Here is a 288,358-nt window from a genome sequence, read left to right as displayed (position 1 = left end):
AGATCTTCTGGAAACGGGAATAGTTGTCTCTACTATGTTTTCCTGTTGAACACAAATTCTGATCCACAAAGTTTCCATTTGTGTCCTCGAGAGTGGGCATGGAACGTTCTTCCCGCTGCCACTCTTAGTATCCTTTGCCATAATTTGGATCACTTTTTCAGTCATCACAGATCGACTAGTCTGGATATAATTTGGTCATTGTTTGACATATATTGGTCCATAATTCCCTTGACCCCCTTGAAAAAAAGCCTTACAGATCACCTGGGAGGAGTTTATTTCTTATACGCTTTTTAAATATAGTTCACATAGTGACTGCATTTCCATTTTTTAAAGATGTATTTATTTATTTGAGAGAGAGAGAGTGCACAGGCGGGGGGTGGGGCAGAGGGAGAGGGAGAAGCAGACTCCCCGCAGAGCATGGAGCCCAGTGGCAGGCTCATTCCCAGGAGCCCCTGTATTTCCATTTAATAGGTGAACCCTCTATGTCTTTTCTAATTCCTTAGACTGCCTTGTCTTATCATGTCCATACCCATGAACATCTTGTGGAAGCAGGTTTCAAGAGAGCTGTTAAAACACGGAAGATATTGGGGCACCTGGGTGGCTCAGTGGGTTAAGCCTCTGCCTTGGGCTCAGGTCATGATCTCAGGGTCCTGGGATCAAGGCCCGCATCGGGCTCTCTGCTCAGCAGGGAGCCTGCTTCCCTTCCTCCCTCTCTGCCTGCCTCTCTGCCTACTTGTGATCTCTGTCAAATAAATAAATAAAATCTTAAAAAAAAAAAAAAACACTGAAGATAACTTAGAGTTTAGGATAAAAGTTTAAATTATGAAAACCTAGAACATTAACATTTCCATGAGGAAACACACAGGGACTTGCTAGACCTGTATGTTCTATAGACTTCTCAGAGATCTCAAGCCCTGGGAAAATAAATCAAAATTTAATATGAGAAGGTTCTTTGCAGGTTTTTATAAAAGTCTGCAAAAAAGAAAAACAGCAACCTTGAAAACCTACTATTTGTCAAGCACTTTACCTGCATTAGCTTGTTTTGTCTCCTATTGGCCTTAAAAGAGTTTTGATTTACAAATAAAGAAACTGAGACTAAGTAATGCTAAGTAATGAAGGCGTGCCCTTATAGCTCATAAGCAGCAGAACCAGTATTCCAACTCTGGTCTCTATGGCTCTGAAATGTTGTTCTTTCACTGTATATCACTGCTTCTCTCCCAAAAGCCTGTCTGATATTCCCCTTTCCTCTGTCTTTTGAACTTGTCTTTCTCTCTCCCTCTTTAAGCTCAAGGTGAAGGCTTTTTAGTTCAACTCTTTCCCACCTGCCAAGATTCTGAATCTAATAATAAAATACTTTATTATTAAAGCTATCATTTATTAAAAACAATGTGGACCTAAGCCCTTTATAAACATCCTCTTTTTTAATGTATGATAGGGGCAGATGTTTTAATAGGTGTTTACAGATTTGAAAACAAAGGTTTAAGGAGATGTAGCAGTTGGCCTCAAATAAAATTGTTGGTTGTTTCTAAAGAAGAACATCAATTTCTATCTGTCTAATTATAAAACTTGTATTCTTGACCACGATGAAGAAATCTAGGACTGAGAAAGAAAATATGCGGTAAGACTTCTTTTATTTCAATTAGGAAGAATTTAATTGTATTCAATTCATACCTTTAAAAAAAAAGATTTGGTTGTTGATCTTTACTCTAAAAAGTCCCTTTAACTTCTTGCTTTTCAAAAAACGACTTGTTCTGCACCTAGGAAAAACAAAAACAAAAGAACCAAACCCTATGAAATGCTCCTGGAATTATGATAAACTACTGCCATCCAGTGGCCATCAAGGGAAACACATAGCAAATATTTTAGAACCACAAATGACCATCATTTAAATATGAAAGGACACGTTGAGATTGAAGGGAAATCTTTAATAGTAAACATCTTTATGATTTTATTACTTATCCTGGACTTGAGTCATCTCAAAGTGAATAAACTGAGCCTGTGTGTATCGTGATATAAATGTTGGTATTAGAGACCTTTAAACAATTAAAAAATGCAAATGAAACAAAATGAACACACCTATGTAATTGAGAATTTTTCTTAGCTGTTCTGTAAACTTTTGGGTTTGACACAATTTATGTTAGCGTATATGTCTCAAAATCATTTTTGAAATCACATGTGTGACTGCAATGCTGGACCAGAGGATCGATGTACGCACTGAGCAAAACCAGCTGGCTGTTGGTTTTTGGAGCATAGATGTTACTGTTGAACACAGCCTCTTGAATTTTTTACTACGTGTAGATTAATGTGCACACTTCACTTTTCATTATCTGCTGGCTTTGTTTTGTTTGCATGTTTGCTCACACTTTAAAAAAAAATTTATTGGTTTATTTAAACCACTAGTGCCAAGACATCTATCCATAATGAAGGGCAAAATTATGAGTCAAAGGGACATTTGATTACTCAGTCAGCAAATATTTTTTGAGTTGTGGTGAGGTGCTGCGTATACGATCAAGGTATCATATTATTGCCTTCGAAGTAATTACTGTGCACAACAGAAAACAGAAACACAGATAGAGTGGGACATTGGCGATGTGAGCGCCAGGCATGTAACACTGACTCCCTATTTACCGGTGTCTCAGGAGGCCAGCCAGGGCTTCACAGGTGGTAACCTGGCTGTCGCCAGATGAATAACTAGAGTAGCATAATTGAAGTAAGCGCCAGGTGTCACAGCACACCTAATCACACACTGAGAGCCCCTGAGAGGCTGTCTGGAGGAAGAAACTAGTCTAAGGTGTGGTGAGGCCAGAGCAGGCAACAGAGTGGAGTGGAGCAATGTGTTTCAGAGATCAGTGGATGAGGGAACGGCCGGGAGAGGACCATAGCGCTATTTAATTCAAATCATCTGGAAAGTGAAGAAGCTACGGGTAAGTGACTTGCTAAAAATCATACGATGGGGAGTGGCACAATCAAGATGACACAGGTCTTCAGATTTCCCTCTCTAATCTATTTCGATTTATGCTAGTGCAACAGTGAATGACCTTTTTTTTTTTTTAAGATTTTATTTATTTATTTGATAGAGATCACAGGTAGGCAGAGAGGCAGGCGGGGCGGGGGGGGGGGGAGCAGGCTCCCCACTGAGCAGAGAGCCTGATGCAGGGCTTGATCCCAGGACCCTGATATCACCACCTGAGCGGAAGGCAGAGGCTTAACCCAGTGAGCCACCCAGGCGCCCTATGAATGAGCTTTTCTTGGGGTGGGGGTGGGGGGGTCGGAATGAGCTTCATGTGCGATGCAGCGAGAAAGGAAATAAAGGAGCTAATGAGAAAGACATGTGGAGGGAAGGATCTGCAGCATTCAACTAACGACTGGGCACAGAGGGACACTGAGAATGTTCAGCTAACCGAAGACAAAGGAATGAGGAGAAGCAAAAGTGAGCTCCCAGCTGAAGCTTAAGAGAGCTTTGCCTGGGGCGCCTGGGTGGCTCAGTGGTTTAGGCCTCTGCCTTCGGCTCAGGTCGTGATCTCAGGGTCCTGGGATCGGGCCCTGCATCGGGCTCTCTGCTCGGCAGGGAGCCTGCTTCTCTCTCTCTCTGCCTGCCTCTCTGCCTACTTGTGATCTCTCTCTATCAAATAAATAGATAAAAATCTTTAAAAAAAAAATAGAGAGAGCTTTGCCTGTGAGCTGCCCATGTTCATGAGAGCTACCACTGTGAATGAGAATGAGAACCACGGGGGAGGGGGACAGACTAGGAGGGCCGAGTTGCTGGATGGTTGAGGAAGAAGAGCCTCTGAGGCATGACACATTGTAGGCAGAGTTTGTTCAAGAAGCAGTTTTTGAGGGCCTAGACACAATGCCGCTTCTCGGAGACCCAAAGAAAATGGAAAGAAATGATTCCTTCTTTTAAGTGACTTAGATTCAGTTTGAAGATTTAAAAGGAAAAATGCAGAAATGGACTCTTTAAAAAAAAAAAAAATTCTGGGATAGCAGGTGGCATGGTGGGGAGACATCATGGTGCTTTGTGCCTTGACTTGTGTCTAAAGAAGCTCATGTTGGAGTTCCAATTCCGCTGCCCACAAAGCTGCCCACCCAGGCCGCTGTGGATGCTGCTGGATGTGTTGGTAGTCTCACATGTGTGTGGTTGTCCTGAAAATTTCTGGCTGAGGGAAGTGAAATAGCTTGAGTAAAATACGTCTTCTTAAAATTCTCACCAAAAATAGCCAGTCACTTGACCTGAGCGCCGTGTTTTTGCCTCTACAATGAGTGGGTTGGTCTTTCCATGACCCCTGTCAATCCTCTTCCTGCTTAATATGTTAACATTGTCCAGCTGCTTTCCTTAGTGCTCAGGAAGAGGTAAATGGAGAAAAAGATCAACATGCTTTCTGTGGGCCCGCCGATCAGGCTGGAAGGTGGGTCTCAGAAGCCTGTTGCCTTGATCAGCTGGGGTCACTTGTGCGTGGGCACTGACCTCCCACAGCTGGCCTGCACCCTGAGCCTTGTTGGTTGGTTAAAGCAAAGCACTGCAGAGGCTGACCTACCCTTTATGGCTCCTCCTCCTTACTTGTGACCGGTAAGTAGCTTCCATATCCTAATGGGTGACCTGGCTCTTTCTCTGACATGGCTGGACTGCTGTTCCTAAAGAAAGCATATGAGGGGGTGCCTGGGTGGCCCAGTGGGTTAAGCCTCTGCCTTCAGCTCAGGTCATGATCTCAGGGTCCTGGGATTGAGCCCTGCATCGGGCTTTCTGCTCAGCAGGGAGCCTGCTTCCTCCTCTCTCTCTGGCTGCCTATCTACTTGTGATCTCTCTCTATATATCAAATAAAATCTTTAAAAAAAAAAAAAAAGAAAGAAAGCGTATGAGGAGGGCACTATCCTTCTTCACAAACGTGAGGTTAAAGAAGATGGGAAGCGAGTGGAGTCAGGCCTTGCAGAAACTCTTGACCTCAAACTGGTTGAGAGAGTAGCTTATGCACAGATGGCTTTAGGAGCTCTTCTTGGCTGAAGGTAAGGAATTTATCGGGGAAAAAAAAAATTGATAGGGGTGCCTGGGTGGCTCAGGCAGTGAAGGATCTGTCTCTGTTTCAGCTCAAGTCATGGTCGCCCGGGTTGTGGGATCAAGCCTCATACTGGGCTCCGTGCTTAGCCAGGAGTCTGTTTGACAGTCTCACCCCCTGCCCCTCTCCCCATTCTTGCGTACTCTTTCTCTCTCAAATAAATCTTAAAAAAAAAAAAAAAAGAAATTAAAAAATTTGATAGAGCTATTAGGGATAGTTCAAAGAGTTAAGTTTTACTTAATGTACAGTTTAGACCCTTGGTAGATATTTTTAGTAATGGCTGAGGGATTTTGTGGTGACCACACACCCTTACGGAAGGTGGGGTATGCAAGACCCACTAAAATGTCACAATGTTAGCAACCAGTGAGAGGATTTTGCTCTGAAGAAGTTTTACAACCTGATGGTGAGTGACTCTGCTGAAAATTAATGGGGCCCTCACACAAGTAGTAAGCCAGGTTGATGAGTTCATGAAGTCAAGAAGAATTCACAACTCTAAGATTATGCCTCTGGGCACCTACCTGAAGGTCTGACTCATAGAAATATGGAAGCTCTTTTAAAAAATGAGGGTGATTATCTCAGTTCCAGACTTAGAAGTTTTCAGGTGAAGGAAAAACAATAGCAGGTCCTGGAATCTGAGCTCAGACAGGGGTTAGGTGTCAACTATCGCAGGTGGTAGACGGTTCAAGACAAGACTTACATCTGCTTTTCTGTATAACTTTGGAGAATAGTCTGTCATTGGTGACCGTGGAAAGTGTGTCTTCTATATAATGGAACATTCTAGAGACTGACTCAAGACTAAGCCAGTTACAAGAAAGGTCACATGGGAGGACTTGAAAAGGAAAAAAAAAAAAAACAGAAAGATTAGATCGGAGGGTAGAAAACACTACCACATCATCCAATAATTAAGGAGCATCTACTGTGTGCTGGACGATACAGTGAACACTGGGAAGAAAAAGAAGATGAACTATGACCCACCCTTGATGGCCAACACTGGATGTGTTCTTCAACACTAAATATGCTAACATGAGTTAGCATTTATTAAGGAATCATTCTGAGTCAGCCAGAGCTCTACATCCTCAATATATATTACTGCATTTAATCGTTAAGTCCTTAATGATTAAGGACATGTACAAGCCAAGGACTTGTACATTTAAGGAGTTGTACAGAAGACAGTTGACATAACAGGCCTGACCGCTATCCTTTGAAAAGTCTGCTTACATAGCGGGCCCTTGGCGGGCATCTGGAAACTGCATTTTGAAGGGTTCCTACCATTCCCACACCTGGTGAGGAGTGCCTAACTGCTGATGCAAACAGTCTGGCTTGTGATGGACACCTGCTTTCCTTCTGAAAGCCTGGAATTTTAGTAGACACTAGGGAGAAGGTGCCTACCTGATCAGCCCCCATTAAACCCCCCCCCCCCAGCAAGGGGTCTCTAATGAGCTCCCCTGCTGGCAAGATTTTACACGTGTTGTGCCAGCTAGTTGCTGAAGGAATTATGTGCATCGCTCATGACTCCCCAGGGAGAGGACCCTTGGAAATGTGCACCTGGTTTCCTCCAGACTTTGTCCCAGATGCCTTTTCCCTTTACATATTGTGGCTTGCTTCCTTTCACTGCAATAAAACAACCTCACGAATACAGTTATATGCTGAATCCTGTAAGTCCTTCCAGAGAAATGACATCGCAGTAGTCTGTGACCCTTCGAATCTGGGGTGGGAAGACTTGTTTGGTTGGGAGAGAGAAGAGGCAAGTGGTGAGTGATTAGCTGAAGCTGTATAACCCAAGTCCTTGCTAAAATACTACATTCTTTCCCTTCCAAACTCTGTTTTGCCTTAGGAGAGGAGAAGGAGAAACCGGTTTCTGGACGGTACTGGTCTTAACAAAGGAAAAGCATCAGCGAATGCAGTGATTCTCAAACTTGAGCGTGTGCATTGGAATCACCTGGAGGGCTCATTAGCACACTTGCGCCCCCCCCGCCCCCCGAGTTTCTGATTCAGCTGGTCTCAGGTGGGGCCAAGAATTTGCAGATCTAACAAGAACTTCCTGAGGCTTGCTGGTCAGTGGACCACACTTTGAGATCCACAGACCTACTAACCCACTGCCATCTCTGAGGGTACGTTGGCAAGGAAATGACACTCCACTTTGGGAGAAGAGATGTTTGTATCACAGGGTGCATCTTGGAATACAAATGCACAGAACAATTGATTCTGTCTATAGTTAGGTATTTGCTCATTTGTTAAATCGGGCTTTAAACCCTTGAACTCAAAAATGTTTTCCTGAATTACTTCCAGTTTGCAACATTTGTACATTGGGAGAATGTCTAGAACTAAGAATAGCTCAAGAAAATACTGGTATTCATTATTTGATGTGGATAGCTATATGTTTTGCCTGTTAAATCTTGAACTATATCATCTTTTAAGCCTCAAACATCAATCTGGTTCTTAAGCCTGTAACATTCCTTCTCACTTTGAGTATGAAAGCTGATGATGTAGAGTTCAAACAAAAACACCATAAAGTGGGATATTTAAAATGAGAATCGTTTTCCCCAGTTTTTGGTTTTGATGATTTAAAATGTATAACTAAGAGCAAACTTTGTTTCATACCTCTTTTCCTGGGAAGAAGATTAGAAGCCATGAGAACTGGCTTGCCTACTGTCCATGCTGAGGTCCATGAACAGACCTGGATTTTGTCTGGCTGAATGGGGAGAGGGAGGGGCAGGTAGTGGGGGAAGTATGATATGTTAAATCATGCCCACAGAGATCAGGTTGGTTTCTCATAAAAAGTTGTTTAATTATGGGGACTCCTGGGTGGCTCAGTCCGTAGGTTTCTGCCTTTGGCTTAGGTCGTGATCCCGGCGACCCACATTGAGCTCCCTGTTCAGCAAGCCTGCTTCTACCTTGCCCTCTGCCTGTCACTCCCCCTGCTGTGCTCTCTCTCCTCTCTCTCTCTCTGTCAAATGGATAAATAAAATCTTTAAAAAAAAAAAAAGGAAAAGGAAAAAAGTTGTTTAATTAGGAAGATTTCATGTATTCTATAAGTTGAACTGACCCTCATTCTTTTAATAGTGGATTCCTGTCCCTGATCTGAGGGTAGAACCTCAAAACATTGTTGTGATACAGTTTATCACTTAATGCTGGGTGAGTTAATGACTTCAGATATACCTTTTTTCTTCTTTTTGTCCTCTAGAAACAGAAAGTTGTTCTCAGCCCATTGCTCAGTCCCTGGCATATTTTTTTCTTGCTAAACCCCTTTCCTTTGTTTCTTTGTTTTTTTTCTCAATCCTTTTTCCCTTCCTTCCCACCACAACACTCCTTTCTACCATGGACACTGACCAATGCTCAAACTTAGACTTTTTTCCTATTTTTTTTCTTTTTTGGTGATCTGGTTTCCAACCAGATTTGTCAGCACATCGCTGGTTCTCATCTTACATGTCCTGACTTATATCTTGAGGAAATTTCTATATCTCACTAGGCCTCAGATCTTCAATGAAGAATGAGGAACGCGGTGATTAATTTTTATGTGTCAGCTTGCCTGGGCCTCCGGGTGCCCAGATATTTGGTCAAACACTATACTAGGTGTTTCCGCGAGGATGTTTTTGGATGAGATTAACATTGAAATTGGCAGACTGAGTAAAGCAGATTGTCCTTCCTAATGTGGGTGGGACTTGCTCAGTAAGGCCTGAATTAAACAAAATGCTGACTCTTCCCCAAGTAAAAGAGAATTCTGCTGCCTACGAGCTTTCAATCAGGCACATCAGCTTTTTCTACTTGATGATCTTCAAACTGGGACATGAGCTCTGCAGATTTTGGATTTGTCAGTCTCCATACTTGTGTGAGCTAATTCCTTACAATAAATCTGTTTATTGGTTCTCTTTCTCTTTCTCCTTGACTCACACAAGGAGGTTGAGCATCAGGTGATCCAAAATCTCTCAGTTGTGGAGTTCTAAATAACGCTGACCAGACAACAATGTACAAAGTGTCTTCTCAAGAATCCTTTAAGTCTTGAAATCCCAGTTTATACGGATATTCATGCTTGCAGTCATGAGATGCAACATACACCTGGCAGAACTTCAGTTCATAGAAACCCAGGATGGTTTTGGAAGGACATATCTGCAGTTAAATGAAAAGATAAAAACAGGAGCCATTCCTCAAAAGCTAAAAAGAGAGAATCATCATTTTTGGATTACCATGTTGTCTAACCTAGCTCCAAACTTAGGAAAATATTGGGAAAATGTGGTCCATGTAACCACCTCAATAAATCAGATACTACAGAGCAAGTAAACCTGACTCAACAAGGTAAGATGGGGATATGGCTATAGTCAAAGCCAAGTCCCTGTCCCCAACCTCATAAAAGTGATTCTGGAAGAAGAGAGTTCAGATCTGCTTAATGTCATTGTGTTCTGAGACGTGTTATGCATTAAATGTTTTCGTCTTCCCCCAAATTCATATGTTGAAATCCTAACCTCCAATGTAAGAGGGGGCTTTGGGGAAGTGACTAGGTCACATGCATGGAGGCTTCATGAATGGAATTAGTGCTTTTCTAAAGGGGCAGCCAGAGGGTTCTCTTGCCCACTCACCACCATCTGAGAACACAGAGAGAGGATAGCAGAACACAATCAGAAAGAAGGGTTCTCACAAGAACCTGATTGGGCTGGCACCCTGATCTCAGACTTCTAGCTTCCAGAACTGTGAGAAATAAATTTCTGTTGTGTATTACCCACATAGTCTATGGAATTTTGTTATTGCAGCCCAAGTGGACTGAGGTAGGGTGATTAGAGGAGTATGCTGTCCAGTCAAATGAGTACCTGTAGGTGTCTAAGAAACAACAAACCGCCTTGGAGGAAGTAACTACCATATTTTCTATAAGTATTTGTACCACAGACTTTATGTATAGTATCTTACATCTCTCTTTATTTATTTATTTATTTATTTATTTTTTTTTTTTTTATTTTTTATAAACATATATTTTTATCCCCAGGAGTACAGGTCTGTGAATTGCCAGGTTTACACACTTCACAGCACTCACCAAAGCACATACCCTCCCCAATGTCCATAATCCCACCCCCCTTCTCCCAACCCCCCTCCCCCCAGCAACCCTCAGTTTGTTTTCTGAGATTAAGAGTCACTTATGGTTTGTCTCCCTCCCAATCCCACGCCATTTGCGACAACATGGATGGAACTAGAGCGTATCATGCTTAGCGAAATAAGTCAAGCAGAGAAAGACAACTATCATATGATCTCCCTGATATGAGGAAGTGGTGTTACATCTCTTTTAAAAAAATCCTATTATCCTGGTTTGATAGAGGAGGAAACTGAGGCTCACAGATAAAGCAACTCTCCCAACTCACAAAGGCAATAAGGAAGCCAGGACACAAATCCAAACTCAATCTTCCTCCTTTTCTACAGCACGCTGAATAACAAATGTGGGACCTCCAAGAAAATTGTTCTAGTTTAAGGGAGAAATGGTTCAGATCTCCTTTAGAAACAGAAGAGTTACTGATCAATCATTGGAATTGGAGTTCAAACTTTTAAGCAGTTAAAAAGATTAATGAACATTTATTAAAGTCATTTTGACTGGATTGCCTCCCTCCCTTTGATGATTTTTTTATACCTCACTCATTATCTGTCCCTACCTAGCCACTGCTTTAAAATACAATAGTAATGGTAAGGAACACTTCTGGGGAGAGAATTCCAGAAAAGCAGAAAAAATAGACCCTGAAGCCTAATCTGTTTTTCTCCCATAACTTGCTCTGGAATTGATTCTGAAGCCTGTGGTATTATACAATACATGTCCAAGTATTGACATGCATTACATGTCAAATGCATGTCAAATACAAGATCAAAGACAATAGCTAGTGAACTACATAAATCAGTGTTTTCCCAAATTTTGGTCATTCTCTGTATTCATTATTTATTGTCACAATACTACTACTTAATAAAACCTCAGCAGCATAGAATAATAAATATTTGTTTTCACTCCTGCATCCATGGGTCAGCTGGATGATTTTATTGAATTCAAACCAACTCCCCGCTGATCTCGGCTGGCTGGGCTCACTCACGCATTTGCAACTGGCAGGGGACTGGTGAGGGGACGATGCCTGGGAACTGGCTGACCCAGCCTGTCCACAGCTGGGAAGACCCAGCTCAGCTTCATCGGGTCTCTCATAATCCAGCAAGCTAGCCTCTGCTTGTTCTAATTTCTTGGCAAGGTTTCAAGGAAGCAAAAATGGGTGAGTCTTCTGAAGCCTTGGTTTGGAACGAGCATCTTGTCATTCCCACCACGTTGTGTGGGCCAAAGCAAGTTAGAAGGCTGGCTCAGATTCCAAGGTGGGGAAATGGATGGGAGGAGTGATAGCATCACACTTTCAGCTAATGGGATCTATGGTTACAATCAGCCTACCACATTTACCCACCGCCTTCGTGGATTTTGAGAAAATCCCCTTACCTTCTCATTAACGTGTTATTCATGATGTCCATGAATGTGTCTGTTACAGACAATAACACGTCTGTTATTCATGATGTCCATGCCATAACCATATTCATGAAATCATGGGTTTCATATTACTATTTATGTGCACTAAAATCATAACTATTAAATAATGGGAGGGGGTAACACACCACATACCAGTTAAAATTCTCTCAGTGAAACACATTGAATTAAGGTCATGTTCAGAAGCTTCTATGGGATCCAGAGAGCAAGGAAAAATCTCTAACATGTGGTGGGATATTCAAAGTGATGTCTCTAACAAATCTAGCCTCCTTGTTTTGTCTAAAGCATTGAAATTAATTCAGAGGAAGTTACAAAGAGCTTAAACCCTGTCTTAGGAGAGTTTGAAATCCAGAGTTGCAAAAAAGTCATCTTACCCAGCACACCTGCTATCCCTTAATGGTAAAAACACTACGTATATCACACAGAGAATAAGCTAAATGGTATTTCAGAATAGATGGAGATCAAAGAAAAATGAGAAGTAGAAGAAGTCAGGAATGGAATTGACTTTGAGTGGAATATTTCTAATATGGCTAGGAGAGGAGGCAACCTTCAGCTAGGGAGGTTCTTTAAACTGAAAGAAAGGCCCCAAGGCTCCAAGGCAATCAATAAGCAAGCACAACTACAGCTCAGCAAAATGAGATAAATGATGTTTAGACCAACATTTTCTACATTTTAGTACGTAGACTAGATGTCATAAAACTTGGCTTTGGTCCTCAATAGTGGTCATTAGATGCATCCAAATTTAAGAGAAACAGGAAGAATATAAAAGAGTTAAGAAACGGTAATACAGTCTACTCACAAGGTAGGACTGCATATTTTGAACCAGCATTGCTACTAACAGAGAAAATCTAAACACAATATAAAATTCATTAGCCCGACAACATTGGGAAACTCACAAAATACATAGTTCTCTCCTATGCTGGGGGTCAACCTCGGTCTGGAAGCAGGTGGTCCTCCTTCTGACATGCCATCAGAAGGTCAGTAGTGGCCTAACCCTATTCACAAGGCCTACATCATTCGGCTCTCTTCACCTTATCACATAGGCTTTGTGTCCTCCTCACATCACCACAGGAAGGGGAAGTACAGTACAATAAGATATTCTGAGAAGGAAGCCCCATTCATGGAACCTTTAATACTGCATATATTGTTATAATTGTCCTGTTTCATTATTAGCTGCTGTTAATCTCTTACTGTGCCTAATTTATAAATTAAACTTTATCATTGGTAGGTATGTACAGAAAAAAAACATAGTATATGCAGATATTAGTGTTATCTGCATTTCTAGGGACCCATGGGGAATTTGGGAACATACCCCCTGCAGATAAATGTTGGGGGGGGGACTATTAAAGTAAAGAATTATCAGGTCAATATCCAAAAGAAGATAAAAGTCCAAAGAGGTGACCCTCGTTTTGGGGACAATTCTTCCTCTGGGCATGTTAGCTACTAAGATCCTAAACAGCAATTTTGAGACTCTCCTGGGGGTAAAGTCAATAGAAGTGGAGCGAAGCCAGGCCCACATTTTAGTCTGGGGACTGAAAGCTGCATCCTAAATCATGTTCCCGTAAAATTGTCCATCCACACACCACAGCCTAATTTCAGAGCAGTTGTCTCTGAAATAGAGTTGTGACCCAGGGCTGCGAGCATTTTAGAAATTTTAAGTATATTTTATTTTCCTTTTAGCTGAGTGCTCCTTCTACTGGACACAGATGGAATTTCGATGAGAAAAGATATGAAATTACCAAGGTAATATAAAATGACTTACCATGTGTGCTGCAAAGGGGAATTTTAGCTATCACATGAAAGAGTTTGGAGCAAAATATTGCATCTTTGTTCATTATAAAAACAAAAACAAACAAAAATAGAGCCTTTTTATAGGAGCCCAAATATGAGTCATTCATACATTTGGCTTTCTTTTGTTATCTTCTTTACTTGACAATCTGTTGAAATGAGTTTTCTAATGTGTTGTATGTGGGTGTTGGTTGCAAGATGTAGAACAAAGATCATTCTGAGTGGCCCATAAATTATCAAGTCCTATCGAAGAAGCAGATCCAGTTTCTGAAGAAACAGTACAGTTAGCCTTGTGCCCTTAGTTTTGGCAGAGTTTGATTTTTATGAGATGGGGATATTTCCAGAAGTTCTTCATCCACAGTCTCCAGATATAACTAAGAGTAGGCTCTGCTAGGCAACAAAAGTGACTTGTAACACATAACAGTTACTATGTAGGTTTATAATCTGCTACTCTGTTTAAAATATCCTGGTGTGTCTTCCTATTTAATTCATTTTTCTGATTCTCAATATGTCAGAACAAAATGTTCTCATTCTTCCATCTTTGGGGACACAATTCTTATTTGTGTAATTTTAATTAGTACTTGTCTACTCTGTTCTTTACACTGTTTTCTATGTGGGCTGCTGTGTTAAGGGATGAAACAAAGCATGAGCCACCAGAGGCTGACTTGCAGAAAGGAATGGACCCAACATACTCATGTGTATTCGGTGGAAAAATCTGCCATGGTTGCATATTATAGTACAATATACTAAACATGAATCTATATGTCACATATTCAAAAACCATTTCAGATATTTAGTGAAGTCAGTTGAGAGTAGTGCCCGTAAAAGAAAAGATCACAAGCAACTCTAATGAGATTAGATACAAAATGTCCTTTCCCTCCAGACCTTCTATGATGATTAATTCTACGCATCGGTGTGGCTGGACTATGGTACCCAGTTGTTTAGTCAGACAACAATCTAGGTGTTGCTACAGATTTTTTAGATGTAATTAACATTTGAGTCAGTAGACTTTGAGTAAAGTAGATTATCCTCCAGAATGTGGGTGAGCCTCATCCAAACAATTGAAGGCCTTAAGAACAAAGACTAAAACTGTCTAAAGTAGAAGGAATTCTGTCTTCCAAGTGCATTAGAGAATTTCTACCTGAATTTCTAGTCTTTGGACATAGGCTCTTAGATGAATTTCCAGCTTTTTTCTGCTCTATGGATTTCAGACCTGCTTGCCCCCACAGTCACGTGAGACAATTTCTGAATATAATTCTTTCCATCTATATACATATGTATATAACCTATTGATTCTATTTCTCTGGAGAACTCACTACACACCTTCCAAGTTAGAGAATGCAGATACAAGCAGTAAATTTCCAATAGGCCTTTGTAGTTCAATGTGTAAATTTATATAATGTATCTAGCATGCATTCACAGAGTGATAGTGTAATACTGTGTCTTTGTATTTTTTAAAACAAGTGTAGAGTACCACATACAATAACCTACTTACATGTATATTTGTTTTGAATTCTCCAAGAGGATATGTCCTTTTGACTCTCCTGTTTCTTCTCTCTGTCTTATCTTAGTGTTGCTTTCATACTAATTCTTTTTTTTTTAAAGATTTTATTTATTTATTTGACAGAGAGAGAAATCACAAGTAGGCGGAGAGTCAGGCAGAGAGAGAGAGGGAAGCAGGCTCCCGCTGAGCAAAGAGCCCGATGCGGGGCTCGATCCCAGGACACTGAGATCATGACCTGAGCCGAAGGCAGCAGCTTAATCCACTGAGCCACCCAGGCGCCCCACTTTCATACTAATTCTTAAAGAGAATGAAGGTTATTCTTTCTCTCTCTCTCTCTTTTTAAAATATTTTATTTATTTATTTGACAAAGAGAGACACAGTGAGAGAGGGAACACAAACAGGGGGGAGTGTGTGGGGAAGAAGCAGACTTTCAGCTGAGCAGGGAGCAGGGAGCCCCATGTGGGGCTCAACCCAGAACCCTGGAATCATGACTTGAACTGAAGGCAGATGCTTAACAACTGAGCCACCCAGGCACCCCTATTCTTCTCCTGAGTAAATGAAAGAATTATAATCATGTATCTCATGGTCCTTTATAGATTTCAGGCCAATGATTTTTCTTTTCTTCTTTCATAAAAAATAACAACTGGAATTATTTTTTTTTCTATTTTGAAAACACTAAATTGTAATTTGTTTAAATCTATGGAAAGAAATACTGCCCATTCTCTAAAACAGTACCTAAAGAATTATTTTCGAGGACAATTTAGCAAAGGCTTGAGTGTTAGGGCCATCACCAGGGTAACATCTGGTGGCAAAAGAAAAGAAAAATAATTTGTTGAAAAAGAAAAATGAGTTAGGAACAGAGAAATCTAGAAGAGAAATGTTCAATGAATGTATGAAGACAGGTTTTGATATTTTCATCCTCAACTCTCTTCCTGTGTGGCCAGATGGATAAAGACATGAGTTTCAGACAATAGGATGAAAGGATTCTAAAAAGGACACAAAGTTGTTCCTTAATTCTTCCTTGTAACCTAATGAGACTGAATATATCACTGATAGTTGTGATGGAAAATAAACCAAGTATAGGCAGCTAAAAGGAGGAAACAGCAGGACTGAATGGGGACCAACTGACGAATGTTCAAAATCGCACAATCCATTACACTTGTAATTTTTTCAAATGTGTTTCTATATATAGTCACTTGGAGGTGATGATTAACGATACTAGTTTCTTTAAACACACATGAGAAAGTTTTAGCAAAGTTATGTAAGTACCAATGCTCGCAGTACAGCATGAGAGAGTTTTATCTTAGCGACCGGCACTGGTGATCTAAAATGGTTCAGCCTTGCATGAACCCCCTAAAATCTGTTCTTATACAAATCTCCAGATTTTCCCAATACACATCAGCAACTCTTTGATTCTTCTCCATGGATATGACATCAATCCAATTTGTAAGGTTTTATTTGTAGTTCATGTCTTTTGCTATCCTGACACCTAACTCTAGGATCAGGTCTGGGTAAAGTAAGCATGGGGAGTGACACACAGGTAATGGGCTTCCTCTTTAAGGAATTCACTGAGGTGTGATTGTAACACAATAATCTTCACGCAACTGGGAAAGAACCATCAGGCAAGAAAGGGGAACTTGCTTCGGAGGACAGGAGATATTTAATGGAAGGTAGGCAAAAGCCACCTAAATATCCCATTTCAAGATCTCCAACTGAGGTGTTTGAAATGTATAATTCCCTTTTTTCGAACCATTGAATTCTATCAGAAGGAGCCATACCACCATGCAACCCCCGAATTCCTGCTGCCATACTTCGGTGACAGCAATGTTGTTTCCTTGAGCTTGTTCCCAAATGAACACAGGATGATTGATTGGAAGTTTCACAACTCTTTCCCCTGGATTAGCAAATTTCCCCACCAGTTTATTGTAGAACTTGTAACTGTTTGCACCTGGACTAGATAATTCCATTTTCTCCATATTTCCCTACAGATATTTTGCTTGTGTTGGTCTATGTTCTGTATCAATTAGGACATTGCCTTACAATAAGTAGCAGAAATATGCTGTAGCTAGCCCAAGGCAATAGGTAGGTAGGTAGGTAGGTAGGCAGGTAGATAGGTAGGTAGGTAGGTAAGTAGGGAGATTTGAGAATACATATGTATTTAAGAATACATACATGCACACACACTTAGGATATATATTTAAGCATATACATATGCATATGTGTATATAACACACATATAATTACATGCATGCTCTCAGGAGCTAACTCTACTGATAGATCTGAAGAGGCATCTTTTTTTTTTTTAATTTACTTTTTATTTTCAGCATAACAGTATTCATTATTTTTGCACCACACCCAGTGCTCCATGCAATCTGTGCCCTCTATAATACCCACCACCTGGTACCCCGACCTCCCACTCCCCGCCCCTTCAAAACCCTCAGATTGTTTTTCAGAGTCCATAGTCTCTCATGGTTCACCTCTTAAGATTTTATTTATTTTTTTTTTTTTTGAGAGAGAGAGCATGAGAGGGGGAGGGTCCGATGGAGAAGCAGAACACCCTGCTAAGCAGGGATCCTGATGTGGGACTCGATCACAAGGCTCCAGGATCATGACCTGAGCCGAAGGCAGTCACTTAACCAATTGAGCCACCCAGGCACCCCTGAACAGGCATCTCTTAACACCTCATCTAATCCAGATGTGGCACTGATGCTCAAATGAATGGCCTCTATCCTTGTATGTGTCACAGAGTAAATATTCCAAGTCATGGGTGTAAATATCCAATGGCAGAGATTAAACTGTTATCACCACCTGAGTACGAGGGTGTACCCTGTAAAACTTTAGGTATTTTTACGGCAGCACAGTCTCCACCTTGACTAAAATACCCTTTAGCTCAGCTTACTTGTACATGCCTTTGAGAGAACTCTGAATTACTTCCATCCTGGACGTGTCTTGGCCTTTTCCTTCCCCTAACAAGGATCAAGAGCAAGTTTTTACTTTTCTCATTGTTATTGTGCAGTCATCATGAACATATTAATTTGTGTTGATTTGCAAGTCAGCAGTCAAATGACTGTCACAATAACCAAAGCTAACTCTCCTTTGATCACAGAATCATCAATAATATTCATTTGCAGTTCTCTGGCATGCAACAATTACTTTTCTACTACAGAAAGGCTGTCTTAATTGGACTGCTATTTCCTGCTTCCCAGGCATTTTGAGTAAGAGGAGAGCAGACCTTCTCCATCATCCAACGCAATGGTTTGCATCATCTTAATTTACTTGGAGCCTTACACCTCCTAAATCCTGATTGTCGACATTCCAAACTATGGGGTGGGGTAAATAGCCCAGTTGTTTTAATTCCCGAAACTGCCTGATGAAGTTTGGTTAAGCCTCTTTTATTTATACACCCTCATGAAGGGTGGGAAAATTTTGAACTCTGTGCTATAGTTCATATGTTATATTGACTGAATGTGTAAGTGATCAAAGCACATTTGTTTGCTTGGTTTTGACACTTCCAGATGCTTCGTGATAGTTTTCTGAACACATGTAGATAGAATACTAAGTAGATCTTATTCATCGCTTGTTCCCAACAAGGTTGAAGAAACCAAAGTTTGCAATATTAAGGAGTGGAAGATCATACAGTGAGTACCAAATGAGTATACAGGTAGCAACAGAACAAATTCTGCTTTTGGTGGTGGTAGTAGTAATGATGAGTTAGCCCTCTCCCCCAAATTCTGCTTCAGAGAGAACGGAACTGTTGTTTTATTTTTTCTTATGTTTCCTGTTCTTATTATTCTGATGTGTAATACTGCTAGATAAATGTTTCTGCCTTCATTAACATAGGGGAAGATACCTATAGATGGATTCTGCTATTATCAGAAATATTTGTTCAAGCCCAGAGAGCCCCAAAGCTGAACCTGTTGCATGTGGTCCCTTGGGACTTAAATACATATGACGTGGTATTACACTCGAGCTTAAGATTTTGGAGAGAAAGTTCCCAAATTGCTATATTCAGGTAAAAATGTCTGGGAATGTGACATGGGGCATTCCAATTTTCTTGCCTAAAGCCTGAAAGGAACTGTACCTGTTTTCAGAATATACCTCCATCTGGAAGTTAAAAATCCAATTAAATGGTTGATTTTATGGGACTCTCTGTGTTCATAGCTTAAGCAGAACTCTGGAGTCATACAAATAAAAAAAGAAACATCTTTTTAATAAACTGGTGTTGCAGGATTTACCCGCATGATCTCCGGGGCTTCCTCTCTGTAGCCATCTGGGGAAGTTTTATGAGTGTGAAAGAATGAGCAATGAAATCTTGCTGGACTCATTGATGCTCACTCCCCAGCACCTAACAAGCTGTTTGATAGACACTAACACTTAAGAATTCCTAAGTGTCAAGCACTGTACTAAGCAGATGATAGGCATGTGGGTGTGGGAAGAAAAGACACTCTTCAGAATATTTTTGCAAACCCTAAATGTGTCTAATGGGGTTAAAATTTCATTCTTAAATCACAACTTACAAGAAGTTTCTGGAATCCTATAATACAGTGTCACCACTACATTTTTTCTTTGAAATCCATAATATAATAAAAACTCATCCTTAAGCTAAAAATACTGGGTAAGAAAGTAGAGAAAAGTAAATTCCACAGAAATTTTGGTGCTATTCATTAATGGAGAAAGCAGGAAGAGGAGGAGCCTTATTCTATATTTACATTGTTCTTGATTGTCCTGGAAGATTGTCAAGGAGTAGTATGATCATTTGGAAGAACATGAAGGGAGGAGTCAGTAAAAACAATGAAGGAGATATGATTTGTGATGTGATCTCACCCTTATCAAATAGGAATTTGCAGGGCTGGCAAATGTTGAAAGATAATGATGTACAGATATTTCTAGTTACTCCTAAGACATTACTTAATGAAATTTATTAGGAAAAAAAAAAACTATTGTCAGAGACTTCTCGTTTATGATTTGACACATAAGCTTAGAAGTTGCCACTCTATCCTGGCACCAAGAAAAGCTGAAAAAACTGAAAAATCAACAGCCCTTCTTAGATTCCTAAGAGAAGTGAAATTACAGTGAGTGCCTGTCTCCAAAATGAGAGAGACAGACTAACAAACTGAGTCAATCACCGCTTAAGGGAGCAGAAAACTCCACGAGAAGCCGTCCTGTGTACCTGAACTATAATTGATGAACTGCTGGAGGTTGAGTGTGGACAATTCAGAGAGATAAAAATGCCTTAGGGACCCAGTCATCAGTGGGCTCCACAATTCTGTAAGTTTCACCTCCGGGAGGAGAGCACACCTTCTCCATCATCCAACGCAGTGATTTGTATTATCTTAATTTAGTTGGAGGCTTACACCCCCTAAATCCTGATTGTCAATATCCCAAACTGTGGGGTGGGGCAAATAGCCCCTAAAATCTCAAAATCAGTAGAGGACAAATATCTCCTTGTGATTCCACTTAGGTGGGGGGGGGGGCGCTGGAATCATGAAACAATCTCCTCCTCCTTTTTTTCCTAATAAGGTCTGTCCTCAGGAGAAGCTACTTAACCTGTTATGATTTTATCTGAGCCTAAGTGACCTATGAGAAGGAAAATAACCAATCCCAGTCCTCTCTAGCCATCCTGTCTCACCCAAGGGGTGAAGTTCCTAGTCTAGTATATAGTCTGACTTAAGGATTGAGACCTAATAATCACTATAGAACATTTCCATCCCTCCCCCCTACACATCATGTCCTGCTATGAGAAAAATAACAAGACATGCCAAAGATGACAATAACAACAATACAGTTTGAAGAGACAGAGCAATCATCAGAACCAGATTCAGATGTTACAAGGGTGTTGGAATTTTCAGACCAAAAATTTAAAACAACAATGATTAATATGATAAGGGTTCTAATGAACAAAGTAAACAGTATTCAAGAATAGAAAGGTAATAAAAGCAGAGAGAAGGAAAATATAAGAAATCACCTGAAGAAAAAAGTGCCAGAGATCAAAAATACTCTAACAAAAATGAAAGACACCTTTGCCTGGCCTATTCACAAGTTGAATGTTGGAGGAAAGAATCTCCCTAAAACTTCCAAAACTAAAGAACAATGAGAAAAGAAGACTGGGGAAAACCAGGGCAAACTATCTAGGAACTGTGAGACAACTACAAAATGTATAATGTATGGGTAATTTAATGTATATGTAATGAAAACACCAAATAGACAAGAAAGAAGTATTTGAAGAGAAAAGACAGAATTTCCCCCCAAATTAATGCTAAGGACCAAACTACAGCTCCAGAAAACTCAGAGAAGACCAAGTAATAAATGCAAAAACAAAAACAAACAAAACAAAATAAAAAACCCAAAAACCAAAAATAAATAAGACTATATGTAGGCATATAATATTCAAACTACAGAAAGTCAAAAAAAAATAAAAGATGCTGATAGATGCCAGAGTTTAAAAACTACCAACCAAGAGAGGAATGGAAATAAGAATTACATCTGGCTTCTCACAAATTGTGCAAGCAAGAAGAGTGGGCTGCAATATCTTTTTTTTTTTTAAGATTTATTTATTTATTTTAGAGAAAGAGAGCACAGAACTACAAGCAGTGGGAGGGAGGGGTCAGAGAGAGAATCTCAAGCAGACACCCTGCTGAGTGTGGAGGTTGACTCGGGCTCATTCTCAAAACCCACGAGACCATGACCTGAGCAGAATCCAAGAGTCAGGCTCAACCAAATGAGCCATCCACCCACCCCAGGGACTGCGTTACTCAAAGTGCTGAAAGAAAAAAAAAGCACCAACATAGAAATCTGTAATCTATGAAGCTATGCTTCAAAAGTGAAGGAGAAATAAAGACTTTCTCAGATAAACAAAAATTGAGGGAATTTGTTGTTCGTATACCTGCCACACAAGAAATGTTAACAGCTGTTCTTTAAAGAGAAGGAAGATGATACAGGTCAGAAACTCAGATCTATATTAAAAAAGGAAGAGCATCAGAGAATGAGTAAGATGAAGGTAAAATAAAAACTTATATTTTTCTTATTCTTAATTTATGCAACAGATCCTAACTTGTTCAAAATAAAAACAGCAACAATATATTCAATTATATGCATGTTTACTTATGTTTACATCGAAGTGAAATGAATGACAGCAATGATACTATGGATGGGAAAGAAGAATTAGGTTATTTTGTTATTATAAGGTACTTAACACTACCCATGAAGGAGTATAGTGTTACTTGAAAGTGGATTTCAATTGGTTATATGTATATTGCAAACTATAGAGCAACAACTAAAAGGCAAGAAAGAAATATAACTGGTATGTTAAAAAAGGAAAGAAAGAAAATGGATTTACATCAACTGCTAAAAAGACAGAAAAAGACTGGATGACAAAAATAGAAATAAAGAATAAGGACAGCAATAGGAAATAGTAATAAATGTGGTAGATATTAATCCAACCGTATCTAGAATCACTTTCAATATCAATGCTCTAAAGGCATCAATTACAAGACAGAGACTGTAGAGTGGATCAAAAAACAAGACAGCTATATGTTGTCTACGAAACATCCATATAAATGTAAAGCCACATATAGAATAAAAGTGAATGGAGAAAAATATAGCATGCTAATACTAACCAAAAGAAAAAGGAAATAGCTATATTAATTTTAGGCAGCAGATATCAGAGCAAGGAGAGTCAAAAAGGATAAAGAAGAACACTGCATAATGATTAAGTGTGTCAATTCCCCAGGAAGACATAACAATCCCTAACGAGCTTGCACCTAACAACAGAGCATCAAAATATGTGGGCCAAAAACTTACAAAACTGCATGAAGAAATAGATGATCCACTACCATAGTTGGAGGCATCAATACCCCTTTACCAGAAATGCAGAACCAGTATTTCTGAAAACAAGTAAGGACATAACTGAACTCAACAACACCATCAATCAACTGGATAGAATTGACAGCTGCACACTACTTCACCCACATCAACAAAATACACATTCTTCTCAGCTCCTTGGAACATTCATCAAAATAGGCTAATGCTGGCTCATAAGACATACCTTAGCAAATTTAAAATAACAGAAATCATACAATATCTGCTCTCGGACCACAATAGAATTAAATCAGAATCAAACAGAAAGATAGCTGGAGAGTTCCAAAATAGCTGGAGATTAAAAGAACACACTTCTAAAAAACCACATGAATTGAAGAAGAAACCTCAAAAGAAATTTTAAAATATTCTGAACTAAATAAAAATAAAAACGCAGCTTATCAAGTTTGTGGGATAAGTGAAAGTGGTGATTAGAGGGAAATTTATAACATTGAATGCACATATTAGAAAAGAATTCCCCAAATCTGTAATCTAAGCATTTGCTCTATAGAACTAGAAAAAGAGAGTGAATTAAATCCAAAGAAAAAAGAAAAAATGAGAATTAAAGCATAAATCAATGAAATGAAACTAAGAAAACAGTAGAGAAAATAAACTAAATGGAAAACTGGTTCTTTGAAAATATCAATAAAATTGATAAGCCTCTCCCTAAAAAAGAGAGAACACAAATTACTAAGAGCAGAAATGGGAGGGGTACATCACTACAGATCCTTTGGACATTGAAATAACAATAAAGGAGTAAATGAACAACTCTCAGCCTGCAAATTTGGCAACCTAGATGAAATGGACCAATTCCTTAAAAGACATAATCTGCTAAAACTCACACAAGGAAAAATAGACAACTTGAATAAAGCTATATCTATTAAAGCAATTCAAATAACCATGCCTAACAAAAAAAGCTCTGGGCTTTGCTGTGTTCACTTCTAAATGCTAACAATCATTTGGGGATGAAATTATACCAATTCTCAATCTCTTTCAGAAGACAGAAGCAGAGGAAATACTCCCTAATTCATTCTATTTAGCCAACATTACCCCAAACCAGACAATGACAATTACAAGAAATGAAACCACAGACCAATAAATCTCATGAACACAGAAGCAAAATTTTTAACAAGGCATTAGCAAACCAAATCCAACTCTCAATTTTTCTGTAAATATAAAACTGCTCTAAAAAAGAAAGAATATTAGTAATGTAAATTTTTAAAATAATTGGTTAAAGTTTTAAAAAATAAAAAGTACTCTACTGCCCTGTCAGAATTATTGAAACCAGCTCATGGACATGACCTCATTGCCATATTCTCATAAGACCAACCTGTCACAAATGCTCTTGTGGCCCTTAAAAAAGGTTTTTACTGAGAGTTTCCTTATGTGCCATTAGTTAGTATTAGTATTGGGCTAGCGGTCACTGGAGTCTCCAATGGCTTCTGTGCAGGTTTTTCTTCTTGAGTTGCACTAGGAGGTGCAAGTTCAGAAGATGCCATGGTCCATGATGCTGGAGCAATGGTGATGCAGAAGTGGGGATGAGAGCCAAGACAGCGATTGGGCTTTGAGGTTCAGTTACCACTATGGATGAACCAACTGGAACAGTCATTGCAGGACTAGATCACCAGGTTGTAACTGGGGCTGCCATTGTCTCTGTTTTACCATTTGTCACCATAACCACTGCAAACGTTTCCACATTGTGATTATATTCTTTGAGGGCAGCGTCATCATTAAGGATATCATCATCATTAAGGGTTTTGTGTGCAGAAATTAATATTTGTCCCACTATCCAAAATAGTGGCATCATTCAACTTCAGTGTTATTACTGTAACCAATTCCAAAAGTCCTAATTACCTATACTAAGCTGAACGCTAGTACTGTCGTATATCCAGACAATGGAATATTATTCAGCACTAAAAGACATAAGCTATCAAGATGAAAGATTGGCAGAAAGAAAGATGGCAGATCCTGAGGATAACTATGGACCATCTCTCCAAAGATGCATTTGCATATTTTACATTATCATGGAAATCTATCAAGGGGCAGTAAAGAATCCTGATCTAAGGAGCATCTGAGTGGCTCAGTCAGTTGAACATCTGACTCCTGATATTAGCTCAGGTCATGATCCAAGGTCGTGGAGTTGAGCTCAATGGGGTATCTGCTTGATCTCTCCCTCTGGCCCTCCCCCTACTTGCATGTATATTCTCTCTCTTAAATAAATAAATAAATAAATAAATAAATAAATAAATAAATCTTACCACCACCCCCCCAAAAAGGAGGAGTACCTGGATGGTTAAGTCAGTTGAGTGTTTGCTGTCAGCTCAGGTCATGATCTCAGGGTCGAGGGATAAAGCCCCAAGTTGGGCTGCCTGCTCAGTCAAGAGTCTGCTTCTCCTTCTGCCCCGACCCCCCACTTATGTACTCTTTCTTGGATAAATAAATAAATAAATTTTAAAAAAGAATCCTGATCCAAAGTTTAAAACAGTGCTTCTCAACCCCTTTTCACATCATGTCATCCATGCAAATGATGATGAAAATTCTCCCTTGCCTTCTAGTTGTCTATGGCATACTGTCCCAATTCCTGAGCATGGTGTCAAAGACTTTTTAAGACTTCAGGCACCCTTCTATTTTCTAGGTTTCTACCACATGTTTTTCTGTGATATCTTAACATCAAAATGTGATTTTATGTCTCAAATGGTTTACATGTGCTGTTTCTTCTTGCTGTCATGCTCTCCTTCCTATTCTTGCCTTGAAAGTTTCTGTTCCTCCTCAGGCCTGTTTCTCAATGAAACTTTGCCTGAGGTCTCAAGACAGGCTAAGTTGGACCCTTCAAAAAGTTCCCATGTTGCAAACTTAGAAGATAAGTAACTCCTGGAGAGCTAATGTGCAACCTAGTGATTATAGTCAATGATAGAGTATTATTTACTTCAAAGTTGTTACAAGACTAGATCTTAAATGTTCTCACCACAAAAAGTAATTATATGATGTGATAGAAGTATTACCTAATGTTACAGATGTAACACTGCAATATAGAAATATATTAAATTAACATATTATATACCTTAAACGTACACAATGTCCTATTCAATTATTATCTCAATAAAAACATAATAAAACAAATTTTGAAAAAGTTCCCATGAAACTAGTAAAACTTATCCTGCTTTTCAAGTGTATGATAAGTGCTTGTTAACTTATTTGTCTCTCCCTTGAGACAGCATCTTTTGAAAGCCAAGATCTCAGCTTAATTGTTGATTTCAAGGCGTAGAACAAGATGGAACAGAAAGAAGCAGTGATATTAAATAAGCCTGGATTAGTCTTCCATGGTCCCCTGTGACCTTCACAACATTGATTTCTCATAAGTTCAGTTTTCTTCTTTAAAAATACAAGAGAAAGCTATCTTGACTGGGTCAGCACCTGACAGATAAAACATCATTTCTGAATAAAATGCAGTGTGTATGTGTGTGTGTGTACCTGTGTGTGTATAATTATCAGATTTTCAAAGGACTATTTTAGTATTTAATGATTTTTAAATTTTTTTTAAGATTTTATTTATTTGCTTGACAGAGAGAGATCACAAGTAGGCATAGAAGCAGGCAGAGAGAGAAAGAGGAGGAAGCAGGCTCCCTGCTGAGCAGAGTGCCCGATGTGGGACTCAATCCCAGGACCCTGAGATCATGACCTGAGCCGAAGGCAGTGGCTTAACCCACTGAGCCACCCAGGCGCCCCAATGATTTTTAAATTTTTATTGTCCAAGGTCTTGTCTCTGCATTGACAAAGTCTACTGTAATTATGGATACTTGAAGTAATTATGAAAATGAAAAACTGACTTGTGAAATATATTTGTAGTTTTCCTTTAAAATAGAACTTCTGAAATGTGTCCTTTGATCATCTGATTTAAGTCATTTGCTTAACTTGAATTTTAAGATCAGTGATGACCATTCAGAGAACCCACTAGAATATAGCATCACAGTAAGTGAATACTTAGACAATACAAAGACAATAAGAGGGCTAATGATCCGAATTAATCAAATCAAAGTCAAAATAAAGAATTACAGTAAAGTCAGAAGTTGGAATAGCAGATCTGACAAGTGAACCAAACTTATGCCTGGTCTATATGGAAAAATTGATTAAAAACTAATCTAATTCCCAGGATTTCTTATTCATTCCAAGCCATCCTGGTATATTATGGAGAAAAACTAAGAGGAACAAGCTGTTATGATCAAAGATTTAAAAGTAAGAATTGCACAAAGGCCATGGAAATCCAAAGCCATTCTCAAGGAGGAAATTTATTGCCAGTACCATGAAAAAAGGATATTTCAGTTTAAATTCAATATTTGGTATCTCTTTGCTATAAAGTAACTGCAAATCAATGTACTTTAAGTGTTACATTTAAGTGTTACAAAATTTTACATTTTAAAAATACAACTCAGATCAAAATGTAAAATTTATCCTCCTTAATTTTTTTTTTTTTTTTACCTTTAGGGATTTGAATTTCCTTTTGCTCTATGCATAAGGAAAAAAAAGAATTAAAACCAAAGTTCCCATTTTAAAAACACACCTCCACAATATGAAATTTGGTTGTTCTCAAAGGGTAAAATTTTTACCAAATGGATAACAAGCTGTTGTCAAGGCATAATGGGAAGCTTCTGTGGGTGTGTACAAGGGATTTATGCACAAGAGTTACATCACATTTTGAGTGCACATACTCTTTGAAAGAATCCAAATTTCAAAGTGTTTACTAACGTTTCTCGGTAACTGTGGCATTTATTCGTAAATGTCCAATATAAGCCTGGAGCATTCATTAATCCTGGAGACATTAACTTTTTAAAGAAATATCAAAATCATTTTCATTTTTATCAAATTACTGTCTTGGAATCTAAAATAATTCAGTATTTCAGTATGTCAAATAAATAAAACCATGCCTATCTTGATAAATTATTAATATTTACATATTAATACAATGACAGTTCTCAAATACTAAGAAAACAGGAATGAATACTAGGGACACAAGTCTTACAGATCAGATCATACTGTGACCAATGACAAAGACTCTACTTTAGTTAAGCTCCAGAACCTTCTCCTAGGCCCATCTATGAACTTCCTGATAAAATCCGGTTTCAGCAAGAACCCGGCTAGACCAGTTTAGCAAGAATCTCCCATCCTTTCTATCTGTTCAGGCTTGATATCTCCTCAGGTTTCTCATCTTCCAGCATCACCCAAGCAATGTCCAATCATCCTGGCATCTGTTCAGCAAAGATCCTGTTAGGTCAGTTTAGTCAGAATTTCCTTTAGCCCTGATGTTTCCTCTTAGTAAGTCTTCATCCACTTCCCTCTACCCTGCTTCTTGGCTAAAGATTCCCACTTGCCCACACTGTACTCGGGAGTTGAGCTCTGTTCTACAAGGAGGTTTTTCTTCCCCTAATGCAATAGTTCTGAATAAAACGGCTTTAACTACTATCCAACTCTTTGTTGTTGTGGTTGTTGTTGTTGTTGTTGTTGTTTTTAACACCAAGATCCTTTGTTTTTTTTTTTTTATGTTTTTGGATATTTTTTGTATTTTATATATATTTCCTTTTTGTATATTTTTATTATTGAATTCTTACAGCAACCACTAAGTATGCTTTATTATCCTCATTTCAAGTTTAGGGACTAAAAGATAGAAAGATTATGGTTTATTGAAGACCAAGTAACTGGTTAGTGGTGGGGTGGTAAAGAGAGAACTCAAACCCAGGGTTTTTGTGGATTTTTTAAAGTCCTACTCATTTTAAAAGCTGTGTCGTTTCTAATTTTTACCCAGCATTTCAAAAATTTTCCCAAATATAGAAAACATACGATCAGTTACATTCAACAGATAATTTTTACAATATGGAAGATGTAAACAGCTTCCCATTCTAAGATATAGTAACTTTATCCTAGTATCTGGAAAGAAGCCATCATTAGACAAGGGAGTTCCCAGAACCAAGCCAAAGCAGAATCCTTGAAAACAGAATCATGTAAACCTTTCATTTGATATCCTCTGGGGAAATAAGTGAAGAATCTTCAACCCACATGGTAATGTACCCTGCTGACCATCCCATCTTTGGGAAGAGTCATGTGCATTCCTGGAATGTTTGAGGTCGTTATGAAAGATTGGCCACATTCCCATCCACACCCATAATTAAGGAAAATAGTGTTCATATTCAGCTAGCTGGTGGTTACAAACTAACCCTTTATAACATAGAGCTCCATTCCATCCCTAAACTTAAAAAATAGCCTGTAGCAGCAGTAGCCTATATCACTGATTTCTTAAGAAACTCATTTTGTTGTTGGTAATGATGACTTATTCTCATTAACCTCATAATAGTCAGGTAAAATAGTTCAATAAATTATTTGACTCTTGGGCTTAAGAGTGAAACATTTTACCTCCAATCTGAGAAAGTTATTCCTCATATGGAAGTGTAGCACTGTAGAGTACATACTTAACATAACTTAGGTTGGGTCATACATGTCTTTCTGGTTTGCTGGGATTTGTGTTTAAGGAGTCAAAAGAACTCATTCCATGCACTTTGTTAATTAGGGATAGTGTATGCAATATCACATTCTTGCTGTTTATCTCCTCAAACATATCATTTCTATCACATATTCAAATGGACAGAGTAAGAGACTTGAACCATGGTCAATATAGTGGAAGAAAAAAATCTTACCCTACCCTCTTAGATTCTGTAGCTGGCCTGAGAATTAAGACGACATAAAACAGATTAAGGAGAGAATTTTATTTAATATTTTTATGTGCACACAGGAACCTTCATATAAAAATTGAAGAAAAATGAGGACTTGAACAAAATATGACAGAAAGCTTATATACTTTTTTTTAACAAAGACTGATGAATTTGCAGAAAAATGACAAGATGAAGGAAAAGGGCTTATGCTTTTACTGGCAGTAAATTAAGAGAAAGTGACTAGGAAGTACACAGAGAAAACTAGTGGAAGATTAGAGTGATTTTATTAGATTTGTTTGTACAAGCCCATTTTGGCATGAACTCCCAGTCTCCAGTGAGAAGAATGTCCTTCTCTTCCGGGTATAGTCCAGGCCCCTTTCTCATGGAAAATACTCTGACCTGCTTTTAAGTAGAAAGGGGGACATTGGAGATCCAATCTTGCATCTGCTTCTCAAGCCTTCACCTCAAAACAATTGCTATGTCAAAGGGCATATGGTGGGGTGTCATGTTTTGAACACCTTCACCGTCATTAGTAATAAAGGAAAAATGTACTTTAAGCTCTTAGAATGTCAAGAATTATAACATAGGAATTCTGTTAAGATAACCATAAAGTAACAGAAGTCACTAGAAGAAAAGCTAGGGAGAAACATTAACCTCCAATTTAACAGTTTTTGTTCTAATAATTGACCACCTTGGAGCCCAAACAAGTGAACTGCAGTGTGATTAACAAAGGAGAACTTTGCAGAGGAGACCTGTCCTATAGCAAAAGGAAGAAAAAGTTCATTAACATAGCATGATTCCCAACACTCAGATTAACTATTTTATACCACAGCTGTCAATTTTTCTGAATTAAGTAGGCAATTGCTGCAGTCTAGAACCATTTGCTAGTTGAATTGAGAGCATGTGAGTAACCAAGGCAGGAGCAAACCAATACAAAAAGCTTAGCTCTGTCATACCCACCCTAGGATGACCAATACAGAGCAATAATTAACATCTATTTGGTCAAAGGTCTAGTGAGGAAATGCAAAGCTGACAAAGATACCCTGGAGAACAGTATTTCATATGGTAAAAATGAGCACAATTGAAAGAATGAATATGGTAAATGCTGTAATGAGTACAGTTGGGGTTTTATACTGATTCTAACAATCAGGGTTGGGGGAGACCGTTGGGAGCAGACCACTGTATCATGAAGTCTTCTTGAATCCCAATTCCAAACTGAGACCACAAATGTGAACCTTGGGTAGTTGCCAATACATCATCTGTTGGACAGTCAAAGCACATAATTTTCTACATGATAAATGCAAAGTTCTTTTTTCCCCATGGCAGTATTTAATTTTAGAAATGCCAGGAATCCATTTTAAGGAAAAGAAACTTGACAGGCAAATAGGGCACTTGAATACTTAATGGAATACTGTAAAGAAGACAACATTATTAAATGAGTTGTTCACAAAATATGCTATACAGCTCTTAAAAAATACAGCCAAGAAATGGCTAGAGTCAGAGACTACTTGCATGACATTTGATTCAAATACAGATGTTTTCAGATGTGTTTTAATCAATTAGTTCAATCATGAATAATGCTTGGAGCTCAGAATTAAGATAATTGTCTTGTCTGATAATTGATTCATATGAACATTACTGGGAATCACCTGCTTGATTACCTTTCAAGGGAGCATGCAACCAGTAAGAGCTTCTTGAAGGATGTCAGAAAATTCTTTTCACATCACAGTACTCTTTTTTTTTTTGTTTGAGATTTTATTTATTTGTTTGTCAGAGAGAGAGAGAGAGCCAAAGTAGGGTGAATGTCAGACAGAGGGAAAAAAAAAAAACAGGCAAAGGGAGAAGCAGGCTCCCCACTGAGCAAGGAGCCCAATGTGGTACTCAATCCCAGAACCCCAGGATCATCGACTCACCAGAACCCCAGGATCATCACCTGAGTCGAAGAAGACACCCAACCAACTGAGCCACATAAGCATCCCTCACATCACAGTACTCTTAGGAAAACAGCAGTATTCCCCCCTTGCCCCTTGTATCTCAGTTTTCTCCATTTTAATAGAGCTCTCCAAATAAAAATTATGAATGAACATATAATGTGCTATTGTTCTAAATCTCTAAATCTTTAATCAACCCCATTAGGGGTGGTGTGAAGAAGCGTCCTAGAGCCTAGGTCAGGTCATGGCCCACCATCTGTCCATGAGAAATGGACTGGGAAGTTGTTCCTCACTGACAGGTATGTTTCGGTACTAAGAGCAGAAGTCAGTCATCTTCTGAATTGAAGCAAATTTATGTTGGACGCAGGAAGTCATTTTCACATTAATGTATAATAGGTCATCTACAGGGAGCCATTTTGAATAGAAATTGCTACTTCCTGATCATGTGGCCCTTATTACAGCCTCTGCACGGTGATTGCTATGAAGTCAGTTATGTGTTTATCTTAAGGAATTGAAGCTCATTTCTGTCTTTTGCTGCAGATCCTAGATCCTGCCTATTCTGTGAAAAAGAGCTTTATATAAATTAACCAAATTAAAAGAAGTCTGGTGTGTATTCTAGATGGTTATATTGTAAACTTGACTTGAGCAAGGGCTATGTACCAATACCTCAAAAAATCCCCAATAAAACACAAGATAAATACATACTTATTCAGTCTTTTAGCTTTCTCAGAAATCTCACTTTCCGCAAAAATCATGTCACTTCCTCAAACTTATGTCAATACAATATCTACTGTCAATACAATATCTCCCTTGAGGGCTGTATTTCAAAACATCAACAATATTTGAACCTCCTTGAAAGTTCCCACAAGAAGAAGAAAATAAGGAAAAAAGAATGAGGCAGATGGAAGTACTGGGTGGTGACCTAGAATCACTCATGAGGTAAGGGACTGTCCCAGCTCACATTGTCTGATCACATTTATATCTCAGCTAAATTAAAGATGACTGTGTTTAAGTATGTATAAAATAGTCAAAATCATCTTAACTGCTGAGACTCTGCTTGACATTCTTTCACACTGGAAAAGAGAAAAGATATTCTTGTCTCCTTACCTGCTGGTATAAGATCAATATGAGGCATTATCAAAGAGTTTCCTCCATGTTGTTTGAGTCCTATATGTTCCCTGTGATCTTTCTCTCACCACTGCCTAACCAACAGGAACCTTGGTTCTGAATCCTTGATCTGATGATCTCAAATGTACTGTTTTTAATATTCTTTAGGATTTTATTTATTTACTCATTTATTTATTTATTTATTTACTTGAGAGAGAGCACAAGCTGGGAGGAGAGGGAAAAGGAAGGAGGAGAGGGAGAAACATGAAGGAGAGGAAGATATGGGAAGAAGATGGAGAAGAAGGCTCCCCGCTGAGCAGCAAACCCCTGTGGGGCTTGATCTTCAGATGCTGAGATCATGATCTGAGCCAAAGGCCACCACTTAACTGACTAAGCCACCCAGGCACCCCTCAAACTTACCGCCTATATTTAGGCTATCTCTATCAATTTAGGTCAGTAGTGTTCCTGTTCTTGGTTTTTGTTTGTTTGGTTGTTTGTTTTGTGTGCATTGTAACTCACAATGGCCCAACCTGAACCTCTACCTGCCTGTGTATCACCCTTGCTGCTGTTGTCTGTGGCTCTCCAAGTTAAAAATGGATGATTCAGTAAGGCCATGATAATATGGACTGGGGTTTATGAAACCTTCGTTTGTCACATTTCCTACTCATTAACGGTGTGCCACTGGACAGATACTTAAACACTCTTGGCCTCATCGAACTTAGTCATGGAAGAAAGAAAACCATCATTCAACATGATTAGGGACATCAAATAAGAAAAGGCTTTATCTGCTCAGGCAACATCAGAATACTAGGGTTCAGTGAATAAGAGTGGACATCATATCAGTTCTATTTACTCTGGAGAAGAGATAGGGGAAGGATAGGATGATTCCAATATTCACTAACGTCTAGGGAAGGCATTTTTCAGGAAAGAGGGCCTTGGTAATTTTCTCAGATGAAACATCCATTCTTGGTATTTCCCATAAAGTGCAGCTAGCAAACTCCCTTCCTGGTATAAACGTACCAGGAAAGATAATTGTTAAAGGAGCCCAACTTAAGAAAGAAGATGATAGTTTTTAAAAAGATACTGAATTTACTGTAACAGAAATTAATCCAGAATCATTCTTTTGAATCAGTCACATTCATTCACACAATTCTAAACTAAGCCCTGGCAAATTATCTTGATTTCACTTTCTCTGTGTTCCATGTTAGAAAGAAAGTTAATTTCCAGTGTTCTTCTTATAGACCCACAACTTAGTCTGTTGGTATATTTTAATTAGAGAAATGCCTGATTCATATCCACTCTCTCGTCTAATTTTCCACTTTCACTTTCACATCACTAATATGTCTTTGCTGGCTTCCAAAAGACATTCCCTTATGTTCCCTAGTATTTTGTCCAGATGAAAGAACAGGGCATGAGGGAAGAGTCTTTATTTGTGAACTTGCTGTTCTCTCTTGAATAACCAAAGCTCTTTCTACTGATATCGTTGGAAAGAAAAATATTCTAAGCATAAAGGAGAAACTGAACACAGTCACGCTCTTTGGTTGGTAGACCTTATTTGCAAGAGGACTTTATAAGACTCAGAGCCTTTCGTCAGAACTAAATCAAGAGTAGGCCGTTATAACAAATACTCTTCCAAATTTTATGCTGTTGATGGTATCATTTTAAAGATTTCTATTACTTGTAGACCAGAAACCCAAAATTGATTGACTCACCCAGTGGAAAGTACTGAGGCATTGGAATTTTCCAGATGACATTTAGGGGGCCTGTGTACACAAATAGGGAGCCCCATGGACTTAAAGAAATATCAGAAAAACTAGGTTTCATATGGCCATCCCCGTACCCCCAAATGACAATAGTATTATGATAACCTATTCCTCTCAAGTTGTTTCTCATGTCAATTGCCTTTTATTTTAAACAAAACCCCATTTTCCTATTTGTTTTGGGAAGCACTGATATGTAACCTACTAGGATAATAATAATAACGTCCCCTTTTTAAAAAATGCCTACCATGTGCCAGATGCTAAGTGCTTGTCTCTTTTTGCTTTTATATCAACTTGTCAAAGAAAGAATTATTATTCCCATATTATAGATGAGAAACCTAAAGATCAGAGAAATTAAAGACTTAAGGTCTCAGAAGTCATAAAGGATGGAGATAGAATTTGAACCCAAGTCTGAATCCAAATCCCTTGTTTCTTCCCCTATGCTAGAGCTTTTTCCCCCATTGTTTCCTGTTCTGTGATGAAAACCAATATATGAAATGCCAATGTCAATATTTTCCCAAACAAATCTTTTTTTTTTTTAAGATTTTTATTTATTTGACAGATAGATCAGAAGTAGGCAGAGAGGCAGGCAGAGAGAGAGAGGAGGAGGAGGCAGGCTCCCTGCTGAGCAGAGAGCCTGATGAGAGGCTTGATCCCAGGACCCTGGGATCATGACCTGAGCCAAAGGCAGAGGCTTTAACCACTGAGCCACCCAGGTGCCCCCTGAACAAATCTTTTTAACACTTATTTTTCAAGTATTTCTCAGCAAGGCTTATTGATCTATATGTGGTCAAATGGAAGGTTCTTCTCCTACTCATCTCTTAACTCATTCATTCCTCACTCTCACCTTCCACTGGTATGCTGAAGCAAATCTTGATATTGTTTAAAAAGGTCAGAAATTTAAGTTCTATAATTAGTTCTCATTTATTCATTCTGTGACATTTCCTTGAGCCCCAAGATATTTCTGCCCTTTCCGAAGGAATAAATCTTTTCCAAATAATTTAATATTTCTCAATATTTGCATGTCACTAGCCTGATATATATCCACCAGGCTGACTTACCTATGCAATATTTTGGAAACGATGCTTGTGTTTCTTCCTTTCTATTCCTTTGGCAGAACAGATAAATAATTTCTGTTCTTAACAGAGTCAAATTAAGTATTTCATGGAAGTGTAAACACTTACAAACACACAATAATCTGTCTGGAATGACCATGATAACCACAGGAACTATAATCCAACATGTTTCCAAAGGAAAAGCTCCAAACTAAAATCTCCAGATAGTTTTTCCTCCTTTCCATTTTCCCTGATTCTATGGAAAATTTTCCATTAATATTCTGTACTTGAGATTCAAATTCTCCAAAACAGTAAGATAATAGAGAAATAGCTTAATTTCCTAGACAGAAGATTTTTGTTAATACTCATTTATTGAATATTTAACAAGCCAGACCTTAGTGACAATACAGGAGCTACAAATGTGATTAAGACAGTTCTAAAAAAGAACATACTGGGGATGATTTGGGAAGGGTTAAATAAATGATGGTTATAGCTACCTGATGGAATTGTATGCAGACATTAAAACTGATGGTTTCAAAGACATGAAATTATGGAGAACTAATTAATACTATGTTAAGATGGGAGGGAGCAGAAGTCACTTATATGTATTTTAGGATTCACATATTTTTTTTTTTCCAAACAGTTCTACACTGGAAAAAAACCCACAGTGTGATCAATAAAAACAACAATGGTGGGGTTTTTTTTAATAAGTAATGAAATAATTGGTGGTTTGTTTCTCTTCTTTATTAATTTTGTGAAAATATTACAAACAAAGAATGATAGATCTTCTGGAGGCATGAACAAAATGCTTAGCTAGAGCATGAGAAGGACACACAGATCCTGCTGAAGGAAGTCAGTGAGATCTCACTAGGGTTGAACTGGTACTTAAGGAGAAGCTAGCTAGTCAAAGAGGGAGGAAAGGACATTACAAAGAATAGTAAAAGCACCTGGTGTTTTCAGGAGCAATGATATTATGTCCTGTGCTTGGCTTAAACATATGATGACTAAAATGCCTGAACCATTATTAGGTAATAAAACAAGTCTGTCCACACATGGACCTTAAATAAGCAAAAAGGAGTTTAGGTAAAAATAAAGAGAAATTTATAAGACTTACAATGTAGAAAACATGACAAGTAATTTCTGCAATTCTATTAGGCTTCAATAACTGACCTCCTGTTATTTCCCTACTTGGGATATTGTAGGGTTACTTGTCACTTGAAAATATACAGTAAAAAAGAATTATTGGCTTCTATCATCAACTCTTGTGATGTTGGAAAATCACCAAACAAAATGTTTATTTTCAAAAACGTATATTTTATCTGGCTAACACTAGCTTGAATGTGTGGAATGTTTCCATCTTTTCCCAAGATTTCTTTGATTTGTAATTTCTTCTTAATAATTCATACAATAAAAGAGAGGAAATGTATTTTTTTTGGCAGAAGCTTTTTTTTCTCAATTACAAATATTTGGATCCAATTTTTAAAAGATGGTTAGTCTAAAATCTTTTAGATATAATGTTAAATATGAATAAAACTAAAAATAAATTCTTCATATTTATAGCATATGCTCAGCCATAAAAAATTTTCAAGTACAACCCAAAATTTTAAATATTCACATTCATAATTAGTAATGACAGATGATACCATTTAATAGAAAGATGCAGCCTTAGATCTAGTTCTAAATGTAATGTTTCTATATTTTTAAATAAATCCTATAAATGTAAGAGTTGCCTACTCAAATCAGTATAATATATGAAATAGAACAGTTTCAAGATTACTAGCTCAAAATAATGACAATCTACTCAACAAGCAATCTCTGAACGCCAATATAACAAAAAATGATTGAAGCTGTTATGTTTACTTAAAGTTCAGGTTAGTGGCTTTATTGAGATATACATTAAATATTTTTCTATAGGCATATGTCAGAGATATTGCAGATTTGGTTCCACACCATCACAACAAAGTCAATATCACAATAAAGCAAGTCAAATTAATTTTTTTGTTTCCCAGGACCTGTAAAACTTATCTTCATACTCTCTTGTAGTCTGTTCATCTATGTACATTTAGAAAATATACATAACCTTAATTAAAAAATACTTTGTTGTTAAAAATGCTAAGCATCATCTGAGCTTTCAGTGAATCATAATCTTTTTGCTGGTGGAGGGTCTTGCCTCGGTGTTGAGGGTTGACCAGAGTGGTAGTTGCTGAAGGTTGGGGTGGCTGTGACAATTTCTTAAAATAAGACGACAGTGAAGTTTGCCACATTGATTGACTCTTTCTTTCACAAATAATTTCCCCATAGCATGTGATGCTATTTGACAGCATTTCACCCACAGTAGAAACTCTTTGAAAATTGGAATTAATCCTCTCAAAACCTTTCACTGCTTTATAAACTAAGTTTCTGTAAAATTATAAATCATTTGTTGTCATTTCAATAATCTTTATAGGATCTTCACCAGGAGTAGACTCCATCTTGAGAAATAACTTTCTTTTCTCGTCCACAAAAAGCAACTCTTCATCCATCGAAATTCATCATGAGCTTGCAGCAAGTCAGTCTCGTCTTCAGGTTCCACTTCTAATCCTAGTTCTCTTGCTATTTCCATCACATCAGCAGTTACTTCCTCCAGTGAAGTCACGAGCCCCTCAAAGTCATCCGTGAGGGTTGCAATCAGCTTCTTCCAAACTCCTGTTCATGTTGCTATTTTGATGTCCCATAAATCGTAAACATTCTTAATGGCATCTAAATGGTGAATCCTTTCCAGAAATTTTCAATTTACTTTGCCCGGATTCATCAGAGTAATCACTATCTATGGCAGTTTATGAACTGTATTTCTTCAATAACAAGACTTGAAAGTCAAAATCAGACCTTGATCCATAGACTGTGGAATGGATACTGTGTCGACACGCATGAAAATGTTTATCTCACTGTCCATCTTCCTAAGAGCTCTTGGGTGACCACGTACATTGTCAGTGAGTGGTAATATTTTTTTTTTTAAAGTCTTTTATTCTGAGCAGTAGGTCTCAACAGTGGGCTTAAAATATTCAGTTAACCATTTTGTAAACAGATGTGCTGTCATCCAGGCTTTGTTGTCCATTTATAAAGCATGGTGTAGATTTAGCATAATTCTTAAGGCCCCAGGATTTTCAGAATGGTGAATGGACATTGGCTTCAACGTCAAGGCAGCAGCAAGCTGCATTAGCCCCTAACAAGAGAGTCAGCCTGTCCCTTGAAGGTTTGAAGCCAGGCATTGCCTTCTCCTCTCTCTATATGAAAGTCCCAGATGGCATCTTCTTCCAAAAGGAAGCTGTTTTGTCTGCATTGAAAATTTGTTGTGTAGTATAGTCACCTTCGTTAAGTATCTTAGCAAGATGTTATGGATAACTTTCCGCAGCTGCTGCCTCACCTGGCCCTTTTGTTATGGAAATAACTTCTTTCCTTAACGCTCCTGAACCAACCTCAGCTGGCATCCAGTTTCCTCTGCAGCTTCCTCTCTCGGCCGGCCTTCACAGAATTGAGGAGAACTAGGGCCTTACTGTGGATGAGGGTTTGCCTTAAGGAAATGTTGTGGCTGGTGGGATCTTTTCTCTAGACCATTAAAACTTTCTCCATATCAGGGCCCCTGGGTGGCTCAATGGGCTAAAGCCTCTGCCTTCAGCTCAGGTCATGATCTCAGGGTCCTGAGATTGAGCCCCACATTGGGCTCCCAGCTCAGCAGGGAGCCCGCTTCCTCCTCTCTCTCTGCCTGCCTCTCTGCCTACTTGTGATCTCTGTCTGTCAAATAAATAAGTAAAATCTTAAAAAAAAAAAAAAAAAAACTTTCTCCATATCAGGAATGAGGCTGTTTCACTTTTTTACCATGTGTGTCTTCACTGAAGTAGTACTTTTCCTTTCCTTCGAGAACTTCTTTGCATTCACAAATTGCTTGTTTGGCTCAAGTGGCTTAGCTTTTGGCCTATCTCAACTTTTGACATGACTTCCCCACTAAAGTTAGTGGTTTCTAGTTTTTGACTTAAAAATGAGAGATGTGTGTCTCTTCCATTCACTCGAACGCTTAAGGGCTATCGTAGGGTTATTAACTGGCCTGATTTTAATATTACTGTGTTTCAGGGAAGAAGGAAGCCTAAGGAGGAGACAGAGGAGGGGATGGCTGATTGGTGACACAGTCAGAAAACACACAAAAGCTATTGATTAAGTTCGCCCACTTATATGGTCAGGGGTCCCGGTGCCACAAAACAGTTGCAACAGTAACATCAGAGATCACAGATCACTGCAACAAATGCAATAATCATGAAAAAGGCTTTAAATATTGTGAAAATTACCAAAATGTGACACAGAGACACAAAGTGAGCACATGCTATTGAAGAAGCGCTGATAGGCTAACTTGATACAACATTGCCTCGAACCTTCAATTTGTAAAAATCTCAGTATCTGCAAAGTGCAATAAAGTAAGGGGTAATAACATGAGGGAAGCCTGTATCTTATTGACTGCTAAAATTGAAAGCAGCAAATTTCTTTGTTGCACAATTAGTGCCCACTTCCTTTTGCTGAATTACTGCAAGTCAGTGTTAGAAACATTTGCGTAAAGCAACTACTGGCATGAGAACATGGTGCTGGTGTTCTGAGGGACTCGAGTCTTGTCTACTTCAAGTACTGTAAGACCTTCACTGCACAGTGATTTAGCTTCTGCTTTGCACAAACACACGATCGTATCTCAGCATGGACTTGGACAGTGATGTGACTGGCTGTTTCATTATGAGGTAGGAATCTAGATGATTCAGAATTTGTTGAAAACAGTTGGGGAGACTTAAGACACCATTTGCTGACCTCAGTCGAAGATACTGGGGTCTAAAGTCAATCCCAAGAAAAATATAGATCGTTCCAAACTATGGTTTCCTTTTTACTATAAGATTAAAATTATGGCTAAGACAACAGAAGAAGAGAGTAATTGAAATTTATTTCCTTAGAGAATAAAAACACAGTTAATTAACCTAGACGTACTAGAATAAGAGATAATAGCTAGTGAGCAGACAATATGCAATTTAGATAATATAGAGAAAACGGACATGGTGGTCTGTTGCTAGGACAACAGCCTTTGTGGAATTGAGGCAGAAAAGAAGCTATAATGAGGTTAATGGAGAGGTTAAAAAAGTATACATACATATATTTTGTTAACTCTCCATGTTTGTTTTAACAGGTTATTGGGGAAGAGACTACATAAAAGGGAAAACAAAAAAAAGGGCTTTCTTTCACCATACAATAGTCAATCCCTTACAGTTGTCTCTCAATTTACACAGAATAATGCAGGCATATAGAGACAAGTCCCCAATGAAAATTTAATGTGTGAAGTCTTCAGAAAAGCTATGTGTTTATATTGTCACAATAGTGACAAGCAGCCATGACACCATTAATCACCCTTTGTTTACTATTTCTGTCCTAATGGCCCTTGAGAAATAGCTCAATAATGAGCAGGCACTCTATTCAGAACCACCTCTGATCCAAGTGATTATCCTGACTGGGAAAATGGTGTGACCCCATGAATGAACTAGGGTCTCTTACATCACATGTTTGTTTTTTAAATCACTTACTGCCAGCCCAAGATGATTATTTTGCAGTTGTACATTTTTCCCAGTTGGCCAAGGACTGAAGTATATGACACTTATATTCTTCAGTAAATTTACTATTTTCAAGATCTCAGGTCTTGGGTTTTTAAAAATCTATGTAAAAAAACACCAGCTCTCCTGTCTGAGGTGATCAGTGATTGTCTTCCCAGTATATATGAAAATTCTACATGGAATTTTTTGGATTATTATTTGGTAGTAATTTCTTTTTTACTTTTTATGTTGGAAAATAATGATTGAAAATTTCTTATTCTACAGTATTTTTAATGTTAACTCTAATTAATTTGAATTCTCAGTTGTGTGAGGTACAAATCCACATCCTGTTTTAACGTGTCTCTCCTCCATTTTAGAACTTTTTGACCTCCCTGTCCTCTGTTTTTCCACAAGAACTCACGGTTGGCTTCTGGCTTGTTTCACCTGATAATGATATCAACTCTTTGAGCTTTAGCTTTCAACAGAGGATGCTGGAGAAACCCAAACAACTGGGTATATAACAAAAGAATTTGTTTCAGTTACAAATGATAAGTTTATCTCTTTTTTTAAACTGGACATCCTACCTAGAAATTCTCAGATCCTACTAACTGGTACTCAGCCAACTTGTAAACAAATTGCTTTTCTCTTTTTTATATTGAATCTTCCAGAAAATATACATTTTTAAAACTCCTACATGTAATGTGAGAGCATTTGGAACCTACTTACAGCCTTAACTCTGACTTAGATGATGTCAAAAATTAAGCATTTTAAATTTAAAAAGTTAGAAAGAATCCACCCAAGTAGAAACTTGGACAATAGTATTATTTTGCTTGTTTTAATGCATTCTTGAAATCCATCACTTTTGTCAATATCTGCAGATAGCCTGTTGGCTAAAAGTCCTGGATGATTTCTACTGTTCTTACTGTGTGTGTGTGTGTGTGTGTGTGTGTGTGTGTGTATGCACACACACCTACATGAGAAATGAAGAAACTTTCCAACTTTGTCCACTGGACCAGGTATTTGATTAAATTCAGAAGCTTGCTTGCCTGTGTGTAATTAAAGCACTATACAATGGACTTAAACGATAATGAGATCATTGAAATGGACTCTTTTCCTAAAAATCTGGAATCCTTTGGGCAATGTAGAGTTCCAGGATATTTCAGTGTCTCTCCTGTATTTAAACAACACGTGACATTTTGGGAGCTTTATGCTTCAAGTGAAAATTTGGGAACATTCAGATGACATTATCATTGTACAATTTGTCAACTTAGAACTTTATGTTGTTATAGCTGTCTCCTTGCTATCTCCACCCCCAGGATGATGTTATAAAGGGTGTATCTATGATGATCACGTGGCAAGACCATTTTGTGTTACATAAAAGCCCAATTTGTTGATTAAAAAAAAACTTATCAAAAAAAACTCTCTCTCTGTCAAATAAATAAATAAAATCTTTTTTAAAAATGTGACTAGAAACTGAAGTAACTACAGAATGAAGGGATCTGAACAGTGTCCAGCCTCAGAGGTAAATTTCTGGACATTCATATCCAGTAATTCCAAGAACTATGATGGTGACTAAAAAAGTATGTTTCAGAATCTGTGTTTCTTGACCTAAATTAAGGTTTTTAAATAAAATCACAAAGGAAAAAAATTACAAAAATAAGAAAAAACTGCCTGCCCTCAATTGAAACTGTGTACCAATCCTGCAGAATGTGTGGGTAACAGAATGTGTAATCAAAATATGCTCATGTCTCATCTATATGGAATACTCTGTCCTGAGTATAATTGACCCTAACATTGGCCAATTCAACTGAATGCCATTTTGTTAAAATATTAGGGCAACAGAAGAAAAAAATAGATGAACTGGATGGCATCAATATTAAAAATTTTCACGCATTAAATTACACTCTCAACAGAGTGAAGAAGCTAGCTCAGAATGAGAGAAAAGATCTGCAAGTCACATATCTGTCTCATAAGGAGTTAACATCCCGAATATATAAAGAAAACCCAACACCAATAAAATAGCCTGATTAAAAAATGGGCAAAGAACTTGAATCAACTTTTCTCAAAGGAAGATATACAAATTGCCAATAATCACATGAAAAGACACTCAACATTGCTAATTAGCAGGGAAATGCAAATAAAAGCCATAATGAGATACCACTTCACATCAACTAAGATTTTTTCCTTTTTCTTTTTTTCTAAGTAGGCTCCACACCCAGCACAGAGCCCAGTGCAGGGCTTAAACTCACGACCATGAACCAAGATCAAGAGTTGCACACTCAACTGACTGAGCCACCCAGGTACCCCATGATATTAATTTAAAAAAACAGAGGATAACAAATGTTGGTGAGGATGTGGGAAAACTGGAACCCTGTGCATTGCTGGTGGGAATGTAAAATGTTGCAGTCACCATGGAAAGTAGTTTGGTGGTTCCTTAAAAAAAAAAATTAAACATAGAATTGCCATTGTTCTAGAATTCCATTTCTTTTCTTTTCTTTTCTTTTTAAATATTTTATTTATTTATTTGACAGAGATCACAAGCAGGCAGAGAGACAGGCGGAGCGAGAGAGGAAAGCAGGCTCCCTGCTGAGCAGAGAGCCCAATCTGGGGCTCAATCCCAGGACACTGGGATCATGACCGGAGCTGAAGGCAGAGGCTCTAACCCACTGAGCCACCCAGGAGCCCCTCCATTTCTTGATATATAGCCAAAAGAAGTAAAAGCAAAGACTCAGATATTTGTACACCCATATTTGCAGCACCATTATTCACAACAGCCAAAAGGCAAAAACAGGGACGACTCAGTGGCTCAGTGGGTTAAGTGTCTACCTTCCACTCAGGTCATGATCTTAGGGTCCTGAGATCGAGCCCACATAGGGCTCCCTGTTTGGCTTCTCCCTCTGCTCCCAGCTCGTGTTCTCTGTAACTCTGTCTCTCTCTCTCTCTCAAACAAATAAATAAAATCTTTTAAAAAAATTTAAAAAGGTAGAAACAACCTGAATGCATACTGCCAGAGGAAGGGATAGAAAAGATATGACATATTCATGAAGTGGAATACTATTCAACCCTAAAAAAGGACATTCTGATACATGCTATAACACGGAGGACCCTTGAAGACATTACATTAAGCAAAATTAGCCAATCGCAGAATAAATATTGTAATATAAGGTACCTAGAGTAGTCAAATTCATAGAGAAAGAAATCAGAATGGGGGTCCCCAAGGCCAGGGAGGAGGACAAATGGAGAGGTATTGTTTAATGAGTATACGGTTTCAGTCTCGCAAGATCGAAAATGTCCTGGTGATGGATAGTGGTGACAGTTGCACAAAAATGTAAATGACAAATGAGCTGTACATTTAAAAAATAGTTAAGATGGTAAATTTTAAGCTGTGCATCTTTTACAATTTAAAAACAAGTAAATAATAAAATAATTGAAAATGAAATAAAATATTAGGAACAAGACCTGGGCTTTTAAAAATGCCTGTGTTATCATGAAAGTAGCTCTTGATATCTTAACAGGTTCACTGAGAAAACTCATTAGCATATCCTTGATACCTAAAATGAGATAGTGATATTTGTCTCATTTCTGCTTCTTCTAAAATATGAGTACATTTAATGATTATTCAGGATTATAATTTACTGAAATCTTCTGTTTGAGAAAGTATCTGTGAGCAGATTTGAGTTTCATGATCTAAAGATGGCTACTCACAAAAGCTACCTCTTAATCAGTATCTTTATAGCTTAGTCTACAAAATGTTTATTTCTATCTCAAAAAACTTTTCCTGCAATGCAGGGATTACATCAGGTGGTAAAATGTCTTTATTATATGTTCCAAAACCTTTGTACTCTTGTACTCTGCTCAAAATGCTGAATTTCTTCCCAACCACCCATAGATATATAAACTTCTTTTTCATTAAAATTATATTTTCTTTGTTACAAAGGTGGAAATCAACTAAACATCAAAGATAAGAGCCAAATATTTAGGTATTCATAAAGGCAAAGTGAGAAAATAGTTATCTTTGTCCATTTTCTGCTAATAGTAATGATAGTTACCATTTGTTGACTACTTTCTTATTATAAGTTCATGTAAACCACTTAATTTATACTGTTTAATATTTTTATTCCTGTGTATCACAATTCATCAACTCATGTTATGACTTTAATTTTAAGGAAGTCATTCCATGATGATATTCACAGCCTCTGAAGCAAATTCCCTCTGTATTTTAAACCCATCCTTTTGGAATTGCATCCAGTGTGTCAGGTCTAGGTTAGTATTGGGAATATGTGGTTTTCCTTTTGGTTTTGTAGAATACACACAATCCTAGCTTAGCATCAATGTCACATTGTTAGGAAGACGTGAATGGCTCTGTGCAATGTTCAGGGTACTTAGACTCTTAAAGAGTCTTGACGCACAGGGAAGTTTTCAAATACCAATTTTTCATGATGTGTACTTGGCATAGCAACAACTCAGGAAATCACCAAATGGGATTCTAAAAACAAATTCCAAAACAACTTTAAGAGCTCCCTTGAGAGCCCTCTAACTATTTATAGGACATGAATTACAGGAGTGATGAGACCAGGAACAACCTAGAAGAGAATCATTAAAGAAGCTGCCATGCGGGAAAGACCTTGGCCTCATTAAGGTTTATAAAAACTCACTTATTTGGGATGGCTTAATGTATAGTATCTCATGTTGCCAAGACACTGGCATGCTTTATGGAATCAATAAGTCTCTTAAGCACAGACTGGTCTTTGATTTAACAAGAAGTCATGAACATAGTAGGAAGAAGACAATAATACTGGTAATAACATTTATTAAATTATTTATGAATAAGAAAATTTCCTTTAAAGTGTATTTACTTTAATATATATTTAAATGGCCAATCTCTTGCAAAATATTCTAGCATTATTAGGCTCTTTTTTTTTTTAAACAAAGACTTTTTAAATGATTTTATTCATTTGTTTATTTAAGAGAAAGAGAGAGAGTGCATATGAAAAGAGGGAAGACCAGAGGGAGAGAGACCAGCAAACTCCACACTAAGCAAGGAGCTCCACATGGGGCTCGATCCCATGACCCTGAGATCATGATCTGAGCTGAAATCAGGAGACAGAGCCTCAACTAACTGAACCACCCAAGTGCCCCTAGGGTTTTTTTTTTTTTTTTTTTTTTTTTAGAGAGAGGGAGCACATAATGGGGATGGTGATAGGCAGATGGAGAGGGAGAGAGAGAATCTTAGGCAGGTTCCATACTCAGTGTGAGCCCAACAGGGCTCTAATCTCACCACCCTGAGATCATGACCTGAGCCAAAATCAAGAGTCAGACACTTAACTGACTGAGCTACCCAGGCACCCCTAACTTTTTTTTTTTTTTAAGTACACACCCAAAGATATCACAGAGAAAATTATTGCAATAAGGTTGATTCCCCATGTATTGGAGATCTTACTTAATTCAGAATTATGGAGCTTTTAAAAGTCCTTAAACCGATTTCACATTCCATGTGCTATCTTCTAAAGCATCCGCTACATGTTCCAGAAGCTCTGTTTGGATACCTACATGTAGCCTTCCAAGGAAACACATTACAAATAAGTAAAATGTGTAAGAACCATTAGTATCGGCCATATTTTATTGTTATACTTGCCAATGATATCCATCTTAACTAAAATTTCCAAGCTTGCGAGAAGTTCTCCTCACTTATAGAGGGTCACAGAATGACTGCACGATGTCTAAATAAGTTTAAAAAGGAAATAGAAGGGAAATATGCAGGGAAATTAATTTCTCTGGTTGCCTCCTTTCTATTTCCATAGATGTGCCATCAAAGATTTAGCAAATGCTTTTAGCATTTAAAATAAACCTAATAAAATTTTTCTAACAGCTTTATTGAGTTATAATTTACATACCATAAAATCTACCATTTTAAAGTAGACAGTTCACTGCTTTTAGTTTATGTTTACAAAATGTGCAACCACAATCTAGTTTTAGAACATTTTCATTGCCCTAACATGAATAACATTTTAGTTCTTTTTGCTCTTTAGGAATTCCATACTTCTGGTAAAATAATAAAAGGCATTTAATTAATTTGTCAATGGCTGTGTCAAATCTACAATGAAGAAAAATAGGTGAAAATTTAGACAGTTGGCAAGAAAGAGATAATAAAAAGTAATTATTTTAGTTGGAGCCTTTAGAAAAGTAAAGGTTTCTGCATAGAACCTTGAAATCTTAGTTTCCAGTAATGGAAATTCTAGAAAATAAAATATGCCTCACTTCAAATGTTGGCATTCAAAATTTTTTAAAGCAATGACACGCTGTGTTAGGTAAATTTCTAGGTAAGTCTACAAAGACATTTGATCACCTTTGAAGGATTTGTACTATTCTAAAGAGAAAAAACAATTTTTACTTAGATTTAATCCTAGCCTCAGGCTCTGTCAATGCCTAAGATACATTGATGTGATTACAAAGTATTAGAGTGCTTTACAGTGTCTGTTTATACAGAAAATATTCCTTGTAGCCCTATACAAACTGTTAGAAACAGGACAGATGCTACATTACAGCATATAACCAGAAAAAAAGGTGTGCATTTATTTTATATTCATACATTTTATATAATCCTTACTAATTTGTGTGATTTCTTTTAAATTTGCAATGCATGAGTTGGAAGAAAGCTCAATGGTCAATTTACTTGAGAGGATTAGTCATTATTCATTATCACGGTGGTTGCTATGCTGGATTAAGTTGTCTTTGATAATTTTCTCACCAGCGGTACTTAATATGCTTACCAAATCAAAAATAAAAGTGCTTTTTAGCTATTGAGTCACTCAAATTTTCAGATATTACAAAATTTTTCTAACTTTTGAGTATTGTCCTCCCCCTCCAAAAAAAGCCCACACCACTTCTAAAAACATTTTTAAATAGTTGATTTTTTTTTTTCCCAGAGAGAATGAAAGATAGAGTGCCCCACTGGGACAGAAAGAGATAGAGAGAGAGAGAATCCCTATGTGGGGCTTGAGGTGGGGCTCCATATGAGGTTCCACTTGGGCTAGAGGCAGGCCAGATCCCATGGCCCTGAGATCACAACCTGAGCCAAAATCAAGAATCCCAGGATTAACCAACTGAGATACCCAGGCACCCCAATAGTTGAAATTTTTTTAAAAAATAGAAATTCCTGTGTCAGTCTTGCCTACTGAAATAGAATCTGGATTTAGTAAGCTGAGAATCTGAACATTTAATAAGCATCCCAGACAGTTTCTTATGAACCTATCTTACCCCTTTCTGAGAGAAAGAATTTGGGAAACACTAGAAAAATGTAGTGCAACCGAATCCGGGTAGCAGAATTTGGAGTTGAGATAGTTCAGGACAGGAAATCATTAAGATGAGACTACCATAAAAGCAGCCACCGTCTCTGCCTTGCTTCTAATACTTACTACAATATCACATGCCTGCAAATATTTGTTAAACGGAAGAATTTTATCTCAGGTTGAACTTGAAGCTACTTCAGAAAAAAAGCAGGCACGTAGACACAGGAATGTAGAATGAAATGAATATTTCATATGACTATTTTAACCAAGCCCTTTGGTTATTTCAAAGTCAAGAAAATTCTAGACATTTTGGTGAAAAGTACCATGATTAGGTTCACCTTTCTGGATGCCCACGAGATCAAAAGAAAAGGGACAAAGAGAATGAAGAGTAGGGCAGAAGACTCTTCTGTACCCTGAAATACTTATTTGGAAACATCGGTCCTTCCAGAATGTTGAAGAAATGACAGGGGGCTAGCCCCAAGCCTAGCACTTGCTTTAGTTGCCATTGAGGGAACGTTGCGCAACACCTCACTCGCCCAGCAGTTGTACCCGCTGGCTCTCTTTATTGTTCAGGGGCATAGCCTCCGCTCTGCCTGAAGAACAGAGAAAAAACAGGAGAAACAGCATAGCCCGTCCCTCAGACAGCACGGCTGGCATTCTTTCTCTGCGTTTGTGTTCACAGAGAAATGTTATCTTAATCTCAACTGACAAGAGTGTACTTAAGACAAAACTCAGAGGTGGAAAGCTGGAGGAATGCTTCAGGGGTATCCAAGAAGAACAAAATGAATAGGACCTACACAGTAATTACATTTAGAAACTGAAACTCGTTACCACCATTTAGACACTAGATGGAAAAGATGAATTGTTCCTTTCTATTTTGGGGTGAAGATTATAATAGATCTTAATAGTGGCTTTTCACATTAAATAATGTTTTCCCAGTTCTGTAAAAATGCCTTAATGTCAAAAAGGAAGGAAAATCACTTAGTCACCCAAGTGGGAAAAAATAAAACCCATGGAGTGACAGTAATTCATTTATCCCTCTAACTGGCAGTTATTAAACACCTACTGTGTGCCTGGTGTTGGTCCAGGCAAAGAAAGAGGAGATAGTTATCATAGGGGCTTTAGAAGACAGAATTTCAGGGTACTCTGAAAATCTTCAACTAGGGGGCACATCCAAACAAACACAGGAGGTGAGGAAGTCTTCTCAGGAGAGATGAATACTTATAAATAGATAATACAGAGACTTTAGAAGTGGAAATGTAGAACATCTTAAAGCAGTGTCCTAGAGTCATCTTCTACGTAAGTTTCACTAGTATCATTCTTGAAATCCCTGTGTCTCCAAAGCGTGGACTCACAGAAGAGAAAAAACTCAGTGCAGTATGTGAGAGGGCTTTAAATACGTCAAAATATTTCTGCTAACCCAATCTCCATTAAAAATAACTATCGATCTTCACTGACAACTGAAATTAAAGGTGAAGAATTTTGGGGGTGGGGGTAACCTGGGACAAGCAATCTTGCATTATTAAACTTTGCTTGCTTGTGTGTTTTAAAATATACTCATTATAATGGGAAGAAGGAGTCATTTTATTCTCTACAGACCCAAGACCCCTTTTAAAATTTCCTTCCTTCCTTCCTTCCTTCCTTCCTTCTTTCCTTTCTCTCTTTCTGCTTCTTTTCTTTCTGAGTCAACTTCAGACCTCTAAAGGAAGAAACTTGACACGATCACTAGCCATTACTATTTGGAATCCACTCTTTTAAGTTCCAAGGCTTGCAAAGGAAACTGTCACTAAGGACTTGGCTGGGGAGGGGTGGGGGTGGGAGGCACCACGCAGGAAGGTAGTTGTAGCAAGCACAGAAGGCAATCTGAGCCACGAGAACAAAGAGTGGAAACCAGAGACATTAAACAGCCCGCTTTCAGCACTGCGCATGCTGCCTTCTATCCTTTCTTGTAAGACACAGGGCTTCAAACTATAAACGACAAACTACTGCTAGCAATATCTCTAAACAGTTTCACACCCTTTCTCTACTACTTCTCTCCTTACGGTACTATGAGAGTCAGAAGACAATTTATGCCGCAGGCTAGGAGGAAAAAAGAAGCATCAAGGAGCAGAATTCCAGATGTGGTGGGAAGGGAAAATGCCCCGGTTTTCAAAGCAACCATGCTTCCAGGTTGTGGCTGGGCAGGAAGAAAGCAGGTAAGACAGCAGCAGGTCTGACTGTCTGAGCCCCTGCGCTTAAGCAGAAGTTTGCAATTTCAGCCAGTGTTCTCGAACATCACTGTTTACGGAATGGGAAGGGTGCCTTTGAAAATGTAGAACACTCCGTCCCACCTGAAGGTTTCTGACAGCATCCCTCGGAGAAACCCCGGCTAAGAGGGGAAATACAAGTTTCTAAGAACAGACTATAAAGTCTGCTGAGGAAACTAAAAGAAGCCAAGTTTACCTTTTCTCTATCTGCCCCCACCCCCGCTGCCAAAAAGGAGCCAAGTTGACCATTTTAATAATCATCATGTTCTTTGCAGGTCGGCGTTGGCTGGCAATCCTCTCTCATGTAACCTTGCTACCTCGCAGTAGGCTAACAATGAGAACAGGTTTTGGACTAAGTCCTACCTAATATTTACTAACAAGCAAGCACAGATCGTCCTGGAGTTTTGCCCCAAGCTTAGACTACCGAGGCTGTGAAGGCACTGGGGAAAGCAGACCAGCCAACCTTTTGGCTTGAGTCAAGGAACACTGTCCTTGAAATGAAGGTCAACGGCCACATGGAGCTTTGCGTCTCACACTTGGCTTCAGAGATGGTAGCTGCGGCTAGTCATGGCCGCGTTCTTACCCCATGTTCATGGGCCATTGTTGCCCGTTCCCTCATCTGATCTATTCCCATAACTCAGGCACAACTCTTTAAAATTGAGGAAGCTAATTAAAAACCCTCTGGTGTAGATTTTGATAATGATCTTTGAAATTTTTATACTGCTCCCTCTGATTACCTGGTTAGGGTACTTCAAATGCTACACATGCCCTTAGAACGGTGACCGTAGTAAGCATCTAATGTTAGCTATTGTTATTTTTTCTTGTAATTAACACAGACATCATTTTCACCTGGTGTAGAATATGACACATTCAGCTATTTCTCTATATATCTTACTTAGTCGCAACACTAGTGTTTTCAAACCCGTAGTGGGTTAGAGAATCGATTTAACGGTTGCTACCTAGCATTTGTTAAAACAGACCAGAAGAGAATAAAAAATATTAGAGCACATCAAACTTTGTTTCTGTCTTAGAAAGGTATGAATACTGAGTTGCAATGAAAATTATATTTTCCAAAAAAAAATTTTTTTAAAGAAAATAGTATTTTCTACTATGGTTCACGGTCAAAAATTAAAAAAGACAAAAGAGCTTTACTGTATCATATGCCTCAAAATGCAGGAATAAGGGACACGTCCCATTTCTGCTGCTATCCCCACTATGAAGCATATGTTTTAGATGCTTAGTGTCTGGTTGAATGAATTCTTTTTTTTTTTTTTCTACTAAGATGATTTTCATTGTAAAATGGAACCAAAGAGATTTAAACCTTTTGTAAAATCTGAAACGGAATAGGTAAGCCTCCGTAACTGATATTTGTAAAGCCAATGAGTAGAAGTGTTTTCTTCTGCTCTGGTTTGAAAAGAACTATAATTATGTCCCTGGAAATCTTTATAGCTCAATTTCTCCTGTATCACAAGGTTCTGCTTTTTTTAAAAAATTACTTATTTTTATGAAATGTATTCTTGTGCCCCTCATATTAGTTTCCTATCTTTGCTACAACAAATCAACCACAAATGGAATGTCTTAAAACAAAGCAAATTTATTCTGTAACAGTTCTATAGAATAGACATCTGGTGTGAGACACACTGGGCTAAAAGCAAGGTGTCCATAGGGCTGCTTTAATTGAGGCTCTCGAGAATTTGTTTCCTTGCCTTTTCCACATTCTACAGGCATTTCTTAGCTCATAGCTCTTTTCTCCATCTTCAAAGCCAACAGTGAAGCTTTCTGACCCCAGTTTTGATGGTCACATCTGCTTCTCTGATTTTGACTCTCCTACATTTCTCTTTCATTTACAATAAACCTTGTTATTACATGGGCCCACACAGATAATCTATGACAATCTCCTCATCTGAAGGTCCTTAGTTAGTCATCTCTGAAAATTCCCTATTACCATTTAATATTTACAGGTTCCAAGAATAAAACGGGCATTCGGTGGAGGGGGAGAGGACATTATTCTGATTGCCATACCTACCAGTTCCATCATTTAAGAATTGGCCCACAGGGTGCCTGGGTGGCTCAGTGGGTTAAAGCCTCTGCCTTCAGCTCAGGTCATGATCTCAGGGTCTTGGGATCGAGTCCTGCACTGGGCTGTCTGCTCCTCAGGGAGACTGCTTCTGAACCCTCTCTCTCTACCTGCCTCTCTGCCTGCTTGTGATCTTTGTCTGTCAAATAAATCAATAAAATCTTTTAAAAAATAAAAACAAAGAAAGAACTGGCCCACAGAATGATAATTTGCAAAGCATTTTGAGTAATTTTTATCCTACTTGATTATTGACATCATGATCCAGGATATTTCTTATAAATCTGTTTTCTGATTTCACAGGACTTTGGTATCAAGGGCTAATCGAAAACACCTTACATCTGTGATTTTTTATTATCTTTGGTTTTGAAAATTTGTTGAAATTTATGTAATAATTTTCATTTTGATGTTGAAAACTTTGAAATGGCTAACTTTGAACAACTGTATTGGTTAGTGGATAACCTTAAAAGATAGAATTAGAGAAATTGGAGTATAATGCCCCAAATTCTAAGCACATGAAGGATGGTTTGATCGTTTATAAAGATATTTATCTGCATAATATTTGGGGATATCCATCTTTATAAACAACTGGGTCATTGCAGTGTTTCCTAAACAACTGAAGAAAGTGAGTCATAAGAGCTGCTCTCTGTTGGCAGAACATTCAAACCCTGTCTGCTTTGGTTTGTTTTTGGAAGCCAAGGCCTAACAATCATTTTTGTTGACCAGCATTTTATTTATTTTTTTTCCTCCAGCTCCCTATTTTCTATAAGAATTTTGTCTCGTCAATCAGCAATCTACACATTTAATGCAATTCCTATCAAAGTACCATCCATCTTTTTCAAAGAGATGTTTGCCAATCATGGGATTTATCAGCAACACAGATCCTTGGCCAGGATCTGTGACTTAAAAATAAAATGTGTTCTGCAGAGTAAAATTCAACATCAAGCATCTATCACATGAGTAGGTGTTTCCTATTACCTCCAAGATGTTAAATTGCTCTTATAAATTAGTTTCCCATCGTCTTTTCCAGTCTCATCTTAATTCTCCATGCTTTTAACAGCAGGGTGCCCTTGCTTGTTTCTCTCGGTTTATTGCTTTCCCTAAAAATAATTTTAATAGTTTAAGTGGGCTTGTAAATTTGACTCTCTCTAATAGTTTCATTTGTAAGGGGTCCCATTTTCCCTCTCAAGCACGACTTAGTGTTTCTATAGCAAATCCAGCCAGGTTTGGTTTTTAAATGTGCATCTGTTTCAATTTGAAACTACTCTTGTTCATATTTAATATGAGATGAGGCGGATGGGGCAGAACATACCTTAACAGTAAATGTTTCTTGAAAGGTTTGTACTAAGGGTTCATTGAAAATTTGTTTGAGTCAAAAGGATTAGGTCGTAAAGCAAGCAGAGCCCTTCTACCAGCATCTGGAAGAAATCAACAATGAACATGGAAATAAAACGCAGGTTGGAATCTGACTTTATTACTGTTGAGCTGTGGTTTTGGGTAAGTTATTTGTTCTCTATGAACCTCAGTTTTCTCATCTATGTAGACCGAAAAGTACCCGTCTTGCAAAAATGATGTGAGAACTATACAAGATGTTGGTAATGTTTAGCATAAAGCCCACAGTAAGCATCTAATCAACAGTATACTATTATTACCTTGAATGTTTTACTTTGACTTTAAAACAAATTCCAAGAATTCTTAAAATATTTTTACTTAATACGTGCTAGGAACAGTTCCCAACATCCACAAGGAATATACAGCATACCAAATAGCTCAATATCACAGAAAACATTAAATTTAAAATTCTCTATATAAAACTAAATCAGTATGATTTTTAAATTATTGGGTTGGCAAGAATTATTTAAACAGAATCTTTTTATGAATAGACAGTCATAGCAGATAAGTGTGAGTATGTTGGGGGGTGTGTGCATTTTTTTTCTATGTAGGTGCTAAAACAACTAACAATATAAAAGAACAGAACTGGTCCCCAACCTCACACCATATTAAACTACCAATTCCAGATAGAAAAAGACTTGCATGTGAATGAAAAACTATAAGGCAGCCCAAAGTACAAAATAAATATTCATGAATATATACATGAGTAAAGATAAATGATTGCATAAATAAACAAATTGGGAAGAAACGCCTTACAGAAGAATTGCATTTAATATATGTAGATACTTCTCCCCTCAGGAGATAGAGATTAATCACCATCACTATCCCACTTTGTGTGCAGGCTGGATTAGACTTGTTTCCAAGGATTAGAGTATGTAAAGAGAAAAATAGTAACTTCATAGTGGTGAAATCTGGCAGGGGTACTGAACCAGGTGATCAAGGCTAACCTCCCAAATAATATCTTATAGGTATCATATAACCTTTGATATTTTGGGCTAAGAAGGGCACTTTATCTATGTGCTTTTTTTTTCTTCCCCAAAAAAAACCCCTAACCCCACTCTAATTATTGGGAAATCATCTGAAAAAAATAGATTCAAAGAAATTCTACAGCATAACTCACCAGTATTCCTCAAACTGTCAAGGTCAAGAAAATCAAGGAAAGACTAAAATTTTAAAGTATCAGATTGGGTAGAAATGACAAGGAAATTCAATTTCACCCAGATTGGATCTTGACACAGAAAAAGAAAAATACCAGTGAAATGCAAACAAAATCTGTAGTTCAATTAAAAGTAATGGATTATGGTGGTTTCTTACCTTTAGCAAATGTATAATTGCAATGTAAAATATTAACAAAGGATGGAATTGAAGAAGGACTCTCTGCACTATTGTTGAAAATTTTCTATAAACATTAAGTTATTCCAAAATAAAAAGTATATTAGGGGCACCTGGGTGGCTCAGTCATTAAAAGTCTGCCTTCAGCTCAGGTCATGATCACAGGATCCTGGGATCGAGCCCCACATGGAGCTCCCTGCTCAGCGGGGAGCCTGCATCTCCCTCTCCCACTCCCCTTGCTTGTGTTCCCTCTCTTGTTGTGTCTCTATCAAATAAATAAATAAAATATTTTAGGTAAATAAAAATAAAAACATAATAAGTGTATTAAAGAAAGACTACAAGACTTAGAAAACAGTATCAAAAATATTTTTATATTCTTAAGATATAGAGGATTTCTTAATTGAGAAAAAAAGTGCAGGAAAATATTGATGAATTTGACTACCTTAAATTTTAGAATGTTTCTTCATCCAAAGATGCTGTAAAGAGAGTAAAAAGTCACAAAGGGGGAGAAGATATTTACAACAAATACATTTCAGTGGCAGAAATTCCTTGCAATGCAAATTGAAAAAGACCAGCAATTTTGTAGAAAATGATGAAGAGACTTAACTAAGCACTTCAGAGAAAGAGAAATCCCAAAGATCGATGAATATATAAAGGATGTTCAATCTCATTACTATTCAGGAGAAGTCCACAGTGGGATATCATTCTATGTTTGCATGGTTAGAAATTTTCAAGACTGAGAATATCAAGTGTTATCAAGGACATGGGACACCAAAACCCTGATACACTGCAGGGGGGTGTAAAGCTCTGTTGTCACTCTGGAAACAGTTGGGCTTTATCTAGAGTTGAGGATGTGTCTGTCTTACCTACGGCAAAGCAATTGCACTCCTACGTTTACACCCTAGAGAAACTATTCCATTTATGGACAAAGAAACATGTACCAAAATACTCTCAGCAGCTCTGTCATAGCAAGAAATGAAAAAAGAGGGGAAAAGAAAAAAACAAAACTAGAAACAACCTGAATATCTAACACAATACAATCCATCCAACAGTGAAAATAAGATGATAATAACAGGGATCAATAAGAAAGCAATTCAAGAACATAAGTGGGAGGGAAGAGAGGAAAACCCAGAACAATGTATACAGCATGACCTCATTACTTAAAACTTTAAAATGTAGAACTAAACAATTCTGTGTTTAGGATTTCAAACATGTGAGAAAGCTACAAAGAAAATCATGAGAATAGGACATATAATTCTCACAACTAATGTCTTTATGGAGCTAAGCCCATAAAGAACTTTTAAAATAATGCAATATTCTTCATTTTTAATGGGATGGTGGGCTCCTAGGTGTTTATGCTGTTGTAATCTATACGTTATAGATGGTATAAATATTATTTTATATCTACTTAAGAAAAATTAGAGGTGGAAAAAGGAAGAGAAAGAAGAGAAGGAAGGGGAATGTGGTTGTCACCCCCACTGACAACCACACCCAAGAAGCATGGCTACCCCAACATAGAAAGGGATTCCCAAGTTTAGAACTAAGTTTGTCAGTTTGGTAGATTTCACTACCTCCTTTTATTGTTATCCCATATCAAATCTCCATTTAAATTAGCCGGGTCCAAGGTACAGAAGTGAAAACACCATGAAAACTCCCTCAGGTTCAGGTTCTTGTGACACACTGGGTTCCAGGCCTGGCCCCAAGACAGCTCTGGCTGAGTGTCAGTCTCCCGTCTTCCTCTGCTCATTGCCACAAGAGATTCAAAATATCTCTGTCTCCAGTTGTCTCTAGTTGTACTCTATCCCAGTGCACATCTTTTATTATTGCTGTCATGGCTCACATGCCTGGGCTTGCCAATGCTGTAATAAGCCATCCTTCCTGAGGACTCATTCCCCAGAGCTTGGGCTGCCTTTTCCTCCCTCCCTAGGACTTCCTTCCTCCTCACTTTGTCCAAGGCCATGGACACAGTGGTCATGGAAGATTTCTAATGCAAATCTGGCCAATCATGACCACAAACACCTCTTATCTCTTCCTGTTCAAGGCTGCTGTCACAAGTCTTCAGAAAATGGCCTGAGAGACATGCAGTTTTCTTTTTTAAAAGAAAGATTCCAGGGGCGCCTGGGTGGCTTAGTGGGTTAAAGCCTCTGCCTTCAGCTCAGGTCATGATCCCAGGGTCCTGGGATCGAGCCCCGCATTGGGTTCTCTGCTCCGCAGAGAGCCTGCTTCTTTCTCTCTCTGCCTGCCTCCCTGCCTACTTGTGATCTCTCTCTGTCAATAAATAAATAAAACCTTTAAAAGAAAGAAAGAAAGAAAGAAAGAAAGAAAGAAAGAAAGAAAGAAAGAAAGAAAGAAAGAAAGAAAGTTTCCATATTAGATTGAGAGTGTCTTCTTCGCTTGGGATGCCAGAAGAAAAATGTTAAACAAGTGCCAAGGTAGGGAGACTCATGGACTAGTCCGGACAGAGGGGACGTCTGAACCCAGCCAGTGGAGGTGGCAGAAGTGGAACTAGAAAGGAGGGGACAAATTTGAGAGAGATTTGCCTGGAGCCTTGTGCATTAGTAAATAAAAAGCAGTCTAGAAGGAATGAAGTGAATGTGAGTCATCATCTCCATGAAACAATGAATGAACAGATACAGAACTTTAAACTCTAAGCCTAATGCTACAATGAGGCAAGCAGAAACTCCAGTACGTGTGAAAGCTACAGATTATTGAAGCAAAATTATTGCTGGAGCACCAGGCTCTGCTATGGCCCGCAGGAAGCAATGGAGAGAACATTGCTTGTAGCCTAGTACAACCTTAAGGAATCAATGACTATCATGTTCATGGCTTGTTATAACTATTAGGATTGTACATGGATTGAATGAATTTTGGTATTGTATATGGACTTAACCTATCTTTTTGACACACCTCAACTATTCACAGGTCTCCTTCTTATTTCATGGTAAAAAAAAGTAACTTATATAGGAAAATGTGGCATGATTCATCATAGTCTTTTGGCTCATTAATTTATTCTTTTAATCTTTATATGGATTTTCTGAAAGGGTAAAAGAAAACTTGAGAAAATAGTAAAAGTGTTGTTATATAAATGATGATAAAAATTTTGGAGAAAGGGAAGAAATGTGGAGAAAACGAACAGAATCAACAACTCATATCTTAGACGGAGCTTTTAAAACTAACCAGGAATTCTCTGTCAATAAAAAGAAGAGTTCAGCCACATTGTTGTCATCAAAGAGACCAAGGAAGTATTTAAACCAGAGAAGAAAGAAATCAGTTAAGTTTACTTTTTGACTCTGAGTTTATGGTAAAAAATAGCCCCTCGATTTCAGATATATATTTTCTTTTCCCATGTGATAAGCATATTTTGTAACATGATTTGGCACATTTTATGGCAAAGATAAAAGATGCAAGAGTATACTGTTATGACAATGTTAACCCTACAAGAAAGCTAAAAAGAGGTGGGGGAAAGTCCCCAAATATCTATTAAGTAAAATTGGAGGTAAGTGTGGAGTTTTTATTTCCCTTCATACATGTAAATGTGTATGTGTTGCATCTTTTCAGGGTAAATTAACCCAAAATGTGTGTTTCCTCAGCAAAAGTTATTTCTTTGAAGCCTATTTATCTTTTGCATTCTCACTGTAATTGATACCACATCCCAATATGCATCTTTTATTATTGCCCTCATTACATGGCATGATTTTTTTTTTTTAGTCTGTTTTATCCTTTAGAATGTGAATGCATTGAATAACATGGAAATTGCCATTGTTATCTGGATGACTTTTTGCACAGTGCCTGGCTCTCAGTAGTTTCTCATTAAATACATAATAAATTGATTTACACACATGTATACTGTCTTTTCCTAGGATATTTTAATTTTCGTAAAAATTGTTAGGTCTAAGTCTAAAGTTTGTAAGTAACACAGACATTCTCTACAAATGCTTGCTTCAGATCTATGATCATATATTAGTTCTGCAGTGAAAACTTTGTAAAATTCTAGCATGAAAACTTTGATTCACCCCTCCAAAATATCATGTAAATTTTATAAACCAAAGAAAACCTCTAAGTACCTTTTCTTCATGAAATATAATACAATTAAATGGCTTTCTTATACTTTGGAGAAGGACTGTCTCGTCCAGAAATATAATAGAGAGTCATGAATTTTAACATTTTCATAAAGTGTAGCAGATAAGAGTGTGAATCTTCTCTTTTCTCAGGCAGGCATATTCTGCTCTGTGGGTTGCTAAGATACATAAACTTAAAAGTACAGAAATGTGATTTAGCTCTTTAAAAATAGGATAGGCAGCTTTCTTATTTCTGGCAAAATTAGTCTCTAGAGATTATACACAATCTCAGTACAATCATTTATTTTAGTTACTTTCTGGATTGCTGAATTAAGTGGTGGTTTGTAAAGACTTTAATCTAAAGTTTTAATGTTGAGATCAGCAAAATTATTTGCAAGCATTAACCGAAATGTCTCCCACCCTTTATGCCGGCAATCGGTAGAGTGCAAGCCAGACCCATTTCAGTGAAAAGACACTGATTTCTATTTCCACAAGGAGCTAGATCATGTGCTCTTCCATTTCTTCTCCTTTTCACAGAGAAAGGAAGGTTCCACCCCAGGAACAAATGTCTTTATTCTGAGGTACAGTGGTAGTGATAGCGGGTGGGGATAGCACGCTGAATTCTTAGATGATGATGAATCTTTGGCAAATAGATCTCTCCCAGTTGACCCAGATAACAGCACTATGGATATCTTTTAAAAGGTCCAAATTATTTCTGCCGTGGAGGCTGACCTCAGAACCCATGACGTGTTTTCAAGTGTCAGTATTTTTAAGCTGAATGACACACTGGTCATGACCCTGGCCATAAGCCTCACGATCTGCTCATGATAAGAAACACACACACAGTGGACTTTTTATAGGACCTTAGCCTTAAGGAAAAGGTATGCAAGGAATATGTAAAACTTGCATCTATGAAAGTTTGAAAGCAAAACATAAAGAATAAATTTAAGTAGGGGGGCGCCTGGGTAGCTCAGTCAGTTAAGCATCTGCCTTCAGCTCAGGTCATAATCCCAGAGTCCTGAGATTGAGTCCCATATCGGAGAGTCTGTTTCTCCCTCTCCCTCTGCCCCTTCCTCCCACTCATGCTTGCTCTCAAATAAATAAATAAAATCTCTTGAAAAATAAAAATAAATTTAAATAAATATATGTAAAATGTAAGATGTGTGAACCTACAGAGGATAGCTGCAGATCAAATACCTCTACCATGTACTGTCCCTTGTCCTTATATTGGTGTCCAATTTTAGTCCCCGCACTATGTCACCTTCCCTTTGTTTCATCTAACCTCACTGCCTCTCTTAATTCTTTGTAGAATTTGACTTCTTTTTCATTTCTCTTTCATATAGCTCCTCTCCTTTTCCTTGCCACAGAATTCCATCTTTTTGCCCCTTCCCTGCCTACTGCAGACTTTGTCGAGGTGAACTCATTCACTGTCACGTTTCAGCCAATGCTTATACATCAGTGGTTTTGCATATTCATCTCAAACCCGGACCTTTCTCTTTTATGCTCTCAATTCTCATCTCTAAAGCTAGGTTTTCAAATGTAATATTCACAAAACCAAACTCATTCTTCAGTAGTCCCTAGCTGTTCCTTCTCCTCTGTTCCTTAAGATTCTCATGATTCAGATACTGATGTGGTCGAGCATCTCATGGTAGAGATTCTAATAATGTTTCTTTATCCAGTACAAATCCTCCCAGGATAGACCCTCTCTTTCTATCTCCGTGTATTTATTTGTAGATTTGCTTGTTTTACTAGATAATGCATAAATGAGGTATAAAATGCAAAAAAATGCAAGTTCCCTAATCCTTCTCCTCGCACTTAACTGTTAGATCTCTGTCCAAGACAGCCTTTTCCTCTATAAACATAAATGCCCACTTATCTATTTGTGGAAACACACACACATACACACACATGAGGACAACATGTTGTTCTTTCTTTTTTTATCTTTTTTTTTTAATCTAACAGTATATTTTGGAAAATATTCCATATAATTTATAAAGGGAGTCCTCATTAAAAAACAACAACAAAAAAACCTGTTGCAAGTTAGTCCATTAAATGTAGTGTGTATGGCACTCCATAAGTGGAAAAAGCAAAATGTATGATCACAGTAGTGCAAAGGGTAGGAGAGGAGAGATGAAAATATCCTATTATAAAGTTTTCCTACTACACATAAAGTGGTAGGATACCACTTTAAATTAGATTGATATGTTAGAGTTATACTATAAACACTAAAGCAACCACAAAAGTAGTATCTTTTCTTTTTTTTAATTTTTAAAAGATTTAAAAAATTTATTTATTTGAGAGAGAGAATGTGTGAGCAGGAGGGAAGGGAGAAAGAATCTGAAGCAGACTCCATGCTGAGTGCAGAGCCCGACGTGGGGCTCCATGTCATGACCCTGAGATCACAACCTGAGTCCAAACCAAGAGTCCGACGCTTTAACCAACTGAGCCACCCGGTGACCCAAAGATGGTCTTCTCAAATGGGCTTCACAGAGGTCTACCAACAACAGCCTCCAGTATACACCAAATCAACTGATACAAACAAAAGAAGGTCTGTGTTCATCTGTGTTCACAGAAGAAAAGCAATTACCTATCACAGGAATAAATGTAAATATTAACAGCAGAGACCAGGAGAACTTCTCATGGATAGGAGCTCTTCAAGACAAATGGAGACTTTCAATTTTAAGAGCAGACTCTGCCTTGGTTCCTTTTTCTTTCTTCTAAAACCAGCTAATAATTTTGCAGAATGTCGTCTATATTTCTTGCTGGCCTCTTTTACACTGATGAAAATTTCCCTTCTCCTAGTTGCCCAACTTCACACACATATACTAAGTTTTAGGACAAACTGCTTTCTTCATTTCATTGACGTTGACATTTTCCTTTCTGTGTTTTTATTTTCATTCACTTAAGACCGGTTTAAGAAAGGAAAAACAAGAAAGAAACAATGTCTGCTATTTTAAAACTTCAAGTGCCTATTTCTCCTTCAGGAATTTCTTCACACAAAAAAAATGCAGAGCTCTCTACCGGAGATGTTTGTATTTACCTACAGCTACTGTGCTTGATGTTTTGGTTTTCCTGTCTTTCGGGTACTATGTTTGCAAATCTTTATTATTGTTTAAGATACAGGACAGTCCAATTAGGCCGGTAAAAGAAAGGAAAGAAATCATTGGTTTCATGAGTTATAAAATTAAAACAGTTCTTCCTTCTTCTTGTGTCATCAATACATCTTTCCCATATTCCACTAGGCAACATAATTATTGCCAAAGTCAGTTCCAAAAATCCAAATATAAAACTTCAAAAATGTTAGAGAAATAAAATATGTTCTGCTTCTGGAGTGAGAATCTCAGGACACATTGGGAAGGACCTACGGGGATTGCTGCCATCTTACCTTTTCCCAATGTTTCAGAAATCGAAGCAAAGGATTTTGACATGTTTTTCTCATAATGTATTTAACAACTGCTTTGTTCCACCAAGTTAGATTTCTCAAATATCTGGTCCGCGTGGATTATAGAAAGATTCCTGAATATATCACTTCCTCTCCTCTTCCAAGTTCCTCTGGGCTTTCTCACCAAAGGTCACTTGGTCGGTCTCCTCCAAGTGATGACTTCTTATGCTTCCAAGACCTGATGCTGCCCTGGGATGCCCAAAACACAGCTGTCACCACCATCTGCAGATTTTCATTATTTCTGGAAAATATTTTTCTCTTACCCATGTAATATTATGAGCTTTCCTATATACCCCAGTGGGGTAAAATATTCTTTCCCCATCAGCATTATAACCTAAGATAAGGGCAACATTGACTCACCCCCAAAGAGTCCTGTAAAAAGAGTGGCAATCCAACTTTTGGTTTACTCTTTATCTCAGCTTTCATCTCCAAAGGACCTGGGCAACTGTCCAAAGGGGAATAGCTCACAAGTCTAATAGAATATCCCCACATTATCACGCATCTGTTATGAAAATAAATACCTGAGTTCTTGGTTTTCCTTCTAGCAAGTGTCACTGGGTAAAGTGAACCTTCCCATAATCTACATGTAAATAAGTAACCTACATTATAGGATCATTCCTTGCTCAGGATACATTCCTTGCTCTCCTTGCTGTGTTCTCTATGACAGCATCAACGGATGGTGGGTCATGATTTCTTTGGGTCTACTGGCAACCAGTGTTTTCAGCAAGGTAGCAGATCGACTGAGGTTCGTTAAATACTTTCCCTCGCTGCTGACACTGTGCTCAATATTGCACGTACTTAGCTATCACTGTGCTCATTAATAGAAGTATACACTATGATGGTCCCACTTTAGAGGCAGAAAAGGAAGGACACTGAGGCTCCATAATTTATCCACGTAGTAGTAAGTGGTGGAGCCCAGATGAAAACCCAAACAATGCAGCTCCAGGCCTTCCCCTCTCCAAGAGTACTGGCTGTTTCTCACTGCAAAACACACACAAGTCACCGATTTCTTAATCAAAGCCAAATTAAGGGACGATTAGGTTGATTCTGATCTTTTGTTTTTATGAAAAATGTTGTAATGAATACCTTGGTACATAACAGCATTTTACATGAGAGAGTTTATCTATACAATAAATGTCTTTTTTTTTTTTTCCAGAGAGAGAAAGGATGCACGAACAGGGGGTAGGGGAGGTAGGGGAGGTAGGGCAGAGGGAGAGGGAGAGAGAGAACCTCTAGCAGGCTCCACGTTCAACAGGGAGTCCAGTGCAGGGCTCCATCTCATGATCTTATGACCCTGAGATCATGACCTAAGCCAAAATCAAGAGTCAGATGCCCCACTGACAGCCACCCAGACACCCCTAGAATAAACTTCTTGAAGTAGAATCTTTTAAATCAAAGAGTATGTTCATTTTACATTTTGGGGCATATTGCTAAAATGTTCCCCATAAGCAGTAGTAAGAATTGATATTCCCTAGACCCGTGGATTAGAGTAAAGCAATGTATTTTACAAGTTTTAAGTTATTTTTGGAGTGTATCTGCATGTTCTTTGCTTTTCTTCTCCCTCAGGTTTCCTCCTACACTAAATTGATGCAATTATCCAAGGACTTGGACCACAAAGTGTTTTGTTCAAAATATTCAAAACCTAGGCAAAAGTATGTTTTTGATACTTCTGAAGGATAGGGAAGGAGTTATATAAAGTTATCTGGATAATAGGATCTGTCTCCCCATTTCAACTGATATGTCTAAATTTATAGATGTCAAATAGGGGACAACTTTATCATTAGGTTTTCTGGAAATCAGATATTAACTAGACATGAGACAACCTCACTTTTTCCACATAACATATAAATTGTGGAACACCTGAAATATATTCAAAGCAAACTAGCCACAAAATGATTTATGAAAATAAACCTTATGCACAGGGGAAAATTAAAATGGAAAATTTGTCCCAGTAAAGAAAAAATTAACAATTAAGGACTTTGGAGATTTTGTAAGGCAAAATTTTCATATCACAAATTCAAATCTAATTAAAAAATTTTTGCATACCATGATTTTTTCCAAATATTAAATGAAAATTTAATTGACCTTAGTACTGACATGGGAACAAAAACAATTTATGTAAAGTTATAATAATGTTTAAAGAGATATTATCTCATTTAAATCCAATCATACAAATGCAAGTTTTAAATCAACTTTGGTTTTCAAAATGAGTCAGCTGAATTTTAAAATAATTTAGTTTGCATGATATGATAATGACATGTTTAGCATGCTCTCAAATTGAGTGACTAATAATAACCCATCATCTGCTCCTGTTGGCTCAATTAAGTCCCAAAACAGCCAGGTGAGATAGGAATTTTCATCTCCCTGTTACAGATAAAGCTAGAATTCAAGAAGGTGAAGTGACTTACAGACATGCCTAGGCAGAGATAGCTGTGATACATCTCAAATTCCACAGGTTCTGGACAGCAGATCTAGTCATGATTAACCAGAAGATATTTTGTCTGATTATTGAATGTCAGTTGATCTATCAGTGATACTTTGACCCCCGATTTTGAACGTTGGTTGTTTTAAATTCCTGCTATTTTAGTTTTACTTGTTCAAAATGAACTGGAGGGAGCACATTAGTTTTTAGGAGTCAATGATTTAACCCTTTGCACTGTCAAGACCTCCAGGTAAACCTAGATATTGGGGCATGATCAGTAGCTTGACCATGACTCCTTTAATATACTTTCATTATCCATGGTAGAAAGAGGGACAACTTACTATTAAAAACTAATATTGTAACTTTCACAAGTCACAAACTCAGGTGCCCCCAAGAGTCTCACAATTTGAGGAGTAGGCTGGAATAGGGCTATGGGGAGTAGGAGGGCCAGAGGCATACAGAAGGAACATGCTTTGCTAGAAATGCCCAACTTCAGAAACACAGGCTGGGCTTGCGGTTTTGGTGTCAGTACCTTGGCTATTTTATCAGAATTGAAGTTGAATAGTCATATCCAGAACTATAACAACAACAACAATAGGAAAATAATTTAAATTGGATTCCAAAAAATAAATAAATAAATAAACCGGTTGTTCATCATAACACCTAGCAGAATAAAGTATATTTTAAACATATATTTCTTTTCAGCCTTTTTAGGAAAGAAAATACTAATTAAAAAAAAAACACTATATGCATATTTAGGCACAATAGGCTAAAAGCCTTCCCTACACAAATTTTTAAATTTAAATACACTGTTACTCAGATCTAACAACACAAGCCCAGTTCTAGATCTCAAAAGAGACGTAAGCTAAAAATAAGAGAAGAATGTGCTGTTGCCCACATTCTTCAGTGTGTTACCACCTCTTCTCCCTGGGAGACTTCACAGGGCTGTAAAGTTTGCAGTGACCATGGCTCTGCAGGGGGCTTCTCTCCTCCAAATCTCTAAAAGGAAAATGAAGTTCTGCATATTTTATACAGGGGATGATAGAATAAACTAAGTCCACTTTGAAAACAAAAAACTTCCCAAAACCCTATGCTGTATTGTCGTGCATTTGATTTTAAGTTCTTTAATATTCTACACTTTCTAAGTGAAGGAATGCTGACTACATTTTTCATTATATTAGATGAGTCCAAAAACTTTTTTCAGGATCTAGCTAAAAATCCAATTCGCTAGCACTTAAAATACCTTGCAGAAGAAATCCATAGGTCCCCCACCACTCCCCGTTCATAACCAAGACTAAAGAATCTGTCATTTAACATATCCACACCCAAGGTCATTATCTTTCCCCATGATAGCCTTTCCTTCATCTTAAGTTTTTAATGAGTTCTTCAAGGTGCAGCTTTAGTAATCATCCATGACATGGGTTGTGATTATCCTGATAATGAGAGCTCTCTCTATCTCTCCTGAAACTTTCTAGCATCTGTCTGCAATATTCAGATACTTTGTATAGTTCTACTTATTTGTACATAGTTACCATCTCCAGTGACTGTAGGCTCCAAAAAGACAAGGGCAATGTTGTATTCCTTAATTGTATTTTACTAAGGAGATGAGCAGTAAGTATAGTTAATGTAAGTTTCTGTCAAGGAATGAGTAGCCTTGTCACAAAGCATCTTCTGGATAATAAATACTCAATACAATTTTTGATTTTTTTTTAATGGGTTCCCAAGCCCATAATGATAGACAAGAAAGAAATGCAAACAACAAAGTTGTTCTGTTTTTCTAGGACATCATACGAACATGCCAATTTTTTAGAATAACATAAAAATTATAGTATAAACAGGAGAAAAGACAAAGCTTTAAGTTGCATTTTTATATTTTGGGGTGAGGAAGGGAACAAAAAATAAGAACACTAAAGTTTCTATTTTCTTGATTTGTCCTTGAGCTTTAAAATGTTTAAATAATTAGCAAAGGGGAGCCTGTGGCTCAGTGGGTTAAAGCCTCTGCCTTCAGCTCAGGTCATGATCCCAACATCCTGGGATGGAGCCCCGCATTGGGCTCTCTGCCCAGCGGGGAGCCTGCTTCCTCCTCTCTCTTCCTGCTTCTCTGCCTACTTGTGATCTCTGTCTGTCAAATAAATAAAATCTTTAAAAAAATAATAATTAGCAAGAATAAGTGTTAATATTATTTACATTTAGTAAAATATTTCATGTAAACTGAAATAAATACTTTCCAGACAAATATATTATACTTTGACTATCATAATTTTTTCACCATTTAAAGAAAAATGCATAAATGGTCACATGGAAAGTTAGAATTGCAATAAATCAGATTCTATTTCTTCGTATTTACAATACACTGTATCATTTCTTTTGGTTCACTGTTTAAATACAGGAATTATGCTGTTACAGAAGTTAAAGAGAGGCACTGTACCCAGAGAAAATTCCAGTGATTCTGAACTGTTGCAGACAGACAACTAGAACGATGCTTTGTCCCTGAGGTCATACCTGTGTGGACCTGTATAGGGAGACAAAAAATATCCCAGAGGTACTTCCATATAGAATTTATAAAGGAGTAAGTAATTTTTTAAAAAGTGCCAATTTGAAACTTGGCACTTGAGTAGTTGCCCCAGCAATTGTTTAGAATTTAGACCAACAAGAGATCTCTTTTTGGCAGGAAGATTTTATTATTGACATTGTTTTGAGATGCTGATTCTTGGTGATAATAAGAAGCAGACTGAACTTTAGTCAGCATTCTTTTCTTTCTTTCTTTCTTTCTTTCTTCCTTTCTTCTTTCTTTCTTTCTTTCTTTTTTTTAATTTCTCCATACAGTACAATCCTGGACTTCAGTCCTGAGCTTGTGATTCCACTGCCTGAAAGCTGCGTTCCTTAACTGGGATAATGAATGTGAAAATACCCAGCACCCGGCCCCCACAGGTTAGTTGATGGGGAGGTGATTGCTGGAGGGAGTGTTTGTCAATGGCAGACTCCAACCTTTGCAAAATATGCAGAAGCTTCTTTTTAATCCACATTCAAGTTTAGCATGTCAGAATAAGACTTTAAATCTTGACCATTCTCCCAATGTTACTGTAGATTTTTTTCTTTTAAGATCACATGCATAAAAGTTTTTAGCTCTTAAAATTAATTACATTAAAAAAACAAGCATAATATCCTCTAGTTCCATCCCTGTCATCGCAAATGGCAAGATTTCATTTCTTTTGATGGCTGCATAGTATTCCATTGTGTATATATACCACATCTTCTTTATCCATTCATCTGTTGATGGACATCTAGGTTCTTTCCATAGTTTGCCTATTGTGGAGCAAAATAAGTCAATCAGAGAAAGACAACTATCATATGATCTCCCTGATATCAGGAAGTGGAGATGCAACATGGGGAATTTGGGGAGTAAGAAAAGAATAAATGAAACAAAATGGGATCAGGAGGGAGACACCATAAGACACCATAAGAGACTTTTAATGTCACAAAACAAACTGAGGGTGGCAGTAGGGAGGGGCTAGGAAGAGAGTGGTGGGGTTATGGACATTGGGGAGGGTATGTGCTATGGTGAGTGCTGTGAAGTGTGTAAACCTGGTGATTCACAGACCTGTACCCCTGGGGCTAATAATACATTATATGTTAATAAAAAAAGTTAAAAAATTTTAAAAAATGAGACCTCCTTTCTCACTTTTCACTTACGATATCAATACAATGAAATAGCAGTGTGGTTCCCAAATAGGTTTATAACTGAGCTCCTCAATCAAAGCTGTTGTTTCTTTTCCCCAATTTCATGAGTTTTGAGCAGTGTGACCTTGGGCAAATTTCTTAACATCTTAAAGCCTCCATATAATGGTTACTAGCAATAGTACTTGCTTTCATGAGATTGTCTTAAGGATTAAATTAATTAATCTGCATAGAGTATGTTGTACCATCTCTGGAATAGCAAGTGACAAAGCATTCAAAATTATTAGCTACTACTATTAATATCATAATAATTAGATAAATCAAACCAAAAGAGTCCCTTGTTTCTCCCCCTCCTCCTTCTGTGTTTCTCTAAATTCTATACTGCTGCCACCAAAAAGAGGGTCATCAAGGTTTATCATTGTTTATTTCTTCTTCTTCTTCTTTGCTCTCTCTAGTTTTTAAAATCCTTTTAATTTAATCTCTCTGACAATTATTTATCACTGGTGTTGCTTGTACACAGTGTTTGCAATTCTGGATTGTAGTTCCTTGAGAGATAGCACTACTTTAAATATTAAAACACCCACCATTTTGTCAGTGAAATATTGTCACTTCTAGATTTTAAAAATTTATATTTTGGAGAATCATTTTAGGTCAAGGACTTCATGTATTAAGAAGAGGAAGGAGGAGATGGAAGGGGGGGAAGGGAAGAAGAAGGAGGAGGAGGACGAGTAAAAGGGGAAGAAGGAGAAGAAGAAGGGATCAGGGAGAGGGAGAAGTCGGGGAGGAAGAGGAGGGTGTGATCTGCATACCTGGGCAGGTCAATACCAGAGTAAATCTCAATTAGCAAAAATATATCCTGGTGTTATCCAGAGTCAGGTACAACAAAAATCCTTACCTAGGCCAAGACTTTTAGGACAAGTGGAATATATGTGCAAATAAATAATTAAATCCATCAATGAATAATGAAACTAAAGGAAATAACAAGACCAAATGCTTTGCTGGAGAAACAAAAAAATAAAACAGCTCAGTTTGACACTAATAGAATGTTACACCATTTTCAAAAACAAAAATTCATTCAAAAAGCAATTCATAAAGTTACCAAACGAAATACTGGAATTGTTGAAAATGGTAACGGAAGAAAACATTTTGATTAGCTAAAAGCAAACTCAATCTACCACCCCACTCCCAACTAGTTAAAATCAGAAAAAGTTTTTTATTATCACCTGGAATTTTTTCACAAAAACACACTTATTATTTGACTATGGCCCAATTGATTCATGTTGATTTGAAAAGTCAATGACATTCCATTTTTAATATATGATTTTCCTTATTTTATGTGGTGCTGACTTTATTTTAAATTAAATTAAGGTTTATTAATTCTACCCGCTAATAATTTATATTAGAATTATAAGCTTCTTCAATTTAACCTACGTTACATAGTACCTCTAAAAATGTTTTATCAAAAGCAAATACCTCCCTTCAAAGACCTTATAAGCTTGTACATAAAATGTATTACAGTTGTAGTATGGTAATTTTATTTTATTAATTTAATACCATAACATCACAGTTCGGAATTAGAAACTAGTAGGAATACCAGTATTTCAGCATTTCTCAAATTCAACCTCAGAATACAAGTGCTGTAGTCATTCTGCTGTGCTAGCTTGCTCTAGTGAAGAGATAGTACTCACAATCTTTCTTCAGCTGATCTTCAACTCAGTTGATCTTTATGATTTCTGGGTTAAAGAACATGCCGGAAACATGCCAGGTGGCCATGACACTCAGCAATTTTTTATTCTACATTAATCTTTTTTTCCGGTTTGAGAAATCTGGTATATGATTTTTCAGTACATTTCACACAAAATCATACAGGCAAATTTAGATGCGTCCTGAACATTCACTTGTGTCTGCACATGAAAGCTGATTAAATACCTGGTTTTCCTTTAAATTTGTAAATGAAACCTTGTTCTAATATATTAGTGTTGAAGGAAACAAGGAGGGATTCCATGGGATGTTTTCTATGTCACCTTGAAGAAATTTTCATACACCATCTGCTGGTTTATTGAGCATACAGAATGGCAATGTTGATGAATTCTTCCTTAGGAAATGATACATATTGACATAACCACCAGGCATAGCCTAATGATCAGCAGCATGCCAAGGTGCTTTGAAATACATCCAGCTTAAATTATCCATAGGTCTTTTGTATTTGTGAAGTGACTAATGCTCTAAATAATCTATTTTGGTTAGTGCTGTGCTTCATTTATCCATGCTGGTAAATGTGTCTTTCAAACCAGTTCAGAAATGAAATGCTTCCCTGTCTTCCTTGTCCTTGTGGGTTGTCATCTGAGAATTCTTACCCTGTTAAGGAGGTACAGGCTGAAAAAGTCAGTCTCGTTGAATGTCAAAAATAATTTAGAAACTGTTCTCTCTATTTTATTCCTTGGACTTACTAACATGGGTGTAGGAAGGAAATTACAATGATAGCTTTGAAATGAGAATTATTCTATACATCATTAAGAGTGAAGTCTTGACTCCCAAACCAGGAGGAAATTTAATTCAACTTTTTAAAAAATTATTGTTATTAATATATAATGTATTATTTGTCCCAGCAGTACAGGTCTGTGAATCATCAGCCTTGCACATTTCACAGTACTCATCATAGCACATACCCTCCCTGGTGCCCATAACCCAACCACCCTCTCCCTACCCCTTCACACCCCAGGAGCCCCCAGTTTGTTTTGTGAGATTAAGAGTCCTTTGTGGTTTGTCTCCCTCCCGATCCCATTTTATTTCATTTTATTCTTCCCCAGCCCCCACAAACCCCCTTCCTGCCTCTCAAATTCCTCATATCAGAGAGATCATATGATAATTATCTTTCTCTGATTGACTTATTTCGTTCAGCTTAATACCCTCCAGTTCCATCCACATCATTGCAAATGGCAAGATTTCATTTCTTTTGATGGTTGCATAGTATATCATTGCATATATATATATATATATATATATATATATATATATATATATATATACCACATCTTCTTTATCCATTAATCCATTGATGGACATCTAGTTTCCTTCCATATTTTGGCTCTTGTGGACATTGCTGCTATAAACATTTGCCCCTTTGGGTCACTACATTTGTATCCTTAGGGTAAATCCCAGTAGTTCAATTGCTGGGTCATAGGGTAGCTCTATTTTCAACTTTTTGAGGAACCTCCATGCTGTTTTCCAGAGTGGCTGCACCAGCTTGCATTCCCACCAGCAGTGTAGGAGGGTGCCCCTTTCTCCACATCTTTGCCAACATCTATCATTTCCAGACTTATTAATTTTATTAGCCATTCTGATTGGTGTGAGTGGTATCTCATCATGGTTTTGATTTGCATTATTATTTCTCTTCTCTTGCTGGGTTTAGGCTTTCTTTGCTGTTCTTTCTCCAGCTCCTTTAGGTGTAGGGTTAGGTTGTGTACTTGAGACCTTTCTTGTTTCTTGAGAAAGGCTTGTATCACTATATACTTTCCTCTCAGGACCACTTTTGCTGTGTCCCAAAGATTTTGAACAGTTGTGTTTTCATTTTCATTTGTTTCCATGAGTTTTTTCAATTCTTCTTTAATTTCCTGGTTGACCCATTCATTCTTTAGTAGGATGCTCTTTAGCCTCCATGTATTTGAGTGCTTTCCAACTTTCCTCTTGTGATTGAGTTCTAGCTTCAGAGCATTGTGGTCTGAAAATATGCAGGGAATGGTCTCAATCCTTTGGTACTAGTTGAGACCTGATTTAGGACCCAGGATGTGATCTATTCTGGAGAATGTTCCATGTTCATTAGAGAAGAATGTGTATTCTCTTGCCTTGGGATGGAATGTTCTGAATATATCTGTTATGTCCATCTGGTCCAGTGTGTCATTTAAGGCCTTTATTTCCTTGTTGATCTTTTGCTTAGATGATCTATCCATTTCAGTGGGGGAGATGTTAAAGTCTCCTACTATTATTTTATTATTTTCAATGTGTTTCTTTGATTTTGTTATTAATTGGTTTATATGGTTGACTGCTCCCATTTTAGGGGCATAGATATTTGGAATTATTAGATATTCTTGTTGGAAAGACCCTTTAAGTATGATATAGTGTCCTTCCTCATCTCTTATTACAGTCTTTGGCTTAAAATTTAATTGATCTGATATAAGATTGTCACCCCAGCTTTCTTCTGATGTCCACTAGCATGGTAAATTGCTTTCCACCCTCTCACTTTAAATCTGGAAGTGTCTTTGGGTCTAAAATGAGTTTCTTGTAGATAGCATATTGATGGATTTTGTTTCTTAATCCATTCTGATACCCTGTGTCTTTTGATTGGGGCATTTAGCCCATTTACATTTATGGTAACTATTGAAAAATATGAATTTAGTGCCATTGTATTGCCTGTAAGGTGACTGTTACTGTTTATTATAGTCTCTGTTTCTTTCTGGTCTGTTACTCTTAGGCTCTCTCTTTGCTTAGAGGACCCCTTTAAATATTCCCTGTAGGAAATATGTTAGCAAATTTTTTTAATTTTTGTTTGTCCTAGAAGCTTTTTATCTTTCCTTCTATTTTCAATGAAAGCCTAGCTGGATATAGTATTCTTAGCTGCATATTTTTCTTATTTAATGCTCTGAATATATCATGCCAGTCCTTTTTGGCCTGCAAGGTCTCTGTGGATAACTCTGCTGCCAACCTAATATTTCTTCCATTGTATGTTACAGACTTCTTGTCCCGAGCTGCTTTCAAGATTTACTCTTTGTCATTAAAACTTATAAGTTTTACTATTAGATGACAGGGTGTTGACCTATTTTTATTGATTTTGAGGGGCTTCTCTATGCCTCCTGGATTTTGATGCTTGTTTCCTTTGCCATATTAGGAAAATTCCCTACTATAATTTGCTCCAATATACCTTCTGCTCCTCTATCTCTTTCTTCTTCTTCTGGGATCCCAATTATTCTAATGTTGTTTCATCTTATAGTGTCACTTATCTCTCGAATTCTCCCCTCATGGTCCAGTAATTGTTTTTCTCTCTTTTGCTCAGCTTCTCTATTTGTCAGTTGGTCTTCTATATCACTAATTCTCTCTTCTGCCTCAATTATCCTAGCAGTAAGAGCCTCCATTTTTTATAGCACCTCATTAATAACTTTTTAAATATCAATTCGGTTAGATTTTAGTTCTTTTATTTCTCCAGAAAAGGATTTCATTTCTCCAGAAAGGGAATCTCTAATATTTTCCATGCCTTTTTCGAGCCCAGTTAGCACCTTGATAATCGTTATTCTGAACTCTAGTTCTGATATATTACCAGTGTCCATATTGATTAGGTCCCTAGCCATCAGTACTGCCTCTTGTTCTTTTTTCTTCTGGTGAGTTTTTCCACCTTGTCATTGTATCCAGATAAGAATATATGAATGAGTAAATAAAATACTAAAAGGGTGGCAAAGACCCCAGAAAAATATATGCTAACTGAGTCAGAAGAGACCCAAAATGAGGGGGAAGAAGAAGAAAGGGGGGGACATATATATATATATATATATATATATATATATATCTGAATAGAACAGAGCCTCCCACTTGAGTTTATTATGGTCTCTTAGAAGAAATTACCTCCCAAAATGTTAAAGAAAGAAAAACTTTTTAATATACAACAATAAAGGTAAAAACGATGAAGGGATGGCATATGACTATAAAGATGAAAATTTAAAAAGATTCTTAAAAAGGAATTGATAAGATAAGTTGGTTAGAAAAAGAAAAAAAAGAAAAGAAAAAGAGGAGAGAATGTGATCAGGCTGGAGACTAGAACAAAGCCATGTGCTAGATTTAGGGAATACTTTGATCTGTTAGAAGAAATTGTATCTCAAAATTTTAAAGGAAAAAAACTTATATGTATATAAAAAATAAGGTCAAATACAATGAAGAGATAAAATAGGACTATAACAATGAAAATTTTAAAAGATTTTTTTAAGTTATTGCTAAGATAAAATAGTTCAAAAACGTTACAAGAGTGAAGAGAAAAGTTAAAAAAATAGGATAAAAAAATTAAATTAAAAAATTAACTTTGCAAGACTAAAGGATCATGGGGGTGGAAAGCCATGAATTCTATGTGTTGCTTTCCCCAAGCTCTGGAGTTCTAGAGTTCTCCTTGATCAGTGAACTTGGTCTTGGCTGGACCGCCCTTGCCAGGAGCTCGGCTAAGTAATCTGCTTGGGTTCACTCTCAGGAGCTTTTATTCTCTGAACATTTTCCATAGAGCTCTGGAGGATGGGAGCGAAAATGGTGGCCTCCCAATCTCCAGTGCCATAGGAACCGAGAGCTCAGGGCTCCACTCCTCAGTGCACCCTCAGAGAAAAGCAGTCAGTCCCTCCTGTCTCCCTGGTCTCTAGCCACATTCTGTGATCAACCAGGCTGTGACAGGGCATTTCTATCTCTCACACACAGCCCCATTTGGAGTCTCCAAACCCAGAAGATTCCTGTCATGTGCTCCCACACCATTCCTTCCAGAGTAGGAAGGAGGGGGTCTCTCTGGATCTACCACTTGTGGGGTCCCTGCTGGAAGAGCAGTGGTCCAACTGTGTCTTGGGTCACGGTTTAAGGTAAGCCCATCTCTGCAGCCAGCTTCCCCTCTCTGATACCTAGGAGCTCTGCCACACTCAGACACCTCCAGTCTTTCTGTGATCCCAAGGACCTGAGACCACACTGTCCCCATGAGGGCTCCACCCTGGCTTAGCCTCTGGAGCAATGTCTTTCAGTGGTCAGGCTTTTAAATGTTCTGTTTTTGTGCTCTGCTACTTCACCGCTTGCCTGGGGCCAGCCCCTCCCCCTGCTGTCTATCTTCCTGTTGCTTCGGATTCCCCTCTCTGCAGGTCCTACCTCACCGAAAGTGGTCAACTTTCTGTTTCTAGAATGCTGCTCATCTTCTCTTCTATCTCCTGTTGAGTTTGTGGGTGTTTGGAATGGTTTGATAACTACCTAGCTGACCTCCTGGGACCTAATGATATTTCAATCTCCTATTCCTCCACCATCTTGCTTCCTCCCTCTTTTTTTTTTTTTTTTTTTTTTAATTAACACATAATGTACTATTTGTCTCAGGGGTACAGGTCCATGATTCATCTATCTTACACAATTTGCAGCACTCATAATAACACATACCCTCCCCAATGTCCGTCACCCTCCCTCCCTATCCCTTTCACCCTCTTCTACTCCAGTAACCCTCAATTTGTTTCCTGAGATTAAGAGTCTCTTATGGTTTGTTCCCATCTCTGGTTTTGTCTTGTTTCATTTTTTCCTCTCTTCCCCTATGATTCTCTGTCTTGTTTCTCAAATTTCTCATATCAGTGAGATCATACGATAATTGTCTTTCTCTGGTTCACTTATTTTGCTTAGCGTAATACCCTCTAGTTCTATCCATGCTGTTACAAATGGCAAGATTTCAGAGTTTTTTTGATGGCTGCATAGTATTCCGTTATGTATATATACCACATCTTTATCCATTCATCTGTCAATGGACATCAAGGCTCTTTCTATAGTTTGGCTATTGTGGATCAATACAACTTCTTCTTTTTTTTTTTTAAGATTTCATTTATTTATTTGACACAGAGAGAGAGAGAGATTACAAGTAGGCAGAGAGGCAGGCAGAGAGAGGAAGGGAAGCAGTCTCCCTGCTGAGCAGAGAGCCCAACACAGGGCTTGATCCCAGAACCCTGGGATCATGACCTGAGCTGAAAGCAGAGGCCCTAACCCACTGAGCCACCCAGGCGCCCTGGATCAATACAACTTCTTAAACAGAAAAAGTTGGGAGTCCAAATATGGTTAATGAGGAGAGAGAGGTTGCTGATATAATTAATAAATAATTTTTAAAATTGAGCAAGGAGGTTTTTATGAATCATGGCATCAATTATAGTATACAGAATCATAGGAAAAATCATGGAGTATGTCAAAATCTCAATTATACAACTTAATTTATGGATACATAGGCTGAAAGCCTCAAAGGAAAATAGAAACATTCAGTCTATCATTCGATGCCCAGAATTTTGGTATTGCTTCATAAGTGAAGGTATGAGACAGGGTTCCATTCAAGAACTAGAATCACTCTAAATACTAAACAGAACAGAATTAAATCTAAGAATTTTATAAAAATCCTTTGGAGAACTGGGCATGTGGATTGATCCAGGCCTCTAGATCTGACCTCTGTCAGAATCAGAAAGTCAGGGAATTAGGAATCACTGATGAAACTACTGAATTAAAAAAAAAAAAAGTGTACCACTATTATGTTCCAAGGACAAAAATGTCATTGCTGGAACAATGCCCATGGTTCCCTCAAAACTGCTGCTTGGAACATTGGCCCTTGGGGACCAACTGTCTCCTTCAGGGCAATTTCTTCCTGACATGATTAATTCTGCTTCTCAAGTGTAACTTTCAGCAGAACATGGTATAAATCAAGCAAGGAGATGTCTCCAACTCACTTCCATCTTCTTGGGGTCTGGCAACTATATTGGGGAAGCTTATTTTAAACATGGAACTGTAGATACCAGAGAGCCTGGGTGGTCTTCCAGCCTCTGCAATGCAGAAAGACCCATTAGAAAAAAGTGAGAATGTATCTCAATTCTATACCAATTAGCCATATTCAATATATTTACAAAGTGTTTTCAATATATTTTCAAAGTGTTGTCCGAATGACATGCACTCCTCATAATAACCCATCAAGATAGAAAGTGCTGGGGCACCTGGGTGGCTCAGTGGGTTAAAGCCTCTACCTTCGGCTCAGGTCATGATCCCAGGGTCCTGGGATCGAGCCCCGCATCGGGCTCTCTGCTCAGCGGGGAGTCTGTTTCTCCCTCCCCCTCTGCCTGCCTCTCTGCCTGATTGTGCTCTCTCTCTCTTTGTCAAATAAATAAAATCTTTTTTTAAAAAAAAAGAAAGTGCTCTAACATTTAACAGAGAAGAAAATGTACCATGTGCATTGTTCCATGTCTAGATTACAGGTGGAATAAGGTGCCAGGAGAAGTAACTCTGCACCCCAGATTTGCTTTTGAGCTCCTCCACATTGATGCCACACTGCCTCTACTGGGCTTTGCTGAGTAAAGCTGGTATCTGTATCTTGATTATCAAACATCTACAAAAATAAAGATGTATTTGGTTAAAATTTAAAGGAGAAAGGCCATCAGGTGAAAAAGAATATATACCTCTATAATAAATATGAAGAAATAACATTCTGAAATTGAATAAGAGATTACCTTTATTGAATCAAAGAAATGGATTGCCCCAAATTGCCCAAAAAAGTGATTGTATAGGTCCTGGTATAAGGGAAATAGTCAATTTATAGTAGTTTTAAATGGCAGATGTGGTTACAAAACACTGTAAAATATTTAGAAAAGCAAAATATATGAGGACTATATCAAAATTAAATGGCTACTTCCAGATAATGGTAATTTGAGTGTCTTTATTGTTTTGAGATTCTTCTTCCTTTTCATTATGAAATGAAAACAAAATTCTATATATTTTTTTAAGATTTTATTTATTTATTTGACAGACAGAAATCACCAATAGGCAGAGAGGCAAGCAAAGAGAAAGGGGAAAGTAGGCTCCCCGCTGAGCAGAGAGCCCAATGCGGGGCTCCATCCCAGGACCCTGGGATCATGACCTGAGCTGAAGGCAGAGGCTTTAACCCACTGAGCCACCCAGGCGCCCCCCAAATTCTATATTTTTGAAACACTGAAATTTATCTTATAAACTTAAACATGGATAACTTTATTTTTTGTGCCAATAAACTGGAGCTAGGATAATACATTTTTCTTTCTGAGACCTTAAAAAAACCACACACACACATACACACACGCTCACACTCATACACATCCACTCACTCACATAAACAGCTCTAGTACAGATATGTAATGCTTAAAAGCATGTTTAAAAGCATGTAATGTTTAAAAACTTGGTTGTGAATTATTATCCCAATCAGATATAATTAGCCAGGGACACCTGGGTGTCTCAGTTGCTTAAGAGGCCGCCTTAGGCTCGGGTCATGACCCCAGAGTCCTGAGATCAAGTCCCGCATGGGGCTTCTTGCTCGTCAGGGAGTCTGCTTCTCTCTCTGCCTCTGCCTGCCACTCTGCCTGCTTGTGCTCACTCTCACTCTTTCTCTCTCTGACAAATAAATAAATAAACAAAATACTTTTTAAAAAAGATATAATCAGCCCATCATTTATTTTTTCCATGGATATACTAAAAGATAATAATGCTATTATTACTTCTAAATATTATTATTACTTTTCAGATCTCACCTCCAGACCATTATACCCTGCACTCTGCATCAGGTAATAATACTTGGTACTGAACTGAACTCCAGTTTAAGGAGGTAAAACATGTTGAAGAAATAAGCAAATACTGTGCATCATAAGTACAGACCTAATATCCATGGGTAATTTATAGCTTCCTACGTCAAACGCTGATGGAAGGCAGTTGAGAATGGAGTGCGGATTAAGCCGAGATGAAATGTCAAGGGGATCCAGTAGGGATTAGCTGCTACTGTTTTGGAATCTCAGGACTATGGAATGCTAGATGGCTCCGCTCAAAATTCTAGCTCAACAGATTTCATCGTTATAGGTTCCCCTCCCCCCAGTAGCGCCGGTCGCCTCCAGAGCATCTCCACGTCTGTTCCCTAATTGCTCACTTTCTCTCCCCAAAATATATTGTGATCCCTTTCAGGAATAACTCTGGTGCTCTCCCAAGCTCGGCAGTCTCCTCTCTGACTTTTCTGTCCAGAAATGGACGTTAGCCAAGACATTCTTGGTGGATGATTTATCGTCTCCACTATTGCTATTACTGACAGCGCTGAAAACCTAGATGGGCGCGGAAGACTCTCCTGCAGGACATCACACTGTTGATGACACGGCCTCACTATTGTCGCTCATTCGCTTTGCTTAACTCTCAGACCTCACTTCTTGCTGACCACCCCCCCCCACTCAAGTTATGAACTGCCTGTATTTTTTTAGTCGTCCTTGTGTATTTGACGAATGCAAACAAAATTTGAATATTTGCTCAAGCAGAATATTGCGACATAATCTATAAATTCATGCCATGACCCGCCCAGAGAGTACCCATAAGATTCGTTTATTCATTATTTTTTAGGAAAAGGTAGGTATGCTCAGAATCATGACATTTTCAAATAGGGGAAATGTGGCTCCTTTATGCGGTAAATAGGACATCTCAACCAGTAAGACCCTGCATCTGAATCACATGAGGAGAGCTGGCAGATGGACCCTGAAGAATTCAAGCTCGGTAAAATGAACTATAGATCTCACTGGGCTCCTCTTCCTTACTTTTCCCATTTTTCTCCCCACTCATTTAACCATAGAAGCCGTTAGTGCCTAGGAGGGTCTGGGAAGAGAATGGGGAGGTGGTGGGGGCAGATAAGGGAGAAGAGAGTGGAATGGGACAGAATTTGGGGAAGTTTGAGGAGTAATAAAGAACAGAAACTTCTACTGTCACTGGAAAGTCAGATGCAAGAACAGCAGGAGCTCCCACTGTGAGCTGCGTAGCTGGTGATTTCATCCCCGAGGCAGCTGTAACAGAGCTCATTCCAAAGAAGGAATCAGTAACTGTTTATAAAAAGGGCAGAATTGCTCAACTGCCATCCCAAGCCTGTGACTGTACCTGTTTGTGCGATGAGTGTCAGAATGTTTTGGGACACCTCTCACTATTCCCAGTTACCGGAAACAGGTTATAGCATTGTTGGGGGAGTGTTTGGGGAGAAGGGCTTGGCACATACCTCCCTGCACCTTTCAGAGAGGGACAAAACAATTTTTATATCAGTAATGTGGAGGAACTGCCAAAAGTGCAAGAAAAATCAGCTAAGTGAAATGTGAACATGTCACTGAAAAAATCAGTAGGATATTAACCTAAAAATGCTGTTAGCACTTTTGATCCTGGTTATAAAAATATTGAACAATTGATACAAATGGGCAATGACCAGGACAAATAGATACAAGGTAGTGTGTTGGAAAAGGGCCCTAGAGGGTCCAGGTGTCTAGTGGAAGGACTGGGGTGACCCAGACATTAATATGTATTTTATTACTATAATGATCTATACAGACAAAACAATGTGTTACCCTAAACTTTAAGCTCTGCCCTGATATCACCCAGATGTAATTCAAGTGTTGATGGCACATCGTTCATGATCTCTAGCAGCCTGATGTTCTGTCTAACAACCAGTAGGAACTTGCTTATTCATAGGGCACATAACTTTGCACAATTTACAATACGCCTCTTTTACAGTACTTCAGTCATTCTGCATTTTCACAATGGCTAGTTATGGTTTCTTTACCAGATACTTTGATTCATATGAAAATAATGTCAAAATAAATTCTGTCGTTTTTCACAGACATTCTAAGAGTTTCGCTACCATCTTAATCAAGGGTACTAATGTGTGAAATAATGAAATATTTCATCAAATGTTTTCTCAGTCAGTGTACAACTAATACGAATCTAAATAAGATTTCCAATCAGGAGTCTGCATCAAAATTTACCAGGAAAGACAAAATATCAAAATAAGCTTGAACTTTTAAAGAATATTTGTATTAAAACTTCAATTTTTTTATTGAGATATAATTGACATACAATATGACATTAGTTTCAGGTAGACAATATAATGATTTGATCCTTATTTCTATTGCAAAATGATCAGCTCAGTAAATCTAGTTAATATCACCATAAATCGTTACAAAAGTTTTTTCTTGTGATGAGGAGTTTAAGATCTACTCTCTCAGCAACTTTCAAATATGCAATACAGTTTTGTTAACCATAGTCACCATGATATGAAATGTTTATTCTATAACTGAAGATTTTTGTACCCTTGGACTCCCCTCACCCATTTTGTCTGCCTCTCAACCCCAGCCTCTGGGCAACCACCAATCACCTATATCTATGAACTTGGGTTTTTGTTGTTGTTGTTGTTGTTGTTGGGTTGTTTTGAGGGGGGGTTACCTTTTTTAAAAAAATTTAAATATACATGAGATCATATGGTGTCTGTTTTTCTCTGACTTTTTAAACTTTGCATAATGCCTTCAAGGTGCATCCATGCTGTTGCAAATGGCAAGATTTCCTTCATTTTTATTTCTATGGCTGAATAATATTCCTCTGTGAGATATATATACATATATGAACATTTTTATTATCCAATCATCTATTAGTGGACAGGTGTTGTTTCCACATCTTGGCTATTATTAATAATGCTGCAATGAACATGGGGTGCATATATCTTTTCAAGATAGTGTTTTTGTTTTCTTTGGTAGGATTGGTGGATCATATGGTAGTTCTGTTCTATTTTTAGTTTTTTGAGGAAACTTTATACTGTTTCCATAGTGACGGTACCAGTTTACATTCCCAACAACAGTGCACAAGTGTTCCTTTTTCCCACATCCTTGCCAACACTTATTATTTCTTGAAAACTTCCATTTCTTAGATTGCTTTTTATTATCATATTCTACAGACATGTTTAGAGATGCTTGCTCAAGTTCAGTTAGGTGTGATTTTCGTGTTTTCACCCAGCTTACTGTGAAACATAGTGTTTGTGATAGATATACCTACTAACTTATCAAATTAAGAGTGTCAAGTAACAAGTAGGTAACTATAAGAATTATGTGTATTTTTTGACACTGCATTTTTTTTAAATTAAGTTCAGAATTTCACACATTGCTGTATTAAACACATCCAACTATTTTATATTTAAGAAAGTACATAAAAATTGTTCACCAGAGTTTTCTGTCTTCCAGAGCACTTTTTACATGATTTAAGATTTTAAAAAGTCAATGTATAAATAACGCCAAATCCTTTTTGAGAACTTTAAGAAGAAATATATGTGAAATAGTCAAAGAGAAATCAAATAGACTAAACTTCAGGGAAAAATTCTTTCCCATATAAGATGAAATAGTACTCTAAAGGAAGTGAAGGGGGCACCTGGGTGGCTCAGTGGGTTAAGCCTCTACCTTTGGCTCGGGCCATGGTCTCAGGGTCCTGGGATCAAGCCCCTCATCAGGCTTTCTTCTTAGCAGGGAGCCTGCTTCCCCCTCTCTCTCTCTCTGCCTGCCTTCTCTCTGCCTACTTGTGATGTCTCTCTCTGTCAAATAAATAAATAAAATCTTAAAAAAAAAAAATAAGGAAGCAGAGAACCAACTGGAATAAAAGCCCCGGAGGCCACAGGATAAGCTGATATGAAAGAATATAACATAGGGTGTCCCTACCATGGATGCTCCTATCAGTTAAAACACCCTGCTTGTAAATAACAGAAAACCCAACATAACATGACTTAACGATTGAAGAGGACGTGTTGGCTCATGAAACCCTAAACCCAAGGATAGGCCTGTTCAGGACAGACTTGAAATACAGGTGCAAGCGCTTCGCTAAGGATCCAATGTCTTTGTCTTACCAGCCTGCCTCTGCCAAGCTGGTTTCATTCTAAATATGACTTTTCTTATAATACCGTGATGGAACCACATGGATCTACCTCTCCACCCTTCAATTCCACCAAAAACAAAACAAAACAAGCAAAAAAACACAAAATAAAAACAAAAACCCAGAGACCATGGGGAATGGGTGCTGGGAAGGCATCCTATAAATGCCCGCCAAAATATTCACATTAAATAAACACAATAATTGGTGTCATGTAAAATGTTTGCCATTCATAGCCATGTTACAAGATTTTGATCATTGGATATTAAATATTAAATCTGATTATGAGGAGAATGTTAATTATGCCTATATTGAAATATGAGGTTGATAGAAAAAGCAAAATAATATTTAATTAATAAATACTCTGCCAGAACAGCTTGTTTTTCACCAGTTATAGCTACTGATATAAATAAGTAGCACTTCCCTGGACTCAGTGTTCTGCCAACAAAAATTCAATTATGAGGAAAAATGGCAGTTAAGGATTTCTATTTGGATAGAAGTTCTAGGAAACCCTAAAGGCTTCTAAGTGGAATACATTTGAAATTAGAATTTTGGAAGAAATACGAATTTGTGGTAAAACTATCAATAAAAAATTGTTAGGATGTTTTAAACAGATTAAAGAACACAGAGTACATCTGAAATCTATATGTAAAAATGACAGTTGGCAGAAAATAATTCTTCCTTGAAAGGAGAGTTGAGGAGATTAAGCTGAGGACAAAACGAAATGTTTACCGTTAGAATTTAGAGTAAAAGATGAGGACAAAATCTTTTCACCTTCTTTCGTATACAAACTTGAAATAATAGGAACAATGAAAACCAACCTTGCAAATCAGAACCATATCCTCTCAGGGTTTTTTTTTTTTTAATCTTTTTAATATTTTGTCAAAGATTTATTTATTTTAAAGAGTGAAGAGCACGAGCAGGGGAAAGGGTAGATGGAGAGAGAGAGAGTGAATCCTCAAGCTGACTCCCCACTGAGCGTGGACCCCCCTATGTAGGGCTTGATCCCAAGACCCTGAGGTCATGACCTGAGCCAAAAGCAACCAACAGAGCCACCCAGGTACCCCACCCTCAGTTTATTTAACAGGTAAGTAAACAACTTATAGGACAAAAGAATAGCTGTGAATTAGGTAAACTCTAAGTAGAAAACCTCAAAAATATCTTCAATGAAGAAAGTCTTGGGGCACCTGTATGGCTGTCATTAAGCATCTGCCTTCAGCTGGAATCATGATCCCAAGGATCTGGGATCAAACCCTGCATTGGGCCCCCTGCTCAGTGGGAAGCCTGCTTCTCCCTCTCCCACTCCCCCTGCATGTGTTTTCCCTCTCTCGCTATGTCTCTCTGTCAAATAAACAAATAAAATCTTTAAAAAAAAAAAAAAAAGAATTGGAAGTCTCTTGGGTTTTAGCTATGTCAACAAAATGACTGAGACCAAATTTTATGAGATTAATAGTAAACTTACCTGCAGCAAATTTAAATCATGACCTTGTTTATAAATGGGCCATTTAACCATAATGGAAAATGGGAAGTTTGCCACTACATTTGAGGAATACACCAATGTTCCATAGAAACATATAATAGTTTTGAGATTCAGCAGTAATGATGGCTCGTGAGTAAAAACTATTAAATGCTTTCAATGATATCAGTTCTTTACTGGGTTATATACAAGCATTTGCATAAAGACCAATAATTTTCTGAAACATTTTTAAGTGAAATTAAGTTTAAAACTACAGACCCTTCTGGCTAAATAAGATGCTATTCAACAATGAATGTGTCAACAAAGAAATAAAAAAAGAAATAAAAATGAAAATCTGACAGTCCAAAAATCTCTGGGATTCAGCCAAAGTGGTTCTAACAGGGAAGTTTATTGCAGTACAGGCGTACCCCCAAGAAGCGAGAAGAATCTCAAGTGAATAGCCTCACCTCCACCCGAAGGTGCTAGAAAACAAACAAACAAACCCCAAACCCAAAAATGGGGAAAAAAGGAAGAGAGAGAAACCAAGAAATATACTCTTAACTATAGAGAACAAACTGATGGTTACCAGAGGGGACGTTGGTGGGGAGATGAGACTTAAAGAGTATACTTATCATGATGTAAATACAAATAAAATAAAAATTTTTAAAAAGCTTTTATTTATTTATTCATGAGAGAATGAGTGAGAGAGAGCATGAGAGAGGAGGTCAGAGGGAGAAGCAGACTCCCCAAAGAGCTGGGAGCCCGATGCAGGACTCGATCCTGGAAGTCCGGGATCATGACCTGAGCCGAAGGCAGTTGTTCACCCAGGCGCCCCAATAAAATAAAATTATTTTAAAAACTATAGGCACTTCTGTCATTGAAAATATATCATCTTTTTTTATCATTGTGCCTTATTAATCATGATTAGAAAGATGTTTGAAAGATCACTGAAATAAATATAGTATTAAATGGCTTTTAAATAATACATGTTCAGGGCACCTGGGTGGCACAGTCTTTTAAGCCTCTGACTCTTGGTGTTGGCTCAGATCATGATCTCAGGGTGGCAAAATCGGGCCCAGAGTTGGCTTCCAAGCTCAGCTCAGAGCGTCCTTGAGATTCTCTCTCCCTCTCCTTCTGCCCCAGGCTCATGCTCTCTATCTCTGTCTCTCTCTTCCTAAAATAAATAAATTAATCTTTTAAAAATAAAAATAAGTAAATAGTACATGTTCATTTTTAAAAATTCAAATAGGGGACGCCTGGGTGGCTCAGCGGGTTAAAGCCTCTGCCTTCAGCTCAGGTCATGATCCCAGAGTCCTGGGATGGAGCCCCGCATCGGGCTGTCTGCTCAGCTGGGAGCCTGCTTACCCCTCTCTCTCTCTTTCTCTGCCTGCCTCTCTGCATACTTGGATCTCTGTCTGTCAAATAAATGAAATCTTTTTAAAAAATTAAAAAAATAAATAAAATAAAAATAAAAATTCGAATAGTACCAAAGTGTATGCGCTGAGAAGCAAGTGTCCTTCATAGGTGCTTACGAGGTCTTGTGCAGTTCAAACTTAACTTAGCAATGGCCACCTCCCCCCATCTCTGCCCAAATCCTTGGGAGATCTCATTACCCTGAACCCAACACTCCATTGCAATGAGCACTGGATCTTTCAATCCTTCCCTTTCTATCGGTGGTAGTGAGGGAGGGTTGGGAGGTGGAAGTAAGGGCAGCCGCAGTTATGTCTGCCAGATTTTCTATCTTGCCTCCTCCCCCTCACCCAGCACCATTTCCAGCTTGCCACCAGATGAGGAGATACAAACTGAGGCCTTTATAAGAGAACCATGGAAAACTTTTACTTAGCGTAGCTGGTAGCTATATCTAACTTTCCACATCTCTGAAACTGCATGACCTACCTCATGAGGAAATTTACAGAAGGTTGATTTGTATGTCTGTCTACTTGTGCAAGCAGTGAGGAGTACTGAACAGACTTCTTTTTAATCTTTTAAAAAAAGATTTTATATATTTATTTGACAGAGAGAGCACATAAGCAGGGGAAGTGGCAGGCAGAGGCAGAGGGAGAAGCAGACTCTCCACTGAGCAGGGAAAGCCTGATGTGGGTGGGACTCAATCCCGGGACCCTGGGATCATGACATCCTCAAGTTAAATTATGGATCCTGGGGCTCAACATAGAGTCTGCTTAAGATTCTCTCTCTCTCTTGGGCGCCTGGGTGGCTCAGTGGGTTAAGCTGCTGCCTTCGGCTCGGGTCATGATCTCAGGGTCCTGGGATCAAGTCCCGCATCGGGCTCTCTGCTCGGCAGGGAGTCTGCTTCCTCCTCTCTCTCTCTCTGCCTTCCTCTCTGCTTACTTGTGATCTCTCTCTGTCAAATAAATAAATAAAATCTTAAAAAAAAAAAAAAAAGATTCTCTCTCTCTCCTTTTGCTCCTCCCCTGCTTAAACTCTCAAAAGACAGACATAAAGAGAAAGGAATAAAGAAAGAAAGAGAAAATCTTAAAAGAAAAGAAAAAATATGGATCTCAATGCTTGCTATCATGATTGGAGTTGACTATGATGTAGCCATTCTTGCTTTATCATAATAGTCATAGAGCAGTTATGCTTTTTTTAATTTATATTTCTATTACAAATATAATATCCTGACTATGCCATGTATTAAATAGGCTCTGTAGCATATCCTACTAATATGTTTATAGTAAAGTAACAGGTCCTTTGTTCCAAATAATCAACTTAAAAGTTTACTTTTAAAACAGAGCTAATTGATATGCTAACCCACCTATATCAACACACAGTTGTAAAAGGGCTATGTTTATTACTGTATTATAGTGCTTAGCAACATTGAGCACTCTAAATCAAATTAAAGTCAGGCCTTGTTTCCTCATTACAGATATTTTTAGCTGCTGAACTCTCTCCCACTAGTACTACTTTGTTTCTTCCAGATTAAATTAAATCAAAGGCATGACAAAATATTTTGGCAAATAGAATGTGTTTTATTTGTTTCTGAAAAAAAAGATATCTTTCCCCTTTGGAATATCCACTGATGCCTTCCCCTGTCATCTAACTTGTTCCCTTATCTCAAAAGCGTTGACATATTCACAGAGGACAGATTCTGTATCAACCATGTACAGATCCCCCTGGACATACCCGCACAAGGAAGTAAAAACTGAGTCCACGTCTGTTTTTAGTAAATTAAACTGAGTCATGTTTCCCTCATGATCCTTTTGGTTCTCTGTTCCAAAATGATAACCCAGTCAACTGGAGGTTCTTCCATTTAATACACACATGGATATGCTTTATCTTCTATGGGAAGCATTTTTTCTTCCTTTTACATCTCTATTAGATTTAGCTACCGATAAGAGGCTATCTTGAATATATTGAATGGAGTCCTTTCAAAAACCAAGTCCTTTAGGGCTTATTTGTTTTTCACTCTAATAAGAAGAGAGATGGGGCACCTGGGTGGCTCAGTGGTTCCAAGTCTCTGCCTTCAGCTCGGCTCAGGTCATGATCCCAGGGTCCTGGGATCCAACCAGGCATCCCTTCCCTTCCTCTCTCTCTGCCTGCCTCTCTGCCTACCTGTGATCTCTATCAAATAAATAAATAAATAAAATCTTAAAAATATTTTTTAAAAAAATTAGAAAAAAAATAGAAAAGAGAAAATTTTTCACCAAGATGCATTTAACAATGCCAAGTTGCGCATTAAGATACAAACTACGGATTGAGAATCTTAATGTGCAGAAATAGCACATTGTAATGAAAAGAAAACTTTCTGAGAAATGCGACTTACGTGCAGAGATCCATAATACATGATGTACAATGCACATTCGCACAAAGGAAAAAGCATTTGATCATGAAAATATTCACTACTGAGCTCAAATCTTTTCTTTAGAGTTAATTACAGTTAATGTTTGTCATTAATGAATTAAATGAGGTCTTCATGGATCTCTTTTGGGCTGTGTCTATATTAGAACAAAAAGTTAATTTAAGGTTAAACTGGTTTCATCAACACCAATAGTGAATTGAAAACTTTCCTTTTTTAAAAGATTTTTATTTATTTATTTGTGAAAGAGAAGAGCAAGAGAGCACAAGTGGTAGGGAGGGTCACAGGGAGAGGGAGAAGCAGACTTGCCATTCAGCAGAGATCCCGACATGGGGCTCGATCCAAGGAACACCATGATCATGACCTGAGCCATGTAGGCACCCCGGGAATGAAAACTTTCAATGATTTTTTTTTCACATTTATATGAGGAAGAGAAAGTAAAATTCAAGATTATTCATTCTGGTTTTGTGTTTGTAACTATTTTAAGGAGGGTGTCTTAGTTTCCTAAGGCTGCCATAGCTAAGTACAACAAATTGGGTACTTTAAAATAATAGAAATTTGTTCTCTCACAGCCTTGAGGCTCTGAAATCAAGGTGTTTGCAGAACCTTGCTCCCTCTGAAGCCTCTAAAGGAAGATTCTTCTTAGCCTCTTCCAGAATCTGGTAGCCCTGGATATTCTTTGGTGTGTGGCAGCACACCTGAATCTACCTCCATTTTCCCACGGCCATCTTCCCTGAGTAGCTCTTCTCTTCATCTTACACTGGATTAAGGTATGATTTCATTTTAACTTAAACCTAAGTAAATCTGCAATGACTCACCAGCTGAATATGGTCACATTCTGAGGGATTGGGAGTTAGGACTTCAACATGCCTTTTTGGGGGACACAATTCAACCCATAACAGGGAGCTAGCAACATAATGCATTTGTTTTCCACATGAGTTCTGAACCAATGGAAGAAGAAAACTAAAGAGATGATAAATGGTAAGCAAAATATCACTTTTATTGACGTTAAAGCTTATTTTGGAGCCTCTGATTTATTTGAAGGCAGATGAGCTTGGTCACCTGAAACGCTGACATCACACTGACCTCACATTTACTTAACCTATCCAGTAGCAGATAACACAGGACTGTCCCGGATCTCTTCCGGTGTTGGCCTGCCCCTAGAACGAATAGCATGGAGGAACGGTGCAAATATGTCTTTCCTACAGCTCAGACTGGTGATTCCAGAACCCAACTAAGATTAAAGCGAGAGAAAGAGAAAAGAAAAAACTCAAGCATCACATTGATACTGCTCCCTCCACAGGAAAGAAACATCAGGAATACGGAATAAGCTTCCTTATGATAGTAAATACATATGCATATTAAGACAGCTTCATTGTTGTGAATAGCCATCAGTAAGGCTCAGGGCATTTTTCCTGGGGCTTGATTTTAAAGATTTTTTAAAAATATTTGTATTATAAATGTATATATATATTCTGTTCTGCAGAATTTTATGTGCTGTTTTGCAGAATTTTAGCCTAAGTTTAAAATAAGGCTGTCTAAAGTATTTTGTAAAATAGGAAAAGGTTCAGAATTCCACATCACTTAACCCATTCTATATTGAATAACACTGAGCTTGTCACAAGAAAGTTTGCCAGGAGGATCATTTGGCTGAAACTGCACATCCATTAAACGCCTCAAGCATTGACTTTTATGTATTTTCCCATTCGAGGAACATAAAATCTTACAGGATTCAAAGAAAATGTGCATCTCATAACTTTCAGTTTGTATCCTATTACTAGACTGTACCATGTATAGTAGCCTACTAATAGTTTCTTGTAAATTCTGAAATTAGCTTGTTAAATAGAAGAAAATATATACTTGCATCCTGAAGGGGTCAGATTGTATGGTGTGAAAGAGAAAGGTAAATTACAATTTTATTAACTTTTTTTTAGATACCTTTATTTTTAATACGTTAGAAGTGTTAAAAATAAAAAGAAGGGGGCTTTTCTCCCCAAAACTCCAAAAATTATACAAACTTTTAGAAGGCTTTTGTTTCTGAGTAGGGAAATTTCTACTAAGGGGTGGATGCAGTAGGAAGCCTGTAAGATGACCACATGTGAACCCTGCTTCCTCCCCTCTACTCACCTGTATGTAATCCTCTCCCCTGGATTAAAGGCTGGACTTAATGACTTGCTTCTAATGACTAGCATGTAGTCAATCTGATGGGTATTGCTCCCAAAATTAAGGTTTTTTTTTTTCTTAATTTATACACATTTTGGTTTATTCCAATACCACATCATTGTACCATGAGAATGTTTATTTCAAGGTGATTTTTAACCGTGTAGCCACAATCCCCCTATAGTTTTACATTATTTTTTCTCTACTTTTTAAATATGAGATACAGAATTTATCAGAGTTTACAAGGGACAGACACATTCTTTCTGCGGAATCAGGTATCATATTTAACTTAAAAACTCTTATTAACCTTTTGGATAGCAAGAATTTGAAGCTGTTGGGCGTCCCATGTGTTTACAGGTCCCAAAGTAGCCCTGAAGTCTATGTAGACTTCAGGAAAATATCTTTGATAAACTATAACAAAACTCACCTCAAAATAAAAACCTACGAAATGCCCATAGTTCTATCCAGAGTCAACATTTTTACAATATCCATTTTCAGAAACAACAGTGAAAGATAGATTTACGTTCAGAAAACAGAGCCTCTATACTAAGATGCCCTAACTTGCAATCTAGCACCCCATGCTGAATTCTGTTCAGTCCTCTTATTACTGAAAACACCCATCCTCAGATGCCCCAAATAATGTCAGGTGGGACAATGATTTGAACAAAGAGAATTCCAAAGAGAGCTACGTTTTAAGACAGTAGGAGGACATGGGGAGATGGAGAGGAGAAGGGAGTTGGGGGAAATTAGAGGGGGAGACGAACCATGAGAGACTGTGGACTCTGAGAAATAAACTGAGGGTTTTGGAGCAAAGGGGGGTGGGAGGTTGGGTGAGCCTGGTGGTGGGTATTATGGACCGCACGTATTACTTGGAGCATTGGGTGTGGTGCGTAAACACTGAATTCTAGAACACTGAAAAGAAATTAAAAAAAAAAAAAAGACAGTGGCTCCCATTCTGTTTGTTCTAATATACTATCTCTTGGATCACTTGCTCTCAGGATAGCCCTGGGAAAGAGTCATGTCAAGAGGGGGCTTAGAAGATTTCTCCCTAGTTGAAACTTCCCAGGAGTCTGCAAGCCCAGTCAACAGTTTGCCTACAGCGTTGTGAGAAGCCCTGATCCTAAGGTACCCTGTTGAGCTATGCCCAACATTCTGATCCACAGAAACTGTGAGACAAGAAATGTTTGTTTCAGGCCTTTAAGCCACTTAGTTGTGGAGGAATTCGTTATGCAACCGTCGATAACTAAAAGGGGAAAGGCCTAAGATTCTGATGTAATTTAGTGTTAAGATTATGGGTTTAGAAGTTAATTTGTCCAATAACTTAGGAACATTTTGTTTAAGTAATACATCATATTTTCTTGTCAAAAAAATTTTGGATAAAAAGAGATAGAAACAATCAAATTCAATCTCCAATTTCCCTAAATTCACATCCTTCTTCTGAATTAATCATTAAGTTATTTTTCCAGAACTTTTTCTCGGCATTAACATTTTCACATATGGAGTTTTACTTCATAGAAATAAAAAAGAACATTCTGCAACATGCTTTTTTTTTTTTTTTTTTTTTTTTAGTTTAACTTGTCCTAAACATCTTCCCACAGCTGCGCATTGATTTCTAACTTACTCTCTTACCTTCTATGGTAATCTATAACAGAACCATAAAACAACTTTATTTAATCTACCTGCTGATGATGCACATTTGAGTTTCTAGTATTTCACCCTGACCAACACTGTTGCAATTAATTAATAGACTTGTACTTATCTCTTTGTGCTCATGAACTGATATATCCCTATTTTAGACTTGTTTGCAAAAGACATGGGCATTTTTTCTTGACAGATTTCCCAACTTCTCTTTAACACAATAACCATTTATACTGTCCGACCGTGTATTAGAATTCTGGTTTTCCCCAGATATTTTCCATCTTTTGAATACATTCTACCTTCTTCTTCCACCTTACTAATTAATCACATGTTTTATATTTCTTCTCCTTGCTATCGTTTTGTTTGTAAAAGGTTTGGATCTTTAAGCCACCTGTTAGCTTTCTAATAATGTTTGATTAACTTACAGGTCAAACAAGGAGACAACTCTTCCAAATATGAAAACAGGTAATGTTTCCAACTGACTTTAAATTCAACTATAGAGCATAAGCCCTGTTGAATTCCTCACTTCCTTCTTACTTGAATATCCTACAGTTCTTCTACATAGTTGGTAATCAATACATGATGACTTAATTTAATTGATTAATTTGCCCATGACATCTCATGTCAACTACCATTGAAATATACAGTGACCACCTACAGCCAAAATCTTGGTTGTAAAAAAATATGACATTCCATTGGGATATGATGGAATCCACAGCTGGTACAGGGGAAGTATGAGATGAACATGGAAGATCATGGGACAGAAAGTATGGAGGCACTCAGAGAAGGATGGAGACATGCCAAGCAACACAGGAGCTGGCTTGATTTTTCTGATTTTAATAATTGTATATCCTTCTTCTTAGGGAATACACTCTGGTATTTAGGAGTCAAGGAGCAAGATTTCTACAACTTGTACTCAAATGGTTCAGAAAAATTGACTGATGATAGCTACACAGCTAGCTAGCTAGATGATAGAGAGAATAATAAAATAAATGGGACAAAATATAAACAGTTGATCGATCTGGGTCAATAATATATAGGAATTATTCATATGATTCTTGCAACTTCTCACTAAGTTTGAAATTATATCAAAATACAGTTTGCCCCAAAACCAAGGTTTAGAATTTGTTTTTCATAATATTAGTAGTTAGTGTTCTTTGAAAATGGAATTTTTTTTTTCTCCAAGCATTTTGGCTATAGTTCTGTTGCTTAGATACCTAATTCAGCACAATCTCACCATTTAATTCTCTAAAAAACTTGAGAGCTCTTTCCCAGAGTAAAATTTTCATTTCATACTATGATTGCTACAAAGTCTGTGATTTTAGGTTTCCAATTGCTACAGATCACAAACAAAATTAATTGAGAGTGTTCAGGATGAGGAAACTAGGGTAATATTCTAAAGCCCTGAATTCTGTTCTTATATTGAAATACCAGGCAACGTAAATTAACCCTACTTTATTCATATGAATACGGTAACTCTTGTTGTTCTTGAACTCTTTTATACTACTATTAACTATTTTTAATTAAAATTATAATTGCATGTGTTGCCTTTTAATGTAGAAAAGACAGTAACTCCTCCAAAAAATAATGGTGATGGAGATACACATGTAAGCATATTTTTAGTCATAAGAGCAACAGAAAAAGAACAGCCTTTATTTTTCCACCCACTGACCAGCCTTCCTTGAAAACTCTGTTTTCTTATGCATAATAAAATTCAGAAAATAATTGGGAGAAATAGCTTATTCTGTAAAATATTAGCTTCCATTTTCATTCAGGTTCAAATGTGAAAAATGCAAACCAGAAGTACTATTTGCTCAATATTATTAATTAAAACATTCTGTGTCTATGAGCTACAGTTTTCTGTGTGTTACAATTTCAGAGATCCAAAATAACAATAGATAAACAGAGTATCTTCTCAAGAATGTAGAACTTGTCATTTAAAAAGAGGAGAAATTTTGGCATAGGCGTTTTTGAAAATGGATAGATCATACCATTTGAAACTGCCTGGTTATGGATCTGAACATGGATGCAACTCATTACCTGTGAAAATAGTTACTTCGTGAAGAATTACACTTCAGTGGGAAATATAATTTGGAAATTACTGTTCCTTAAACATCATTTACGATAACCGAAGTTAACCTGTGATTTTCTTTAATAGTTTATAAATTCTATCTCATCTGTAATGGCAGTGTAAAATTTCATCTATTACATAAATTCTAATTTAAGAAGATGTTGACAGAGTATGGGTGTGTTATACTCTGGTGATTAACAACCTTAGTATCTTCGGCCATTAAAGTACAATCGTCTCTAAGCAAAGCCTAGCATGAACGGGCTAACCATATTATACAGGTGATTCTTGTAAAACTGAAGCATTAGCTGCTCTAATGTGAGAAAAATAGACGGGCTTGTCCACTTGTACTTCGAACAATTATTTGGATAATAGGGTGAAATAAGAACTAGAAAACCATTCTGTTATCTAAATACAGTTTGGTAAGTACTTGGATTTAGAAAATACATTCCAAACTTAAAAATCTCTAGCCAAAACCATAACATGATTTCATAAAATGGCCTGTGGAGAATGGCAGTTACCCAACAGAATAACTTCATGTGTCAGAATTCTGACTCATTTGCAATATTCATGTGTAGAGTTGTGTTTTGTTCCAAGAACTCCAGCCCAATCCCAGGCTCATGCCCGAATTCAAGCTACTAGCCCCTCTTCCTAATGCAATATTCTCATTGATTTCTCTCCATCTTCTCTCACTCAATTTTAACCTATTTTCAATGTAACACTAGAATAATTTTTTTTAAAGATTATTTATTTATTTATTTATGTGACACAGAGAGAGAGAGAGAGAGGTCACAAGTAACAGAGAGAGAGAGAGAGGGAAGCAGGCTCTCTGCTTAGCAGAGAGCCTGATGTGGGACTCGATCCCAGGACCCTGAGATCATGACCTGAGCCGAAGGCAGCGGCTTAACCCACTGAGCCACCCAGGCACCCCAGAATAATTTTTTAAACATTACGTCACTGCTGATCAAAGCTCACCTGTGATTTTTCAATTGCACTTAAAATTCCAACCTCTTTGATCTGGCCACAACCTCCCTCTGTAGCTTCAGGCCATCTGGCTGTCTTTCTGTTTCTCTGATAATGCCCACACGGTTTCTGCCTTCAGTCTTCAGCATTCCTTGTGCCCTCTGCTCTTCCTCCAGCTCTTTGCAAGGCATTCCTCTCAACGTTTGGATTCCAGCCCAAGTGTCTCCTTTCTAGAACAGCCTTGCCTGTAACTATTTCAATACACCCTCACGCTGTCATAATAATATTTATCACTAGCATTCATTACCTTGTTAGTTTCCCTTCCTTAAAAACAACTTCATGAGTATAAGAACGTTTGTTCCTGGGAGAATGGGCAAGGATGCATAGTATAAAAGAGGAACTCAATAAATATTTGTTTTATGAAGGCCTCTTCAAAGTAGGTATCATTTTTCATCTGATGAGAAGCTGTTCATTTTGGTGAAATTCTGAAGTTCTCATGAAGTGCCTCTTGACCATACACTGAAAAAGAGTTTCTTTAAAACTAAAATAGAAGTCTTCAGTTTTGTTTAATGTTTATATTTCCATTCCTTTTAAAATTAAAAAAATATTATATAAGTAAAATCTGTTTTGTGAGTTTAGGGGAAACATCAAAATGTCTGCTTTGTGTTCAGATCCAACTACAATGGAAATGTTAGAGCTCTGGCATTATGAAGTGTGTAGGTATTAGTTTTTAAGCATTTACATAACACAGATTCTGATCATGGTTGAATTTGCAAACAACACTGAGTTGAGAGGAAGAGGTGGTGAAGTCAATGTCATGTTTCACCAAAATGGAATACTATTTATCCATCCTATTGTTTAAAATATGGAGAAGGCAGTCTGCACAGATGTTTGTTCTGGAAATGACATGAGTCATATTCTAACCCTGCCCTGGCTGCATAGTCCCCATAGTAATCATAGTTCAGACACAAATGAAAACTGTGCCTAAACCTCTCTCAAGTCACTGGAATGGTCAACAGGGGTGTGTACTGGACTCAGCTGCCCAAGAAAAGGAGCCCAGCTAGGTCTGTATCCATATTTCCAACAACTGGCATAGTACATAGTGACAAATGAAAAATGAATAAACATATCAGATGGGTAGGAATGGATCAGCTTCACATATGATCAGTTACCAGTGAATTGAAGAAAGCATTGTTCTAGAATTTAATGTCCAAGCCAGCCATTTTTATTTTGGGGAAAATGTCTCTGGTTTTAATGCTAGCTCTCTGGGCCCATTAAGAAAGCACTTTTGCCTTTGTTCCTTTATCAATATTTATCAAATGCTTTTTCCTATGCTAGGCAATATGGGTCCAGTGGAGGGGGGGAATAGACGTAAACCTGTCCTCATGAAACATATGGTCATCTAGGGAGAAAAAGTGTGATCAGACGATCAACCACATATACAATTATGCCCTGTGATAAGTGCATTTAAAGCAGCTCTGAGGGGCACCTGGGTGGCTCAGTCAGTTAAGTGTCTGCATTCAGCTCCAGTCATGATCCCAGAGTCCTGAGTATGGAGCCCTGCATCAGACTCCTTGCTCAGTGGGGAGTCTGCTTCTCCCTTTGCCCCTCACCCCACTCTCCTGCTCTCTTTTACTCCCTCCATCAAAAAAATAAATAAGATCTCAGGAAACCTGGGTAGCTCAGTGAGTTAAAGCCTCTGCCTTTGGTTCAGGTCTTGATCCCAGGGTCTTGGCATCCAGCCCCGTGTCGGGCTCTCTGCTCAGCAGGGAGCCTGCTTCTTCCTCCTCTCTCTCTCTCTGCCTGCCTCTCTGCCTGCTTGTGATCTGTCTGTCAATAAATAAATAATAATACAACAATCTTAAAGAAAAAAAAGAAATAAGATCTTTAAAAAAAGAGAAAAAAAAGAAAGAAGCTCTGAACTTGCATGGCAAGGATGTATGATTTAGTCCGAGGAGTTGAAGAAGGCTCTCATGAGAACGGACTTTGGAGATTGGGAAAATGATTAAGAATTAAAGTGAAGAGTGTGGGAGAGTTGTATTAACAGAAAGAGAAGAACACAAACACAGACCTGTGGTGGGAAGGAAAATGGACTATTGGAAGAACTGAAAAGCATAGCAGCACGACTAGAGATGGAACAAAGGAGAGAGACTGCCACAAGGTAAGACAGGAAGGTGAGGCAAGAGCCAGACCATGGAGGGAGGGGGTCCTTGTAGGCATTGTCAAGGGGACTTTGACGTGCTTTACACCTAAATAATAGGAACAGATTTGTTGCACTGTTTTTCCAGCAACATGTTGGAAGCAGAACCCTGCCAAATTGCAAGGCTTCTACTGAAGACTCAGAACCTCACAGGCGATGACAGCAGTAGGAAAGGGAGCTAGCTAATGGCATCCGACCTCTTGATCCTGTCTATTCCTGATACATGGATCAACAAGTCCTTACAATTAGATAGTGGAAGCCGAGCTGGAAACATATACTTGATGTACACACTTGGAAAGGACACAAACTTTGTCATGATTATGGAGTCATTGAGACAGAATTGTTTAACAATGCCATCGGCAATGGCAAATAAAATTCATAATCTTAAGGTCTTGTCATAAAATGATTTTCAATTCCAAATAATAATTTTAAAGAATTTTTTCTTTGCTACATAAACCGAGATTGACTGAGTATGTACTTTTGTTATGTTTAATTTATAAGAGCATAGAATTCAATCATTAGAGTCTATTATGACTCTTAAGGTCCCCTATGACTTTGCTGCTTGAAATGTAATCCCGGGATCAAGTTCATCATCATCATCATATAGAAGTATGTTAGCAATTTATAATCTTAGAATCAGTCCCACCCAAACCTACTGAGTTAGAGTCTGCATTTTTTTAAAGATTTTATTTATTTATTTGATAGACAGAGATCACAAGTAGGCAGAGAGGCAGTCAGAGAGAGGAGGAAGCAGGCTCCCTGCTGAGCAGAGAGCCCCATGTGGGGCTCGATCCCAGGACCCTGAGATCATGACCTGTGCTGAAGGCAGAGGCTTAACCCTCTGAGCCACCCAGGCACCCCCTAGAGCCTGCATTTTAATAAGATTCCTATATGGTTTGTTTGCACATTAAAATCTGAGAAGGATTGCCTTAGAACTTTACTCGCATCCAGTGTAGAAATTTCTTTTTGAATACTAGAAAGGGTTTAGTCATGTGATGTTTAATTTCATTAAATGAAATGCTCTGCCCTTTGAACATGTAGGCATTTAATGCTGAGTTGTAAGAGTCAAACTGGAAGAGTCTGAGGGATCCACACTTTAAAAAAATTCTTATTCATCAAACTTTACTTCCTTCCTGGATGATAGATATATCATTTATATATTCCTAATTAAAACACACAGTATAGTATACACAAACATATTTTAACATCTTCCTGGAAAAAAGTTATTTCTAGACTCATTCGTTGGACAGGGTATTTGTGACTGAAATGAAAAATGTTATCATAAATATGGTAAGAGAACTTGAGCACAAAAGGACTCTTTTCCATTCCTCGTAAGAATAGGTTGTTATTTTGTAAAGGAAAGTTGGGTAATGTTCTTTTTAATTTGGCAAAAGAAGGTCCCAGAGCTGAGGCTGGAGCGTATTTTGAGTGAAAAGATTTAAGATCTTTCACATCAAAGCGAGTTTGGATTTGTTGTCTTGGTTTTTGGATTAGTGTTCTATTTGCTACCGTAATGAATTTTGACATACTTAATGGTTTAAACAACACAAAGTTATTATCTTACAGTTCTGTAAATTGGAAACACCGTCTCAGGGGATTAAAGTCAAGATGTTAGGAGCACTGAGCCCCTTTCTGGAGACTACAGGAGAAAAATACAATTTCTTGCCTTTTCTAGTTTCTAGAGGCCACCAGGATTCCTTGTGGCCCCTTCCATTTTCAAAGCCAGCAGTAACCAGAGAAGTCTTTCCTAACATTGCATCACTCTGACACAGACATTGTTACCATTTCTTCACTTTCAAAGATCCTTGTGATCCCATTGGATGTTCACAGAAATCTGAGATACTCCCCCTATTTTAAGGTCACCTGATTTGCAGCCTCAGTTTCCCTTTGCCACATAATGTAACATATTCATAGATTCTGAGGATTAGAACATAGACATATTGGAAAACCATTACTCTACCTACCACTGTCCTTGGTGGGAGGAGTAAGCTTCCTGGCCTGGAGAGAAGGGACAGAGAAGATGAGGGCAGTCCCTGCAAAGTGTGGCACTTTGTGTCATTATGAGAAACATATCCAGTGAGAATTTCCTATTATAGGGATTGATTGGCAATGAGACCTTAAACAGGTTTTTATCCTGGGTTTTATTATCCCACTTTGTGTTTTTTCCTGTTCTACACATTTCTGCATTTCTCCATTAAGTCCTAATGAGAAAAAAAAAAAATCTGTTGCTTAAGGTGACTTTTGGAATGAAGAAAAGGGATAGGTAAAGCCACATTCACAAAACCTGGACAGAGTAAAGCCAAGTTCAGGGAAAACAATAGCTACAGGGCAGAATGATTAGAAGGGTTACTGACCCAAGCAAGCCAAGGGAAGAAATTCACAGCAAGAGAGGACAAGGAGATCACCGGCTCTTATGTCCTGCCACACAACAGTGTCCATGGGACGTATGCATCTGACAATTGATTTCAAATAAGCAGAAGTGACTACTGGTTTGACAAATACAAAGGTGTGGATGACGCTGTGAGATAAAAGGGAACTAAGATAAGCGTCTACCGCCAAAGTGCTTACAATCTAAAAGAAGAGACTGACAAGTAAATGCCTGTTATTGGACAAAATAGGCACAGAGCACTGCACAGGGAACATCTGGGAGCACAGGGAAAATTTCTAAAGCAGACAACACATGCCAAGGAAGGCTCTCCAGAAATGGTATTTGAGTTATGTATGGAAGTATGGCTGGGAGATAGGTTATATGGAGGGTGGCAACTGGGTATTTCAGAAACAGCAAATAGCCATGTACAGAAATATATAAAAATATATATTTATAAATATATATTTATATAGAAAATATCAATATATAGAAAAATAAATATATAGATACATAAATATATAGAAAAATAAAAAGATTTTATTTATTTATTTATTTGACAGAGAGAGAGAGACAGTAAGAGAGGGAACACAAGCAAGCGGAGTGGGAGAGGGAGAAGCAGGCTTCCCAGTGAGCAGGGAGCCCGATGCAGGGCTCGATCCCAGGACCCTGAGCCAAAAGCAGACGCTTAACCAACTGAGCCACCCAGGCTCCCCTAGAAATGTACAGTCTTACTATAGATCCTAGAGATCGACTCCAATTTTAACTTTGTTGCCCATTAATCCTTCCTCTTTCTGTCACAATGATGCAGAGTTTCTTTTCTTATAATGGTGAATCGCAGGATGCCTGGGTGGTTGCGTCAGTTAAGCGTTTGCCTTCAGCTCAGGTCCTGATCCCAGGGTCCTGAGACTGAGCCCCACATCGGGCTCTCTGCTCAGCGGGGAGCCTGCTTCTCTCTCTAGCCTTCCTCCTGCTCAAGCTTTGCTCTCGCTCTCGCTCTCTCTCCCTGACAAATAAATAAATAAAATCTTAAAAAAAAAAAAAAAAAAGAACCCCATCTGACCCCATCTGCTCCTTCCCCGCAGGGGTTTTCTGGAATATTGGTCATCCTTTTCCCCATTTGCGTCTTTACGCTTTTGCTCTCTTCTTTATCCTTTTCTGTACTCCAGCCAGCTCTTTAATGCCTCCCACTTCCGTAACTTTGTAGTCTTTGTTCTCCCACCACATCTCTGTTCAGCTACTGCCTCCTCTCTCTTTCCCCCACCAGACTTCTTGAGAGGGTCCCACCGCTAGACTTTTCTGCTTTCTAACATCCTATTTACCTCCAACCCCCAGCTGTCTGAGTTTCAAAGGCTCCGTGCAAACCCGCCTAAAACTACTTTCACTGAAGTTACCAACTTGTTTGTTGAAATCAAATGGCATTTTTCACTTCTAAGTTTTCTGAATTCTCTGACACATCTGACACTTGCATAACTACCTTCTGGGAATGTTCTCTGCCTCTTTCTTCAGGGATGACAAGATTCTGATTACCCACTTCAGTGGCCAACCCTGTATCTCTTTAAGAACCAATGTTCTAAGGTACATACATAAACTTTTTTTTTTAAGGATATTTAATGAAATGGGTTTCTTGTTGGAAAAAATATTTGAAGGGTACCTTAGCATTAGGATTCAACCAATACGAGTTTGCTTGAAATATACAAATACTGATTCATAGGCCTGATACTGCAAACAAGCAAAGTCTACAGGGATTACAAATAGTTTTGTTATAAGAAATTAAGAATGAGGGGCACCTAGGTGGCTCAGAGGGTTAAGTCTCTGCCTTCTGCTCAGGTCATGATCCCAGACTCCTGGGATCGAGCCCCGCATCAGGCTATCTGCTGAGAAGGGAGCCTGCTTCCCCCTCTCTCTGCCTGCCTCTCTGCCTACTTGGGATCTCTCTCTCTCTGTCAAATAAATAAATAAAATCTTAAGAATAAATAAAGTATGATAAATATGATGGTTTATGCTTGTCCCCAGCCATATTTTCTCTCAGACATTTCTGTTAACCTGATTTTATGAAAGCACATAGGCCAACTTGATTTGGAAAATTCTATTCAAGAGTATGGGCACAGGACAGAGCAATGGAGAGAAGAGGGTAGAAAGTAATCATCGCTATGAACTTTAATTTGAAGTACTTAATGGGTGGCCTAAGAATAATAAAAAATAACTAGCTAACAATATTTAAATATAATTCCCATTGTATTTATTTAGTTATTTTTAATGAGGGGAAGCTTTTCAGAAGAAAATATTAAGTCACTGACATAAAAACAAAAAACACAAAACCCTGCCATCTCTACTTCCACTCAAATGATTGAGGTTGATTTTTTAAAAATAGAATACATCCTTTTAAAAAGTCCAGAGTATATTTTCTGGCATTGAGAAACATTTTACTGCTTATAGGACTCTACCACAATTCTCTGCTCACACAAAACACAGTTTTGAAATGAGTTCATTTTTTAAAAGATTTTATTTATGAGAGAGAGAAAGAGAGAGAGTGTGTGCACCCATATATGTGCACAAGGGAGAGGCACAAGGAGAGGAGGAAGAAAGCTCTCGCTGGGAGCCCGATATGGAGCTCCATCCCAGGACCCTGAGACTGTGACCTGAGCCAAAGTCTGATGCTTAGCTGACTGAGCCACCCAGGCTCCCCAAGAGTTTATTTTCTTGAGAAAAATAAAGTGCTTATACAGAGCTAGCCAAAACAAGTCTCTACAGATTGGCTAGATTAAGTGGCTGGGAGTGCTGTAACTCCAGAGTGACTTGCAGGGGAATCCAGTAGAAAGGAATGGAGACCCTGGGCTTAGGTAATGCAGCATTACTCTTACAGTTATGGAGTTATTCCACATGTGCTATAGAAACTGATTTTGTAGCTACATCCTTGTAGGTGGAGATACTATAGTCAAATGGTGTTTCCTTTTTGACTTAAATGCTATAGAAACGTAGCAATTATACTAAAGATAAATGGCATTGGCTAATTGGTTTATTCCCCAAGTTGTGTTGGTAGGTTGAAATTTTTTTTTTAGGATTTTATATATTAAGATTAAGATTATATATTAAGATTTTATATATTTATTTGAGAGAGGAAGAGAGTGAGAGTGAAAGAGAACAGGAGCAGGGAGGAAGAGTGGAGGGATTGGGTGAAGGAGAAGCAGGCTCCCTGCTGAGCAGAGAGCCTGACTCAGGACTCGATTCCAGGAACCTAAGATCCTGAACTAAGCCGAAGGCAGATGCATAACCTACTGACCCACCCAAGCTCCAGGTAAGTTGAAATTATCTTGTAAAGATCATCATTTTTTTAAAATATTTCAGATAAACTCAATATTTTAATGCAAACATTGATTCTTTTGAAATTTTAATTTTTATATCCTAACATATCCTGTAAGTATGAATTCTTTTTATGTCTGGCTGAAGCTCAGATTTCTTTTTTATAATTTATAGTGGAGTTTTTGGTGTGAGCTTGGTCCTGGAGTCAACTTAAGATGTGAAAAATCACATGTAGTCAACATTGTCTTTGAAAATCCCTTAAATTGCTAATAAAATAGACTCCATGGTAAACCATATTAGCATATAATCTCCCATATGTAGGGTCCAGTGCAGTCAGTTTTCCTTTAACTTTGGACCAGATTTTGTTCTTCAAATAACATAGTTTGCTTAAGTTTAAGACCACATTGTTAAAAAATGTATATATTTAGATATTAGAATTACATCGCAATGAGGGAGATGTTCACAACACTAGGAGCTCCTGAGAAAAAAATAATTGAGGAAACAATAGATAAAATCAACCAAACTATTTTTTTGTTTGTTTGTTTATCTTGTATAGTACCTCTTAGTATGCTAGGACTGCCATAACAATCACATAGACTGGGTAGCATGCACAACAGAAATTTATATTCTCCTCATTCTAGAGGCTAGAAGTTTGTGATCAGGTTATCATGGGGTTGGTTTCTTCTAAGACTTTTCTGTTTTTCTTATAGATGACCCTCTTTTTTTGTGTGTCTTTACGCATCTTCTCTCTGTGTATACATGTGTCTTAATTTCCTCTTCTTCCTGGATCAGAGCCCATTCTAATGACCTCATTTAACCTTAATTACCTTTGTAAAAACCATTGCTCCAAATATAGTTGCATTCTGAGTTAAGGGGAGTTAGGACTTTAATCTATGAGTCTGGGGAGGATACAATTCACCCAATAATACAGTAGAATGTAATTATATTGTGTCTAATTATATTAGGCACATTTCTGATGTACTAGAAAATCAGGAAGCCTAGCAATCAGATTATTTCTGTGACCTGCAGAAAAAGGCCACCAACGCTACTATTATCTATCTCTACCTCCATCCCCTCTATGACAAACACCACCATCACCACCATCATCTCCTTCATCAAAACAACATGGCCACCACTCTACTACCATCGCCATTACTTCTGCCATCACCTCATTCCCACTCTATAATAACTACTCAGGGTAATTCAGCCTTAAATTCTAGAAGACCTCAGATATGGGTTTGAACTGTCAACCAAGTCAAAAAGTTTCCATGGAATAGATCAGATACATCAGAGCTTCAAACTGAATTCTAAAATAATACAGAAAATATCTCCTGGTGAGTGACAGCTTTTCTAATATGACACTAATATCATAAATTATAAGGGAATGTACTGAAAGATTTAATGACATAAAATCCAGCATCTTTGGCATGTCAGAAATACCACAAATAAAATTCAAACAATAACAAGTCTAGAGATTTTGTTTATTACACACTTGTGAAAAAGGGTTAATTAAGTACATTTATAGGTTAGAGTAAAGACGCCTAGTGCTACAACTTACTGATATGGAAAATCTTGGAGATAATTAGGTTTGGGAAAGAGACCAATAATTTTATTCAGGGAGTACTAGATTTGAGTGCTCTTACATCATACAAGAGATTCTACGTAGATAATTGTATATCATATTTATGTTAAACAAAAGACATTCAAATTATTATTTTTTGCTATTAAGATTTTATTTTTAATATGCCATGAAAATCTTGATTTTATATTTTTAAGATATGTTCCCAGGTGCATCTCTTAATGCTCCAAGTTTTACCATTTGGCTCCCATTTTCTTTGGGAAATGGGATTTCTTCCATTTTCTTGATCCAATAAAAGATGCTGGATATAGTTCTGTCCTCCTCTTTTTATATTATAATATTAAATATAACCTTAGTTACCATATATCTCTATCTGATTAGAAAAAAAAATCCTTTACAAATATTAGAAACCTGGTTTTGAAATGTTTCTATTGGTTTTTAACCCAATCAGCATTTTGCAGGTTTAAAAAAACACACACACACACACACAGCAGTTTGAACTTATACCTTACCACTTAATACAATTCTGCTGAAGAAAGGGTAAGATTGAAGAAAAGTAACTGTTCCATTTTTTCATTGGCCTCAAAAGTGTACACTGCCCAAAAGGATACATCAAAATGAAACCCAAAATGACTATTTTGAAACTTAGGCAACTATCAATTTTTACCTCAAGCAGACAACGTGAACAAGAAACTAACTGTATTTACATATAGTAACTATAATTGTACGGCTTCTTAAATCATCTAAGAAGGGTCTTACATTCAATAATCAAGAAATAATTTTAAATTAGTAGTTATTTTCACTTAAAAAGATGGTATCCCTTTTTCCACATGTATTTCTCATGAAAGAATGTGTTTTCTTACACAAATGTTATACATATTTGAAGCAACAACAATAGTCAGCAAAAATGTGACATTTCTGTTTAGGTTGCTCCAAAATATTTTTCAGTTTCACAAAGCCATTATCCAGTGCGGCCGCAAAATAGAGACTGGAGATTCTAGATAGCAAATGTTATTTCTAAAACCAATGTTAAGTCAGAAAAATGTAAAATAGGCATGACCCTAAATTTCTGGATCTAGTAAACTAAGAATAAACGCCTAAGAAAAGTTTCCTACTATTTTCTGAAAGAAATAAAGAGGTTTTTGTTTGTACAATATTCTGGTTTTTTTTTTTTTTAAGATTTTATTTATTTATGAGAGAGAGAGAGGGGGGAGAGAGCAAGCACAGGCAGACAGAATGGCAGGCAGAGGCAGAGGGAGAAGCAGGCTCCCTGCCGAGCAAGGAGCCCGATGTGGGACTCGATCCCAGGATGCTGGGATCATGACCTGAGCCGAAGGCAGCTGCTTAACCAACTGAGCTACCCAGGCGTCCCAATATTCTGGTTTTTGATTGTACAATATTCTATGTGCTGTATGGATATGCAATTTAAATAGGTATATGCTGTGTCCATCTCTGCCCTATTTCCTATAGCTCTCCCTTTCCACCCACAACAATATACTATCTTTTACCGAGTTATAGACATTAACCTAAATCATCCCACATGGTCCAAGGGAAGAGTTAACGTAATACATGGATGTAAAACATGACAGGAAAAAAGTCCTTTTCAATCTTCTCAAAAGAAAAATGTTTGTATCACAAGTCCCTCAGGAAACACTAATGTCTTTAATTTTTGATAGTGTCTTTTTCCTGATACTATACTTGAATGTGGTTGTCTTAGTCAGCTAGTGCTGCTATAATAAATTACCATAGAATGCATGGGGTAGAAACAACAGAAATTTATTTCTCATAGTTCTGGAGGCTGGAAGTCCAAGATTAGGGTGCCAACACGGTTCTGGTGACAACCCTCTTCCAGATAACAGACTGATGACTTGTATCTTCACATAGTAAAGAGAAGGTAAGAAAGTTCTCTGTGGCTCCTTTTATAGGCACTAATCTAATTCATGAGGGCTGTACTCTCATGATCTAATCACCTCCCAAAGTCCTCACCTCCTAATAACATCATTCTGGAGGTTAGGATTTCAGCCTATGAATCCTGGGGGGACACAAACATGCAGTCCCTAGTAGTGGTTCCAGCTTCTGCAGGACTCTTCCCCCACCACTTCTCCTTGAGTTCCAGCTTCTGGAACTTGTCCAATTAACATCTGAATCAATATTCATAATTTGGCTAATTTTCTGAAGTCCTTGAATATTTTCTTGACCTGTTGGTAGCAATCCTGGGAGCAGTGAAAGATTCTGCTGACGGATATATCTCATGTCAGCCAATGTTGACTTCGTAAAAGTTCAAGGGCAAGTCCTACAGTCGTTGCAGCTCTAGCCACTGCTCAGAACTGAGGAAACCAGTTCTCACTATCTGAGGAAGTCAACCATAACCTGACTTTCTCTTTCTAGCACTTCCCAACAAAAAATACTTGTATGGTTGCAAACAAGCCACAAACTGGGAGAAGACATTTACAAAACATATATATGATAAAAGACATGCAATGCATGCAAAATACACAAAGTACTCCTTTTTAAAGAAGATTTTATTTATTTTGAGAGAGTGTGTACACATGAGCAGTGGGAGGGGCAGAGGCAGAGGGAGAGACAGAATCTCAAGCAGACTCCACACTGAACATGGAGCCTGACACAGGGCTCGATCTCATGACCCTAAGATCTTGACCTGACTCAAAATCAAGAGTTAGACACTTAACTGACTGAGCCACCCAGGCACCGCTTATATGACCCTTAAAACTTAACAATAGGAAAGCAAATAATTAAAAAGTGGGCTAAAGAGACACCTGGTAGCTCAGCTAGTTAAGAGTTTGCCTTTGGTTCTGGTCATGATCCCAGGGTCCTGGGAATAAACTCCACATCAGGGTCTCTGCTCAGTGGGAAGCCTGTCTCTCCCTCTCCTTCTGCCACTCTCCCTGCTTGCACGCACTCTTTCTCTCTCTCTTTCTGTGTCAAATAAATAAATAAAATCTTTGGGAAAAAATAGTGGGCTAAAGATCTGAACCGATACCTCACCAAAAAGATATACAGATGGCAAATAAGCATTTGAAATGATGTTCTACCTCATATGTCATTGGGGAATTATAAATTAAAATAATGATGAGATACTACCACGCATCTATCAGAACACAAAAAGTCCAAAACACAGATAAGACCAATGTTGGTTAAGATGTGGAGAAAAAGAGACTCTCATTCATTGTTGGTAGGAATACAAAATGGTACAGCCCCTTTGGAAGACAATTTGGTGGTTTCTTATAAAACTAAACATGCTCTTATTATATGATACAGCAATTGTACTTCTTGATATTTACCCAATGGAGTTGAAAATTTATGTTCCCATAAAAACTTGCACAATGAATGTTTATGGCAGCTTTATTCATAATTGCCAAAAACTGAAAATAACAGAGATCCTTTAGTAGGTGAGTGGATAAATAAATGGCCTTGCACTCAGAAAATGGAATATTATTCAGTGCTAAGAAGAAATGAGCTTTCAACCCACAAAAAAACATAGAAAACTATGAAAACGTATTATTAAGTGAAAGATGTCAGTTTGAAAAGGTTTCATGCTGTATGATTCCAACAGTATGACATTCTAGAAAAGGCAAATCTATAGAGACAGTGAAAAGATCAGTGGTTGCCAGAGGGAAGGAGAGGGAGGAGAGATGAATAGGTAGGAAACTGAGAATTTTTCAGGCAGGGAAACTAATCTGTGTGATACTGAATATGTGACCTCATACATTTGTCAAAACTTATAGAACAGTATAACATGGAGAAGGAGCCCTAATGTAAACAAAAGAGTTTAGTTAATAATAAAGACTGTATCAATATCGATTCATAAATTGTAACAAATGTATCATACCAATGCAAGAAGTTGATGGAAACCATGAATGGGGGGAGGAGAAATATAGGGAACTCTGTCAATGTCTGCTCAATTTCTCTGTACACCTGAAACTAAAGCCTATTAGTAATTTTTAAAAAAATATTTGACAAAGTAAAAAAGTACTTTACAGCTCTCTCTGGGTTGTATAAATCAGCTCATTGACATGATTTCATTGGCCTATATTCACAAGGCTAACCTGTTGCAAATGCTCTTATTGCATCTTCAAAAGGTTTTTACTGAGAGTTTCCTAATGTACCATTTGGTTGTTGTTGGGCTAGTGGTGGTCACTGGAGTCTGCACTGGCTTCCATGCAGGTTTCTCTTGTTCAGTTGCACAAGGAGGTGCAGGTTCAGAATATCCTGTCCGTGATGCTAGAGCAGTGGGTACAGATCAGAAGTGGGAATCCGAGCAGAGACAGCAGTTGGACTTGAGCCAGAGTCACTAGTGTGGATGAACCAACTGGAACAGTGGTCTTAGGATTTGGTCACTGGGTTGTAGCTGAAGCAGGTATTATATCAGTGTTTTGGGATTTGTCCTCAGAACCATCATGAACTTCTCCTCATTTTGAGTGTATTCTTTGAGGAGAGTTAACATCATTAAGAGCATCATCATCATTAAGGGCCTTGTCTACAGAAATTGGTTTTTTCCCACTACTCTAAATGCATCCTTCACCTTCAGTGTTGTTACTACAAAGCTGCAGTCAACTCCACTGGGTCCAGTTGCTGGCACTACACTGAATTCTAGAACCAAAGTCCTGACTGATCCTGGAGCCCCCAGTCCATATCACATTCCTGGAGACAATCCCCCAACTCCCCATGTCACAGTACATTGTTCAGGTCTCTAGAAAGCTCTCCTCTCGGACCCCTGCTGCACACAACCCAAACTGTCTCTTAAATGGCAATAGAATCAGTATTTCTTGGTTTGAAAAGATAAAAAGGAAGGAAAAAATTCCCCATCAGTATGTTAGTTTTCATCCCCTTAAAATAAGAGAGATTTTTTAAAAGATTTTATTTATTTATATGAAAGAGAGAGAGAGATCACAAGTAGGCAGAGAGAGAGAGGAGGGGAAGCAGGCTCCCTGCTGAGCAGAGAGCCTGATGTGGGGCTCAATCCCAGGACCCTGGGATCATGACCTGAGCTGAAGGCAGAGGCTTTAACCCACTGAGCCACCCAGGTGCCCCGAGAGATTTTCAAGTAGAGAGGCATAATTCACACTGGAGAAATTATATCATACCATATTTTATTTTTTTTAAGATTTTATTTATTTATTTGACAGAGATCACAAGTAGGCAGAGAGGCAGACAGAGAAAGAGAGAGAGAGGAGGAAGCAGGCTCCCTACTGAGCAGTGAGTCTGATGTAGGGCTCGATCTCAGGACCCTGAGATCATGACCTGAGCTGAAGGCATAGGCTTAACCCACTGAGCCACCCAGGCACCCCAATCATACCATATTTTAAAAAACAAAATTTAACTATTAAAAGTGGTTTTAAAATCACCTTTCTGTTTTTTGACATTTAGCAGCTGGGAAATAATAATACCCAAATGCATACACAATGAAGGCTTAGGGAAGAACAGATCCAATCAGGAGTTTAGTTTTAGCCAATCTATGTGTAAATTACTTGTAGATATCTACATGGAGTTGTTGAGTAGGTAGACATTAATTTTAAAATTGTTTCCCAGATGGCATGAAAGTCATGGAACTAAATGGCATTATCTAGAAAGTGAATGTATAGAGACGGAAAAAAAAATTATTTGGGAAAGACCAACTTAGAGATTTTCAAGACAGAACCAGATATTACGAAGTTGCCTGGTAAGGAGTGGCCAATGAGAGAGATGTCAATCTATCTCCAAGAAGAGTCCTTGGCAAGGAGTAAAGGAAGTGTTTCAAGGAGGAAAGGATAATTATTTGTGTCAAAAGCTACAAAATCATTTGTGTAAGCCAAAAGGTGCTTTTAGGTAAGGCAACAACAGGACTGAGAATTGACTTGGATTTGGCTGCATGGAGGTCACTGGTGACTTTGAACAAACAGTTCTTGTGGATGGAAAGAGACAGAAGCAGATTTGGAGTAGAGTCAAGGGAGTGTGGGAAAACAGGAAGCATAGAGAATGCGTACAGGCAATTGTATTTAAGAGGTTACATGGCAAAGGGAAGCAGGGAAATGGAAAATGGACCTGAAGATGTGAAACCAAGGGGAGTTTACTGTCCTTTTGTTGTTGTTGATGGAAGAGGGAGGGGACAATTGCAGGCATGAAGTCTTTGAGCAGGGGAGCGATGATGAGAGTCAGTACACCAGAGGAGGAGTTGACTTTAAGGCAAAGCACTACCCATGATATTCAACCACAGGGGGAATAAAAGGTATATGATTACAGATACAGGCTAGCAGATGGATAAGAAACAAGACCATCAGTTAAGAATGAGGAAGAGGGATGAGGTGTTGAAGGCTTTTATAGAGAAGAGACTATGCATAATAGCTCTGGGAGAGGGAGAGACTGAACTGACTTACAGATATCCCACAAACTCTCCTCTTAGGCAAGTCACATACCTGTCTAGAGGATTCTCAGACAGAGAAAATAATTTGGGGACTTTTTGTAGAATTTACTTTCATTGGAAAAAAGTGAGAAGTCCCAATTCATTTTCATTCTTATGAGCTGTATCCAAAAGTTCTAAGCTCCAAAATTTTCTTTCTTCATTGTCCTACAGAATTCCGGGGTTGTTGTTTACTTCAACTAAGAATACAACACCATTTAAATTTATTTCTCTTTAAATCTGTCCTTATAGAGCAACTCAAGAAACCAGAAACCTTGAAGGTGAGTCATAGAAGGATGCTTTTTTTCAGGACTAACTGATTAAAACCACAGTCTTAATTAAAGTATCCCATCTCTGATCTACAACTGTCCTGGCATATGACACAAGATATCATCTTATCCTAGAACCATTCCAATGAGAAAATGTTTCCTATAATATGCCAAAATAATGATTATTTAAACTTGGAGAATATTGCTGATTTGTTAAAATATCTGTCAGTGACCACCTAACACGGAAAAAAAAAAAAAGACAAAAATAAAACTTTGTTTGTAACGTCAGGAAGAAAAAAATACTTTTTTCCTTCTACCCTTCTAGGTTCTTGGCTGAATCTCATAACAAAAGTCAGGTTAACAAGAGAAAATCATATAAATTTGTTTACTATAAGTTTTATATGACACAGGAGCCTTCAAAAGAAAGTGAAGATCTGGGGCAGTTGGGTGGCTCATTTGGTTAAGTGTCAGACTCTTGATTTCAAGTCAGGTCATGATCTCAGGGTGGTGGGATTGAATCCCATGTTAGGCTCTGCCCTCAGCAGGGAGCCTACTTGAGATTCTCTCTCTCCCTCTCCTTCTGACCCTCCCCACTCTGCATTCTCTGTCTCTCTCTTTCTCTCTCTCTCAAAATAAATAAATAAACCTTAAAGAAGAAGAAGAAGAGGAAGAAGAAAAGGAAGAAGAAGGGAAAGGAGAAGGAGAGGGAAATGGAGAGAGAGAGAGAGGGAAAAGACTTCTTCAGAGCCTTATCCCAGCCGGCAGAAGGGAATTCCCTCCCCTCCACCCACCTCCAGCCTTCCTGTTTTACCTCAAAAGGCAAAAACAAAACAGAACTCCCCCCGCCAAACATAGTTAACAGGGGTTAGGACTTCAAGGAAATAGATACATATATCTTTAGCCATGGAAGGGAGTCCAGGGTGGTAGGTAGGAGAAGATCTACCACTAGAGAAAAACTTGTGGAGGTCACAGTCCAAGGACAAAGGCCAACTAAAATGATGAAATTTAAATTTGAATTCCCCCTTGATGGGGATCACACCTCCACACCAGCAGGGTTCCATTCTAACAGGGCATGACAGCTGTAAGTTCTGCAAGGAACAGGCTTTTTCTGAGGTGGCATACTTAGGGAAGCCCAGTGCCAAGTGGGAAAATAAAACACAGACCCTAGAGGAATTTGAAGCTTCTGGCATCTATTACAACAGCAAAAATTAACATAAAGCCTCACACTAATGGCTTATTTACCTCAGTTTTAATTATTCATGCATATCATTTTCACCTTTCAACAAAAAAATTACAAGGCCTACAAGGCAAGAAAAAACACAGTCTAAAATGATAGGCGTACTTGGGTGGCTCTGTCAGGTAAGCAGCTGACTCTTGATTTCGGCTCAGGTCGTGATCTCAGGGTCCTGAGTTGGAACCCTGAATCCTGAGTTGGGCTTTGTGCTCAGCGAGGAGTCTGATTCTCTCCTTCTCCCTCTTCCTGTGCCCTTCCCCCGCCAGTCACACCCTCCAATCAATCAATTAATCTTCAAAATGACAAACCAAATGTTAGAACCAGCTTCAGTTATGACCCAGCCATAGGGATTATCATGCAGAGAATTTGAAATAATTATGATTAGCCTTTCTGCTGTCCAGAGAGGTCCACAGAGCATTGTCTGGTTCCCATTGTAACTTAAAGGGAAACTTTCATAGTGTCTGGAGCCTTGATGTCCTGCAAATGAAGGGGGAGGATGTCCTCAAGTTCCTTACAGCAGGAATCCATTCAGGTGGCACTGACTTTGAGTTCCAAATGAAACAGTACATCCACAAAAGGAAAGCTGATGGCATCTCTATCATCTGAAGAGAACCTGAGAGAAACTTCTGCTGATGGTTCATGCCACTGTTGCCATTGAAAACCCAGCTGACGGCAGTGTCCTATGGCCTGAGAATATGGGCCAGAAGGCTGTACTGCCATTGGAGCCAATCCTATCACTGGTCACTTCCTTCTGGAATCTAGAACCAGATCCAGGCAGTCTTCTGGGAACTGAAACTTCTGGTAATAACTGACCGCAGGGCTGATGATCAGTCTCTCACAGAAATGTCTTATGTTAACCTGCTGACCACCATTTGGTATATCACAGACTCTCCTCTGCACAGTGATACTGCCTTCCTGGGCAACAAGGGAGCTCACTCAGTGGGTCTGACGCGGTGGCAACTGGCCAAAGAAGTTCTGCACATGTGCGGCACCATCTGTGAACCTCCACAGAAGGTCATGTCTAATTTCTCCTTTTACAATTCTGAAAAGAGATTGTAAAGGAAAAGCAAAAGGGCACCTGGGTGGCTGTGGGTCAAATGTCAGACTCTGGGTTTTGGCTCAGGTCATGATCTCATGGGTCATGAGATTGAGCTCCTGTGAGGGCCTCTGCTCAGCAGAGAGTCAGCTTGAAGATTTCTCCCTCTATCCCTCCCCCCACTCATGTGCACATGCTCTCTCTCTCTCTCTCAAATAAATAAGTAAGTAAATAAATAAATAAATCTTATTAAAAAAAAAAAAAAAAGAAGAGCAGATCACTGCTGAGAAGGCTATGTGACTAAGAAGGAATTTCAGGGTGAATGGACTGCTCCAGCTCCCAAGTTCACTGCTTTTCAACCCAAGGTCACAGGCTGGTCTGACCGCCTGCAGGTGTCCTCTGTGCCTACCCAGCAGTTATCCACTGAAGACTGAAGCTCTCAGCCTGAGAGCTGGTCTGAGAACTGGTCTGCAGCTCCCACTGCTCTGGCCACTCAATGGTTAAGAACAACCATTGAGGGGTCTTAAGTTGTTCATCCACAGACTCTCAAGCGGAAAATGGAAATAAGGTTGACAGAAAATAAAGTTTCTTTAAAAAATTCTTTAATAAAATAAAATAACTAATTAATATTGTAGCAGACCTAATGGAAAAAGTGGACCATATGCAAGAAGGTAGAGGTAATATAAGCAGAGAGAGGGCAAATCTAAGAACGAATAAAAAAAGAAATGCAAGATATCAAAAGCACTCTAAAATAATTGAAATATGTCTGCTATGGGCTCATTGGTAGACGTGACATGACCAAGGAAAGAATGAGTGAGCTTGAAGATAGATCAATAGAAATAACTGAAAGAATCTAAGGATTAAAAGAGACATTAAAAACTGTCTAGTGTATTTACTCATTTTTCTTCCTGGAAAAATTGGATTAAAAATACATTCTCTTTTCTGATGGGATGTCAATGATGTCAACAATCATTTAACTCTTGCCGCCAAGACTTGCAAATAGAAGCATATAATTTAATAGAACTAGCTTAGGTGAAACAACTTTAGGCTTTAAATACCATTTGCCTCTAAAATGCAGTGCAATATACAAATTATAGGCAGTTATAGTTTAATAGAATTAGAACAGGATCCTACATTTTTTCCACTATTTTACAGCATCCTGACCACATTTCTTTAATATATTTTCGTTGTCATTCTTTGACTAAATGCCCTACATTCTTTATGCTATAGCTTTTACACTTGTCTACTGCTACTTTGATCTTTTCTAGGATTAAGTATCAGTTGTCAAACACTGAAATTAAAAGCTCTTATTAATGGCCTTGTCTCTTTGGATAGTATTTAACATCCCTTCGGTCAGTGTTCAATTTCAGTTCGGCTGTTGCTGTTTGCACATTTTCATAACTTGTTTCCAGAGAGTCATTATGTTGAAACATTGAAGGTCAAGTTGCTGCTAAATGGATTTTTTAATATATATTGTAATGTCAGAAGAAGAATAGTGTAACAGTTTGAGATTATTAGCTTTACCTACTTTCATTGACTGAAATTGGAATTTGAGCTCATATTTACATATTTCACATGCTCGTATTTCATTTCTCATATGTGTAAAATTCTGTGCTGGTGTTGAGGTGGCTAAGAAGAGACTGCCTTGTCTTCAAGGCATGATTAGGTTATAACTGTATCTTGGAATTACCTTGGAAGCTTTTTAAAAATTCTGTCATTCAGGCCTATTTGATGTGGGGCCTGTTTGCATTGGGGTTCAAGTACCGGTATTTTCAAGAGTTCCCCCAAATAATTTTAGTGTGTAATCAAGGTTAAAATTATTGAACAATATAGTAAGAGAAATATCATGCAGAAAGATTTTGAAAGTGATAGATAAGAAAGTTGCATGCACACACATACACACGCTTGTGAGATTTCAGAGGACAAGGAGTTCATTTTCAATGGAGAAGTCAGCAATAAGTGTTTCTGAGTGTAAAGGACTGTAAAGATTTTGGAGAGTACTACCTGACTAAGTGGAGATGCATGTCTGGCAGGAGCGCACTATGACTGAAAAAGAAAAAAAAAATGTACTTGGCAATGACCTTTTTGGATTCAGAAGAGAATACTGCCTTGAATTGTTGAGATAGAGATCTCAAACTGAGAAGGCCTTAAAATTCAGGGTGAATTTTAGACTGCTATCATTATAAGGTATTTCTTTTTCTTTTTTTTTTATAATTTTTTATTTTTTTAATAAACATATATTTTTATCCCCAGGGGTACAGGTCTGTGAATCACCAGGTTTACACACTTCACAGCACTCACCAAAGCACATATCCTCCCCAATGTCCATAATCCCATCCCCTTCTCTCAAACCCCCTCCCCCCAGCAACCCTCAGTTTGTTTTGTGAGATTAAGAGTCACTTAATAGGGTTTTTTTTTTTTGTATTATTTAAGTGTGCAGAAATGTAAATCCATGATCCTATTACCTAGCTCAAGAATTAAACATTATCAATGCATTTAAAATCTGGGTGCTTCCTTCCCTGATAATAACCCTTTGCAGACGTAATTATCACCCTGAATTTGGTGTTTATGATTGTCGTGCCTTTTTTAACATTTTAGAACACAGATGCTCATGTTCCTAAACAAAATATATTTTCCAGTTAAAAAATACATTATAAAGTATGGAAGAGAATAAATATGGCATAATGAAAAAGGTGTTTCAGGATATTGGGCCTCGCAGCAATATAGAAGAATCATGAAGGGAGGACTGGTTTCTGGGAGTGGAGCTGTTGTTTCATGGAATTAGACCCTGTGGACCATTTCCTCATTGCGAGAGCACCCTCCTCCCTAGCCTTCTCCTGTACCTCCTTTTTGACTTTGTCTCTACCTCTCCCTTCTTTCTCGGTCTCTTCCATGGCGTCCATTTTTTGTCTACTTCCTATAGCTCTTACTTTGTTGGGTAGACTTTCAGGTCCATAGTACCAAAATTCTGATGACTTCCAAGTTTGTTTGATCAACACGTGTGGCTCCTCAGCTCCAGGCCTATGTTGCTGATTGCCTGTGGTTATCAAGCTTCACAGCCATTTCCATCATGTCCAAAATCAATCTTAGTGACATCTTACTCTTCTCCTGCTTTATTCATCCCCTTTTTAATGTATTTCCTCTCCCTTTACTTTCATCTCTGCCAATGATCCCCAAGATTTGTCTTCTTACCCAAGCTAGAAAACTGGGAGTCTTTCCCACAGAACTTTCTAAACATCCATTGTGCCTACTAATTAATGCCAAGACTAATGTCTTGCTAGGTCAAACTCCTTAATCATGCTTTGTATTGTCTCCCTCCCCAATTCTCTCCACTGCCCTAATCTCAGGGTCTTTTGTCACTTTTCTACTCTGTTATGGGTCTGTAAACGTATCTCCCCAGCCCTCATTTTGTCCAAGTCCTACTATCTATCTCTCATTTGCTCTCAGTGTGATTTTCTTAAACACAAATCTGCTTACTTTCCACTCCAGGTGATAAAAACAAAAACAAAACAAAACAAAACAAAAGAACAACTCCTCTAGCTTCTACAGAGGCTTCCCATTTTGTTCTTTTGAGCCCGAATTAAGATTCTACAGAGTTGACTCAAAGACAACTAGTAGTACCAAGTTAGGGCAGATGAATCTTTTGGGGGAGACAGAGAAGAGTGGGGTTCAAAAGCAAACACCCTTTTACTCCTCCTATCCTATTTTGCTGCTAAGTAATTCATTCACCAAATATTTGTATTTGATAAATTTCACATGTAAAAATTTGCAAGTTTAAGGTGTACACTGTACTACTTTGACATACTTCTATATTGTAATTTGATTGTCATTGAAGCAGTATTTATCACATGATATCATTATGTACAGAATTATTGACTAATTGATTATACTGTCTATTAGATCTCTATGGCTTATTTACTACTCATTACAACATTATACCCTTAAATACCATCAATTTTATCCCCTCCACACAACTCTCTTCCTCATAATCAATATTTTACTCTTCTACTGTGTATGTATATCACATCTTCTTTTATCCATTCTTCTGTTAATGGCCATCTGAGTTGTTTCCATAGCTTGGTTACCATTCACCAAATATTTATTGACACCTACCGCATGCCAGATACTCTTCTTTGTGCTATTTGTATTAACTCTTTAACTTTTGCAACAACTGATGGATGCAGGTAATAGAATTATCCCCATTTTGCAGATAAGAAAATAGTATCAAATTACCCAAGATATAGTTTGGTGCAACCCAGAATGAGGACTTGAACATAGGAAACTCGATTCTAGAATTTTGTCATCCAAAGTGAGATTCTTGGACCAGCAGAATCGTATCACTGGTATTATTCTTGGACATTGGGGAGGGTATGTGCTTGGGTGAGTGCTGTGAAGTGTGTAAACCTGGTGATTCACAGACCTGTACCCCTGGGGATAAAAATATATGTTTATAAAAAATAAAAAATTAAAAAAAAAAAAAGAAATGCAGACCCTGTGCCCCCATTCTAGTCTTACTCATAGGAATTTGACTTTTTATAAGGTTCCCAGGTGATGTGCAAGTTCATTCGTGATTAAAAAGCACTGTTTTTGAGTCTGGGTTTTTAACCCTTACATTGCCCCTATGTATCAAAAGTTCACTCCTGCCTTCTTCTTCAAATATATCAGTTAGTTCTTCTTTTTCAGGGGACTCATAAAAACAAAAATAACAATCCCTAAACCTTGCCCTTTTCACTGAAGGGTTGAGAGCAAGATGAATATTATGTATGTAGGCTCCGAAGATGAGCCCCCAGGAACTGAGCCAAGCCTCCTCCTTTAATGGCCACTTCTTCATGTGTCCTCAATCTGACATCGGATACTGTCAACAAAGTTAAGATGGGAAATTAAGAAGCTGGAACTTTTCCGGCCAGGGGAAATATGAGCCCATACTATTATTAGTTATTATTCCAATCAGTTCTTGGTGTAGGTTCTTGGTGTAGAATTTTACAGCTCCTGAAAAGGGTCTGAATAACTGATGTTCAAAATAACCCCTGGTCACTTCATGGTTGTCCGCAGTTGGTATGAATTCAGTACCACGTGCTTAACCAAGCAGGATGAAGAGGTAAAAGCAGCTACAACTTGGAATCCAAGTAGCAAGGAAAGCTTAGGATCAGATGGTCTTATAACCTTAATTGACAACACAACCTTAACAGTTCATCAAAGTGACATGGATCTTCTAAGTTAATATGGCAGGAAGGGTAAGCTTCAGAATAAACTGTGTATCACTCAGTCTTCCAAAACTCATTCATGGAGGTTTCTTGGCCAGTCTCACCCTTGGCTCCTTATCTACCTGGAAACTGTTTTCAGCACGTTTTTGGATCTCTCACAAAACACTCAAAACCCCGTCGAGCCATAATAATAAATGGATGGTTTGCCAAGGTTGTGCAGAGAGAGGGAGAATGTGTCATGTTACACAGCACCCTGCAGAAACTTTTTTTTTTTTTTTAAGATTTAATTCATTTATCTGACAGAGAGAGACACAGCGAGAGAGCGAACACAAGCAGGGGGAGTGAGAGAGGGAGATGCAGGCTCTGTGCCGAGCGTGGAGCCCGATGCAGCGCTCCATCCCAGGACCCCGGGATCATGAGCCCAGCTGAAGGTGCATGCTTAACACCCGAACCACCCTGATGCCCCCACCGTGCGGAAACTTAAGCAAAATCTTCATTAGCCATAAGGCTCTTTATGTTTTTCTTTCTCAGAGGCTTCCTTCTCAATCTAATTAGGTTTTCCCCCCTTTCCTTTCATTCCTCCTTCTTCTTCCACACAGTATCTAGTAAGCTTCTGTTTTTTTGCTCATATCAACTGCAATCCCAAGTTTTAAATAACTCAAGCAAAACATAAACTGGATCATTCAAAAAAGTAATGCATTTCCTACCTGACCTCACTAGCCACTGCATCCACCCTTGTTCTTGGGACCCTTTCAAACAAAAGCCAGTTTCCTCCCAGGTGGGGGTAGAGGTGTCTAAAATAACAATAGACACCTTCTCCATATGGCTACACTCTCCTCTCTCGCAGCACTTCTTCATGTTTTTTATAGACCTAAGAATAAAAAGCCTTTATCCTGTTGGCAAAGGGCTGGGTGGACAGGCCATCTTCAATGTTCAAAAGACAAGGTGCCCGCTCTTTGAATGTATGTATTTATGTGGCAAGCATTTGAAACAGACCTTTGTATCCCTACAGTGACTCTGGGCATCTCACACTCAATCAGAGAGGCCTCACTTCTGTATAATTTTATACATTGGCTTTCCACATGATATTTCCTAGGAAAAGGAGCTTTAATTCTAGAAGTAATTCTTAAAGTATTGAAAACAAGTAATAGACAACGTAGTGTCTTACAGGCTCAACCTTCTTTGCACGGTGAAGGACTCTGCATTACCTGGCCTCTACCAGCCTTCCCAGCCTCCACCACCACGCTTCATGCTGCCAGCCAGCACTCTTGAGGTTCCAAGAAGCACCACATGCATCAAGTTTCTATGCCTTTGCTTGTGCTGTTCTGTCCATTCACCCGGGAGTGCTCACCTCCATTTGGAGTACAATTTGTGTCAGTGCTGTTATGAAGACCTTATTATCTTCTTCTGTTTTGGCTCTGTAACAGAGTCATGGACTGGGTGGCCTAAACAACAGAGGTTTATTTAATATTCTTCTCAAGGCTGTAAGTTCAAGATCAGAGGGACAGCATGATCAAGTTCTGAGGAGAGCCTTCTTCTGGGTTCAGACTGCTGACTTCTCATTGCATTCTATGGTTGAAAGAGGGTGACAGAGCTCTCTGAGGTCTCTTGTCTAAGAGCACTAATTCAGGGCACCGGGGTGGCTCAGTGGGTTAAGCCTCTGCCTCTGCCTCTGCCTTTGGCTCAGGTCATGATCTCAGGGTCCTGGGATCGAGCCCCACATTGAGCTCTTTGCTCAGTGGGGGGCCTTCTTCCCCCTCTCTCTTTGCCTGCCTCTCTGCCTACTTGCGATCATTCTGTCAAATAAGTAAAATTAAAAAAAAAAAAAAGCGCACTAATCCATGCATGAGGTTTAATTCCTTCATGAGGGTTCTGTCCTCACAACCTAATCACTTCCCAAAGGCCCCAACTTCCTAAGAGGAGGAGGATTAGGATATTAACGTAAGAATTTTGCTGGGGGACACCAGTCCACTACATTGATCTTCCCCATTTGAAGGGATCACACCTGCTTTATTGCCCAGAATGTACTCATTTCATTGCACCTATCCTCACTTTGTGTTTTGTCTCTAGTAGAAAATAAGCTTTTTGAGGGCAAGGACTGTTGTCCGTATTTGTTCTTGAATCTCAGCCACTGCCTGGCTGGTGTAAATATCCTTTGACTCTTTGGATGAATATGCATTTGAATGATTATTTCCAAACTTAAATAACAACAGGCTTTGATGAAAGAAAAGTAGCTGTAGGTATATAGTCTGCATTAAGGAAGGCATAATTCTGCTTGAGAAAAGTTGGTATGTCATGGGCTCTTTTTTCCCCACTCCTGTATTCTATCTTTCAAGTGTCCTGGGTAAGTATAGAGCCTTAATAGTTTAGTCAGAACTAGCACCAATAGTGTATTACAGGATAGATGTGTGGTTTTCAACTACGTAAAGACTGAGATAGCTCTCTAAATTCTTGGAAAACAAATAAACAAACAAATGAATCCCAATCTGAAAAAAATTTCCGGAAAGTCTCCACTCTGTTGACAGATAGACTCGTTCTTAATTAGGAATAATTCCATATATCTCCAGCTATAGTATCGACTTATTAAAAAAATAACAACTTCCCCCCTATCAGAGTGCTTGTAAAATTGGTCTATATATGTATAACCATAATTAGCTGGTAGCTGTCTTCTAGAAGTGTCATTCATTTTCTGATATAGTATCAAAAAGGCAATACTTGCCGTGTATTACAAAAACCAATTAAAACTTTAAAAATATGGTTAAGATGCAGGAAAAACTGATAAGCAACAAGAAAGACTTCTAAAATAATTCCCATCCTAAAAAATAGGACATACATTTGTGTTTGAACACATATCTCTAAAAAGAAATGCCTCCCAGCACATGAATATTGTGAAAAATTATCACTATTTTTTAAAAGTGAGAATAGCCTAAATTAAGGTATTAAGGTAATAAATTAATGCAGAACAGGCCACTAATACCCTGGAATTAGCATAGACCTGAATTAAAACTTTGAGATTGTTAGAATTCTTTTTTAATTGTGATGAAATGTAAAAAATCTATTTCTAGGCCTGTGATTTATTCATATTCATTGTATGACTCACATTTATGATTAAATTTGAGGCACTGGCTGGTTATTCATCTAGGTACAAAAAAATCTGTTGATCACCTTAAGAATAGAATTAGTAGAAAAAAAAACTAGATTACGATGTGAAAAATGAGCAACTACTAATATGCTATTTTTTCCAGTTCCTGAAAGGAAATGATTTCACTTTATAAATCCAAAAATGTTGCTTGTGTCACACAATATAGGCAGAATATACTTGCTCAAATGTCAACTTTATGTTCAGGAAGAACCAAAATATCAAAAAATAAAAATAAGATATCTGAAAAATCTTTATACCTCCAGGGAGAAGACCGTAATTCCCAACCATGTACATTTTACTTGCATTCCACAACCACCTAGTTTAAGAATGAGAAAGTATACTAAGTTTTTATTTAGCTGAGTTCAGGACTAAGAATATGTAAAATTCCCTGGGTTTTTAGTTATCACTCTACATTTAGTTTATATATTTTATTTTTGGCTTTGAGAACATCCCCAAGTGCAACTTCTTGTCATTGTTTTCTTTTTCTCAGTTGTCCCCAAAGAGAATATCAATATTGAAACTCAGAAACCAATTTCAATTTGTTTTAGTGCACGTCTAGTATCAGAGAGGTTTTCTATTTAATATTTAAACACATCAATAAATATTTAAACAGCGAAGTACTTGTGCTGGGTAAATTCTAACTAAAGGAAGATGGAAGCTATTTTACTGTTCCAATGTTACTAACCATAAGTTGGGGATTCTCAGCTTGTGTGTGTGTGTGTGTGTGTGTGTGTGTGTGTGATTTTTGCAATCTATTCAATGTAAAATATTTTCCATATTAACTTTGGTTCAAGTTGAGCAAACAATGTAACTAGCTGGAAAATTAAAGTGACTTTTCTTAAAACTTTTGTTTAGCTATATGTTCTTGAACAGAACACAAATTTCAAAAGGAAAGTAAAATCCTTTTCATGTCCAAATTTGTAGTCATTCTTATTTACTCTGCTTGTATTTTTCTTTTGCTTATTTTTTTAAAAGATTTTATTTATTTATTTGACAGAGAGAGATCACAAGCTGGCAGAGAGGGAGGCAGAGAGAGAGGGGGAAGCAGGCTCCCTGCTGAGCAGAGAGCCCGATGTGGGACTCGATCCCAGGACCCTGAGATCATGACCTGAGCTGAAGGCAGAGGCTTAACCCACTGAGCCACCCAGGCGCCCCTCTTTTGCTTATTTTTGATAATAAATTAATATCTCACCATCAAGCATATTATTTAGAGTCTTTAAAGAATATTTACAAACAAAATCCTTTACAATTCTGTAAACTGTTCAGATAAATATCAAAAGTAATAAGAAGGCTAGAATTTTATGAAGGGTAGTTATTTATCTAGGTCTTTAGGACCAACGTCCCAGTGTACCAGCCAGTCCTGTAAGAATTCCTTATTTTAAATGACTCATAAAACAAATTACAAACTTAGATTGGTAGGTAACAATAAAAAGAATGTGGATTAGATGGGTTTTGATGAAATCAGTGTGATTCTAGTACAGAAATGCCCCCACTGAATGTTGGAAGAGCCTAGTGCCCACTGAAGATTTTTGCCAGCGTCTTCGGTCTATTGAAATGCTTTGAAAGTATGTGTGCTGTTTTTTTTTTTTTCCCCCTCATTATCTATTTCACCCATCCCCCACCCACATCCCCTCTGGCAACCACCAGACCTAATCACATGGGCCCTGTTCTAGAGGGTTAGAGCCTCTCTCTTTCCTTCCGGTCTTGAAGAAGAAAACCCTTAGCACAGCTAAAGCTTCATGGAATCAGATTCTGCTAACAGCAGTGGAAGCTTGGTTGAGGACCTCAAACCCAGTGGAGACCCCAGCCCTGGTCACTCCTTGCTTGCAGCTGTGTGAGACCCTGAGCAGAGGGCCCAAGGAAGCCGGCCTAGACTCCTCACTCACAGGAAATGTGAGATAATACAATGAGTTATTTTAAGCCTCTGAGTTTGTGGTAATTTATGATGCAGGGTAGGAAACTAATGTGCAAGCCTCAGGAATAGCATAGGTAATATGAAAGCTTTGTATCATTATATTTTTATATGTCTATATTTTCATATGCTTCTTGAGAGCTGGACTCTTTTTTGGTTCTCTTTGTGTTTTAGTTCACTTAGACACAAGCATTCCTTGAATATTCTTTGAATGAACTAATTTGTGGATTAATTCCTTCTTGTAGTATCCTGGTTCTTTTTATGTCCAACCCTGCTAAGAAACTGCTCTTTCCATCTCCTACTTTTATTCCTTCCTCTGACTTTCCAACAGTGGAATGAGTTGTATCCATTAACCAGCTATGTTTTGGTTATAATTAGCAAGCATCAGAATTGCAAAGTCTAGTGAAAGTGTACCCCCTTGGGTTTAGGGCTCCATATGAGCTATTCAAATTAATGTATCTTTCTTCATGTTCAACCATAAAGACATCCTTCCTTTGGGATGCTATCACCTGTCATTTATCAATTGTTAGGAAATTCTTAAAATGTGTTTCTCATAGAATTTTCCAATTAGAAGTACTATAAAATGCAATTACATTATACATTCTGTTACTTAGGAAAAACTGGGCCAGTCAGGGCTCCTTGTTATAAGTGACAGAAATCAGTTCTGCCATTAAGAAAAAAGTGTGTTGGAAACCTACTTGGCAGCTGACAGAATAAAATGTAGCAGAGAGAATTCAGCTTGGAAAATGCATGAGAACTAAGGTGTGAGGAAGGTTAGAACTCCGGTTAAAGAGATGACCTTCAAGCAAGTGCAGTGTGTTGCTATGTCCTTAGATTGATATGAGATACCACATATGAACCCCTCATGAATGGGGTTTTACCCCACTCCCATTAGAAAAGGTTCTAAATTGTCTCTTTCTTTGTCTCACTAGAGATTCAGTGAGCTTGGGGGACCATCTAATTGGCAGAGTTCATTCTGTGGCTTTGAGAGAGCAAGTGTCTGGCATTTTTGGTTTCCATGGTAGTATGGGGAACCCTACCTCTCATCAAGACACAATAGTCATTTGCCCAAACATGAGGTTCAGAGAGTGGGCTGCCTTTACCCCAAAACATAACCTGATATATGCAATACAAAGTGTTGGCATTTTCAAGAAGTAGGCTTAGTTTGATTGTATTGTTGATAAAAATGTGAAGCAGATATGAGTTGCAAGAAAGACTTGAAATAAAGCCAGAGACTTTTATTTTACTTTACTTTACTTTATTTACTTAAGTAGGCTTCACACCCAACATGGAGCCCAAAGTGGGACTTGAACTCATGACTCTGAGATCAAGACGTGACCTGAGATCAAGGGTTGCATGCTTAACCGACTGATCACCGCCCCCAACCCCATGCCCCTAAAGTCAGAGAATTTTAAAACATAACAGTAAGATTATTTACTCAATACATACTCAACTGTATGGCCACTTTTGGCAGTAGTTACATAAAGAAAGAGATAACCAAAATGGTTTGGGAGACTTCCTACCTTCCCAGAAGTTGTAATTCATATACACAGTTGTGGATGATTCTATTTAATTGAAACAATGGTTCTGCAATGTTCGAGAAATATGATTGCCATTATTGAGGGTATACCCACCCCCTGTCCATGTTCCTTACTCAGCAGCCTGTTGTAGAGTCTCTGTCAACAAGATTTTCTGTTCATCACATGCAAGTAATTGGATCAAAAAACAAAATACAACAGGTTCAATGATCTTTACTTCAAGTTTCTGTGAGGGAAAGGTTAAATTTTTAGTAGCTAGGAACTTAGGATCCTGCTGTCAATTACTTCTACTTCATTCTTTTCCACAATGTCTGTATCAAATGTCACCCTCTCCTTCATCTGACTTCCAGTAATTTGTAAATAAATTTACTTATTAACATCTAGTATTCTGTTATCTATATTCCTGATTTTCTCATCAGATTATGAACTGTGTCAGAGTAAAGAAGATTTAGCAAGAGTTAGTTTAATCCTGGGACGCCTGGGTGGCTCAGTTGGTTAAGCAGCTGCCTTCGGATCGGGTCATGATCCCGGTGTCCTGGGATCGAGTCCCACATCGGGCTCCTTGCTCCGCGGGGAGCCTGCTTCTCTCTCTGACTCTGACTGCCACTCTGTCTGCCTGTGCTCACTCTCACGCTCTCTCTCTCTCTCTGACAAAATAAAAAAAAAATCTTAAAAAAAAAAAAAAGAGTTAGTTTAATCTTATTCCTAGTTTCTGCATTACTTGATACACTGTGACACTGTGTTTGTAGCTTAGCTGACTCCCCATCAGGCTACATGCTTTTGGGGGGTAGAGATTGTTTTCTTTTCGTCTTTGTCCATGGTACTGAAATTCTAAAGAGCCAATAGGGTGGGATCATTAGTTTGTCTTAAGGGTACTTGCCATAAACAAGATGTGTATACTAAATTCCCATTTATTTGGCAAAATTATCATACTTTTGAAAGGCCAGTGAAACTTGTGTATGTATGTGTGTTTCTGTTTTTTAGAAGTTAATCCTAACATGTCATGTGAAAGACAGCATTACATCTCCTACACTTTGAGGATGGAAAAAAAATAAATTTGAGGATTGAGAACAAGCCCTTGGTAAAAGAAAGCATATCATCTTCACCTGTTATTGCTCTCCTGACAAAGATCTGCATCAGTGAGTGCTAAATGAGTACCCACAATGTGACTTTTTAAATTCATTTTGAATACTGTTGGCAAATGAAGCAATGTTGCAAAATATATTACCCTGAGCTAAGACCCTGGGACAGGAATTAAAAGGCCTGATGTCTTAATTTTTTAATTGAATAAATATTTGCTAACATATTATGCTAGGTAGAAGTTTTAACACAACCGTATACTTGCTGTGTACTGTTGGTAAGTCACCTAACCACACTGAGACTAAGTTTTCATGTTCGTAAAATGAATATAGTGTGGGTCTTGCAGTGTCTCATTGCATAATTAGTGAGAGACATACTGTATATTCAAGTGCCTTATATGTGATAGAATATTTAAATGCAAAATTATATTTATTGTATTTGTTATAACACATAAATAGTTTAGTAACATATTATATTAATGCAATAAAATCATACTTATTAAATAGGACTATGGTGGGGCATCTGGGTGGTTCAGTGGGTTAAAGCCTCTGCCTTCGGCTCAGGTCATGATCCCAGAGTCCTGGGATCGAGCCCCGCAATGGGCTGTCTGCTCAGCAGGGAGACTGCTTCCTTCTCTCTCTTTGCCTGCTTCTCTGCCTACTTGTGATCTCTGTCAAATAAATAAATAAAATCTTAAATAAATAAATAAATAAATAGCACTATGGATATCTCCTAAAACCAATTCTCAAGTACCATCATTTCTTTACTACCAAAATATTATGATAACTTATAATAATATGCATTTGAATTGTCTTTTACCATTTTCAGGCCACTTTCAAATAGTTCATTTCTGATCCTTTCAACAATAGATCCTTCATTTTTTCATCCACATATTTCTAAGGCTCTACTTTCCTCCATGGTAATTTCTAAACCAGAAAATTAACTAGTTTTTGAATGGTACTTGGTAAAGAAGAAATTTGGATCCAATTTACTTCTATCTCAATTTCTTGAAGGTCTACAAAAGTGATGCATGATACCTGACAGGCATAAAGAGCCGTCAGATGAGTTTTATTGTTAGTTCTTGCAAAATGACCGATGACGATGGAAATCTAAAGCACTGAGTCTCAACATTTTTGATCCTAGGACTGTTTAACATGCTTAAAAATTATTGAGGACCTCAATGACATTTTATGTCTGTAAGTTGTATCTATCACTCTTTATGGTATGAGAAGCTAAAACTGATAATTTTCAAATATATTAATTATTATTTCATGTAAAACCAAGAAGCCCATTACATTCTAATGTAAATATTACTTTTATGACAATACCAAATTTTTCAAAACAAAAAAGATTTTGAGAAGAATGAGACTGCTTTCCTATTCTTCAAATCTCTAATGTCTGGTTTAACAAAGGACAACATAATTCTCTAATCTGCTTTATTCTGTCACCATATATTGTTTGGGTTGAAGTATAAAAGGAAAATCTGTATACACACACACACACACAAATATATAGTTGGAAAAGGGAGAATCTTGCCCGCCCCCTGGAAGGGTTTTGAGTACCTCCAGGAATCTATCAACCACACTTAGAAAGTGCTGGTCTACTGTGTAAGGGGTTTAAGCCAGAAGAAGCTTTGAAGTCAGGCAGACCTCTTACCTCAGTTCACATCAGTTTAATATGTTTGGTTGTGTGTCCTTGGGCAATTTACTTAATAAGCCACAGCTTCTTCCTCTGTGAAAAGAGTGTAGTAATTCCAATTTCATGGAGGTTGTTAGAAAGAATAGGTTGTTTAAAGTGTGAAGTGCTTAGCATGTGTCTTGGCACATAGTAAGTATGCAAAGAGTAGTAGTTGACTCTAGTTTATCACAGACTGTTTCCTGTATTCCCCTCAGAAGAGAAGGCCTAGAACAGCCATTTCACCTCCCCCAACAATATGGTCAGTCTTGGAACAAAGATTCTGAATTTGAAACCAATAGAATCTAATTTTATGCTACCCTGTTTTTATCTATACAGCATTTATTCCCAGTCGGTATTCTCATATAATTATGGATATTTATAATATGATAATCCAAATCGAATGCTATGGTATATTTGAACAGTACCATTTAAGTAACTGTAACATAAAAAAATACCACATGTTGTTCTTGATGAAACACACACCAAACTAATATGTTGAGACAACAGATTATTGTTTACAAATCTCATTTTATAAAATGATATCAGATATACTAAATATAGTAAAAACATTTCCTGGAAGCCTTAAAAGGGTAAAAGGAGATTTTAAAATTTTGTTTTCATTTTTGTTTATAAATTATTTTCAATTATACTTATTGAGAACCTATTCAGGATGTAATTGTGCAGGACCCATTTCTGTCTAATATTTAAGGTTTTCCCTTTGTTCTGTTTCTACTTGCCAATAACATTGCTCATCCAAAAATAAATTTTGATTTGCTATATCTCTAGTATGTATTTTTTTAAAAACTAAAGGCATTTACATCTGACTTTTGTGTCTTTTCTACTATCCAAGAAAGTACACAAATAATCACCAAAGGTCTGAAACTCGTGGTAAAGTAGCTGCCTAGGAATAATTAAACAAGTTCTTTTGTACATGATTTGATATGAAGTTATTACAGGAATGTCAGTGACACAGTCTCTTACACTGTAAGATTTTGTGAATCGACCTCACTTGCTTACTTTTACTATGTACTCACTTTGTGCCTTATGGTTATATGTACTTAATCATTTAATCATCAAAATAGCCCTATATTTTTTTCTCATTTTGTAGTTGAGAACATATGTCAGTAAAGGTCATGTCAGAAAAACAGAAAACTCCTTCAATATTTAAATCAAGGTCTATTTAATCTAAAGAATTGGTTACATAGGGAAAATAGACAGGGAGTTAAACCAGTTTGGCAAGAGCAAGAAATCATTATGACTCTTAATTTAACTATTCTTTTAATGTTTTAATTTGGATAGAAGAAGACAAGAGTTCCAGAGCTCAGGGACCTGCCTCACCAGGAGGACCTTGAACCAGGGTAGGCCAGTTTGGTGAGAGCTGGATCCACCCAAGATGAAGGAGAAGCCACCCAAGATGAAGGAGAAGCCACCCAAAGGGAGAAGGAGAAGGTGAAATAGCCTGGCTTCTCTTTTTCTCTCACCTTCCAATTCCCTACCTATGCTAACTCCATTCTGAAGCCAGTTGACCTGAGAGCATGGGCCATGCAAGGATAGTCCTTTCAGTGATTCAGAGCAAAGCAACAAAGTGCAAGAAATGTACTGAAAACAAATAGGCAAGGATTGCGCAGAAGGTTTAAGCAATTTGCCCAGGATTACAGAGCTATCTGTCTCTGGGTTGTTCTTTGGGATTTGTATATATGTAGCAGTCATGTGCTCTGAGTCATGTACTCTATTCCTTGTGGGATAGAGAGGTCTTAGGAAGTGACGTTAATCACTTCGACTACATGTATATGGACAGAGAAAAGGATACCTTCAGGGAAATGTGTGCCTACCACTCACTATAGAAGCAGAAGAAAGTTTAAGCAGAAGAAAGTTTAAGAAATGAGGAAGGGTCTGGGAACTCTAAGTCATTTTCAGCGTCAGAATACGCTTTTGGGCTTGTTCAAAGTAAGGGGAGCAAGTGATTCATGGAAGAAATCTGCACTTTTGTGCTGACTCTCAGTTGATAAAGTATTGCTTTTTCTCTATACAGACCTTACTTTCAAATTACCTCTTGCAAGGAAATAGTTCACATTAGATTGGATTCCTTTTTCAATTCATAGAACTTTCATGCCAGAACTACTCCAACTAGGAGAGTGAATATTGCCTGAAAATGTGGAGGTACTATTCTTTAATGTTTTAACGCATCTCTTACTAACCTAAGGGGTCAGAGGAGGGGGTCAGGAAAAAGGACATTTGATAGTACATAGGTATGAAGTGTGGCATTAAGTGAAGTAGATTGAGTATGACTGTTATGAGCCTAATTGTGTTCTTCCAAAATTCATAGGTTGAAGTCCCAATCTCTAGTACTTTAGAATATAACTATATTTGGAGATAAGTTCTTTAAGAGGTGGTTAAAGTGAGGCTGTTAGAAGGGGGCCCTAATTCAATATGATCTTATAAGAAGAAGAACATACACCAGGTTAGTGTGCACAGAGGATCGATACTATATAGAGGCAGCAAGAGGCTGGCATCTGCAAGCCCAGGAGACAGGGTGCAGGGGAAATGAGCCCTTCTGGCACCTCCATCTCTGACTTCCAGCCTCCTCAACTGTGAGAGAATACGTTTCTCTTATTTAAGCCACCTGGTCTGTGGTATTTTGTTATGGCTGCCCTAGAAAATGAATACACTGACCAAAGAAGCAACGTCTGGAAACTCTCAGAGTATGAGGCAGCTGGAGGTACCGATATTGATATGCTTTGTCAGATAAACAATATGGCTCCCAGAAGCACAGAACTGTCCAGTTGGAATGAGAAGTTAGAGTTAACCATTACAAAAGCATAAACAAACTAGTTTTCTCTCCTTCATGACTGTCCATTTAATTCAATAGCATTTTATTGTACATGTATTAGGCAGATGGTACTCTTACAGGTTCTAATTTATGAGCACCTTATCAGTGAATGGTACCATTGTGACATCACTGAAACCTCCTCTTTCAGTGATTGTTTATGGTTCCCTTATTGGTGGAAATAAAATTATCCTAGAATACCCAATATACCCAAAGAAGGAAAATAATTCTGATGCTCCTCAAGAGGAGAGTTGGAAGCTATTCTTTTGTCATGGAAATTGCTCAAATCTACACTATGATTGAATGTTTCTTTCTTGCTCATGGCTTACAAATGTGTTTTGGCAACATATTAGACTTTTGGTGTTCAGAAATAGATATTCAAACTCCTTCTAAAAGGAGAGAAATAAATAGTCAAGGCATAATATGAGTTTCCTTTGTTTATACAAGGTATCATATGGAATATTGTTAGATACATTATTTTGATGCCACATAGAAAAACGGATTTGTTGTTAAAAACTAAATTTTTAATATAATTTTATTTTTATAACGATTTTATTTATTTCAGGAGGGGAAGAGTGAGAAGCAGACTCCCCTATGAGCAGGGAGCCCTACTTGGGTCTTAATTTAAGTACCCTGGGATCATGACCAGAGCCGAAGGCAGATGCTTAACCAACTGAGTCACACCGGGGCCCCTAAATTTTTTATTTTAATGAAATCTGTCACTTTAAGTATTTACCTGCGTGTCAAAAATCTAGAGTAATACAACTTAGGAATTACTAAATAATATCCTATGTTTATATACTTCTAATAACCATACATATTAAGGCTGACTCATGAACAGAAAAACTGACATTGGGACATACTGTTAAAATGAATTAGGATATCTGGCTATGTGTCATATGTGCAAATTTATCTCAAATTTTCAAATTTCCATCCTCTATTCATTCTAATTGTACACTTTCTAAAAAAGAATGCCTATTAGGACATTTGAAATTTTTTTCTCATACAAAATAATTAAGACTTTAAAATTTTCTGGGAAACCATCAGAAGTAAATTGGAAATAAATGATCAAAGCTGGCAAGTGTGACTACCCTATAAAGAGATTTATTTAATGATTATCTAGTAAGCATTGGTAAAAAAATATTTTTGAGGAACTAACAACTTAAATCAGAGGAACACTGATTGCCAAATTCTTAAAAATAAACCTTATTGTATGGAAATATCTTTTTTTAAATCACAGTATTGGATTCTTAGGTTACATTTAACTTTCTTATATTCAAATGTTATGAACTGGTTAGAGTTCTTTTTTTTTTTTTTTATCCACAATACAGAGAAACAGAAGATGTTACGTTGGAAAGAAATTTGGTCTATAAATGAGGTAAAATAAGCTCTAGTTTGCTTTCTTTGGCAAGTAGCCTTCTTTGGGTGTCAGTGTTCTCATAACAAAACTGTGCCTTTTATCCAGGACTGTAGCATTATTCCTAAAATTCTGTAGTTCCAGTCACTTCACAACTTTTCAAATTCCTCTGGTAGAATGTAGGATATCAATAAAATAAAATTTGTAGTAAGTCAAAATCAAATGAGCAAATACGAAGACTCAAGGGAAAAGATCTCAAAAGGTGGTTGAATATATATCTGAGGTGCAAAGACTTGTAAAGTGCACAGATTTGTTACAAAGCCTTAAGAATCACTATGATCCATGATTATTATATAAAACCAGATAATATTTCAGTGATCACTTACTAAGCTTGCTTTTCTTGCCATCAGATTCAAAATTATACCTGATTGGCAAATGTGTGTATTGCATTTTGACAATCTGCATTAATTATTCTGCCCCCTCACTGCCACACCTTCACCTCCTATGCCCAGATTAGCTCGTGAAGCTCAAGATTTTTTTGAGGGTAGGGATCGCTTTCTCGATGTTAAGTTTTTCTTACAATTCCATATACGGTCAAGTATTCCATGCCGGAAGGTTAATGGCTAATTATTTGGCAACTGATACATTAGAATTACGTACCATCTGGGCAGTGATACTTTTGTTGTCTGTTGTATTCATCATATTTCATTTTTATCAAATCTTCGGGAAATAAACCTTATTTCTTCAGAGCCTCGCAGCGACAGGCACATGTTTGCATGAATGAAGTAGACGGAGAATGTCAATATTCATTTATGTAATGATTAGTTAAGGAGAAAAGTACATTCCAGCATAAGGACTTCTGACAGCCCTTTGCTTAACTCATACTTGACTTCTCCCTTCGAGCAAGTTAACTGCTTGTGAAATTCCTAGAAAGGGGAGGGGAGAGGACCGGAGACATAGAAAGGAGCCGGGGTTTGGGACCCAGCACGGTTTTGGGACGTTACCAGGCTCAAGGGGAAAGGTTACGTCTTGGAGGAGTTCGGAAAGCCGGCGATCCGCAAGTCCTGGGCACAGAGAGAACGCTGCCCTTCGGCCTCAGCTGGGAGCTTCGCAGAACCAAGGGCAGGCTACGCGCAACCTGCCGCAGGGGCGGCTCCTAGGCAAGGCTCGCGGGGCGCGCCCTCGCCCCACCCCGGGAACGCCGGGCCCGCGCAGAATGGGGCGGGGCCGGGGATTGGGGGCGGGGCTCCAAGGCGGCCCGGCCCCGCCCCGCCCCGCCCCGCCCCGCCGCCCCGCGGGTCACAATATAGGGTTAGGGCAGCCGGCGGGCGGGGCTCAGCGGGGGAGGAGCTGCGGGGCGGGGGAGGTGACGGCGGTTGGGGGAGGGGAGGGGAGGAGGAGTCGGGGAGGGAGGAGAACAGCGCCATTCCGGCCCGCCGCTCCCTCCGTTCCCTCTCCCTTCCCCGCAGTGGCCCGCGAGCCGCCAGCGAAGGAGCGCGCGCGCCCTCCCGCGCCCCGGCGTCCGCCGCCCGCTCATGGCCCCGGCCGCGGCGGACCAGCCGCTCTGAGGCGGGCCGCGTGAAGTGGTGCGGCCGCCACCGTGGCCCTCGCTGTCCGCGCCTCGCCGCCAGCCAGCGGTGCCCGCGCACGCCGGCCGCCATCGCCTTCGCGCCTGGCTGGCGGGGGCGCTGTACTCCCCGGCGGTCCGCGCCGCTCCCTGGAGCTTGGCGGAGCGCGGCGACCAGGGCCGGCGGAGGCGCGAGGAGCCGCACACCGCCGCCTGTGTCGCCGCCGGCGCCGCGGGGGCCATGACCGTGGAGCAGAACGTGCTGCAGCAGAGCGCGGCGCAGAAGGTGAGGCGAGCCCGGGAGCCGGCGCGGCCGGGCCCCGCTCCTCCTTCCGACGTGCGGTTCTGACCCTCCTCGGCCGGGTGCTCCGGGCCTCTCCCCCACCGCCGCTCGGGCCTCGGCTGCCCCCGGGCTTGCTCCCCCGCCGCCCGCCGCCCCTGAGCGCCGCCTTTGGGGGCGTCGCGCCCAGTGCGAGGCTGCGTGTGGGGAGTGGGGTCTAGTTAGTGGGTTCCAGTCCACTTCCTCCTCGTCGATTGTTTACCTGTAGCAGAAGGTGCGGGCTCTGTAATGGGAGCGACCCTCGCATTCCTACACTCCTCTATGGGGCTTCGGAATTAAACTTTATTTACTCCCCCCCCACTCCCCCCTTTTTAAAAAAGAATAACCAGTTGTCATCCTTTCTGCACACAATTTGTGTTTCGAAGGTGGGAGCATGGCAGGCCTGCTATTTTGCAAGAGGGGTCTCCATGAGAATCCTGCCTGGTGGGGCAGGTTCATTTGCCAGGTGGACTCTGTGTAGAAGTAGAGAATTTGGTTTGTTCTTTTCCCTTTTTCGGTTTCCTTTTCCTTGTCTCTGAGTATAGAAACTGATCCTAAGAAAGAAAACCTTTTTCTGGCCATGTTTATTCCAGGAATCTTTTGTCCCCTAAGTTTGACCTTATTCACATTCGTCACCCTTTACTCTTGCCTCAGTCACGTATTCAAATGGTCACTCAGTTAAATTAAAAAATAATAATAATAAAGTCTATGTGAAGCTTCAGGTCTTTTATATCGAATCGTGAGAGGTGTTTCTTTTATTTGAGATTTTATTTTCAGAATCTCAAGTGCACTATCATGGCTTGCACCATATCCTGAAGAGTTGTGTGCTCTGACTTTTTTCTGTTTTTTTTTTTTTTTTGGTCATTTTGTGTAAAGCATTTTGGGCAAAAGGAAAAGATTGTTTTAGTCGCGTCGACATTTGGGGGGTAACTAGGGTTTACTGTGAGCAGCTATCAAAGCTGTGTTTGGCTTATCTGGCTGAGTAATGAATGCCCCACCCTGTTGTAAGTTTCGGCGTAGTTTGTATCCTCCTACCTGTGTTTGATTTCAGTATAAGGCCTGCTGTCCGAAAGTGGACTATCTGTATACACTCACTGTCCGCTAAGTTTTTGCTTTGAGATTATTTTTAGAATTCTGATAGTGCTTGAGGTAATTGAAGATGCTCAAGAATTTTGGAAAGCAAGGATAGTGTATTGTTATTTTAGACACTTTGGGAAAGTTGTCTTTGGAACTCTTGTGTAAGTTAACTGTTACTGGTAAACTCATTTGATTGTTGCAGACTGCAGTTTATTTACAGTGCAGTAATTCTCGATTTAATAGTGGGCGTTTAGAACAGTTTATCTCCTAATCCTCCTATTCTGTTTTGAATACCTTAAACTTTAGTTTTTGATGTTAAGCATGTGATAAAGTGTTAATAATACCTGGAGCAGGATCTTGTGTTCATATGTATGCTAAGCAGTACTCTAATAGGTTTGGTATCATTTTTGTTTATAGTTCTCTTGAGTGTTGAATATTAAAGCCTGATTGAAAGTGAGAAATGTGGCTCCTGTTTTTCACATCTTTTAAGTTTGAACAATGGCAAGAAGTTTTTATGTTGTCGTTGGTTTTTTTTTTTTTTTTAAGTTGATTTGACCAAAGTACTTCTGTAGCATTGAATTAGATAATGCGGATCTGCCTGGTTCAGAGATTTGTGCATAAAATTGTAAGGTCTAGAATCAAATGACTGAAAATGATCTTGGCCATCAAATCCAGTTTCCTAGTTTTATGAGCCCCCTCCTTAAAAAAGGGAATAGTTGTTAATCCAAAGTAATATCATTATGATGCTATTGTTAGTGTGTGTGTCAGATCATTTTAGAGATATTGGGAAATTTTTTTAGAGCAATATTATGCATTTATTTTTATACTTCCATAATGGTATGTATGGATTTTTTTTTTTTTGAAAAGAAACAATGTGTGTGTGTGTGTGTTTAAATGCTTTTTGCATTAATATACTATTACTTTGTTACTCATATTCAAACTATTTAAAAATACTTGATGGGTATATGTACTTTAAACCATACACTACAAATAAATTGATAGATTTAAATTCACCAAATTAGTAACTAAGTAAGGGACGACAAGCTAGTAACTAGGAAGTGACCTTCATACTTTAGAAGAAACAAAAGTGAAACTCTTTGTTTTCCCTTAGAAACTTTATGAATTATCAGGAAACAAAAAGTGTCTGGTGCATATTGCATAACCAAAATTTTAGCCTATTTCCTGCTCTCCTTAAATTACATATGGGAATGCACAAGCATATTCGTTTTATGTATGTAGTTCTATTCTGGTGGTTGGAACAGTTTTTAATATTTTCAAAATTTTTTTTTCTTCCAGAAGGATGATTAGTTTATATTTGTGTATGTATATATATATATATATATATTGTGTGTGTGTGCGTATTTTTTTAAAGTAGCACAACACAAAGCTTTCATAAGTCTTTTGTTCACCTGCAAAGTAGCTTGTCACAGTATAAGGCAAGAGGCTGGCTGTCTTTTCCTCTGATGTGTTCTTCGCTTGGTTGCTAGAGTTTGGCCACGGTAGGAAGTTAAAAGATGTAGTAAAACTGCAGAAAGCTGCACTTATGAGGTTTAAGTGTTATAGATTAGGTAGAGTTGGTTAAATCCTATTCATAATTTTGGTCTTGAACAGGTATCTTTAACATTTGTGCTTGGTATTTTACCTAATTGTACCATCCTTAGATCTCAAAATTTTGATACATACATAGCTTCAGGTCCCAAATGAGGATTCCTTAGGGCTGTGGTAGAAGGCTTCCTCCCAGGGATCAAATTGATTTGTAGAGGGAGGTGAGTTGGGTACTGTGTGCATTAAATGCATCCTTTTGATTTGAATAAAATATGAGATTCATAAAGGCAGCTATTTTGCCTATTTTGTTTCACCCTAGAGCTTGGAATGGTTTCTTTCTTTCTTTTTTAAGAATGGTTTCTTGCACATAGTAGGTTTCAGTAAATACTTGGTGAGTGAAATGATGAGTGAATGTTTTCTAAAAGGAATGTAAGTGCAGTAATTGTTTTAGTTTCCAAACTGAATCTCAAGATTAAATTATTGAGAAACTTTGGACTACTGTTGGAATATAGGCTGTGTAGTGGAAAGACTGTATGGTGTGGGTTGGGTCTAAATCACCTCTCTATGACCTTGGACAAGTCATTAATTGCCTCTGAATCTTCCCTTAAAGCCTTAAAGTTAGTATGATTACGCGTGAGCAATTCTTTTAGATCTGAATGTTTAGTGGAGCTAACCAAGCATTCATTTCTGGATAGGGAGGACAAAAAAGAAATACTAGAGGATGAGGCCAAAGGAGTTTTATCAATCAGAGGTCAACTGTCACTTAATTATGGTTGGGGCGGGGCCAAGTGGCAAGGTTGTCACAGATCCGCCAATTTAAGAGTTAAAGCAAAACTTGGAAAACAATGCAAGCTGGATACAAGGTAAATTTTTTAGTTAAATTATATAGTATTTTCTAATTTAGGTATCATTTAAAAGTTGTAAAAATACAGTATAGCATTTCAAAGGACAGTGAAAGTTATGTAAATCACTGTAAACATTACTTAAAAGGGATATTCTTTGGTACTAAATAGTGATTATGTTGTTATTAGCGTAAGACTTGGTATGGGCAAGAGACAGGGATCCAGCTGCTCATTCCCTTGTTCCTTCTCTTGCCCACCTAATTTTGGTTTGTATACTAACATTGTATCCAGCTGCCTTAATGAAGTCTCATCAGTTTTAATAAATATTTTGTTGACTTTCTTTAATATTCTATATATATAGTTCATGTCATTTGTGAGTAGTTATCACTCTGACTTATTCCTTGTTAATAGTCATACTTCTTTTTTCATTTTTTAATTGCTTTCGCTAAGATTACAGAATACTGCTAGGATTAGTGTTAGTTTCTGTTATGTATTCTTTCATTTTGATATGGAGATTTCCTTGTAATCGTAATGTTTTGAAATCAGATTTAGATGTTAATTCATTATCAAATGCCTTTTTCTTTTTCCTTTTTTCAGTGACCAGTGTGATAATTTGTATGTCAAAAATAGACACAAAAATTGTTATAGATAACATATATGGAGTGTTATATGTACCTATGTTGAGGAATTGTGCTTAGATTCTTTGAAACTTTTTATTCATTTAATTTTCCCAAACATTATTATTAGGTGAATACTTTTTTTCCCCCTTCCCCCTACATGTTGTGGTTGAGGAAACGGTATTAGAGAAGAACTAAAGGAAGATTTCATTGATGGTATGTATTGGGGGTGGAATTTAAACTCAGGGTTATGAGACTCACGGGCTCATAACCATTATGCCATGCTATATTGCTTTCTGGTAAAATCTCATGTAGTCATGATGCCTCCAAAATCAGTATGCTAAATTTTGATCTGGAATTTAGTATCTGTATTCTTAAATGAGATTGGTTATGGAGTTTGCTTTTGTACATATGGGTTATCAAGGTAATGTTAGCTCATAAAATCATTAGAAAGCTTTTTAGGTTTTCCTTTGTTTTTGGAATTGTTTAGTGCAGGATTAGGTTAAATCATTCAAAATTGGTGGTATTTAGACATGTTTTGTCATCTAACCTCAGTACTTACTACTGTAAAGATTTGGTGAATATGACTATAGTAGGCTGACCATGTATCTAGAGCAAGTTTTAGACAAGCTTTCCACATTTTGACAGTTAACCTTTTAGGTTTACTGCCTCTTCCAGAATCAATTTTAAAAATGCTTATAGATTTCGATTTGATTTCATTTAGTAAGTGTGTACATATCTATATATCTATCTATCTGTCTATCTGATGTTTTCTCTTAAATCTATGTAGATAGATTCTGTTATTATTCCTGATTGTTTTGTTTTGTTCTCAGTAATGTTTGCCAGGTTGTTGATCTATTTTACCAGTATTTCCCTAATCCAATTCTTTGGTTCCTTTATACTTTCTGTGTATCTTCGACTTTATTAATTTTTACTTTTGTATTTAGTATTTCTACCTTTCTGCTTTTGGGGGGGTAGTTATTGTTGCTTTTTTATATGTGAATTGAACATTTAGTGAGTTTATAGTCGTATATTAATAACAAGCATTTTGGGCTGTGGGTTTTCATCTGATTTTGTTTGGGATTTGACTTCATTTTTCTTTAAACGTTTAAAAGATTTTTTCTTTTCTGGTATACCTCCTAAGATGTTGCATTTTTTAAATTCTTGATTTATGTTTCAATGTACTGTTTAGAAAACATGATTTCTGACAGTTTAAGAAATTAAGATTTTCTTATGACTATATGAGGTTTTAATGAGCATATGAAAGGGATATGTATTTGAAAGTTAGAGTTCTGTATTTATATATTAAATAAACACAGTGTGATTTGAATATTTCATGGTTTTTTTTTTCTTGTGTCATATTCTGAGAGATGTTGATGAAATTTTAATGTAGTCTCATCACATTCTTATTTCTAATGGATCTGATCTAAACTTGCGTGCTTTTGTTAGTCTTTTAGTAGAATTTAATCATTTATGTATATGGTGGTAACTGATAAAAATACTCTTTTGTCACCTGAGTTTCCATTTATTAGTTTTGTTTTTGTCCACTCAGTTTTGATGGATTGATGAAGTTTTCATGTTTCACCTCCCCCACCCTTGCCTCTTTGTATCTTCTATGATTAGCAAATCTTTCTCCTTTCTACTCTTATTTATAAACAAATATATATCTAAACATTTTTCTGATTGTGTCAGAACGAACAGTTTTCTCCCAATAAGAAAGACTTCTTAGCATATTTTTATTTACAACATTCCTGATTTTATTGGGTTAATATGGAATTGTATTGTAAATGATGGCATTTTAAATTTCTTAAGATGCACCTTACATCAAAAATATTACTTGTGTTATAAACACATTAGTAGCCAATTTTTTAAAAATTAGGTATTTAATTTTAGCTGTATATTTTTCTGGCAGATTTAATACTGTTTGATGTTATTCTACTTCTTTTTTGTAGATAAGTTAACTCTTTGTGTAAGCTTGAAAGATTTCCTCTTTGGTTTTAGAATCCAGAAACTGTGTGTGTGTGTGTTCTTAACAGTTCTTCCTAGGATTTTTGGTCTGAAAACTTTCATGTTCTTCTCAGGAAAAAGCTGTATATTTTAAAATTATTGTTTCTACTCTATTCCTTCTCCCATGCCCTCCTTCCGTAATGACATTATTTGATTAGATACCATTCATCTCTCTTACTTCCTACAAATTTTATTTTGTAATTTCTTTTTCTCCTTTTTTTTGTCCTGTATGTTGAGGTAAATTTTTAGTTTGATTGTACAAATTATTATTTTTGTACTGTCAGTTGTGAATTTACTGCTTCCATAGGTGGTCATTTGCTTTTTTTTTTTTAAAGATTTTACTTATTTATTTGACAGAGAGAGCTCACAAGTAGGCAGAGAGGCAGGCAGAGAGGGGGGGGAGCAGGCATCCTGCTGAGCAGAGAGCCTGATGTGGGGCTAGATCCCAGGACCCTGAGACTATGACCTGAGCCTGAGGCAGAGGCTTAACCCACTGAGCCTCAGGTGCCAGGTCATATACTTTTTTGAGGGCTTGTTTTAATAATCTGCATTTTAGTTGTGAAATAAGCAAAGTTGAATTAATCATAAATATTGATTTATGATTAGTTTTCTATGCAAATGTTTCATTTTTTAATGAACTTTTTAAAAAAAATATTTTATTTATTTGACAGAGAGAGAGAGAGATGTCACAAGTAGGCAGAGAGGCAGGCAGAGAGAGAGGGGGTAGCAGGCTCCCCACTGAGCAGAGAGCCCAATGCGGGGCTCTACCCCAGGACCCTGAGATTATGACCTGAGCCTAAGGCAGCGTCTTAACCCACTGAGCCACCCAGGCACCCACTTAATAACTTTTTTTTTTTTTTTTAGGATTTTATTTATTTATTTGTCAGAGAGAGTGAGCACAGGCAGAGAGGCAGGCAGAGGCAGAGGGAGAAGCAGGCTCCCTGCGGAGCAAGGAGCCCAATGTGGGACTCGATCCCAGGACGCTGGGATCATACCTGAGCTGAAGGCAGCCGCTTAACCAACTAAGCCACCCAGGTGTCCCCACTTACTAACTTTTAATAATATTCATGAATTGTACTTTTTAATAACAAACGCATAAATTAAAGCAAAAGCTGTAACTTTGAAAGTAACCTATATCTAACCAGTCTCATTTTCATTTCCATCCCTCTATTTTGATTTGCGATTATAATCATCTTGAATCTTACCAACGGATTTGCTTTTCTTCTTCCAAAGTGTCATTATACTTTATTTTCCTTAGAAATGAATAGAACAATCTTACCAATCTTAGAATAATCCGTTTATCTTCCCTTTAATTTCCTTTTTATTGTAGCTTTATGAATTCTTGAAGATACATATTTTTAATTTTCATTGTTTTGACTTTCGAAACTTTTTTCTGCCTTGATAGCTAAAAGATATACATGTGTCTTTTCTACGGAGAGTTTTAAAGTTATGTTTGGAACATTTAAACCTTATTCCATCTTCATTTGCTTTTTATAACAGGGATGAGGTGGGGATCCAATTTAATTTTCATTATATATGATTTTTTGTTTTGTTGTTAATTATTAATTTTACCTCATTGAAAAGTTAATGCTGTCCCCTACTGAAATGACAAGCCATTTTTATCATATACAGAAGCTCTATATGGTGCTTTTTTTCCCCCTTGAGTTGTCTTATGTTTCATCCTTCATTTGTGAATGCCGTCCTGTCTTCATTGCCATAGCTTCATAATAATCTGTAGTACTGGAAAAGTAGGTTTGCTTTTCTTCTTCCAAAGTGTCATTATACTTTATTTTCCTTAGAAATGAATAGAATAATCTTACCAATCTTAGAATAATCTTACCAAGTCCTCTGAAAAACGCTTGAGTTTTTTTTTTTTTTTAAGATTTTATTTATTTATTTGACAGACAGAGATCACAAGTAGGCAGAGAGGCAGGCAGAGAGAGAGAGAGAGGGAAGCAGGCTTCCTGCGGAGCAGGGAGCCAGATGCGGGGCTCGATCTCAGGACCCTGAGATCATGACCCGAGCCAAAGGCAGCAGCCCAAACCACTGAGCCACCCAGGCGCCCCGAACACTTGAGTTTTTATTAACTCAAGTGATTGTATAGACCAGTTTGGGATCATTAACATATTTATGGTATTGAGTCTTTCTAGCCGTGAATAGAGTATACTTCTTTTATTTATGTCTTCTTTAATATCTCTTCATTTTATAATGTTAACTATAGGATTTTTGTACATCATTTATTCTAGATGGTAATTTTTGATATTAATTATATGTGCTTTAAAATATTTGTTATTTGTTAATGGTGTGTACTACACATGCAACTGGCTTTTGTATGTTGATCTTGTATCTAGCCATCTTGCTGAACTTTTCTATTTTAATACTTTTCCAGAGGTGATTTTGTATTTTCTGTGTAAAAGATTATATCATGAATAAATTATGGCAGTTTTATTTATTTCTAATTTTTATGTCTGTAATTTCATTTTTTTCTTATTGTACTAGGTAAGATCCCTAATAAAAGTTGATTAGAAATGATGGTAATAGATATTATCTTATTACTGATTTTAAAGGACTGTTCCCTACTTTGGTACCTAATGGGTTTTTAAAGTATTTACATGTGTTAGTTGTATGAGCTTACATGTTATAAAAAAGCTTCTGTTTCTAAAGAACTGAAGAATATTGTAAAATTTTAAGTTTTGATGTTCATGTATGTTTTGCTCATGACTCATGAAAGTTATACTCCAGGCACCCGGAGTAGGTGGGGAGATGGTTTGTCAGTTACTTTTCTGTCATCCTACCTCCTATAAAATCAGACATGGTGAGTATGGTATCACAGCTTACAATAATCATTAATGTTATAATATATGAAAGACCAAATTTGGCTTGTAAAAGCCGTTTTGGAATGTGGCTAAGTAGAGGAAGTGAAAGTTGAATTTATAAAATGACCACTTGTGTTTATTTTGGCAAACTTGTCCTAATTTTCAAGAATATTTTCCTTGTCGGGATATTTTATTTTATACACATGACGGGTAATTTTTGAAAGTTTTCTCCTTTTCTTCCTTCAGTTAACTGTTTAGCACAATCTGTGCTTTTTAAGAATTACCTGGTCTTAATATTTAAAAGTTACCAGCAATATTTTCCTTGTCTTTTTAGCCTTTTGGTATAGGTTTAGATCAGACTTTCTTACAGTGTGGTTTGTAGACTATTCATTTCCTGTGGAGCTTGCTAAAACTGTAGAATCCTGTGACTCACCCCCGACTTACTATTTCAAGCACAAGAGTTGGACTAGGGCATTCTTAATGGGAATCCCAAATGGTTCTTCTGTACTTAAAGTTTGAGGACCACTAGTTGCAATTAATTAATATTCTTAGTGATAAGAATGCTTCAGCACTTGTGTAAATTGGCTGTGGGGCACCTCCAGGGCTTGAATTACTACAGTATGCCCAATTTAACGGTGGAGCAGTCTCCGAACATACAGACTTTCTTCTATTTCAGGTGTTTCTCCCTGTCAGTTCACTGATACTTTCCTTTTGTAAGGGAAATGCCTTCTGCCTTGGCTTTTAGGGCAACATCTGGATGGAAATCCAAAGCTTCAGGTGCATAGGTGGGACACTTGACCCCCAACCCCAAACTCAATAGGGCAGATTTAGTCTTTCTGTTAATTGACTGATACATTAAGGAGTTGGGAAACAATTGTACATACTAGGGTTGTAGTCCTCCTCTTTTTCTTCTTTTTGGAGAGTGTGTGTGTGTTTGTGTATGTGTATTAATCGTTTCTGAAAGGTTTGTGTGTGTGTGTATGTGTGTGTGTGCACCAAAGCATATGCAAGGTTATGTATACCTAAAATAAATATAATAACTTATTACCCTTTGTATCATCCTAGACATAAAACAGAACATCTTTTTATTCTAGCCATTTCCTTTGTGCCTCACTCAACCTGTCACTTCCTTCCACATCCTGCTAGTTGCTATCTTGACCTTTCCAAGTTAATGTTACTGTGGTATGGTTTACAAAAACCAAAATAAAACCGCCCCCCCCTCCTTTTTTCAAGATTTTATTTATTTATTTGAGAGAGAGAGACAAAAGTAGCGACAGAGAACATGTTTGGGGAGGAGAGGAAGAGACAGGCTTAGCAGGGAGCCCAGCGTGGGGCTTGAATCCAGAACTCTGAGATCTTGACCTAAGCCAAGGGCAGACGCTTAATGACTGAGCCACCCAGGTGCCCCAGACACCCATTTAAAGTATATAATTAGACAAATTTTGGCAACTCCAAAAGATACATTTGTGTCACCCTTTCTATTTAGTATCTCCACACTCCTATTCCAGGTGAGCATTGATCTGATTTCTGTTACTACAGGCCAGTGTTGGTTTTCTTAGGTCTTCACATAAATGGAATCTTAAAATTCCTTTTTTTTTTTTTTTGCATTTGGCATTTTTTTTTTCTCCGCAAAATGCTTTTGAGATTGAGCCACATTATTCATATGTTAGTAGTTCCTTTTTAGTGCTGAATGATAATTCATTATATGGATATTACAAACCATGTAAACATGTTTCTATTGGTGGACTTTTGGGTTGTTTCCAGTTCTTGGCCCTTATAAGTGATTTGTTACATGTACATTTTTAAGTACCTCTTTGAGGAAACATATTTGCATTTCTCTTGTTCAAATACAGAGGAGTAAAATTGTTATAAAAGATTGCTACATGGTTATTCTAAGTGGTTGTACTGTTGTATATTATCATCCACAATGTATGAGAGTTAAAGTTGGTCTACTTCTTTGTCAGCACTTGGTATAGTTAACTTTTATGTTTTAGCCATTTTAGTATGTATGTAGTGGTACCTGATTGTGGTATTAATTTATATTTCTTTAATGACTTGTGGTTTTAAACATTTTTTCATGTGCTTATTGGCTATTTTTGGAGGATTTTTAAATATTGCTTCTCATATACAATTGATCCTTGAACAATGTAGGGGGTGGGGCACTAACCCCTCCCCCGCACCGCCCCTCCATGTAGTCAGAAATCTGTGTATACCTTTTGACTCTCCCACTCTTCAGCTACTAATGGCCTACAATGACTGGAGGCCTTACTGATATAGTCAATTAATACGTGTTTTGTATTTTATATGTATTACATACTGTATTCTTTTTTTTTTTTTGAAGATTTTATTTATTTATTTGAGAGGGAGAGAGAGAACAGAGGGGGAATGAGAGGGAGATTGATGCAGAACTCAATCCCAAGACCCCGAAATCATGACCTGAGCCGAAGGCAGATGCTTAACTGCTGACACACCCAGGCTGTATTCTGTATATACTGTATTCTTACAATAAAGTAAGCTAGAGAAAAGAAAATGTCAGGATGTCTGGGTGGCTCAGGTCATTAAGTGTATACCTTTGGCTCAGGTTATGCTCCAGGGTCATGGGATCAAGCCTTGTCTTGGGCTTCCTGCTCAGTGGTAAGTCTGCTTCTCCCTTTCCTCCCAACTCACCCTCTCTGTAGCTATGTCTGTGTCTCTCTCCCTCAAATTAATAAGTAAAATATTGAAAAAAAGAGAAAAAATGTTATTAAAATCAAATGAAGAGGAAATACATTTGCAGTGCTGTAGTATATTTAATTTTTAAAAAGTCACATATAAATGGATTTGCACAGTTCAAACCTGTACTGTTCGAAGGTCAACTTTATCCAGTTTTACATTTTTATAGGATCAGCAGTAAGAGTAGCTAGTTAATTATTCCACACCTGAAAATAGCTAAAAAAGCTAAGGATGTTGCTAGAGGTACAACATTTTAGGAGCAAGTACTGATAGGCTCCTAAAACAAAATAAAACTCCACAGTCTGTCCTTCATTTTATTATTTTTTAAAACAGTTGTTAAAAAGGCTTCCTGCTGAAGAATGACAACCCTTTTCAGGGGCGCCTGGGTGGCTCAGTTGGCTAAGTGTGTGACTGTTGGTTTTGCCACAGGTCATGATCTCAGGATCAACCACCCTGTGGGGCTACCATTCGGTGGGGAGTCTTCTTCCCCTCTCTCTCTCCCACTACCCCCTTTGTGCTTGCTCGCTCTCTTTCAAATAAATCTTTTTAAGAAAAATAGAAAATCCTTTTCTTCATGCCTCAAGCTAACGTTGAATTAATGTCTTTGATAATTGATAACACACACAAGAGAAATCTTTATGATATATTTTTTGTTCTACAGGGTATGAAATATTTTAACATTGTAGTTGGTTTGGAAATTTAGAAAGAACTTGGAGGACCAATTTGGCTGGGCTTGAGTCCAACTGGACCAAGTTGGATGGGTGGGCTGAACTGTGGAGAGGTAAGCATTTGGGTCAGAAAGACTTTTCTTACTGTTTTTGGTCCATGAGAGAACAAGAAAGAAGAGCCTGTTTTGAGCTGGAAAAGGAAACAGCTCTTGCTTGCTGGGTTTTTGTTGGTGCTGTTCAGCCTGGAAGTGGGTGAGGTAGAGGCGATGGTACCTGGCCTGAGGGCAGGATTGGCTGAGAGCGGAGAGCTAGGTTCTCAGTGAAACTGGGTGTGGGGGAGCAGTGTGGAGAGAGGGACAGGAATGAAGAAGCATTAGCTGCAGAGGTCCACTACTGTGGTAACACTAATGTGAGAACCAGTGGTTCACTCCCATATACACTGGTGTGTATGTTACGGTTCATGCCAAAATACGTGCGAAATCAAGTATCTGCTTTCTTTGGGGTAGAGCTACAGAAACAACTTTGAGCTGGGGTGTGGGGTTTGCTGAGGCCTCTGAGCTGGTCTGGGTTTCTCATCAAGAACGCCCTTGAAGTCTTCGCATGAGGCTTTAGACTGTGGGGCAGAGCAGGGCTAAGGAAGATTTAAAGGAAACTAGCAGCAGTCCAGTATCTCTGGTTTTAAAATGCTCAATTTTTAGAAGCAGCAGCTTTCTGCACAGGCCTCCTGGGGTCAGTGGATACTCTTTGTGCCTATTTTGATCACACCATATAGATTCTTAGAACTGACTTCTGGGTTTCTTCCCCAGTGGGACCTGGTCCTCAGTTAGGTGATAAGACTGCAGAACTCACAGAAGACAGATGGTATGTGTTTCCATTCTTGCTGGTGACTTTTTAGGAGAAAGGCATCCTTGCCCTGGAGCCTGTTGCAGCTCTGGCTGGATAGATGAAGACAGCATAGGAGATGGCTGGGTTCAACTCTTGGTAGGAAGCCTAGATTTCTGGGGCTGTGGGAACCAGGGTAACCCCCTCAGGGCATGGGTCCTGTGTGAGGAGATATGGTCCTAGGTCTCTGTGAAGATTGATTTTATTTGGTGTTGACATTGGCTTACTCCTGGCCATCTTGAAGTTGGAGGTTGGCTCAGGCCAACTCTAGCCTCAGGGTTTATAGTTTTCTGATGGAAGCAAATGCCTTCTGTGCATTCTAGACTGTGCTTGTGGTGATCAGGGACCTTCTACCCTGGGAACTGCCAGAATTGCTGTAGAGCTCAAAGCTCTCTGGATTTAATGTACAAAGGGAGGTGGCTGACCTACAGAACCTTTGTTCTTCCTCTTACTGCTGCATTAGGATTTCAATGGGCTCTCTATAGAAAAGAGAGAGTGGGGCTGTGGGAGGGTCAGGATTCAGGCAAGGGGGTGTGGTGGGGAAGTACTGGGAACCGGCTGCCTCCATGTTTTCCTTACTGATCATTTTTATATCATGTACAAATAATTTGTATGTTGCTGTTGAATTGTAGAAATTTATGTATTCTGAAAGTTTCTTTCATTACATGTATATATTTTTTCTTAATGTGTATGTAGTTTGTCTTTTTATTTTCTTACCTGTTTTCTGAAGTCTAAATATTTTAACATTGATTTTCATTGTCCTATTTTTTTTCTTCCATAGGTAGTACTTTGACCTATTTTTCTAAACTTGAGTTTATAAAATTTTTTTCCTGTGTTTTCTTCTAAGATGTTTTATTAGCATTTACACTGAGGTGTCTGATCTATGTAGAGTTTACTTTTTTGTGTGTTCTGAGATGTAAGAATCAAGGTTCATATGAAATAAATGAACCTTTGTGTTGTAGTTCACTTATACTTCTGGATACGCCAGAAGTGTTCTATTGCTGATAAGTTATTCATTTACATTTTTATGGACCATTGAGATTTTTTTTTTCCTGTGAAATTCACATTTGTTTCTTTGAGGTTGGTTTTACCTTTTTTTTTTTTTTTTAATTTGAAGGAGTCTGTTATAGTCTAAATACTTTTTTTAATGTGTTTTGTATCTTTTCCCATTTCAGGAGGTCTTTTTACTCTCTTTATGGATCCCTCTCATGAAGAGAGGTTTAATTTAGTCTCATTTGTAATTAGTTGCCTTGAACTGCCATACCCTGTTGTTTTCTTTTTTGGTTTTTTTTTTTTTTTTTTACGATTTTATTTATTGAGAGTGAGAGAGAGCTAGAGATCACAGAGGAAGAGGAAGAGGGAGAAGCAGACTTGTCGCTGAGCAGGGCGTCCAATGCGGGACTTGATAACTAGACCCTGAGATGACTTGAGAAGACCTTTAATGGACTAAGCCACCCAGGCGTACCCCTGGACCCCCAATATACTACTTTATAAAGATAATCTCTTTTATCGCCCTCTACTGTTTTTCTTGTTTTACCCTAGTATTTAAGTCTTATTCCACTAGGATTTGATTTTACACCTTGAGTAGGTGGCCAAATTAACTTTTTCCTTCTGGAAAACCAGCAACTTTATTGAAAAGTTCTTCTTTCTTCCCATTAATGCTTCACCTGATGACAAAATTTTTTTTCTTGACTTTGGGCCTTTTTAAAGGAAAACAGATCTCTGGGACTCTCAAAGTATTTTTTTTTTTTTTAAATCACTTTACTGAAGTTTGCATAAATATAACTAGGCATAAATTTATTATGTTCTATTGTGTGGCTCTTATGCACTAAAACCAAAAATCAACTAATAGATGTAAGTAAAGCTAGAAAATTAGTTAAATTTAGATTAACAAGGTTAACTTGACAGATGGGAGTGTTTTATAGAAGCTAACTTAAGCACTTGCAACTTCAACCAAGGAAATTAATATATGTGTATCAGGACATTCTTGTAAGATACTATTATTAAGCTTTGGAAGTAGATTTTACTGCTGTTGTCATCCACATTACTTTTGTGAACCTGTTAGTCAGTTGATAGCCATTGTCTTAGAGTGGTGTTCTCAGCCTTTTTGTTGTTAACATCTTCACAGATGTACCTCCATGTTTGATCACACTTTATTTTTGTCTTTTTAGTTTTTGCTAAAGCTCTGTAAATGTAATTGTTATAGAGTCTTTGAAGCAGAATGTTGTATGGTTTAGTGCAAAGTGGAATATACTTCCTGCAAATAAGAGGTAACAATTACAGCTTACTATTAAGTTAGTGCCCGATAAATATTATTTGTTAAAACCCGTGAGTACTTTGCCTTGTGAACGTATCTTGGGGTCTGGACAATCGAGAGGGTGAGATACTACTATGCGTTGTGATAACTGCTTTGCAGACACTTTGAGATAGTATTATGTATTGGAGTAATAATGTGTTGTAATTATTGCTAGCTGCCTTAGGAGTTGTAGTTTCTTATGGTAAAACCTTCTCAAGTGTGCTGCCAAAAATATTTAGTATTTGAATGCATATTACAAACACAAAAATGTTGAGAATTATTGGGTAGAAAGATAGCATATAGGTCCCGCTATTGGGCAAGAGTTCTGTGAGTATGTCAGTTTTTGTTCTGTGAACTGTCAGTACATGTATTTAAATTCTTCACATTTGGGCTGTGTTGTACAGTAAAATTTGGCTACTAATATGATACTGTGTTTGTACTTCCTAACTGGGGGGATTTTCTAAGGTTTAGTCTTTGATTTTCTGCCGTCTTCCTTTGTAAGCTGTCTTTGAGAGATCATGTATTTTCTCACTTCTATATGTTCATTAGTACTAAGTTTGTATATTCAAAATTAATTAAATGTTATGCCATTAGATAAACTCTTGTTTCAGGTTTTCAGTTGCCTGTTGTACATTTATGCTTACTACTCATTCATCTCGTTATCATGTCTGTGCATTTAATTACTATTTCTTTGAAGCAGATTGAGAAGTAAGTAGTACACAGAAAGCTTATAGTTTGGCGGTGGTGGGACACGTCAGAAATGCATATATGATATTCGAAGTTAAATGAAGTATTTATAAGATGTATTGGTAGGACGAAGAAGAGCATCTAAGAGGAATAGGAAAGGCTTTGTTGAGGTGGGAGTGGTTGAAATGAAAGGAGGACTAGTAGGTAGATTGACAGTTATCGTTCTAGGCAGGGAAGTCCATGCACAAGGGAAAACAAACAGAAGAACTTGGTGCCATCTGTTATCTACCAGTAGCTTCATGTGGCTAGATATGATATAATAAAAAAATAAATATTTAGTCTTTTTCCCAGGTTCCTGTCACAGAGCCTGTAGAATCCTTGGAATTTACTGTCTTGTATGCTGATGAGTTAACTCCTTCTAAAACCAACCTCAGAAAACCAACCACTGTGATTAGAGAGTTGGAATTTTCAGCCCACTCCCCAGTCCAGTGGCCAGGAGAGGGACTGTAGATTGAGTTCAGTCACTGATGGCCAAAGATTTATCAATCATACCTATGTATTGAAATCTCTAGTGCCTTCCATACTTTTGATAAGTGCTCAGTTAAAAAAACAAGTGCTCTGTTAATGGCACTTCTAGGCAAGAACTTAGCATATATAGTTAGTTTTACCCATCCTAATTATTTTGAAATTTATTTCCTTAAAAATACAGAATTACATCATTAATGTATTGTTAGAATATAAAAATTGCTTTTAAGAAAGCTCTATTAATAAGGGTCCAATTAGGATACAGAAACCACACAGTAATTTGAATAGGGAAAGTTTAGTATAGGGAAGTATTCACCAGTAACATATAATTGGCTACAAAAATGTAAAGAAAACTAAAGAATAATGGAAGGACTAAATTTGGGAGAGGTTTGCCCTCAGACTGAGTTTCAGTTCTTGCTGTAGATGTGATAGAAGTCCACTGGGTGAAAGACTGGGACATTGATGCAAATAGCCTTATAGAACCGAAAAAGAAAGTTGTTTAGGATATATGCTTTATTAAACTTAGCACTATGTCTTGATGATTGGACTTCCTAGTAGTCAGTAGGGTGCATTATGTCTGTAGTGAGTATGACCGCAAATTGTATTTGCTTTAACAAAGAAGTTAACTGTGACTCATATAGCTGTGAGGAATTATATAGTATTCTAGTTTGAGAGTTCTATGTAGAGTGTATTTATTTTGTTTTATTAGTATAAGGGATTTTATTTTTGGACTCCCAAGTTCATTAGGAAAATTTAAGTGTAGAAACGAGATAATATGAAGATATATTTTATTTAAACTTCAGATCATATAGTTCATCATAATCAAGACATGACTTGATTCACAAAACTTTTGTTTACCCAGATGTTTTACAGAATAAGGCACTCTAATTTAAAAACATTGTCTATCCCAAAAGAATGGGATAGTTGGGGTTTTGGAATGCATATCCTCATAGAAACTATGTTTCATGGTGTTGGGTTCTTATTTGGCCTGGAAATGTATTTAACTCTATATGAACTTACAGTGCTGTGTAACGGTTTTTTGGGGGGAAAGTGCATTTAGAATATCTGTTTATGATGCATTTCTGTTATCTGCCAGCTAATAAGGATGGGGGTTGCTATTAGGGACCTGGATATCATGCAGCTGTTAGATTGATTAAAGAGTTGGGGTGGCAGGAAAGAAAATGGACTGAGGTGAGGAAAGGTGGGAAAAACCAAGTATATCGATTGCTCTTAGCTAACTCTTTACTTTTCTTCTTCTCCTTTTTTTTTTTTTTTTAAATTTAAGATCATTTGTGGCTCTGGGATTCTATAAAATGATAGGGAAAATCTTTCTAAAATCAGAAGTTCTGGAATATTTAAGCCTAAGTGTGAAATAGTAAATAATGAATAGTGAAAAATAGTAAATAGCGAATAGTAAATAGTGAAAAATAAAAATGCATGCCTTCAGAATTACACACCTATAGAGTTATATAATTAATTTTTTTGTAATGCTATTCCCAAAAAGATTGAGATAAGCCTTGACTCTATGATGCTAGAAGATACAGGATTACCCCAGCCATTATAGAGTTACTGTCTAGATTATTTGCAATTGAAAATTTCAACAAATTTTACTGTACACTCACATTCAAGTAGGGTTGATAAGACCAGAACTAGGAAATGAAACTTTCTATGGGATTCTAGATAGACTGTAAGAGGGTGTGGAATGTTTGTTTAGTAAGTGGATCTGATTTATGTATACTTCTTGTTCTGTCTTCTATAATCACTTAGTATGTTCTTTCCTGTGGATGAGTTCAAGGCCTATGACCTGACTTACTCCAATTTATTTCTGCAAACTTTGCTGTAGTTATTTATTCAGTCAATATTTATCAAGTGCCTACCACATGCCAGATGCTGCATTAGTTACCGGGAGCACATTGATGAGCAAAATAGTCTGTGCTCTCTTGAGACTTAGAGTCTAGTGGTTAACCATGGTGTATTATTGTAATCTATGGTAAGTGCCAGGAGACCCTCCAACTTTAACTGAAGGAAACTGGTACCTAAATTTGGGTTGATAGATAAGGATAGAGAGAATGTGAAATAGATGGTATCTTTTGAAATCAGTGTGATTCTAGCGTAGAATTGCTTCCATACATTATTGGAAGAGCCTAGTGTGCATTGAAGGTTTTTCCCAGTGTCCTCAATCTGGTGAAATATGTTTGTGTTTTGTTTTGTTTTGGGTTTATATCGTTGGTAGAGGCAGAGGCAGAGGCAGGTTTGCGACTCAAAAAGAAGCCACATAAAGGACAGATTTATGTGTTTGGAATTATCTGTCTAGGAAGTATGGGGATTTCTTGTTATGGGAAGAGATAACATGAACTAAGGCAGTTTAGTGTTACCAGGTAGATCCAGAAGATATTTGCAAAAGTAGCTGTGTGTATGGTCGCATGCCTTAAAGGCAGTAGAATGGTTAATCCTTTCATTGATAGGTGATTAAAATACCACATGGGCCTAGCAGTGCTTTAGAGAATGTGATCCTGAAGTTTAAGAATGCCTTGGGATTTTCTATCAGAATAGGATTTTTCCCTCTTTTTTAAAAAAAAAAACTCGAAAGTGTTTTTAGAGGTTATTCTAGGAGTTGCCTTTTTTTTCCCACTGAAGATGGAAACTTTTGGCTTTCTTTCTTTTTCACTAAACCAGGTTTTATATGTATTTGGAAATTCAGGAGCCATTGACTGACTTGTGAATCATTTGCCCCTTAATGTAGAAAGTTTTCCTGCCTTGTAGTTAGTGGTGCTCCACTTTTTTTGTGCCATTATTTAAGTATTTTACATAGATGATAGTATTGCATTTTTGCAGTGAGTTTTCATTTTTCACTGAATCTTTAATCTCCAAAATGAAATATAGAGAAAATATGGAAAGGGTACAAATTGTGGAATTTGAAAAACCAGTTTTTGTTCCTGTCTCTGTACTTAATAATCTCTTGAAGCCTTTGTTAGCTATGAAATGAGAGTAACTTTTTGGAGGGTGTGTGTGCACACACATGTGTGCGTGTGTGCTCATATTAAATGAGGTTATAAACCGGAAGCACTCAAAACACTTGGCATACAGCAAGAACATAATAAATGCTTATCTTCTTTCTTTAGTCTAAGCCAGTAAGTGATTCCTTTTTTTTTTTTTTTTTGCATTCTCAGTGTTAAATATGCTGTATATTTACTGAAACAGATTTAAAACAGACCCAACATTAGCTAGGTTCAATTGGGGAGGGAGAGAATTTCTGTAGAACTCTCTGAGTCTTAATTTATATTGGAATTACTGATGCTTCCTTTACCTAGAAGTGTGTATAGTACTGTATTTTGCACATAGGGGGCACTTAAAGATGTAATCATGTGATAAAAATAACATTGAGGAAGGAATTGGAAGGCCTGCATGAAGTCTTGCCTTGTTAGCTTATTGATTTCTGTGGTGTTTGCAGTTGCTGAATTTCTTTGAACATTGTGTCTTGCCTTTCTTGGTCCAGCAGTGTGAACAGATTGCATCCTCCTCCTTATATTTTAGTATATAAATTCATACAAAAAAGACCTCAGAGCTCAGAAAATGAGCTCTAGAGAGGGAAGTGGGTTGGATCCATCTTGGATTGAAAGTTGCTAGTCCAGGAGGAGAGAACCCATGTGCAGGACATTTTTAGTTGAGGAGCAGGGTGTCTGCAGACCAGAAGTGTGATAAATAGAAAGGTGCAAACCTTGAATGAAAGACCAGGGTCTTAATTACAACAGAAATAGCAACAAGAAAAACATATAATTGTAGGAAATGAAGGTGCAGGTTTTCAAAGACAGGAAAAGCACAGCTGGAGGATGCCTGTGACAAAGGAGAAAACGACAGATGTGATGCCTTCTGTGCCATAAACTTAGAATCTTTCTCATAGCTTACCTCTTCTGATCTCTCTCCCATTTTTTGCTAACCAAACTAAGAAAGTTTTTTCACCTTTTTCTCCTTCACACTCAGCTTCTACTCCATCCCAGTCGTTTTCTCTTCCTTATTCCATTTTCCGTCAAAATTCACGAGATCATGAACTATGCTAGAGATACGCCTGGATTATTTTTTTTTCTAAGATATTCAGTTGACTGTGTTGTGAAAGATAAACAAAACATCAAATTACCGCTACAAGCTATGAAATTTCAAAGATGTTACTTCTCTTTAATAAAATGCTATTTTATTAAAATTTAAATAATTTTAAATTTAAAAAATGCACTGTCAGTCGACTCTTACCATAATAGGCTATTCCAAAAGTTAGTGGTGTACCCAAATACGGTCATCATGTTCACCAATTTTCAGCTCGGTTAGGGTAGCTCTTCTCCACAGGTGCCTCATTCTTCTGGGGTGAGTGCGCTACCCAGGGTCATGTTCTTCTTAAGGAAGCTACAGAAGTTCAGGAGGGAAGCCCAGTCATGCAAATACATTTAATGTCTGCATGACTGTCTTTAATATGTCATTGGTCAAAGCATGTCCCATGGCTAAGTCCGTCATCAGTGCAGCAAGGAAATTGTCTCTCTAGTGAGAGGAAATTAAAAGTGGCAAAGGGTGTGGATACAGAGATAAGAGAATTGGGAGTCTAACATGGGCCCTTGTAATCTTTTCTGAGCTTTATTTTCCTGTTTACTTTTTACTTGTAGTTGTTAGTGGATATACTGTTTTGTGTTCCATCACTTTAGCTTAATATGATTTTGTGAAGATAATCTCTATATAGGTTATATATTTGCTATTTAAAAATATGCACTTGTTTGCTTGACTCAAACTATGTTTCTAAGTATAAAAAATCATCTGAGATGCTTATTAAAAATGCAGATCCCTTAGCCATCAGCCCTAACTCCTCTGGAATCACCGTCTCTGGGGCTGGGGCCAAGAATCTTGTTTATTATCAAACTCATTGGTTCATTCTTCTGCACATTAAAGTTTAGAACCACTTACTTAGTGTGAGGACGTTTGTATTGTTTCCATTTTTCCAGCATTGTAAATAATAGCTGGTAACGTTTGTATGAGTGACTGATTTGGGGGAAGTGTTCAGTAGTCCTTCTCTGATCCATGACCAGGTAATTTGCAGTTGAGGGAAATAATGTTCCGTGTAAAGAATGGAGTTTGGAGTGCTGGTGGTGGTGAGATTACAGAGAAGCACATAAAATCTTCCAAGATTTTTATGTTCAGTAAAACAAAACCTTGGATAAGAATTTCTGTAAAATTTTTCTACATCTTTAACATTGTGATGTTTGGTATTGAGTAACTTAGTCATGGTTCCATTTGCTAGTTATGGTACTACTTTAAATGAACATAGGGAAGTTGACAGGTTTGAGGAGAGTTCTTTTTCATCTCTAAGTTTGATCGTTTAATTTTTTTTACTCAACTATTTTATTTCTGGCATTTTATATGACCTTGTTTATATACTATTATTTTTATTTTTAGATAGTCTTGTTATTTCAGCTCTTCAATAAGGTTGTTGGAAATGAAAATTCATTGATGGCGTGATGGATACTGCCCATGCTTATCTGATATACATTATTTGCTTTTCTTCACAAACAGAACCTTGATTTCATTTTCAAATTGGCTTTTTGCCTAGCTGAATAATATGTTTCCCAACCTTCTTTGCAACTATGAGTGGCCATGCAATTTTGTTCCGCTCAAGGAAGCTTTAAGTGGAAGTCACTGAATGGGTCTTCTTAAAGCAGTTAGACTGTTTTGGCTTATGCCCTTTGTCTTATGCCCTTCCCTTTATCCTCCCTGGAACTTGTACCGGGTGCTTGAGGAGGCTTCGAGAGACAGACATTTGATGAATGTCACATATAAGAGTGTTCAGTGGGAAGGCAGAAGGAGCTTAGATCTTCTTTGCATGTGGGAGGTCTTATCAGATCTGGATTGCCCACCTCCAGTCTAATTACTTTAGGAAAAACAGACACTGCAGTATGTTGAAGCTACTATTTAGATGGGACTCTGTTATATGCAGTTGAATGTAATTTCTAGCTTATACATGTGATTTCTATGAAAGATATTTGGATGACCGTTACCTCAAACCTGATTTTCAGTATGCTTTTTATTTTTTTTATTATATTTTATAATTTGTTTAGGACCCTTCAACTCTAAAGGTGTATATGTTATGCATATTTAAATTGTCAAGTATGTGGGGTGCCTGGGTGGCTCAGTGGGTTAAGCCTCTGCCTTCAGTTCAGGTCATGGTCTCAGGGTCCTGGGATCGAGCCCTGCATTGGGCTCTCTGCTCGGCGGGGAGCCTGCTTCCCCCCCCCCCGCCCCTTTTTCTGCCTGCCTCTTTGCCTACTTGTGATCTCTGTCAAATAAATAAATAAAATCTTAAAAAATTGTCGAGTATGTTTTGAAATGCACATTTTATGGTTATTAACAAATCTGTATACAGAATATCTTAAAACCTTATAATAAAGTAATTTTAAATTTAAAGTTGCAAGATAGTACAAACTTCTACAATTTTTTTTTTTAAACTATTTGAGAGTAAATTGCAGATATAGTGCCCCTTTGAAATTTAAAATACTTCAGGTTGTATTTCCTAAGAAAAATAGACATTTTCTTACATAACTATAGGGCAGTTATCAAATTCAGGAATTTAATATTAGTTCAATATTATTACTAAACAGTTCATATTCATATTTCTCCAGTTATCCCAGGAATGTCCTGTATAGCATAGTGTTAGATGCAGTTTGGTTTCCCACATTTGATTACCAGGCCTTTTTTTTGTCTCCTTTAATCTAGAAACTCACTCTTTGTCTTTTATGACATAAGCATTTTAAAGATAACAGAGTAATTACTTGGTAAAATGTCCCTCAGTTTGGATTTGTCTGATGCTTCCACAAGATTAGATTCCGGTTATGCATTTCGGGCAGGAGCACCATAGGTGGTATTGTCACCTTGGTGTATCCTACAACATCAGGCAGCATATGCTGTCATTTTATTCCAGTATTGGTAATATTAAATCTGATTATTTGATCGAGGTGGTATTTGTCATTTCTTCATTATAAAGTTACACTCTTTCTCCCTTTATAATTTGTAGGAATAGAATTTAAAACTATGTAACTTTTATTTTCCATCAAATTTTTACCCCCTAGTTTTATTATCTGTTGAGGATTCTTGACTGGTTTATTACTGAGATGAATGTAAAACATTTTCAAGAAAGATTTCAGCAGGTTCTTTTATTCTAGGGATGACTTCTTTTACACTTCATTTCCATTGAACTTTATTTTGTGGTGCCGTCTTACAGTTTTAGGGAACTTGTTTGAAGAAATACGGAGATGTCGGATGGAACATGGTTCTTAATTAGGGGGGTTCAGGGCAGTATTTGATAGTGGGATCCCATCCCCTTTTCTCTTTTCTCTCCAGCAGAGTATAATAGATCATGAAGACCAGCAGATCTGAAGCAAATGGGGGCAAATGATTAATTCTGTTTGGGATCTTTTATGATCCCAAATTAGAGGGATTAGAGAATGAGATGATCTTCTTTTTCCTCAAATAGATCTTAGGATCACTATCTTGTAATATACACACCTGGTGTGTGGTTTGTCCTTTGGCATGTCTTTTTCAGACATCATAGGGAAATGGATGCTGGCTGACCCTAGGGTCAAAGGGAGGTGCTAGAACTGCCAGGATTTCTCATTCAGTGGCCTCAGCCCCTAGTGAAAGTAGCCCTGTGGATACAGCTGTTTTCCTTAATTCTTCTTAGGCTTAATCATTGTGCATATCACTCTTTTCTTGTTGGGAGGAATAAATTAGGCGGTGAAGAATGGGCCAGAAACTCTTAATTCAGTAAGATTTCTTGGGAAGTAATAATAGAAGTTCAAGTTCCCTTTTGGAAACAGGAGAATGGTTAATCTCCCTAAAATAGTGAAATTTGTTGAGTCTTTGTCAAGTTCTATATTTTTTTGTTTTCTATACTAGTTTATTTTGTTTTCTGTTTTTTTTTGTTAAACCCATAGATCATTTATTTTCTTATTCTTGTATATTTTCAGATTTTAACGTGTATTTCGGTTTTTCTTCTCTAGCACCAGCAGACGTTTTTGAATCAGCTGAGAGAAATCACTGGGATTAATGATGCCCAGATACTGCAGCAAGCCTTGAAGGTAAGGCCTCTGTTCTACGGCATACAGTTTAAGTTACACCCTCACCTCTACTGCCTACCATATATGAAAGGTTTTTAGTTACATTTTGTGATATAGTAATAGAGATATAGGAAAGAACTTTCATAACGTAAGAGCCTTATTTAGGCTGTGATTCTAAGCATGTTAGTTTTCAGCAGCCTAATGTTCCAAGATACCTTGAAGTGACAGATAATCTTTCTCTGTATGGAACGCTTCTCTTGCAAAATGAAAGGATATGAATCCAAATGCGATGGCTGATTGTCCTCAGAGCTATGATGTTAGAGTTTAAATGGGGGTAGAGAGGGGTGCAGTAGGGAAATACAGGGAGGAAGAAGAGGAGAGAGAAAATGAATAGAGGGTAAGAAACTTACATTTTTTCTTTCCAAGGAGAAATAAAACTTGGCTAACATTTAACTAATTGCACCTTAAGAACATTCAGTAGCAAGCTGGTTAGTATGTGCAGTAAGTAAAATGCATCATTTTGGTTGCATTTTCTGATGTTCCCACATTTCCACGCAGAGGAAACCCAGATGAGTCAAATTACAGGGATATGTCCACTAGAAAAGATCAAGGGACTAAGAGATGTTTAAGAACTAGAACTGCAGGGGCACCTGGGTGGCTCAGTCAGTTAAACCTCTAATTCTTGATTTCAGTTCAGGTCATGATCTTAGCGTAGTGAGATCCAGCCCTGCCTTGGGCTCATTGCTCAGCAGGGAGTCTGCTTGAGCTTCTCTCTCTCTTCCTCTCCCTCAAGGGCGCAGCCCTGCCCCCCCCCCAATAAATAAATCTTAAAAGGAAAAAAAAAGAAAAGTAGAACTGCATTTTAAGGTTATTTCTGTATTGCTGCTAAAGGCTAACAGCAATATAGTATGCTTGCTCTTGCAAGGCATACATAAAACTTCAGTCCTTTGGAACTTGCTCCGAGAGATGAGTTTAATTATGTAACTTTTGGTTCTGAGCCAAAAGTTCTTCATTTGTTTTTAGAAATAATCTTATCTTTCGGATGATTATACTCATGATAATAATAAGTAGTGGTTATTAAACTCCTATAATACTAGGTGCTATTCAAAGTATTTTATGTGGCTAACGTCCTCCTGGGAGCCCTGTTGACAAAGGTGCTGGCATGTGGAAGAGCTGGAGTACAAACCAAGCTACCTGATCCTGGGGGGCCACACTACGTTTCCGATTTTACTATAAGCTTTGCTTCATCTTTTTTTTCTATCAGGAAAATGATGAAACAGTACTGTTCAGAGCATTAATGCAGGGTTTATGAAGCAACTGTTAAGTATTTGGAGAGGAAACAAGAATGTCAGACCTCAGTTTATGACCCAGTTACTCCATATCTGTTCTCAGAAAGTGCCTTTACCATTCTGTATCTCTGAGTGTGAGGCTATACCCATTACCTTGTCAGGGCAAGTTTGCAGAATTCACTTTTCTTTTTTTTTTTTTTAACTTGGGAAACATGTAGAATATGTTTAATTAAATGAACATAAAGAGTTAATCAAATGACCTATTGTCCATGTTTTCTTTGAGGTAGGTTTTGTGCTATAGTTTTTTTGTTTTGTTTGTTTTTTTAACTTTGGTTTCAATTACCACCAACTACTGGTGGTGGGAGATCAGTACACTTAAATCTTAACTATTAGCCAGTGTAACTCTGTAAGATGTTTAGTAATGAGTTGACTTTCTCAGTAATATACTGACAAGGAATCTACTTTTGGGATACACATAATTGATTGATTTCAATACTCCTGTTTTAAGAATCTATTTTTAGCCCTTCAAAGTAAGTGATCTTCAAGTTGTATAAATCCCTGTTATATTCAGTTTATTATTATTATTATGAGGTAGTATATAAAAAGCTCCTAGCACATTTCTTGGCATATATTAAGTGTTCAATAAATGTAGCCATTGTTACTGCACATTACAGCTATTTTACATATCTAGCTATGGATTATATTATGTTGCTGGTGAGTCATATAAGAGTCTTAAAATGATTACAATATGAAGTTTAAAGCAGTGGTGCTTTTCCAACTGCACTCTTACTTTTTTTCTCTCTTCCTTGACTAACGAGAATGGGAGTAGGGGTGGGTTGGCGACCTCATTCTTCTAGTTGCTCAGGTTTCAAATCTTGGAATCATCCTAATCTTTCTCCTTCTGTCAGCTCTCACGTTAAATGTGATAGCAAATCATGTTGGACTCTCTGCTTTGGCCCTTTCTTTCCTATAGTCTCAACACACAGCCAGAATGAGCCTTTAAAATGTAAGTCATACCATGTAATTTCTGTCCAAAACCCTCCACTGGCTTCCTATTATAGTCTCTGTGTTCTCTAAAGTTCATGAGGCCTGCATAGCCTGTCTAGGTGTTCTGGCCTTCTGTTACAAAGATACTTCACTATTAATATCTGGGTTTCCTAATGTTATTTCAATTAGCTATCTCAGAGCTACTGTTATATTTATTATTAACTCTATAGAGAATAAAGACATAGAACTGGTCATGTCTCTTCTTCTTCTTCTTCTTTTTTTTTATATAATTTTTTATTTTTTATAAACATATATTTTTATCCCCAGGGGTACAGGTCTGTGAATCACCAGGTTTACACACTTCACAGCACTCACCAAAGCACATACCCTCCCCAATGTCCATAATCCCACCCCTTTCTCCCAAACCCCCTCCCCCCAGCAACCCTCAGTTTGTTTTGTGAGATTAAGAGTCACTTATGGTTTGTCTCCCTCCCAATCTTATTATTTTGCTGATATAAAAATCCTTGGTTTTCTAGCATTTGCTTTCTTTTAAATTAACTTTAGAATAATTTTGTCCAGATAAGCTTTTGATGAGAATTATGTTAAATTTTTATGCTTAGTTTAGGTAGGATTGTCATCTTGACAGGATTTCTGTATGACAGTATTTCTGTCTAGTTCTGTGTGTCTGTCTGGACTACCAAGCTTCAGAATGTTTTGGCTGTTTCCTCCCTACAAGTCTGATATTTGCTTATGTTTACCTCTAGGTATGCGTTCAGCATCCATATTAAAGTTTATAGTTGTTCTTTGCAGAAGTACTGTTTCAAATATTCATTCTCATCCTTTTGTATAGCAAAAAACATTTTTTGGTTTATTTATTTGTTTAGAAATACAAGTTTTGTGATTGACTTTGGTTAAGGAGAAGCGAAAGTAATAAGAAACTAAGAAATTATAGAATAGATTTTTACATTAGTAGGCCTATTAGAAAAAGGAATTACTATTGATAGAATGTACTTTGTTTATGATCAGTTTGTAAAATTAGGATCACATAGAATGATTTCAAATCTAAAAGTGATTTTTGCTATTTAAGTATTAGTTGTTACGGAGAAATTTAAATAAAGTGTGTAAGAATGCATGGATTCTGAGTTATTCCAAAATGTTTGATGTTCCATTCTTGATATTTGAAGGATAGTAATGGAAACTTGGAATTAGCAGTGGCTTTCCTTACTGCAAAGAATGCCAAGACCCCTCAGCAGGAGGAAACAACTTACTACCAAACAGCACTTCCTGGCAATGATAGATATATCAGTGTGGGAAGCCAAGCAGACACAAGTAAGTTTACTTCTCTTTCTTAATATTTCAATAATGTAATTAAAAACTTTCCTTGGGAATATATTTTGTTTAAGCAGAGGTGAAGGATAAAGAACCACTTTAACCTTGGTTCTTTTTAGTGTATATGAAAAGAGTATATTTTTATTAGCTGAATTATTGTTTTCTCCAGTTCAAATGTGAAAGATTGTACTTGAGTTATGTGTCCTTTCATAGAGCATTTCATTTATTATTCATTGTTTTGAGATATAGAACAGCTATAGGTATCTCTCATGAAAGAAACAAACATTTCCAGGATTTTAAATGGGCACAAACATTTGTTTTATGATTTTAAATGTTGGTAGAGGCCTTAGTATTATTTTTGAAGGTAAGCTATTGTTTCTAATTACTGATAGGTTTACCACTTAACAGAATTTCCCTTCCCTCAACCCTTGCCCCTCCCCAAAATGAAGATTTTAGAATAAAGTTTTATTACCATGTAATAAAGTAAACACAATCACACAGACATATACACATATATACATACATATGGAAAGTTTTATGTGGGATTCTACTTTTTCTTTATAATGTGAATAGTTCATGCTTGTATGTAGCACTGAATTTTTCAAAATATGTTTAGTTACCTCTATATATCATTATGATGTAATAACTGCACTCTATAAAATGTATTTATTTTTATGCATTCTGTATTTGAAAAGTTTGGTTACTAACTTGTATTTGAAGAGTATCTGAATTTTTTTTTTTAAGATTTTATTTTTAAGCAATCTCTGTACCCTGGGTGGGGTTTGAACTCACCGCCTCAAATCAGGAGTTGCCTGCTCTACTGATTGAAACAGTCAGGCACTCTTCTGATTTTGTTTATAGACTTTCTCAGAGTTAAGAAACAACTAGGAAGAACACATTCATATTGTTGTTTGTAACTGTTATCAGTAAATATTATTTTAATGTTTGTTGATAAAATACTTCAAATTTTCAGGATAATTTTAATATTTTTGTTTACAAATTTGATCTTATGTGCCAAAAGCTGAAATATTCCTACCTCACATAGATAGTATATTGGTGATGAAAGAAGTTTTATATGTGTGAGACAGACGTAATTGTTTATGTCTACATCCAAGACAAACTGTTTGGACCCTAGCTGTATCTCTGACTTCATTTTCTACTGTTTTTCTCTTCTTACTTCATAAAATTGTGATAATTCAGGGTGGCTTGGGGTTCTTACCGACCCAGTGCTATTTAATTTCTTTGTTCTTTACACTTGCTGTTCCTTCTGTCTGGAATCCCCTCTAGGCTTTAACCCCAGCTTAATTACCTCTGGTGTTGTAAGACTTAGATCAGTAGCTTCTGGCCTTAGAATACTTCCCCTTGCTTCTAGGTTGGAGTAAGTGCTTCTCTAGCACCAGGGCTTACTTGGGTCTTAATGAGTACTGTGTTATTTTGAAATTATTTGCTTATGCCTTTCTTGCTTACCAAATGGGAAGCTTAACAGGATGAAAGACCATTGATGTGCCTATCATCACACTAGAATAGTTTGTGTAGTTTCTCAAAAAGTGTTCATTGAATTATTTTAAATAATACCCCAAAAAAGCTGTGTCAGAACCAATGAAAAGGAATGAGGTTGAGAAGCTTGTTGTAAGAAGTAAGAGAAAAAGAGAAGTAGTATGAATAGTGGAGAAAATGGAGTGTGAAAATAACATCTATCTTTTAGTTTCTGAGACTTGGGGGAAAATGAAATTAGGTAGAAAAAGGAAAAAAGTTTTCAACTGAAGTCAACTGGTTAAAGTGAAGGAAACAGGAAGTTGACTAAACATGGTTCACTGTTCTAGTGGAAAGGATGACAAGATTTTAGATTGACAGCTGTGAGTTTTTAACATAGATGGTTGACTTTGTGACATGAAGTATATATATAGGTAGGTAGTGGAATTAGGATTTGTACGACTTTTCTAAATAAAAGAACATATCTTATTTGCTCTGTAAAGTCAAGTATTGTTTAAGCCAGATGTTGACACCTGTTCAAGACTTTTGACAAGGAATACTGAAAATGTTATGGACAAAAGAGGTATGAATAGAAGCTCTTAGGGATAAGGCAAACCTCATTTCAGGTGTGTGTCCCATATGAATGATAATTAAAAATTGTGTGTGTGTTTGTGTGTGTAGCTCTTGAAAAATACTCATCAAGTAATTTTTATAAGGTTTATTTATTTGAGAGAGAGATCTCATGCCCATGCGTATGCGGGGCGGGGGGAGGGGGCAGAGGGAGAGGGAGAGACAGTTCCAAATGGACTCTGCATTGAGCGCTGAGCCTGATATGGAGCTTGATCTCATGAGATCACAAGATCATGACCTGAGCTGAAACCAAGAGTCGGTCGCTCAACTAGCTGAGCCACCCACGTGCCCTTCATTAAGTAATTTTATATTTCACTTAAAAAAAATGGTAGAGATATGGAGTTTCTGATTTCATTACAACCTGATTATCATTTTGAGCCAATTGTGTGCTATTGTGGTTTTCTTTTCAATAAAATGTGCTGCCTTCTCACCAAAGTGCTAATTTATACTTAGTAATTCAGTAAGTTGGATGGTGTGTCCATAAAGTTATTTGCAGATTATTGAGAAAAACCCTTGTAAAAATGTAATGTGGTGATTGTAGTATAATAGTACCAAACTGTGACAAAAATACCTGATGAGGTAACATTCTTTTCCATTTAACAAATTTGTACCATATTTCATAATGTTCTAAGAAGTACAGTTGCTGTTAGGAAATAGATTCAGCATTAAAATTTGGCAGTGTCACAGTAGTGTTACATAGTATAGAAGTGAAAAAGTAAGGAGACTTCTTACAGGCAACAGATTTTTCAAGTTACTATGTTATTGGTCCTAGGAAGAAATGGAGTCTTTTGTGTATTTTTAATTCTTGGAAGGAGTGGTAAAACATGTGAGGAAGAAAGATAGGAAATAATTACAAATATATATTCAAACACAGGCCTCTATTGATAAAACTATGTAAGTGCTACTGGAGTCTGGTGTATTGGAATGATCAGAGTGTGAGCAAGTTCTCAAGGGATTGTTCTAGATATAAAGATTGTTTTTGAGCATTTTCTCCATTTTATATGAAATACATTATTATTTGAAAGTTGACCATAGTTAACTTAATTTTTCAAATGTGGCATGTTTTTTAATTAATGTATTTTTTTATTCCTTCTAAGTATTGTCTCTTACAACCAGGGCTAAAACATAAAACCTTACTGACTTTAAGTGTGCCATCTATTGGTTATGGTGCTGACAAAAAAAAAAAATCTATTGTTTTTTGAAATACAAGTCTCTAATGCTAAATACATAAGATTCCTTGTTGATATAAGCTCCTTTAGAAGGGATAAAATACATCTTTTTTTAATGACTAGAAGAGGTTAGCATTTAAAGAAATATAGAAGTCACATTTGGGCGTTCTGGGGAAATTTTCTGTTATGCATAACTGGATAGGTCAGAAGATACAATTGTATCACTTTGTTTAAAGACTTAACACATATTTGTGAACCTTCACTTAATATTGAAGAAGTAATTACATTTTCAGTAGTTAGTGGGACTGTGATTGTCCTTTTTACCTTTCATTTTTGAGAGAAAAAGAAAACATTTCAAGGAAAGCTTATACTCTGCATTATAACGAATTAAGTAGTAATGTACTTGGTGTCTTTTTATTGCATTTGTAATTTTCCATACTCTACTGAATTCTGAGGAGAGGCATAAATCATTTGTTGTAATATTAGCTAAAATTTTAGGCATCCTCTTTCACTACTTGGATCTCTTGTCTAGATTGGATATTGTGAGTTGTCAATGAATGCTTCATGCCTCCAGCTTAAGTTGGGAGTAAAATTGTGTTGGAGTTATGCTGTAAAAATACTAATACAGAATGGACTAGGAAACAGTGCAAGATGTTGCGCTAAAATAGGTATATACTTAATAGATTCTGCTAAGTTTTTGTGTCATGGCAAAATCTGTCATAGACATGACCATGGGAGGCTTTTGCTCAACTTGAAATCAAATAGTTACATTCTTTCTTTCATGACCATTAAATTCTTTTGAACTTTTTTAAAACAGGAAAAAAACAGTATATGCCCACCAGAACAAGATGTACTACAATTGAGCAATCAAAGTATGGATCAAAAGATGAGAGGGATTTGGGTAGGTAATTTTAACACAGAAAGTAATGCCACATATTATTGGCATAAGTTTTAGAGAAATTGTTATGACACATCAGAATGACTATTAGGTGTTCGACCCTTTACAAATTTAGAATCAGAGTATTCCCCCCCCCCCCCGCCCAAAAGGAATTGAATTATTAGGTAAGGATTGCATAGAAAGTGAGGGGTTCTGTCTTAGAACTCTGCTCATAGATTGCTTGGCCAGCCTCACAGTGATTTAAAGCTCATGTGATAAATAGAGCCGAATCTGGTACATTCATCTCTGCTAAGGGTAAATTGCTTATGCTGATCAGTTTAGGATTTTATTAATTGAAAGCTAGTATTTTTCCCGTTCTTCAAATATGTTTTCCTGTTGTTCAAATATGGATAGAAAAGCAGTTAATGCAAAGGAAGTTAAATTCTTTTTCCATAGAGATTTCTAATGCATAAAACTAGTTTGATGATTCCCCAAAAGTCAAGGTTAACCTTAAAAATGAGATACTACAGTGGTGTGGAAGTTATGGTAACCAGTTGTATGCAAATATGTTAGGCTTCTACTCTATTCTAAGTGTGTACTTAGAATTCTTTTAGACATGTACTACAAAATGATTTGTGTAACTTTATGAATTTTCTTAAATTTTATTTCAGGAATGATAGCCATGGGCTATAACTTTTGTTGATTAATACTGAATGTTTAATTTTTTTTCACAGTCCAAGTTGAAAAACTGTCAAGTCTATGACAAAACTCTGGAACAGCTCCTTTACTATTCACTTCCCTTTCCAATGCTGCCATTATAATTTCAGCAGCTATTATTAAAAACAGAACACGATCTTTTAGATCTGAGCTGTTCTGTATAGTTGCCTATAGTCCTGCGTGGCAACTTAGATTTAAATATAACTTAAAACTAAAACTTAGTTCCTCTGTTGCACTAGACACATTCTCAGTGCTCAGTAGGAGTCTCATGTGACTAGTGGCCACCAGTATTGGATAGTGTAGATTAATAGTATATTTCCATCATCACAGAAGGTTTTTTCAGACCTCACTGTTGGAGAGAATCTGAGTTCAGCAGTGAGAAGATTGGAAAAGTTGGAACATCTTAAGAGCTGACTGGGAGCAGAGGAGAATGGGGGAGTGGGGTGGGAAAAACAATTTACATTGTGTATATCTTCTGGCTTTTAAGTACTGTTCTTCTAACATGATACTTTATGATGCTATTTGTCCTTTCACTTACTAGAAAAAATTGTAGGTGGATAAAGCATATGTTCTTAAGTCTTTTAATTAGTGCCACTCTGAAGATGACCCAGTCATTTTTATCTCTATTCCCTAGTCTAGATTTAGCCTTTATTTGTTTAACAAATATTTACTGATTGCCTCATCTGTATCAGGTAGTTTTCTAGGCCATTAGGAAACAGAGTCTCAGTTTATTTAGGGGAAAGACAGTTAACAATAAATAAATAATGTCAGGTAGTAGTAGGTTCATGAAAAACAGAGGAGGGTAAAGGGACGGAGGGTGACAGGGATGTGGTTGTATGTCAGGCAGGAGATATGCCAAGACAGAAGAGTCCGTTGGGGAATGACCTTTTGGATGAGTTCATATTTATACAGATACCTGAGTGACATTAGGGAGTAATGCTTGTAGGTGTCCGAGGCAGGTGCATCCCAAGCTATGCAGGAGGATATTTGGCTCAAGAGATGAATGGTGTGGATACAGCCATGGTGAAGAGAGTTAGTGAGGGTGAGAGTGGTCGGTTTCTTTTTTGTTGGATATTCTCACAAAAATACATTGGTAACACATATTTTTATTTGTTCTCCTTTAGGTGACAGGCTTGCTTTGTTTATTCTTGAAAAATATCTGCCAAATTCTGAAGTTTGAGAAATCCTAGCTTGTGATTCATTAGTTCCGAGAAGAAAAAAATCAGCCAGTTTAACTGACTTGCAACTCAAGCATTGCACTAGTGTTTTCTCTTGAGTGAAAGCTTACTTTGGATGCAGCAGAAGTACTATGCATACTTCCTGTTTTGTCATATAGAATTAAGACTACATAATTCAGTGTTTGAGATTTAATAAGATAAAATCCCCCCCCCCCTCTTTTTTTAGTAGTGAGTATGTGTGGTTTTAGTACAGTGAATTGCCCAGAGAAGTTGGTGCTACTGCCTCGATTTGGGCAAAGATGCTGTTGTTGTGCATCATCAGTGCAGATATGTTGTGGGAGAAAAGGCGATTAACATCTTGTATTTTTGTGAGAATATCTTTTGCTTATGGAAACCCCTTCTGTCTTAGGGTCATGTGGGAATACCCAAGGCTCCACTGACCACTCTTGGAGATCGCTAGTGTAGAAGAAAGATGTAATAGAAAACTGAAATTTAAAGTCTGTCTGCCATTCTTTATTCTTAATGGTGGTGTACTTCATTTCTCACAACTTCAGTAATTTATGAAATAGGGTTAAAAACACCTTGCCTTGTTTTTTGCTTTTATGTTGCTTAGGTTAGAATTAAATTATGAAAAGCTCTAATTGTAGGTTGCTACTTCTAAATGCATTTCTACTCTAGCGGTTCCTATACTTGTCAAACATGAAACAGTAAACACTCCAGATAGTTTCAAAGAAGAAATTTAATACAGAGGATTAGGTTCTTAAAAAAAGAAAAATGACTGGATAGACTGGAAGAGGGATCTCTGGCTTAGCCTTGTGAAATGATTCCCAGATTCTTGCAGGACTGGTCAGCCAGGGAAGCTGCTCCATTTGCCACTGGCAGGAAGGTAGTGCATCAGGAGGCTGCCTCTGGGACTCCTCAGCTCAAGAAGGTACTTCTAGAGCTGCAGCCCAGAGAACAAGCATGCAGGATTAGGTAACTGCCGCTGAGCTGTGCCTGAACATTGGAATGCAGAGTCTATCTGCCACTTCTCTCTATCTCTTCACATCCCCGAATCTGGAAATTGGACACTGGAATGCTGCGTGGAACAACCTGTATCTGTTCAGTCATGCTGGAGAAAATAGTCCAGAGCATCAGGATAAAGGCTTCCCCCTCACTTCCAACTTCTGTGTCCCCTGTTAGTGCATCTAGCAGGTGGAACCTAAATTTTATTCAGAACTGTAACTGTAAGTGAATTGGGAAACTAGATGTGTTTTCTGTTTTGTTTTGTTTTCATCTTACTACGTTCTGTGGTTGAAGAAAGCACACTAAGAGGATGAGGGAATGGAGTCTGAGGGCTAATTAATCATATCCCCCAAACTGGTTTTTCTGCTTCTTTCTGATTTTCAAATTATTATTATTATTTTACTTACAATCTTCTCTCTTTACTTATTTGAGTTGTGATCATTATTTAATAACTATGATAGTTCTCATTTTTTGAGGCACATTCATGCCTCTCTAGTCCTAGCCGCTTCATCAGTTTGGAAGCTGGGCTGGATGGCTCCACCCGGGTGACATCCATCTACAGCTGTGATCTAGGTGGACTTGGGTCTTGTAAACAAGACTTAGGAAACCTTTGGCCTGCTGGTGTATGTAGGCATGCTCCATCATTTCACTTACCTTGCTATGTTCCTTTCTACATTTTACTTGACCGAATTTTTTTGGACCCGACTCACTATATTTTCATGAGGTTTTATTATACTTTCTAAAGACATTTAAAAAACACCTTCCATAGCCAACTATGATTTCTAATATTTATAAATATCCTTTTCTAAGCAACTGTTCAGAGTAAAAGTATGGATAACAATAGAAGTAGACTTTTGAAACTGTCCATATGCATTATTTCTTTCTCAGTGTGGCACATTGTTTTTTAGTAACTACACATAATACTAGAGTCAGATGGTAAAATGCAGGCATTTTATTTCCCATCACCTACCCCTTTCTATGCTTCTCTTGCAAAAAATATTTTTTGTGAGATTACAAAGAAAAAATTTGATTTTTAACATGTCTCAAATACAAATAAACAAAATCAATGTAAAACATACCCAAAATACCTGTAAACATAAGCCTGACCACACAAAGCTGTAGCTTTCTGTCTTATCATACTGTTTTGTAATCCTTAGCAATATATTATGGTTCTTATGACAATGGGAGTATTATTGTCATCTTTTAAGTGAAGGAAATTGACTAGTATATATTGGGAAATTAGTTTAAAAAGCTCTTTCTGAAGGTAGTAATAGCTGTAGCCTCTATTCTTTGGAAAAACTACAGCATCAAGACTATTTTCTTTCTAACAGAAAGAAAAAGAACAAAAGAAAATGGTATCCTTATTTGTATATTTCTTTCTGTGAAATGAAAAGTTTTTTTAAATGGAGAGGACTGCATGTTCATTCAGTAATTCGGATGGTAGAGTAGTGTTTAAAATAGAAAGTGAAAGGTCCTGATACTTCGTTCCTCTTCCCATAACCCTTCTCCCCAGAATTAATCGCTGTTAACAGTTTAATATGTTCTTCCAGTCTTTAAAAAATGTATACATAAACATTTATGTTTGTGCATTTATGGTCATTTAATTTTGAAGCATAATTTTTGAGATCTCAGTTATTATTATATTTTGTTAGATAATGTCTAGATGGTGGTATGCATGAACTGTAGTGTATGTATATTTGGATAAACCAGAAAGCATAAGTGTAAATGTTTAATTATGTTGATTTCAATTTTTGTTGGTAAAAACCTGTTTTTAGTGGCCTTTCTACTTATTAGCTTCATAGAAATTTTGAGATTTAATCAAAAGCTTCATAGAAATTTTGAGATTCCTGTACAGTGAGAAATATTTATACTTTTAATGCTTTAGGCATATTTTGTAGGGAAAAACACTAAGTTTTAAAATATAACCAATTTAAAATGTGTTTGCAGTCTCTTCAGAGAGCTCTTAAGGAGAATTAATTGGTGCTGACTTTGGTTTGAAAGGGTATATTGGGTATAAAATCCCCATGATATGAATTACCTTCATTTTGTTTGACTTTTAATTTTGAGAAAGATAGTTTTGCTTTTCAGATGTGATTGATCTCACTGGAGATGATAAAGATGATCTTCAGAGAGCAATTGCCTTGAGTTTGGCGGAATCAAACAGGGCATTCAGGGAGACTGGAATAACTGATGAGGAGCAAGCCATTAGCAGGTAAAAACATAATTTGTATAAAGTAGATATAAGTACTTTTTATAATAGAAATAATAATTGGCTTTAATTTCAAGAGGCACAAATAATACTTTGTTATTCTAAATAAATCCATTAATAAACTTTAGTATTGTTTTTATATTTTCTGTAACCAAAATTTCCATATTCTAGCTCTGATTGCATTTGGAGCTTAGATTTTTAGGATTTTGGAGTGGCATTATGAGGCATTTAATTTAGGTGTATATTTTAATAAATTTTTGATTTGTTTTTTCTTCCCTCATCTCTTTTAGATACATTGTTCAATTCAGTTTGTAGTCATTTATAGCAGGGGTCAATAAACTTTTTATGTAAAGGGCCAATAGTAAATATTTTAGGTTTTGTTGACCATTTGGTTTCTGTCACAGTTATTCAGCTCTAGTATAGTAGTGCCAAAACAGCCATAGATGATACATAATTTAATGAGTGTGGCTATGGTCCAGTAAATCTTGTTTTAAAAAACAGGCTGCCAGCTGGATTTAGCCCAGGCCTTAGTTCTCTCCATCTTCTGACCTATAATGTAATAGTATATTTAGAAGTTTTTTTGTTTTTTTTTTTAAAGAAATAGACAAGATTCCAAGATGTGTGATAGAATGTACCTATTGATTTAATAATGAAAACTTTTCAGTTTGGAACATTTTGATTCATTTATGGATCAAATAAAAATAAATTTTACTTTATCATGAAACAATGTTGATTCAAAAAAAATCCTTAAAATATAATATCTTCTAAACAACTCTGGAGGCAGTGGTAACTATTTTATTGAAGAAGAAATTGATCTTTTAAGAGGTTAAATGATTTTGCAAAAGTACACAGCTAAAGTAAATCTTAGGACTCCAGTGTTCTTTTCCCTATAACACAAGTTGTTTCGAATGTACTAGCTTCCTCAGATAATTTCCCTCGGCATGGTATCATTAATATATTTCTTGCTAAGTAATCTGAGATTCTGTGTTGTAAGAGATGTCTCCAAATGGTATATTTAGCAGGCACATAATTTTTTTAGTAATACTTTTTAATGTCTTAAATGTTACTTTGGAAATATTACTTCATAAGATGTTATAGAAAGATAGAAAGACTTAAATTAAAATTCATTGTCCTTTACAATTGGGGGGATACCAATTAATGCCAGTAATTTTAAATGAAAAATCAAAAATTCATACATTGTCTTTAGACATTGTAATTAGGCTTATTTTGTGAAGGATTTAGAAAAATTGTAAAATTATGTTTGTTTCAAAAATGGATTGGAATGAAATAATTGTCTTGAATAATTATAAAACTTGACAACTTTGGTGAGAAATATTTTAAATGTGAAATACATGACTTGGATATTATATCTAAAGGAAATGATCTATTATGTATAAAAGATTATAAAATAGAACATATACCATATTATATATATTTGTACATAAATATATACCATAATATATGCCAAATCTTGTTTTTAAAAGTGTATGTATGTTTTTATTTAAATGAGTTTATATTAGTATACAAATAGAATAAAGTATGGAAGCTTATATGTGAATAGTGTCAGTAGTTTTGTGTCATGTGTTTTCAGATTAAAATAGCATGTATTAATTAGTTAATAAGTAAAAATAACTTTAAAGTTAAAGGATTAAAATCATTCCTAATCTGTTATAAAATTTAATGTATATGTTATATATTGTTCTAGATAATCGTTTTTGTCCAGGTGGAAACAAATATCTCTTAAGATAGTGTTCTTTTTTATTCTTGGTCTTCTAAGCTTTAATATATTCTTAAAATAATGAACACTTCATAAATATTTTTATTGTATATAACATTACAGAGATTTGATATAGTGTAGTATGCCATAAAATGTTACATAAAACATTATGTTCTGTAGGAGTAAGTCATACTAATTTACTGTTGCAAAATACAAGTTTTTTGTGGTATTTGTAGATTTTATAATTTACAGTTAACTAAAAAGTGTTAAATGTAAAATGTGCAGTTAATAAGCACATATGTAAATCACTGTGTCAGAAAAAAGGAAATGTAAGGATTCTGGCTATAAACATTTGGCAAAGAGATATTTGTTCCTATGGGTTTATTAATAAGCTTAGGATTCTAAATTCAAAAGGGGAAATTATGTATTTTTAAGAAAAAGTTTATATGTCATGCTTAAAAGAAAATTTAACTATTCATTACTAAAGTTTGCATAACAAAATTTTGCCAAATTCCTAGTATCATATGATGGTTATAGTTTAGCAGATATACTTTAATATGAATTCATACATTTGGAATACTACATTATGATTAAATGAGTTACAGCCTATCTTTTTATATCTTAAAATCCTTTAAGTACTCATAAATTCCATGGTGAAATTTCTCAAGAAATTGAACATTTTTAAAGTGTGCTTCTTAATATAATTACTCCTTAATTAATGTCAGGATTAGATGTATTAATTATAATTATCTCTTGGTTACTAATGCTTAGATAGGGAACAAGTGGAATATGGATAGTTGGAATTTGCTAATAAACGGCATTGTAATGGATTTGTGTCTGTGATGTGTTTGTTGTGAAAATGACTGGTCTCATAAAATGACTTTGAATTAGTTGGGTAGAAGATTGGGAGCAACCTGGGGTTTCCCAACCGGGATGTCTTAGAGTTGTCATTAGGGGAGAGAAAAAAGCATCATGTCCAGCAGTGGTTAGGGTGGGATTCTGAATTTTTAAAATTGGTTTCTATAACTCCCACCCTTTTCATCCTGATCATTATTGAGGAAGCTGTTATGAGAGGAAACGGCTATAAGAAGATGTGTTGAACAGGAGTAGTGAGGGAGGCAGTTATAAATCTTTTTAGTTGTTTTGTGAAAATAATTCTGGGGCTCAACAGTATCACATGCCTATGTATCATTAAAGATCCATAGAATGCTTATTATTCCATTTTTTTGAGTAGCTCTTATTATAAAAAGGCATACCACTGTCAGATTACAGTTGGTCTGAAGAATCGAAAATATAAAACCAGATTCATTTCAAGGGCTGACTGTGGCCAGAGTTGACTGATAAGACTGGAATAGCAATGCCGTTAACTCGAAATGAAAAAGTGTCAATAATGAGGCACCAGTGATAGTCCCAAGAAGTGTTGGGGTGAGTAAGGAGAGAGGTGGGTGGTCAAAGGTTCTTTGTAGTCAGTCTTCCAGAATTGGGCAGGAGTCACACCCCATATAGTGTATCCTTCCTCAAATGAGACAAGTCAACTTTGGCAGGAGTCACGGGTAGGAGTCACGGGTCTGACAGGCAGTGTGGTAGCCTCTGTTGAAAACATAGAATCTCTTATTTTCTCTCAGCACATGATTGTGTTTATGTTGCTTTGCTGGGTAGGATTATAGATTGCAGCAGTGATGGTCGTCTTGGTAGTGCGTACTTCTGAGCCATCCCATGAGAGATCAGGCACTACTATATATCTATCACAATGGCTAAAATGAAAAAATAGAAAGTACCAAGTGTTTGTGAGCATGTGGAATAACTGGAATGGTCACATTTTGTTGGTAAAAATGTATAATGGAATTGCCACTTGGGAAAAAATGGGAATTTCTAATGAATTTCAACATATACTATGCTAGTACTTAGTGTTTCCGCCCCTTGGTATCGACCCTTGAGAAAAGCGTACATAGTAGCTTTATTCATAATAACTAAAAACTATGAACAATTAAAACAAAAGAGTGACTGCTGAGTGATTCCATTTATGTGATGTTTAAAAACGCAAAACAAATTTATGGCAATAAAAGAATGTTAATTTTCTGGCAGGTGGAGAGGACACTGTTGGCTGAGAAAAGGGTATGAGAGAATTTTCTAGAATAATGGAAATTTTCTGTATCTTGATCTGAATGGCGATCATATGGGTTTATACATATGTAAAAAGTTTCACTGAGCTGTACATTTTAAATGTGTTACCATATGCAGATTATCCCCCCAAAATAACTCTTTCCCAAAACATGTTTTGAACAGTTTGATAATCAATATGCAAAAAGTATATTGCTATGTATAAAAAAGAATGATAAGGAGAAATATTAAAAAGCTACCATTTAAACATAAAACTGTGACAGACTAAGAATAAATTTAATAAATGGGCAAGAACTTCCGAGGAAAAAAATTATAGGATATCATTGAGACACATTAATGAGTATGTAAATAATTGGAAATGTATTATATTTTACAAAGTGGAGCACTGAACTTTGTAATTTTTGAGGGTGAGGGTGGGTGGGGGGGGGAACAGAAGGGGAAGAAGAGAATCTTAAGCAGGCTCTACGTCCAGTGCAGAGCCCCAAATGGGACTCAGTCTCATGACCCTGATATCATGACCTGAGTCCAGAGTTAGACTCTTAACTGACTGAGCCACCTAAGTGTCTTGGAGGGCTGAACATTGTAAAAATGGACAGTTCTCCTTAAACTAACTCATGGGTTTAGTGTGATTCTAATAATACTATATTTTCTTAAAAAAGAAAATCAACAAAATGTTTCCTTCGCACCCTCCCTTTTTGTCTTCCTTCCCTTCCTCCTTTCTTTTTTGTTTTCTTTTTTGTTGGTCTATACAGCTTACAAGATATGTATGTTTTTCAGTGTATATGATGTTTCCCTAAACATACTTAGATGATTTAAAGTAGGATGTTTTCAACATTACTGCTATAATGCAATTTAAGTAATTTAAATTTAAACAATACCAGCATAATAAAACTAGCATAATAACCCAAAAAACAAAATCGGTACAATAAAAATTTAATAGGAAGGTGAACATCTGTCATAAGTAATTGCTCTAAATATTCCATATAGTCTGTGGGATCAAAAGAGCAAAACGTTTTGTCAACCTTTCATTTTGCTGCATGGTCATGACCAGTGTTGGAAAGATAAGAAAAGCAGGTGATGGGTAGTGGGAATTAGTTTTTGATTTGTGGCTTTTGGGGTTGCCTCTCTTGGCATGCTATATTTTGTTATAAGCTATTTTTGAGCTCTGAGATTTGCAGTGTTAGTTTTTTTCTCTACTGACAGACTTAATACCTGGATTTGTAGCTATTGCATACTTTCTATTTCATAGCCTCGGTAGTATTAGTGGCTTTACTTTGGTGAGACCAGGGAAGGAATCTTTATGTAGCACTTGGCTTTATAGAAAGTTTATATTCATCGTGGCGGTACTGGACTACAGAATGGGAATGGGGGCTTGGGAATAGAGTAGTATTTGTGCTAGAAGTTGGGCTTTTGCTAAGAAAGAAAAAGAAAAAGCAAAAAGGCAGCAACATCTAATATCTTCATTATCCATTTACTTCAGACTTTGTTTAGCCTCTAGTATTTATCATGTACGCTTTAGAAATGAAACAGCTCTGTGTTTTCGACCTCCAGATGCTGAGTAATAAATAATTTTGATGCAATGTGATAAATGTACTTCTTACAGGTTTTTAGGAGTCAGGAAGAAGTGTTGGGAAACTTACTGAAGTATGTTGTAAGTCCCTGGTGATACAAAACTCTGTTATAAGCTCTAAATCAAGAAGATCACAAAGTCATGGCATTCATTCATCCACATCTTTTAGTATGATAGTTCTGCCATAGGGTATGGTTAAGGAATATTAAAATTAACGTATCTCCTTAAACCCCATATTTTTGTTATAATGAGTGATGAGATCTACCATTTGACTGAATTGAAGATATCTTTTTATATGACCAGTGGTGTTACTTCTTCTGTCCTGTTTGTGATATTGTTGCTACCTTTTCTGGAACTCATGGCTTATTTCAGTTCATTCATCTCTAATTACCATGTTGGAAATAGGTTTCCTTTATTTATACTTCTAAATACACACATACATTACAAAAAGAACAAAACTGTTGTGAAAACACTCATTATAAAAGTCAATAAAAAATTAAATATACCTTCTAATATACAGCAGTCTTTTGTATTACATTAGCCTTTTGTGTACTATGTATTAACTTTTCTCTTTTGAGCATAAACTAGTTGCCTTGTACAAAATCAGTTTGTTCCTGTTTATTCTTATTATATTATGCTGATCAGTACAGCTTGACCATAAAAAGTCTTTCAGGTTGGCTTTTTTACTTTTTATCTTCCCCTTAATGTTCTTGGAAACTCGGTGTCAGTGGAATGGTCTAGATAAATTCCGATTTTCTTCTGTCCCAATTCATCTAACTAAATATCTTCTAAGGAGTTGTGCTACCTTTTAGTGGCAAGTAGTTTATAAGAAAAATTCTCCTAGGGGCTGTGATTGCATGTGAGAGCTGATTTTTGGGCAGAGTACTGCCGCTTATGTTGGATCAGTTGTAATAGTTTACAGAGGTGTAAACTTTTCGTTTTTAAATGTGTGACTGTACTTTGATCTTTGCATTGTAACATAACATTTTGTTGTTAACCAGCTATTTTTTGGGATGTGGTTTCATTGATTCCCAAAGAAAGGCTGTATCCTGTATTCATATAAGTTACTTTAAATAATTATAAGTTTGAATCCTACTGCTTTATATCTAATATCATGTTGAAAATAATACTGTTAGAGAAAGGAGTATAATTTGCTTTGTCCCCATAATTAAGGGATATAGCTATATTAATTTGATATTAATCCGATAGGGCAAAACCTTTAAAATAAAAATGATATAGCATGAATGAGATTTTCTTAAGCCAAATGTTGGAAAAACCCATTGTTGCTGAGGTTTTTTAAATTAACATAAAATTGATTAAGACACCTGAGTATTACTTATGCTAATTTAGAGTAGGTAATAACATGTCTTGAGCAGGCAAAATGCTTTGCTAGTTCAGATGCGGGAATCAGGATTTTACAGCATGTTGCGACATGTGTAAGAGCAAGAACAGCATGTAAATGCTACTGTAAGCAAAGTAGCATTATTCTTGCTATGTTTAGATGTATTTAAAGTATTCTGTAGGTAAACTTATTTTGGAGAGGTGAACCTTTTATTATTCTGATATGAACGTAGGTCAACTTTTGGGTGAAGAAGTAAATATTCTCTCTAGTTAGCTGTCATAGAGTGATAGATCTCTATAACTGAGAGGAATCCTAGAATTTACCTTAGCTTTTTTTTTTTTTTTTTTTTTTTTAATAGCAAAGGGATTTAATGGTCAGGAGTAAAAGTGCAGTTTGTTTAGTTTTTAATGTTTTCCTGATGATTCAAAGTAATTGTTATAGAAGACTAGTCATTATGTTATTTTGTAAATATTTACTGTAGTGATTTCTTAGAAAACTTAACTTGGTGCTGTTTTCCTTGAACTAAACCTTGAATTTGTTGAAACACAACTCATTTTCTGTTTTATAGCACTGTCTTTGTGCATTTGAGATTTCCTTTTTTCCTAAGAAAGAGTGCATTTCACTTGGTGTGTTTGCCATTGCTATATTCTTAAAAGAAAACTAAAGTCTACTTCAATAAAGATAGTGTTTGACAGTGCTTTCCCAAATTCACTGTCCAGAACTTAACTAATTAAGATCCTATTTGTGGTATGTTATTTCCTACTGTGTGGCATGAAATTAATGCTGTATTTTTCTTTTTTTCATAATTTTCTCCCCATTGCTTAAAGAGTTCTTGAAGCCAGCATAGCAGAAAATAAAGCATGTTTAAAGAGAACACCTACAGAAGTTTGGAGGGATTCTCGAAACCCTTATGATAGAAAAAGGCAAGACAAAGCTCCTGTTGGACTAAAGAATGTTGGCAATACTTGCTGGTTTAGTGCTGTTATTCAGGTAAGGATCTTTATGAAGATCTTACTTGGGGGTTAGCAATGGAAAGTGGGTTGGGTTGTGTTTCTTTCAGATTGTGTACTTTAAACATAAATGCAGACAAGGTTTGAATATGCCCTTCTATCTAAGGAACTAATTTGTGGATTGTAGGACTCCTCACTTCTCCCTTGTCCTTAACCCCAGTTTGGAGTTTTGACAGGAGAGCACTGCCTACGCCTTTCACTTGTTTGGAATTAATCTCTCCTCCCTCCCTGCTAGTAGGAATTGTTGTCAGCGTGGAAAGAGTGAAAAATGTCTTTGTATGTAATTCTCTGCAGATTTTGAGAAGGAGATAACCAAGATATGAAATCGGATCTGAATTTATTGTTGTTGGTAATCAAATCAGGTTTTTTTTATATATTGGAAAATGTTATTAATAGAATTATAGTCATTTAAATACTCTTCTTAATGTTATTAATAGAATTATAGTCATTTAAATACTCTTCTTAATATTAAATGCTCTTCTTAATGACTCTTAATACTCTTCATTTTGTCTCATTTAATGTAAGGAGACATTTTGTTTGAGGAAGGTGTAGACTGACATAATTCTCAATGTGTATGTGAGAATGATGTAAGAATAAATACTGATAATTAAAAGTAATACTTTTTTTTAACTTAGAAGGCCTTTATCAAATGTTTCTTGAGATCCTTATTCTAAAATGGAAATTTTTTGTATGCATAGTTATGTATCTTAATATGTGCTAGTTTTCTTGTTTTTTTAGTTCTTTTATGATATAGGAGTATTGTCATTAATTCTTTACCATTTTCCATTAGACATTGATAATGTTATCCATCAGATTATAAAATATTGAATTAAATAATCTCCTTAAAGCAATCTATGAATAATAGCATACTCTTTATTATTAACCATTAGGAAAATATTTTAAGTGGTATTTTGCTGATCCTAGCTTTTATTCTACTTTTCAAAGTTTTGGTGTTTTTTTTGGTGGGGAGGAGAGTAGACTGGAAAAAATTGCTTGTTCTATTTGAAATTGAGGTAATTTTACTGATTTCTAAATTTTACCTTAATGTAGTGGCTGTTTAACTGGTAGTGTTCTAACGCAGGCTAGTATAGGGTTCTTGGGATTATTGTTACTAATATATATTTTTAAATTACTTTTTTGAGAAATCTGGAAACCTGGAAGTGACCTCTAGCCTTGAAAAGTTTGGGTTATAATGAAGATCATTGGCTTTGGTGTGTGGAAATACGTTATACTTCAAGTTTTGGAAAATTGTGGGTGGGCAGAAAAATTTGTCAAAAGATCACTTCAGGTTTTTTTTTTTCCCCCCTCCCCCATACTCTCACCCCCCCTTTTTTTTTTCTAATGTAATTTTATTGTATGCTATTTAAGTAGCATTTCATTTTCATCTCTAGCAATTAACATTTTTTATTTTTCTCATTTTGTGAAATTATTGTTTAATTTCACAGATCCCATCTGAGACAGAAAAGTTTATCATCATAAATGGAATTTTTCACCTATGAAAGAAAAGTTGGGCAGGAAATCTCTGTTAGTGTTGGAAGTTTCTTATTGTATTTTCCAAGTGAATTGGAACTTGTTCAAACTGTGATGTAAATGTACTATAAAGTTTCAATTACAAAATTTTCTCAGGCATGGAATTTACTTAGTTGGCAGGACTAGTGTGAAACGATTGGGACTTCTTTTCCTTATAAGTACATTGGCCAATTATAGAAATTTATGTGGATAGTAAACCTCTAACAGCAAAATAGGTAGTAGGCACAGGCTACAGAGGGTGTAGCTTTATACTTGTTTTATGTAGGAACTGGGACCAATATTTTGGGAGAAAAGGAACACTATCAGAAAGGGACTATAAGCCAAGAGAAGATGGGACAGAGGTTGGCTTAAATAATTTTTTGGATGCTAGCAATATTAGGCTGACTATCCTAGATTGGTCGTTAACCCCTTATCTAGTCAGGATTATTTTTATCCAGGAATTTACACCTATAAAGGAATATTGGGGTTTGATTTTTCTCTACTAGGATATCAGTGAATGAAGTAGCTACTTAGAAGTATACTCCTCTCTTGCTAGTTTGGGGTATAATTCATAGATTCCCATGGTGACTTTTGGTACCTTTTGCATTTGGATGCCTCTGAGATGCTCAGAAGTAAGGTGTTCATCCTTCTCAGTTTGCCTTGTACAGCTCCAGTTTACTTCTATTATAGACCTACTGTTCCTATTATTAAGTCTTCAAGCTCTGTTTCTTACTCATAAGTGTTGTGAGTTGCAAGATAAAAGATATGGGTCCCTTACTCAAAAGTCATGTTACTCCAGGTTCACTAAAATATGAGCATCCTGAAGGCAGAGAACACATCTTCTAGGTTCTTGTTTTATACCAGTATATAATACAGTGTTGAACTATAGATGCTTTTATCACCCTAATGATGAATGGAATTGGGAAGATGCTGCAGGTTTTCAAAAGATGTTAAGATACCGTTTAACAGGGGCGCCTGGGTGGCTCAGTGGGTTAAGCCGCTGCCTTCGGCTCAGGTCATGATCTCAGGGTCCTGAGATCGAGTCCTGCATCGGGCTCTCTGCTCAGCAGGGAGCCTGCTTCCTCCTCTCTCTCTCTCTGCCTGCCTCTCTGCCTACTTGTGATCTCTCTCTGTCAAATAAATAAATAAAATCTTAAAAAAAAAAAAAAGATACTCTTTAACATATTTATCCACATTATTTGCTCTTAAATCTTAAATTTTCATAAAAGAATTTAAGTACCTAGTTCAAAGAGAATCAAAAATTCCACAGCAATAAAAGGCTTATAATGAAAAACAGTAGTTATCTGCCCCAAACCTCCCTGCTACATAGTTCTGCTTCTTAATAGCAACTACCAGTTATAGCTGTTTTTCCTTTTATCTTCATTTTCCTAAATGACATGCATTCCTAATGAGATAAATGTAAATTTAGTTTTGTCATTTCACTTACCCAGAATTGCCTTTCCTTTTATTCCCAACATAGTTATATCATAAATTTAAGATAGTTGGTAGTCAGTGTTCACATTTTTTATGACTTTGTAAATATTACAGTGATTTACTGGGTGTACCTCTTTGTAATCCTTTGTTTTCCTGGTGTTGTCAGGAAAATACCTTTTTTTCCCTTTATATTTTCTATATACTTATTCTTAAAATTTTCTAAATACATCTCTGTTATGGTCTTATTAATATGTTCTATATGTGTAAACATATTAGCTGTATTTCTCTCTCTCTTTCTTTCTTCTTACCACAGAAGTTTTCTCCATCTCAAGTCCAAGCTAGATTCCTGTTCTCTCTGTGTGAAGCACCGATTGCTGGCTTGCCAAAGCAGGCCTGAGAGAAAGGAGATTGTGGGAAGGTTGATTGAGGATCACTTTGCAGAGTTTTACTTAATCCTTCTATTTGTATCCCTGAATCTTTATTCCCTCTCACACACACTATGACTGATTTTTTTGACCCCAAGTCAGTTCAGTTCAATTATATCCAAAGACAATATCCTATATCCCACAGAAGGAGGTGGTATTTGTCTGACCTTTTTGTATTGGGAAGGACATGGGGATTTAACTGCTCTGTATACAGACTTTTATCTTTTAATCATGCCATGTGTTTTCAGTTCCTACCTTACCTTGAACTTTTGTGATACTGTTCCTTTTTTTTTAATCCACTAAGGAGAATTGATCTTGCTTCTCCACAGTATCTTCATTATAAACAGTTTATATCCCTTTGCTCTCTTGTTATCACTCTTTGTTTTCCACAAGTTATTTGAAATCTCATCTCTTATAGCTTTCTGTTATTATCAAGAGTTTAGCCAAATTCCATTTTACCAAGTGCTCTTCAAAATTTTTATAAATACTTTTTAGCTTTGAACTGAATGAAAGGGTACTTGTTTTCAGGGCGCATCAGTCACAAACACAATTTAGGCAGTAGTGACAATCACCCTTTCCCATCTTTCTTTAAGAAATATGTTGAACAATACTATTACAACTGTGATTGAGGATATAGAGTGTAGTGACTTAAAAACATTAATTTCCATGATTTATTTTAATGGTTACAAGTTCTGCTTTGTGTAATAGCTTATTAAGTAGTTTTAGACTGTATATACCTGGTCATATTTTGCTGGAACCTGAGCCAGTCAAACCAAAACAATGGGAACAAATCAACTTTTGAAGACTATGTCACATAACACTAAAGCAGTTTGGGATTTTGAGGCTAAGGTCTGAGAGAATAGGATTTTTAGAATAAAATTCATATGTTGGGTTGATTTTTAATTATCTTTGAAGCAATTTCAGAAGGGCTGCTGAGTGGCTGCAAAGGTAAGCAAAGTTTTGTACAGAATTGGAGTGGTAGTTAACACTTTCATTCAGTTCTAGAGGGCTAGAACCTTGGATTAATGAGAATTGAAAATAGGCCAGGCTTCATAGTTTTTGAATCCCAGCATTATCTCAGAATTGTTGGGATTAAGTTGATCTGGGATTGCAGATGGCTCCACTTTTGCTGCCTGCCAGAAAGAAATGCAAATTCTGATAGAAGGTAGTATTACCTAGAACTTAGAATTTTCTCCACTTTTCACGTAAAAATAAATGCTGGTACTCAAATCAGTTATAGTCAGTCATACCAGGAAATAAGCTGTATCCATGCATATCCAGAGATTAAGATAAAATAACCAGTAATATGAAACCTGAAATTTAGATTGTTGTAACAACTATTAATATGCTCAAGGAATTAAAAGCAAGATTGAGAATTTCAGTAGAAAAGTAAAATACTAAGAAAAAGCAAAATAGAAATTTTAGAACTGAAAAATAAAGGTGAGAAATCAACGGGTGACTTTAGCAGTACATTTGACACAATTGAAGAGAGAATTAGTCAACTGAACAATTGGTGTGAAGAACATTTTCAGACTAAAGGCATGAAATACAGATAAGAGCATGAAAGAGATACTTTGGGCTTGGTGAATAGCTATAACATAGTGTATTTATGGTTCCAGAGGGAGAGTAAAAAGGGAACAGGGCAAAAGAAAAAAAAAAAAAAGAAAGGATGACTGAAGAGATGCCTGAAAATATTCCAAATCTAATAAATGATATCAAGCCATAGATTCTGGAAGCAGTAGGAATCAGGTAGCATAAATATAAGGAATACTATGCCAAGGCACATCATAATAAAATGGAGAAAACTATAGACAAAGAGAAAACCCTAAAAGTAGCAAGGTGAAAAAGATGTACAGGCATACCTTGAAGATTACATGGGTTTTGTTCCATACCATCACAATAAAGTGAATATCTTAACAAAATGCGGCAAATGCATTTTTTGGTTTCTCAGTGCATATAAAAGTTATGTTTACACTATTGGGTGTATAGTAGGATTACATTAAAAAAACAATGTACGTACCTTAATTAAAAGATAATTTATTGGGTCTTGTTTCAATATTGATGACTTCTAACTGACTAGGGTGGTATATGCAGAAGGTTAGGGTAGTTGTGGCAATTTCTTAAAATAAGATGGTAGTAAAGTTTGCCACATCAGTGGCAATTCTTGTACAATTCTGTACAAGTGAATCTTCCTTTCACTTGAACACTTAGGAGCCATTGTAGGGTTATTAACTGGTCTAATTTCAGCATTAATGTGTCCCAAAAAATAGCGAGGCCTGAGGAGGAGAGAAAGGAACAGACAGTTGGTCGAACAATCAAACACTTAACATTACTGCTTAAGTTTGCCGTCTTTTTGGGCATGATTTGTGGAGCCCCACAACAATTACATTAGTAACATTAAAAATCCCTGGTCATTGATCACCATAACAAATAGAATAATAGTGAAAAAGTTTAAAATATTCTAAGAATTCCCAAAATATGACGTAGAGACACAAAATGAATAAGTGCTATTGGAAAAATGTGCTGGTTTCTTGATACAGGGTTTCCATAAAACTTCAATTTATAGAAAACACCATATCTGCAAGACATGTCAAAGTGAAGCACAGTAAAACAAGATATGCCTTTATTACCTCTATAAAGAAACAACTCGACTAATAGCTAGCTGACTTGTTAACCAATAGAAATTCTGTCATCAAAGTGCTAGAAAAAAATAACTGGCTATCTAGAATTCTCCAACCAGCAAAAATTGTATAAAAAGGAAGAAAAACAATTTTTACTGTAACCGAAGCTAAATACTTCATCACCAGCAGACCTACACCTGAAGAAATTCCAATTATTCAGGAAGGTATTCAGGAAGGAGGAAAATGTTTCCCAATGGGAGTTTAGAGCAAAGAGGTGGGATTGGGATTATCCTATTTTGTCATTTTTAAACTTGGGGTGGGTTTATCTAGATGTAACCCCATCGTACATCAAGATCTGAATTGCTAATTTTGTTCTTCTTGAAATTTGCCATTGATTCTTTGATGTACTTCAGAGTTTTCTGTGGTACCTTATATCCTTGTTGAGAGGCTTCTTAGGTACTTTTAAAAATTCCACCATTACTCTGGTACACAGCTATGTTTGAAAGCACATGCTTCTCGGCTCCTTTTTCATTTTGGCTGCATACTCTCCACTTTCCATACTATTCCTATTTTGTCAGAGATTCAGTATGTTTTATTTTTCTGTGGCCTGTCTTCCTCATGTCTGCATGTAGTAGATGCTTCATAAATTTTTATTAAGGGAATAAATGGATTATCTCATGTATTCATATTGTTTAATTAAATATTTACAGGTTACAAGATAACCAAAATATTTTCCTATAGTTTCCATTACTAGCTTTATGATATTCCTTTCATATTTAGGTCTTTAAAGCACGTCCATATCTATATAGATCTGTATCTGATTCTGTTTCTTTATATATAGTGGGCCAGTTTTCCCAACACCCAGCTCCTAAACAAAACCTTGTTTTATCATTGATTTGTGGCGTTACCTTTATCTTCTATCATATTGGCTTACACAGCTTTGCTCGGACCTTGTACATTATTGCCTCCTGTACAGTGATTTTCAAGGTTTATAAATTGTGACTCCCAGAAAGGAATACTTATTACATTGTAAAGCACTTGACACATATATGTATGTGTAAAATGCATACAGTGAAAATTTTGCAAGCAGTATTCTGTGGTATATTTACTAGGCATGACATGTTTTAATATTTTCAGTTGTATTTTATTTCATTTTTTTAAACAGATATTCACCATGATGACAATGTGTTACAAGCTATAGATTAAAAAACAGTTCTAGAAAGCCTTTCCATGGGCATCTTTCGTATGCTGTCATACTCTGTGTGATTAATATTATTGTATGTTGGAGTCAAATTTCTATTGTTATAATATGTGTGTCCTTTCTAGGCTATTGTGTCTCCATGAGCATAGAGATTATTATTTCTTTATGTCCCTGTCACTTAGCAACTAGCCCATAAATTTATTTGTAATATATTTTTGTAGAATTGGTACCTCAAGATAACTCAATAAATATGACATGTCTAAAAAGTTCTAGACTTTGCATTTGTCCACCTTTTTTTTTTTTTTGAGGAAACTGGTTATTAAGCACCTAAAGAAAGACAGCCTTTAATAATATGATATATACTAGATATTTTGAATTGTCCACATAAAATTTTCTGCTTTCCAGTACAATAAGTATTATTAGTGATCAAGAATAGTGTGTTAATAGATAAGAAATTTGACGTTTTCTTTGGGAGCTAATAGGTCTTGTGCTAGTGGCCACAATCCTGTGTGTAAGTAGTATAGTCAAAAATAAATCTCTGAGACCAGTCATATTTTTATGGTTCTGTTAGTAGAATTTTCTCTTAGTTTTTTTTAAATTGTTGTTCTTTTTCAGTCATTATTCAATCTTTTGGAATTTAGAAGATTAGTTCTGAATTACAAGCCTCCGTCAAATGCTCAAGATTTACCCCGAAACCAAAAGGTAAAATTATGAAAGATTTTTAAGCAGAATATAAATATATATATATATATATATATATATATATATATATATATATGTGTGTCATCCTTTTCTTTTATTTGTGCTTGACTTGGGAGCACTTTGTCTCTTCAAATCTGGAACTGTTAAATTTGGATATCAATCCATAAATCTCAGTTACTACAGTAACTTTCTATTCTTCATCAGTATATTATAAACATGAATTTTTCTTCCCATGTGTGTCAGTAATATGTCAATTTTTTGTGTCACTTTAGTAATTGCTTTTTTCTTTTTTGGGGGCTGTCAAATTTCAGTAAACTTTATAGGTTTCAATTTATAAATCAAGGTCTTCTTCAGTTGCCTCCTGAAATTTTAATGGGAATAAAATTTTTTTTTTCAACTATTTGTATAGATAAGCCTTTTAAAAGATTAGTTTTATGCTGGTTGTCTTTGCAGTGCAAATCTATAACTTCTATTTTGTAAGTTAATGTTGTTAGACAATATAATGTGACAGAGTGCACAGATAACTTGGGCTAGATCGCCTGGGTGTTCTGGCTGTGGACCCAGGGTTTGACCTGTCTGTTTAGTGTATGTAAATAATAATAGTTTTTATTTTATAGAGTCATGAGGATGAAATGACGTAAAATATACAAAGGGTTTAGAAGTGCCTAGTACGTAGTAAGTAAATGCCTCAGATGATGTCACTTACTGTATTCATATTAGCTTTTCAAAGATAGCACTGATGCAGAAATTTATACTTAGTAAAAAGTTAACTATGGAGATGATGTATATAAATGTTTAAGGCTTTAGGTACCTTGTCATAAAGAAATTGTAGCCCTAAAGGGGACTGGTTTCACAAAGATGTTAACGTTTTAGGTTTCAGTTAAGTGTTGAACTTTGTGTGACTTAACTGTATTAATGATACATAATTAAATCATGTTTTTCTTTTAATGTATAATTTGAAAACTACTTGTTCTACAAACATGGAACATTTATAATGCAAGCTAGTGGGAATGTAACAATTTATAGCTTGCTTTTGCTATAATCTCTGAGCTAGAAAGCATCAGGCTGGTAAACAAGCCATTTTCAAAAAGGGAGTCAACATCACTTGACAACCCCTTGACAGACCTTCAGAGAAATTAAGCAAAGCCCTTTCACTCAATACATTTTTCCATGAAACTTTTTGGACTATTGCTTCTCTTTATTGCAGCTTGTTAATAATCACTATTCTCTCTTCTGATCTCTCAGTTGAAGTAGATTTAAAATTTACATGATATTATTTGGAAATAGTTCTTCTAATTATATATTCATATGTAGGTTGACCTTTTCTTTTTTGTTTCTGGATTTTAGTGCTTTATAGAGTTAATTTATTTTATTCTTTAAAATGTTGAGTAAGACCAAGTCAATTTTATATTTCTATTTAAAAAATAATTATGATGTCCATTCTTACATACCAGAACTAGTTTTAAAATTGTTCAGCTGATTACTAGGAAAATATATAAATCCAATCTTCAACACCTTGCTGGAGAAATTTGTTTTTTTTTTCAGTGGAAGGGGCAGCATGTCTAGGGGTCCCTTCAGGTTAAGGAATCAAAAGGATCTCTACTTCCATTCTGAAAAGGATACTTATTTAGAAGAATTCCGTGCAATTTTATAAAAGATGGTTCCATAGATGAGGTTATTCTTTAATCTGGCATGGTGGCATCAGTACATGCTATAACTTGACATTTCTAAACAAACAGGTGTGACCTAGAGGTAGTTCTCAGCCACTGATTGGTGCTACATTCAACTGAGGTGATAAAAGACACAGGTTTTTAAAAAGGTATTAATGTGACTACTTACCACTTATCATTTAATAATAAATTTATATTATTATTATAAATATAAATATTATATATTTATATTATAAAATAAATATTATATACTTATATTATAAAATAAATATTATATATTTATATTATAAATATAAATATTATTATAAATATAAGTATAAAACTGCTGCACTGAGTTTGAAAAATAATGTGCTAAGATATAGAATACCTGTGGGGAATCACTTTGGTCAGATCACAGGGATGTCATTTGCATGCATTGCTAATTAGGATTTTTTTTTAAGATATTTTTTATCCGTAGGTGAATCAGTCATGAATATTACATACATATTGAGTGAGAAAAGAGATGTAGTTTTTGAAGTCAGTTGGTATTTTAGGTAGGCTTGGTTATTCTAGAGGTTGAAACTAATTTTATACATAAATACTTATCGTGCTGTTTGTAATTTTAATGTCTAGGAGAATTGTGAGGTTACTAGAAATTTAAAGATGGGTTCTCACTGTAAACAGCTCATCCCTCCCCAAACTCCCACCCATAGTGTCTTTTCTCTTAAATTAAAAGTCACAAACTGATGACAAAATATGTTAAATGTTGAGTAAGCAAAGATGCAGAAGTTCATAATAGAGGTAATGTTCATATAAATAGCTAAAGCCTTATTACTCATAAGGTTATATTAATTAAAGTCAATTTAAGGGCAGATATTTTCAAATAAACAATATTTCCACACTTTCCACTACTCAGAGATGAGAAGCAAATGAACAGGGAATGTGTTTAGTTGAATACCAGTGAGCAAATACTTGAAGGAGTTTTGAATTTTATGAATAACAAAGGCATTTTGGAATTTTTTTTAAAGCTATGAATAAAGTAACAAGATTGGATTTCTAAGTTTCAGTAAATCTTTAAGGATTCAAAGCATACAAAGTATGTCTTCTGACCATGGTGTAATTAAGATGGAGTTTTACAACAGAAAGATATTTAGAAAATCCCCCTGATAGTAGGGAAATTAAGTAATACACCTTTAAATAACCCAGTAGGCAAAGAACAAATCAGGGAAATTTTAGAATGTTTTAAACAATAAAAATTAAAATATGATATACCAAAATTAGAGGGATGCAGCTAAGGCAGTGGTTAGTGGAAAATACACAAACTAAACACACTAGATAATAAGAATGGTTTCAGATTTGTGACATTTTTGCACATCAAGAAATTAGAAAAAAAGCACACTAATATTTGAAAGTAGGAGAAAGAAAATAATAAAGAGCTAAGTCATTGAAATAGAAATGAGAAAGTAGAGAAAATTAATGGAACCAAAAGCTGCTTCTAAAGGTCAGTAAAATTAATGAATTTCTAGGAAGACTGAGCAAGAAAAAAGAGGGAAGAAACGAATTAGCAATATAAAAAAAATGAAAGAGAAGGACATTACTACATATTCTCTAGAAAATTAAAGAGAATAGTGGAATATTATAAACATAATATCCTTATATTACATTAAAAAATTGAATTTTTAGTTAAGAACCTACTCAGCAAAAAATTCAGCAGTGAAGTAGTTTACTGGTGAATTATAGAAATACTACCAATTCTCTATATGTTTTTCAAAAAACTTGAAGAAAAGATAAAACTTCCCAGTTCTTTCTGGGAGCCCAGCATTACCCTGAAACCAAAATAGAAGATGTTTCAAGGAAAGAAAACTAAGACCAATATTTCTCATGAATACAGAAGCAAAAAGTCGTAGCAGATTTTTAGCAAATTGAATCCTGAAATACCAATAAAGGATGCTACTTCATTGGCAACAGCTTTATTTAGAACTGCAAGATTGATTTACTGTTCAAAAATCAGTGTCATGGGGCGCCCTGGGTGGCTCAGTGGGTTAGGTCGCTGCCTTCGACTCAGGTCATGATCCCAGGGTCCTGGGATCGAGTCCCGCATCGGGCTCTCTGCTCGGCAGGTAGCCTGCTTCCCTCTCTCTCTCTGCCTGCCTCTCTGTCTGCTTGTGGTCTCTGTCTGTCAAATAAACAAATAAAATCTTAAAAAAAAAATCAGTGTCATTCACCGTGTTAACAGAGTAGAGAAGAAAAACCAGATGATCATCTAAGTAGGGAAAGAACAAGAATTTGACAAAACTAATGTATCTTAAAATCTCAAAGAAACTAGAAATTGAAGAAACTTTTCTTATGCTGATAAATATTGTTTATGAAAAGTCTACAACTAGTATAACACCTAATGGTGAAAAATTGAATACTTTGATCCAAAGATCAGGAACAAGCAAGGATATAATTCCAAACCACTGTTTGGAATTACAGTAACCTGGAGTCCTTAATCAGTACTGTAAAGCGAGAAAAAGAAATAGACATAAAGATTGGAAAGGGAATAAAAAAGCTTTCCTTTTGTGTATATATGACTGTGTGGAAAATTCTAATAAACAAATAAAAAAAGGATGCTAGAACCAAAAAATGACTCCAGGAAGGGAACATGCAAGAATAGATTGTATTTCTAACTACTAATAACACAAAATGGGAAATTCAAATTAAAAAATACTTTATGCACATTAGCACGAAGTATAGACTATTAGGGTAAAGTTTTATGGAAAATGACAAAGTATTGCTGAGAGAAATTAAAGGAGATATGTTCAGGGATCAGAGGATTCAGTATTGTTATGATATCAGTTATCCCCAATTTAATCTATAGATTTCAATGCAATCTCAACCATAATCCCAGCAGACTTTTTCATAGAAATTGACAAATTGATATAAAATTTATGTGGAAAATCAAAGAATGTAGAATAGCCATAGTAATTTTCAAAAGAAAGACAATATTGAAGGAATCAACTCTCAGACATGCTGATTGGTGAAAAGATATTTCTGTAGATAAATAGAACAGAATAGAGTCCAGAAATAGACCTACATATGTAGACCTACACATTTATTTTTCAAATATATGGAAAAATGAATAATGGATGATAGATCTCAAAGAAAACTAAAACTATAAAATTTTTTGAAGAAAACAGAAAATTTTAGTGTCTTGGGTTAAGAAAAGATTTCTTTTTTTTTTTTAAGATTGTATTTCTTTATGTAGGAGAGAGAATGGGAGAGAGAAAGCATGAGAGGAGAGAGGTCAGTGGGAGAAGCGGACTTGCTGCCGATGTAGGACTCGATGTAGGACTCCAGGATCACAATCTTAGCTGAAGACAGTCACTTTACCAACTGAGCCACCAGGTGCCCGAGAAAAGATTTCTTAAGTAGGACTAAACAAGGGTACAGATCATAGAAGGAAATACTGAATAATTGGATTTCATCAAAATTAAAAAATTGTAATCTTGGAAAAACACAAAATGAAAAGCGAAACCACAACTAGGTGAAAATATTAGCAAAACATATGTGAGATAAAGGAATTGTGTCTAGACTATATATAGAACTTGCATAACTCAATAATTAGATAACTTACTACTCTATTAGAAAAAATATTTGAACAGATACTTCACCAAAGAAGGTGTGAAGACTGTAAATAACTACAGGAAAAGGTGCTAGACATTATTAGTCACAGGAATATGCAAATTAAAACTAGAGGTGCCACATTGAACCCACTGGGAGAACTGGTTAAAAATATAATTCAGGGAGCATCTGGGTGGCTCATTTGGTTAAAACGCTGCCTTTGACTCAGGTCATGATCTCGGGAGTCCTGGGATCGAGGCCCACATCAGGCTCCTGGTCCATGGGGAGTTTGCTTCTTTCTCTGACCTTCTCTCTCATGCTCTCTCTCTCAAATAAATAAATAAAATCTTGAACCCCCCCCCACCATATATATATATATATATAAAATATATATATAAAATTCAGGTTACCTGTGTGGCTTAGTCATTAAGCATCTGCCTTCAGCTTAGGTCCTGATCCCAGGGTCCTGGTATTGAGTCCCACATTAGGCGCCCTGCTTGATGGGGAAGCCTGCTTCTCCCTCTCCCACTCCTCCTGCTTGTGTTCCCTCTCTGGCTTTGTCTCTCTCTGTCAAATAAATAAATAAAATCATATGTGTGTGTGTGTATATATATGTATATACATATATATATATATATTTCATATCCAAATATTATACAATGTGGACCTAGAATTCCCATTATGCTGTCAGTGGGAACATAAAATAGTATAACACTTCTGTAAAAATAGTTTGGTTGTGTCTTAAAGACATCTGCATACAACCTAGGCCCTCTCCAAGTTTTTATTTAAGAGAAATGAAAACATATATCCACACAAAGATTAAAGTAATATCCACAGCATCTGGAGTAGGTCACTTGATAAATAAGTGTAGGACAACCATATAGGGGGACACCACTGAGCAAAAAAAAAAAAACAGAACAAATCGTTCATGCACACAGTCATATGGAGGAACCTCAGAATAACTACTTCTATTTTAAGAAAACAGATTAAAATGAGTGTGTAGGATATGGTTTGATTTATATAACTTTCTAGAAAATATAAAGTGACCATGGTTGCTTTGGGATGATCAAGGAGGGGAATAAGGGTTGAAGAAACTTGCGGGGTGATGGGTAGTTACATTATCTTGACTGTGTTGATGCTTTTACAAATGTCTACATGTCTGAAGCTCATAAAATTGTGTATAATGTACAGTATATTGCACATCAGTTATACCTTAAGTCTTTTTAAAAAAAGACTGATCATGTGGTTGTATTTTCGTAATTTGGCCAAATTCGGGAGCTGCATTTAACATCAATTACAGTTTTCCTTTTGAAATTCAAAAATATTTTCTAGCCACAGAAATTGGCTGAGAGCCAAAATGTCTCATTGTCTTATATACATACTACTTTTTCAATATACTTCTCAGCAGAAATTCATTTATTTTTCAAAAGCCATGTATTTCATCCTTGTTCCTTAGAAAGGAATGCCTTGAGAAACTGTACTGATGTAGCTATGGTGATAAAAGAGAAATTGATCTCAGGAAATTTGAGATATTTCTGAGAATTATTTTTTGGATTAAAATTCTTTGTGTTTACACCTTTAAAACTCAGTATTTGTATAAGGCAGTTGTGGGGGGAGTAGAAAGTACAACAGAAAAATCATAGGTTAGTTTTCTTTCATTTAGAACTTTTAAACTTCATCATTGATGATGGCATTTTAAAAAAAAAGATTTATTTATTTCAGAGAGAGGGTGAGTAACGGGATGGAGGGCATGAGGGGCAGAGGGAGGGAGAGTATCTCAAGCCCACTGAACATGGGACCCTTCTCAGGGCTTGATCTCAGGACCCTAGAATCATGACTTGAGCCAAAACCAAGAGTCAGTCATTTAACTGACTGAGCCACCCAGGCACCCTGATGATAGAATTTATTATACTTAAATAATATCCATCTTTCCCATAAATTAGTATTTTCATTCAGACAATGCACTTTGTGGTTGCTGTAATGGTATATCGTTTTTGGGTCAAGTGACAAGTATTTGGAGTGAATTGTTTTATTCCTTTACACCTATTTTTTAGGACTCCTTTTTCTAATGCATATTCTGGGGGCAACTGTTTCTACATTGATTATATTATTTTGGACAGCAATTATACACATATACATATACACCCATACAGTTTTATGATGTTGAGAACACCAACCATATATACTCTTGGAAATGTTTTTCTAATATTTAAATAGACATACAAGCTTTATCTGTTAAAATTGTTATTGCAAGAGCTAATTATAGTAAGAACTGCTTGTTTTTTACCATAATATTTCACTGAGGTATGTGAATTATATTTTTAAAAATTTTTAAAAAAATTTCTCTCTTGTTTTAAAATAAATTGTTCATGATTGATAATATTGGGTTGTTGGTTTTTCTAGAGAGTTTGGTGAGATCAGATGTTTGTAAGCATTGAATGCTTGCTTTGTGTAGCAGAAAGTTGTGGAAGAAATACAGAAGTTCTTGTGTTTGAGAAGTTTACAGTCTTATTGAGAAACAAAAGTTCAGATTTCAAAGGAAAGCTCGAAGGATGATACATTAGTTTAATATTAGTATCTACTCTAATTGCTTATTAGACTAATATTGTCTGATAATTCGGGTCATCCTACAAAAGTACCAGGTGGTGATTCATTGCTGAGTGGAAGGCATTCGTTTTAGTAGATGTGGAGTGTAAAGGAATCATTGACTTGGCAGGGTCTGGGAAAGCTTCATGGAGGAGGAGGGCTCTTTGTTTAAAATGGGCTTATTGAGGAAAAGTCCTTAAAACAGTGCCTGGCACCAAGTTAGCACTCATTGAATGTTGGCTGTTGTTATTACTGTCCACAGCAGCTGGGCTTTGCTGAATGGAAAGGATTATAATAAATAGACTTGAATGAGGAGAGGATATTCTTGGCTGGGTAATAACGCGATTAGCTATGAAAATGTGGCATTTGTGCTGAAATTGTGAGCTAAGCCTAATCCTCTGCTGTTTTCACCCTGGAGCCCTTTGAGTGTCCTGGGTCACAGCATTCTTCTTTAATTTTGATGTAGGGGTGCTGGACTCCTCCCTAATTGATATTAGTTACATTTTTGGTCTATTAAAATGAGTATCTATTAACCAGTAAAGATTTTATTAATCTTCACTTAAGGTCTTTTTCCCCTAATAGGAGCATCGGAATTTGCCTTTTATGCGTGAGCTGCGGTATCTATTTGCACTTCTTGTTGGTACTAAAAGGAAATATGTTGATCCATCAAGAGCAGTTGAAATTCTTAAGGACGCTTTCAAATCAAATGAATCTCAGCAGGTAGCTTTTTTGTACTTACTTACTAACATTTGTGTTTTATTTAATCTGATCATTCCTTAAGCAGTTTTTTCAGAGACACATGAGAATTGAAGATGTTGTTATTCCTCTTTATTAAAAATAAGTTTTAGCCGTTTAAAACATTGTTTATTTGGAAGATTTACTTTAAAGTTAAGAAAAAAGTAAGTGTTCTTGAAAAGTTTTAAGATAAATGAAACTGTAATTTATATTGTGATGGAAATTAATTAGTGTAAACATTGGATTAAATTAGGAATATTCACCAATGTTAGTTATAAATCTTCACGAATGTGTGATAAACCCAAGGCCAGGGTAGTATACATGCTTTTGGCATGCCTATTTTTGTTGGCATCAAGTAGTTTCCTTAATTACTGAGAACTCTGAACTGCATTAACTTTGTTACTGTTGCTTTTATTTTCCAATCTTTGTATAGATCTCATGTTGAGATCCTTACCTTAATTACATCTTCAAAGACTCATATTCTAAATAAGATTACAGTGTGAGGTCCCAGGTGGACATATATTTTGGCAGGCTACTATTTCACCCACTATAGTTGGTTTGGATATTTATAACTGGATTTTTGTGCTGAGCTTAGTTGTATTTAGCTATATGGCTTTGGAATAATTTCCTTAAGCTTCTTAGATCCAAGTTTCAACATTTAAAAAAAAAATTTTTTTTTAAGCTTTTATTTATTTATTTGACAGAGTGAGAGAGCACAAATGGGGAGCATTAGAGGGATAGGAAGAAGCAGTCTCCCTGCTGAGCAGGAAGCCTGATTCTGGGCTTGATCCCAGGACCCTGGATGATGACCTGAGAGGAAGGCAGATGATTAACTGCCCCAAGTTTCAACATTTTGCATTTTAAAGGTCAATGGATTGACCCAGCTGTTCTTTAGAAAACTTCTAGCTAGAAAAATATATGATAGTAGATTTGTTTAATACTTGGGGATTTTTAATAAATAAAGGCAGATTGCTTACACTGATTCATCTGTCTTTGATGAACCAGTCTTAGTAGGATTGGTTTATTTTTTTCTCCTTAGGTTTCGGGTGAACCTGTTTTCTGTGTTCTACCTCACATTATTGAAAGAATTATGGTAGTTGATGAATACAGCTGCCACTGCCTATTCCTGTTTTTCCATGTTAGGGGAACTAGCACTGAAAGAAGGGATGGCAAAGGGTGATGTAAGTGCTAGTTCTGAGTGGAGAGTTCATTTGAAGGTCGTGATATGGTGGACTCAGTAGTCAGGGAGTCAGTGATTAATTAAACGAAACCTTCCAGTTTAACATACCTTAGTAAAAGTGGATGTGGCTGAAAACGTTGTGTGTAAAAGTTGAATTAAGAAAATGAATTGCTGGGGCACCTGGGTGGCTCAGTTGGTTGGACGACTGCCTTCGGCGCAGGTCATGATCCTGGAGTCCCGGGATGGAGTCCCATATCAGGCTCCCAGCTCCATGGGGAGTCTGCTTCTCCCTCTGACTTTCACCTCGCTCATGTTCTTGCTCGCTGTCTCTCTCTTAAATAAATAAATAAAATCTTTAAAAAAAAAAAATGAATTGCTGAAAAACATGTCTTTCTTCTAAGAAACCAGTAATAATCTTTAAATAATGAAGAACTCCTTGGTAATGTGGGTCCTTTATTTTATAAGATTTGTTAGAGAACTCTTTTGGGAGTAATAATTATTTTTAAAAATCTCATTTGTAAATTAGAATTTATATGTTTGTGTATGTATATGAGATATTGTATATATTGTATATAACATACTAAATTTATGTTTATTTTCCTATAGTGAAACCTAATCACTATGATTATCGCTGCGATGCTTATTTTTCTCAGATACTGATTTTATTCTCTGGTTAGGTTAAGAATATTTCTTGTATTTGATGTGAAGTATTTCATATGATATTTTCATGAGGAGTCACTAATTTATGTTTGAGGTGACTGGCTGTAAGTTTTATGTTGCAGTATTTAGAATTTTTATTAGTAGGCTGAAATATCAACAAGACTTTTTTTCTTTCCACAGCAAGATGTGAGTGAGTTTACACACAAATTATTAGATTGGTTAGAAGATGCCTTCCAAATGAAAGCTGAAGAAGAGACGTAAGTTACCATGAAATTTAGTGATGGGGTTTTAGGAGATTGATAAATAACACTCATTTTTTTTTCCTTTTATGTCTGTGTTTATGTCTATCAGTGTCTATGGAGAAACAGAAAACCGAGAGATGTTTGGGAACCCAGATGTTACCTGTATTGACAAGTTGAAGTTTGTGGACTAAATGCTGCGTAGCTTTAGAGTTCTATTGTAAGATTAGAATCTTGCCAGAAAGCTCTAAAGAGCAACCCCTAAAAGGGCTAATCCCATATGCCCAGTTCTTTTCCTTGGATTCAGTAGTCTCTTTTTCATGAAGAAGAATGAGTTAGCAGTAGGGCAGGATACCAGGAATGTTCCTTCTGATGAAGTCCTTTCAGGTGGAATCACAATGACAAGGATAATGAAGTTCCTCCTTAACATTTCCTAGCTTTTTATTTTCTGTCCATCAGGTTGTACCACTAAGACTTTGGTTATTCAAAAGAAATCTATACACTTTGGGGATGGTCCTACTCCCATTCCTATGAGGCCACTCTCCTAAGGCCAGCCACTGATTCCTTTGTGTATCTTTATGTAACATTGGTAGATCATTTAGGATTTGCCATTATAGACGCTTTGGTCCAACAAGATGCAGGTAAAAGATGCAGGTAAAAGACCTAGAAGGTCTTCCTTCTACCTAGAAGACAGGTGGAAATCCAAGGCTGAAAATTCCCTCCCTTCCCTTTTTTCTTATTTTTAAATTATGGCTAGCTTTACTGTTCAGGAAAAACTTTATAAAAGGTCTGCAATGAGACTAAAGTAAAAAATAATCTACTTATACAGTGTTGATCAGTAAAAGATACCCTCAAATATTAATATAGATATAGATTTCTTCCTTTCATTTTTCATTTTCAGGGGAGAAGTAAGTTCCCATATTTTATTCCCTTACTGTTTTTGTTTGTTTGTTTTGTTTTGTTTTTTTCTGAAGAGAGAGGGACAGCAGAGGAGGGACAGAGGGAGGGAGAGAATCTTAAGCAGGCTCCATGCTCAGTGCCAAGGGTCTGATTCTTTGGGGGCACTGGGTGGCTTAGTCGGTTAAGTGTCTCTGACTCTGGATTTCAGCTCAGGTCATGATCTCACGTTTCTGAGATCCAGCCCCTTGTTAGCTCTTTGCTTTGTACTCGCCAGTGCACACACTCTCTCTCTCTCAAATAAACAAAATTAAAAAAAAAAAAATCAGACATTTAACCAACTGAACTTCTCAGGGCCCCTTCCCTTGATCTTTTAAGGTAAAGCCCAAAGAAATTTTATATTTGAAAATCAGGGTTTTTTTTTTAACCTCTGTGGGTGCAGTCTAATATAAAATAAAAGTCACTTGTGAGTTTCTGAGTTGGTTCAGTCTCCGCTACAGGCACGTTATTTCTGTGCCTGCAGAGCTGGAGTTCTGGAGCTGGTTCCCTCACGTGGCTGTGTATAGTGCCTTCAGTCCTTTGGATGCTTGGTTTCATGTGCTTGAATTCTAGATTTCAGAGGGTTATTAGGACCCATGTGGGTAACACTGAATGGTTTCTTACCTTTGAAACTTTAGAACTAAAGCAAAACTTCAATCCTTTAGCTCTCAGTCCAACTATATAATACTCCTGGAACTTTGTGCAGTCCAGACTCAAGTTGTTGCCAAAGTCTGTAGCAGAAATTTTAGGATATGTTGTACACAGCAAATCACTGGTTTTCATTCTGCCTGGATGCCTGTCATTGAGGGCCCATTGCTTGCCAACCATTATACGTGAACTTAAATTAAGTTGGGAAAAATCTCTGAAGAGATTAATTATGGTGCTAAATCTACAGTGTTTGAGGGAAGAAGTTCTATTTTGGTAAATTTTGCCTTAAGAGGAGGCCATTTGAAAGCTGTTTACTTCTTGGCATGTTTAGAAGTTTATGATGCTGACGTCTCTGGTCCTCAGCTTCTCTCTTGTCCACCGAAAGTTTCAGTTCCATTTTCCTTAATAGCTTCTTCAGTTTGTGGCTCTGAGTGCTGCACTGAGTGACTAGACTTTTGTGCCTGTTGGCACAACCTTTTGTGGTTATGCCTGTTGCCTTTTGCTGTGGAATTGCTTAGGCCTGGGAGACTCGCCTCTTAGGTTAGTTTCTTGCTTCTCTCAACGTGAGCTTCTTTCTTCATGTTACTTTCATCTGGAAAATCTCCCCCATCAGATTCTGGCATGAATCTGCTGTTGCTGCTTATGAAAGCTGAGTCCTGGCATCCAGCTTTTGCATGTTCTAGGCCTGAAGTGTATTTCCTCCTGCTGCACTTTTTCCTGGGTGGGATATGCCTCTAAATTCACACACATCTGTATTTTTTTATTCTTTTTGGAAGGTTTGGCTGAATTTTTAAGTTTAACCTGCTTCTTAGCCTCAATCTCATGCAGAGCCAGCCCTGTTTGATGGATGCATGTCTTTTCTTCTTGTCCTTGGGGTTTGTTTTCTGGCCTTTCCACTTGTTTTTCTCTAACTGCCGTCTCCTCTGATACTGTCTTGATAGGTTGCTTATGATGAGAGCTAGTGATTCACTAATGAGAGTTGTCCACCCTGGTTCCTCTCTAGTACAGCTCATATCCCTTGTGTCTTTCCTTCGAGTTCTCATACCAAAAATCTGTTGCCTGAGTTTCCTCAGAGTGTGAATAATATCTGTATCCTCATCTGTGGTAATGTCAGTAATTCTGTGCATGTTTTACTGAAATCCCTAATTCATCCTCTCAAATCTGTCCAGATTTTCTATAAGTACTTCATTTAGTTGATCCTGTCTTCTTCAATACATGACCCCCAATTGCTTTTTATCTGTAGCCTCAGTAGAGTGCCTAAATCATTTTATTCTGATTTTGGAGATCTTACTTATTTATATAAATAATATAATATATTATACATAATTTATTATTATTTACATACTTGTTAATTTTGGGGGGGTTCTGGTTACCTCTTTTGATACAGTAAATAACAAATTATCTCCCTTTTTTTCTCACACTGTTTTAAAAGAAGCTAGAACTTTTCCATTCCAGTTTATCTGGAATCTTAAATTATTTGAAATATGTTCTCCTTGTTCATTTCCCCATCATTTTCTGTCTGATCTTTCTGTTTGTGGAGCTAAACTGTCTTTGAATCTCTGTGCTCTCCTCATTTAGAACAGAGCTTTCCAATTTGTATGCCATGGATAGCCAGATTATGGATCGTGGCAATGTTGATCCTATTTCTGTGATCATGAGAAAGTGTATCTTTTTATCTCAAATTCTCTGCATATTATATATATATACCAATGGTATTAAAAATGCTGGGAAGCTCTGTCCCAGAGCACTGTCGTCTGCTCTATCAACTGCCTTAGACCTTTGTATTCCTTCGGTGCCAGCCTAATTCCCAAGGGCTAAAGTTGTCCCTGATAAAATTTCTCTGTAGTGATTTCTTTCGGCCTTTGATATTCGTGTCAATTTATCTTTACTACTGCTTTCATGTAAGTGGTGGGTCTCTCATTTCTTCCTTTTTAAAAAATTTTATTTATTTGTCAGAGAGAGAGAGCGAGCGAGTGTGTGAGAGCACAAGCAGGCAGAGTGGCAAGCAGAGGCAGAGATAGAAGCAAACTCCCCACTGAGCAAGGAACCTGATGCAGGATTTTTTTTTTTCTTTTTTAATTTTTAAAAATATTTTGTTTATTTATTTGACAGAGAGAGAGAGAGAGACAGCAAGAGAGGGAATACAAGCAGGGAGAGTGGGAGAGGGAGAAGCAGGTTCTGATGCAGGGCTCAATCCTGGGACCCTGGAATGATGACCTGAGCTGAAGGCAAATGCTTAATTACTGAGCCACCCAGGCACCCCTCTTTTTCTTTTTCTACATAAAAATAGGAGGCTATGGAAAGGAGATTCCCACTAATATTTATATATAAAGATTCATAGAATTTTATATCCAGGGAGACAGTCTTTGGATCATTACTCTCACACATACCAATATCAAGTCCTTTTTATTCTCACAGTATAAGATATATGAGGTATGAAATAAATTTTTCCCAGAGAGTTAAAATGCCCAAAGATGAAGTATATATAGTGGGAGAGGAAGCATTTATTTTGGAATCAGATTTGAGTTCACTTTACCCCTTGATTTCTTACCAAATGTGTGGATTTGGGCAAGTGACTTAATGTGCTCGATAACTTTACTATCAGTAAAATAGAAGTAGTGGGACTGCTAGCTGTCAGAGTGGTCTAGATAGTTAAGTGGCAACGACCCCTGTGTTTTGCAGGCTTATATCCTACTGTTCGAGGATGGGTCCAGTGCATGTGAACAAGGGGCTCTCCTCATTCTTTCAGTCAGGGCCCTCAGCTCGCAGACGTTCCCCCTTGTCACCCCTTCTGGGGTTTCCATGGCAACAAAAGTTCACTGGCTCTCAGAGTTCTTACCACATAGTACTTCTGCTCCTATTTTGTTGGGCACAGCAAGTCATGTGGTCTGCGTAACTTCAAAGTGAGTGGGAACACCATACACCCATTAAGATGGCTACTATCAAAAAGCCCCAGGAAATTGCAGGTATTGGCAAGGTTATGAAGAAATTGCAACCCTTGTGCACTGTCAGTGGGAATGTGAAATGGTGCAGCTGTTATGGGAAACATCATGGTGGCTTCTCAAAGGATTAAAAATAGAATTGCTCTTTAAGGGAGGGAATCCTTTCACAATGTGTATCAAATCATCACATTGTTACTTTAAACTAAAGCGAGAAAAAGATTAACCATATGACCCAGCAATTCTACTGCTGGGTATATATTAAGAACTGATAGCAGGGTCTTGAAGAGGTATTCGTACGCCTGTGTTCCCTAGCAGCATTACTCACAATAGCCAAAGCGTGGAAACCACCCAGCGTCCGTGTATGAACAGATAAACAAAATGTGGCATACGTGCAGTGCAGCATCCTTAAAAAAGGAGATTCTGACACATGCTACAACATGGATGCCAAGTGAAATAAGTCAGTCACAAAAACACAAACACTGTATGGCACTTACATGATGTGTCAGGAGTTGTAAAACCCAAAGTAACAGTGAGTAAGAATGGTGCTCGCCAGGGCCCCAGGGGGAGGGAGAAATATGGAGTTGTTCTGTGAGTGTAGGGCTTCACTTTTGCAAGATGAGAAGACTTCTGGAGATTGGTTGCATAGCAGTATGAATATACTTAACACTACCCACCAAACACTTAAAAATGGGTAGATGGTAAATTTTGTGTCATATGTATCTTAGCACAATTCAGATTTTAAAAATTTAAATAAAACTTGAGTGGGAAAGTATGTCTTGAACACATACCGAGAAGTAGAGGGCCAGAAATCTTTCTGAGAATCACTAACAACTACCATCCTACCTCAGAGCATTGTTTGAGTGAAATACTTCCCACCAGTTGTTTAAAGGAGTAAATGATGATGCATGTAATACATTTAAAAAGAGACCATGTCTTTACCATTTTTTTTGTTAGCAAATCAGTTTTATTGGCTCAAACACAAAATTCACGAGTAAGTTGTGGATACCACACACTTTTATGTAGTAGTACCAACATAAGCTGTTTTCAGACCACAGAGAGCAAAACATAAAAAAAAGGTTAAAAGATTAACTTCTGCTTGCTTCAAGTGAGAAAGAAAAAAAAATGGGTATGTTAAAGAATTTGGAAAATTCACTAATGGCTAATTGTTCCTGTAGCATGAAGGATGGAGTAGCTCCTGAGCTGCTTTGGGTCAAAGCTGGTGTTTTGTTCCTTCATTGGTGAAAGTTGTTATTTTTGAATGGTCTTCAGTCTTTTATTTAATTAATTAACTAACTAATTAATTAATTAATAGATACTTTATTTATTTGACAGAGATCACAAGCAGGCAGAGAGGCAGGCAGAGAAAGAGGGGGAAGCAGGCTCCCCGCTGAGCAGAGTGCCCGATGTGGGGCTTAATCCCAGGACCCTGAGATCATGAGTTGAGCTGAAGGCAGAGGCTTAACCAGGTGCTCCCACTCTTCTATTTAAATGTGGGAAATGATATATTAAAGATTTACAGAAATTTACTCTAAGAGTAGCTATTTTTTTTCTTCCCAGCAAGTCCAAGTAAGCATGTATTGTACAAGACTAAAAGTGTGAGGTTGAAATGAATAATGATAATAGAAAGGTCAGGCACTCCATGAACACAGACTGTGTCAGGTCCTCTTGTAATGTCCCATGCAGCAACTCATTTCAACCCTTACAACAGCTCTTTGAATTCAGTTGCTATTATTATCCTCAGTTGATTGGTGAAGAAATGGAGGAATCCATGTAATAAGTGCCTTGACCAAGGTAATGTCAACAGGTAGCAGTGCTGTGTGAGTGACAGCCACACAAATGTTACCATCTTGGCATGTATTATTGTTCCTTGAGTGTTTTCTCTATTACTTACAGGTCCAAAAATTATAACCACATTTTTTATTTTTTATTTATTTATTTATTTATAACCATGCTTTAGGGATGAAGAAAAGCCAAAGAACCCCATGGTAGAGTTGTTCTATGGAAGATTCCTTGCTGTGGGAGTACTTGAAGGTAGGGTCACACATGTTTACTCTTTATTACATTTGAAGGGATACTATGTATTAACTTTTGTCTTGATAGTGACTTGTTGAATGGTTTTTAATTTTAATTTGATTTGTTGTGTCTAGTAGTTTCTGTTGCATTGCTGCTACTAATCATTTATAAGAAACGATTGAATTGAGTGAATGAAAAGGAAGGTACAGGGTACATTATCACATGCTAATTGATACTTTTATCCTGATATTCCTTCCCTGGGAAAGCTTCTGTGATTCTGTGTATTGTTGGGGTATAGGGATTAAGGGGGCTTTTGAAAGTAATACTGGAATTGAATACTGGTTTTGGTATGATGGTTACTGTTTTTGAGGGTTTCTATTCTTTGAATGTTGAAAGTTGCATTTAACAATTTAGCAATTTAGTACAGTTAAGGTATTACACTTTTCAAGTGATTATGAAATTCTTTAGGCTCTAGTTCTCAAGAAAGAATCACACTCTTATCTTTTAAAAAATCATTAAAGGGTGATATTCCTCTACCTTTCTTAAATGCCTATTACTTAAAATCTGGGTCTGTTATTCTTTATTATATATATATATATATATATATATATATATATATATATATAGTTATTCTTTTGTTTTCCTGGTAAGGGAAGGGAACTGACTCATTAGGTATATTTCAAATAATAATAATTACTAAATCTCAAAGCATGAAGTTTTGAAAAAATTTGAAACATTTGAAAAAGTTTCTAAATTTTCCAAATGGCCCAGTACATCAACTGTTAGGAAGTTAACCCAAATCACCTGAAGTATAAAATTTGAAAAATTGGTTTTCCTTCAGAATTTTAAGTAATGGATTCTTACGAAGTTTTGTTTGAATACAATTTTACAGTTTGGGATTCAGAAAAAGCAGATAATAATTCTGGATTTAGTCAGGCATTGAGAACATTACACTGAAGTGTTTGTACATTTTTGTTTCTGTTTTTGTTTTTGTTTTGGCTCAGATGATAAATACTCATTATATATTTAGTGGAATATTTTACATAGGACTATTACTTTCCAGTTTGGGATGTGTATACTGTCATACTGATTTTTACTTGAAGTAATATGTTTGAAGCAATAGAGTAGCTATGATCAGGTGGTGACTGTGAACTATTTATATCCTTTCTACTTCTTGTGTTACCTTGATTCTTAAAAGTGATTTATTGAGATAATTGTCAATCAGTGTTGAAGTCCTTGTACTGGTTGTTTCAAACTACTGTGCACATAAGTGGTTTTAATACATTTCCAGGTGAACTACATATTTGCTTCAGTAAAAATGATTTGCTTTTGAGCCCTTTCTTAATCACCCTTACATATAGCTTCCTAATGCTTTCTTTTAGACCAGCAGCTCTAAGTTGGAGTTTGTTTACTAAAGTGCTCTCCTTGCAAAAGTTTCTCAACTTCTCCAGAACATTTAGACCATTTTGTTCCTCTTGGCCTTTTTATACTTCTTCCTTCTTTGCCCATTATGGTCTTTCTTATAAGCATCTAACACTGTCCTTCCCCCATTCCCTCTGTGGCTATTCTCTGGCCCTCTCTGAGCTACTTATCATATCTCTGTGTGTACTGAGTACCTGAATATTACTGGGAAAAATCACTTAAATGGGCTGCCCATAAATGGATGATGGATTTGTAGTAGACAACTGAGCTTCACTGGTCTGAATCCTGTAACACTACTACTGGTACGCATACTTGTTTTGTTAGATCACTGTCTTTTATCTCATTTTCTGCAATAATGATTTTTATCTTTTCTACTTCTAATCTAACTTCTCTGGTTCCTCATTCTCTGAGAAAGACCTTCCCTCAGATTTTATGGGTTTACGGCAAAGTTAGTGAAATCTAGGCATAGGTCCTGTCTGAGGTCCTGAATCTAACTTTCTGTTTGTAATTTTGTGTCATAGTACATATGATAAAATAGCTTTCTCAGATATGTGAGCTTCAGCCTCCACAACCTCGATCCATTCCTATCTCTACCACATCCTTTTTATTTTGTCCCTCCAGATAATAAAGAATTATTCAGTCTTATATCAGGTTGTTTATATGTGCTCAGAATCTCATCCCCATATGCTTTCACTCAGACCTGACTCCCTTCCATTAGCTTGCTTTTTTCTTGTATCTTCAGCTTCTCCTGTACTGTCTCCCTCATCAGTATTTAGGCATGGTCTGGAAATTCACATCTTAAAAAAGAAGTCCCTTCACATAGTATTTTTCAGTTAATCTTACTCAGTTAAGCCCCTTTCAAGAGAGGCATTTGTTTTTATCTGCTAAATCTCGATTTATTCAACCCATTCACTCTTGCTCGTGGCTCCAGACTTCTTCCAGAAGGGATCTTCCTAAGGTTATCAGTTCCCAGCATGTGTTCAGATCTGCCAGCTCCCACTCAGTTCTTATTCTGAACTTCTATCAACTGTTCATGCTATTTACTCTCTCTTCCTTTTCCTCTTTCCTGTATTCTGTCCTTGAAAACATTTCTCTGGCTTCTGTGGCACTGCATTCTCTTGGTTTTTTTCCTGCTTCTGTCGGTACTTCTTGGAAGTTGTAGTTAAAGCCTCTTCTTTTACCTAAAGGTAGGAGATCCTTGGGACTTTGCTCACGCCCCCTTTTCCTGTCTGCAAGTTCCCTTGGCAGTCTCATTCACTCCCTTGATGAACTGATGTCAGTACCTAGAGAGTCTCTCATTTGTAGCTTTAGACCAGAAGATTAATTTTAGTTATAGACTCATATCCAACTCTCTTCTTAACCTGAAATCCCTTGGGCTATTCTAAAATATTGATTGCCACTACTATCTTAAAACGAGAGGAAAAAAAAAAATCTCTCTGCTCTTTTTTTAGTTGCGTCCCTTTCAAGTCAGTTGTTTCTGACAGAAACCCAGTGTCCTTCTTGGTACCTTCCTTACTCTTGTGCCTCCCATCCTGCCAGTGAGCCAGCGACCAGCCAGTCACATTTACTCCCTGAATCTTTGTATAAATGTCTGTGTCATTTCATCTGCTTTTGTGCACTTCTACTATTAACACTGTATTCCACACTGCCTTCATTTCTGGACGGATTCTATAATAGTATCCTATCACCAACTTAACACAGAAGCCATAAGGATGTTTCAAAGACGTAAATCTGATCCTTTTAGTCCCAGGTTTAACTATTCACTAACTTTCTGTTATACTCAGAATATACTGAGGAAAAAAAATTCTTAACAAAGGCTTATAAGACTTTGTAGATTTTGACCCTCTACCTAATTCTTCATTGTCATCTCCCCATTGCTTCCCGAAGTTATAATGTTCCCTTAATTCTTCAAACAGACCAAGTTCTTTGCATCCTTAAAGTCTTTGTGTGCATTGATCCTTGGCCACGAATTCTCCACAGCACCTGGCAGTCTGGCCTGGCTTACTCCCACCCACTTGTTCAAGTCTCAGTGTTCATGTCAGTTTGCTCTGAAAGTCTTCCCTGCTCTACTCTCTGGCCCTAAAGACTAGGTTAGTTCTTTTCATACCCTCTCACAGCACTGTGTCACCACACATTTTATGACACTTACAAGGATAAATGATGTTCTGTTCATTATTCTTTATACAGTTAATGTACAAATAATGTAATGCCTTTCTTCCAGAAGAGGCTGAGACTTTCTCCTGCTCAGGGGCCATATGTATCTCTTTTGTTCACTGCTGTACATATTCTCAATGTTTAGCATAGTGTCTTGTCCTTAGGAAGTATTTTTTGAAAGAATGTATGTGTGTGTATGTGTATATACACACATATACATACACGCAGACATGTACATGTGATTACTTACATACATACTGGTGTGTAATTAATATCTCTGGCTGGGTGTGCTTGTATAAACCAAGAAGGAAATGACAGTGACTTACCCTATGGAATGTAGAATGATGGTTTTCAGGTTCAGGAGTAATTCATGTACATGTTGACTTTTAGTGGTTAAAAGGCCATGTTAAGTAATGATTAACTTTCCCTTCTCCTATAGGTAAAAAATTTGAAAATACTGAAATGTTTGGTCAGTACCCGCTTCAGGTCAATGGATTCAAAGATCTACATGAGTGCTTAGAAGCTGCTATGATTGAAGGAGAAATTGAGTCCTTACATTCAGAGAATTCAGGAAAATCAGGCCAAGAGGTGAGTTTAGCATCTTCATGATTCCTCTCTCCCCAGGTCTTTCTTACAGTGCGATAAAGCACAATTGAGGGCCCTAATTATATAGCTGCCTCACATCTGAGAGAATACTCAGATTATGTGTTTGGATTTAATTATGGTAGTTTGGACATTTGGGAAAGGGCACAAAAAAGTCTGTAATCTATTTTAAATTCTCACTTAACAATTAGATTAAAATGTTCTGCTAAAATCATCTTTTAGGACATTGTTGTGTCTGTTTAGACTTTTTAGGGAAGGTACCAGTCACTGTAGCATGCTGGTCCTGAAAGGAAAGAAGGAGAACACTGAGATTAGGGTAGAATTTTATACAGACACATGTTGTTATATCAAATAGTGTTGAAATTTGTCTAGATTCCTTTTTTGGGGAAAATTGCTGTGTAAGTGTATGCAGGGCAGATGGAAGAACTTGCTTTCTTAAGAAAGGTAAAATTTAAAGAACATAAACCTGTTTATTTGTTTCCACTGGTCTCTGTCTTGCCACCCATCAGCTGCACCCGTGTATCCGTCCTCCTGTACGTATACTCATCCTTATGTTTTATCATAGTGGAAGGCGAAGGACAGATCATTTGCTCCAAAATCACTTCTCACTAAGCAGTTGCTAATAGTTGTCTACTTGTAAACTCCGTGCGTGGGGTAGGGATCCTCATCTTTGTCCTTTTGTTATATCTCTATTGGACAGTACGGTGACTGCAAATAAAATTATACACTACGTACTTATTGACTGAGTGAAGGAAATGTCTCAGTGTTATCAGAAAAGTTTCTGAGGACTTTATCCCCAAATGGGTGCTTAATAAATATTAAGTTATCATATCTCTGTGTTTTTCTAAACAGGGATTTAAGTTCTTGTGTCTTTGAAAATAAATTGCTTTTATCTGAATATGGGCTTTTTAAAAAAGGTGTAATTAATTCTTTCCTCTTTAACTTCATCCTCATTTCCTTCTCTTATACACCCAAACAAAAAAAGAAATAACATTTACTATTTTCTGGCTTTTTTTTCTCTCTCTTTTTTTTTTTTTTCCCAGATTAGGAGAGGGAGGAACGAGAGAGAAGATACTTGAGATAGTTTTTCTCTCTCCATGATAGATCATCTATATCTGTGATTCTCAGCAGATGCCTAGGCTCTACTTCAGAGTTGTCAAATGTGAATCCAGGGTAGGAATGTGGTGGGCCCAAGAGCTCCATCAGTGATTCCCAACTAGACCTCTAATTAAGAACATTTAAATTAAATTATTTATTTTATTGATTGGTCTCTAAAGATTGGGACTCTCTTAGGATCCCATAATTAAACAAGAAAGCAGACTCCCTGCCTAAAGTGTGTTCTGTTTTCTATTAAATATATCGGATGATGGGTTTGGACAGGAGAAGGAGGGATGACATTCCTCTTATACTATCAGAGTAGCTTATAAATGAAATACACATTGCTTTATTGGTAAATAATTTAGTAATTAATTGCTAAATAATCTTTCTTATGTATTCCCAGCTTTTAAAAATGTTTTTCTGACATTGAATCTGGATTTCATTATTTATTTTAAAGGAAAAAAAAAAAACCCTGGTTTGTCCTCCATCTCTGGCTTCATCCTCTGAATGCTCTATACTGTGTATATATTTTCTGCCTAGGTTTTTACATCCAACCTAACAGATACAGTGATTTGTCTCCTTCTCTGAATTCAATAGTTTGTAAGCAGTCTTAATAAGAGCAGACTCAGTTACCTGTTATTACCAGTTGCCTAGATTTGTAGGACACAGTAGTTTCAGTCATAATTCAGCCTGGTTTAAGAGAGTATCACTGGCTAAAGTAGACTATCTTGATAGTTTTTAATAGTGTCCTTAAATTATCATCTTTCATTATGTCCTTCAGAATAACTTTCCTGTTTCTTCTTAAGTATCTGTGAACACCAATAAGTAACATTTAAGCCTTATTTGTAAATGAACATTGTCCCTGATGATAACACCTTTTATCTCTTATACTATTATTTAGTAAATGTTACTGAATTTACTTTGATACAGGAAACATCTCTTTTGTTGAAATAGCTCTAGTTAAGTAATTTAGGAAGACCTCTAGTCTCCTGAATCACTCATGTTAAGATATCCAGTGGCTGGGGCGCCTGGGTGGCTCAGTGGGTTAAAGCCTCTGCCTTCGGCTCAGGTCATGATCCCAGGATCCTGGGATCAAGCCCCACATTGGGCTCTCTGTTCAACAGGGAGCCTGCTTCCCCCCAAACCTCTGCCTACTTGTGATCTCTCTCTCTCTGTCAAATAAATAAATAAAATCTTAAAAAAAAAATATCTAGTGGCTTTTAAGAGTTTAAATTTCTGGAATGCCATACCAAGAGAAAAGTGAATAAATAAAAAATAATTATATGTAAGATAACTACTTATAAAATATTTTTCTAAATCACAAATTTTAACTAAATGGTTTGCAATTTATAGATGGATCAAACTATCTAGGAAACCTAGAGTTGGTTTTTGTTTATTTGTTTGTTTTTTTGGTTGCCTATTGGAGCAAAAAAAAATTCAGGTAGTAAACACTTCCTTCCAGTGTGAGTATTCACTATAATAATGTGATCTTTAGACTACTGCTCTGCACATGTATTTGTATTTGATCACACTGTCCTGTGACTTGCAGTTTTTACTCACCTGTATATCATGAGTATCCTTCCACATCAATATATATGACTTTATACCATTTTTTAAAAACCTGCGTAGGATCACATAACCTGTATTTCTAAAATTAAATTTATTTAATTCTTCTGTGAGACTGTAGTTGGACAAAGAATTATTTCAAGGAATGTCTTTCTATAAATACCCTTGACAGCTTAGGAATGAAGGGTAGTCTGAAGTGGAATTTTTCGGTCACCAGGAATACTTATTTAAAAATATAAGTGCTGGGACGCCTGGGTGGCTCAGTTGGTTAAGCAGCTGCCTTCGGCTCAGGTCATGATCCCAGCGTCCTGGGATCGAGTCCCACATCGGGCTCCTTGCTCCGCAGGGAGCCTGCTTCTCCCTCTGACTCTGCCTTCCACTCTGTCTGCCTGTGCTCGCTCTCACTCTCTCTCTCTTACAAATAAATAAATAAAATCTTTAAAAAAAAAATATAAGTGCTGCCGATTTTCTCTTCACAGAGTTGAACTGAGTTATAGTCAAAGTGCTAAAAGAAACTTTGCAGGACTTTAAAAATTAAATTAGAGGAACAGTACCTACATGTACCTTATTAGATATATGTAGATGTTATATGGGAAATAATATCTTTTAGAGTGGAAGGACAAATGGGTAAACCCAATTAAATGACTGAAACTAATTTTCAAGTTGGGATAGGAACTGTTTGCTTCTTGTGCTTGATTGATATCCTGGTTTTGTTTGGTGTTCTGTGGGAATTTGAAATGGTAGGTCTCATCTTTCAGTCCCCTGCTTCCTAAATTCATGTAATCTCACAAAAGCAAGGTTTATTTAAAACATATTAATAAAAAATCAGCTATTATAGTTCATAAAGATGACTTATTCTCTCTCGAAAATATTTTTGCTAAATTAGATTTTTAATCATAATAAGTTCAAGAGCACTTTTGTTGCCCATGTAATGTTTTTATTCACTAACTGCCCTAATTTATTACTCCTGTAAATTCATTATACAATATAATAGGATAATAAGTAATAATAAAATGTTTAGAGACATGGAAAGTATAAGCATTATTTTTACCTTTAATGACCTGTGGCATGACATACCATGCTGTGAGTATGGTTTAATATATGGCAATTAAGCAAATACAGTTTTTTATCGAATGGAAAATAATATTTTGAAAGAAAAATCTCATTGTTTTATATTGAAAATTCTAGTTATATACTGCTGTACTTATAATCCTAAAATCACAGAGGTAGACAAACCCATAATATTTTCTAAGATGAATTAAAGGAATAGCCAGCTATCTCTTCCTATCCCCATCAGATTTAGAATAAGAAAGTTGAAATCCTTCCACTCCTGTAGCAAAAAACTGTCACTGCTGTTAAAGGAAATACATTCCCAACAGAGACATATTATATAACTTTTATGAACATTCTTTCTTAAGGTATGGAAGTTATTTCCTGGACTTCTCATGGTCTACTGAGAAGCATACCCCCAATTTGGGTGATTTTATTTCTATTGACCATGGTAGGTTTCTGTGAATTAAAAATATGTAACTATTTTATTTTAATGGTGACAGTTGAAATACTGCAATGAAATATGAAAGTGACAGTTCTTGAAACCTACTTACTTTAGTATCATAAAGTGGAGTAGAGAATATTATCCTAAGAAAAATTTTCTTTGTGATATGTATGGGGTATGTTCTAATTCTTAGTAGTAATTATTTATGTGTATTAGAATTAAGCAAATTCTTGACAGTGCCAGGTGAGAATAAAATAAATAAGCAGACTTAGCTCAAGAAATTTCAAAACTTAAGAGATTCTTCTGGTACTAGATCTTTTTGTAACTGTCTCTAGTCAGCTTCAGTTTTATTGTTGTATAAAACACATTTCTTAAACTTCAGTGTTTGGTTAAACATACACCAAGTCTAACTCGAGATTTCAATTCATGTAAGCTTTAGCATTCTGGGAGGGAGAAATAGTTTTGAATAACCATTTTTATTTATTTAGAGAAAAGTAACAACTTTCAAGATCGTAGTCAAATGCAGTTTGCCAAGTGTGTTCTATTACTGCTTTTTTGGGATGTTTGAATTTAAATTAGTTGATATTTATGTGGTTGCCTTTTGTGGCACTTGCAAATATCACACATAGTTTTAATGTATGGCAATTACTTTTTACAGTGGTTTTTAATAAGCATTTAAAAATATTTATTACATTATTTTTACTTCTGCATTTGATGATTCATGAGTTTTTGTTCATTTCTCTTTAAAATATGTTTATGTAAAACCAGAATCTTTTTTATGAAAATAATTCTCTTTTGTAGTTTTGTTACACTTCATGCTTAACTGAACAATTGCCAAAGTTTGTGGAGGAACTGGCTCACAGTGATGAGGCATTCAGTTCTTTAAAGACTGGTCATTTAAAAAGATTTTAAATATAATTATCATTAGTATAAACTCCGTATTAGTAAGAGATCTTTTTCTTAAATTTGTCAGAATTCCAGTAGGAAAATTAAAATTAAAACAAGGGAAGATCTGTTTCTAGTTTTTAGTAAGGATTGTGATCATTTATGCTATAAAAATGTGTGTGTGTGTGTGTGTGTATGTGTGTGTGTACTATATCTACAAGTTTCTTTGTCAAGGCTTTTGAAGTGTGGTTGGTTAATAAGTATACGTACCATTCTTTGTAGTACTAGTGACATAGCATTGAAGAAGCCAGAAAATTTGAGCCGCTAAGCCATAATTTTAATTAATGTCTGTCACTTTATGTTAGAAATTTTAATGGAAATAATTATTGTGGAAGAAGGAGAGTTGTTAGAAAATTTTTTTCTTTCCTAATTAGGAAAGAAAAAGCCCCATCCTTGGAATTTCCAAGAGGTGTGGAAAACTTTGGGGGAGGAAGTTGGGCTTTAGTTGAATTGCATACCTGGTCATGTGTTTGTGGTGTCAGCACTGTGATGATATATATAAAAATACCACTGCCTCACCCTGCGCCTAACACTGCAATGGAGAAGACAACAGGTGACATTAAGTTTTTTTGTTGTTGTTTCTTTCAGCATTGGTTCACCAAATTGCCACCTGTGTTAACATTTGAATTGTCAAGATTTGAATTCAATCAGGCATTGGGAAGACCAGAAAAAATCCACAACAAATTAGAATTTCCTCAGGTGTTGTATCTGGACAGGTATGGTTTGGTATACAGCATGACTTAGTTTTGAGACTAAGTAACTTAGTGAAGAATTATTACTGTTAGAGAAAAAAATTTGCTTAATTTCTTTAGAATTAATCTTTAATTCTTTAGAATAAATCTTTACTTTTTTAATATGTCTAATACTATTTGTCAAGGAAAATGGAGTTCTCTTTCTATTTAGAAAAGTATAGTTACTGGGAATAATGTATCAAGGAAGTTAAAAAGTTTATTTTTATATCAGTATTGCAACTGTAAGAATTTTAAGGAATCCTCTTCCTGTGTTGTCTGATATCTCACTGTACTATTTCCATGGTACTTAAAGTGTAATGTTGTCATTTTTCTTTTTCCTGATAGATACATGCACAGAAACAGAGAAATAACAAGAATAAAGAGGGAAGAAATCAAGAGACTTAAAGATTACCTTACAGTATTACAACAAAGACTAGAAAGGTATTATAACTTTTATGAAATTATGAACTAACTCTAGGAAGTCATATTTTTGTGACCATCTGGAATCTTTCATTTTAAATTTGCTTTGGGTGATTTATAATTCTAGTAGTAATCACTCTGGATCATATTTTGCTTGAATAAGTTTTAGTTCTGAGTTTTGTTAAAAACTAAAATAATTCATAGTTGGCATTAGTGATTATTTTAGTGTTTAAAATTATGTATTTTCATTGCTTACTGGTAATGCTCATGGTGCTGAAAAGAGAAAGTTAAACTAATCTTAAAAAAAAAAAATCCCCAAAAAGGGCCATCTGACTGGCTCAGTCAGTAGAACTTCCAACTCTTGATATCTGGGTTGTGTTGTGAGTTGAAGCCCCACATTGGGTGAAGAAATTACTTTAAAAAACAAAACAGAGGGTATGTGCTTTGGTGAGTGCTGTGAAGTGTGTAAACCTGGTGAGTCACAGACCTGTACCCCTGGGGATAAAAATATATGTTTATAAAAAATAAAAAATTAAAAAAAAAAACAAAAACAAAAAACAAAACAAAGTTAAACTAACCTAAATTTTAAGGTTTCTTCTTGTATGAAATTAAACATAACTCTTGAGGTTTCCATTAAAATGAATGGTGACTGAGTTTTTCTCCTTGATACAGAAAATACAAACTCACATGCCTACTAGGGCCTCATGGAGACTTTATAAGAAGGGAAGCAAGTCATGTATAAGCTGGCGGGCAACGGGAGCCTAGAGAGCATATCCCTGTGGAGAGGGAGAGCCTGCCATCTGTACTAGCTGGCGATATCATGTGTGACACCACATATGAATCTCTCTCCCTGCTTTTGAGAGCTTCCCAAAAGACGCTGGAATCTAGATAGTCAAATGTTCTGTAATTCAGACAGGTCTATGGGCTGAAATGTGGCCTGAGAGATCCCAGTTTGCAACCTCTAATTAATTTATATTTTAGTATTTGTTTTAGTGTAAATTTGAAAATTAATAGCCCCAAACTTTTTAAATAAAAATAATGTGTTATATTTCAATAATTTTTATTTCTAAACATTTTTTAAAAGATTTTATTTATTTATCTGTCAGAGAGAGAGCCCAAGCAGGCAGTGGCAGGCAGAGGCAGAGAGAGAAGCAGGCTCCCAACTGAGCAAGGAGCCTGATGCAGGACTTGATCCCAGGACCCTAGGATTATGACCTGAGCCGAAGGCAGCTGCTCAACTGACTGAGCCACCCAGGCTTCCCAGTAATTTTTATTTCTAAAAGGTATCATTAATCATATTAAAAACTAGTCACCTGGGGCACCTGGGTGGCTCAGTGGCTTTAGCCTCTGCTTTTGGCTCGGGGCATGATCTCAGGGTCCTGGGATCAAGCCCCACATTGGGCTCTCTGCTCAGCAGGAAGCCTGCTTCCCTCTCTCTCTCTGCCTGCCTCTCTGCCTACTTGTGATCTCTCTCTCTGTCACATCAGTAAAATCTTAAAAAAAAAAAACAAACAAAAACTGATCAGTAAAAGGTAGGGAGGACAGTATTAGTTACCATCCTAATCATGAGACCAGATGACATCTAAAAATAAAAACAGTCTCAGGAAATGGAGCTGTCAGTTTTCATTTTCCTATTGGGTTACACCTTAGAGCAGCATTTAAAATTTATAACGGTGTGCAGACACATTTAGTTGTAATCAACTTTGTTTTCCGTAATTTGGAGAATATTTAAATTATTTCTTGAATGTATCTTCAGTTTCAACACCTTCATTTGAAAACAAAATTAATTGCATTGTTTAGGAAGATTTATTAAAGTGTTTCTATCATGTTTTATAACAGTTATTAAAAACAACCAAATGTGCTTTATATACAACTGAAAAAAGCATTTATACATTTTATGGTTAACAGATATTTAAGCTACGGTTCGGGGCCCAAACGATTCCCTTTGGTAGATGTTCTACAGTACGCACTGGAATTTGCTTCAAGTAAACCTGTTTGTACGTCTCCCATTGATGATATTGATGCTAGCTCCCCACCTAGTGGTTCCACAGCACAGACATTACCAAGGTAAAAAGTTGTCCTGATTCAAGAGCCCGCTATGTTACTTGTATTACACAGTGATGTAATTGATAAATTAATTTATCAATTACATCACTGTGTAATAATTGATAAATTGATAAAACCTTTAAAGAGGGTTTTATAAAATGTACATTGTGATTTATTTTAGTGAACTCTGAAAAATATTAAATTCACTTACAAGATTATATATCTTCTGGGTGCTTATTTCACTGTTTCAGCAGATTTTTTGGTTGTGAATTGGCATTTTCATCATATTTTTTTCTGTTCCAAATTACTGTTATTTTGGTTTAGATTTCCACTTTTTATCCATGAAAATATTATGAAGTTGGTTTTTCCTATAATGTAAGCTGATAAGTATTATGTAATTCTACATAAGATTTATTGAAATGATTAAGCCATTTCTTCTATAAAGCCACAATTTCATCCTGATAATAATGTATTCCTCATATGTTAAGAATCTCAGGAGGGGGGTGGGAAGGATGGGGTGGCTGGGTGATAGACATTGGGGAGAGTATGTGCTGTGGTGAGTGCTATGAATTGTGTAAGACTGATGAATCACAGACCTGTACCCCTGAAACAAATAATGCATTATATATTAATAAAATAGAAATCTCATTAGATATTAAATTAATCCACGTATTTCTCTCTCTTTTTTTAAAGGCCTTTTTGAAATTACAAGCCAATTTAATGCTATGTGTTTGGCACAATTTTTGTCTAGAGCATCCACTTGGAAAGTTTAATAATAAATATTTTATGCCTTAAAAATACAGCACAACAGAACAACAAGGAGCCCCTTCTTCAGAACTGCCAAGCACATCACCTACATCAATAGCGGCCATTTCAGCGAGATCAGTGATACATAAACCATTCACCCAGTCTCGGATACCCCCAGACTTGCCCATGCATCCAGCACCAAGGCACATAACAGAGGAAGAACTTTCTGTGCTAGAAAGCTGTTTACATCGCTGGAGGACAGAAATAGAAAATGACACCAGAGGTAAGAAGCTTCTCACAGCATAGCTACCGTCCCCTCAGATAGATAGGTAGACTATGAAAATCGAGATGGGAAATGACCTTTGGACTTCAGATGTAAATGTTATAACTTATTTTTTATTTTTTGTTTTTTACAAGAGAAACTAGCCTGACTACCTGTGTTTTGATCTTATTATCACATTCAGAGAGAACAACAGATTTCCTCTGGACTACTTAGTTGATTAATGACATAGCAGATGGTCTGATTTTCTCATTTAGTGCTCTAAATTTATATCAAACTGGTATTCACAGCTACTCTATTGGTGAAAGCTCATACAATTAAATTGTGTATTTTATCAATTATGTCCTCCTTCTAATGTTTGTGTCATGAGTTAAAGTGATAAAATTTTTTTCAGATTTAAGAATTAGAAATGTAAATGCTATTTATTTATTTTAAATACTTTATTTACTTATTTGAGAGAGAGAGAGATTGAGCAGCAGGAGGGGCAGAGGGAGAGGGAGAAGCAGACTGCCTGCTGAGCAGGGAGCCCAATGCTGGGCTGGATCCCAGGACCCTGAGATCATGACCTGAGCCAAAGCTTAACCAACTGAGCCAGCTAGGCACCCCAGAAATGTGAATTTTAATTTTAAATCTGCTCTAACAGAGATTTCCAAATATAATCTGAGAGCTCAGTGCCAGTCTGTAATGTGTATTAACTGGCATGTAGCAAAATAAGAAAAATAAGGACAATGCCCTGCTGGGTGTGAGAGGACACGTGTGTGTATATGTGCTGGTGTTAAGTTGCCATCTGGCCGTTGTTGGAAGGAACTCTCCTTTATTCTGAAATTATATCTTTGCTACTTTGCTGTGTTAAAATGTCCTTTTTTCTTTTTTTAAATGACGTGATTTTAATATTACATGGTAGATTTTATTATAATTTTTCCTTACATGGCAAAATATAATATCCTTTATTGTCAACCAATTTTATCCTAATTTTTTTCTATGAAAAAAAGAAAAATCTAGGAGCTGTTCTTTTATACCAAAAGACTGGAATTATTTTACGCAATATGAATGGTTGGATTTTAAATGCTCAACTTGACTCATTATAGGCAATATGTAAATAAAGAGCAGTCCTAATGTAATATAATGTAGTATAATAACATAAATAGGGCATGATGGCAACTAACAATTAGCACCAGTAGCTGTAAATGTTTCCCTTAGTTATTTTTCATATGTAAGGGAGCATTTTTACATTTTTACATTTGAATTCATTAGTGAACATTTATTGAGCACACTGTGTTTCCTGAACACTGTACTAGGTAAATAATTTTCTACTGGACTCAGCAGGTTGTGTTTGTTGCTTTAAGATGACATTCTGAAGGGTGAAGCTAGGAAACTTTTGACACCAAGGCAGGGACATTGAGGGAGGAAAGAAATGAACAGATATGATCTACTCTTTAGAGAAAGCTGACAGGAGGTGAGAGAGAAAGAGAGAATTAGGGACGATTCCCCAGCAGTTCCTCCTGCTGGTATGAATAGACAGAATGTACTTTGGAAAAGGGCAGACTGGTGGGTGAGCAGGTCCCCAACTCAGGGGAGAAAGTAGGAATAAGATGAATCCACTTTTGGCCATTTTAAGTTTGAGGAACTTGAAAGACATTCATCCGATAAGGGTTTGAGCCTTAATACCTCATACTTTGGACCATAGTAATGCAATGAACTGGGTAAGATTTTCCTTGGAATATTGATTTCCTCTCTTTTATTCCTGTTATCAGCTGTTAGCATTATTTTTTAAACTATTGTATAATATCCCTGCATCTGAGTAGCATGTAATTTTTTATACTGCAGATAGTCACTCCAAATAGTGCTGGCCTATATACATATTGACACACTTGTTTGAATAGGATATATTCTTAGAAGTGTCATTTCTGGTGCAAAGTGTATATATTTTAAATTTTAACTGTTTTAAAATTTTCCCTCCAAAACATTGAACCAGTTTTTATTCCCACTAACAGTATAGACAAGTCTGTCTCCCAATGTCCTCCTTAGCCTTGGGTACTTTTTAAATTGTGGTAGCCTGAACATTGAAAAGAATGGTATGTTAGTGTCAGTGTCTTAATTTGCATTTCCTTAATTATGAGTGAAATATTATGAGTGAAATATTCTATAAATTTCTTGTGACATTCACCCATTTTTTTTTATATCGAACCATTTATTGTTCTCTTACTGCTCAATAGAAACTTCAACATTATGGGTATTAACCTGTTGCCTGTAGTGTATGCTGTAGATAATTTCTTACTCGTCTTTGTTATTTGACTTTTTTTGGTGTTGGTTTTGTTTTGTTTTTATAATACAGATTTTCTTAAGTTTGGGGAGAGAGTCTTTTTACTTTAGGGTTACTGGCTCTTCTGTCAGGCTTAGAAAAAGGTCTTTTCCCACTCTGAAGTTACTAATATTTTTTCATAGTCTTCCACGGTTTCTTCCTGATTCTTTTCAGTAGCTTCACAGTATAGGTTATACTGTAATTTAACTATTTCCATAACCATAACCATTTAACCATTTAATAGGTATTTAGATTGTATCTAATTTTTAAATTATTACAGGCAATATAACAGTAATTTTGTAGAATGGATTTCTGCTGAAAGTAGAAGTAATAAGTTATGGGAGTTGCAACATTATTTCTGTTGGTGATTGTGGTAGATTTTTATTCAGTGACATATATGTTTATAGAAAGTTTGTGGCAAAGTTATTTCATAGTTTTCCTATTTTATATAAATATGTAAGGGGCTTTCTGTTACATTTTTGTTGAAACTTTCCTTTGTAGATTTGAACAAAGTTCACTTTTACAGACAGTGCATTCTCTAAGTGAATCATATTTGTTTTGGTTTTTAGTTATGCACTGGTGCATATATTTTATTAAGAAGAACGATATTTTGTCTTATATGGACTCCATATAGTAATGTTTCCAAGAACAGTTTTAGGAATTTTTCCTTATTCCTCTAACATATTGATAGGAAAACTATTAGTTCCTATCTTATGTCTAGTAGAAGCATACTTGATGATAATCATGTTAAATAATATCTTCTATCCTTAGATTTGCAGGAAAGCATATCCAGAATCCATCGAACAATTGAACTAATGTACTCTGACAAATCTATGATCCAAGTAAGTTAATTAAGTTTTAAGTTGGTAAGTCCTGTCAAAATTATTTATGTATTTTTGTTTGTATGATTAACCTAATTCTTAAGCTAATTTTTCTTAATGTTTTGTTATAAAATTGCTGATTTTAAAGATTCCATATTAATATTTCCCACATTGAGTTGTATTCTCATAATTATTGTTTACTTTTTAAAATTATTTTACAGTAAAACTTAGCAAAGAATTTTCAGAAAATCCTATGGGAGAAATTATATGGCTGTTTGAGGATATTAAGATGGGGGGGGAAGTATAGGACTCAGTTACATTTTAACTTTTGGTGTACATTATGTAGGCCATATTGCTAATTCAGTCATCAAGTTATAATTGGGAAGGTTTAGACAAATCATGTGCTATATTTAAAATATTCATCATAAGTCTTTATTTGAAAGAAACACATTTTTAAAGTCTCAAAAATCATCCTACTTATACACCTGCTTTACATGTCATTAGCTTATTTATCTCCTCCCCCTTTTTATTTCATAGTGTAATTTTTTCAAAATTTTAGTCACAGCCAGTTTTCTATGGAATTCTTCAAACAGACAATTTATGGGTTTCATGGAATTTGGTATTAATGGACTACTTAACTGTGACTTAACTCTTCTGTTTTCATATTTAGGTTCCTTATCGCTTACATGCTGTTTTAGTTCATGAAGGCCAAGCTAATGCCGGGCACTACTGGGCATATATTTTTGATCATCGTGAAAACAGGTGGATGAAGTACAATGATATTGCTGTGACAAAATCATCATGGGAAGAGCTAGTGAGGGACTCTTTTGGTGGTTATAGAAATGCCAGTGCATACTGTTTAATGTACATAAATGATAAGGCACAATTCTTAATAAAAGGTAAGAACATGAAATATATAGGGTAGTTTTTAAACTATTTTTAAATAAGTAACTCTTTTATGTGACTCCATTCTCTGGTGTGATTAGTTAAGTGTAATTGACTCAGAGGGTGATGGTTATGATTAGGAAGTGTGCTGGCTTATTCTAAGAAACTGGAATTAGGAGTAATCAGGACTGACAATTAGAATATATTTTGTATTCAAAGTTAACTATTTAGTAACTATTATAAAATGCAAATCTGACCTATTTATCCTCACTAAAATCCCTTTTAAGGACCGCATGATGCACTGACTCATACTTAAGCTCCTTAACCTACTGTATAAGGCCTGCTTATCCATGCAGTTTGAGTTTTCTTTTAATTTTTAATATTGATTTGTTAAATGGTAATAATTCATACTTTAAATCCCATTTGAAATGCATCCTATTTTGAGCTTTGCATTTTTCCTTTAATTCTTAATTTTATATTAGTTTTTGAAATATGATTTGCAGAGGAGTTAAATAAAGAAACTGGGCAGGCTCTTGTTGGAATAGAAACATTACCACCGGATTTAAGAGATTTTGTTGAAGAAGACAACCAGCGATTTGAGAAAGAGCTAGAAGAATGGGATGCACAACTTGCCCAGAAAGCTTTGCAGGAAAAACTTTTAGCATCTCAGAAGCTGAGGGAGTCAGAGTCTTCTGTAACAACAGGTTAGTACATTTTGATTAAATTGTATTTTACTACCTACATATTTATTATTGATATTTATTATAAAAATAAGTATGCTTATTTTAAAAAGAACTTTAAAGTATGAAGAAGACAGTAAAAATCATCTGAAAGTCCATCACTCTTGAGTTGCCACAGTTAACAGTTTAGTTGACCACTTTGCTAGGCACTGCTGCATATGTAAATGCCTTTTCAAGTTAAATGAGATAATTCTGCTACCTCTTTCTCTGCCTATCCTGCCCATTTTGATTGGGCCTGACTCTTCTTGACCAAAAGCTTACAAAAGCCATGAAAACCAGAAAGTAATCCAAACCTTTTCACTAAAGTTATCAAGAGAGTGAACTTCAATAACTTCCCATTTGAACAAAATAGCACTATTGGTCTATCTATATATATATTGTATAATACTTTATGTAATATTTTGTGTAATTATGCTAGTACTATAGAGCAGTTATTTGATTTTTTCAGAATCTTTAAGTTTAAAAAATTAGCTGAAATTATGTATTTTAATATTTTAAAATATTCTAAAGTTATTAGCTGATGAAATCAATGAAATGTTTAAACACAATACAAAACTAAATATGTCCTAGCGAAAGTGAAAATAAATGTCTTCTGATTTTTTTAAAAGATTACTTCCATCATCACAGAGTAGTTAATATTTTAGGGCAACATATTTTCTACTGTAAAAAAGTGCTATTTCTCTGTTGTAGTTGGAGGAATGAGAAGAGATAAACAGATATTTTTGTCAAACTCATCCTTCCGCTTTAAAACTCAGTGGATCTTTTTGAATGGCCTTTTTATGCAACATTTGCTTGTTTTGTTTTTATTTTTTAAGAAAGCCTTGTAGATGTTTGCCTTATTTCATCTTTTACAGACCATTTCTCAAACAGCATTACTTAGGTGAATTTTAGTGTTATCATTTTAACTTTATAAGAAATTATTCTCTCAATGGAAGATGAGAGAATATTCCATTACCAATGTGGTTTTGGAATAAAATAGGACACACAGATCTGTCGAGACTTGGTAACTTGTTTTCATGGAAATTGATTAGGTGAGTCCTTGATCTTGATGTTAAGAGGCATTCATTCACAATTTTTAAAAGACCAAGATAATGGTATTATATCAACAAAGATACCAATATTATAATACTTAAATGCAATATAGTATATCTGAATACCACCATCTTAGTGTGGTAAGCTCTACCATGAGGCAGGACTATATTTTTTTCCATACATTAAGAGCCACGTGTAGACCACATGAATAGTAATTTCATAGTAATACAATTTCTTTAGAGTGACTTTGTCTACTTCCATAGGAAATGACTCGATAGATATCAAGAGACAAGAGATTTTTGTGCTCAAATCACAGTATATACATTATAGTTCTTTTCACTTTTGAGCTAGTTCCATCCCTTTGTGATTTCATCCTTTGTCTTCTGTACATATTCTTCTCAAACCAATTCCCAGAACTTACCCCAGTGGAGCTACTTTGTTATACTTCCACTGACTTTTATGTACACCATTTGCCTGTGGCTGTTCTTATCTTACTAGTGGCAGGATGTGGATGCTTGATTATTGCAAGTGATAGTGGTACGTACCTAAGCACTCAGATGAAGGTGAATCCTACATTTTTGGATAAGCTGCAACTGTATTCTTGGCTCACTTAGATTTTGTGGCACCAACATATTAAGTGCTATATGGTGTCCTTCTCTTCATCTTGTCTCTCACAAGACTAAATTTACAGACTTAATATATTTTATTTTTGTTCAAACTAATACACAGTCCCCATTAATATTCCTGTCTGACAGGACTAGCCAACTTTGCCCTGCCATTTACATCTATATAAAAGGCCACATATATATGCCCCATACCCTTTATCCTGATTAATACTTCCTACCATATACTTTAAATGCTGTTTTGTGATTTAAAAAATACAGAAGTAGGTATTAGACATATATTTTCACATCTTTCTTTTTAGTTTAAAAACAATACTTGGGGATGGAGATGTATTTCTGAGAGGAATCAAAATAACTAAAAAATAAGGAGACAGAAATGGTCAACTCACATATAACTATTATGATAATTATCTTCCAGTCTGGGTTTTTAGAAAGCAGTGGCAGTAACTGCCTCAATTGGAAATGCTGTGTCCCGTGTGGAACTGCTAGAAGCACACACTTTGAGTTTGTAGGAATAGAATGTGCTAAGTCTATACGTTTGGGGAGTGAGATTATTGTTTAAAAGATTGGTTTCTATTACTATATTATTTTATATATCCTATTAAGAAGTCCCTCCTCTGTTGCAGGGCAGTTTAACCCAGTTGTATAAGGGAATTCCTTGATGTTTATTGGAACCACTTATCTCCCCATGCATTAGTGGAGGAATTTTACTTTAATGCCCATGTCATTTTCTTATTTCTCTTCACAGTTCCCATAGTAATTTGCTCAATTTGGTATAATATTTTCACCATATGAAAGAGACCCTATATTTAAATCTCACAGGTGTGCACTAGTATTATGAGTGACTAGTGGAAGTAATACAAGGAAATCTTGTTCATAAAATTCATCAGTGATTTTTCTTTCCTTGCAAATCTTCTCAATAAAACTTTAATACAAGAACTATTAAAATCAGTTTCTTCTGAGTGATAATCCAAATAAGAATTTTGATTTATATAGTAGTATTTAAATGAGTCTTTGCACCACTTCTGCTTACATGTGACCAAGAAATCCATAGACCTCTCCTCTCTAGAACCATTCCTTGTCTTATCGAAACTAAGTAATAAATGATGGGACCAAAGTTATTTGATCCTTTTCATGCTACCTCCTTAAACCTGCTTACAGCAAAGAAAAACTTACCTGAACTCTTAGGTTTAGAAATCCGTTCAGCAGTTCTTTACTATGGTGTATATGGTCTATGCCTAGGAGTTTTTTGTGAGTATAAGCAGCACACCCCACCTAAGTCAGATCACCCAAAACTTAGCTGGGATCAGAACCTCTGAAGGAAGGGTCCAGAATATATATCTTTAAAAAGATCTTCAGATAATTCAGAGATGTACCTCTGGGTAAACAGTATGGCTCCAGGCTATATTTATAAAACAGATTATTCAGAAGGAGAGAAGAGCTTTGCACTTTTACTTGTGTTTCACCTATCCTTATTCAAATACTTCTTTAAAAGATTTACTTATTTGTTTGAGAGAGCACAAGTGAGGGGGGAGGGTGAAGGAGAGAGAACCACAAGCCAACTTGCTTGCTGACTGTATCACCCAGGCACCCCTAAAAACTATTTTTTTTTAATTTAAATTTTAGTAGTTAACATGCAGTACAATATTGTTTGGGGAAAATTGTTGAAGTCCTCATAACCCGTGAAGCATACCTGATTTTTATTTTATTTTATTTTATTTATTTGACAGACAGAGATCACAAGTAGGCAGAGAGACAGGCAGAGACAGAGAGAGGAGGAAGCAGGCTCCTCGCCAAGAGGAGAGCCCGATGCGGGAGAGGAGAGCCCGAGGTGGAGAGCCCGATGCTGGGCTTGATCCCAGCACCCTGGGATCATGACCTGAGCCGAAGGCAGAGGCTTTAACCCACTGAGCCACCCCGGTGCCCCCACCCCCACCGATTTTTTTTTTAAAGGTAAAAAAAAACAAGGTAAATAGGTTAATATGGGTATAGAGTGCATTCCGTAAGATTTCATTAATTTGTCTAGAGGGGTTTTGTAGAATTGGCTCTAGGACTTCTCTACAGATGCTGTCTACAAGTTATAAACAAGCCGATTTTCCAGGAAAATACAGCTGGTTCCTGAAAATAAGACCTGGTAGAATGAATAATATTCTCAGTATTCTCAAGTTCCTTTAAAGCAGGGACTGAGTGATGTTCTTATTTATATTTTCAGAATCTACATAATAAATGACATATGGTAGATGACCCTTGAATGTTTTCTGAATTGAATTCATTTCCTATGGAGATTCCAATAATGAGTTTCCTAGAAATAATCCTCATTATATGGGAATACTAACATTTTTAAAAGTCTAGCCAAAATAATGATACGTTAGAGAAGCAGGCTAAAAATGTGTGGTACAGATGTAACTCTGCCTAGGTATATTTTAGGCTTACCTCTGGTTCTTAAGCTTCTGACCCTCACATTCCCACAATTCTGTTTATACCGTTTCTCTCGTGACTCTATGTAGCGAGCCTACCATGGCTCTTTATAGGCCGCTTCTGGGGACTTGTTGATTTTAAATACATTTCTAGAAATGAATGTTCTGCATATTTTTGAAATAATTTTCTTTAAATATTCTTCTAAGTGTGAATGTAATAAGACTCATCAGTAAGGCAAGGTATTAAATATTTCTGAAAGAGGAGATGTTGCTCCTTTTTTTTTTTTTTTTTTTTTTTTTAAATAGTAGATTTAAGATCGTAGATTTAAGATCCCAAGTGTGGGGTTGGGTTAACTGGGTGAGGGCATTAAGGAAGGCACGTGAGAGGTTCCTGGGTGGTTAAGTGTCTGCCTTCAGCTCAGGTCATGGTCCCAGGGTTTTGGGATTGAGCCCTGTATTGGGCTCCCTGTTCAGTGGAGAACCTGCTTCTCCCTCTCCCTCAGCTGCTCCCCCTGCTTGTGCTCTCTTTCTCTATCAAATAACTAAATAAGTTATATATATACATATATATATATGTAAAGGGCATGTGATGTGATGAACAACTGATGAATTATTGAACATCTGAAACTAATGATGTACTCTATCTCGGCTAATTGAATTTAAGTGTTTTTTTTTTTTTTTTTTAAAGGAAAAAAACAGATCCTTATGCTGTAACAGAAAGCTAATTGGTTATTGGGGTATCTCTCCTCTTAAAATGTTGAAGAGCATAACCAGGAAATACACATAGGTAGAACACTCCCAAGCCCTCCCAACCCCTTACTCAATGTGAAGGTGGACCAAAGAAGCAGGTTCAGAGTACCTGTAGCATGTTGGGTCTTCTTTAATGGCCAGATAGGTGAATGAAATACTTAACGTCAAGAACTTAGAGCACGGCTGGAAAATCTCTTATGTGGAGGATAACCACTTAAAAATCTCAGTGATGTACCCATAGGACAAATAGATGATGTGAAAGATACTTTAGATGCAGGGATATTACATACCTCTGTAGAAAATTGGTAATCTCCAGCTGTATTCCACATGGAAGCCTGAAGAATATATTAAGCTTGAGGGACCAATTAGTGTATAAAGGGTCAATTAGAACACAGATAAAGAAAATAGTGTGGTCTCTATTAATTGAATTCCTACTCTTTATAGCAGGCCAGCAGTGATGAGACTTATATAGGGTTACAGGATGAACAAAAAACCTTGTATGTATTTACAGACACACAAAGCCAAACTCTTTGTGCTCTTGTTTTTAACAAAGTGGAAATTCCCTACATGTACAATATGTAGAGATGAGTTACATGAGCCTTCCGTACAGAAGAACAAAGTCTAACCAGTAAAAATTATATTGACACAAAAAAGTTTGTTATGTTAAAAACAGTATATTCAGAATAATTCTTTTTCTTTATAAAATGTGGGTAAAGTCTGGAAATATATAATACTAAAAATATTAGTAGTACTTCTCTCTAGAGTGAAAGAACTTTTTATTTTCCTCATTTTGGTTATTTGTTCCAGTAAACATATTTTTTATTCTTCTGGTTATACAAAATGAAGATAAAACCTCTTTTCTTTTTCAGAAGGATCATGTATTATAATTTGACTCCCTTGTATTTCTTCCACATCTACTTCCCTGTGAATACTTTGTTTTATATAAACCATATTATTCCCCATGACTCTTGCTTGTGAGGACCTTTCCTATCTTTATAGCATCTCATGAAGCATCCATCATTTAAAAAATATCCCCTGATGATGAGTTTTCTTGAAATTTTGCCTGGTCTTTAAGAACTTTCTCATATCCCGAAGTCTTTATGAGTCCCCCTAATATTACCTCTGTGGCAGCTATTATCTTATTTCCTCTTAATCCCAACTATTCTCACTACCACATTTATGTTGTACTTATATTTTGGTTTATTTACCAAATAAAGCCTCATTAATAAGAATTTTATAATCTTCTGTCTGTCTTTTTGGTAGCCTTTTACATGTGCTAGTCCTTCTGCCTGGAATTTCCTTTCTCATTTCCAAGATAGTCCTCTCTACACATTCTTCAAGATTTAGCTCAGTTGGCATTTATTCTAGGAAACCTTTCCTAACATACAACAGCATCCCAAGTGTATGTATTGGGCCCACAGTGCTTCTGTAGAACCTTGTGTGTGACTCTGTTGCTGCATTCAATACTTTGTATTGTAATGGAGTATATATTTATCTGATTTTATTGGGAGTTCTTAAAGTGAGTGAATTTTATGTCAGTTTTTTTCATTGCTAATATAAACAGCCCAGGCTCAATAAACATGCTGGGTAAGGTTTGGGTTTTTGTTTCTGAACTCCCAGATGTTAAATCTTTGTAGGTTCACCTAGGCTCTGTATAACACCACTCAAATGTAAGTTCCCTGGAATGTTACATACACAAAGAAAACTCTAGAAGAAATAGTTCTGTTGTATGACATTTAGCAAGATCATTCAACATTACCCATAAGGTTTTTAGGCTCAAATCCCTATGTGGAAGGGAATCTTAACACTGGGGACCTAAGATATATTTGACTGTGTAACAAAATTACTTTTGTTCCTAAGGAGTTATTTTACATAGACTGTTGATGTTTCGGTGTGTTAGACCAGTGCCAGACTAGATGGATTTCTTGGCCCTCGTTGCATTAAGTTCTACAATCAGCTAGAGGAATAGTCTAAAATTTTCTTCACCTTATCCATCATACAGGGCACTGAAAGAATATTGCAGTGTAAAGTCAAGAAATACAGAAATAAGGGCATTCGACTTCTTTAAACTTCCCTCCTATCATATAGATTGTAAGCATTTTCCTTGTCATAGTGTATTTTACCTCCGTCATCCCAGTTATACATGCCAAAAACTTAAGTCATCTTCACATCAGCCTCCAAAAGCTTTGTGTTCAAAATACATCTTCAGTATTACTAATTCTCCCTACCTCTCTTGCTGCCTCTGTTGTCCAAAAGCACCACCATCTCTTGCTTATACCGCTCTGGTACCTTCTAGTACTTTCACTGACCTCTGGTTTTACTTTCCTCTCTAATCCATTCTCCCTCCCCCCCCCCCGTTTTTTTTTAACTTGCCACATTGCGGGGTGCCTGGATGGCTCAAGTCAGTTGACCATCTGCCTTCTGCTCAGGTCACGATCTCAGAGTCCTGAGTTCGAGCCCTGCATTAGGCTCCATGCCCAGCAGAGAGTCGGCTTCTCCCTCTCATTTTCACCCTCCTCCCTCCTAGTGCTCTCTCTCTTTCTCTCTGTCTCACATAAATGAACACAATCTTCACCCCCCCTAGAAAAAACCTTGCCACATTGCTATTGTATTTAAAACATTTATTTACTTCCTTTTACCCTTAAAACTTTTTATTAGAGTCAAAGGTCCTTTGATTTTGCCCCTGTCATCTCTTGCTGTATCTCTCCTCTTACACTATATTCCAGCCACACTGGCCTTTTTTCAGATCATCATTCCATCAAGGAATGAGATGATCGACCTACCATCCTTCTGCTAAAAGGTCAATTTATCTCATATTCCATAATCTGAGTTGCCCCTCCCCCTTTTTATTCCTAGCATGTATTGTTATAATATTGTCACAGTTCATATGTGTGATTCTTTGGTTAATTACATTCTCCATACTTTAAACTTCATGGGGTGAGAGATTGGCTTTGTTCACACTGGGGAGTCCCATTGTCTAGCCTAGTGCCTGGCACATAGTTAAATACTTAACTAAAATTTATTGGATGGATGTACTACCATGCATATGTGTTGAAATTATAGTATTTCTTTTCAAATAATATTTCACTTTGAAAGTTTTTTTTTTTTAAATCAAATATTGAAAAGGGTAGCATTAGCCCTGTTGTATCAAGCCAGTTGATTTGGAAGGGCTCACCTAACCAATCCCAGTAACACTATAGAACATTTTAGTGTACTTTATTATTCTTTCTATCCATTACTTTTTGTTCCATTAAGTTATCATGTGCTTCTTATATGCTAATTGTTGAAGAAACAGCAACACAAGAAGGAGATAGTATCCCTACTTTTGAGATTCTTAGTCTAGCAGGGGATATGGGCTTGAAACAAATACAGTAGTAGTTAAGTCATAATTGTGGTAAAGTGCTATTAAAAAGAAGAAATAAGTTACTTTAGAGCAGTGGTTCTCATTTCAGAGTGATTTTGCCCCCCAGGGGACATTTGACAAACTGAAGACATTTCCAGTTGTCACATCTGGAGGGACAGTACCACTTGCATCTAGAGGGAAGATGCCAGGTGCACGGGACCACTCCACACCAAGGAATCAGAGTGATCTAAAATGTCAGTAGTGCCAAGAACCTGAGAAACTCTGCTCTAAAATTGGTGTAATTAGGAATACTTTCGTATGGAATTGGTATTTAAACAAAAAGACATATAGAAGTTCTTAGTTGGGAGACTGAGAGTAGGTTGAATATATAGGCAGAGGGAAGAAAACGTGGAAAGATCTAAAGGTTGAGAGGGAAAAACCTCTTTTTTGTGAATTAGATAACCTGAAAAAGGAGAGCAAAGAGCAAAGGATACAAAGTTATGTTGGAGAGAAAGGCAGAGGCCGACTTATATAAAGCATTTGGGGTTGTGGATAAAACATCTAGTGGGACATTCAGAGTACATTGTTGCCTTGGTGTGTCTGAGCTCAGAGCCTAGATGATAGATAAAACTTTGAGAGTTCTTTGCAAGGATGGTATTTGAAGTTTTGAATTTGTTATTATTGGTTTGTCAGGTTGTAATTGTTTTTCCTCTTACAACACTCAATTACCAGGGCAGGTTTGGAAAAAATAGGTCGATCAGGTTCATTCAGGGTTAGGTTTGTTCAGGGAGGTGTGAAAAAGGATTTTGTGGCCAGAGAAATAGCTACTGTGTACTCTGTGGAAACTCAGACCAGGATTGTTATACAAACGAAATGTTTCTTTCTTTCTTTTCTTTTCTTTTCTTTTCTTTTCTTTTCTTTTCTTTTCTTTTCTTTTCTCTTTCTTTCTTTCTTTCTTTCTTTCTTTCTTTCTTTCTTTCTTTTCTTTCTTTCTTTTCTTTCTCTCTTTCTTTAATGCTGATGATACTCCAAAATGAGATTTTTGGTATTTATCATGACAGAAAAATTTGCTACGAATTTCTAACCATAGACTATGAGAAAATGAGTATTTTCTTCAGTAATTGACTACTCTTGAACCTGATTTTGAGGAGGGAGGTTAAATTCTGGGGCAGGTGCTATATGTTGAGCGATATATTAAATAAAAGTAAAATTGGTTACTCTCTAACTTTGAATTAGCATTAAATAACAGATTCATCTTAGACAGCTCTCTGTGATTTGTATTAGACGTACAACTGATTCTTTTCTTATGAAGCACAAGCAGGAGAACCAGAATATCTAGAGCAGCCGTCAAGAAGTGATTTCTCAAAGCACTTGAAAGAAGAAACTATTCGAATAATTACCAAGGCATCACATGAGCATGAAGATAAAAGTCCTGAAACAGTTTTGCAGTCGGTAAGAACTTTTCTTTGAGCTCTGGGAGCATAGCCATCTTCATGACATTTCCAGCAGTGTCTCAGAGAGCAGCCTGCATGGGAGTCAGGGGAGACAGGGCCAAGGGCAGAAACTAATGTTAACATGATCAAGGACAGTGCTGTCACCTAACCCTCAGGCTGGAGCTTCCTCAAGCTTAAGTTTTTAATGCTGCCTTTTTCCCCCCCTTCAAGGATATGTTTATTTATTTTGAGAGGAAGTGCTTCAGTGCCCAAGCAGCACGGGGAGGTTGGGGTGGGGGGGGCAGAGGGAAAGAGAGAATCCTCAACCAGAATCCCTCTGGGCGCAGAGCCCCATTTAGGGGTCAGTCCCAGGGTCCTGGGATCATGACCTGAGCCAAAATCAAGAGCTGGCAGCTTAACTGACTGAGGTGCCTAAAAGTGCTTCTTTTTTCAAAAAAATTTCTCTATTCCTGTTAGGGGCTGATGAAAAATCATAATCATAGTCTAAATTGATCATTTGATTTGGAACTTAAGAGAAGTACAAAATTTAGCATTATTTTCTTTTCCCCTCACCCCTTCCCTCTATCTTTAGTCTTACTACATTGGAGTAGTTGGGAATATAAGGTAGTAATTTTCATTGTCCCATGGAATATGTTTAATAGTAAATATTAGAAGTTCTAGGTTCGAGTATTATTAGCAGGATAAATGTGATCTTGCAAAGTGGTTTATGTGTATTTCAGTAGTGTCCAAACAGAATTGTCCTTATAACCTTCCTGTGTTGTAGCTCTTGAATTGTATGTTTTTATAGCAATAAATTGAGTACATTGGTATTGTACTGTGTTTTCAGTGCATATGACCTTCTGAGAGATGCTATTTCAAGAATTTCATCTTACAAAAACATTCACTTGCTATAGTCACTTTTTTATTAGTAAGCACAAGCGGCTATAATGCAGGTTACTTGATAGCTAATTTTAGTATTTGAAGATTACCTACCTAGAGAACTAAAGGGAACAGGTCATACAATTTTTCTGTTTCTTATTTTCTTAAGATTTTATTTATTTATTTGAGAGAAAGAGAGATTGAGAGAACAAGTGGGAGGAGGGGCAGAAGGAGAAGCAGGCTCTTTGCGGTCTGGGAGCCTGATGTAGGACTTGATGCCAGGACCCTGGGATCATGACCTGTGCTGAAGGTGCTTAACTACTGAGCCACCTGGGTGCCCAGGACATACATGCAGTTTTCCAGCACAGTTTTCTACTTCGTGAACTTAATCTCAACAAAAACCTGCTAATTGCAATGAGGTCTTTAATGTGATAGGATCTTGATTAAGAAAAATGTTCAATTAATGAGGTATTCTGTTATGTTTTGATGAGTGAAATAATCAGAATTACTTTTTTTAAAAAGATTTTATTTATTTGACAGACAAAGATCACAAGTAGGCAGAGGGGCAGGCAGAGAGAGGGGGAAGCAGTCTTCCTGATGAGCAGAGGGCCCATTGCGGGGCTTGATCCCAGGACCCTGGGGTCATAACCCGAGTCGAAGGCAGAGACTTTACCCCACTGAGCCACCCAGGTGTCCCCAGAAATACTTTTTTTATTTCACTTCCTATATGAAAATTTTTGATTATATCATCTTACTATAAAAATGTTTTAATATAGGTTTTCTTTTTATTATTCCAAATTTTGCAAATGTCCTGGAGATTATAAATGAGCTTAAGATGAACCCTTGCTAACTCTATTCTAAAGCATGCCTGGAAAATGTTTCTTGTAATATATCTGAGATGTCTAACTTCTTGGGGAGTGGTAGAAGAAGAAAACTTAGGGAGCTAGAAAGGGCAGAGAAGTAGATGCAACTACTGGTCTAAAAATGTAATTGCTTGGCTTTTTGCTAATTAGGAATTTTATTTTTAAAGCCTATGTTATGGTTAATAAGTATCATCCTTTTAACTGTAACTAGAAAGCCAAAGGTATTATTTAGCTTAATATAGAAACGTGATTTGTTTAGTTTGTGTAATCATGTATAACATAAATTTGCAGGTAAATTTGCAAATATATATTTTACACATAACATTTATATGTATAATATATATCATATACATAACTAATATATATATAATATAATACGAATATCATAAGCCTATAATCTACTTCACCTTTACTTGAGAAAGGAGAATAACATTGAGAGAATATGATAGACAGCTAGCATAAATGTTTTTCCATTGGGTGCATCTTCTGGAGTAGCACCAACAATAGGCCCGAGTTGTTTGTATAAATGCTAAGAATATGTTAATTGTGGCTGTCTGAAGCAGCCTGTTCTTGGTCTCATGATTAGTTGCTTCGGATCATAATAATGACATACTGGTTTTTCTCACTTAAAAATATGCCTTAGAAACTAAATTATGTATATGAAAGGAGTGTTCAGACTTTGGGATTAGATAGTCCTGGGTTCTTAAATATGGGTTTTGCTTCTCACTAGCTATGCAAACTTGAATAAGGTGCTTAATTTTTCTGAACACCAGTTTGCTTTTACATAAAATAGAGATCATTGTGGGATTAAATTATTTTTTTGAAGGTACCTAGCATTTAGTATAGGTACTAAGCAGTTGTTAGTTTGTTACTTAAATGCAAATCATTTTACAAATATACAATATGTTAAGTTCCAACCTTAGCTTAAGAATTTCCCGGAAAGTATAGTCACAGAAACCATAGAGAAATAGTCTCTAAACATATACACAGCTTACTGTTTAGAGGGATCTGTTTAATTTTAAATGAAATATTTTAAAATTTGAAAAATACAAAAAGCATACTTGAAGAAAGAATCACATGTACTCCCACTACTCAAAGCTCTAATCATGTAATATATTAGTTTTTTTTTTTTTCATTTTATTTTTGTGTACAGGTTTGGGATTTTTTTATGTAGTTGAAGTACTACTGCATATACAGTTTTGTTTATGTATTGCCTTCTCTAATCATTTAACATGTGACATAACCATTTCCCCATGTTGAAAATTCTCTGAAAAACTTTAATGGTTGAGTGTTAATTCCATTGAGTGATTAAATTGTTATTTACCTCCCTCACTGTGTATTTGTTTCTACCTTTACCTTATTATAAATAGGCCATTAGAAATGAAATGTTCTCCATATTTCAGTTCATTTCTTTAGAATGGATTCCCCATAGTTGAATTACTGGGTTGAAAGGTAGGGGGCCGTTACTACAACATGGTTGTAGTTATATAGCTTTCTAGTCACTCTTTCATGAAAAACTACTTTTTAAAGCAATCCACTTAATGGATTTCAGGCCATTAATAAAAATATTTGTATTTTAATTCTTTTGGGAATGTTTATTAACTGAAACACTTACTAACTCCTTTCAAGTTTAGCTTTTGTTGAGGTGTTTATGTAAAAGGGCCTGACAATATTAGAAAAACATAAATACACCTGTACTTTCCTTTATTGAGTCCTCAAATTCTTTATATGGAAAATTTTTATGGTACCTTAGGATATCTAATTAGACTTGATGAATAATACAACAGGATTATTATATTCACCTAAGTTTCTTTGGTTTCTCAGTTTGCATGTATATAACTTACCAGTATTACGCTATAGAAACTCTCTGTGGTAACTGAAAATGTTTATTAAACATTATTTTTTCCTAAGTGCAACTTTTTTTTTCCAAAACCCATATATTGTTTTATAAGGATCAATATACAAATACTGATCAGTTTCACAGTTGCTACTTGACTTAAATTTATATTCTCTCCTTAAGATAATACCACTTTAGATTGATTTGATTGTGAGAAGTGATTGACCACAAAGTCTAGACAGCTCTCCTAAGTTACCTGATCAAATTTCACTCTTGTGGTTAGAGACCCAGCATAATAATTCTTCTTTCATAAGCATATCTCTCTAGGTATGTATACTAGTCATATTGGGTTATTCTATTCAAATAAAAACACTTTAAAGTAGTATAATATTATTATAATACTGGTAATACTTGTCATTATAGAAAACTATTATATATGAAGTATTGGATTAGCTTATCTCTTGTGATCACAACAACTTTGCAGGTTGGTTATTTCCTCTTGAAAAGTTGAGGACTCAAAATAAGGAAACCTTTTCTAAATATGTTATGCTTAAAAGTAGCATTTCTTTTAGAAGGGGCAGTGTCAGTCTTGGCCTTTAGTTTTGCTTTATTGTTTAAACTCTTTTTGCATATATACTTCTGGAAAGTCATAAAATGTTTTCATCTCTAGAATTTACATATATTTCAAATGAAATAAAGCCTTTTTAATTGCTTTTATTACAATTTTGTTTATGTCAAAACTAAAGTTTATCTTTTGCTTCAGAAAACTAAATGTGCGAACTAAAATTACTTAAGCAAGCTGCTTTCAAGCACCTTAAGTACTTGGGAAATTTGTTTGTACGTACATAGTGAATATTCTAATTATAAATTTATTCAGTAACATAAGATCTTTTTGAAATCTGGACAGTATTTTTGGATGAACCATATTAGTATCTTTGAGTGGACTTTTCTGGATTTTATACTATCTTCTACTCTTAGTGTGGAATTTGTTACCAAAGAAAAGGATGAAAAGAAAAAAATCTGATTGAATTGTTAAAAAGAGATGTCACTTCCCAGCGTCTTTTTCAGAAAGAAGAATTCATCAGACATACATATAAATACATCGTACAGTGCATCATACAAGACTCTTAGAGGCTATACAGAGTGAGCTAAACACAATAGACTATGGATATAAATTGGATATAGTATTAATTCTTAGGGAGGATAGAAAAGTAAAACCATAAAAAGAAAACCTACAAACTCTCATGGGTTCAGAGGAGGTCATGTCTTGTTTCGATGGAGTTGTCAAGAAAGGATTTATAGAATTACTAGAATTAATTTACAGCTGTAATTTACAGACAGCAGTAGGAAATATAACTACCACTATTTATTATTTTTAAGGATTTGGTATCCAAAATGCTTTGTAGAAAAAAAAAATTAGTGGTTGAGTTGTAAAAGGAAAGTTATATATCTTATGTTACTACTTAAGGCATTCACTTCTAATGTTGGTTTTGGGTGGTTTCATCTCATACTAAGCAAGTATAGGTATTTTTTAAAAACTCAGGAATCTCTTGTTCTTTTTTCTAATGTTCCTACTAATAATTTTTTTTCTGCAGAAACCTGAAAATACCACAAGCCAACCACCTTCTAACCAGCAAGTTATAGAGGTGGCGATTCCCCATGTAGGGAAATTCATGATTGAGTCAAAGGAGGGGGGTTATGATGACGAGGTACCTTTATTGTAGACCTCTGCACTGTTCCTGCTTGCCTGTGCCTGTTTAATACACGTACTTTGGGCCTGCATGCACTTTCACATTTATGTGTATTGCTGCATAACATACAGCTTGGCCACCCTGGTCTGAAATTACCTTACCAACTGCTTACAGAACTTTGAATTTCAAATGAAAATTTAAGTAGAAAGCTTATGGAATTTGTCAAAAGAATAATTTAATGTTTCTAGAGTTAATTCTTTTATGTAGACATATGATCAGTTTTTTCTAGGTTGATAGATAACAATAAGGTTTGTTTAGTTAAGTAAAAAAAAACTTTGAACATTTAAAAATAATTTCCTGTTTTACTTGAATTCTGTATTATCATAATTCGCCTACTATTTCCTGCCAAAAAGTCTTACAGCCTGATTGCAGATAGATGGTGGGTATTTTTGCTTCTGCAACCTCCATGTGAATGTGAATGGAGCGATTCATTATTATCGAATGCCTTCCAGTGCTTTATACACTGTTCTTGAGAATCCAGATGAAAATGTGCTATTGTCCTTGTACCATCAGATCCCCCCCTTTTTCTCACTTTTTTCTTGAGACTCCTACATTTGATCTTTTTTATATTTGAGGCCAGGGCCAGTAAAGCTGTTTCTGAATAGTATGGAAGACCTTGAATTCTATCATTTGTTAGTTTTTACTGGCATGGATGAGAATTTAATATATATCAAATAGTTTTTCCAAGCAACTTCATTTCAGACTTACTTTGAAGTTACAGTTAAGTGATTATGTAAGAGTTAATCATTGAAACCAGCAGTGTCACAAAGACATGAAGATTATTGTGCCAGTGTAAGAAAGCAATGGCCATAAGGAGAATAAAAAGCTGGTTTATGAGAGAGAAACTGGTCAGATAAATTTTCTGAAGCAGATATTAGGTATATTGTGACTCAGTGTATAATCAAAATTTGGGTAATAGTTTCAGTGAATCAGAGGTGTTGGATGCAATCTCTTGATTGCTCTAATAGCAAGCTTCATAGTACTCTGAGTTGTTTCATTTTGCAGGTATTTTAGAATGTGAACAGCTAAGAGTGATAAGCTATTTCAGAAACAAAGAAATGCTTAAGTATGTAATACTTAATAGCAGTATATTGTTCCAGTTAACTATTTCATTACCATGTTGCTGCTTGAAAATTATGGAAACTGCCATGTTTTTAGTAAAAATGTTAATTTATTGACCAAGTACCTGAGTGCTTGTTTTGGGGTACGCCTTGTGGCATTTTAAAATTTAGAATTATGATTAATCATTTAATGCTGTCTTTTGTGTAAGTGCTTATGCTGTTGGCAGAGATGCATTTTGTTTTGTTTTTGTAACTGGTTGGAGTGTCATTTTAACCGTGCATGTACCTGGGAACTTTAAGTCGTGTGGATACAGGGCTGCAGCTCACAGATGTTCAGGTCATACTGTTGTGTAAGGGTGCCCAGCCAGCAGGGCAAAGTGGAGGTGAAATTGAGCTCCTGCTGAGCTCCTCAAACCTTAAAGAGGCACTTTTTTTAAATAAAAAGAGTGTTGCTTGTTCTAGGTGGTTCTCAGAGAGCAACACTTTTTGATTGTTTGTCAAGAAGGAGGTGGCTTTTTGGAATTCTTCAGTTCAGAAGAGGGTGGTTGCCTTTTTGCGGTTTGCACAAAGGTAGCATCTAGAGCTAGCTGTGGCCCTGTACGGATGACTTTGAAAGATGCTTATATGTATATTGAACCATATCTGCCATAAAATAGGCAATGGTTAGTTTATAAGTAGTGAAAAACAAAGGACTTTTAGCTTGCATGTCAAGATGTTATTTTGGTTTTTGATACTTTTTTATGTTAACCATTCAAAAACTCTCACTTTGAATTCCTGTGGCAGATCATGATGACACCGAGCATGCAAGGTATTATCATGGCGATAGGTAAATCCTGGAGTGTGTATGACAGGTGTGGCCCTGAAGCAGGGTTCTTTAAGGTACAATTAACATTTTCATTTAATTTTTTAATGTTTTTTAAATGAAATTCTTAAAATATTTTATTTCCTTGAATTACATTTTATTTCCTATATAATTTCTCTTTTCCTATCTTAGCCATGGCCACCTGATGTTCTAAGGGTTTCTTTTATGTATGAATCTAAGAGTAATTTTTTGTTGTTGTTTTATTTTGTTTTGTTTTGGTAACCCAGATAATTCAACAACAAAAAAAAGCATTTTACCTGAGTTACCCTAATAGTTCACTTTTGGGTTGTTAGCAGAAATTTGAATTGTGTTTTTATTTGAAGGGAATAAAAGGTATTGATGAGTGAAAATAGAAACGGAGTAATTGCTTCTGGTATAGTTTGTTTTCTTCTCATTGGTAATACTGTTTGTCAGTATTACAATATATATGTATATATATATATATATATATATATATACACATATATATATACATAGTTTTTTTGGAATTTATTTATTTGTTTGACAGAGAGATAGCACAAGTAGGCAGAGTGGCAGGCGGAGGGAGCGGGAGAAGCAGGCTTTCTGCTGAGCAGGGAGCCCAACGAGGGGCTTGATCCCAGGACTCTGGGATCAGGACCTGAGCTGAAGGCAGCCACTTAACCTACTGAGTGACCAGGCACCCAGTATTACTATATATATATATATATATATATATATATATATATACACACACACACACACACACATATACATACATATATATGTGTATATATATATATATATATATATATATATATATATTTAAATTTCACCATCATTTGATTTTAAACTGCTTTCTTCACTTGGCTGTTTCAAAAATGATTTGTTCATTTATTTTTATGTTTCTTACTCATTTAACGTTTTGTTCTGAATTTTTAATATCCTAGTCATTTCAAGAAATGTGAGATCATCAAGCAATTGCATTATTCCATGACCAAATCTCTTCCCCTCTAATGATGTAAAAATATTGGGGTTTGGAAGCAAACTTTCAAGAAAGAATTCTTGAGACGTCTTCGTGCAGAAAGGTGGTTTTATTAAAGCACAGGGACAGGACCTGGGGACAGGAAGAGCTGCACTGGGGTTATGAGGGGTGGCTGATTATATACTTTCAAATTGGGAAGGAGTTAGGGATAGCATAAATCTCTAAGGAATTTAGAAGCAAGGTTTCCAGGACCTTGAGGGGCTAGCTATTGTGAGGAAAAGGTCATTTATTACCATCTAGTAAGACCTTAGTCATGAGACCCTTCAGATGAGTATCAGTGGGCTGTAGGGTTAGAGGATGATTGCTGACGTATATCTTGGTGGGGTGTGGGGGTTAGAGATGAAGTTTCCAAAGGGATTTTTATATATTAAAGGAGACTTACAGGATCCTGGAGATCAGGCTAATGTGAAGATAAGGTTGCCTTCACCCTTAGCAGGGTGTTTTAACATCAAGGTGGTTGAGTTCTAGAGGAAGGTCACAAGCTCCTTATCTCAAGGACTTGTCAATGAGGGGGCTTTAAGTTGTAGGGAAATTTAATTTTTTTTTCTTTTGCTTTTATTCTCCATGTCATCTTATCCAGATCTTTACAATATTTTAATTATAATATATTGATCTTACATTACCAAAAACTTCAAGTTGTTTTCACTTCTCACCCCTTTGCATGTTTTTTTTTCCTTAAAAAAACAAAAAGGCTTTACTGAGATACAGTTCACTACAGTAAACTGTATGCTTTCTTTCTTGACCTTAAAAATCTCAAACTTTCCCTTAATTTTCTATACCCTGCCTCATCCAACTCAGTCTTCAAAAAGCTGCTTATTTTCATTATTTCTTTAATTCTTTAGTACTTGGGGTACTTTAGGGCTTGTGCATCGTAGCCTTATAATAGTAAATACTTTTGAACTTGTTAGAGTGACTGGCCATCTTGGTGTGCCCAAGACTGAGGAGTTTTCTGGAATATAGGATTTTAAGTGTTAAACAGATCCCAGGATGAGTTATCACCCTATTAAGTAAGAAAGGTTTAAAAACTGCTGTTATTGAAAAAAAAAAAAAAAAAACACAAAACTTTGTTTAAAAACTCAATTTTTCCAGGTGGCCTATATTTTCTTTTCTTAAAATACACTGAATGTATGTCTTCTGAAGTTTTCATGAATTTCTTGTGGGAAAAGTATCTGTCATTTAGAGTAACACTGTGATTTTTTTTTTCCAAGTTGGATATCTTTATGTTGAATTGGGAATTCCACATTTTTTAGATTGATACCTGCCTATATTGTAAAGAGCCAGCTAATTAGATACATCACAAACAACAGTACACCCCACCCCCACCTCCGCTGTGGTAACAGCTTCCGTTTTTTTTTTTTTTTTTTTTTTTTTATCTAATCCTCTTGGCATGAATTCCATATCTTTAAGTCAACACAGAATGCTTCAGTTTTTGTGATTCTTGGTTTACACATTTCCTGTTGAATTCCCTACTCGGGAATGTGAACAATGAGCTCTCCTCCTGTGCTGCTCCCCCTGCCCCGTAGTTCCCACCCTTCCATCTTTCCATCTGTCTGCGCGCGCGCGCACACACACACACACACACACACGTAAAATTCGTCATTTGGATTAAAACGGAATTCTCAGTTTGTATTACTATTTCTTTGTATGCTCCTCAGGATTGAGCTGAATCATAAACATTACTTTGACCTTTTTCCCCCCTCAGCTTTCGTTTCCCTTGGAGTTGTTTTATTTTTTGGTTTCCTTAGTTTTCTATATGTATTACTGATGTGCTTCTAAAGTCAGTTTAGAGAGTTTAAAAGATTTAAACAACAGAATGTGAGAGATTTAAACAAAGACTTTGTTTAAACCGACACATTCTGTTGTCGGTTTTAAATCTTCCACATTCTGGTGTCAGTTTTACCTTCTTGGGGAAATTTATTTTGGAATAGATCTCTTCTGGAATACACATCTTCTCTAAGTCTGTTATTCCAGAGCTTTGTAACCTGTTTCAGTCTGCACTGATTTTCTTTTCTTTTCTTTTTTTTAAAAATATTTTTATTTATTTATCTATCTATCTATCTATCAGAGAGAGAGAGAGACAGAGAGACAGTGCACAAGCAGACAGAGGCAGAGAGAGAACCAGGCTCCCCACCGAGGAGCCCGATGTGGGACTCGATCCCAGGACCCTGGGATCATGACCTGAGCTGAAGGCAGTAGCTTAACCAACTGAGCCACCCAGGCGTCCCTGCACTGATTTTCTTATACCCCCAGTGTATAACTAATATCTTGTGATCTTTATTCACCATTACCTAGGATGTCCTTTGTGACTTGTCTTTTATATGTTTTCCATTTTTCATATCTTTTTTCTTTTTCAGTTTACCCTCTGATTTTGAGGCAGCAGCAAATCTCTGAAGCTTATATCCATGTATATTTATTTTTACCTATCTTTAATTGAGAGGTGTATGTGTGTGTGTTTGTATTTGTATATGTATATGTATATATATATGTGTATAGGTATATGTGTATATATATGTACACATACATATACACACATATAAAATCTTACATAAATATCAGTTGTTTATCATTAATGTGTTTTCAGGTATAGGTAAATGATTAGCATTTGGAAAATTCTAGCTGATAATACATAATTTAAAAAAATATGTCATTTAAAAAATTTTTAAAAATTTAAAAATGGTAGTAATAGGTACACAATGCAATCATTCAGTAATACATAGGTGTCTAAATTAAAACTAATAATGGCAGTCTCTGCCACTGCTGTGTAACCTTTCTGATTTCTTCCTTTTGTTTATGCAATCATGCATATATAGGGAATTCTTTTTCATTTTTACATTTGACTATTTATATTATTTTGTAACATATCACTCATAAATATATTGAGGGCATTCTTAAAATAAAGGCAGTATATCTACCACATTATCTTTTCTACCTTCATTTATTATATATCACCCTCTTTTTTAAAAAAAGATTTTATTTATTTATTTGACAGAGAGAGGCAGTGAGAGAGGGAACAGAAGCAAGGGGAGTGGGAGAGGGAGAAGCAGGCTTCCCACTGAGCAAGGAGCCTGATGTGGGCCTTGATCCAGGACCACAACCAGAGCCAAAGGCAGAGAGAGGCTTAACGACTGAGCCACCCAGATGCTCCTATAGTACACTCTTTATGGACATATGCACTGTTTTTTCCCATCTGCCATTTCTGTTTGAGTTAGTTGATTGTACCTTTATTTCATAAAGAAGTTTTAAAAACACTGCTTTCAAATCTTTCTCTCCTCTCTGGATTCTGGAGTTTCATTGCTATACAAAAAGTCTTCTTTGACCCAAGGTATTATAAGTTTTCAGTAGTAGTTTCTTAAAGTACTTTTCTTAGTAGATTTTTATTTTTATGAATTGAAATATACACACTATTTACTCAGCATTTTATTTGGGTTTTCTACATTCTCTATTAATAAAAATTTATTGTATTTTTCTTTTTTCTGCTATCTTCATCAGGTTTTATCTTATGCTTTTGTTAGCTTTAGTAAGTGAATTTGAAATTGATTTTAATCATTGTCAACATTCAGAATATATATACAAAACATAGTAGCTAACATGATAGCTGCTTCTGTCTTGCTGTTTCCCTAAATTAGACATAGTATACTGATAATTTTTATTTTTAGTATTCATTTTATTATATACAAAATATATGTAAAACACAGGAACTAACATATGATAGCTGTTTCTCTTACTGTTTCCCTAAATTAGATATAGTATATTTGTGATTTTTATTTTTAATATTTATGTTTTTATACATAATTATATGTAATTATATTATAGTATGATATAATATAGATACATCTATATCTCTTCTGTCCCATTACCAAAAAATATCTTTAGTGGTTTATTTTGTATTAGCTTTTTGATTATAAGAAGTTTTTCAACTCTCTGCCTGTTTCTAAAAATGGACTTCCATTTATATTATGGTTAGATCAGTTTTTTAAATGTTGTATATGTTTGCTGGTGGTAAACCATGTGATGAATGTTGGTTTTTACAATAAAAATATAAATTAGAGAATGAAACTTATATCTGGGTAAGTGGACTTTCTGAGATTTAACCTCTTTATTAGGGAGAGTCATCAACTCACTCTCAGATACAATAGTAACCCCAGGCCCTCACACATGGGAGTCTGCTCCCTGTAAACACACAGTATGAGCTGGAAGAATAAGCGAGGAAAGATGCTTACCTGCGTTCTTTTCCCAGTTGATGATGTTGTGGTCAGTTTCCACTGTTAACAGAAAATTCCCAAATTCTCGTGGTTTAAAGAGAGAAGCTTTTGTCATGTAAAGATGAAATTTAGAGAAAGGCAGTACAAGACTGATATGACAAGCAAATATAAAAGCCAGAAGGAAAGTATTCACAAAGTACTTGTTACTCTATGTTTGTGGCAGAGGGAGGGTCATACCATAATTATAATCATGGGATTTGTATACTTTATTTACTCTGAAAGACATTAAAATGTTTTTGTTTGTTTGTTTGCTTCTGTTTTTGTTTTGGGGGGAGGGGCCTATACCTATTAAAGTGTCCTTAGGATTTTAATGAAGTATGAACACCTCTGTATTCATGAGACTTCTTCTTGGTGGTCCAGCAGTTGTTTCTAGTTGACATAACTTTTTTGGACTTTTAAAATGCCTTAAAAAAATAAAGATTTTATTATTTGACACAGAGAGAGAGATCACAAGTAGGCAGAGAGGCAGGCAGAGAGAGGGGGAAGCAGGCTCCCCGCTGAGTAGAGAGCCTGATGTGGGGCTCTATCCCAGGACCCTGGGATCATGACCTGAGCGGAAGGCAGAGGCTTAACCCACTGAGGCACCCAGGTGCTCCTAAAATGCCTATTTTTATTACGCTTTTGTTTATTCAAAAGTTGTAAAAGTATATTTATGACAGCATAAAACATGCCAAACGGTGCAGCCCATGAGTGAGCAGCTCCATCAACGACCAGCGTGAACATGTCTGTGTAACTCCCAGTCGGGCCTGGAACATACGGTACTTCAGAAGCTGTGCTTGTTTCTTCTTCCTGTCGCTTACTGCATTCTTCCACCACCCCAAAGAAGACATCACTGGACCTCTAACAGCATAAGAAAGTGTTCTTATATTTTATACACTTGGAATCTTTCACTATAGGTCCTTGTTTTGTCTGGCTGCTTTTACTCAACACGTTTGAAACTTTAGCTGTTTATTGGATATAGTTGTAGTTCATTCTCAAGGTATTCCATTGTGACTATTCTGTAATTGTCTTCCCGTTTCCTTGATGGGATATCAAGACATGTTTACTATTGCTGATATCTGGGCACTGTCCTCAATTGCATGTATATTTTATAATTTTACTTTATTAATGATCTTATACCTTTCTTGTTTAATTTATTCCTATGCATATAAAAAAAGTTTGTTTTTATGAATTGAGGCACTTATTCCTACTTATTCTACCAAGTTACAGGTAGGGTAGATAGTGGGAGAGCTAATTAATTTATTTTTTATTTTTTAAATTTTTATTTATTTATATTGAATCCAGTTACCTTATTGGGCTCTTATTTTTTTAGTTGATTCATGTCATTATTTCAGTACACTGACTCTGAATAATTATCTCATAATTGGGATAATTTCCATCATACTTGTTATTTCATTTCTGCTTTTTATTATGTTAACCAGACTTCAGAATATAGTTAAATATGAAAATAATTTTTTTAATTTTTTTTTTATATTTTATTTATTTATTCGACAGAGAGAGATTACAAGTAGACAGAGAGGCAGGCAGAGAGAGAGAGAGGGAAGCAGGCTCCCTGCTGAGCAGAGAGCCCGATACAGGACTCGATCCCAGGACCCTGAGATCATGACCTGAGCCGAAGGCAGCGGCTTAACCCACTGAGCCACCCAGGCGCCCCTGAAAATAATTTTAATGGCTATGTCTCTAGTGTTCTATTTTCAAGTATGATGTATAGTATTTTTTTATAGATTTCCCTTTACAATTTTAAAAACTTTCTCAAATTCATAGTTAAAAGAGTTTCTTCTGAAAGATTGTAATCTTTAACCCATAGAATGTAAAGATTTTAACATTGACCCTCCCTTTTTTAAACATTGTAAACACTGTTTCTATATATTCTTTTGTATACAATGTAGTTTATCAAAAATGGATGAGTGTTGGCTCTATGTTCATAGATAATTTGATCCCCAATTTCCTTTTTTATATTTGTCAATATTTTATATTCAGATTATGCTGGCCATGGTAATCATTAAGGAGGCTTTTCCCTTTTCTCAGACTTTGGAGTAGTGTAGATGAAGAAATTATTTGGTCCTTGAAGACTTAACCGTACAGCTCTAAAACAAAGTGGGCCTGATTCCATTATTGGGTACAGATCTTGAGCAACCTTTTCAGTTCTTCTGTAACTTTACTGGGTCTCTTCAAAGACTTGGTAGTTTTTGTACCTTTTAAAGCAATTCTGTTAATTCATTTTCCTAGATGATCATCTGTTTAATTAAAAACTTATAGTTTATTGGCATAAAGTTATATGTATCACTTTTTAAACAAATTGTAAAGCTCATTTTGTTGTTCTTGTTGTTGTATTTTTGTCACCTTTCTGATATGTGGTGGTGAGTTTTCTCCCATACGTTGGTTTTCTATCAGCTTTTTGGAAAGAATAATTTGGGGTCTTTTTTATCTAATTGCCACATTATTTTATTTTTCTACCTTTTTTTTCTTTCCTCTACTCTTCTCCCTCCTCGCTTCTTGAAGTGCACTTTTTCTCTATTGGTTAAATTGGAAGTTTCCTATGTCTTTAGGTTTTGATATCCTATGATCCCAATTTTAATATGATTTTGATTCTTTTGGCCCAAGAATAATTTAAGACAGTATTATTTTAATTCCTAAGAGTTTAGTTTGGGAGTTGTCTTTATTTTTAATTCCTGTATGTATTGCACTGTTTTCAAATCATATTGCTTATATGATGACAAGTCCCCTGGGATTTGAAGTAGGTTTTCTTCTGTCTTTTGGTACACTGCCAGTTTTTTTTGTTTGTTTGTTTAAATAGCCTATAAAAACACTTAATTTATATGCACACTCACACATACATACACACTCTCTGTGAAGTCAACAGATCTTATTTCAGAGATAAGAGCATTAAGACTTGGAGAAGTTTGTGATTTAATTTATATCACAATTAACAAATAGTATACCTCACTCTCTGATTCTTAGTCTGATTTTCCCTTAGACCTTTCTGTCTCCAGAATATATTGTATGTTTATATATTTGGTATCTTCTGTTGTATGTATATAGTTATAGCAAAATAAAGTCTGTTAAAATTACAGATTTAGAGTATGATTTTGTATTATGATTTGGAAAGGTAGAAAAAAGTCTAGGTACAATCATTTGGATCTTTGCAACTGAAGATTTCAAAAGAGAAAGAAACTAGTCTTATTGAATGGGTCATCTACAGATAGATGGGGAACAGACAAGAAAGGACATCATGTATTAGGAGAACTTAAGGAATAAGGGCACGAGTGCATCTGTGGGGAGACAATTCTGACCTAAGTGGAAGGAAGTCTTTGTTGAAGAGTCATAGGAAGTAAGACAGAATAGGTAACTTTGGACCTGAATAGTAGGACCATGTTAAAGGTCTGGTGAAAGAGACTTTTAAAAATGAATTGCGAAGCAGTTCCATCACCTACCTGATGACTAGTATTATATTTCATTCTGTAAATGTTTGGTGGTTTCTTTGCACTATCTGTGGTAGTTAACTTAAATAATTACCTTCATAGGCAGCCAGAGTATGGAAAGGACAAACACAGTTCTGCAGCAAGATTCTGAGGAAGTTGAATGAATTAACTGACAACTCAGCAGTGTTAACTTTGATTGTAATGATAGTGAATAACTTGGCTAGATATAGTGGCGTGGAACATCTGTTGAAATTTTGAAGGAATAGATATGATTGCAGTATATTTTAAACATCAGAGAGCTTTTTTAGAAGGACGTTCATAAATAAAAATAATTATAAAAAATAATTTGTGCTGGTGAAAACGTACTTTTTATGTGTTTGAAAAATCGCTTGTAGAAATTTAAACGTGCATTTTTACCTCTACTTGTTTAAATATAGATTTTAACTTTGGCGTTTACTTGTGCAAATTGGGAGAATCTTAAATAGAACAAAATTAAGGGATAAACATAATTTTAGAATAAAAGAGGGATATGTATTCCAGCTTGCTAATAGAGACCTCTTTGCTCTTTAGGAAAAATATACAATCTCTCTTTTGAATGTAGGTAAAAAAAAAAAGGTAACCATTTAGTGTTATAATTTCTTATCTCTAAACCTACAGTATTACTTTAAGAGGCTCAATACGAATTTATTTTATTTTGGTCATACTAATTTTGGCCAAAAGGATGATACCTTGAAATATTTAAATATTCAAAAGAACTTGGAATGGTTTATGACAGTCATTGCCTGAAGACTATAATAAGGAAGAACACTTACTGATTTTTTTTTGTTTTATATTTATTCTCAAATTTAGTATAGTTTGGTTATTAAATGAATATGTGCGCCCTTTTTTTTTCAAATTGGGAAAATGGGAAGATTTTAGAGTTCTAAGCAAAGCTTATGTATGCTAATTAGGTATACATTGAAGTGAGCCTATGATCCTACATGTCAAAATATAGTTTTCATGGCTATTTTTAACAACAGCATGTATGACCAAAAAAGGAGAACTCTATTTATTTTAGCTATAAGGTAATAATTCTGTTTATAGTGCTAACTTATAGAAAGGACTTATTAGCCTTCTCTTTAATGAAATATAAAAGCATATAACTAGTATGTTTCATTTAGTGCTTGTCAGTTACATTTTCTCCCTTCTATAAAATATATCAAGGTATCTGTTTTGCCAGGAATTGCTTAGGAAAGGGATACTTCTTAAAAAAATAAAAACAAAAAAATCTTTCTAATAGAATTGATTTTTTTGTAACTTATTTTGCTTGTGGCCCCAAAATTTTTATGGTTAATAGAGCTAGGATTTAGATAGAAGTCCAGTATAAATGATTATTATGAAAAATATTTTTATATAAGTTATTTGTATACAGCAGTATTTGATAGATAACCCTACATTTATCTCTTTATGAGCTAATATTTTCCAAATGGTTTGCTCACATGTAGAAACATGTATCAGTATTGTTTCCTGTTATAATTAGTTATAAATTCTGAGATGTCCTGTTTATAAAGAAAAAGGAAGTTCAAGCACAAGGTGATAATAATGATAATATTAATTAATTCTTACACATATAAAATTCAAATATTTTTGAAGCAACAAGGGATTCATTCTGTGATCCTTACTGTCTCAGGACTTACTTAGACTCTTTTAAAAGGTAATTATAGTGGTATTATTATGCATATAAGAGCCAGCTTTTCTTTCAGATATGGGTATTCTAGGAAGCTGTATTTCAACTCGAAAATTTGGAATATTCAAAATACACATGAAACTGATACTGGAAAGCATAGTATAAGAGGTTTCTCAGTCTTAGGATATTTCTGAGTAGACTGACCAGACTGATAAGTTTTACGAAAGTATTCACATAGTACGCTTAGGTCTGTTGTTTAGTTTACTGCTTCTCTACATGAAAACAAAAAACACTACAGTGAAGGGATAAGGAAGTACACATATGGTCAGTTTTAGAAAATCCTTTTAAACTATGGAATATGGGGCAGTATTTTTAGATGTACTACCTTGTTTGTTATACTTTAAAAGAAAAAAATGTATCTGAACACAAGAATAATTAAAGCTGTAATATCGAAGGATTTTAATTATTATAATTAACCAAAATTGACATTTTGTTACATTTTCTAGGCAATTAAGTTGGAGTATTCAAGATTGGTTAAGTTGGCCCAAGAAGATACCCCACCAGAAACAGATTATCGTTTACATCATGTAGTGGTCTATTTTATCCAGAACCAAGCACCAAAGAAAATCATTGAGAAAACATTGCTAGAACAATTTGGAGATAGGAATTTGAGTTTTGATGAAAGGTAATTTAAAAATGTGAAATAATGAACTCATGTGCTCAAATTATCTTTTTAAAATAGTTTTCTTTGCAGTTTTTTTAATGTTTCTTTTAACCTAGATGAAGACAGTAAATAGAGCACAAAACTTGACTTCACTTAATTTGTACAGTTGCTTTGTGATTTTCTTGGAGTTTATAGTCTGAGCAATTTAAAAGTTTGAGCAATTATTTATTTATTTATTGCTTTAGTGTGTGTAATTATTGACCAAGGTACTGAGCTAAGCAATATAAAGATGCACAGGAGAATATAATATAATTACTGCCCTTTGGGAACTCAGTATTTTAGAGAAATAAAGAATTTCTCAGTCTCTACTGTATATTTGAGTCAGATAGTTCTTTATTGTGGGGGTATCCTATAATGTATAGGATATTTGGCAGTGTTCCTGACCTCTACCTGCTAAATGCTGGTAGCACCTCCCACAAGCCGTGACAACCCAAAGTGTCTCCAGGTATTGCCAAATAATCTCTTTGAGGAGCAAAATTACCTTGTTTGGGAATCTCTAGAGAAAAGTATTTAATTGTAGATGCAAATAAAATAGTTTAATACCCTCTGATATCAAGAGAAGTCTTAAAATGGTTGAATTATACTTCATCCTTGAACAGTGTGGAGATTAGTGGAGATTGACTCTCTGTGCAATCAAAAATCTACACATAAAGTGTATAATTTTTGACTCCCCCAGAACCTAACCGCTAATAATCTCCTGTTGACTGGAAGCCTCTGAATATGTAAAGTCAATAAATACATATTTTGTATGTTATATATATTATATACTGTATTCTTATAATAAAGTAAGCTGAAGAAAAGGAAAATGTTACTAAAATTATAAGGAAAAACACAATACTATAAAAAAAATCTGTGTGTAAGTGTATCCTCAAAACCCATGTTGTTAAAGGATCTGCTATATTTTGGTTTATGCAAAAATGTTTTCCCATAGAAATTTGTATAAAATCCCTAGAAGTTTTTTATTTTTTAGTAATATTAGAAAATTAAAATATAATCTAGTTAAAATGAATTCCATTAAAGAAATTTAGGCCTTGGGTAAAGATCCATGTATTGGATGTTATTTTTAGAATACAGAAACATTTATGTTATCTTGGAGTTCATTGTAGTCCATTTTAATCCTGAAATAAATGATTATCCCTTCATGATTATCTCAAAATTAAAAATACATATAGCAGAGGAGAATATATGGAAATAAAGCATTCAGGATTAAATTCCTGCTTTACCATGTGTCTGCTGTGAAATTTCACATTAAGTGAGATAATACAAGTAAATGGCTTCAACAGTATTTGATAGGCAATACAGTGCTCAGTGACTGTTAGCTCTTACTATTTTATTAGTAGTAGTGGGAGCATCACTTATTTTACATATTACCCCACCACAAATCGCTCAGAAATATGACTGATTATGACTCTTACTATTTGGGTTGTTGGTACACCATGTTCCAATGAATATGGAGAAAATATTGGTGGGGTAATCACATTGACTTTTCACTCTTTTTGCGGTTTTTGTCCTGGGGATGGAAATTGGTCAAATTGTTTAATAGTTTAATTTCTCTTATACTTGAAAGACAAAGTGAGATCCATGTGATAACTAAATATATTCTGCGGAGATTTCTTTAATAATGATTCTATGCATAAGGAAGTCTCTTTTACCTGAAATGATAGCCACATTTTGGATTCTTTTTTTGCTATTTATGAATACTGCCATTTGAAAGGGGAAAATGAGATTTAATGTTTCTTAGGCTTGCTTAGATATACATCATAAAAAAAAACATTTCATTTTTTCTTATGCAATATGTATTGATAGAATGTAATTCAAACACCATATATAAATATAACATCATAAATTTGAGTTAAAACTATTGATGCTGTCTTCTTTATGTGCTTTGTAACTATCCAACATTGATCTAAAAACCATTTTCAATTAAAGTTACTTGGGAGTTGCTTCCTCAAAAAAGTGTTGCTTAGTGACAATGGATTTTATTTTCATATGTGTTGGGTAGTTTAGTTTTATGTCACATATTTTTCAGTTTTTATGAATTTTGCTTTTGATTTAGGAATGCATTTCTTTTATTTGAAGGTGTCACAACATAATGAAAGTTGCTCAAGCCAAACTTGAAATGATAAAACCTGAAGAAGTGAATTTGGAAGAATATGAGGTAATGTGCCCTTTGAGAGGTTCAACTGTAGATTGAGGAATTCTGTAGTTCACTGATCTTCCTTTTGTTTCAGCACAGCTGAGCACAGGAGACAATAAGGTATAGAGAGGGTAAAGTAACCGGCCCAGAATTTTCACAGCTAGCAAATTATAGCATGGTTAACACAGCCTGCATCCTTTTTTAAAAAATTTCACAGAACCTGCATTCTCAAATGAAGCCATGCTGTACTTTTTCCTTTCTTGGCCTCATCAGACATTTTGGGGAGGAAGTTGCAAACTTGCCTTAATCGTTATATGCCAATACATCGGTCATTATTGGACACTGTTGTACATGTGAAAGAGAGAGCATGCATGAATGCTCATATCATGCTTATGGTAATTTTGTACACAAAATTCTCTTTGTGAACTTTGGCTTTAAAATTAGTATTTTTTTAAATTTATCAATTCAAATACCTAGTTTTCTTTCAGACTTTTAAATATAACTTTATATATTGTCTTTTTTTTACTTTTTAAAAAACTTTTTAATTTGTTTATTTGTTAGAGCAAGCAAGAGCTCTCAAGTAGGGGGAGAAGTAAGGGACTGGATCCCAACACCCTGGGATCATGACCCAAGCTGAAGGCAGACGCTTAGCCATCTAAGCCCAGGTGTCCCAACACATTGTCTTTTTAAATTTATGAATCTAGTAAATTTTAAGTTGATTTCATAGTGTTTTTGATTAATGTTTGGTCCTATTTATAAACTTAATTATTCTAGTTTCCCTTAAACAGTTATTGTAATTCACCATATTAACATATACAAAAAATACTCATTTTTGATGAAAATCCTTAGCTAACCTGGAATACAAGGTGCATCAACTTTAATCTCCTAAAGAGTGTCTCAAAAAACAGCAAAGCTAGGAAATATATAGAATTGTGGGCATTGTAATCAGGAAAGATGGGGATGTCTGCAACCACTTTATTCAGAATTGTTCTGGAAATTCCAAGTGGGTAGCAAGTCAACAAAAATGAGCAAAAAGTAAACATTGGATAAAAGAAGTAAAGTTATTGTTTGGAGATTTTGTACCTACGAAATACAAACAAAGTCTACAGATAAATTAATTAGAAATAACAAGAGAGCTTTGCAACATGTAAAACCTGCCAAACACCAGTTTTTGTTCCATTAACCAACCCAGCAGCAGATAATCAGAAAGTGAAATTTTAAAAAATGACATCATTTATAATAGCATCAAGAAGTGTGCAGTAACTAGAAATAAATCTAGCAAAAGATGGCATGACTTTAGGAGCTGTTAACAGAAGACCTGAATAAATGGTTATACATACTATGTTTGGATAAGTTGGTATTGTAAAGATGCCATTTTACCCCAGAGTAGTTTATTGGTTCTGTGTAGTCGCTATCAAACTTTTAGCAAGTTGTCAGATGGAGGTTGATTTGCTGATTTCAGAAACTTTATGAGGTGGTGGAGGGGGGGTGCCTGGTTGGCTCAGTCAGTGGATGTGCAGCTCTTAACCTTGGGGTCATGAGTTTGAACCCCACACTGGGTATAAAAATTACTTAAGTAAAACTTTAAAAAATTTATGAAATGTAAACATCTGCGTCTAACTCAGACATTCTTGAAGAACAAGGTAGGAAAGCTTATTTTAGAAACCAGGAGGAGTTACCATTCTTTACCATTATGCTTTAAGGGTAGGTAATTTAGAACAATATAGCAGAATGAAAAATCTGAGAATATTTATGCACAAATAAATGTACACATGATATATGCCAGAGATGACAAGCAAGGGGGTTCCTCACTCTGTTTGTCCCCAAGATTCAAATCAAATATGGTCTTGATTTTTAATTACGATTTGACTCTGCAGTCTCTCCCCAGGGTTGCTTCATCCAATCGGATTCAACGTATTTTTGTTCTGAGCACTCCTCATATTCTAACTGTAGAACCATAAAATCTTACACGTATTTACATGACACGTTTTTGAATCCTATGTGTCCTACATATCTCTGTCTCGTGCTGAGTCCTGGCTCACCAAACCTTGGCCCATAGACCAAATTTAGCCCACCACCAGTTTTTATAAAACAGTTTTATTGGAACACAGCTATTTGTTTTACATATTGGGTATGAGTGTTTTGTCACTACATCTCAGAGTTGAATAGTGACAAGAGACTGCATGGCCTGCAAAGCCTAAAACACTTCTTGGCTAGGGCTTCTCAGAAAAAGCTTACTCCAACTTCTCAGGCAAAGCTAATGACAATAGAGTGGCAGTTTGAATACTTTTCCAGAAAAGCTAACTTTAATTACTCATTTAAATCCTGTATTGAATTTAATTTTGGTTTTCCTTGAAATAGTGTTTGTTTTTGTTTGTTTGTTTTTCTCTTAGTAAGTTAAAGGGAAGTCCTGATTTTGGTCAGTTCTGAATTGTTGAGTCCTATTACATGTGTAATGATTGGGTTTTTGGAGGGAGGGCAGTTGAAATGTGATCTGCTTCTATTCTTTTCGCCATATGTCAGATGAATAAACTATTCAGCTACCATATTTAAAATAAAATTTAACATAAACTTGTTAAAATTAAAAGGTTAAATAAGTTTATTATAACATTTTTCTTTTAGTTCCCTAACATTTTTCATCATATAATAGTCTTCAGTATTCATTGTTAGAGTAGTAACTTCATTTACCTCTCACATCTAGTGTGATGTACATCTATAATAATAATAATATACCATTGTACAAAAGAATTTTTGAGAGATAGAAAACATGATAGATTATCTTGCATTTGTATTTCTGCTGTAGTGAATCATTATTCTTCATTAATTTCTATTATTATACTAATGAAGTAATCTTATGTATCAAAATTGAAAGTCTTGATTTAGGTCTAGTTTACCTTAATTTTGAATTCTTTGATACTGTTAATTTGAATAGTTGTGGGAACAGTGCATTACTTTAAGAACAGTTTTCAATGTGGCTTTAATATCCTACTCTGCATTCTTTTAAAAATTTTTTTCACCTACAGGAGTGGCATCAGGATTATAGGAAATTCAGGGAAACAACCATGTATCTCATAACTGGGCTAGAGAATTTTCAAAAAGAAAGGTAAGGCATAGTGGTCAGATACTATTTTTGTACTTAATTCTATTTGGATATAACCTTGTCTATAGATAATATTTTATTTACATATTTTTTATAAACTTTTAATATTATGTTTTAAATTTATAGAGAAGTTGTATAGTTAGTACAGAGAGTTCCTCTATACCCTGTATATTTTCCATTTTCAGTTAAATCTGTAAGGTTGGCATTAGTCTTTCTATCAGCCCTTAAATACTATAGTTGAAATTTAGGATGCAGTAGGATTAGATTGAAGCCAAGAACTTTTCTGGGGACCAAAGAAGCTTGTGGCCCAACACTAGGAATTCTTGTATTCCCTACATTTGCCTTCAGTCTCCAGCTTTTTCATATTCTTCCTGAGTCTAATCTTGACTTCAGAGCAGAAATAGTGTTTTAATCTCCTTGTCCAAGCTTGCAGTTACTGTAAAAATATCACTGTAGAGAATTGATCACTGGTCTTCTGAGTATTGTGACTGCAAACACATTTTAGATAATTTTTCATTTAAATTACAAAAGGTTTTAAAAGAATTTCTACTTATTAAACTATATTATTATTTACTTTTAAATGTTATTACGAAAAGATGCATATTGACTTATCTACACATTATTTACTAGTTTGTGTTTACATGTTGTTCACATATTTCTTAATTCATTCTTTAATATGAATGTACTTGACCAGTGATTTTTTTTTTAGAAGTGCTATATTTTAAATATTCTCTAACAGTGCATTCAAGTAAAAGGGTTGTTGAATTCCTTTTCTTGTTTTGTAGGGAGTATAGGAAACCTCTGCTGAGACGTTAATGCAATTTTGATTTAAATGACAGCACAGGCTATTCTAGAGCTTTGCTGGCTATCCTCGTTGCCACCGGCAACATGTGACGGTTTAAACTTAATGAAGAACTTTAAAACTAAAAGTTCAGTTTCTCAGTCACAGCATCCACATTTTGAATGTTTGGCTCCAGTATTGGCCAGCATGGACATAGCACTCCCTGTAGAAAGTTCTGTCAGACCGTGCTGCTGTGTTTGTGGGACAGTGCACAGTGCCATCCCTTGTACGCTTACCAGATTTTTAGAAGTTACCCGGAATTGAAAAATAGTGTTAATACTTGGATACAAATTATTAAAGTCCTAGTCCTTGTGTAATTTATTTATTTTAATTTAAATTGCATTAACACACAGTGCAATATTGGCTTCTGGAATAGAATTCAGCAATTCATCGCTTATATACGACACCCAGTGCTCGTCACAAATACTGTGTAATTTATAAGAGAATTCACTTTGGTTACTGAAATGGAAAAGTATTTTGATTAATCAGTAGCTCCATTTTATGAGTTATTTTATTTTGGTCAGAGTTTTATTTCTTTAATAGAAGTATTCAAGTTCACTTTAGGATATCTAAGATTAATATTTCTGAGAAAAATAGTAGTGTGATCTTATAATTGAACAGAATATCTAAGATCAATAAGGTATTTCCATTTTATAGATAAAGAAACTGTGTTTACTTACACATGTCTCCATAGAGATGCAATAACTTTTTCAAGGTCACACAATTAACTAGGGAGAGAAAAATTGAAGTAGAGATCTCTATTCTTGTAAAATTTAATGAAGTCAGGTAAGTGCAAGAAGTATTTATTTTTCTCACTCAATAAGAATTAAAAAGGTGAATCTGTCACTTTCTTGCTCTCTGCATTAACTTCTGTATTAGCTTTTCTTAGTTAACATTTGTTAAAGGATTTTAAGATATAACTTGAAAGTGTGTTTTAATTTCATAATTTGCTTATTCTCAAATATATACTTATTCAGAAAGTAAATATTCTGGGATGACGAATGTTACTGAGTTGGAAAGTTCAACTGGAAAATTAGTAATGGTGACAAATAGTATTTATGGAATATCATAAAAAGAAATGTTAATTTTACATTTTAAATACGGCAGTTACCACTGCTAGCAGGTTAGAAAGTTTCTGTCTTTGTTAAAATATAAAAACATAGCAGTTGAAAGCCTTGAATGGAATACTGATTGACAGTCCATTGTCAAGTCTGAGTAGTGAAATGAAATCATGTTTTTAGGAGCCATAATTTTATAATAGTATAAATGAGGATAAAAAGAATCTATGGGCTACGTGGTCTTGTTTTTCCTTTAAAAAAGGTCGATGGGGGCGCCTGGGTGGCTCAGTGGGTTAAGCCGCTGCCTTTGGCTCAGGTCATGATCTCAGGGTCCTGGGATAGAGTCCCGCATCGGGCTCTCTGCTCGGCGGGGAGCCTGCTTCCCTATCTCTCTCTCTCTCTGGCTGCCTCTCCATTTACTTGTGATTTCTCTCTGTCAAATTAATAAATAAAATCTTTAAAAAAAAAAAAAAAGAATATGCATTTCTCAAACTTTAAAAAAAAAAAAAAAGGTGGGTGTTGTACCTGGACTGCTGAGTCTTACTCTGACTTGTTTGAAAATATATTTGTAGGCACTTCAGAGGTTGTTGATAAAATATGGGAATTGTGTACCTCAGTGAAAAATTGGAACAAGGTCATCGTTTTAGAGCTGTTCTTAGGTGACTCCGGGCTTGAAGGCCAAATACAAATGTCTCCCTGAATGACGTTAATGACATTTGGAATAGGAACTTAATGGCTATAAAAGAAAGGTAGATGTGCTGCAGACCTCCTTAATTTAGTGGTGCAAAACATCCAATATTACTATCACTCCCTTCGTTTTTTTCCTTTCATAAGTAAAATAAAAAGTCTTTAGCTGAGGTTATGTTTATAGTATTTCAAAATAAAATGCCATGTTTGTAAGTTTTCTCAAAAACGAATTCCTGGGAGAAGACTTTTCAAAATAAACTATATGAAATAACTTATTTTTTATGAAATAGTTTCAGGTATGTAACTTGAGTTGTCATTAATTTCATTTCTGCATTTAACATTTGAAGTATGGAATTTATATTTGAGCACATGAGTAAAACTTAGTGTAACCTAGAGTTTTAAAAGTATTTCTTTATACTATTTCACCTTTTAGGATGTTATATTTTTCTGAATTAATCCATAAGAAGGTATGTTATGATTAGAAAAACTCACACAAAGGAGATAGCTTATGTTCATATTTCAGATATACATATATATAGCTGTATTTATTTCTTACAGCATATTAAGAGAGGATAATTATTTTAGAGGCAGATACAATCCTCAAACATTTTTACCCTCCTCTTTTTTAAAATTTAGTTTGAACTTCATAACTTCTAGGCTTACATTAATGTAACATACTAATATTACTTATATTGAATATAAAAGACCTGTCAGCTTTTATGTTAGTATGTTTTTTTATTGTTTGTGTTCCACTAGAGTTTTCAGATTTAGAAGTATTCTTTTCCCTTTCTACTTCCACTGGGTCTCCTTTGGATATTTTCCCCTCTACCAATTACATTTTTTTATCGTGATAACTGTGCCCAGACCTGACTAGAAAAAACCTGACTAGTCACTGAATGCAACAAATGATGTTTGTGATAAGAAACATAAAAACAACAAACAACAAAAAACCTCGAGTAACCTGATCCTTCCTTCTAACAAAAATGACATTATGTTGTTAAAAAGTTAGATTCTAGGCTTTCATTCAGTCTTAATTTTGACTGTAAATGGAAGATTTGAGGTAAACAGTTTCCATAGAAGACTGGAACTATCTAAATTCAACAATTATGGGCTTTCCCTTCCCAGTGTTTTCTTAATTCCTAGTTCCAGTTTTTGTTTTTGTCTTTGTTTTTGTTTTTAGTTTATGACACAACTGTATAATTGGTTTCATATGTGGCTGTTGCTAAAAGGGTGCTCTCAGGCTTACAGGGCATCAGATGATATTTTTATTGTAATGTTCTGTATAATCAAAACAAATGTATACTTAAAATATTTTACAACTGTAGCTGACTTTTTTTTACAAAGATGAAATATTAATGCTATGTGTTTCTCTTAATTTTTAAGTTATATAGATTCCCTGCTGTTCCTTATCTGTGCTTATCAGAATAACAAGGAACTCTTGTCCAAAGGCCCAAACAGAGGACATGATGAAGAATTGATATCACATTATAGAAGAGAATGTTTACTAGTAAGTTGAATATACATAGGTCGTGTTTGCTTGCTCATTTTATCTTACATTGAACACATTTTCCGGACTCATGTGTAAGTGATTGACTATAAATTCTGATGGGGAAAGCATCATGATGAGGTCTATAATCTGGGTATAATCCTTTAAGATTATGAGATTAGGAGAATGCATCCAATTCCTTATTGTCCCTTCTTTATTGATCCTAAATATTGCAGTTGATAAACCAGAAATGTTCTTAAAGTGGGATCATAATAATTACATTTTTATATTTAAATTTCTTCATTCCGTTTTTTGGGGAGAGAAGAGGTGCTTCACAGAGCCTGAGGAATCATTATTATTCCAGAAAAATAGTGGATTTTTTTTAGTTTTTCTAAATCGTATGTTTGGTATATATAATGTCAAAAGATCATTGTAATAACAGTATCCTTTTTTTTACCTAGTCATTGGTAGTTTTTTTTTCTCAAATATTTTTATTATCAATGTGTAGAAATACTGCTATTGTTTTATAAACTTTAAAAAAAGTTTTTAACAGGTGTGTTTTTTGTTTGTTTTGTTTTGTTGTTTTTTTGTACTAGATTACTTTCTAGATGTCTGGAGTACATCTAGTTAGCTAATAGGTATAAAATCAAAAATTCCATCTTTATACATTTTTTCTGATTGAATTTCATTAACTATTAACATCACTCTATTATATATTTTGAGCACCTAAGTTATGATTTTTTTCCTATACAGAATACACAGACATGCACAAAAGTATTCAAGAATGTATGATTTTTGAACAGATATAAGTTACATGTTTTAAGTGTACTTTAAACGTCTTTAAGTAGGTGTGCTGAAATGTTTTCTTTATTGTAAACTACTAATTGTAGTCTGCAGTATGTTTTTAAAATTTTTGAATGAGAATATTAGGACGTTGTGATCTTCACTGTTATTCTCTCAGGTGCTTTTATTGCATTTGAGTTTTTTAAAACTTGAAATGTTAGTGGTTTGTATCCCTGGAGGATAGTTCTTTAATTGGCCAGTTTCTAAAGGTTTTTGTTTTTGTTATTATTATATGCACAGCTTTTTCTAGGAGACTTCTTTCTAGAGTAGATTGAGATTGTTTTTCCCTATTGCTGTTTGTTCTAATATTTTTTGTAAACATACTTACTATGTTGTTTTTGGTGTTAACACAAGTATTTTTATTTAATTAAAGAAAAGAAACAAAACTCTTTCTTTTCCTCATTGCATTAAGAAATTAAATGAGCAAGCAGCGGAACTATTTGAATCTGGAGAGGATCGAGAAGTAAACAATGGTCTGATTATCATGAATGAGTTTATTGTCCCATTTTTGCCCTTGTTATTGGTGGATGAAATGGAAGAGAAAGATATACTTGCTGTGGAAGACATGAGAAATCGTTGGTGTTCCTATCTTGGACAAGAAATGGAGTGTAAGTTTAACCACTACTATTGGTGGACACCTCAGTTGTTGGATTAAGCACAGTTAGAATTAGATGTTATTTATTTTTATATTCTGTAATATTTTTACATTAACATCATTACTTTTTTTTTCTTATTTACAAACCAAGTTGTATACATTGCCTTGCCATTTATATTTTACCTCTCTCCACCAAATGGTAATTATTTTGCTTATTTTGAAATGAAACATCAGTTGACCACTCTAAATTAATAAATTACGTTAAAGATGATAATTTCTTTCCCTCTCTATCTTTATCTACATCTAATTGTTTGTATTTACAGCAAATCTCCAAGAGAAGCTGACAGATTTTCTACCAAAACTGCTTGATTGTTCTACTGAGATTAAAGGTTTCCATGAGCCACCGAAGTTACCTTCATATTCCACACATGAACTCTGTGAACGGTTTGCCCGAATCATGTTGTCCCTCAGTCGAACTCCTGCTGATGGAAGATAAACTGCACACACTTTCCCTAAACACACTGTATAAACTTTTTTTAGTTCTTAACCCTTGCCTTCCTGTCACAGGGTTTGCTTGTTGCTGCTATAGTTTTTAACTTTTTTATTTTAATAACTGCAAAAGACAAAATGACTATACAGACTTTAGCCAGACTGCAAACAATAAAGCTGAGAATCGCATGGCGCTCAGACTTTGTTTTAAACCAGAACTGATGTATAATTATAAATCTGATTGATTTCATTATGGCAAAACCATGCTTTTGCCACCTTTCTGTTACAGTATTACTTTGCTTTTATCTTTTCTTTATCTACAGCTTTCCATTCAGTCTGGATCCTTCCACGACTACAGCCATTTAAGTGTTCAGCACTGTGTACGATACATAATACTTGGTAGCTTGTAAATGAAATTAAAGAATAAAGTTTTATTTATGGCTACCTATGTGTTTGTAAGCAGGTATATTGTATATTAGTGGATCATTTTAGTTATATATAAGTGAATTTTGTCTGGGGATTGTGTAAGATTGGATAAATAGATGAATAGATTAATACAAACTTTTAATTTTTCTCTGTTAGCACGTTGGAAATTTACTAAGTATTTGACACAAATATATCTATATTTTTGACTAAGTTGTTAAATTCAGTATGGCACCTAAACCTGTTTTGAATTCAAATCAGGTTTTCACTGAAGTGAACGGCTGATATTTAAGTCAACCACACTGAAACTTTTAACTTTTTCTTAGATTAACCTTTTATTTTTTTATGTATTTACAAATAATATAGCAAGGTAATTATTTCAAGAGATACCAGAAAAAAGTACTTGAATAAGGGCTATTTAATAGTGAAACTTATAAAAAATCTGTTTATGTGTATACACACAAACACACACACACACATATTCTTCATAATGGAGGATATTGTTTTGCATTATATAATCATTCTATTTTTGTAAATTGTATACCACTTTAATTGAAAATGTTCTCTACTAATCAATGCTGTGAAATGAAGTTGATATTGTTGAATTAGAAATTATGAATATCTTTACCTGCTTTTATTTTCCTCCTTTTCAAAAAGAAAAAGCTGTAGAACATTTTGTAGATGGAACTGCTGTTTAAGATTAATGAAGTCATATTGTGAATGAAAATCAATGCTTTAAAGGTAATCATGTTACCAATAACCTATTTTTGAATTTATAAAAATTTCTTTATAAATGATACTTTGTTAGCATAGTAAAATATATCATTATACTATGTGTATGTTTGTTATAGCGTCGTCAAAACTAGAACTCTCTGTAAGTGCCTCTCATAGAATTCCTGGACAGAGGAGGAAGAAAATATTAAGCCATTATGTAATATTCCTTATCAAGGTACTAGTGTACTACTGAGGTATTAATGACAAGGAATTAGTACTGTTTGTGTTGTAAGGTTAGATTTTGCACATTGTTCCTATCAAAATGTGTTTTGGTTTAGATTTTAAATTTTCTTCTGAGCAGTAGTAGTATTCTACATTGGTTTTCAGGTTCTGTCCAAGGTTTTTAAAACTTGTTTTTAAAAACAAGGTTTTTTAAATGTATCATCAAAGCATTTGTAAAGTATCATCAGTATTTTACGATCTCTGAGAATAGTAAGGTTGGTTGTGGTTCTGTGTATAATTGACCACTGAGACACAAAGTGCTCAGGCACCATATGGAAATTACTCCCTTCTCAAGGCACATCCAGGAAATCGTATGTGGCCCATGCTGAAGGTAAGTATTATTATTGTATTGACTTTCTACTTAAAAGCCAGTTTATTCATTCCTACTAATGAACCCGAAGTACTTATTTCAAAAAAATGACCCTTTTTGAAGACCTGGGGAAACAAATTGTTTTTCTATCAGTAACTTTCAATGTGGTCTAAATTAGAACCAGGACACTGGATAAAACGGTCAGTAGCATGGTATGCACCTTCAATTGATGCTGTTTAACTTCCATTTACTTTTGATCCCTTGTTTGTTGGAAGTTTCTCAGTATTTCCCTCAGTTGCAATTTGAAGGAAGTAACTAAAAATTTGTTTTCTTAGTTTTAGATTTACCGAGTCTAAGGTGGATTTTCCCCTCCTATACCTAATTCTCCAGAGTTCAGTGTCTTTGTTTATGTTTCAGAGTTGTTGACTTGTACCTCTGCATCCTCTGCCATCCCCAAAAGGTACAGTCACTCAGATGCTTGCCAGTGGTGAGTAGGGTTAGCCTTGTGTAATCATCTTTTTTTAATTTATCGTACATCATTAAGCAGATTAAATATCACTTGTATCCATGATAATTTCATCCAAATTACATATATTACTCTAGAGCTTCTGTAACAGTACTGCAAACCAGATGGGTGGCTTATAGGTCAAATTTATTTTCCCACAATGCTGGAGGCTAGAAGTGTAATGTGTGGGCAAGTGTTGTTTCTCCCAAGGCCTCTCTCCTTTGGTTTATAGCAGCCTTCTCGCTGTAGCCTCACATGAACCCAGTCATACTGGGTGAGGACCCCAACACTTAAAACCTCATTCAGTCTTTTTAACCCATTAAGCCACCCAGGGGCCCCTTTCTTTTTCTTTTCTTTTCTTTTTTTTTTTTTTTTTAAGATTTTATTCATTCAGTCTTTTTAAAAAGCCCTTTCTCCAAATATGGTTACATTGCGGGGAGCGGCTTCAACATAAGATTTTAGGGGTGGGTGACACAGTTCAGTCCATAGTGTGTGACAGCCTAGTTTATGTACCTCCTTTCCAGACAGAACAGTGTGGTAGCTTCTTCCCTTCGGACTCATGATTAGGATGCAAGTATCTATAGTTCGGCTCTTCTGTCTGCTCTGTTGTCTTCTTTTACTTTTACTGTATCCTAAAAACTATTTTAAAGTTATAGAAAACCAAAATAGGAATTGCTTACAATGCATTCATCTAACCAGTATCAGTTCAGTGTGTTTTCACTGAACAGTTCTTCACCGAGTAAATGAAATAGTCTGTGTTGATCTGCCCTTGATTATGTGGGTTCTCTCTTTTATTCCTTCCATCGGTTCCACTTTGTACCCTGGATCTGTTTCTGTTTTGCTAGTGTTTTTATTTTTGCCTACTCCACTTCCCCTTTCCATCTCCCTTTCCCCCTGAGCCCAGAGGTAACTGTTGTTAACCATTGTGGCCACATATTTTTCCATGTTTGCGTAACGTTATGCAGTGTATACACAAAAGTATTGGGTTTGGGGGGGGGGCAGAGAAGGAAGGGATCGTCCCATTTTATGCATCCTTTCTTCTGTATGTTCTGGCCTTTGGTTCCTTCTTTTTCTAATGAGCTTTGATAGAAGGGACAGTAATCAAATAATAAAAACAATGACACTAGAAATAAAAGTAAAGGAGTTAGGACTTGAAGGGACTCCATACACAGTTGAATACACACATGCATACACACTGGAATTTCAAGTATCCACATTCACCTTATGCACAGGTTTTCTCAATGGCTATTTCAAACCACTGCCACCCTCCACCTACTATCCAGTGCCAGCTCCAGTAAAAAAGGGTGATTTTTCCTTTTCCTGGCCAAGAAAAGGGGACCCTAGGGTATGATACCCTTCACCTTTAACCTCCATACCTGTACATTTACAGTTAGTTAACCAAGATATAATAAAGGATGGATATTATTGATAACCCACTGTTATGAGGGAATTATAAAATCAAATGTAGTATAAATGAACTTACATATTAAAAGTTACAAGCACATCCATGATTTGGCGGACATACTTTGCTCTTCTGTAGAATTCAGAAAGCTTACTTTTTGCCTTATACCAGCCCATCAGTTTGTCCTTTAGCAAATGGTTCTCGCTTTTTCAGTAATCTAGAATGAGGCAAGTATTCTTAACCCTGGTTGTGCATCAAAGGCACGTGAGGAGTGTTCTTTAAAAAAAAGGTGACTAGGTCCTACATGTGGATTCTTAAAAGACTTTTAAAGTGAGAACTAGTTTGAAATGTTTGGGAGGTGTTTCTCCAGCTTTAATTTTTCTAAGAATCAACTCTGCCCCTTACCCTGAGAGACTAATTGAGCCTGGCTAACGAGCACGGAAAATTTTGGTTTTTGCATTCTTGTATGTCGCATGAAAAGGCAATGGATTTACATTTGCTGATGGCCCTCTTAGCCATAGAGTGCGCTCATTTTAGCATGTGGCTGTGCTCAAATGTTTTTCAGTTCCAACTTACTGAACTTGCCCCTCTTTCCTGAGTGGTTAGGAGTGTAGGCTCTAGAACCGGACTGCCTAGTCTGGATCCTGGGTCAGCTGTTTACTTGCCCAGCTATTCCTCTTGGACTTTTCTGTGCCTTTTTGTATTTCTTCATGTATAAAATGGGATTATAGTATAACCTACCTTATAGGACTTTTTTAAAAGTGTAAATGGGTTTCTGTAAATAAAATTTGGGGGAAATGCCTGCCACATAGTAAGTGTTCAATAATTGTCATCCTCTGAATAATTTGTCACTGTTATTCACTCCTGGTTTTCAGAATCTGCCTTCCTGAGACAGGCTTCTTCGGGTCAGCCTCCCTGCTGCCTGCATCTCCTGTCATCATTTCTCCTACTCCGTAAACAAGAGTGTTGTCAAGGTTTTGTCCTTGACTCCCTTCCAACTCCCCTTTTCTGGACGGTTGTGTCTACTAATCTGTCCTCTTGAAATCTGCCTGCTGGTGATTCACAGGTCTGGGTCTCTAATTTCTAACCAAACCAACTCATGTGGTTTAGACCCATATATGTTTCCAGTGGCCTGGTCAACATACAGACTTGGATAATTCACAGGCACTTCAAACTGAGCATGTATACCGAGTTCATCGCTTCTTTCCAGACCTAATTCTCTTAGATTCCCTTGGTGAATGATATAATAATCCAGACATGGGGAATTATTCTCAATTCTACTTTTATTTCCCATTCATTACCAAGTGTCAACAGGTCAGAATCGTTACTACCTTACTCATGCATTTCTTCACTAGCACTGTTAATGAGATCTCTCATCTCTTAATTTGGACAGTTAGATTTGTTCCTGAATGGCCCTCTGTCAAGTTCTTTGTTTTAGCTGAAACACAGTTGATACACTGGGCTCTTTGTCACACTGATCTTGCCCCTACAGTCCATCTTCTATGCTGTTGGCAGAATAATCTTTCAAACAGGTTTTTACATGTTTGTCTTCCATTGCTGGACAGAGCTCCTTGAGAGAGAGAGAGTATCCTGGCTTTGTAACCTCAGCATCTGTTAAATTATCTGGCAACTTAATAGAGCACTCTAGTCTTACAGGTTCTCTGGCCCTCTAGCCAGCCATCTTTGACCTCTCTTGTTCGATGGGATAACCACTAGCCACATGTGGCTATTTAAATTTAAACCAAATAAAGTTAAAATTACTTAGTCATACTAGTCACATTCCAAATGTGCAATAGATACATGAGATTGCTGGCAACACATTGGATAACATGTTTTAGAACATTTCCATTACCACATTAAGTTCTGTTGGAGCTGCTGAAGACCCTTGCCGATATGGACATTTTCCTTTATTGACAACATGAGAACATTCAGGCACCTTTCAAGTGTTAACCTGAGCAAACCAGTCTTTAGTGTTAATGTCTTTATCTTGATCCCGCCATTAACCACTTTACTGCATCTATTCTTAGCCAGCACCTCTCGCAGCATGTGTCTGTCAGGAGAGGCCACACTAGGTATTTCAACAAAGGAGATGCAGTAGAGACCTAGAGGACAGTCTGAGATCTAACTGCAGGGGGTAGCCACTGTTCCTAGGGGTGAGGAAACAAAAGGGGGGAAAAGTTGGGGTTGCCAGAACCTAGGAGGTCCTGTGGAGGAGTCCGCATGGACTTGATGTGCAAACCTTTGAGATGGTTCACCACCTACCTGCTCTTGCTACTTCTGAGGGATGCAGTGAAGATAGTTCTAGACCTTCTGAAAATAGTTGAAGACTGGAATCAACTGGCATTATTAGGTCAACATTGATAGGACTGCAAGCAAACACAAGTAAACCTTGTTTTCCTCTTCCCAGCTTCCACCTTCTCTCTAGTACTTGCTGGCAGAATCTAAATGGAATACAGCAGTCAAGGGGGTCAGGAAAATGCAGTTTGTGGAGTCCCAGCCCCAAAACCACAGAGAAGGATAGAAGGGTGAAATTGGAGCTGAGACACAATAGGTAAACACATTAGTTTCCTTTTAAAAATTCCTTTTTACTCAAAGATGTTAATCCCTAAAATGCTAACTATTCAGGAATGTATTTGTAGACGATCTCTGGGACCTCAAGAGTAAATGCATTAGTTCTAATTGAAATCATCCTGCTCTTTCCTATCAAAACCTTCTAATCTACTTGTGCTTTATTTTGAAAATCAATAGCAGAAGGAATTCACTCCCAACCATTCATTCACCTATTTTTTCTGTTTTTTTTTTTTCCTTCTCCTCCTCCTCCTCCTTCTACTTCTGCTGCTGTTGCTTCTTCTTCTTCTTCTTTTTTTTTTTTTTTTGCATGCGCGCCACATACCAAACAATCTACCAGGTGTACATAAGACAAACTTACTAAGACAAAAGAAATAATCCTCCTACCCAAAATTAGATGCTGTTCACATTTTGATGTTAACCCTTCTGTACACCTTCTATGTATGTGCACATGTACACACATACACACACTATAACTCGATGGTTTTCATTCAAAAACTTAAAAAATACAATAAATGTGGACATATTTTCAAGGAAGTGCTGGAAAGTACTGCTCTACAGAATTTGATTATAAGGAAAATGAACTCCATCTTATCCAATGACATGCAATGTAGGCTGCTACTTTTGTCTGTGTGTATGCTAATATTGTTTTCACGCCTCTGGTCTTTCCACAAATTTCTAGTATAATTTCTGAATTATCCCTGCTCAAAATTTAGAGCAAATTCTCAAACGGACTTTCACCAAAACTATCTGATTATACTGCCACCACTAGAGCACAAGAGTCTGTTTCCACCTGTTTGACATAGTGTGTTACCAGTTTTTAATAGTTTTCAATAACAAACAAAAGTTTATTGTACTTTTTTTTCATTTTAGTGGGAGTGAACATAATATGTTAATAGATGTTTGTATATATTGTGTGTAGTTAACTGCTTATACTTTGCACTTTTATGGGGGTCATTCCTGTCTTAATTTATAGTTGCTTATCTTAGGAATCATTAATTCTTTATTATGCACATTGCAGAAATTTTCCTTCTGGCATTTATTTTAAGTTTATTTATAATACTATTGTTTTATGACTTTTTATTTTTATGTAATCAAATCTGTTGACCTGCTTTATAGTTTCTGCCTTTGATATTCTGTCTACAAAGAATTTTCCCTGTCCAAGAAATACTCATCCATGTTTTCTTCTGATATTTTTATAATTTCATTTATGTCAGTTCCTAATGCAGTTGGAAATCACATTAATTTAAGGAGTGAGGTAAAGATTCATAAATTTCTGCCAAGATTACCTAGTTGTCTGATACCATTTATAAAACAATTCCTCTTTTATCTTACTGATCTAAAATGTAATCTCCACTAGATAATAAATTTTTATATTGATATTTATAAACACTCTACTCAGTTCCATTTATGTTTTGTCTATTCAGCTGTCATTACTAATGTAATCACTGTTTTAACATTGATTTAAAACATTTGTTTTATAACTAATAAACATTTTCCTATCTAATAGATCAACTGTTACTGCCCGGCACATACACTCTTAATACTAAGTTTTTTCCAGAGTTTTTTATACTCTTACAGATAAACTTTAGAATTACTTAATCTTTCTTCAAATAAAAATCTTATTGGCATTTTGATTATAATTACTTTGGCCTACCTAGATTGTCATATAGAGAAACCATAGTTCCTTCACAATATTGAATCTCACTATCCAAAAAGAATACTGTCTGTCCTTTTATTAGGTTCATAGGTTCTTGGAGTTCTAAAATTACAGTTCATTTGGCTTTAATTCTAGGTATCTAAAAGTGTTTTAATGTTTTTATGGTGCCTATGAGTGAGCTGCTTTTTCTAACTTAAAAAAGTTTTCTAATTAAATACTATTGGAATGGGATTGCAGCTCTCAATCCTTTTGGTATCAGGACCCCTTCACACTTGAAACTGAAGACCTAAAAGAGCTGTTGTTTGGGCAAGTTATATCTATTGATACCTACCATATTAGAAATTTAAGTGATAAAAATTGATAATATCAATTTTACAATGATAAAATGTCAACTTAAAATTAGAGTTAACAAAAATAATTTTCTAAAACTACCCTAAGAACCAGCAATTGCACTGCTGGGTATTTATCCAAAGGATACAAACATAGTGATTTGAAAGGATACCTGCACCCTAATGTTCATAGCAGCAATGTCCACAATAGCAAAATACAGAAAAGCCCACATGTTCCATCAACAGATGAATGAATAAAGAAGATGTGGTATGTATGTATATGTGTAAAATATTACTCAGCCATTAAAAAAATGAAATCTTAACTGCAACGACATGGATGGAAGTAGAGGGTATTATGCTAAGTGAAATAATTCAGGGAAAGACAATTACATTATTTTCCCTAATGTGGAATTTAAGAAAAACAGGTGAACAGAGGAGAGAATGAAAAAAATAAGATGAAATCAGAGATAAACCATAAGAGACTCTTAACTGTAAGAAACAAACTGAGGGTTGTTGGAGGGGAGGGGAGTGGGGGTATTGGGTAACTGGGTGCTGGGCATTAAGGAGGGCATGTGATGTAACGAGCACTGGGTGTTACATGCAGCTGACGGATCACTAAACTCTACCTCTGAAACTAATACCATATGTTACTTGATTTTAAATATAATTTTAAAAAATACATTTTAAGTGAAAAATAGGTTTTTGCCTCGTCCTCCTTTTGGAGGCTGGTGTGCTTAAATCGTAAGCCTGAATCTTGAAATAAAATACTAATTATAACAGCTTCTGCCCCTTATAATTACAGAAATCATGATAATGCTCACACTTCCATACAACACATAGAATTAAAATTTGGAGGAAGGTAGGGGAAAATAAAATAAGATATAATCTGAGTGGGAGACAAACCTAGGAGACTCTTAACCATAGGAAACAAAGTGAGGGTTGCTGGAGGAGAGGGAGTGGGAGGGAACAGGGTGATGGGCATTAAGGAGAGCCTGTGATCTAATGAGCACTGGGTGTTATATGCAAATGATGAATCACTGAACTCTACCTCTGGAACTAATAATACACTGTATGTTAATTGAATTGAAATTTAAAAATGTTATTGTGTCAGATTTAAAAAGACTTGGACTAGAGAACACTGAAATTGATTTTTAAAATAAGTAGGAATCATTTTTCCAAAAAGTCATTTCATTTCTTTGAAAAATAAAAATTGTCCAAGTTCACAGTTTGGAACTTTAGTATGCCTCCAGTAGTCCTGGAAATCTCACAATAAGACAACTGCTCTTTGCTTCGGTTGCATTCCCTTTACCTCATATTTTGAAAATGTAGGTAAAAGAAATTTGCCTACTGCCCTCAATTACTGCAACCCTGTACTATCCATTGTTCAATCACTGAAAAGAGTTGCTTCATTTATTTCTACCCAGTTATGGTTATTGGTGATAGGAAAGTTGTTCTATCAGCTGTTCCATGATGTCTAAATCACAGAATTATATAAATCTTTGAGAAGATAGCATAGAGAGGAATATAGAGGAATATATTTAAGATCTTGGAATAACAATGGGATTCTTAACATTTAATTCTTTAACATGTTAATTTAAATTAATGTTAATTTAGCATTTAATTCTTTAACATGTTAAAGAATTAAACACGAAGGAAATTTTTGATAAAGTTCATCACATTAAATTAAGGATTCTATCCATCAGAAGATTCCCTAAAGAGAATAAAAAGACAAGGAATTGTAGTGGGGGAAGATATTTGCAATGTAGAAGATGACAATGCAGTAATAAGATGATGTAAAGAATGGACTTATGGCTTGGGTAAGATAAATATGACATACTTTCTGAAATGTTCCCAGATGTTTATCATTAAAAAATCAACTAAGATCACTAAGAAAAACCAATAGACATCATTTTTCAACAAAACTAATTGACAAGGTATAAAGTACAAAATGTAAATAGATGGAATCAAACTATGGGGAATCACAGTATTTTGGCAAGACTTGGCAGGTTTTGCAGATGTGAGGAGTTAGCAGAGTAAGGAAAAGGGGAAATTATGTGTCCTAAGACCTCCAGAAAACAAATTACCAATAAATATCCATAAAGTAAGAAGAACCCAATCTGCAGTCCTCTCCAAAAAGGTCAGAGAACCATTGGCAAAACAGAAGCCTCCACTGGTTTCAATATGTGGGTGAGTACAAAAAGACACGAGCACTAAGGTGTTGCAAGAAATCAGAGGGGGCTGAAGAAGTCTAACCCTCAAGAAAATTAAAACAAAACAAGCAAACAAAAATGGACAAAAACAAAACTATTTCAGAAGGACAGAAATCATCCTAGGGGAAAATCTGCTGGGAATAGAATCCAGTTAAGATGAAACTAACCCCATGGGATGCCTGGGTGGCTCAGTTGGTTGGACGACTGCCTTCGGCTCAGGTCATGATCCCGGAATCGCAGGATCAAATCCCACATCAGGCTCCCATCTCCATGGGGAGTCTGCTTCTCCCTCTGACCTTCTCCTCGCTCATGCTCTCTCTCACTGTCTCTCTCAAATAAATAAATAAAATCTTAAAAAAAAAAAAAGATGAAACTAACCCCAAACTATTAATCATCTAACTTGCTTAAATCCCTACTCTTCCTCATGTACCATAATGGCTTTCCTGCACTCCTAGGAATTAGTGAAGATATAGTGTCTATTATACCTGAGATGCTCAATTACATCCCTTTCCCCCAGTGCATAGTCACCTTGGTAAATGGACACTGGTCCCTTTAGGGGAAGGTTATGACTTAGAGTATCTATACTTCTGCCACACTATTGGGAACTTTCTTAAGGGGACTAAGTCTCCCCTTCTTTTCAGGTCACTCTGGGGCTACAAACTCACATTTTTGAAATTGGCTGAGTGCCCAGGACTCTTCATTTTAGTCATTCAAGTTGAACTTCCATTCAACAGATGTACAGTCTTTTCCTCTTTAATTGACTGCTCAATGATTCAGTCCTGGGACACCATAACAATTAGGTATTGCCAAAGATCACATCTTCCAGTTACTTTGACTTTGGCTGTGGTGCCATTGAAGTAATCATGCCCACCTTGTCTCTGCTATTTCAGTGATGCTACATGACCCTTACTTCTCTGTGATCCTATTATTCCCATTGAATTCTGGGAACCTATTTCAGGGTCAACATTTCCCATTGTCATTTCTTTTTTCTTTTTCTTTTTTTTTTTTTTAAGATTTTATTTTTTTTTTGACAGAGAGAGAGCACAAGCAGGCAGAGAGGCAGGCGGGTGGAGGGGGTAGCAGACTCCCCACTCAGCAGAGAGCCTGATGCGGGGCTCAATCCCAGGACCCTGAGATCATGACCAGAGCTGAAGGCAGAGGCTAAACCCACTGAGCCACCCAGGCGCCCTCTCATTGTCATTTCTGATGCACACACACAGAATAGACACAGAAGTCCATCAAGAATGTCCGTGATGGGGCGCCTGGGTGGCTCAGTGGGTTAAACCGCTGCCTTCGGCTCAGGTCATGATCTCAGGGTCCTGGGATCGAGTCCCACATCGGGCTCTCTGCTCAGCAGGGAGCCTGCTTCCCTTCCTCTCTCTCTGCCTGCCTCTCTGCCTATTTGCAATCTCTCTCTCTGTCAAATAAATAAATCTTTAAAAAAATGTTTAAAAAAAAAAAGAATGTCAGTGATGACTTCACTAATATGTTTCCCAAGGATTTGATAAGGGAGTATTTGAATATTTTCTGGACTCTCCAGTAGATGTAGTAGGTCAATGAGCAGGTCTTACATGGTAAATCTATCCAGCATTGCAGTCTCCCTAAACTTTTGACAACTCCACATATGGTATACCAAGCAAGTTCTGGCCTCTCAATTTTGTTCAGTGTTGGCCACATGTGAGTCCAAGTTTCAGACAGCCGAGGGAACTCTATTAGCTGCTCCTAGCCTTCATAGCCAGCAACTGAATCAAAGTCTCTGCTTAGTGCTTCATATCAGTAGATTCAGCCAAATCCAACAGTATATTCCCCCCACCTTGATCAAACATTTTCACACATAATCCTTAGGTTTCTCTCAATATACATTGACAAAATTTTACATTACTTTTATGTGTGTGATATCTCCTCTTAGGTCACATTTCATAGTTGAACCCTGGGGCCTACTGGGATTTGAGTCTGAACGTAGACCTACAAGCAGTAAGAGGTGGTAAGTGTGAAAATGTTGAAAAAGATCAGCAGTTTCCTACAAGACAGCTGCCTTCAGGTGAGGCCAATACAGGTTCTCCAAGCAAGGGATATCTAGCCTCAAGGGAGGGAGGTTGCTCTTGTCTAGTAGAACTTAGAGCTTCAAGGTCCTCACCCTCTTTGGAACCTGCCCATGTGTCCCCATTCCAATTTTCAGGATCGTCCCACTCTTTGACAATCAATGACCTAAATTTAACATAATGACATAAATTTAACATAACATAAGTTACTTAACATAAGTGAATTCACTTTGCTTTTTAATTCAACCACCCACAGAATTAAACTTGGGATATGGCTTTAGAAATGACCTGAGAATACAGGAGACAAGGGTTTCATGTAAGATGATTGCAACTTTCTTCTCCTTTACCTAGACTTTGAGATGGCAATTGAAGGGTCTGATCTCATCATTTTCCTTCTTCAAATTCTTCAGAGCACTGGTGGTTATAACGCAACTGATGAATCATTGAACATTATGTGAAAAGTTAATGACATACTATATGTTGGCTGACAATATTTAAATGAAAAAAAAAAACAGTAACCAGTCAATTCCTTTATACTCTAATTTCACTAAAATATGTCAGCAGCTACTTAGTTACAAGTCAGAGTCTTGACTTCTAGAGGCATTTAATCATAGGTGATTTCAAGTAATAATTTAAGTCACAGTTTTGCCATTGCCATCGATGGACTACCAGTGTCCCCTTCATACCCGTGCCTTTATGAGAACCAACATTAATTCACTTTAATCTAATTGGAGGTAAAAAGTGATAGATTATCACCCTGAAGATTCTGTTACCCTGAACCACTTCTGATACCAGTAACTATGTTTATGGGGCTGAATGAGGGAAACAGAACCATGAGTTGTGAGATAAAAATACTTAGGATAACTAAAACCACACAGTTTTGGGAGGATCTGCAAGTGAAATTCTGGGAGGGAAGTTGGGAAATTTAGAGAAAGTGTCACTGACCAGGCAACCTGGGAAGCCAAGTATGCCCAGTTGCTAAGTAGCATTCTGGAGAGAAAGCTCCCAGGGAGATGTATGAGAAGGTGTGCCTGTTTAACTACTGCCTCCACCGTGACGATGGTCCTGGGGCAGCTGACAGTCAACAGAGTTAGCAAACAGCTGGGTGTGGAGTATAGGAGAGCAAATACAAACTAGAACATATTGGCATCTCTGCACGTGTTTGTCACCACATCTAACCAATGGCCTTCAGAGAAAAAAGACTAATTCTACTTTTCCAGTCTTGTGATTCTTTTGACCAATCCTAACTAGCAACCATACAGAAAAGGACATTCTAGGAAATGGACTCACAGCTCTAACAGGTGACACACTTCAGGCCATGATGAAGGCATGGAAGAAAAACAGCCACAAAGCAATATGTGGGGGGTGTGTGTGTGTATATATCTTATACAAAAATGCCTGAGAATCCAATAAAAAAGTGAACTTGAATAGAGGCTTTACAAAAAATCCAAATGACTGGTAAATATGGAGAAATGCTCAAATTCATTAATAATCAGAAATGCAAATTAAAGCCATGAGATACCACCAAACACCCACAAGATCAGCAGAATAAAGGCACTTTTGGCACTACCAAATGTGGGTGAGATGTATATGTAGCAACAGGAACAGTCAAATTATGAGTGGGTATGCAAATTAGTGTAACCACTTTGGAAAACATTTTAACATTTAACATTATTTTAGAACATCTGAAGTTACAAGTACATTATACAGCAATTCCTAAGTATTTTTTCCTAAAGATATTTGGGTATATGTGTATCAGCTTACACATACAAAAGTGTTCTTATAGCATTGCTCATAGTAGCAAAAAAGAAACAACTCAAATAGCCGTCAATAGTAAACAGATGAATTGTAGTATATTCTCATAATGGAATACTATACAGCAATAAAAAGAAGTAAACAATATGTCAACATAGGTGATTCTTATATGAGAACACTGAAAGAAGCAGGACAAAATCATATATGCTAGCTATTTATTTAATGTACAAAAAAGCCCGGGATAAATTCAAAATATATAGGAACTTATTCATGAATGATAAAATTAAAATAAAAAAATCAAGGAAAGGATTACCATATAAGTCAGGATAATGGCTACTTTGAGGAGGGAGGAAAGATGTGTGATTAGAAAAGGACTTGATTCCTATTTCTTATGATCTGATGTTTTCATTTTCTGTATGTATGTCAGTTTGCAGTTGGAGCTTGGAGCAGAATTGTTCCTGGAGATACAAATTTGAGAATCAGCTCTGAAAAGCAGTTAAAGTGAAGGGAACTTTCATGATATGTAATAAGATGATGTAGAGAAAAGAGAGGAGGGCCCAGGGCTGAGTTTTGAGGAGCATTAAAGGCCCTGCACTCAAGGGAAAGACAGGGCAAGAAACAGAGAATATCAAATGAAGTAGGAAAGTCTTGTGTCTGTTAGTCTAAGACAAAAAAGAGGTTTTTTTTTACAAGTAGGAACTGGTCACTTACAGAAGAGTCCATTATCTCAACAAGGGTTATCTCAGTGGAGTGGCATGATAGGACATCTTCAAGAATTCATCAGGGACTGAGCAACTAGAAAGCACTGTCACTTACAAGATACTTACAATAGTGGATAAAATATTAAAGCAGTTTTAATGCATCCCTCAGGCTGGGAAGAAAGTGAGGAATACTTTCAATGGCCAAGAATCATGTAAGCCTGGATCCCTTCTGATGAACTATGCCAAAAGGAGGACTAAATTACTTTTCTAGTCTCCCCGTAGAAAATATTACAAAATCATTAACATGTGAAGAGATGTGGCCAAAAATGTCAGAAAAAAAATTATTGAGATGACTGGATTTAATTATCTTTGTTAGTATTTGTCATATTTTTGGAATTTTAGCTATTCCTTTTGCTATACCAGTAAGTATTAACTTTCCTACATAATTTTACATTGTTCATTTCGAAGCTCCTCTTCCCACAAAAATTGGATCTTTGGACCCCTAAAATTTAATTCAGGCCAGTAAGCTGGGGAAAGATCACAAAGCCCAGGAAATAGAAAAAGCATCAGGAAGAAGGGGAAAAAACCTTTTTCCCAAGGAAGGCAGTAAAGAAACCTATCTTTTTCATCCTTTGCTCTGGATGGAGGGAGACATTCACAGCCACAAGCTGCTTATCTGGGGATACAGTTGGAGGCTAGAAGTGACATTGCATCTGTGGTCTGAAAAATCTCAAGATGAGAACTTTTTCCTTTGAAGTGGTGCCAGACTGATAGCGGCAGCAGGAATCTGGCAGCAGGAGCAAACTCAAATCCTTTGTGTGGCAAGCAACTTATCCCCAGAAGGACTGAAAATAGAAAATGAAAAGTGTTGGCCCTCAGCAGCATGGGTTTTAAATTGATTTTCTATAAGCCATGACCAAGAGGTAAATATAAACATTTGCAGAAATTGGCGTAAAGAGCCCTTTCCGATGTCGATGGTGGAAAAGAATTTGCCCCCGTTTTTACGGCAGTTAAGCCTTAGGAAAAGGAGAATTTTAGAAAGTAGAAGGGTTGAAATAGCATGACAGGATCCCATTTATCAGATTGTTAAAGCTTCCAATAATGTGGCCTTGAAATATCTTTAGAAACTCTCCCTTTTCCCACATTGAGGTGGGCACAGATGGGCACTGCCTAGATTCCATTGGTAGGGGGCATTCCTGCATCAGGGTCTGCCTCAGGGAAAAGGGTTGTTTCATCCAAAGGCATGCCCATCCTGGGGCCCCACAGAAGCGTGGGATAAATAAGGTCCTGCCATTTGGGCCCAAACCAGGGCCATGCGTGCTCCCGAGTTCCCCGCTGGGTTGGCAAAGGCTTTGATCCTAAGTCTTGTCCTTCTCTCGTTATCCAGTCCTGGCTTCCCCCATCACTTCCACAGATTATCTTCTGTTTTCTGTGCACAAACTCTACCTCAGTATGAGCTTCTAGAAAAATAGAGTCAATGACACGTCTGCCCAATTAGATGGGATTACGTTTCTCAAGTATATTGATGCAAAAATAGAACCAACTTCATTTTGTAAGCAACTACCTCTCATTACGGGCTAATAAACGTGTGTTCTGGTTAATAAATGTCTATAATCAGCTTCATTCACCCAAACTAGTTCATCTAGGTATGATCCTCCTGGTTAATAGTACTCAAAAAAGCAAGGAAGAACGATTGAACTAGAGGGTCTCCTACATGAAAATTTACTAACAATTTTGTTAAAATTGTCTATGCCTTCACTAGTGCATGTATATTGGGCATTCTTTTGATTACTTTATTGATAATTTAGAAGTGCTTCTAGTTCAAGAAGAGATAGTTACACTGCAATGACTTGATTGTTGTCTTCTAAATTCCCAGTAGGTGGTGTCATAATACTGTATTTAGAGAATTTTTTTTTTAATAAAGTGGGAAAAAATGCTAATATACTTGCTCAAATATATGTACTCTCATTTTAAAAGCTTCTTTACTCTTTCTTCTTAATTGGCACTATTAAAAACCCCATGATTCTTCGTGAAATGTTTCAATTGATATTTTTATAAAAAGCATGTGCCAAGTGACAGCCTTTTATTCTTTTATTCTCTGGAGTTATATAAGACTACGCAATCAATCAGAAGAGTAGGAGGGCCAAAATGTTTCCAGAAACTTTCCCCCAGAATCTCTCTTTTTGCTCTCATATCTTGGACTACGGAAAAAGAAACTGTTCTTGTTCTGGAATTCAAACAGGAATGCAGGACCTGTCATTATAACCATTATAACCTTTATTTTTGCACTCAAAATGTTTTCTACTTTTAGCTACTCTTTTGAACTATCTACATCATAAGTGATTGACCTTGCTGGACATCCAGCTATTTATAGCTGAATTGAATGCAGTCTTAATTTTCCTACCTTACACTTCTGTAATGCTTACATTTGCTTTGGCTGTACAGCACATGCTAATGCGTCATAGTTATAACACAGAGGATAGTCTGACTTGTGTGAGAATGACTCTCAACATACTCTGTAACATTTCATATTCTCAGTGTCTCCCCAGCTAGATTATACACCCTTTGAAGACAGAGCCCATGGATTAGTGGGATTTGTTTGTTTGTTTGGTAATCTCACAAAGCCTATTTTAAACTATGCAAAAATACACAGTTGTTTGGAAAATGTTTGTTAAATAAATGTGCTACTATTTAAATTTAAATGATTAACTTCTCCTTGAAATATTCCTACACCCCAGAGATTAGGTATCTACAGCATGAGGTCTGTTATTTTGGTAATTTAATGCTTGTCATCCTTCAGTGGTCAGGAATCTGAAGATGTATGCTCCCCATAGGGTTTGGTCTTTAATGAAATGATGTAAATTATTTTGAAAAAGTTCTAAGTATTTCACTTATATTTTTAAAAGTCTGCTAACGACGTTAGAGCATTTTTAACTTTCCTGAAATTAGAAAGATAAAGATGAGATAATTTTAAGTTAAAAAAATAGTTCTCAAAAAATATGGAGATATCTCACTACTTTGAAGAAAATGTTAAACATTTAGGCCTGCAAAAGGGCAGAAATTAAGGCAGTCTCAGGGACTTAGCCATAAGGACCATTGACATTCCCTAGTGAAGTTGTCTCTAGACATTATCGCTGAGTTTAGTGGCTTAAAGAACTATTTCCTGAAGGCTCCATGGGAGCTCTCTGGATTTGAATGTACATTATAATGGCTACCAGTGTACAGAAATAATGGTATTTCTCCTTGAAAGCCAAGATCCATTACCCCAGGTGTTATAGTTGAATTGTGTTTCCTTAAAATCCATATGTTGAAGTTGCAACTTCACATTACCTCAGAATAGGGCTGTATTTGTAGATAGGGTTATTAAAGAGTAATTACGAGAAAATGCAGTGATTAAAGTGGGCCCTAACGCAGTATGGCTGTGGACTTAAAAGAAGAAGAAATCTATACCCAGACATGTAGAGCTGGAAGATCATGGGAAGACACAGGGAGAAGATGGCCATTTATGGGGCCCAGCAGAGAAGCCTCGGAGGAAACCAATCTTATCAACACCTTGTTCTTGTGCTTGTAATCTCCATAAATGGGAGAGATTAAATTTCCATTTCAACCCACTCAAATTTTCATACTCTGTTATAGTAACCTAGCAAATGAGTATACCGGCCAATGTTTGGGTGATCTTTTTGGTTTCTTCCTTTATTGCAAATGTTCCCAAATCTTTGCTTTGCTTAAACATGGAAGAGGAACTTAGTAGAATGCAAATCTGGGCACCACATACCAAGATTGGGTCAGCAGATTTGATTCTAAACACGGTGGTCTCTAGTGGCATGCATAGGCCAATATTCTTGTCATTGGATTCCATAAACCTTGGGGGAAAGTGACTCTTCCTTGAGGTAAAAACAAAATAACACCAAAAACAAACAAAAATAACTCTCCCAATTTGATTCAGAAACCTAAGGGCAAGAACTAAAATTTTGAGTGGAGTTTTTATTTCTGGGAAGGATATAATCCGTTGATTCAAAGCAGTCATTCCTGCTTGGAAAAGAAAAAAAAAAAAACTGCACAAAATAAAGTATATATAGCCATGTGAAGGCATTGGAGAACCACCTAAGTAATGAAGACTGAGGATTTGTACAGGCTTGAATCCAGGAAAGAATCAAGTTGGGTAAGTCCAGCTGCAGGCGCTGCTTTTCTCTGCAATGCATTTACCAATTCCTAAAGAGGCAGATCCTGCGAGGTGTAGCTGAGCAGTGCTTTCGGCTGACTTAGGGAGCTTGAGAGGATGGGAAGGATTGAAGTTCAGGACCCATATAGAGGGAGAGACCTTGGAAAACACCTTGTGCTGGCACTTTGAAAGGCTCTACTCCAAGAACAAGAGTAAACAGAAATAGGCTCTCGGAGGGACTAAAGCTCATGTTTGAGTCTTTTCAATGACTGATGAGATGACTGTGAATTGTTAGCACCTCTAGCTGGGTTGCCTGCTACAAATAAAAGATACATCATTCAGGAGGGCCTAGGTAGCTCAGATTAAACATCTGCCTTCGGTTCAGGTCATGATCCCGGGGTCCTGAGATGGAGCCCCCTATCTGACGCCCTGCTCGGTGGGAAGCCTGCTCCTCCCTCTCCCATTCCCCCTGCTTATGTTCCCTCTCTCGCTGTCTCTCTCTCTCTCCGTCAAAAAAATAAATAAATTCTTTTAAAATAATACATCATTCAGAGTCTGATATGATCTCTTCAAACTTTGCATATATTATCAAGCAAGTTGAATCAGACAGCAAATAAGTACAACAAAAAGTAGCAGGAAAGAAGACATGATCTTGGATTTAAAGGATGACAAAAAGTCATTAGAAAAAGACCTGTGGGAGAACCAGATCATGCAAAGATCGTGCAAGGTTTTTAAAAATAAGTGTTATAAATAAGTTCAAGAAAGGAATTCATTGGCAAAATAGAAAATTTCAGATGCCCATTAGAAATGTAAGAAAGAATGAAGAGCAAAATAAAAAGTAAATATGTGGGATAAAGAACACTTCTGGAATGGCAGAATAAAAACCTCTGAAAATATATTCCTCCAGAAAAAAACTATGAGAACATTACAGAAAATAATCAAAACCAACTTTTTTAGCACTTGGGAAGCTAATCAGAGGATTGTAACAATCTGAGGAATGCATATTCTTTAAAAATGACAGTCTAGCTAAGAAGAATGAGTTCTGTGGCGTTTTAACCTGCCTGCCCTATTCTCATTCCCCTCCTCTTGCTCCATACTAGCCTTGAAAGCCAGGGGCCAAGGAGCACTGAAGGGGATAGAATAGGTTTGGTATTCTCTAAAATCTTCATCTCCCAATAATTGTTTGGCAGCTACCCACAAAGTCCACTTCAAAGGACTTATCTTTAGTTGGACTGACTCAGAATTTGCTCATTGGGAAAGGTCCTATGCTTAGAGCCTTTGTGAAAAACAATCAGCGGCAATTATTTAACATCCAGGTAGCTGACTGAGGTGGTGATACCAGCTGGGACAAACAAGAGGCTGGCCCAGAAACATAAAAGGAAAATTTGGAGAATAAGATGTTTATATAGGGTTTTAAAAAGCTCTGACATAGTCCTGGGGATGTAGAAGGTCAGGCACTTCGGCAAGACTATGGTGTGTCCAGGCCAGGAAAGATCTAAGAAGACTTTAATCTCTCACAAATATTGTGAAAATGTCTATGCTACCTAAAGCAATCTATACATTTAATGCAATTCCTATCAAAGTACCATCCATCTTTTTCAAAGAAATGGAACAAATAATTCTAAAATTTATATGGAACCAGAAAAGACCTCGAATAGCCAAAGGGATATTGAAAAAGAAAGCCAACGTTGGTGGCATCACAATCCCGGACTTCAAGCTCTATTACAAAGCTGTCATCATCAAGACAGCATGGTACTGGCACAAAAACAGACACATAGATCAATGGAACAGAATAGAGAGCCCAGAAATAGACCCTCAAATCTATGGTCAACTAATCTTTGACAAAGCAGGAAAGAATGTCCAATGGAAAAAAGACAGCCTCTTCAATAAATGGTGCTGGGAAAATTGGACAGCCACATGCAGAAAAATGAAATTGGACCATTTCCTTACACCACACACACAAAAATAGACTCAAAATGGATGAAGGACCTCAATGTGCGAAAGGAATCCATCAAAATCCTTGAGGAGAACACGGGCAGCAACCTCTTCGACCTCTGCCGCAGCAACATCTTCCTAGGAACAATGCAAAAGGCAAGGGAAGCAAGGGAAAAAATGAACTATTGGGATTTCATCAAGATCAAAAGCTTTTGCACAACAAAGGAAACAGTTAACAAAATCAAAAGACAACTGACAGAATGGGAGAAGATATTTGCAAACGACATATCAGATAAAGGACTAGTGTCCAGAATCTATAAAGAACTTAGCAAACTCAACACCCAAAGAACAAATAATCCAATCAAGAAATGGGCAGAGGACATGAACAGACATTTCTGCAAAGAAGACATCCAGATGGCCAACAGACACATGAAAAAGTGCTCCATATCACTCGGCATCAGGGAAATACAAATCATAACCACAATGAGATATCACCTCACACCAGTCAGAATGGCTAAAATCAACAAGTCAGGAAATGACAGATGCTGGCGAGGATGCGGAGAAAGGGGAACCCTCCTACACTGTTGGTGGGAATGCAAGCTGGTGCAGCCACTCTGGAAAACAGCATGGAGGTTCCTCAAAATGTTGAAAATAGAACTGCCCTATGACCCAGCAATTGCACTATTGGGTATTTACCCTAAAGATACAAATGTAGTGATCCAAAGGGGCACATGCACCCGAATGTTTATAGCAGCAATGTCCACAATAGCCAAACTATGGAAAGAACCTAGATGTCCATCAACAGATGAATGGATCAAGAAGATGTGGTATATATACACAATGGAATACTATGCAGCCATCAAAAGAAATGAAATCTTGCCATTTGCGACAACATGGATGGAACTAGAGCGTATCATGCTTAGCGAAATAAGTCAAGCAGAGAAAGACAACTATCATATGATCTCCCTGATAGAGGAAGTGGTGATGCAACATGGAGGCTTAAGTGGGTAGGAGAAGAATAAATGAAACAAGATGGGATTGGGAGGGAGACAAACCATAAGTGACTCTTAATCTCACAAAACAAACTGAGGGTTGCTGGGGGGAGGGGTTTTGGGAGAAGGGGTTGGGATTATGGACATTGGGGAGGGTATGTGCTTTGGTGAGTGCTGTGAAGTGTGTAAACCTGGTGATTCACAGACCTGTACCCCTGGGGATAAAAATATATGTTTATAAAAAAAAATAAAATAATAATAAACAGTAAATTCATAAAAAAAATCAAGCAGAGTATGATGGTTTTGGTATATTGAGAAGGCAGAAATTAGAAGCACAGAGGCTGAGATGGCTAGAATTTGTGCAGCAGAATACATTTAAAGAAGAGGGCCATTTTGAGTTTGTTCAGAAGTTAGAGACACGGATTTTATGTTCTTTCGCTGTCTCATAGTCTTTTCTTACTTCGGTGATATATTCCTGGTATCAGTTTTCTGGCTCCTCTCAGCCAAAAATTCAGTGTGATTTTTTTTTTTACAAGTGCCCCCCACTAGCACTGGATAGCCTCAAAGACTGCAATTAACTTGAGGCTAAAGGTACCTCCTTCTAATTGCTCTACTCATTCCCTTGAGGGTATACTACACATCCAGTTCTGTCTGCTTCAGTTCACTCTCCATTGCCTTTCTGTAGCAGTCAAGTTTTATAGGTGCTTCTTGTGAGGTATGTCCTCTGATAGAACATTACTCCACCATTAATGGAAACCTTCTGATTGATTAATCTCTGGAATTCTGAAAAAAAAAATTGATACTGACAAATACCTGATAGAAAATTTGTAAAAAGTTGCATGGAGCACTGGGTGTGTTGCTTAAACAATGAATTTTGGAACCCTGAAAATAAAATAAAATAAATTATTTAAAAAATGGAAACCTAAAAAAAAAAGTAACATCTGTGTGTACATCTAATTTACTCTGAATATAAAGGCACTGATAAGATTAATGTTAATTTGAACAAGTACATGTAAGGGCATATCAAATATGCCCAAGTCCCTAGTTAGCGTAAAGTGCTTAGCCTGACACCCAATAGACAAGAACAACGTTGGACTCCCTGCCTGTCTCCAGAATGCACTGATCTTGCTGAAGATAGTTATGGGAGGTTATAATGACCACCTACTTCTGCTTGGGTAGAGAATACTTGTGAACAAATGATCAACTGGAAATAAACAATAGCCAAAGGAAATAAAATGCCTGGTCAAATAGTAAACATGAAGTAGTACATATCTTCCCAGCCTATCAGCTGTCATGGCTTATTGTTTAATAGATTGACTGCTTAATTAGTTTGTTGAATAAAAATAAATGCATTTTATAACAATAAGTAGTTTCCTTGGTTATTTCTTTTAACTGTCATCCTCAGCCAGATCTCTGTAAACTGTGGTAGAACCTAAATTTGTGTACAAATTAAATTAGCAGATGGCTTAAATACAATAGCCTTGCCATTCCTGTGCTGTGGCTACCTAGTAGTTTAGCTGTATTCCTTTCTTTTAACTTTCAAAATTAGATATTATCATTAATAGTTTATATAAGCAAGTTATTTTATATGTAAAGACACATTAATCATTGTATTTGTTCAAATTTCTTATGTTCCAATGTCATCCTCTAATCAATTTCTTCTTATTGAAGTACATCTGAAGTTCTTCTCATTAAGGTGATAAACATTCAAAGATTCTGATTTCTAAAATGTCTTTACTTCACCTTTGTTCTAGTGATAGAGTTTGGCTAGATACACAATTCTTGGTTGATATGCATTTTCCCCTCACATTTGGTCTTTCTACTGACTTCCGGCTTCCCTTGTTAATGTTGAAAATTCCATCATTAATCTGTCTATCATCAATCAATCTATCATGCCTTGGTAGGTGGTCTGCCTTTTCTCTCTGACATTTTTAAGATCTTCTTTATTTGTTTGGTGTTTGCATTTTCACTACAATATTTCCAGGTGTATATTTCTTTGTATTTTCCCTGTTTTGGAGATACCAGCAGATATTTTTCTTTCACATAATCATTGAGACACTCAGTTCTTTCTTTTTGTGTCTCAAGGATTCACTCTTCATCATCTTAATCCAGCCAGCAGAAAGGAAAAGAGACAGTTGTGGAGGCACACTAGCTTTTTAGTATCTTTGGCCCAGCATGACATATGTCAATCATTTCCACTCATTTTTCATTGAACAAACACTAGTCACAAGATGACATCTAGATGCTAATAGGTCAGCTGCTTCATAATCCATCTTTTTCTTTCTGGGTATAGAACACATTTATCTTCTCTCCAAGGAAAATAGCCGAAAGTCATTCAGCTCATACATTATTAGACAAAAGTCAAAGCTCTTTAAGTGACGCTCAGTGTTGTAGGCTAAATAATGGCCACCCACAGATACCAGGTCATAATCCCTAGAACATACCAGTGCTATCTTATAAAGGAAAAGAATCTTTGCATATGTGTTTAAATTAAGGATCTTGACATTGGAGATTATTTTGGATTATGTGAAGAAATCTTAGATACAATCACAAGTGTCCTCATGAGAGAGGGGGAAGGAAATTGAGACAGGAGAAGAGAAGACAGACAAGGAGAAGACCATGTAAAGATGGATGCAGAGAATGGAGTGTTGGGACCACAGCAAAGGAATAACAGTAACGGCCAACAGCTGGAAGAAGCAAGGAATGGGTAGAGAGTTAAGGACAGAAGAGGGTTCGGTTTGGAGCTCATCCTTGACAGGATGATCAACTATGTGTGCTGCCTGGAGATCCAGAGAAGCTCTTGGTCCAAGCCTTTCCAGAGCCCAACTTCCTGCTAATATTGTAAGATGCCCCAAAACATTAAAGTCAATTTCATACTTGCTTACGTTGGACAGCTTAAGTTTCTGTTGCTTGTAACTAAATAACCTGAAATCTACTAGAAGTTACAAAACTAAATTCTGACATCTTGACGGTATCCTGCACCTGGAGGAGAGGGAGAGAGAGTATGTTTTAATGGGAAAATTATGAAAATAAAGGTTAACCTACATATTTGGCAAAAGTTGTTCTTTTCTTTAAAGATTTTACTTATTTGAGATAGAAAGAGAGAGAAAAGGAACACAAGCAGGGGGAGTGGGGAAGGGAGAAGCAGGCTTCTCTCTGAGCAGGGAGCTGACGTGGGAATCGATCCCAGGACCCTGGGATCATGACCTGAGCCGAAGGAAGACGCTTTACCAACTAAGCCACCCAGGTGCCCCAAAAAGTTGTCCTTAATATCTCTAAATATTATTCCAATTCCTTTGTTCTGCGTACTTTAAAATGTGTCCATTACTGATAGCACTGGCAGCCTTCTATTCTGGCAGGTTCAGAAGTATTTTAAGTTACAAAATCTAACAGGGAAGCAAATCAACTTCTTTTTAAAAAGTATAGAGTAAATCTTATTTCTTTTGGCTTTTTTACTGATCAATACCTGTGTAGATATTTCAGCAGCATTTCCTCTAAATGAAATCTTCTTTGAAACAGCAGAGATCAACAAATTAGTTTGATAATATTTATTCTATTAAATGGTATATTTATGTTGGCAGCAAGTGGATGCCTTAAAAATAATGTCTATTTAAAGAATAACTGTGGGATCATATTTATTTAAGATAGTGTTTTAGATTTTCTATGTTATTATACCATGGCTTTTTTGGAAACAATTTCATGCTTATATTGGCAGGTACTATTGAAGTAAAAACTGGGTCACCATTCAGAGTTCAGTAAGGAGAGAGGAATCACATACATTTAACAAAGAAAGTTTAATATGAAGAATTAATAACTATAACCAATCCAGATTACTTGCCACAGAAAAAACTAAAGAATAACAGAAGAATAGATACAGAGAAAAACCATTACCTCTAAGCCTGAGAGGCAAAGCACAAAGGAACAGATCTGAAAGAGATACTCCCCTGCCAGTGGAGTGGTTATGGGTATGGCTGCGACCCATTTGATGGTGAGGTTCTCTGAGGTCAAATGCCAGCAGAAATTGCCAGAAAGCTGCCTTCCAGGTGCTTGGAAAACTATCAATAGGGAAGTATTGCTTCATGGAATTTTCTGGGAAGCGGTCCTCTGAAACGGCCGAGGAAGTTATCCATGGGGAAGTGTCATTCAGCAGAACTCACTGGTGGGGAG

General features: G+C 36.4%; 1 protein-coding gene and 1 long non-coding RNA gene across 9 annotated transcripts; both read left to right on the top strand.

The window, feature by feature from the left end:
* Positions 1-91,561: 91,561 nt before the first annotated feature.
* Positions 91,562-126,736, top strand: LOC123394364. 2 transcript variants are annotated; one of them, XR_006609052.1, is made up of 5 exons: positions 91,562-91,765; positions 92,706-92,743; positions 106,546-106,650; positions 111,406-111,434; positions 126,473-126,736. It is a non-coding gene; the product is annotated as an uncharacterized LOC123394364 (long non-coding RNA). The 2 variants fall into 2 exon arrangements; XR_006609051.1 differs by lacking the exon at positions 111,406-111,434.
* A 7,096-nt stretch (positions 126,737-133,832) lies between these two features.
* On the top strand, positions 133,833-262,649 carry USP25 (ubiquitin specific peptidase 25). Of its 7 annotated transcripts, XM_045088190.1 has the most exons (27): positions 133,833-134,282; positions 159,020-159,097; positions 162,537-162,681; positions 166,771-166,854; positions 171,819-171,942; positions 179,517-179,679; positions 187,505-187,591; positions 196,012-196,149; positions 198,185-198,261; positions 204,727-204,800; positions 208,798-208,946; positions 214,654-214,781; positions 215,142-215,237; positions 217,125-217,283; positions 218,066-218,292; positions 221,363-221,433; positions 222,083-222,311; positions 222,801-223,001; positions 232,515-232,654; positions 237,810-237,923; positions 239,810-239,905; positions 250,748-250,926; positions 253,045-253,123; positions 256,126-256,205; positions 260,172-260,295; positions 261,530-261,725; positions 262,036-262,649. In XM_045088190.1, the coding sequence occupies exons 1-27, from the start codon at positions 134,238-134,240 to the stop codon at positions 262,206-262,208; spliced, it is 3,456 nt and encodes a 1,151-aa protein (XP_044944125.1). In that variant the 5' UTR covers positions 133,833-134,237; the 3' UTR covers positions 262,209-262,649. The 7 variants fall into 7 exon arrangements, with proteins under 7 accessions (XP_044944125.1, XP_044944127.1, XP_044944130.1 ...); XM_045088192.1 differs by lacking the exon at positions 166,771-166,854; XM_045088195.1 differs by lacking the exons at positions 166,771-166,854; positions 237,810-237,923 and having other exon boundaries at positions 133,834-134,282.
* Positions 262,650-288,358: the final 25,709 nt, after the last annotated feature.

This window comes from Mustela putorius, unplaced genomic scaffold, assembly GCF_011764305.1.
Source record: "Mustela putorius furo isolate JIRA1106 unplaced genomic scaffold, ASM1176430v1.1 tig00003834_pilon_pilon_pilon, whole genome shotgun sequence".
Lineage (NCBI taxonomy): Eukaryota > Metazoa > Chordata > Mammalia > Carnivora > Mustelidae > Mustela > Mustela putorius.
Note: the sequence above shows the minus strand (reverse complement) of the source record. Positions and strands in the feature narration are given on the sequence as shown.

Excerpts from the sequence above, each read along its gene's own strand:
- USP25 (XM_045088190.1), top strand. The coding sequence starts at position 134,238 with ATGACCGTGGAGCAGAACGTGCTGCAGCAGAGCGCGGCGCAGAAG. Across the intron at positions 187,592-196,011 it reads ATTTACCCCGAAACCAAAAG|GAGCATCGGAATTTGCCTTT; the intron begins GTAAAATTATGA and ends TTCCCCTAATAG. Across the intron at positions 239,906-250,747 it reads CTGAAGCAGGGTTCTTTAAG|GCAATTAAGTTGGAGTATTC; the intron begins GTACAATTAACA and ends TACATTTTCTAG.